The 243,793-nt window shown below is 41.4% G+C and overlaps 1 protein-coding gene across 1 annotated transcript; it reads left to right on the top strand.

Moving 5' to 3' along the window:
• Positions 1–345: 345 nt before the first annotated feature.
• MICU1 (mitochondrial calcium uptake 1) lies at positions 346–222,179 on the top strand. The gene is made up of 12 exons (XM_054033805.1): positions 346–510; positions 37,475–37,636; positions 71,350–71,530; positions 82,504–82,666; positions 96,318–96,361; positions 117,450–117,564; positions 143,388–143,470; positions 152,265–152,462; positions 187,401–187,538; positions 193,719–193,827; positions 214,287–214,376; positions 221,529–222,179. Exons 1-12 carry the CDS (start codon positions 374–376, stop codon positions 221,687–221,689), a joined length of 1,581 nt encoding a protein of 526 aa, XP_053889780.1. The 5' UTR covers positions 346–373; the 3' UTR covers positions 221,690–222,179.
• The last annotated feature ends 21,614 nt before the right edge of the window (positions 222,180–243,793 follow it).

Below are 243,793 nucleotides of genomic sequence, written 5' to 3'. Positions count from 1 at the left end.
GCTTCGGGATCCCTCTTTGGAGGGTGCTGTAGAACTGCAAAGTATTATCATCACTACACAGCCCCAGGCCAGTTAAACGCATCCACCTCCAGGAGAGGGCCAGGCAGGCAGGGAAGCCAAAGGAAACGTCCGGGAGCTCAGGTCACGCCAGCGCCTAAGATGCACATTGGTAAAGATGTTCACGTCCGGCAGGCTGGGCGTCCCAGAATGCACACGCTATGACATCACATGGAGACGTCATCACGCGTGGGTTTTGCCTGACAATGCCGTCACAGAGAGCCGGAGATCAAGGCGCAGGCAATGGCAGAACGCCACAGCCCTACATCACAGCGAGGGACCGTCCCGTCCCGGCTCGGTCCGCCACCATCCCAGCATGCCTCTGCCTCCGGAAGAGCGGCGGGGGCGGGGCCTTTCTGTACGCCGCTCCAGTTTTCTCTGTAGTAGGGCCGGTGGAGCTGGTTGCTGGGGCAGGGGACTGTGGCGCCGTCGCTGCGGAGCGCGGCACAGCAGGTAAGAGCGGCCGGTCCCCGCACCCAGCGCGCGCTGCAACCTCCTTAGGCAGGGGCCTTATTCCCAGAGCCGAATGCACGTAGGTGCCAGTGAGTCCCTGCTGCGCATTCTGCGTAAGGGCGAGGGCACGGGGGTCTCTGCGGGGAACCGTGACCCTCCGCGGTGTGGCGGGCCGGGTGGCTCGTTACCCTCTGCTGCTCCGCCCCCCCATCCCAGTCTGCGAGCTCGGTTTGCCGCAGCGTTTGCGGTGCAAGTTCGGTGTCAGCAATGGGTTGGGGGAGGCGGCTCTGCTCCCTCTACGCGCTGGGGTCAGCGGCTGGGGGCTGCCCTCAGAGGAGTGCTGGGGGTCCTGACTTATCAGAGGCCAGCCATGACCCTACGAGTGAATGATAGAGGGTTAAATGAGGGGTCTGTGCCTCATAGTGACGGCTCCACTGCCCACAGCCCAGTTTCAGAGGCGGGGTACAGCCGCTGGGGTGGGGGACAACAGCCCAGCCCAGCCGCTGGGACTTGGGAGGATAGAGGGGTTTCTCCTACTTAGGGATAAACTTGGCCATACCCCCTTCACCCCACATCCCAGCTGCGGGTTGGAAGAGAAAGGAGCACGGTCCCTTTTGCCTGTCCCAGTGTCGGGACTTTGGGTGATCTCTCCCTCAACTCCAGTGCCTGCTGCTTAGCCCTTCCAAGTAGCAAAAGTAACCCGAGACTGGTCAGTTTCATGCCCCTCTTAAAGAACCCTGTGAGCCGCAAGGGAAACTAACAAGACAGCTTCACTCTGCTTCTTGGGGAAACCTCTGATCATCATCAGCTGAGTCACTGAGTTGTTTAAGGCAGCACTGCCTACACTCACCTTCAGAAGGGGATGAGGACCATATAGGTGGAAGATAATTTTTTTACAACTATAAGTTCTAGAAGCTCTTTTAAAAAATAAAAGCTTAAATTCTATAGAAATGCATGATTCCCATAGTTGACAGATACCCTTTGCAAGCAGGAAGTGTTAAGTAGGTGAGTGGATTTTCCAAGCACTGCTTAATTAAATTGTATATTTTGAGTTATTTATGTAGAATATATCCCCTAAATTTTTCTAATATTTTCAATCTGGTCTTTTTGTTTTTAGAGGATATGTGACTTTAATTATCCTGTAAGAAATCTTTTCCTCATGTTGTGCCTCTTGAATAGGTAACTCAACAGCATTCAGAAAAGTGACCCATGTTGCAGACCTAGTATGAGTGAAGTCCAAGATTATTCCACTGAGGCAATCTTAAAAATAAACCATCTTGTTTTAGAACAAACATCCCTTTATTTTCCATCTTCAAATATAGTATATAGCTCTTTCAAGCAACACTGTCTATAGCAGTGGTCCTCAAACTTTTTTTTGTTGTACCCCCCTTACTCGTAATGGAATCTGTTCACCCCCAAACTCCCATGGGAGCTGTCAGGAGCCGGGGGTAGAGGCCTGAGCCGGAGTGACACTGGGAGCAGAGTGGGGCTGGGTGGTGCTCCCTTTCCTCCTCCCTCAAATGTTCCTCTGTGCCTCACGGTTTGGGGACCACTGACCAATAGAATAACAATCCTATTTGTCCCATGAGGCCACTAATTTTACAGTTTTAAATATTGAGTATATTTTGTTTGTATTCTGGAAAGAGTATTTGAGTGGGCTTCAGCCTTAATGTTAGTTACAACTCCATATGAGCCTTATACTATAAATCAGTGGCTCTCAACTTGGGTATGTGTACCCCTGGGGGTATGCAGAGGCCTTCCAGGGAGTGCATTAACTCACCTTGATATTTGCCTAGATTTACAACAAGCTACATAAAAAACACTAGCAAGGTCAGTGCAAACTAAAATTTCATACAGATAATGACTTGTTTATACTGCTCTATATACTGTACCCCGGAACACAAGTACAATATTTATATTCCAATCGATTTATTTTATAACTATATGGTAAAAATGAGAAAGTAAGCAATTTTTCATTAATAGTGTGCTGTGACACTTCTGTATTTTTATGTCTGATTTTGTAAGCAAGTAGTTTTTAAGTTAGGTGTAACTTGGGGGTATACAAGACAAATCAGACTCCTGAAAGGGGTATAGTAGTCTGGAAAGGTTGAGAGCCCTTGTGTAAATAGATCAATGGCATTATCCAGTTCAATAAGCTGAGTTTCAAAGGAGCAGAGAAGTAACTATTGATAAAGAAGGAAAAAAGTCTGTGAAAAAGGATGTTGACGTTTTGGAGACATTGTGGGATTTCATGAAGGGTTCATGCCATAGCTCTGGAGTAGAAGGAAAAAAACCCAACCCTACTTCCTGAAAGTCTTCACCATTGGACAGTGTTATGACTCGTGACTAGCCAAACCTAGCATTACAATAAGAATATAATCTGCAAAAATTACTGTACGGGAAGCAGGTTAATCAGTTCATATTAAGTCAAGATTGCAAGTGATCAGAAGTTATCATCATTTGATTACTCAGTTGTCTATGTAAGATGAACTGGTGATGGAAGTTCAGCATCATAACTAACATCCTTTATCAGAAAGGACGAATGACAGAGCCTGGAGATGGTCATTCTGTAACAAGGGCACATAGGTTGGAAAAAGAAATTAGCTTGTTTTTGTCAATGCTGCACTAATTTTAATGGATAGGCCTTTAGTCCCCAGTACTGCCAAGGTAGTAGTAATTCCCTTTTAAGAAAGTTGCTAAACCTTGTATTCAGTAACTTTTTTGTTTCATTCATTTTTCTTTCAAATTATTTAGGGATATATACATTTTGCCTTTTATATTAGGGTAGTTTGTCAACATTAATATAATGAGGACTCTGGGCACTGTTTTAATCAGAATTGTATTGTATTGTTCCAGGTGCTATATACACACAGTCCTGTTCCAAAGAGATTACAACCCCCAATGCCACCACTAAATACAGCTGTATTACATAATCATTTTGGGGGTGTCCCTCCGCACAGAATGGGAACTTCTGTAACACTTCTGTCCTATCTTAATCAAGATGAGATGATACTGTGCTGGCTTCATTTTGAGTACTTTTTGCTTTACCTAGGAATAAAAGTAGATTTCTACTTTCCTGCTGCTTGGAAACCTGGCTTGTTAAAGTGGATAATGCCATTGATTTATTTACGGTATGAGGTTGATATGGAGTTGTAACTAACATTAAGACTGACGCCAACTGAAATACTCTCTCCAGAATACAAACTAAATATACACATTTAAAACTAAAAAGTGACTTTGTAAAAATGACGTGGGTTTACATCTCTATTGTGTCTCAGTCAGAGTAGAGTGCTTTAAATCAATGATTAAATCATGATTTAAATATGTTGATTTAAAAAAAAAAACGTAACACACGTAAGTTGAATTTTTTTTGCAATTGCACCTTTAGTTTAAAATTTATAATGCTTCCCGTTTTTATGACCGACCACTTATTTAAGATATAAGGTATCTTATTTTAATTTTACAGAACTGCTATAGGTGCAAAACAAAATATTGAAAATTAAGTTTCTGATTCTGCAAACACTTTATTTGTGTGACTAGTCCCATTGATTTCAGTGGGATTACTCATGCTTGTGAATAAGTGTTTGCAGCAACAGGGGCAATAATTGTATTTTTATTTCAGACTTTTCGTAGTGGCATAAAATGTTTAATACTTGAAAATGAAATTGCCTTTGTGTTAATAATAACAAGTTAGTTAGACTCGCAACAAAATTGTTGTGAACTTTTTTTGTACACACAGGCCAAAATCTTCAAAAACAGGGACCTAAAATTAAACGCTTAAGATTGGGACTTTCTCAGCACTCTAGTGTCTTAAGAGCAGAAGTCCCATTGATTTCAAACTGCAAACCCTGATGGAGTATAGCCTGGTTGGAGTCTTTGAGCTTTCTTGACTTGTGGATATTCCATATATTAGAAGGCAGTGTTGGTTGCGATAAAGACCAGGCTACTTGCTTATCAATTTTGTGTTTGAGTTTGTATTTTCTCAGTAAAGATGTTAATCAGACTCTGAATGTGCCATTTTCAGCATAGGTGGGCATTTTAAGTGTGACGATTCATAGAAAAGAATCTATGTAAAATCTGAAATTCTGCTAACAACTAGGAAACTTAAGACACAAGCAAACATTTATTTTGGCAACTTAAAGGATTGTTTAAAATATTATTACATTTAAAAATTGATTTAAAATGTTTGATGATAATCTTTATCTATCCTCAAAGCTTCCACATTAGATGTACGCCATGTACAAGTAAAAAAGCTTTGAGAAACTGCCAACCCTATAAACTCAGCCTAAGATCTGAAAGTGGTTATTTCCTTCTTGCATGTTATCAGCTGTTAAAAAAAGTTTGGGCTATATTATGGTGTCACAGTTGTGTAACCCCATAGTTTGTTTTTATTGAGGTTGTTCATCATAAGTGTGCTCTGCAATTAATACTTGGTAAATACTTTGGTTGATGCACAAGAAGGAATAGAATGCAGCTCAGTCTCATAGCTGTGTTGGCTCTTGCTGGGATAGTGGCAGTAAAATAAAACTGGTCTGTAAAGTAGGCATATATGGTGTTGAATATTCACAGGAAGCAGATCTGATGAGTAAGAAGTTTCTTTTATATAGTCATGGTTCAAAGTAGAACCAAACTTGAAAGCCTTGGAAAAGAAAAATCTAATGGATGTCATTGACTATCTGATTTTCCTACACAATATGTCCTCTTTAGGAGTTTTTGCAGTATAAATGATATTTTAATATTGAAAAGTGGTTGAGTTTTTTTGTGCTGCTTTATTAGATCTTACTACACATTCACAAACCAGTTGTTCTACAGCAACCTATAGCTATGCTGTCAAGATGAGATGGTCACTGACACAAGCTTTCTTTTCCCCCTCAAAATGTTGAAACTGCCATTATACAGTGTAGTGTATAGGTTTTTTTAAAGATTATTGTGACTGTGGTTTGGTCTTGAGGTGTCACACACCCAGGGTGCATTTAGACTTGCCTTTTGAAAAGGAGGAAGTAAAATAAAGATGACATTGTTAACAATCAAATCCTTGCAGAGAGACTTGGAAGTATGCAGTCATTTAATTTGCAGTCATAAATAGTCATTAGAATTAAGGCTATGATTTTGTCATGGACGCTTTTACTAAAAGTCAGGGACTGGTCACAGGCAATTAACAAAAATTCACGGAAGCCATGACCTGTCCCTGACTTTTACTAAAAATGGCCATGACAAAAAGGGGCAGGGAGGAAGGTCGAGAACCCTGCCCTGCTGTGGCTGGGAGCTGCGGCCCGTGGCTGGGAGCTGGGAAGGACCCTTGCCTGTGGCGGTTGGGGAGCTGCCTGGGTATTTCCCCCCACCTGCAGGTGGCAGCATTGCCCCCACCACCCGCAGCGGCTGGGGAGCTGTTGGGGCATTATCCCCACCCCTGCTGCCCATGGTGGCTGGGGTGCTGTGGGAGACTCCCTCCACTTCCAGGCGGCAGGGGGACCCCGAACCTCCTGGCCACCGTGGGAGGTCGGGATAGCCTGCAGCTCCCTGCCGCTGCAGGCTGAAGTCACGGAGGTCTGCAGAAGTCACGGATTCCATGACTTCCGCAACCTCTGTGACCAAATCGTAGCCTTAATTAGAATCAATAAAAGCAAAATCTGACTCTAGCAAGTGAAAAATAATTTTGTTTTTCCTCTCACAGCTTATGACCGGACATGCTAATTCTGTGTTTTAATAAAGCAGTTTATTATTTCATAAAACTCATTCATTGGGTGGTAGGTTTGACTAATTTGATCATGGGTTTTCTGTTCTGTACATTGTTTGACATTGTACCATATGACATTTTGATTAAAAAATTAGAATGATATAAAATTAAGATGGCACACATTAAATGGATCAAAATCTAGCTAACTGGTAGGTCTCAAAATATAATTGTAAACAGGGAGTCGTCATCAACTGAGTATGTTTCCAGTGGCATCCCACAGGGATTGGTTCTTGGCCCTATGTTTTTTAATGTTGTGTGTTTGTTTGTTTGTTTTTTTAAATCAACGATCTGGAAGAAAACACAAAATCATCACTGATGACGTTTGCAGGTGACCCAAAAATGGGGGAAGTGGCGAATAATAGAGGACAGATCACTGATTCAGAGTGAACTGGTTCTTTTGATAAACTGGGGACAAGCAAATAATACGCGTTTTTAATATGGCTAAATGTAAATGTATACATCTAAGAACAAAGAATGTAGGTCATACTTACAGGATTGGGGACTCTATTTTGGGATGCAGTGATTCTGAAAAAGATTTGGGGTGGATATTCAACTCAATGTGAACTCCCACTGTGATGCTGTGATCAAAGAGCTAATGCAATCCTAGGATGCATAACCAAGGGAATCTTGAGGTAGGAGTAGAGAGGTTATTTTATAGTTTGTCATTGGTGCAACAGCTGCTTGAATACTATCTTGTTCTGGTGCCCACAATTCAAGAAGGGGATGTTGATAAATTGGAAAAAGTTCAAAGAGCCATGAGAATGATTTAAGGACTGGAAAACCTGCCTTATAGCAATAGATGCAAGGAGTTCAATCTCTTTAGCTTAAAGAGAAGGTTAAGGAGTAACTTGATCACAGTCTGTAAGTATCTACATGGGGAACAAATATTCAATAATGAGCTTTTCAATCTAGCAGAGAAAGTTGTAACATGATCCAATGGCTGTTAGTTGAAGCTAGACAAATTCTGACAGGAAATAAGGCCTAGATTTTTGACAATCAGGGTAACTAATGATTGGAATAATTTATCAAGAGTTGTGGTGCGTTCTCCATCACTGATAATTATTAAACAAGATTGGATGTTTTTCTAGAGGATCTGCTCTAGGAATTATTTGGGAGAAGTTCTGATGCCTATGTTATACAGGAGGTCAGACTAAATAATCACAGTTGTCCCTTCTGGCCTTAGACTTTCTGAATCACACACTTGGTATGAAAATGCTGTATAAATCTTGGAATGGAGAAATAAGTGCTTTCAGTCTTGGATCAGGGTCAGTGTAGCTTTTTAATAAAGGGATCCTGTGACGTTAACTCAAAACCACAGAAATACCATAGGCCTGTTTACACTAGAAAGGATTTGCCAGGGTAGCTATGCCAGCATAGATATACTGCCACTCCCTCCTAGGCTATGTCTACACTAGCACTTTGGTCAGTATAACTTATGTCGCTCAGGGGCATGAGAAAAATATACACCACTGAGTGTGACATAGGTTATGGCGACAGAAAAGCCGGTGTGGACAGCACTCTGTCAAAGGGAGAGTGTTTCCTGCTGCTCATTCGGGATGGTTTAATTATGTTGATAGGAGAGCTCTCTCCTATTGGCATAGGGCAGCTACACGAGAGATCTTTCACTGGCGCTGCTGCACTGATTCAGCTGTGCCGCTGTAAACTCTCTAGTGTAGACATGGCCTAACTAGTGGAGATGCAGGTTGTACCAGTAACAGCACTCTTTGGCTGGTATAACTTATACCAGTTCCTTAAGCAAAATAAGCTATACTGCCCTTTTTGCTTGTATAACTGTTTCAATGCTGGCAAAAAAACCCTCCTTCCCCCACATCGCATACTCCTAATAAATATAGCTATACCACCAAATCTTTGAAGTGCAGACCAGGTCTTAATGTTAGTGGGCAGTGGCAGAGATGCTTCAGACAACAAGAGTTTGTGTCAATGACTCTGCTATTCCTGTTTTTTTCGGTCCAGTTTTACCACATGAGTGTGGATACTACAGTGCAGGCTCCTTTGGGGAGGCAGACTGCCTAGTAGCGTGGTTACAAAATTAAAACACTATTTAGGCATTGACAAAACAGAATGCATAAAACTGTTCTGCCCAGAAAAAGACAGTCTTATCAGGTTTACTGATGAGTGGTGCAAAAACTAACAAGGTAGACTTTGTTGAGCTTTTTCCTCCGGAAACCTGGGTGTAAATTCTGCCTTAGGTTAGAGAGAATGTACATCTGGGTTCATACTCTTTTCTGGGTTGTCAGGCTCACAACACCTTCCCCGCTCCTGTTCCAACAATGATTTTGCTTAATTGGCAGTTTGTGAGAGATCCAGGACAAGAATATTAGGTGGATATTTCATGTGAGCATTAACCTGCCTTGACAGGATTAAGTGGAAAGAAGTTCCAGAACTGTCTTACCCAATCTAGTGTTGTTCGTCTCTCAGTTTTTAATTTTTTTCCCTATAGTCACTCAAAAGTTAAAAATAATTCTGTACTTTCTTGCAACTTGACTGCACTGTCTAGTGCATCAGCATAATCCAGAAAGTAGAACAGCCATATATAAAATAAACAGACTCTGGTAGACTGCCACTGTATGATATTTTCTGTGTCTTCTGTTGAAAACTTTTGCCTTAGAGTATATGCTAATGTAGCAGGGTGAAATCTGGACTAAAATGCAAAAACTCAGTTTCAAAGACACCTTTCATGCAGCAGTTTTTGGCTTTACAGAGGATTACAAAAAATTATATAACATCTGGCCAGTTAAGGCTGTCTTCTCACTAAAGATCTTTTCCATAATAACACATTAAAACAGCTTGGGCTGTGACAAACAGAATCCAACTTTCCTGGATTAAACCTTCATTGTGTACAACTGCCATGCTTTAAAGGGAAAAAAACTGAAATAAAACTCAGTGACTGAAAATTAATTCTTCTCTTTTCAAACTCAGTCTAAACCAGATTCTAAATTAATACCAAAAATTCAAGCCCTAATTCAAGAAATTAAGACATAATTTGATGTAAACATGCAATACAAGATTTTAGTGTTTATTATATTGTGTATTGTGTTAACAGTTCATACTTATAATGGATATATCTTTTGGAAAATTAATAAATATGTTAAAATAATCCACTACAAAAGGAAATTGGTTTTGCAAACGGAACAGCTGTGTGGGTGATATTTTTCACTTATGGTCTGGGTGAGCCTTTCTTCTAATCTTCAACATAGATGTGAGCTTCAGCTATCTTCGTTTATTTTTATAATTCTGTGTGTAGATGTTACTTGAACAGACTTGAGTTTTCTTCTCTAAATTATATGTGGCAGCCTTCGGAATGGTTACTTTCCAGTACTAAGAAACTAAGATGTTAAAAAATACACCTACGCAGCAAAAGAGAAACCATGTACAAGTTCCAAGTATCAGGGGGTAGCCGTGTTAGTCTGTATCCATAAAAACAATGAGGAGTCCGGTGGCACCTTAAAGACTAACAGATTTATTTGGGCATAAGCTTTTGTGGGTAAAACCCCCCACTTCTGAAGAAACCTTATGCTCCAGCAGCTCCCATTGGCCTGGAGCAGTGAACCGCGGCCAGTGGGAGCCGCGATCGGCTGGACCTGCGGACACGGCAGGTAAATAAACCGGCCTGGCCCGCCAGGGGCTTTCCCTACACAAGCGGTGTCCCAAGTTTGGGAAACACTGAGGTAGAGCATCTGTTAGTTTTCTTCCCCAACGCGATTTTTGACCCAAACAGATTGTTTTATCCATTCCATCACTTCTAATTTCTTGACAGTCTGCTTCATCGTTAATATACAGTGCTGCTCCATCACCTTTGCCTTTTATTTCTGTCTTTCCTGAACAGCATTTATCTTTCAACACTTGTATTCCAGACTACTATCCCCCTGTTTTTGTTATCCCTAAAATATCTGGTTTTCTCTTGTATTTTGTTACCAGGGCCCCCTGAATTTGTGTACAAATGTCTTAGCTGTTTCTGTTTTGATCTCAGCCAGATTCCTTGTCCAATTAGGTGCAGTCATTTTATTGCTTGTATCGCCTACCTGACTGTTACTGTCAGTAGTATTGGCACTATCTTTCCTCTTGACCATTCTCCTACCCTCTGTTGTTCCTTTCTCCATTGCTGGATCCTCCCACTTGATTTTCTTCTTGCTCCACAGTAGAATTAGGCGTGGTGATTATATGAGCATCTCCCAACTGTCTCCACCAAATTCCTAGTTTAAAGATGTTAATTAGTTGTGCCAACCTCCATCCCAGAAGACTGCTTCCCTCCCTATTCAGGTGGCATCCATCACATAAGAACAGTCCTCTGTGAATGCCTGCCAGTCGTGGAATACCACAAAACTGCTCCCTATAGCACCATTGCCTGAGCCAGCTGTTGATCAACATATTCTTGCCTCGTCTTCACTTTTCTCCTCGGGGAGAGGTAGAATCCCAGTGAAGATCACCTGTACCTCCATTTCTTTAAGCATCTTCCTCAGCCTGGCATAGTCTTCCTTGGTGATACATCCCATAAGAATCTAGCAATATCATTGTCCTTCATGTGGGAAGCAGTCTGTGGATTCTTTCCAGCTTCCATTAGGATCCCCTTCAGCTTCAGGTCTGCATACTGTATCTTTGCTCTTGGCAAACAGTACATTCTTCTGTTCTCCAGATAAGCTCTGGTGACAGGCCTGTCTGTTCTTAGTAGGGAGGTCCCAGTCATGTAGATCTGCTTCTTCCAGTGTTGGTGCAATTCTTTGGCCTTCCCTCTTCTTTCTGGCTGCAAGTCATATTGTCTTCTGTTCTCACTTGCAATCTTCAGCGAGTCATCCTCTGGCTATCTCCATTGTCTCTTCCCCTCTTCTTGTAGGACTAGTGCTCTTTTATTCTTCCTTCTCTCCCATCTTCTGTTACTGCCTGCCTCTCCCCCGTCTTTTTCCAAATCAGCAAACCTGTTCCTCAGCTCTTTCTTCTTCACTAGTTGGTCTGTTCCTCTGCCTTTGTTCTCATAGTCGCATGCTTCCACTGTTCACTTTCTTAATCCAGCAGTTTACCCTCACAGTTCTCTGGTCCAGCATGCATCTGCAAGTCTTGAGGCTTCCCTTCAGGCTCCTCCTTTCCTTTCCTCTATCCACTCAAATCCCCTTCAAAACTCAGCTATAGTTTCTAACTGCAACTCCAAACCTCAAATCTTCTCTTGCATCAGATCTATCAGATGGCACTTAATACAAATGAATCACTTTTTAGGTACCTCTCCAGAATAATGTACATGCCACAGCTTTTATACCCAGTCATCTTCATTGTCTCTTTCATTCCTCGGGTCTCTACCGTTGCTATCTCCTGCTGCTGTCATAGTCTTCCCTCCTAAGTTCCTGTCAAGAAGGAAACTCTCACTCCTCTTCTCTTCCCCCCGCCCCCATCCTCCCCTTCAGCTCTATTTTCTAATTTCCGTGCTGCTGCACAGTAACTACATTGTGGAATTCTTCATTCCCCTGCCCACCACTGCAGCTAGCTGCCCCTGCTTTTGCTACTCCAACTAAAAAAACCTCCAACATATGTAAGCACGTTTGTCTTCTGCTCATTCCTTTTTGTGTTGCGGGATGGTATTACCCTAATGGAGCTGCTGAGGATTCCCCTTGTGTTAGAAGAACATCTGTTCTCTAGGCCACTTGTTACTGCTTCTCCTCACCCCACTGTGTAATGAGTATGTTGGGGTTTTGCTGGAACACACTTCTGCTCTGGTCATCTGGGATTGGTGAAATGTCCCAGGGTTCTAACTTGTGCTGAGAGAGAACCAATCCAGACATGGGCTTCCTCAAGATGGGGGTGGGGGACTAGAGATTGTAAAGTTAATTATTCTTACCCCTTCTCAAATACACCAAGTAGAGTTTGGGCATACCTGATGATTTGTACTTTTATCTTGATTCTGTTTAATCAGCAGTGATAAGGAATAGGGACTTAATTTTTTTTCACATGGAAGTTTTGATTCTTGAGCCCTACAATAGAACAATTAAAAAATTCTGTCATTATTCAGAAAGTGACTTGGCTGCATGACCATATTACACAGGAGAGACTGACAATATGCATATGATTAGACTAACCTACCTTTTGTGCTTATATTGCCCTCATCGCCAGAGTATCTGAGATCACAATCTTTAGTCTGAATTTTCACAACTCCCTGGTGAGCAACTAAGTGACTTGCTCAAGGTCACACAAGGGAGTCTGGTAGAGCAGGAAATCGAACCCACATCTCCTGAGTCCCATGCTAGTGCCATTGGACCATCTTTCCTTAAATAATACTGCATAAAAAGGGTCTTGAACCATGAAATCTTAGATTAAAAGTCAGATGCTGTACCAATTCAGTTATCTGAGCTCATAACCAGGACTGGTAAAACCTAACCAAGGAGAGGTTCTTTTCTTCAGTCATCCCATGTGCTCTGATCCTAATTCAGCAGGTTTTAGCAGGTGGATCACTATGTGGCAATGGATCTTGATCAGTATTGCAAAGCCTATAATATGCTGTAACTGAGAAACCAACATCTACCAATATCTTATATTGCAAATATGGGGTCAGGAACGTGTTTGCCAGGAATTCCAAACCACAGCACTACTTGTATGTGTCAGACCCTGTTTATTGCCTCTCTCGTTCTCCTTTAGTCTTAATTTTCCTATTATATACTTTTTTATGTATTTGTCCAGTTTCTTTCTGTCCAAATAACTTTGCTATATTTTCATTTGATATCAGTCTCATGGTTCAAAACATCCCCTTAAATTGTTGAGTATTCTGGTGTCCTATCTTAGTACATATTAAAAAGTATTTTGCAGCAGCCTCCTGATGCAACCTCTCCCCCCCACCCCTTATTTATGGTTTAAAACTGCTTTCTTTCTGAATCATCAGTTTGTCTGCAAAAGTCTGTGTGCTATTCATTACTCTCCTCCCTTTCTCTCAACAAGAAATTTTAATTTCATGCTCTGAAGGAAAATGAATGATATGATTCACTTACCTCATTAATCATTTCTTGACTGACTGAGTCTCTGGAGTTCTCTAAACATCATATTAAACTCTTAGGAGAATTTCTTCCTGGAGGGTTCCCATTTTGCCTTTCTGATATCCAGGTTCATAGAATCCACTGGTTTAGAAAGACATGTCAGCAAACTTTTCCACAGTAGGGCACCTAACTAGTATTCCTCAAATTATGGTAGTTTAAAGGGACACTGTCAGGTTTAAAACTAATTTTTTTAAAGACTAAATTTTCTTTACCTCTTATAACAAATATCCTAGCAGATTAGGAAATTAGAAACGTCCAAGAAAAAAATCTGACTAATTATACCATTAATGCTGACTTGTTCCCTCTGAATTTCACTCGCTAAGTGAGTTTCACTTACTTGCATGTCATGCACTAGCACAATCCTGCAGTGGCTGGCTTGCATGTAAGGACAACTTTTTTTTTTTTTTTTTTTTAAATCCAACAAAATATTTTTGAATAGGAAAGAAAACATCATGGAAATATTTCAGTTGATCTTAGATTTTTGAAGATAATCCCCTAGACCTTAAATTTAAGTTTGTATCTGCTTCACAATATCCCTTTAATATGAACTTAGTTCCAAATCAGTCTTTTTTCTGGTTTTTTTTGGGTGGGGGACGGGGGGAGTGTGGTTACATTTCAGATTTATTAGTACTGCTTGTTTCAATTGACTTCTTTCTGCTGAAAGGAAAGAGAATAAAACCTACTTTCAAAGAAAATTTAAGGATGTTAGTATTTCAGACGGTGTTCATATATGGGCCTATAATTTCTTACATGAGAGAGACGCATCATTATCGCTATTTTAAGAATTTAATCTTAAATTTATATGTAGAAGTTGCGTTAAATGTATTTGGATGAATTTGCTGAGACATACTGTTGCGTTCATTACAATGTAATTGTAAAAAGAACAGGAGTACTTGTGGCACCTTAGAGACTAACAAATTTATTAGAGCATAAGCTTTCGTGGACTACAGCCCACTTCTTCAGATGCATATATCGGTATATGCATCTGAAGAAGTGGGCTGTAGTCCACGAAAGCTTATGCTATAATAAATTTGTTAGTCTCTAAGGTGCCACAAGTACTCCTGTTCTTTTTGCGGATACAGACTAACATGGCTGCTACTCTGGAAAATGTAATTGTAATAAAGTCAAATACTTTTCCCCCTGGATGCAGCTCAGGTATCAGAACATAGATTTTTTTTTTTTTCCTTAAAATTTTCCACTGTTGCTACCAGTGATGCTGCTTGTAGTTTATATTCGTGTTTCACCATCACCAGTGTTTTAACCCAGCTGCCCAGAATAAGTATTATTTCAATGGTGCACAAGTGTTCTGTGTTTATGGATAGGTGGTGTGTTACAGGTAGCATGCTAGAAGGTTGCAATGGTGCGGGTAACGCTAACATATTTTAGTGTAGACAAGATTTCACTTAGTAAGTTACTGTTCAGCATCACTCATTTAGAAACTGATACAGGGTCTGTCCCATATATCCCTTTATTCTCTTCTTGTCCTCAGATGTTAGGTATTTTTCATGCATCATTAGGACTGTGCTTTAATAGTGACATGCCTCATGAAAGAGATTGTATTTTGTCTCTTTTCACTGGAGAATCTTAGCAAGGTAGTTTGCAGATGTCTTCACTCATTGTCTCTTCTTAGATGCTGAAGACTGTTTAACCTCTTTGTGATGGTTGGTTTGAAATTCTCATCCTAAAGTCTATGGGATTGTAGCAAAACAAGATCTATTAAAAATATGTAGAGAAAATTGGATTAACTCGAACTGTAAACATAATATATATATATATAGTGATATGCTATGCAGAAAATCATCTAGATAGGTGTGCCTTCATGGTGGTTTTTAAAAAAAGCAGGGTAGGTTTGATTTAAATCACTAATCAGGAAGACTCGATTTAATCATGGATTTCTACGTAAAAGTGCATTCTTGTTGGTTGTTATAACCTTAATACATATTCTTCGGAACTCAGAGATCGATGTAGGTTTCATTTTTAGAAGGTACACACTATACATTTTTAAACAGTGATTTATTTTGAAAACTTTTCAGATTAGTTTCACAGCTATATCAGAAAATGAATGATTGTTTGGTTATTTCATTTATCAAAGGTAATTGAAGCAGATATTTTATGAAGTCATTGGGAGGTGAACTATCTCCAATTCAACAGGTTAATCATTAATATTTGGAGGATTTTCTTGCCATGCTGTATTAGGAGGAGAACATCACCAGACAGACATTTAAATTGTTTTATTTAACTAAAACGATGTTATGTATTCTGGATTTTTTTTTCAACAGCAAACATTTAATATTTTAGCAAAACAAGCATATGACCTTTTGAATTTAGTTAAACATTCCAGTTTTTTAAAATAGGTTTGTTTTTGTTAAAATAGTTTTTAACTAAAATAGTTAAATGAAATATTTAAAAAACAAAAACAAAAATGAAATAGCCTATGTCAGCCAGGTCAACATGAGAAACTTAAAATATTGGCTTCTGCAGCTAACTCAGTCGTCTTCACCTTCATTTTCCTGTTCATAATCTGGAAAAGAAAAACAAGCTTTCCTGCTTTTTCAGGACCCAAACAATTTCTCAATTTGGAATGAATTAGTCCAAAAGAAGAAAATATTCTAACAGCAGTAGCTTCTTCTGCCGGTGTAGCAGTGATAATCTCACTTTTAACAACAGTCTCTGAATCCAAGTGCTTAAGTGACTTCCACCAGTTCACTGGTGTGACTTTATTTAAAACATCAGCAGCAAACATATTTCTTGAATGGTTCTTATTCCCAAACTGGGTCTCTTTTACGGCCTGCTGCCATTATAGGTTTTCCCTTCTAGTGAGAGAATGGTATGGTAGATCTCAAATCAATGAAGGCTACACTCAGAAAGACCTCAAGACTTCTGGAATATGCTGCTCAGTTTCATTTTTGTTTCTACTGCCTGTCCCCCCCCCACCCCCGCATTTATCTCCAGACTACTTCTCCTTGTCCAGATCTGCTCTGCCCCCAACTAGGGTTACCATATTTCCACAATCAAAAAAGAGGACACTGGGGGGTGGGGGGGAGCCCCACCCGAGCCCCGCCCCTGCCTCCATCCACTCCCTCCCACTTCCCACCCCCAGACTGCCCCCCTCAGAATCCCCAACCCCCCCCGCTTCTTGTCCCCTGACTGTCCCCGTCCTGAGAACCCCCCTCCCTAACTGCCCCCCAGGACCCTACCTGTCCCCTGTCTGCCCCGACCCTTATGGGTGGCAGGTTTGTAGAAATTTTGGTGGTGCCCAGAGCCTGCCCCCCCCCACATGCCTAAGGCTCTGGGAGGGGGGTTGGGTGGGGGGAGGAGGTCTGGGGTGCAGGTCCTGGGCTGGGGATTTAGAGTGCAGGAGGGGTGCAGGGGGCAGGCATTGGGATAGAGTTTGGATGCTGGGTGCAGGCTCCGGGCTAGGGCAGGGGGTGAGGGGTGCAGGCTCTGGGATGGAGTTTGGGGTGGGAGGCGGTGTAAAGGGAGGAGGTGCAGGCTTTAGGAGGGAGTTTGAGGGCAGGAGGGGGTGTGTGGGAAGGGGGAGGGGGTTGGGGAGGGAGTTTGGGGATAGGAGGGGATGCAGGGGTGAGGGCTGTGGGTCTGAGGATGAGGGGTTCATGATGCAGGAGGGGGTTCAGGGCTGGGGCAGAGGATTAGGGTGCGGGGGGATGTGGGCTGGGGATGAGGGGTTTGGGGCGTTGGAGAGGCTCAGGGCTAGGGTGGAAGGGCAGGGTAAGGGCAGCCTGCCTTGCCATTAGTGGATGGGGGGCACTAGGACCCTGGGGCAGCAGACAGCAGTTGCTGCCGGGAGGGCGTAGGAATGTGCTACTTGGGCAGCAGAAAGAGGCAGGGGAGAGAGGTGTGCTGCTTTCTTTCTGGCAGGGGCGGGGGTGACCCGCGGCGGGGGGAAATGCGTGGAGTGGGGGTAGCAGGTGGAGACCGGGGCCCACTCCAGGCAGGGCCGGGGGAGAGACCCAGCTCCAAATATTGCGGGAGCAGAGCCCCTGGCCCTGGATATTGCTGGAGCTCGGGCACCACAAAATAATATAACTCACCACCCCCCCACCCCATATTCACCCCTCCACCCCCAGACAGGCCCATCCAACCCTCCCCCTGTTCCCTGACTGCCCCCTGGGACTCCCCTTACTATGCCCATGCTGGTCAGATGCTGGCTCCACGTGTAGGCAACACACGCTGCCGGTGGGGCTGTTTGTTTGGTTACACTGGGCTGCAGGCAGCACGGGGGGAGCAGGGGAGGGGCTCTGGCTGCTGGAGGCCAATGGGAGTGGCGCAATCAGGCTCAGCCACCCAATCAGCCGCGCCGCACTCTGCATGGAAGGGAGGGACGGGGGGGGGGGGCAGGAAATCCCTGACCTTTTAACCTTGTTACCAATTCCTCCCTGACGGCTATTTAAAGACGCAAAAGCCGGACATGTTCGGGGAAATACGGACGGATGGTAACCCTACCCCCAACAATCTTTTATTCACTGAACTTTTTGAAACTTTGCACTTTTAGAGAGAGGTAAGGGATTGAGTCTGTGTACACAAGGGTTGATGTCTGCTATTTCTCACCTCTATATATTTATTTAAAAACATTTTTGCTGTTAACAAGCATGTTATCTCTGGAGACACAAGTCCACAGTTTGAGAACTGCAAAACTAAGCATCTCTGATGGTATCTTTTAGACTGAGCATTATTATTTCTAAAATGTGTATTCCTTCTCTGTGTCCATTTTGGCAAGAAACCTGTCATTTCTCATTTGCCAGAGTGGGGAGCTCCATATCTCGTGCCCTGCATTCCCAGTCTCCAGTAACTCTCCCACTCTGAAACCCCTGAGTGGCCCACTCTATCCCCTAGCAACTTCCACCCTACAGCATTTCAGATGAGCTCCTCGCTGTCTGTCTTCTAGCCTGAGCAGTGGCAGTGCTTTCAGAGCCCAGACAGGGTGGAGTTGAAGTGGTGGCTGCAGTGCAAGACCAGAACAGGGGCTGAGGGCTGCCTGGGCAGTAGGGCCTGCAGGAGCCGGGCACTGACATGGAGCTGGGTGGGTGTGACATTCCCCTCTGTTATCTGGACCGGTGATCTGCCAGGTCACTCCAATCCCTGACTCTGGAGCCAGCTTTACCTTGCTCTGCTGTGAGAACCCCGACTCCTGGGCTGTTCACGCACAGACTCTAGCATGTAAGCTGCTCCTTGGATTGTGCAACCAAATGACACTAGCCAATATCTCCAGTCCCAGACACAACTCTAGGAACCTCCGTCTTGCAGTGTCCAGTTATGCCCGCTGGACGCTGCAAGCTTATATGAGTTCGTCAATTTAACAAAGAAATTGATATGTACAAGGCTTGTTATCTTAAGGGGAGTTTCTGACACGCTTCAAACCAAACGCACTGCTTCAGGTAGAATAAACAAACAAGTTTATTAACTACAAAGATCGATTTTAAGTCAAAGCACAAGAAATCAGATTTGGTCAAATTAAATAAAAGCAAAATGCATTCTAAGCTGATCTTAACCCTTTCAATGCCCTTACAAACTTACGAAGCGACAGAGAGTCCTGTGGCACCTTATAGACTAACAGACGTACTGGAGCATAAGCTTTCATGGGTGAATACCCACTTGCGTCTGACGAAGTGGGTATTCACCCACGAAAGCTTATGCTCCAATATGTCTGTTAGTCTATAAGGTGCCACAGGACTCTTTGTCGCTTTTTACAGATCCAGACTAACACGGCTACCCCTCTGATACCTTACAAACTTAGATGCTTCTCATCACAGACTGGCTGCTTGCCCTTCAGCCAGGCTCTCCCCTTTGATCAGTGCTTCAGTCGCTTGATGATGGTGGTGGTTGGTGGTGTCTGTAGATGCAGGTGGAAGAGAGGAAGAGCATGGCCAATGTCTCTCTCTTTTATCATATTCTTTCTTCCCTCTTGGCTTTGTACCCCCACCCCCTCCCCGGTCTTCAGGGTCAGGTGAGCATTACCTCATTGTAGTCCCTAACTGACCAAGGGAAGGGGGGTGACTCACTTGAGAGTCCAACAGATCCTTTGTTGCTGCCTAGGCCAGTGTCCTTTGTCTCTGTGAGGCTGGGCTGGGTTTATCCCATACATGCCCTGATGAGGTGTGAACTGCCTTTCTGCTCTTGGAGAATTTTTGCCTGGGCTTGTTTTAAGCCATGAGGACACATTTTCAGCCTCATAACTATATACATGAAATACCAATCTATAACATTACTATAACAGTGCTCAGTGGATCATGAGCCTTCCGAAGACACCTGACATGACAGACTTTGCATTGGATACCACACAATCATTTTATAAGGATGAACATGGGGGTGTAGGGTGTTCCTCCGAAGTATAGCGTGTCAGAGTGGGTTGCTGCACTTGAGGCCAAAGCACCAGCAGTGCTTGTGGTGCCACCAGGAGCGTGCCATGTGGTTGTACTACTGGTGTTGGGACCAGGGCAGGAGCTGCTTCTGTTCCTTGGAACTCAAGCTGGCAATTGACCCCTTCCCCCACTCTCTGGGCAGCTCTGTCAGCCCATATCTGTTGCTGCTGCCCATGGAGGGATCCAGGGTGAGTCTACAGAAATCTACTGCTCTAGGCAGCTGTTTAGTCTGCTTATAGCTAGAGTTGCTTCTGTGTGTAAGGTCTTTCAGTTGTAATTGCCAGGTTACTTTGATCTTCCTTCCACGACCTCACCTGCCGTGGTATTTATCCAAATGTACCCTCTAAGGTGGATGAATCTCATATGAAATGGCCATTGTACGTGTCCCAGATCCATTCAGGATTGTCTTAATTGCCTTACATGCAAGGTCTTGGCTTCTGTTATTCCTGTAACATTTTAACACTTTCCAAATTCTTGGGAAGCTGTAGACACACAATACTTTTTTCCTTAACATTTTATCTAGACTGGGGATTTCAGCCATTAGTGGCTGACCACCAGTTAATCTGTAGCAGGGTTGCCAATCTTAAAAGTTCAAAGGTTGCATATCAGCTCCCTCCCTGTAAGAGTGTCTTAAAAATGAGATTTTTAAAAATATGGGTGTTTATTTTTATTTCCCTTCTGTTTTTGGAGCCTTGAGGTGCACTCAAATCAGGCATACAACTGCACATTCAAGTTATTTAAATATCTGTCTGTGTGCTGTCAGGCTTTAGAATTAACACACTAATATGATGAATGGAGGCATTTCATACCTCAGTTGTTTGACTGTCCAAAACAGGCCTCTGTCGTATTCTTTTAAGGCTGCGGAGACTAATTTTTAAAAATGAAGGTTTGCATGTTACAAAATCTGAATCTCTCATGGGAGGCAGGCGTAGTCTTTGACTGACCCAGTTTAGAGAGTGCTAAGCATGGTACAGTATATTCTGCTGCCTTTGCAAAAGACAAAGCACTTGATGTTTGGCTTCAGAATACTCCTAGTCAAAGTAAGCTCTTCGGCCAATATTTCTCATGTTTAGTGCAAAACACAATGCACTAAGCAATTAGGCCTATCCGTTTTCTTGATTCTATAGGGAGCTTTTGGTTAATGTTTAGTATAGTTCTTGTATAAAAAAGTTTGATTAATAAAATAATATGTAGCTGGAATGTCAAAATGCTGAGAGTTCAGAGTGTACTTTTAATTTGGTAAGGGACCTATTTTTTTCCCTTGAATACACAGCCAATCACTGGCTTATAAAACAGAAGACACTTGCAGATTTTACAAATTTAACTTTTGTTTTCAGGGTTTGATGAGACTATCTGTAATGTAGAAAATATCATATGCATACACATACACACTGCTTCAAAGCATGGGTTCTAAACCTGAGAGTTGTGATGATGATTTTTGTGGTGATATGCTTCCCATGCTCCTAAAAGGGAAAAGGGCCCTGGCTAGATCATGGCGGAGTCTGTGATCCTGGGACCTCTTGATGCCAGCTAGCAGAGGATATATGGTGTGCATAGGGTTTCACAGGGCTCCCTTCGTTTAGATATCTGCATAATAGTTAACCAAAGAGTGGCAGGTGATGGCCATACCAAAAGCCAGTAACCTACTGGTTGTCATAATCATTATGAAATATATGTACAGCTAATATTTAAGGAGCTCTGTATCTATACTAAATATTGTGTTCTTAAGGTCTTAGGGTTAAGGCAGGTCACTAGGGGGTGACACTTCAGAAATGTTCCTTTCAGGCAGGAGGGAAGTCACCTTCTGGCAATTTGTTTATTGTCTGCCTCAGAAGGTATGCCTGTTTGCATATTGAGCCAAGTGTGAACTGAGAGACTGTGAAATCTGCACAAAAGGAAATCTATAGGAATAAACAAATGAGGGGTGGGGTCTCCTGTTTATGAATAAAGACAAACAATGGGTCCTTCAATGAGAAAACAAATTAACAATGTGTTTGTCTCATGAAAAGAGGGTTATGGCCAGCCTGCTGTAAAGCGCTGCAAGTATTTTGGATGAGCAATACTCTGCAAGATGTGAGAGTATCTTGTTACCTAAGTCTAGACTCTAGAATGCATATTATGATTTTATTTTATATTCATTTGTTTCCATCTAGCAACTGAGCTATGTGTCTTAAAGTATTTTTTATTTGATTTCTTTTGTTGCTGCGCTTTGCAGGTCCTGCTTTTTCTCACCACTATAACTAGCGCACAAGTTTTGTTTTAGCCTAAATATTTGAGAAGTGGGCAAGGAGCTCTCCTTGATGGCTAAGCACTACTTCCCTCTGTATTAAAATGGAAAAGGTCATCTGCAGAATTGCATTCTGTAAATAATCACGTTGAAGGACAAGTGCGACTAATAATGGTACATCCCAGATATTCCTGGATGTGATAGCCAACAGATTTCTTCACCAAATAGTTACCAAACCAACAAGAGATGGTACCATTTTAGATTTAGTATTGGTAAGCAGCAAGGACCTCATAAAACAACTGGTTGTAGAGGACACCTTGGTTCAAGTTATCATGAGCTAATTCAGTTTAAACTAAATGGAAGGATAAATAAGAATAGGTCTGCAACTAGGGTCCTTGATTTGAAAAGGACCAATGTTAGAAAATTAAGAGAATTAGTTAGGGAAATGGACTGGACTGAAGAACTTGAGGATCTGAATGTGAAGGAGGCTTGGAATTAGTTTTTGCAACTTTGACTTAAAGTATCATAAGTCTGCATCCCAAACAAGGAGAAAATATTTGTAAGGAAGGGTTGCAGACCAGCTGGATGAACAAGCATCTCAAACCGTTTATTAAGAGAAAGCAGAAAGCCTACAAGGAGTGGAAGATGGGATGGATCAGCAAGGAAAGCTACCTCTTGCAGGTCAGAAAGTGTAGGAAAAAAGCAACAGCTGCCAAAAGCCAAGCAGATTTGGGCCTTGCAAAGGAAATGGAAAACCAATAGTAAAAGGTTCGTTAGCCATATAAACACAAAGAAAACAAGGAAAGAGGAAGTGGGACTGCTAAGAACTGATGGGATGAAGATTAAAGATAACCTAGGCATGGCCCACACCTCAACAAAATGTTTGCCTTAATTTTTAATAAGGGTAACAAGGAGCTTATAACTATTAAAGGCCAGAAATAAGGTTGAATGAGGGGGAAGAGAGAGTAGAGGGTAAAATATCTCTGGTGAAGCGGTAAAGGAAATCCTTCAAGCTTCCACTCAATCCACTTGATATTCTTAGGCCTGGTCCACACTAGGCGTTTATGTTGAAGTTAGCGCCGTTACATCGAATTAACCCTGCACCCGTCCACACCGCGAAGCTATTTAGTTCGACATAGAGGTCTCTTAAATTCGACTTCTGTACTCCTCCCCGACGAGGGGAGTAGCGCTAAATTCGACATGGCCATGTCGAATTAGGTTAGGTGTGGATGGAAATCGACGCTAATAGCTCCGGGAGCTATCCCACAGTGCACCACTCTGTTGACGCTCTGGACAGCAGTCCGAGCTCGGATGCTCTGACCAGCCACACAGGAAAAGCCCCGGGAATATTTGAATTCCTTTTCCTGTCTGGGCAGTTTGAATCTCATTTCCTGTTTGGATATCGTGGCGAGCTCAGCAGCACTGGCAACGATGCAGAGCTCTCCAGCAGTGATGGCCATGCAATCTCAGAATAGAAAGAGGGCCCCAGCATGGACTGATCGGGAAGTCTTGGATCTGATCGCTGTGTGGGGCGATGAGTCCGTGCTTTCCGAGCTGCGATCCAAAAGACGGAATGCAAAGATCTACGAGAAGATCTCTAAAGACATGTCAGAGAGAGGATAGAGCCGGGATGCAACACAGTGCTGCGTGAAAATCAAGGAGCTGAGACAAGGCTACCAGAAGACCAAAGAGGCAAATGGACGCTCCGGATCCCATCCCCAGACATCCTGTTTCTACGAGGCACTGCATTCCATCCTAGGTGCGGCCGCCACCACTACCCCACCACTGACCGTGGACTCTGAGGATGGGATATTGTCCACGGCCGGTTCCTCGGACATGTTAGCGGACGGGGAAGATGAGGAAGGAGATGAGGAGGACGAGGCAGTCGACAGCGCTTACAACGCTGATTTCCCCGACAGCCAGGATCTCTTCATCACCCTTACAGAGATCCCCTATCAACCGTCCACAGCCGTTAACCCGGACACAGAATCTGGGGAAGGATCAGCCAGTAAGTGTTTTAAACATCTAAACATTTATTTTTAACAGAACAGGAATATTAAGAATAACAAAAATGGGTTTCTCATGATTAGTTTGCCCTAGGCGCTTAATGTTTCAGTCCTGGGCAGTGCAACTATTGGAAAAAAAATCTAACAATGTCCGGTTTAGCATGATTGTTCTGCCCAAGCCGCTCTACTGTTTAGTCCCTGCCAGTGCAGCTACAGTAAAATGCGGTCTATATGTCCGGGGATAGAGCAGAAATCCTCCTGGGACATCTCGAGGAAGCTCTCCTGGAGGTAATTGGAAAGCCTTTGCATCAGGTTCCTGGGGAGAGCGGCCTTATTGGGTCCTCCGTAGTAGGAAACGTTTCCGCGCCACGAGACAAGCAAGTACTCGGGAATCATTGCCCTGCAGAGCAGGGCAGCATACAGCCCTGGTCTTTGGAGGCTTTCCCGAAGCATTCTTTCTTTCTCACTGTCTGAGATCCTCATCAGGGTGATGTCGCTCATGGTGACCTGCTTTGAATTAGGTAGGGGAATGTTAGTGTTGGGACTGCTTGCCCGTTCCTTTACTGAACTGTAACCGCTGGTTTGCAGCCACGCGGTGGAGGCGTGAGAGGGGCAGCATACAGGGATCTTTCCTGGGGACAGCCGCGAGGGGGTGGGACGGGGCAGAGTTCCTGCTTGCCGGATTGCTGGCAGCAGGGACTGGCATTGCTTTCAGTGTGAAAGGAGGCCAGTGCTACTATTAAAGTTTTAAGCTGCCACAAGTCTACGGCTTACCATGTCTGCCTGCTACACAAATTCCGGTGTCCTGCCCCGCTTCTCAGATCTGCAGTGCAAGACCCCAGGCACTGAATGCGAAGGCCGAGAATTCGACCTTGCCCTGAATGCGCATGTGATAGGTGCTGTGCATGGTCTTGTTCACAGAGAAAGACTATGTTCATTGTTCACAACTACATTTATCTTTCTGAGGAATTCACTCCCTTTTTCCCATTCCCACAGCCACATCTGCGACTGTCTCACAACCTAGCCTGGCATCACACTCCCAGAGGCTAGCGCAGATTAGGCATAGGAAGAAGAGGACACGGGAGGACATGTTCTTGGAACTTATGGGCTGCTCCCGAACCCAGGCAGCACAGCAGACCCAGTGGCGGGAGAACTTGTCCCAAATGCACCAAGCACACATGGAACGGGAGGAGAGGTGGCGGCAGGAAGACCAGCAGGCGACTCAAACGCTGCTTGGACTAATGAGGGAGCAAACGGACACACTCCGGCGCCTTGTGGATGTTCTGCAGGAACGGAGGCAGGAGGACAGAGCCCCGCTGCAGTCTATCTCTAACCGCCCTCCCCCGCCACCAAGTCCCATACCCCCCTCACCCAAAGTGCAAAGAAGGAGGGGAGGCAGAGTTCGTGCAAACTCTCACTCCACCCCTGCGGACAGCTCTAGTAGTAGAAGGCTCTCATTCCCCAAAATTTGACAAGTTCTTTCCTTCCCGCCTCACACAAGCCCCCGTCCAAGTTTCACCTCCCAGTTTCTTGTGTAGTTGCTAATAAAAAATAAGTTTAATTACTGTTTCCATCATGTTCTTTTGGAGGAGGGGGGGAAGAGGGGGGGAAGGGGGTTGGTAATTTGACAGAACGGTAACCTTTAGCAGGGTACATAGGCGGGGGCAGGTCCAGCAGCAGGGCACATACACAGTGCAGTGACTAGTTACCCTGGTCAGTCTGGGAGGTGGTTTTCATGTTCTGTGGTGGGGGGTGGGTTGCTCTGTGACTTTGTGGCGGGGGAGGGCAGTTACAGATCTTATGCGGCGGTCCTTATCCTGGATCACAGAGCCACGCAGCAGGGGATCTGTAACAGTCCTCCCCCTGCCACAAAGTCACATAGCCCCCCATACACACAGTCCCGATCAGAAGGGGTGACAGGCTCCGTTGAAACAACCAGTCCACCACTGCGGAGCCTGTCAATCCTGGAGTTTAGAAGCGTCATTTGCGTCACTACACTACACCCGCTCCCCACCACAGTCTGCGTCCCAGGTTTAAAACATTCCAGTGAAAACAGTAATAAAGAAAACGGTGTTCATTAACAAAGTAGAAGTGATTTTATTTCTAAACGTGTGTTGGAAGGGGGTGAAGGGGGTATGTAACTGGAGAGGATAGTCAACGTTAACTGGGTAAAGAAACGGGGGCAGGTTCAGCTTCTCTGTACACAAACTTAAGTCACAGGTTACCCTGCTCACTCAGGAACCTAGCTTTCAAAGCCTCCCGGATGCACAGCGCGTCCCGCTGGGCTCTTCTAATCACCCGGCTGTCTGGCTGGGCGTAATCAGAAGCCAGGCTATTTGCCTCAACCTCCCACCCCGCCATAAAGGTCTCCCCCGTGCTCTCACAGAGATTGTGGAGCACACAGCAAGCTGCTATAACAATGGGGATATTGGTTTCGCTGAGATCACAGCGAGTCAGTAAGCTTCTCCATCTCCCCTTGAGACGGCCAAAAGCACACTCCACCACCATTCTGCACTTGCTCAGACGGTAGTTGAAGAGTTCTTTTTCAGTGTCCAGGGCGCCAGTATAGGGCTTCATGAGCCAGGGCATTAGCGGGTAGGCTGGGTCCCCGAGGATGACTATAGGCATCTCCACATCCCCAAGAGTTATTTTGTGGTCCGGGAAGTAAGTACCTTCCTGCAGCCGTCTAAACAGACCAGAGTTCCTGAAAACACGAGCGTCATGAACCTTGCCCGGCCATCCCACGTAGATGTTCGTAAAACGTCCCCTGTGGTCCACCAGAGCTTGCAGCACCATGGAAAAGTAGCCCTTTCTGTTAATGTACTGGCTGGCCTGGTGGTCCGGTGCCAGGACAGGGATGTGAGTTCCATCTATGGCCCCACCGCAGTTTGGGAATCCCATCGCTGCGAAGCCATCTATGATCGCCTCCACGTTTCCCAGGGTCACTACCTTTGGCAGCAGTACATCAACGATTGCCTTGGCTACTTGCATCACAACAACCCCCAGGGTAGATTTGCCCACCCCAAAGTGGTTCACGACTGACCGGTAGCTGTCTGGCGTTGCAAGCTTCCAGAGGGCTATGGCCACTTGCTTCTGGACAGTCAGGGCTGCTCGCATCCGGGTGTCATTGCGCTTCAGGGCAGGGGACAGCAACTCACAAAGTTCCAGGAAAGTTCCCTTCCACATGCGAAAGTTTCGCAGCCACTGGGATTCATCCCAGACCTGCAGCACTATGCGGTCCCACCAGTCCGTGCTTGTTTCCCAGGCCCAGAATCGCCGTTCCACAACATCCACATGACCCATTGCCACCGTGATGTCCTCGGCGCTGGGTCCCGTGCTTTCTGACAGGTCTGTGCTACTCTCAGACTTCAGGACCTCACCGCGGTGCCGTAGCCTCCTCGCCTGATTTATCTGCATCTGCCTCTGGGAAAGGTGGATGATAAGCTGCGAGGCGTTGAGAACGGCCACAACTGCAGCGATGGTCGCAGCGGGCTCCATGCTCGCAGTGCTGTGGCGTCTGCGCTGTCACTGACTAGAAAAGCGCGCTAACTGATTTCCCGCCGGCGCTTTCAGGGAGGGAGGGCGGGAGTGATGGACGGATGACGACAGTTACCCAAAAGCACCCTCGACACATTTTTTTACCCAGAAGGCATTGGCGGCTCCACCCAGAATTCCAATGGGCAGCGGGGACTGCGGGAACTGTGGGATAGCTGCCCCCAGGGCACCGCTTCCAATGTCGATGCTTTCCCCGTTAGTGTGGACTCACAAAGTCGAATTACTGTCCTTAGTGTGGACACACACGTTCGACTTTGCAATATCGATTCCAGAAATTCGATTAAAGTAAAATCGAACTACTCTCGTAGTGTAGACATACCCTTAGTGACTCCCATTTTTAGTGCTGAGGTTGGTAAAGAAAGACAAATCCACTCTTCAGTGATGGTTAAAAGTAGGGTGATCAGATGACCCGATTTTATAGGGACAGTCCTGATATTTGGGGCTTTTTTTAATATGGGTTCCTATTGCCTCCCACCCCCAGTCCCAATTTTTCACACTTGCTATCTGGTCACCCTAGTTAAAAGTATCTTTCCAGCCTGTGGCTTGGGTTCCTGATATAGATCAGATAGTCTACAACCCATCAGTTCACAATATACACTATCAGTCTATTTGAATTTTGCTCTCAGATAAATGAAATTCCCCTTTCTGAAATGAATATGATAAAATAATAAACCAAAACGCCCATCACAAAATCAATTACTTCTGCTAGAAAATTTCATCTTCATTCTGAAATCTAATTCAGGTGCCTATGTACATTAATAATAATAATAAGTAATGTGGGTAATCCTTTCTCTGAAAATATGACCTCACCAACCATGCTGAAAGTCCTGATTTGTGGGAAAGTGTGTAGCTGCACTTACTGAAAGTCACTCTTGGAAAAAACAGATCTATACACCTTAACAGCTAGAATTCATCTCTGGAACAGAGCATGTTATATTGGTTCGTTGACACAAACCACTACCAGTGAAAGAGCGATTAGTACATGAAAAGTATTAAGAGAAGGACAAATGATTTGTTTAAAAAAATCACGTGGTGTTAATCTGTGGTCTTTTGCAGTGATTCTTTCTTTAAACTGCAAATACTAAAATGCACAAGCCATACACACCTAATGAAAGCTGGACTATAAGGTGGATAGAAAGCTGCCTAGATCATCGGGCTCAACGGCTAGTGCTCCATGTCTAGTTGACAGCCGGTATCAAGTGGAGTGCCCCAAGGGTCAGTCCTGGGGCCAGTTTTGTTCAATATCCTCATTAATGATCTGGAGGATGGCGTGGATTGCACCCTCAGCAAGTTTGAAGATGACACTAAACTGGGAGGAGTGGTAGATACACTGGAGGGTAGGGATAGGATACTGAGGGACCTAGACAAATTAGAGGATTGGGCCAAAAGAAATCTGATGAGGTTCAACAAGGACAAGTGCAGAGTCTTGCACTTAGGATGGAAGAATCTCATGCACTGCTACAGACTAAAGAGTGGCTAGGCAGCAGTTCTGCAGGAGCCGCGTGGTGCGTGGACACTGCTGCTGACACGTAGGGGTGAAAATAAATGTATAAAAGTTAGTGCAGTAAAATGTATTTAGAAGTCAATTTGGATGTTTCATTTTTATTATTTGTATTACTTAATGGGAGCTGTCACTTTAAGAACAAGGTGCGGCTGTCTGAGTGTGAGAGACTGAGAGCAACATGTGAGAGACTTTGCCTGTGGAAGACTGCCTCTGTATGCTCTAAAAATGTCAAAACTCAGTTTAATAAATGTCTTTCCAGAAAGCAAGACTCATTCTTGAAGGTGTAATGTTAGCATTGTTGGGGGACTGGATGCCTCTATGTATTGCTGGTGAGCTACAGGGCCCTTTACCTGTAAATGATCAGTTTGAATCTTGCCCAATTTAACAGGGATTAAAAAGCGTTCCCATCTAACAGATGAGTGGTAGCCCTAAGATGAGATGAGTTGGTAGAGTCTCAGTTCAAGCTCTCATGTCACAAAGGCACCATCACACTTTGCACTTTAAATGGTGGGAACTATTTCTTCCTATGTGTTTGTACAGTGCTGAGCAGAATGGATCTTCGTGGATCCATTAGTGAGAGCTCCTTCAACAGGGGTTAAAATCAACTCTTGTGAATTTGTAGTCAATAAAGAGAGAGCACTGGCATTGTCATACATGCACTGGGGGTGGGCAAGGGGAATTTAAAAATCTTTAATAAAAAAAAAAAAACTCATGATTTGGTGGATCTGACTCCCTGTTTTTTTAATTTTGGGGGTTAGCAATTTTGGGAGAAGCCATTTATTTTCTCTGTTCTTTTTTGTGCCCCCTGGAGCACTGAATGATCAGGTCTTCACTTGACACATAGTGATTCTCCGTTGGAGCAGGCAAGAGGAAGAGAGTGAACCTTATGGTGCCCATGAGACTTTAATTATTTCTTCTCTGCTCCTGCCAGTGCTGCTGAGTGTGTACTTTGCATAGGACCACCACAGGCATCAACTGTTTTCTCTCCTGTGTATGGAGCCTGCAGAGCAACATTCTGCAGATGCATTTGTAGGTCCATAAGCCATTTCAAGGTCTCTTCTGTGACATTGTGAATATCATCCAATTCACTTTTGAATCCATAGTTGGGGCACTGCATTTTGATGTGTTCAGTGGTTTGGATGTTCACCGCAGAGGCACAAAGGGGAGTCTTTCATTTTCCACTTGTGCATCAATAGACACATCTTTGGTTTTTCATAAAATCATAGAAATGTAGGGCTGGAAGGGACCTTGAGAAGTCAAGTCCAGCCCCCTCAGCTGTGGTAGGACCAAGTAAACCTAGACCATTTCTGGCACATGTTTGTCCAGTTTGTTTTTAAAAGCTTCCAATGATGGAGACTCCAAGACCTCCCTTGAAAGCCTATTCCATGGCTTAATTATCCTTATAGTTAGAAAGTTTTTCCTAATATGTAATCTAAATCTACCTTGCTGCAGATTAAGCCCATTACTACTTGTCGTATCTTCAGTGGATATAGAGAACAATTAATCACTGTTCTCTTTATAGCAGCCCTTAACGTATTTGGAAGACTGTTATCAGGTCGCCCCTCAGTCTTCTTTTCTCAAGACTAAACATGCACAGTTTTTTCACCCTTACATCACAGGTCAGCTTTTCTAAATCTTTTATAATTTTTGTTGCTCTTCTCTAGACTCTTTCCAATTTGTCCACATCCTTCCTAAATTGTGGTGCCCAGAATTAGACACAGTACTCCAGCTGGGGCCTCCCCATTGCTGAGTAGAGTGGGGCAATTACCTCCCGTGTCTTACATAAAACATTCCTGTTAATACACCCCAGAATCATATTAGCCTTTTTTTGCAGCTGCATCACATTGGCAACTCATATGCAGTTTGTGGTCCACTATAACCCCCAAATCCTTTTCAGCAGTACTACTACTTAGCCAGTTATTTCCCATTTTGTAGTTGTACATTTGGACCACATTTCCCTAGTTTGCTTATGAAAATGGCATGCAGAACTCTGTTTAAAAAAAAAAACAAAAAACTAAAATCAAGGTATATTGTGTCTACTGCTTCCCCCTCCATCCATTAGGTCAATAATCCTATCAAAGAAGGAAATTAAGTTGGTATAGAATGATTTGTTGTGCTGACTATTCCTTATAACCCTGTTATCCTCCATGTGCTTGCAAATTGCTTGCTCAAGTTAGTTAAGTCCCAGGCAGAGTGCAAAGATCTACAAAAGGGTCTCTCAAAACTGGGTTACTGGGCAACAAAATGGCAGATGAAATTCAATGTTGATAAATGCAAAGTAATGCACATTGGAAAACACAATCCCAACTATACATATAAAATGGTAGGGTCTAAATTAGCTGTTACCACTCAAGAAAGAGATCTTGGATTCATTGTGGATAGTTCTTTGAAAACATCCACTCACTGTGCAGTGACCATCAAAAAAACTAACAATGTTGGGAATCATTAAGAAAGGGATTTATATAGAGGCAATATGATATTTTATTTCTTATTATGCATATTGCCTCTATATAAATCCATGGTATGCCCACATCTTGAATACCATTTGCCGATGTCGTTGCCCCATCTCAAAAAAGATATGAGGAGAGATTAATAAGACTGTGACTTTTCAGCTTGGAAAAGAGACGACTAAGGGGGAATATGATAGAGGTCTATAAAATCATGACCGGTGTGGAGAAGGTAAACAAAAGACAGTATTTTTCCATCACCTCATACCGCAGTGCAATCTCTATTGTGAAAGTGCAACTTACAAATGTAGATTTTTTTTTAATTATATAGGTGCACTCAAAAACAAAACTATGTAAAATTTTAGAGCCTACAAGTCAACTCAGTCCTACTTCTTGTTCAGCCAATTGCTAAGATAAACAGAGAAGATGATAAAGCTCTATGTTAGTCTTCTGCTAAGTCAGTTCATTTGTTTTTTCTGCTAGTGAGAATCCGTTCCTTTCTCAAAGCAGTACGAGTAGCTATACTTGCCCTTATCTATCAGAGATGTATCTTTTGACCTAGGAAAATCCTTTAATTAGACATGCTCTGCAATTGTAATTATCGGGCTCTTCTGAGCAGAGGTTTAGAGTAAAGCTGTTGGTTTATCTTCTCTAAATGGTAATAATGTGGCTGTTTTTGTTCATTTAGCATAGTAATAGTCTATGATGATTTGTATTATAGTATGACTGAAACAGTAGTTAGGGCTGGCGGTCCCTATTTTCAGTGACTCAGATGTTTAACAACAAGGAGTCCGGTGGCACCTTAAAGACTAATAGATTTATTTGGGCGTAAGCTTTCGTGGGTAAAAAACCTTGCTTCTTCAGATGCAACAAGATTTGCTCAAACTGCCCTTTCACCACCATTTCTATGCTACAAAGAAATTAGTATTGGCATATGCAGTATTGCCAGTTACAAACATTAAAAAGCATGAATGAGGCCATCCAAAATCATGATTGGTTATAAGCTATTAGTCATGATTGGTTATAAGTCATTTAAAAACACCTTTTGGGTTCTGTATCTGCCTTCTGGTCTGAGCCTTTAGATTATGTTAAATCAGATTTTCTGGCTTTCACTGCAACCATGAAGGTCAGAAACTTATTTTTAAATGAACACAGAATGAACCCTGAGATTCTCATGCAATCTTGATTCCAGCAGCTGGGGTTTAGAGAGAAAATACCATGAGGCTTGTGATAAAATTTGTGAGAGTTAGTTGGCAACCCCTTCAGATGGATAGCCTGGAAAGCTTCAGTCCCACTAGTGCATTTAAAAAAAAAAAGTATTTAAAACAGTGAGTTACTGTGGGAAGTGTTTTGCTTTAGCTCTGTCTAGCTGATGCTATTAGGCAATCTTTATACTATGCTCTTTTGTGTAAATATAACAGTATATCAGTAACTGATTACTGTATGCAAGGGGGATGGGTTAGCATTTCTCTGAGTACAATAGTTCTGCAAAATTTAGGCATTTCAGATTGGCAGGCATAATGCTGCATTAACATAAGGTTCCTTCTCACCCCAAACTTTCTTGATGCAAGTCTTAAGAACATTTTGTAATGTTAGCCACATTTTTCACTATCTTCTGTTTTGTTTTTTCACAATTCTGTCTTGTATAGCTGGAATGAGGGAGAGAGACCCAAATAAGAGAACAGAAAAATAGTAGATGGCTTTTCAACTTGTGTGTCACTAATTTTTTTAGAAAAAATAACACTTGTATAACTTCTGAGTTTGCGTATGTAATGGAAATAATTCCCAAGAAAGAAAGTGAGAATTTAATTAGTGTGGGATGGAAGTAATTTTGAATCTGAAATGAAGGCCATCCTTCGTAACGCAGGGCCATTTTATGCTGTCCATGTGAAAGATTTGCGGGATGATATGTGATGGCCATTGTTGCATTAGTATTTCCCTGAGAGTTTTCATTATGAACATTTAAAAGCTTTTTTTTTTTAAAAGGAATAAATAAAACAACATTAATCCCAAAGTAATTTACTTTCTGGCTTGTGTTTATAAATGAGCATAAAATTATAACTATTCAAATTCAACGGCTAATGGTAGTACTAAACGTTATAGCAATTCCCCTAAAAATCAGAGTTATGGGCATATTAGAATAGCCTTCTATGTCTTGAGCCACCTTTTACAGAACTCTGACCTAAGTTAGGAAATAACAGCTGAATGTCACTTGATTTCCCAATGAAGTTGCCTTCAAATCTGATGTTTGATGTCAACAGATTGAAAACCTTTGTCTACACTTCTGCCTGGTAATTGTCTTCTAGGTACCTTTTAATCTGATGTTACATAAATTGTTAGTGTTTACTGAAATAGTGTATGAAATATTATACTGAACAAAACAAGAAGCCTTTGGAAGTAATCTTATAATACAGAATGTCCTGCTTAAGAGGTGTACTGAAGAGGGCAGTGACTTGTATGTTGTCCATAGACCTCTGATAAAGAATAAACAGATTGGGTAAAGACAGAGCCTCTGAAGTCAGCAGCTGCCGAGTTTCCTGCAGCTGGAGAAAGCTCCCGGAGGTGGAGGTAGGTCTGATCTCCCCAGTGCTGGTGGGAGCACCCCAGCTGGGGGCTCCTAGCTGCTAGTCAGGGCCAGTGGTGGATTAAAGTATGGGCCTATGGGGCCCGTGCCCAGGACCACTGGACAATTTGAAAAATGGGTGTCCCAGCCCTGGCAGGAGCTGTGGGGTCTGAAGCCCTGAACTCAGGCACCCTGAGCCTGGGCAGAAGCTGGGGGGAGGGGGGACAGAAGCCCCGAGCCTGGGTGGCCCGGAGCCTGAGCACGAGCAGTGGGGGCAGCAGCCCTGAGCCCTGGCTGGAGCCACGGGGGGTGGAACAGAAGTTTGGAGCTTGGGCAGAAGCTGCAGGGAGCAAAAGCCTCAAGTCCTGGCTGGAGCCGCGGGGAGTGGCAGCCCCCAGCCCAGGTTCCCTGAGCCCTTGGCAGGAGCTGCAGGGGGTGGAAGCCTTGAGTCCTGGCTGGAGCCCAGGTAGGAGCCACAGGGAAGGGTTGGGGGGCAGCTCCGAGTTGGGCGGGAGCTGTGGGGGCTGGAGCTGCAGGAGGTAGCAGCTGTTGTTCCCTCTAATTTTTCCCACGAATGTGTGGAATGAATTTTGTAATGTGCACCAATATGGAGGTGCTGTGTGACACCATGTTGGTGTACATAACAAAATTCATGTGGCGGGGGGGGGGGGGGTCGGGGTTCAGAGTGTGGGAGGGGATCAAGGTTGGGGCAGAGGGTGTGTGTGTGTGTGTGTGTGTGGAGTGAGGGCTCCAGCTGGGGGTGCAGGCTGCCCCTGGACTACGGTGGGGAGAGAGGACTCCGCCCGCCCCCCCCCTCCCGCCCCATAACAGCCATGCAGGGGAAGGACAAGTCCTGTCCCTCCCCAGCCCACCTGATTTCGGAGAGATCAGATTTCCTGGGGAAAGGCTTATTTCACAATCCGTGACATGTTTTTCACGGCCATGAAATTGGTAGGACCCTAACTATATACTACTGTAATTTGAGGGGAAAAGTAAATAAATTTAAATTAACTCTGGCTTTTGGAACAGGGGTGTGTGTATGTGTGTTTTCTGAAGCATAAAGATTTGTTTGTGCAAACTAGTCCCAACATTACTAAATTGTGAGCTTCTAGTAATGATAAAGCTGCAGTGCAGGTCTATAGGAGTGTATTGCTGCTTACAATTAGCGTTTTACAGTGCATCTGTAGGCACTACTTTGTATTGACTGCTATGGGCTCCTCTCACTTGGTCTTGATCTTGAGCAGGTCAGTAAACATTTGTGAAAGGTGGTAGTAAGAGTATGTTAAAAGCTAAGGAGAAGGAATGAAGTTGCTTGAAGAAATTATGAGCTTCTTCAACAGGAGGTTTTCTCCTTGAAAATATGATAAAGGCCTTTTCATATTCTGAATTTTATAATGCATTAATCTATCTGGAGAGATTTCATAGGAGTGTGAATTAGATCAGTAAGGATTTTTCTTCACTAAAAGACACAACACTTTTATCCTGTAGCATTTCTCCTTTGTAATTCAAACTTGCTTTTTGTGAGCTTGCACAGTGCAAAAGTCATTTTTATTTTAAATGTTTCTATTTTTGTGATTCTGTCTCCTGTAGAGGGTGTCTTGTTCTCAGATGCAATCCTTGCAATTTATCGATTTTACTATTTTAATAACATTGAGATCAGCAGCTCAGTTTTCCATTTTTCTCTGCACAACTATTTCTGTGCAGGGCAGTGAAGTACACATAGTATTTTACAAGACATACTTCAGGTTGTGTAATGTTTTAGTTAGAGTAGGGTTACCATACATCCATTTTTTTCCCGGACATGTCCGGCTTTTTGGTACTCAAATCCCTGCCCAGGGGGAATTGCCAAAAAGCCGAACATGTCTGGGAAAATACTCCCCCTCCCCCCTTCTTCCCCCAGTCCCGTGCTTACCTTGGCTCTGGCAGGCTGTGAGCTGCAGGTGGATTCCCCCGGCGGCGGCGGCTGCTGCTGCTCCCCCCAGACAACTCAGCTTTGTGTAGCTGAAGAGCCGAGCTTCCCCAGCGCTACCGGCTTCACGGTTTGCCGGGCAGCCCCCAGATCTCCAGACCCTGTGCCCCCGGCCGGGCGCTTCTCCAATGCAGCCGTAGCCCGGGAGGGGAAGCGCCGGGCTGGGGGTGCAGAGTCTGGAGGTCTGGGGGCTGCCAGGCAAACCGTGAAGTCGGTAGCGCTCAGGCAGCTTCGCGTGGCTGGGAGGGAGGAGGGGAAATGCGGGGCGCTCAGGGGAGGGGGCGGAGTTGGGGCGGGGACTTTGTGGAAGGGGTGGGGCCGGGCGGAGTTGGGGCAGGGCCGGAGAAGGGGCGGGTGCCAGGGCCCCGTGAAGTGTCCTCCTTTTTTAAGGTTTAAATATGGTAACCCTAAGTTAGAGCAGAGTCTGAGCGTTGAGCTCCAGGCTAGATAACCCTCTCCTCTCCAGTCACGTAAAAAATGTAACAAAGAGCCTTCTGGCTTTTTCAATAAAGTAAAATGTATATTCATTTTTAGCTTGCCTTCTAAGATTGTGTCTTAGGCAGAGCGGATTGAATTAATTTGCAGTGCTTATTTCTATGCCCAGTTTCCATCTGTAATACTATGATACTTGAAGAGAAATCAACAAATGTTTTCACTTAATATATGAAATGTTTTGGAGAACTTAGAGGCGTAAAAACTGCTGTAAGAAGAACCGAATAGACAGCTGAGTCATGGTTGCAAAGCGTGTCAGCTGGGCTTGTGCAAATTAGTAATATCTGCAATTTAGAGAACCACTCACTGAGTAATGTAGCCGTAGCGCTCTGAAAGGGATAGTTTGTTTCAAAACAAATTATCATAAAAGATTTGCGGTAATATGCTGGTTTTGTATGCTTGATTTGTTTCTGTTTAAAAACTAAGGGTGCATCTAGTTGGAGCCTGCTTCTAGAGGCCTGTCTACTCTATTGTACGAAATTGACCGGTGGATGAAAAAGCTTCCCAAAAAGGGTCCCCATGAACTGGTAAAACTGTTAGGGTAGAAAGGACAAAAGTTTCTCAATCAGCATTTCCATAACACTGTTGGAAACTCTTTCCATTGGGGTTTGTATAATGGCTAGCACGAAGGAGCTTTTATCCTGATTGAGGATGCTGGGTGCTACCTCAACATACATATTAAAGAGTAATAGTATGGCAACTTTCAACACTGATTCAGGGGGACTGTTGCTGACATCCCTTGTCAGATGCAGGTCAGTTACCTAGTGTAGGTGAGTCCTTGGAGGGGGGAAGTGTCTCATGTTGCACTGCAGTGCCCCCTTTGGTTGGCTCAGATGTGTCATTGACAAGTTCCAAAGGGAGCTCTTTCATCTTTCCTTTGCTGGAGTGATAGTCTTGCAAATTGGTGGACTGAAATAAGGATGACGTGAAATTCTTTGGCTTGGAGAATACCTAGTTGGAAGGAGGAGGAAAGTAATGAAAAATTGAATTGCTTTTGTACTGCAGCACTTGCTGCTCTATTTGCAATAGTAATTTGTTTCCCTTACTTGATAGGATGTTTCGCCTTCGAGTTCTTGCTGCTGTGGCAGGCTTAGAGGCTGTTTCCCGATGTTATCATGGAATGGCACATCCCACCAGAAGCAGGCAAAGACTTATGATGGCAGCTTTCATAGGAACAACTGCAGCAACAGCGAGTGCTGGACTCCTATGGAAGAGGTAAGTGCTCTCAGGAGTCATTCTTGAACAGAACTTCAACCTTCTGCTGCTTTGGTCCTCCGGAGAAATTAATGTGGAGTGAATTTTACCTTGATCATAGGAGCAACAGTAGACTATGCAAGGGAGCATCACTGCCTTGAGTTCCATTATGTGGAGGGGAGCAGCTCTTGAGTGGACCCCATATCCATGCATGCATCTGGACCCATATCCTACATGCAATAGAATTAGGCTCTGAGGATGTTTGGTAAATGAGCAGGAGCTTGACTAGATTCTGTGGTTACATGGATCTACTGGACAGAACCCCTTCAAGGTTTCTAAGAGTTGTCCCCGTTAGTCTAGCTACAGAAGGGCTGTGGAGCTGTCATGCCTTGCCCACTGACTGGGAAGCAGATTATGTATTCTGGCACAAAGTCTAATTAATACAGTACAGACCCGTTTATGCGCGTATGTCAGGAGTCAAGCCGTCACGACCACGTGTTAACGGATCGCGGGTTAAGAGGGCCATGCTGAAATATCTTAAGATATCTATAGATACATGTATAATTATCTAGGATTACATATGTATTCACAGTGTCCCAAATACTGCAGGCCTATCTGTTAACTGCGCTTTGCAAGAATATAAATTCAAATATGTAATCTAATAAAAACATTATTATACTACACAGGAGTGAAAGTAACTCAGGACACTTACCGGTACAGGGCGGAGGTGGCTCTGGCCCCTGGAAGAGGCAGGGCCTCAGGTGGAAGGGGCGGGGCTAGGGGGTCAGCATCCCCCAGCCAGCCCTTCCAGGCCGCCTGGTCCGCGCCACCCGGAATTTCCATGGCGATTTAAAGGGCCCAGAGCCCTTTTAAATCGCTAGCCCCGGGGAAGCTGCTCCCTTTGCCCCCCCCGCCCGTCGCAGGGACCTTAAAGCGCTGCAGCGTCCTTTGCGTGGCAGCGCTTTAACATTGCTGCATCCTCCCCCGCTCCCCCTCCTGTTGGCGGCCCAGCATTGCCGCAGCAAAGTACCATCCTTAAAGCGCCCTTTAATGTTCCTGCCCTTTTTGCCTCCCCCGTCAGTGGCCCTGCTGCCCCTTTGTGCCCCCTTTCCCCCCCCACCCCCCGTCGGCAGTAAAGATGTACAACATGTTTCCACTCTACACTTCCTGTCGATTTTCTATGTCAGTGAGTTGGTGAGCAAATCTGTAGCACTACATAGCAAGTTCCTGTACCGCGTGTTAACAAGTCTCGCATGTTAAATAGGTAGCACTGGGAGGCATGGTGCTACCGCGCGTTAAGCGGATTCGCGTGTAAACGGGTCTGTACTGTATATGGTGCTTTCACCTCTTAGGAAGCCTAGTAGGATATAGTCTTGTTTCATAAAATATGAACTTTAGGCATAAATAAAAAGCCCACTTGCTGCTTAATGCTGAGAGATTTGTGTATCCTCTTGCACCATGTTAGATTTCATTTGAGGAGTATTAGCTGAAAATGTATAGTGCAAACTGCAGCTGTAGCATTAAATACTCCTTTCTATTCATGATTCAGATGAGGCACTAAGTTACTTTGTGACCAGTGTAAGACACCATGAAATTACATTTTCACAATAGTGAACAGTGTGTAGAAATACTCAGGGTGGCACTAAGTTAGCCTCAATTGACTCTGGTTATGTTCCATGCTCTAAACAAAGCAAGCAGTAAATGTCCGTCCGCTTCCAGTTGAATTAAATGTGAAAGCTGTGGGAAGCCACTGTTATCATTGTATGCTCAGGGTCACTACAGTGCAAATACCATGATTAGTCCAAAGGTGATAGCATCATTTAGAGCATAGCTTAGTTTCATTTCTAATATTTAGGTATTATTTTATGATGATCTTATTTCCAACACAGTAGGTACACTTGCCTCTTATTTGGAATTATGGCAAGCTGTGAGAGGCAGTGATGTAATGTCTCATAATTGTTGTGTACTATTTTCTGTTCTTGCCAAGGGAGCCTACTTAACATAAACAGAAAAAGTTGTTCCATTATTTTTGCCATTCCTATAATTGGTAAGACTTAAGCTCCTTGCTAAAAGGTGTTCTCAAGAACCCGGGGGAAAGCACCATGATCCAGCACAGTCTCTTCTGATGATACCTGTTACAATTAATCTGCGTTTATATAGTGCCTTTCAATTTGAAGGACCCCAGAGCGCTTTACAGACGTTATAAAATCATGCAGCCAGCAGTGAGGTGGAATGCTGCAGCCATTCTGTGCCAATAACAAAGAAGACTGTACTGTTATATATCTCCTTTTTGGGTGGGGAAGTGAATAATCTCTCCATTTAAAACTACAGTGAGAATATTTTAGGTGCACATAACATAATTACCTAAATTAGGTTTTGGCTAGGACACTGACGTTCACATCTCTGCTCTTTTGTGGAAAATGCCATAAAAATAACCAAGTTGTCAGATATTAAATTTTATATCTCATCGGAAGGATGGCACTTGCAGCAGCACACAGAGAGCTGACAAAATCGCAAACGTAAGTGGTGTGGTAGCATACGGGTAACAGTGCGGTCTGGGGCCCAGGATTCCCCGAGTTCTAATATTCCCAGATATGCTGCTAATTTCTTTGATTTTTCTTCCTCTATTTCTTAACTAGCACAGATAAGTTAATGTTTGTAAAGTCCTTTCACTGTAAAGTGTTAGGTAAGAGACAGATATTCTGTACAGGAGTTCATTGATGCCCTGTATAATTAGATATGTACTCATGGCATTCATATAGGGTAGGCTTGTAACTCAATGAGGGGAGAAAAATTGTACTAGTTAACCTTTGAGGATAGGACAGGAAGCAAGAGGCTTAACTTGCAGCAAGGGAGGTTTAGGTTGGACATTAGGAAAAACTTCCTAACTGTCAGGATGGTTAAGCACTGGAATAAATTTCCTAGGGAGGTTGTGGAATCTCCATCATTGGAGGTTAAGAACAGGTTAGAAAATCACCTGTCAGGGATGGTCTAGATAATACTTATTCCTGCCTTGAGTGTAAGGGGACTGGACTAGGAGACTTCTCGAGGTCCCTTCCAGTCCTACGATTCTGTGATTCTATGTAATTATGTACTTGGCTGTTTAACCCAAGAAATCCCATTACCATCACAATGACAAGTTGTTTTGGTGTAGAAAATAGTTTATACTGATGCTACAAAATATTAAATAGACTGTTTCAAATAAAAACATTTTAACCTTGTGTTTAGAAAGAAATAAATGAAACAAAAGGAAAGAAACCCTACAATGTAATAAAAACGTTTTTTCAGTTGTTGGTGACAAATCGCTATGGTGCTAATCTTATTGATCATTTTCACTTGAACCACTTCACAGTTAATGGTCTTGCTGGTGGCTTGGGAAGTTCAAGAAGTGAGTTCAGTTGAATATATTTGAATACAAATAGATTTAATGACACGCTGTGTTGTGCATACCACTGAATATCATACAATAAGTATAATTGAACTACTCATAAATTATTATATAAATAAGATGTTTAGCTGAAGGAACCAACAGCATTACAGATGGCGGAGGTGTAGCAGCAGTATGGTCGACAGCTTGAGAAAGATGTGGACACACAGAGTGTCCAGAGAACAACTCAAAGGATAAAAAGTATAGATAACATGACCTATGAGCAAACTTAAAAAAAAAAAAAAAAAAAAAAAAAAACACCAAGTAGGCATGTTTAATCTTGAGAAAAGGAGACCTGGGGGGTGGGGTGAGGGGAGTGGGGAAGAAACTGATCTTCAAATATGTGAAGGTCTTTTAAAAAGAGTGATAAATTGTTCCTCACATCCACTGATGGTGGGAGAAGAAGTAATTGGCTTAATGTACAGCAAGGGAGATTTAGATTAGTTATTAGGAAAAACTGTGACTATATGGATAGTTAAGAACTGGAATAGGTAGCCAAGAGATGTTGTGGAATCCTCATCATTGGAGATTTTCAAGAACAGGTTAGACAAGTGATGGGCAACCTGCGGCCCCCACACGACCCATCAGGGTAATCCACTGGCGGGCCGTGAGACAGTTTGTTTATATTGACCGTCTGCAGGCACGGCCGCCCACAGTTCCCAGTGCCGTGGTTTGCTGTTCTCAGCCAATGGAAGCTGCGGGAAGCGGCACGGGTTGCCATTGGCTGGAAACTGTGAATCGTGGCCCCTGGGAGCTGTGGGTGGCTGTGCCTGCTGATGGTCAATGTAAACAAACTGTCTCACGGCCCGCCAGTGGATTACCCTGATGGGCCGCATGCAGCCCACGGGCCACAGGTTGCCAACCACTGGGTTAGACAAACACCTGTCAGAGATGGTCCTGTCTCTGGACAGTGGGATCAATGAGATTATCTTTTGAGATTACCTTCCAGCCTGAAATTTCTATAATTCTATATATAATGCATGCAGTGAGACTATTTTACAGTGGAAATTTTTCCCATAGAAGAATTTCACTGAAAGCAACGTTTCATGGTAGCAATTGCAGTTTGTACATTACAGTGCATTGAAACAATTTAGGACTTGCATTCATTTATATCCAAAATTACTTTTTCACAAATGTTATACATATAAATACATAAGCAATTAATGAAGCAAATCAAGATTATGTAAGATTAAAGGGAACACCCTCCAAGCTGGGAACAGTAGTTGTTTTTAAAGTGCTTCATTGCATAAACTGTTCTGTTAAGACAGTTAGCCTTTTGTAGAGATGATCTAATACAATGCTTGTTTTCCTTCAATTAGTTAAGCAAATATACTTTCATTGTTGTATGAAACCTTGCTGTGCTGCAAAGCTGAAGTCTCCTGGGGGGTTCCGGATCTTTCTTTTATTATACCATCAAAGGCAGCGTGCTTCTTTGTTATGTGACACTAATAAAGAGAGTGTGGTTTCTAATATTCTGATTAACCTTGAATGATCTATGGTTGAGGCAGTGGCACTTCATCGTGAACTAAATGAGATTCCCCATTGTGATCCTTGTCAGCAAAATGTCAGCTGTAATGCCTTTCTTAAAAAAAGATGACTTTTTTTTTTTTTTTTTTAAATTACAGCACACGGTATAGAACATGTAAATTGTAATATCCTGGAAGGTTTTTTAGAGCTCAGTCTGCTTCCTCCATAATCATAAAGATTTATTTAGTCTCCTAGAAAAATAAAAAGCTATTTAAAGGTGTATCAGTGCTTGGTGGTACTGCCATGTCAGAGTATTCAGGTCTGGTAGTGACTGAAGGAAGATCTTATGCATATCAGCCCTTTGGAAAGTTGGGGATGTTGAAGATGGTGTTTTCAGTTATTGAGGAAGGACAACAGTGCAGAAAAGAAGGGTATCTGACCTGCAACGCTTTCTAGAATTTGAAAGTAGCTTTGCGACATCCCATCTTTGGAGATAGCCTTTGCTGACTATGGGAATTATTCCATGTTTACATGAGGCATGTGTTCTATAGGAAATAGAGTTGTGCTATAATTGGGATAAGGAAGTGAATGCAATCATTTCAGAATCCCCCACCTAACTGCCTTCTTATATTGAATTACTGAATATGTGGGAAATGCAAGCAAATCCTTTTGGAATGTCTTTTGCTCAGTAGGTAAGGGATTACTCATACCTTGAGGGCCTGGACAACCCCCCTCCCTCATCAAAAATATAAAGGACAAAATAAAAGCTATACAAAGATAATTAGAGATCAGGTATTTTAATGCATTGCCAAGTATGCCAAGGATTTAATTTTTTTCACCGAGGAACTGGTAAAATTAACACACACTAGATAGAGGTAATCAAAGAGAAATGGCTGTTGATTGTATCTCTGAATCCTGTGTGGGTTTTTCCTATAGTAATCCTACTGGCTCTTTAGGAAAATCATAGTTCTTAAATATATCATAAGGGCAGAGTAGCCTCACATTTGTTAAAAATAATTGCCTTAAACTACTAATTATTAATCTAATCTCTGTATCTAAGCTGTAGCCACAATATTTTTCAGATGTCACTTTCCTAGTCAATTGGATAACTTGTCAGATGATTCACACATGGCAATGGGGAGAAAGAAATACTTGAAAAGGCCATATCATAAAAATAGAATGAGAGAGTTGTGAAAAGCTAGACTAATATCTATGCTGCCTACTAATTTTTACAGTGAAGGTTTGGCAGATATTATATTTTTCTGTATATGACATAAATTGGTGATTACATCATTAATATTGACGTTTCATTAGGCATCTTAGTACAGAGGAAGTGATGGAATTCAGGGCTTGAAAAAAATCATTCACTCTACTATTGATGAATGGAAAACTATCTCGGTGGATAGGGTGGCACTCTATTATCTCCCCCCCCCCCCCTAGAATTTAAACTTGCCTTTAAAAACAAACATTTCTAGTCTTTATGATTGCAAACAACTTTAATATAGGCTGTTGGCTGTCTCTGCCAGCTGAGGAAGAACTAGTGCCTTATCCAAAAATCTGTGTAGACCCTTCTTTCAGGGCACAGTTGGAAGAATAAAAATAAGACTCCCTAAGGAAGTCCAAAACAAAGCTATTCCCCTGACCAAAGCAGGCTGCAGGGGCCCAAAGTCCTTTCCCCTTGCATCACTCTCTGCTGCTCCAGGCCCTTGCAGCCCCTTCCTTCCTCTTCAACAGAGCCCTTTCAACCTGTCGTGCTATCTGGAGTGGCTCACAAGTATGAATGCCAACTTCAGGGTAAACTGTCAAGAAGCTGGGCAGAGACCTCCAAATGGTTGTATGTTCTATAATTGGATTTCATCAAATCCAGTAACAAGTGTGAACTCTTAAAACACTGTAACAGTCTTTCCACAGAGTCATAGGCAGTCCAAAGTGAACTTAGTGATAAATGGTTGCTATACACCAAAAATCGCAACAGTATTCAGATTACTCCCAGTCCCAAAGGACCAGCCACTTACCCCAGTCAATTTGGACGTTAGTTCTCACACCAAAGATAATACTTGTAGCCAATCCTATAGTAAATTGTCTACCGATTTATTAAGAAAATAAATGAGTTATTACAAGGTTAAAGCAGGCAAGCATATATACACAGATGAGTTAATCAGTGTTCCAAAAGGTGACAGAGTTGTAGAAATCAGTCAACTCTGAATGTCTTTTAGGACTAACCTGGGTTGACCCTGGTGATATTTGCTTCCATTTTGTAGCTCTGGCCCTGTGAGAGTCCAGACAGCAAAAGAGATGAAAAAATTTCTTGTCAGCAATTTTTATTTCCTTCTTCCAAAATTCAGTTTGGTGAGATGATCCCTTTTGCACGTAGCCTCATCATGAATGTAAGGGGCAATTAACAAAGTCTTTGTATTGTGATGTCCCACAGTGGCCCATTTAGTTTGTGTAGGCCTTAGTGATGGGCAGGAGATGACCCCACCTGACTGGGTTCACTGTTTCAGAGCAAACATGTTTTACAGTTACAAAGCAAAAATTTAAATATTGTGTGATCAATTATAATTGAGATTAACGCATGCAGCAACTTGGAAGCATATTATTAAGTCTAAACGCTAACTACATTGTTATAAGTCTAATACTTATGTTAACTGTACTAACACACAGGCCTGTACATATGTGGCTTCACCATTGCTGACAGGGCCTGTAGCAGATACACACAGAAAGATACAGTGAAAGTGCTCAAGACTCAATAAGCCTCTGGGATAATGGGTGAACTGCATCTATAGAAAACCAATTTTAGCTTAACTCATCTGAAGGAAGCGGGGAAGGGAGGAGCAGTAGAAACTTACCAGGAGCAGAACAAAGACAGCCAGGTGACCAAGAGGGGTTCAAATAAAAAAAACCCACAGGAAGATAGTGGGGAAAGGAAGAGGAAACAAGGGCCAGGAGAGGAGAAGGTCACACAATCTGGATAAGGGACTCCATGAGGGGCAGAGACAAGCCAGCGTGCAACAGCCTGCAATAAAAGGGACACCCTGTCTGCCTCCCTGGACACACATGGTTTCTCAAGGATTCACAAAGGAAGTGTGAGAGGCATCGTGGTTTCAGGTGTGTGTTTAGTATGATCTGTACTCACTGTACTTTATATGATTAAGTATTGAAGAGCATAAAGGTGTTACTCTCTAGGCAGAGAGTGTTTGTTAACTGTTTCTCAACTAACGTGTGGCCTTGAGAGAGTTAAACTGTAGCCAGATGCTTAGCAGCTCCACACCTTTGGGGTGGAGTTCCGAGAGAGGGCGTGCTTACGTGCTGTGGAGTCCGAAGGGTCAGCACTGCACCTAGAGGGGCAATATTGCTGGACAGTGGATTCCAACTCTCAGAAGGGTGGTGCCAGATAGAAGGTCTGTGCTGTAGGAATATGCCGAGCAACTCCAGGAGTGGACAGTGGCTCAACTCTAGTCAGGCTCCCAGGACTTGGTTCCAGAGCAGCAGAGGCTTTGATTCTGCTCCCAGCAGTCCTACTGACTGGCCAGGAGGGGGTACTCACTAGGATCTCTGACAGTAGGTTTTTTAACCTTGCCCCAGATAGTCTCCTTTGCTAATTTCTCTCCTTGAAGTTCCTTAATTTGGATTTTTTCATTACTTTTTAAGTAACTAAATAGACCTGATATTGAATTAAATATAAATGTCTGCTTGGTTTTGGTGGTTCCCCCTTCTTGCTGTACTAGGCAGCCAGTGTTACAATAAGAAGTATCCCAAATTCCTGAGCACACAGCTTGCCAGGAACATATGGCTATCACTTTTTAAATGACTACCTTTCAGTCTAATTTTTCATGTAATATGGTTATTTTGGGATAATATAGCTCTAAAAATAGAAATAAGAAATGTGTGCATGGTACATTGATAAGAGGCTTTACATTAAATTTGGTATATTTTCTTTCTGATGGCTTAGGAAGTCCGACCATACTGATAATAAAGGATTAAACAAGAAATGTTGTACCATTAAATCTGTGCACACTTTTAGGATAAAAATTGCTCAGCAGGTAACATTTTTAGGACTTACTAGATACCTGAAAGAATAGAAAAGAGTGATACTACTTGGAGTTGAGAAGGGAAGAAGAATAATTGTTACATATTGTTTGGCTATGCACCTTGGTAAATGAGTTCTGGAATAAAATAATGAAATATTTATGTATGGTTTTAGTATGAGATATCCTCAGAGACACCTTTTCTCCCTCCCTCTCCCCCCCCGCCGACTTTTAGAAATCATGAAAATCTGATTAGATCACAAATGTATTTTGTGACAGTTGTTGCACTTAGAGGATGTTACAAAACTGGAAGCCCACAAGAAGGCGGAAGCTATAGACCTAAACTCTGGACTAGATTGGTGAATTGGGGCTGGCGGGGTGAATTATCTCTTCATAAATAAGCATAGATAGCTATGAGGAGTGTCGTCACAATCTTTTATGAGCAGTGTACATGATATACCTGAAGTATTTAGTTGTAAATCTCTCATATCCACTACACTGACAGCAATAGTATAACAAATTAGGGTGTCAAGCGATTTAAAAAATTAACTGCGCGATTAAACAATAATAGAATACCATTTATTTAAATATTTTTGGGATGTTTTCTACATTTTCAAATATATTGATTTAAATTACAACACAGAATACAAAGTATACAGTGCTCACTTTATATTTATTTTTGATTAAATATTTGCACTGTAAAAAACAAAAGAAATAGTATATTTCAAGTCACATAATACAAGTACTGTAGTGCAATCTCTTTATAATGAAAGCTGAACTTACAAATGTAGAATTATGTAAAAAACAAACAAACCCTGCATTCATAAATAAAACAATGTAAAACTTTAGAACCTACAAGTCCACAGTTCTACTTCAGCCAATCGCTCAGACAAACAAGTTTGGTTACAATTTGCAGGAGATATTGCTGCCCATGTTTTGTTTATAATGTCACCTGAAAGTGAGAACAGGCATTCACATGGCAGTGTTGTAGCTGGCATCACAAGATATTTACGTGCTAGATGCACTAAAGATTCATATGTCCCTTCATGCTTCAACCATCATTCCAGAAGACATGCATCCATGCTGATGACGGGTTCTGCTCGATAACAATCCAGAGCAGACTGACGCATGTTCGTTTTCAGCATGTGAGTTAGATGCCACTAGCAGAGGGGTTGATTTTTCTTTTTTGGTGCTTCGGGTACTGTAGTTTCCGCATGAGTGTGTTGCTCTTTTAAGACATCTGAAAGCATTCTCCACACCTCGTCCCTCTCAGATTTTGGAAGGCACTTCAGATTCTTAAACCTTGGGTCAAGTGCTGTAGCTATCCTTCGAAATCTCACATGGATACCTTCTTTGCATTTTGTCAAATCTGCGGTTAAAGTGTTCTTAAAAGGAACATGTACTGGGTCATCACCCGAGACTGCTATAACATGAAATATATGGCAGAATGTGGGTAAAACAGAACAGGAGACATACAGTTCTCCCCCAAGGAGTTCAGTCACAAATTTCATTAACGCATTATTTTTTTAACAAGCGTCATCAGCATGGAAGCATGTCCTCTGGAATGGTGGCCGAAGCATGAAGGGGCATACGAATGTTTAGCATATCTGGCACGTAGATACCTTGCAACGCCGGCTATGTGCCATGTGAACGCCTGTTCTCATTTTCGGGTGACGTAAATAAGAAGCAGTCAGCATTATTTCCTGTAAATGTAAACAAACTTGTTTGTCTGAGCAATTGGCTGAACAAGAAGTAGAACTGAGTGGACTTGTGGGCTCTAAAGTTTTACTTTTTTTTTTTTTTTTTTTTTTTTTTTTTTGAGTTCAGTAACAAAAAAAAAAATCTACGTTTAAGTTGCACTTTCACGATAAAGATATTGCACTACAGTTCTTGAATGAGGTGAACTGAAAAATACTATTTCTTTTGATTTTTACAGTGCAAATATTTGTAATAAAAATAATAAAGTGAGCACTGTACACTTTGTATTCCGTGTTGTAACGGAAATTAATATATTTGAAAATGTAGAAAAACATCCAAAAATATTTAATAAATGTCAATTAGTATTCTATTGTTTAACAGTGCGATTAATCGCAATTACTTTTTTTAATCACAGTTAATTTTTTTGAGTTAATCATGTGAATTAACTGTGATTAATCAATAGCCATATAATAAATATCTTTAAAGGTGGGTTTAAAAGCAGATCCTGTGCAGTCTGTCTGCTGCTGCTTATGACTCAATCACTCTATCTCGTTCTCACTTTCTACCCTGGCATTATTCTGTGCTGTCTTGGTTCTCATGTCTTCCTGTGTACAGGGTGTTCCATTGTTTGGTCTCTCTTTCACTGTCTTGGTAACTTTTAGGATTCTGTGTTTGATCCACTGTTCTTCTCCACCCATGCTTTCTCTCTGCTTTCCTTTAGGTAAGCTTATCTGTTCTCATAGCTTCAGCTATTATCTCTGTTCAGATGTCCTGCAAATCTACTTCTTCCCTTCTGCCTCTCCAACCTTCTCTCCTTGGGCAATCTCACATTGTCTTCCTGATATCTTCCTGAAAATTGTACACTGGAGAATATTATCTGTCCTCACAAACCCTTTTTCCCTGCTCTCACTCCTTTTCAACAGCTTCACCATCTTCCCAATCATACAGATTCATAATCTCAGGCCTTGTTTATGCTAGAAAAGTTTTGCTGGTATAGCTATCCTCTCAAATCCTCCCAGTGTTGGGGTATTTGAATAAATTTTTGCATGCACACATCTTGGTCTGAGCTAGGGAATTCACTGTTTAAACCTGGTTCTTAAATGTCACTTTACATTTTACTTTTGGCTATTATGTTTTTGAAACAATATGGGTGCCCTCTGGTGGCTAATCTAACACCTGTAGCTTCCTCTGATGTTAACTACGGTAGTGTGTAGTCAGTGATTAGATTTTTTCGTATTTATTTGGCATTGAGCTGAAATACTGGTGGCATTTTTTGTTCCCTCCTGCCCCCACCATTGACAAACATTTTCAGCATTGAGTTTGAAACTGTATCGCCCCAAAACACTTTGCATTTCTCAATAATATTTAAATAACCTCTTTTGGAAGGAAAATATAATGACATTTTATGCATAGTGGTCGTTGAGTAACCTTGCTCCTAATTTCCTGATTTAATAGTTAAGAAATAGACTCATAGAATTGGAAGGGACCTCGAGAGGTGATCTAGTCCAGCCCCCTGCACTACTGGCAGGACTGAGTATTATCTAGACCATTCCTGACAGTTGTTTGTCTAGCTTGCTCTGTGAAGTCTCCATCATTGGAGATTTTTAAATCTCGTTAGGCAATTTAGTCAAGTGCTTAACTACCCTCAAAGTTAGGAAGTTTTTCCTAAAATCCAACCTAAACTTCCCTTGCTGCAATTTAAGCCCATTGCTTCTTGTCCTATCCTCAGAGGTTAAGAAGAACAATTTTTCTCCCGCCTCCTTGTAACAATTTTTTATGTATTCGAAAATGGTTATCATGTCCCCTCTCTTTTTTATTTTCTAGACTAAACAAACCCAATTTTTCCATCTTCCCTCATAGATCATGTTTTCTAGACCTTTAATCATTTTTGTTGCTCTTCTCTGGACTTTCTCCAATTTGTCCACATCTTTCCTGAAATGTGGTGCACAGAACTGGATACAATACTCCAGCTGAGGCCTAATCAGCGCGGAGTAGAGCAGACGATTACTTCTTGTGTCTTGCTTACAACACTCCTGCTAATACATCCCAGAATGATGTTCACTTTTTTTGCAACAGTATTACGCTCCTGACACCTATTTAGCTTGTGATCCACTATGACCCCCAGATCTCTTTCTGCAATACTCCTTCCTTGGCAGTCATTTCCCATTTTGTATGTGTACAACTGATTGTTCCTTCCTAAGTGGAATACTTTGCATTTTTCTTTATTGAATTTCATCCTATTTACTTCTGACAATTTCTCCGGTTTGTCCAGATCATTTTGAATTTTAATCCTATCCTCCAAAGCACTTGCAACCCCTCCCAGCTTGGTATCTCTATGCCATTATCTAAATAATTGATGAAGATATTGAACAGAACTGGACCCAGAACTGATCCCTGTGGGACTCCACTTGATATTCCCTTCCAGCATGACTGTGAACCACTGATAACTACTTTCTGGGAATGGTTTTCCAACCAGTTTTGCACCCACCTTACAGTAGCTCCATCTAGGTTGCATTTCCCTAGTTTATGACAAGGTCATGTGAGACGGTATCTAAAGTCAAGCTAACTGTGCTAATTTTAACTTGAATATTTGAAGTGTTAACTTTCTTTCTGTTTTTTAAATTTTTGTACTAGTATCACAAGTTTATATGACTTAACTGGATTTGGGATTTTTTTTTTAATGTCATTTGATAGACAGTCTCTGCTAGGTTGGGTTCGACTTAAGATGTCCATGGTCATCTGGGTTCCTAGAGTGATTTATAGGTCTCATCTGTTACCACCTTGCTAACCTACTGTCAACCTCCTTCCGTTTCTGGTAATAGGCCTGATGTGGGAGGTACTTTAAGAGCCCTGCCAGATGTGTAAGTAGTCCTATTGGCTTCTTGCTATGTTGCAGGATTGAGTCCATAGTCTGCACAATAACAAGTAGCAAATGCTACAATGACTTTATGTACTATTATAATCATGCAACTTATGTATTTCTTGACAATGTGAGATTAGTGTCCTTACTGAATAATCTAGGAAAGATCTACGATAAATGATGAATAGCTTTTCAGAGTTAATGTCCCACCTCTGACAGATACTTGAAGTTTCTCTTTTTAAAAATAAGTTAATGCTTGTGTAGCTTGTCAAGACAATAAAATCTGAGGCTACACTACAAACTTTTGCCAGGATGGCTATGTCAGTCAGGGGTGTGATTTGTGATAGATATAGCTTTCCTAGCAAAAGCCCTTTGTGTGGGACAGTTACACTGACAATAGTTTTTCATTTGGGTGGCTGGAATAAGCTATATCTGCAAAAGCACAGTTTTGCGAATATAAGCTGTGTTAATGCTAGGAGTGATTTGCTGGTATAGTACACCAACATAGCTATACTGGTAAAGCCTTCCAAATATAGACCTGGTCTTACTGAATTTGAAGTGATACTTTTCACTAACTTGCACACACAGTCTTGCAGTGTTTATTATTTGCATTGTGGTAAATGCTCACACTTAGTTACTGGCCACCCGTGGGGAGAAAGGCAAAATCCTTTCCTTGAGGAGCTTATAATAGAAGAAGATGAAAGGGTGGGGTAAGGATAAAATATAATCATACTTCTTTGGTTTTTGTTCATATAAACTATCTGCAACTTGCCTAGTACACCTCTACCCCGACATAACGCTGTCCTCGGGAGCCAAAAAATCTTACCGCGTTATAGGTGAAACCGCGTTATATTGAACTTGCTTTGATCCGCCGGAGCGCGCAGCCCACTTCCCCGGAGCACTGCTTTACATTGTTATATCCAAATTCATGTTATATCGGGGTAGAGGTGTAGCTAGATATTGGTTAGATAACTTTGTGTAGATGATGTACCGGGAGATTTGGGCAAACCAGTAAAGAACTTTGGGTTGAAAGAACCCCGGGTAACAATGTCATTGTAGAAATGGGTCTTGAGCAGTGGGTAGTGGCCTGATAGTACTTTACTCCAATTTTACAGCTGCTGAAATCTCAGGTGAGGTTCAGTAACATAAAATTTAGCAGCTTTGGATTCACAGTTAGCTGAGTAGGCTATCATGCTTTAGAGTGCACATACTGTCAAGATATTGATTTAGAGAGACAAGGTGGGTGAAATAATTTTTTTTTTTTTAATTGGACCTGAAGAAGAGCTCTTTGTAAGCTCGAAAGCTTGTCTCGCTCACTCATAGGAGCTGGCCCAATAAAAGATATTACCTCACCTACCTTGTCTCTATAATACCATGGGACCAACACAGTTACGGTAATACTGCATACAAGATGTTCATTTATTATTTTGGAGGAGCAAATGCAGCTGAGTAGCCTGAAGCTAAAAACCTGAGTAAAATCAAAATATAGGAAGTGTAAAGTTTAATAAATGTACATTTTGAAACACCGAAGAGTAGAAAAGAATGGATGAAATACTAAGTGAGGAAAAAACAGATGGGTATTTCAAGGAATTTTATTTTCTCATTATTCCTTTCTCCACAAAGTCTGTTAAGCACATTCAATAACTTGATTTTGCTGGTTGATTTGAAGTTATGCATGTTATCATACAGAACGTAATGACTACACACTGGTCTTCAGTAAGGTCTGTGCAGGAATCCAATTTACATATGCTGATGGCTACTGGCACAAAATATAGCTTAACAACATTAATCTTCCTGTGCTGGTTTTAATATGGTCATTTATTTTTGTTGGCATGAGATGGAAAACCAGTCTTTTTGTGTGTAAGTATTTTTTGTATAGTATTATAATTAAATACTTGTAATATGGTAGTGCCCAAAGGACCCAATCTGGATTGGGGCCTCATGGTAGTGGATGCTGAACAGACTAGAAAAAACAATTTCTACCATGAATTGTCAAAAGATACAAACCAATAAAGAGTAGGGGCCGGAGTTACAATATGATGGGTTTAACTATAGAGGTAGGGAAAGCAAATGAATCTCGTGAAGAATTGGTACAGCTTTTTTAGATATTGTCACAGATCCTAGCTCCCTGCTGGCCACCCACTAGGACTACTGTGAGGGGAATCCATGCCTCTGTGCTTTGGATTCTCTGGAGTGTGTTTAGCTTCTGGAACCTCAGCAGATTGCAGCACTGGTTTCTCTGATGGCCTCTCTGGCATGTTTTCTGGGCACTCATTGTCTGCTACCACTTCTTAGAAATGGAGTTGCGCAGTCCACCTCCCTAGGCTACCAGGTCAATGACCAGTGGTGATCCCTGATATAACCCAGTAATTTAAATGTACCCCTTGCCCAGAATGTCTAGTATTTCTCAGGGGTTTGCAGTAGCTATGAAGCACTCAGCGCATACACTCATATATTTTGCACAGGGTCTAACACCTTTTTGCACTTTTATGCTTAATCATGTAAAGCACAGGAAAGTACAGATCATACAAACACAAAAAAACACTAAACTCATGTCCCTTACTTTCTAGCTCACCCTTCCCTTCTGAGTCCTTGGGGAACTATCAGGATCCAGGAAAGCAGGGTATCCTCTGCCTCAGCATGCTGGGTTGCTTCTCTATCATGAGAAAAAGAACCCCTGACTAGACTAGACAAGATGTATTTCCAAGTCTTCACAGTTAGATGCACTTTAAAAAAAAGTGAGGATAAGAAGCAGAGAGAAAAGGAATAGCAAAAGGAAAGACTTGGAGTTGCAGCTAGCAAGAGATGTTAAGAGTAACAAGAAGGGTTTCTTCAGGTATGTTAGCAACAAGAAGAAAGTCAAGGAAAGTGTGGACCCCTTACTGAATGCGGGAGGCAACCTAGTAACAGAGGATGTGGAAAAAGCTAATGCACTCAATGATTTTTTTTTTTGCCTCTGTCTTCACGAACAAGGTCAGCTCCCAGACTGCTGCACTGGGCAGCACAATATGGGGAGAAGGTGACCAGCCCTCTGTGGAGAAAGAAGTGGTTCGGGACTATTTAGAAAAACTGGACAAGCACAAGTCCATGGGGCCGGATGCGCTGCATTCGAGGGTGCTAAAGGAGTTGGCGGATGTGATTGCAGAGCCATTGGCCATTATCTTTGAAAACTCATGGCGATCGGGGGAGGTCCCAGATGACGGGAAAAAGGCTAATGTAGTGCCCATCTTTAAAAAAGGGAAGAAGGAGGATCCGGGGAACTACAAGCCAGTCAGCCTCACCTCAGTCCCTGGAAAAATCATGGAGCAGGTCCTCAAGGAATCAATTATGAAGCACTTAGAGGAGGGGAAAGTGATCAGGAACAGTCAGCATGGATTCACCAAGGGGAAGTCATGCCTGATGAACCTAATTGCCTTCTATGATGAGGTAACTGGCCCTGTGGATGAGGGGAAAGCAGTGGATGTGTTATTCCTTGACTTTAGCAAAGCTTTTGATACAGTCTGCCACAGTATTCTTGCCAGCAAGTTAAAGTAGTATGGGCTGGATGAATGGACTATAAGGTGGATAGAAAGCTGGCTAGATCGTCGGGCTCAACGGGTAGTGATCAACAGCTCCATGTCTAGTTGGCAGCCGGTTTCAAGTGGAGTTGCCCCAGGGGTCAGGCCTGGGGCCGGTTTTGTTCAATATCTTCATTAATGATCTGGAGGATGGCATGAACTGTAGTCTCAGCAAGTTTGCAGATGACACTAAACTGGGAGGAGTGGTAGATATGCTGGAGGGTAGGGATAGGATACAGAGGGACCTAGACAAATTAGAGGATTGGGCCAAAAGAAATGTGATGAGGCTCAACAAGGACAAGTGCAGAGTCCTGCACTTAGGACGGAAGAATCCCATGCACTGTTACAGACTAGGGACCGAATGGCTAGGAAGCAATTCTGCAGAAAAGGACCTAGGGGTTACAGTGGACAAGAAGCTGGATATGAGTCAACAGTGTGCCCTTGTTGCCAAGAAGGCTAACGGCATTTTGGGCTGTATAAGTAGGGGCATTGCCAGCAGATCGAGGGACATGATCATTCATTCCCCTCTATTCGACATTGGTGAGGCCTCATCTGGAGTACTGTGTCCAGTTTTGGGCCCCACACTACAAAAAGGATGTGGAAAAATTTGAAAGAGCCCAGCGGAGGGCAACAAAAATGATTAGGGGGCTGGAACACATGACTTATGAGGAGAGGCTGAGGGAACTGGGGGTACATCTATACTTACCTCCAGGTCCGGCGGTAAGCAATTGATCTTCTGGGATCGATTTATCACGTCTTGTCTAGACGTGATAAATCGATCCCGGATTGATCCCGGAAGTGCTCGCCGTCGACGCCGGTATTCCTGCTCCGCGAGAGGAGTACGCGGAGTCGATGGGGGAGCCTGCCTGTAGCTGAAGTTGCGTATCTTACGTTCGAAGTGGGAGGTTAGTGTGGACCAGCCCTGGGATTGTTTAGTCTGCAGAAGAGGAGAATGAGGGGGGATTTGATAGCTGCTTTCAACTACCTGAAAGGGGGTTTCCAAAGAGGATGGATCTAGACTGTTCTCAGTGGTACCTGATGACAGAACAAGGAGTAATGGTGTCAAGTTGCAGTTGGGGAGGTTTAGGTTTAGTTTAGGAAAAACTTTTTCACTAGGAGGGTGGTGAAGCACTGGAATGGGTTACCTAGGGAGGTGGTGGAATCTCCTTCCTTAGAGGTTTTTAAGGTCAGGCTTGACAAAGCCCTGGCTGGGATGATTTAGTCGGGGATTAGTCCTGCTTTGAGCAGGGGGTTGGACTAGATGACTTCCCGAGGTCCCTTCCAACCCTGATATTCTATGATTTTAAGACGGGGAAGAGTTAGTGAGCTGATGTGTTTTCAATGATGTCTCACAGCGATCGGTTCTTGGCCCTATGCTATAAAACATTTTTATCAATGACCTGGAAGAAAACAAAATCATCACTAATAAATTGGAGGATAACACAAATTGGGGGGAGTTGTAAATAATAAAGAGGACAGACCACTGATTCAGAGCTTTTTGTGTCACTTACCTGTCTGGTTTTAAGATTAAGTTGGATAAGTTTATGGAGGGAATGGTTTAATGATAAAACATAGTAGCCAATGAAAACCAAGCAATGGTACATGAACAGCATAATGGCCAACAAGGGTCAGGCTAGAGACTCTTGCCTATATGCTCGGGGTATTACTGATCGCCATATTTGGGGTCGGGAAGGAATTTTCCTCCAGGGTAGATTGGCTGGGCCTCTGGAGGTTTTTCGCCTTCCTCCGCAGCATGGGGCAGGGATCACTAGAAGGAGGGTCTCAGCCGATTGAAGTCACTAAAACACAGGATTGGGGACTTCAACGGTAGAGTCCAGGGAAGGGTCTTGCGGCCTGCAGCATGCAGGGGGTCAGACCAGATGATCATAATGGTCCCTTCTGACCTTAATGTCTATGAGTCTATGATAAACTGGGCACAAACAACACGAATTTTTATGTAAATTATACATCTAAGAGCAAAGAATGTATGCCATGCTTACAAGATGGGGCACTCTATCCTGGGAAGCAGTGATTCTGAAAAAGATTTGGGGGTCATGGTGAATAATCAGCTCAAGGTGAGCTCCCGATGTGATGCTGTGGCCAAAAGAGCTAATATGATGCTGGGATTCATAACCAGGGGAATCTCAAGTAGGAGCAGAGAGGTTATTTTACCTGTGTATTTGGCACTCATGTGAATGCTGCTGGAATACTGTGTCCAGTTCTGGTGCCCAAAATTTAGGAAGAATGTTGATAAATTGAGGAGAGTTTAGAGAGGAGCCCCGAGAATGATTAGAAGATTAGAAAACCTGCCTTATAGTGACAAACTCCAAGAGCTTGATCTATTTTGCTCAAGAAAGAAGATTAAGGGGTGACTTGATTACAGTCTATATACCTGGGGAACAAATTTTTAATAATATCTTCAGTCTAGCAGAGAGAGAGATAACATGATACAGCACCTGGAAGTTGAAGCTAAACAAATTCAGACTGGAAATAAGGTATACATTTTTGACAGTGAGAGTAATTAATCATTTAAACCATTTAGCAAGCATCATGGTGGATTATCTATCACTGACCATTTTAAAATCAAGACTGGATGTTTTTCTAAAAGATATATTCTAGGAATTATTTTGGGGGAGTTCTAATACCCGTGGTAAACAGGAGGTCAGACTTGATGATCACATGGTCCCTTCTGACCTTGAAATCTATGAATCATATTACATAATAATGGGCTTTGAAGAAAACATCTATAATCAGAGAACATTTCCTAACATATATGATAGCTATTCTGAATTGTTTCTCTGAGAATGTAATGAAGCTGTTCACAGGTTCAGTTTTTTGTATTGTCTGCATAGTCCTTCATTTGATTCATTTTTAAAAGCTGTCTGAATAAAGGCATTTCTTTATTTCAGAGAAAGTACTGTGAAAGAGTGAATCTTTGTTCGTTTTTAGAAAATGTCTTTAAATGGAGGAAATGTGATGTCCTGTTTTAATTTTTTTGTATTGGCTTTCAGCAGTTTTAATGTGTGCTGCTCCCTACAACAGAATCCTCTTCATTTGTACAGACTCTGCAGAACATGAAAACATGTCTTTTTATATCTCAGTTATGAGTATCAGATGATCATAGGAATGTACAGTACTGGATGGGCATCAATTTATTAACTTCATGAATTAATTTCAAAATGCAGAATAAATTCTAATGCAGAAAAACACTAACACTAGTTGAGAAGATATTTTGATTATAAGCATCTGTGCTCAACTCCCAATTATCTAGGAAAAATATTACCACTTGGATTCTTCCTCTCTGCCCATGAATGAGCATTTTTCTGAAAGTTTGATCAAATTCATTTCAGCTGTATGAAGGACAAAATAATTTATAACAAGATAAAATTTTCCAATCTACTTTTTGAGTTTAAGAAATCTGAAATTAATCTAGTCAAGTCCTAGTATTTGATATACTATAGTTATTTGTAAATTCAATTTCTTCCAAGTTAAATAGACACTGGAAATGTGTGGGGAAATAATTGCCCAAGTCTATGGAACTTTATCCCTTAATTTTATAGGTACTTTTGGGCAATCACAGGATTTTAAAACGAATCCGTTCAAAATGCACAGAGAAACAACACAGTGCTTACCAAGGTCCAATTCTTGCACTGCTTAGCAAAGGGCCTTACTCTTATGTAGTAGCTTCTTTCACAAAAAGTCCCACTGAAATCAGGGAAATATTTGCTGAATAAGGGTGGTAGATTCTGTCCCTAACTTGTTGGTTTTTATTTAGAAGTTGTAAATAAAATTAATTTAGTCCATCGTTTGTGTGTGTGTTTAAAAAAAAAAAAGTATAAAATCTTCCCTCCCTCCTTACATCATCCCTAAACCTCAGAGATCTTTCTCCTTCTACATCTTCTCCTCCCCTTCTGTGAAAATCTTCCCAATCCCTCAAATGATCTTCTTTCCTTTCTTCCTACACATGTGTCTTGAGAGAGGAAAAACAAATATTTGATAGATTTTTTTAATTACTCAAATTTTACATTTTAATAAGTGTTTAAGGATCTAAAAATAAGCATGTTAGCTGAACATTTTTATTAAAATGGTCAGCTATGAAATATTACCCCTTTAAGTCCAATGATAATTTAAAAGTCAGCATGCCATTGTGCTTAATCTGAGAAGTTTGTGGCTTTTATAGTCATTCTTTTAGTTTGTTGCAGCACTGATTTGGTTCTCGTTCATGAAAATATCTTTCCAACCAGAAGGGCTATTAAATGTATACTTAAATTCTCCAGAAAACATTGAAATCTTAGCAGAGCCATAATGAACACTGAAATATAGAATTACCATGGCACACATTGCCAGTACTTCAGCTATAGTCATTTCCAAATAGTGTAGTTGCCGTGCATGATATTCTGGTTCCTACTAGCCTTTTAAATAACCCCCCTGGCTATGGTGCTCTGCATGCATATAGCAGCTACACATACGTTGATATCCCATCTAATTTCAATGTTTAATACTTTTAAGTAAATGTACTTATGGTTCAGTCCTACACTACTTACTCAGATAGACTTCCAGCAAAATCAGTAGTTTTGCCTGAATACAGGGTCAGTATATTAGATGTTTTGTTATGGAGAGTTCTATTAAATATCAGTGTTAAATGCAAGTTAAAGATCCTGAAGAGAAGGAAGAACTTTCACTAAAAGTCTTGGTGTGGTGGATTCTAGGTCTTCTCTAGTCTCCCATTGCCTTGTTGTAAAGTGAGGTATAGGAAACACAAAGCTCTGTGGTCACAGAAGGGGAGTCCATTAACAAGGATGATCTTGTAGTTGTAATGTATTAAGGGCTATACTTTAGAGAAATCCCTTTCTATGGTTAAAGTCTCCAGGATCTCAGTCAACATAACTGCCTCCAACCATCCACCCTTTCCCTTACTCTGTCGCAGAAAAATATATTTTTTTTTTTAATAACTTTGAGTGCCTAAAAGGCAATCAGACATGCTCAAAACCGCAATCTTTCTCTCTTGGGTCATTCAGCTTGCCGAATGTCCTGTCTCCATTTGCCTCCACATGGCACAGGTAAGGAATGCATCTTGTAAATTGTGAAACTTCAGACACTAAAATTGACAGAAATTACATTTGATTAAAGTGTGAATCAGAAATTCAGTATCAATGTCCTGATTTCAAAATTGAACTACGTATTTTATTTTGCTCTTTTAAATGTGATTCATGGTTGGCCTGGCATAACAAACTGGGGAATATATGTATTTTTTATGAATATCGTGCATGCCTCTGTGTGTTTGCTGGTTTACTGGGTATGGATTTAGATCAAAAGGGGTTGTTAAAGGAACCAAACAGGAAGGTAAAACAATGGCCTCTGTAAGGAGCATTTCTGCAAACACTCAAGCACAATAGCTAGGCTTATAGCTGTGACGATGTGACTCCTTAGACCCGAACTGGGTGATACAGTTGTTTTGAGGTGTAGAAGAGAACCTTGGAGGCCTAGAAGAGGATGAGGTCAAGTGAGGGCCACTACCCCAGAAATGTCAGTGAGAGCTGACCGGGAAAACACACAAGACAATCTGTATCTTTCAAACAGAGAGAGGAGTTGGGGTGGACTGAGGGGAATTTACAAAAGCTGGGTAGGAAAGATTAAGATTTAAGATCCATGTGTTTAGGCCTCTTATTGTTTTTATCCTTTCCTCTACTGGCCTTGTAACTTTTGGTGAATGAATAAACAATACTTTGTTTTGAAGATGCTCTTTTTGAGTCACTTTAATTAATTTGCTGGTCAGAGGTCCCTGGAGTGAAAGGGCTTATGGGTGCCAAATGCAGTTTGGACTGTCACATTAACACGGTGGGAAATGGGGACTGATTCCCAGAGACCAAGTCCCAAAGTGGTTGGACCATGTGGTTCCACACCAAGTGACATGCAGGAAGCTAGGTCTGTCACCTAAGGAGTGCACTCGAGGGTTTAAAGGGGACCAAAGAGTTCATCCTGTAACTGACACCATGTTATATTGAATATGTACTGCACTTAGAGATAGTTGCATGAAGAGACACTTCAGAAATGTAAATTTATTTGATTAACTAGGATAGACCTACATGCCTTTCTTCAGAAGTGTTGGTAGTAGTAATCCTGCAAATAGTATTTGTCTCCCTCCCTCTCACTAGATCTCATCGGCTATGAGTGCATGAAATGTCAGTCAGCACAGCAATCAAGTTTTGTTTTGGTTCAGCAACCCTTACATCAGTCTTTGAAAGCATCTCTTCAAGCGTCAGTGATTCCATATGCATTGGAATAAATTCCATATTTCAAAATATGGGAATTAAGATTAAAAGGAGTCTGATTACTAGGACTCAAGATAATGGCTTACCATCTTAACATCTGCAGATATTCACACTAGGTAACACTTGTAAAATAAAACATACATGTTTTTATAACTTGCCCAGTAACTTCTTTCTACATCGCAAGACTATTTTAAAGATACGGCTTAGACTCAGAGTTGTCTCTTTCTTTAACCTTTGAATGTTGTTCATTATGCAGTGGTCTGAATTCTGTATTTGATATCCGTGTACAGACAGGAAAATGGTTGAGTGCCACAAATTCAGCACTTTGACTCAAGCAACATCAAGTAGTGTGAAAGATAATGAAGGAAATGGTATGTTTTCAACAGACGAGTCTTTAAAAAATGTGAATGTGTTCTCAAAAGCTGGTTAGTGGATTATGATCCATTTTTTCAGCACACTGGTAAATGGTTCACCTAATTAAGAGGGTTGCTGAACCTGCTGAAGCTGAAAAAAAGTACCTTAAAGGTACTTCCCGTTCTTGGAGGCTGTCCTGCCTATATTTGTATATAATATGCATTCTATACAGCCCAAATAATCTTGAGTTTGTGAAATTTAAAGTAGCTTTTAAATACATAAAGGGCAAAGTCTGAGAACGCGACATGGGATTTACCTTTAAGGACCCAATTTTAGTCACCCAACCCAGCATACTACTAATACTGTGTCTGTTCTATATTATGGTCCTTAGTGACATGCAAATATTGTTTCTGTGGCATCCCTTTACTGAGATAGTTGGATCAATCATGCTTCCCATGAGACCGAATGAGCAGTATGACAGCAAGGTTCAGCTCTACTGGCTTTAGGATTAGAGAAAGTGAGCACTGCTATCTTGGATGTAAAGCTTTTTACATTATTTAATGTGTTGCTCAGAGTATCTTAGAGCAAAAAGACTTTAAAAAGTGAATTTAGTTCCTATAATTGAAAAACTCCTGTTAACCCCTGACACGAGTCCCATGACTCCCCATTGTCACATCCCCCTCTTTATAAAAAATAAAAGGAGCAAGCTGCTTTGAGCATGCACATTCTTACCTCACCCAAATAGTTCTTTGATGAGATCCAAAGATGTCTTAAAGTAGTCCTAGGGGATGATATGGTATTTTAAGGGAGACCTAGAGAGGTGGTTTTTGGATGACATCAAGATCATGGTTAATATCTAGCTTCAGTTGATGCCTTTATGAAGTGGGAACTCTGAAACTGAGAGTAGATGATAAATATTGTTGTTCCTCGGACAATATTGTTGCCCCTAGGGCTTGTAAGTGAACGGCAGACACCACTTATTGGGTCAATGTGATGTACCCTTCCCTATCTACCCACTTGCATGTCATACATCATTTGAAAGCTTATGATGTCTACTTTAAGATGAGGTAAGAAGTGAAGCTGCCAAGTGGTGCTGTTACCATAGAAATTAGGATATAAAATGACATTGTCAACACGTTAAAATGACTGCTTGAAAATATTTGCATTCATTTCTGTTATTATTTCAAGACATAAAATTACTGTACAGACAAGATGTCTTGGTGGATGAAGGGAACAGGAAGCAAAGATTTCAGTAATAAGATTGTGCATAGCAGGAGCTGCCCCTATCAGGAAATGGAGCCTGAGACCTGGGAATTCCAGTTGTTGCTAGAGAAGTAGTAGGATAGGTATCTTTTTTTTTTTAAGCTCTGGAATCCTCCTTGCTACCTTCGGCCATCAGCTTTGAAAGACTCATTATTGTGGACAGAAAGATCAGCGGTTGGGTGAGAGGGTGTAAAGACACAAATTGATGCAGGGACTGGCTGTGTAAGGGAAAGACAAATGGATGGAATAGTGGAAAGAGGATTTACGGGTCAGGGATTTAGTGTTTAAACTTCATTTAAAAATTGGGAACCCCTCCCTGGGATGGAGCCAGCATCAGAAAGGTGGCTTGGATTGTGACTGTTAGATATGAAGTAGCCGAGAATAATTAATTAAACTATTGCTTGGTGAGCATGGTGGATTTGATTTAAACCAAATTGATTTAAAACATGATTTAAATCACTAGTCAGGAAGACTCGATTTACTCATGGATTTCTACATAAAAGTGCATTCTTGTTGGTTGTTTTAACCTTAATACATATTCTTCACAACTCAGAGATAGATGTAGGTTTCATTTTTAGAAGGTATACACTATACATTTTTAAACAGTGATTTATTTTGAAAACTTTTCAAATTAGTTTTACAGCTATATCAGAAAATGAATGATTGTTTGGTTATTTCATTTACCAAAGGTAATTGAAGCAGATATTTATGAAGTCATTGGGAGGTGAACTACCTCCAATTCAACAGGTTAATCATTAATATTTGGAGGATTTTCTTGCCATGTTGTATTAGGAGGAGAAGAACATCACCAGACAGATATTTAAATTGTTTTATTTAACTAAAACAACAACGTTATGTATTCTGGATTTTTTTTTCAACAGCAAACATATAATATTTTAGCAAAACAAGCATATGAATTTTTGAATTTAGTTAAACATTCAAATTTTTTAAAATCAGGTTTGTTTTGTTAAAATTGTTTTTAACTAAAATAATTAAATGAAATATTTAAAAACAACAAAAACTAAATTGACTATGTCAGCCAGGTCAACATGAGAAAATTAAAATACTGGCTTCTGCAGCTAACTCAATTGTCTTCACCTTCATTTTCCTATTTATTCATAATCTGGAAAAGAAAAGCAAGCTTTCCTGTTTTTTCAGGTCCCAAACGATTTCTCAATTTGGAATGAATTAGACCAAAGGAAGAAAATATTCTTTCTACACCGACAGAAGAAGCTACTGCTGTTAAAAGCGAGATTATCACTTCAACAGTCTCTGAATCCAAGTGCTTAAGTCACTTCCACCAGTTCACTGGTGTGACTTTCTTTAAAACATCATCAGCAAACATATATTTCTTGAATGGTTCATCCTTAGCTCTGAAGTTTATTATAGTTGGCATTTTGGAGGGATGATTGCTGGATGTCTGTGATAGCCAACTCCTCTTCTTCAGCAGTTAAGGTTTGACCGTGGTACCGAGTATTGAAAATATTTGCAAGAAAATGAGCTGGAGATAGTGCTTGTCCCATTCGTTTTTTTAATGCTTGTAATTTAACTCTGTCTTTGCATATTTCTCTTAAGATCTCACTCAGTTCCTTCCAAATTTCAAGAGCTTCAGCAATAAAATAGCTCTTTCCCTGCATTTTGTTCAAGGCTACAGAAATAGGCTTCAGGGTACTCAGCATGTGTTCAACATTTCTCTTAAATCCAATGTTGAGAACTTTGGCTGTGACAGTGCCATCTATTTTTTCACGATTTTGTTCACAAACTGTCATCAGATTAGGCCAGTTCTTGATGTAGTGCTCAAAACAATCCACTATTGCCTTCCATCGCACGTCTTGTGGGAGAGTTAGCTTGGTTCCTTCCACTTTTTTCAGAGCAGCTGATGCAAAGTGGTTGTTACGGTAGTACACCTCTACCTCGATATAACGCTGTCCTAGGGAGCCAAAAAAATCTTACCGCGTTATAGGTGAAACCGCTTTATATTGAACTTGCCTTGATCCACTGGAGTGCGCAGCCTCCCTCCCCCCCCACCTCCGGAGCACTGCTTTACTGCGTTATATCTGAATTTGTGTTATATCAAGGTAATGGTGTATTGTGCAATTTCAACAACATTAGCCTTTATTTCTGGAACACTGAAGTCTTTGGCCAGGAGGTGCATTAAATGAGCACTGCAACCGTATATTATTAGCTTGGGGACTGACTCTGTTCACTCCTAAATAATTTCTTCTCATCTTGGATATATTTGCAGCATTGTCTGTGACCAAGCTGCATACTAGACATTTAAATTTTTTCCCCAACAGTTTGTTATAGCTTTTCCTGCTACTTCTTGTAAGTATTCTGCTGTGTGTGCATTTCCTAAGAACATAAGAATGGCCATACTGGGTCAGACCAAAGGTCCATGCAGCACAGTATCCTGTCTGCCGACGGTGGCCAGTGCCAGGTGTCCTAGAGGGAGTGAACCTAACAGGTAATGATCAAGTGATCTCTGTCCTGCCATCCATCTCCACCCTCTAACAACCAGAGGCCAGGGACACCATTCCTTACCCATCCTGGTTAATAGCCATTAATGTTTCAATTATTAATGTATCCTGATGTATCAGTTGTTTCTGTAAGGAAGACATTCCCTTCTTCTGTTGTCACACAAGCACATACAACAGGATCATTGTGGACATTGCTCCACCCATCAAGACTCAGGTTAACAATTTCACCCTCTAGACCTTTCATACACTTTATCCAGCAATTTGTCTGAGACATTTGCTCTGTTGGGTGGATTGTATCCTGGTCTTAATGACTGAACCGTGTTAATGAAATGTGGGTTCTCAATCATACGGAAAGGAGAGTTTGTTGCATAAACAGAGCGGACAATTTTTTCATCAATTACCTCTTTTTGTAATCTGCTGGTACTTATCACAAACTTATCTATGGTTGTTTCTGGGTGATGGAGATTTTTTTTTCTTTTTGCTACAGGTGATATACTATGGCTATGTGACGTACATGATGTGACTGAAACACTATCATTGGCAGATAACTGAAACTATAGAAAATGATGGTGATCTTAAAGGTGGATAGTCTTCAGAATCCTGTATGTTGAGGATGGATTCTCCTAAACAAAATAAGCAATGCAGTTATTTAATTATTATTCCCATACTGCTCATTTAGTATTACTCATTGCATTCACTGACACTCAGTACTACTTTTAAAGGTGAAATTGTAAAAGGAAGATCTACCTATATCAGCTATTTATTTTTTATCACAACTACATCTAAAATGATAGTACCATAGAGTAACAACTATATTTTTTTGCTCAAACATGAGAATTCAAGAATAGTCCAGAAGGAAGACAGGCAGTCCTTAAGAAAGAAGTATGAAATAAAAAAGTTTACCAACCTGAAGATCCTGCATGTTCAGACATGTTCCTTTCATCATCTTCAACACAGCTTCCTCCTGAGAAGGAACACTTCTCATGGTGTTGTTTCATTCGGGCAACCAGGCCTTGCATTTCTTTGTTGCACTGTTTCCATTTTGCAAACATGCCTGTCTTACCCACAGGTAGAGGAACTTCATTAAAATATTCCCAAACTGGGTCTCTTTTTACGGCCTGCTGCCGTTATATGGTAGATCTCAAATGAATGAAGGCTATGCTCAGAAAGACCTGAAGCCTTCTGGAATATACTGCTCAGACTTTTTCACTTTTGTTTCTACTGCCTGTCCCTCCCTTCTCACATTAATCTCCAGTCTTCTTCTCCTTGTCCAGTTCTATTCTGCCTGTGATGGGTTGAGTCACAGAGATCCCCTTGGGACTGCCACCTGATGTGCTGTGACTACCTCTGAGCCCGTTTTCCCTGCCAGCTTGGGATTTCAGAATCCTGTCTTGTTGAGCCAGACACGCTAGCCTGCTGCAAACACAGACCCAGGTCTGAACCACATCCCCCAAAGCTGCAGGCTTGAACTGAAAACCACTTTGCAGGTATTCCTGTCTCCAGCACCCAGATATCCAGTTCCCAATAGGGGTCCAAACCCCAAATAAATCTGTTTTACTCTTTAAAAAGCTTATACAGGTTAAACTCATAAAGTGTCCGCCCTCTATAACACAGAGAGAGAGAGAGAGAGATGCACAGCTGTTTGCTTCCCAAGGTACTAATTACTTATTCTGGGTTCAATAATAAACAAAAGTGATTTTATTAAGTATAAAAAGTAGGATTTAAGTGGTTCCAAGTAATAACAGACAGAACAAAGTAACAGAGGGGGTAGCAAAGTAAGTTACCAAGCAAAATGAAACAAAAGACACAAGTCTAAGCCTAATACATTAAGAAACTGCATACAGGTAAATATCACCTTTGGAGATGTTCCAATAAGCTTCTTTCACAGACTGGACCTAGTCTGGGTTGAATTCTTTCCCCTGGTATAGTTCTTGTTAGCTCCAGCTTAGGTGGTAACTAGGAGATTTCTCATGACTGGACCCTCCTTTGTTCTGTTCCACCCCCTTATATAGCTTTGGCACAAGAGAGGAATCTTTTCTCTCTCTAGGTCTCCACCCCTTCTTCTAAATGGAAAAGCACCAGGTTTAAGATGGATTGCAGTACCAGGTGACATTGTCACATGTCCTGTGAGACCCCAAGCCTTCATTCTTCCTGGCTTGACTCACAGGAAGGCTTGTAAGTAAACAGAGCCATTTACAACCAATTGTCCTAGTTGATGGGAGCCGTCAAGATTCCAAACCACCATTAATGGCTCACACTTTGCATAATTACAATAGGACCTCAGAGTTATATTTCATATTTCTAGTTTCAGATACAAGAATGATACATTTATACAAATAGGATGACCACATTCAGTAGATTATAAGTTTTGTAATGATACCTTACAAGAGACCTTTTGCATGAAGCATATTCCAGTTCCATTATATTCACACTCATTAACATATTTTTATAAAATCATATGGAGTGCAACGTCACACCACCCCCAACAATCTTCTATTCATTGAACTTTTTGAAACTTTGCACTTTTAGAGAGAGGTAAGGGATTGACTCTGTGTACACAAATTTTCAGAGGGACAAGAGGGTTGAGGTCTGTTATTTCTCACATCTGTATATTATTTTATAATTTATTTAAAAATAGTTTTGCTGTTAACAAGCATGTTATCTCTGGAGAGACAAATCCACAGTTGGAGAACTGCAAAACTAAGCATCTCTGACGATATCTTGGTATCTGATGGTATCCTCTAGACTGAGCACCGAGTCCCATTGGGTAGATAGAAAGATTAACCTAAATAATTTATACAGAAGCTCCTGGAACCTTGTAAGATTGGGTCCCTAATCCATGAACTATTGGAACTCATTTACAAAACTTTTCTTAAACATTACATGATTATATTGTCTTGTACTATAGAATGAGGATTGATAATCCCTATGCCATGATGAGATGGTTTTAATTAAGATACATTATAGTTCAAAGCTATCTTTAGATAAAATGCTTTTTGAGGAAAAAAATCTATCAAAAAATCCGATTTTTTAATAAAAAAATAACCTGATTTTATTTATTTATTTATTAAATCATTGATTTTTATCCACCCTGTTGGTGAGTGGGGCTACAGATACCAAATTCCCTTCCCAGAGCTCACTTTGCCCATGTGGTGGGGAGACCTGCCTATTTTTAGCACACAACCAAATGGCTCAGTGGACCTGAAGTTAAAATATTTGCCATGTTTTAATCCCATATGAGCTGCTGCTATATCCCCACCTCTGCTTTAATTTTAATGTTGTTTCCTTCCCCCATCCCCCCCCACTCTGGTTTCTCCCACATCTTTCTGGAGCTCTAGACTGTAATGTCATGAGGCCTCGTGTGGCACCTACCATCCCTCTGACCAAAGAACAAGATATCTGTCATACTGTCAGGGCCGGCTCTGGCTTTTTTGCCACCCCAAGCAAAAAAAAAAAAAATGTGCGGGGTGGCCAGAGCCAGGGTGTAAGGCGACTCCCTGCGCTGCAGACGTGCCCCAGGCAGCGGAGTGCACGCCCCAGCTAGCGGGGGAAGGGAGCAGGGGCAGAGAGAGAAGGGGGGCTGCCAGGGCTTCCTTCAGCGGGGCACTCGCCAGCTAGCCCCTCCCGCCGCGCCACCTGTCGGGAGGGCTCCGTGCCGCTCCGGTCAGCGGGCAGGGAAGGACACGGGCTTCCGGGCTTGCTGCAGACCTGGCACCGGCTGGGGCAGATAGAGCGCGCAGCCCGTTCCTAGCAGGGCGCTCCCCTCCTCTGCGCCGCCGCCCCCTACAGGGCAGTCGGAGCAGCGAACCAAAAAGAAAAAAAACCTCCAGGGTGGCCGAAGTGGCAAAGCAAAAAAAAAAAAAAAAAAAAAAAAAAAGGATTGGAGGGAAGCCACCCCTTAGAATCTGCCGCCCCAAGCACAAGCTTGCTTGGCTGGTGCCTGGAGCCGGCCCTGCATACTGTACACACTTCCTTCCTCTGGGCTCAGCCTCATGTAAGAATCAACCTCTGTTCGTTTGGGGAGTAAAGTTTTGTCGGGGAAGGAGGGAGAACTCAGGCTCATAGTTCTCAGCTACTGGTAGCCATGGTGGACAGTGTAGTATATGCAGGACTTGGTTAGACAACACACATGGTGGTAAAAGCAACCTATATGACATGGTGAAAAATGTATGATACCTGTCTACGCTACATCTTCTGAGGCTGCTGCCACCAATAAAGAATTGTAGGTCCCAGTTTTGCCAGTATAGACACAGTCTAGTACAGAAGAAGCTGTGCTGTTTTTAACTATGGGTTTAAGTGCTACTATAGACAGTTTTTGAGTGTAAAGATGACCAGCTTAGATCAGGTCATCTTGAAACAACTTGGAAAATGGTTTAGTCCTGTCTACGTAAGTACTTAAACCATTGCCAGCTACACCTCTAGCTGACAATGGGTACAGAATATGCAAATGCAGAACACTAGCCACTGGGCCAACCACACCAACTTTTAAAATCAATTTTAGGAACTTTTTAATTTTATTGCTTTCACATTTTAGATATTTTGCTTAAATGCTTATCAGAACTTGAAGAAAACTTGCATTCATAATGATAATTCTGTTCTTAAGATAACTCTTGAAACATTTCTGTAGAATTGGTACTTTCTTCTCTTAAGCAATGTAGAAGACTTACTACTTCCAAATCTATTACATGTAATAGTGGTTAGTGACTTATGAGGAATCAGTCAGAATGGAGCTGTACTTTTTTGTGGTGTTTAATTTTGGAGTAATCTGTCCTCTTTATTTTACTTTTTCTTTATGTAATGCATGGAGACTGTCCACAAACGTGGCTGTGTTTACCGTGTGAAAAATCAGTAAAACTAGTATTTTTATTTTTAAAACATAAGGAACTTTTGATACACCGCTTCTACATTTTGTTGGTAAAAATGGGGGCCAAATATGAATATTTTTTTTGCTTGAAGTTTAGGAGATACAAAGGTCCTGTGTCTTTTAGGGTAGTCTTTCTAGATGAGATGTTATGCTTTTCATTTGTGGCATTGCAACTGAGCTTTTATATGCTAGATTGGATTAAAGCTCTGTTATTGCATTCTGTCATGAAGTTTGCTCTGTGTACGAACTGTAGCCTACAACTTTGATGCCTCAAGTAGCTTTCATTGCTCATGTTCACAGTGGGTTGGCAGTAAGACTGACTGTGGAGGTCGGCTGAATTTTCATCTGCAGAGGATTACTGGGAGGTGCTCTTGCACAGCAAGAAAAGAGCCCCAGTGTTCTGCTTGTGTGCAGTATTTCTAATTTATGGATAACCAATTTCAGTCTTCATTGTCATTATTCCCTCCCTCCTTCACCCTTCAAATTCACTAGATTCAGCCATGAACGAAATACGACAGTCTGTCTGCTTGAAATCAAAAATAAATCGATTGAGCTGAGACCAAAAGGCTGCTTATTCTGAGCACAGCAGTACTGCGTTCTGCTTCCTTCATCACTTTGTCTTACTTCTTTTCTTTTGGTAGAGGTTTTAAAGGCATTATGAGAGAAACACTTTTAAAGTCAGAATATTTTCTTTCTCATTTTCTGTAAAACAGCACTTGCTGCATCTTGTGGGGAGGGGTTGTTTTTTGTTGACTCGAAGATAAGCAGACATGTGAACTTGCATAATTCAGTCTGTGATTCATATATTTAGCTAGATTCTTGGGAACAAACAAATGAATAATTGATATTAGTTTGTTTTGCAAGGGTGGATGAATTCCACCAGGGGCGGGGGGAAAATATCAGTATGTGTTGCAGATTCTTAAATATCCTAACTTTCATTCACTTTTTATTCTTCAATCCTCAAAGCTCTGAATTGCAGCCAGTGTTCCAGTCAAGGAAGTCTGTGCAGGATTCCATTTTAGAGCTCAGTGATGTCATCCATTGACTGTCAATGTTAAATCACTTGATGTGCTTTCTCTTCCCACCTGCCAAATACCCAGTGTTAACTGTGTCTGGAGATGGAGAAGTGGAAATTTATCATGGCAGGGTGCTACCATTGGACTACTAGTACACTAATTGAAGTTATTTCTCTTATTATTTTTCTTTTATTTTATTATTGTAACAACAGTAGTATCCACAGACACCAATTAGGATCAGGACCCCATTGTACTAATTGTTTTACCAGACACACAGTCAGAGACTGTCCCTGCCTCAAGCATTTTACGATCTTAGATGTTTATAGTCAAATCTGCTGTTATTCCAATCTGCTTGTTTGGTTGAATACAATGTTAAAAATTGGTTAACTTGTTACAAATGGATCCTCTAAAGTTCCTGAATTAATCGTTGTTGTTTTCCTGCCTATCACAGAGCCCATGCAGAAGCACCGTCATCTGTAAAACACAATGCAAGGACAGAAACTAATGAAAAAGTGAAGGATCAAGAAGAAGAGGAGAATGGCGATGATAGAAAGACTGTCGAGTCAAGTGGTGGAGGGGCTCAGCCCGAAGAGAAGAAGAAGAAACAACGTTCTGGATTTAGAGATCGTAAGGTACAAAAGCTTGTCACGCAGAATGTTCTTCTATACTGCTGCAGTTGCACAGTAATGAAACAGGGAGAGAAAATACAGGACACAGAATTAAAACTTTAAATACTCTGAGTACTCATGGGCTGACTTTTGGTATTTACATTTACTGGCCTTCATTTTAAAGAGGACCAGTGACTTTGAGTCACCCCTTTTCTGAGTGCTCAACTTGAGATGCCTTAAGAGGGCTTGATTTTTGGGAAGTGTGGCCCTTTTGAGGTATCTCAAGTTGGTTAACTAAAAAGTGAGTTACTCAATCACTAGTTCCTTTTTAAAATTTAGGCTAGTGGCCTTCTACCTTGCTCTATATTAAAAAGCAGTGATTAAAATCTGAGAAGCCTGACATAATTAAAAATTGTGTCTTAAGTGTCTTGCCAGTTGTGGAGGGGTTGGGTAAGAAGGGGCGGCTCCTTTGTATTCCATGTGGTTACTCTCTCACTGTAGCTACTGAAACACAACTTTTCTCTTTTCTGCATTCATAGAAAGTGTGCACCTATGTTTATTTGCTGTTTGATTTTTCACCCTCTCCCTCCTATTTTTAAATAGGAAAAAAGCACTCTAATAGTGAAGTGGTACTTCTGACCTACCTTAATTACTGGGAAGTTATGAGTGTTTTGGACTCCTTAGAATGATCTGCAACATTAGTTGGTCAATAGCTGTTACTATCAATATTACAAGATTACAGTTTGGTCTGACGAAAAGTCCTATAACTCAGTCTTAGCAGATGGCTGTATTTTTTTTAACCTCTCTGGGTGCTTGTTTCATTGGGTTATGTTTTTTTTTAAGGGTCTATGCAGTACCAAACAGAAGAACAAAAGAGTGTATTTTCTTCACATTTCCTTTTCTATAATTTGTTTCTGATAATTATTTTAAGTCCATATGCTGGAGGCTGCATCTCATTAGTTGCTAAATTGTAAGTGATTAGTATGTAGTGGCTCAATAACTTTTCATATGTTGTAAAGGCTTTGTTTGGAGATGCAGCATTATTTTTTGGTCTCAGTAGTTATATGGAATTTAACTGAGTTATCCAGCCTATCTCAGAGTGTCTCCTGGGGTTACAGACTGTCCCTTCTGCTGGTATGTTAGTGAGGATTTTAAGTGAAGTTCCATTCTAAGATACTAGACTGAGATTTTCACAACTGTGTAAGGGATGTGGATGCCCAGTAGCCATTAATTTTAATGGGAATTAGGTGTTTAAATCCCTTAGGCAGTATTGAAAATCTCAGCCCTGATCTACACTAGTTTAGACAAATAGGTTTATTTTTCTCTACCAGCAAGGCGCAAAGTTATGATAGGTATGATGGTGGGGAGTTGGGTTGCTTGCTGGCTCCCTCTGCTGTTGCCTCCAGCTGCTGAAGACAGGATACATTTCTTGGCTAGTATGGATATTTATTTTAAGTAATTAGGAGCCATTCCTAAAATTACCAACCTCTCTCCCTTCTAAATTAGGAAAGGTGGGGCTATGGTCAGGTTTCACAAGTAAGATGTTTCATCAGTGAGAATCATAGAGTAAATTAGTTTATAAGATTATAATAGATTATAGTTGCAAGTCATCAGGTCCACTCTAGAACTGGATTTCTCTCTTCTGACTCAGTGATAATCACTGAACCTACTGTGGTTAATCAAATTAGTAGTTTGCCAGCCTCGTGTCTTTATGGGAACAACAATAAGTAGATTGCTTCAGCATGGCCCATTGGCTAACTGAATCAATGGTATCAGTTTGTTCTGATGAAGGTGTGATACTGGCAGACCAGGTGCCAACTCATGCCAACGTCCCCATTTCTCCACTGAACCCTGACAAATACATAGTTGGAACGCTTGTAAGTTGCTGCATGCATTAATCTCATTTTTAACATCTGTATCCCATATTATAAGGTAATATTAGAACATTTTATTTGTAAACCTCTGTAACTGTGTAAATTACCAGACAGAAGAGAGACATTAGCTAGTGTGAAATGCAGGTCTCCAACCAGAGGTGATAAGTCCTGCCTATCATGGGAAGCTCATCACCACCAGAGAGACAAGAATGGAACATTCAAGAAGGCAAAAGTCTTCATTGCTTTCTCCTTTCAGTGAAGATGAGTCATGCAAGTGAATTCATCCCATCAGCTGAGTCTGCAGCTCAGAGCAGAAGGAAGGAAGGGAATGAAAAACACTAACAAGAAGGAACTGTTTCTTTATGCTGCTTGGACATTGGGAGGAAAGGATTACTAGGCATAAGCAAATGATCTCCAGTGTTTAGCCTGAATTACTGCTAAAGGACATATAGGGCTTTTCTTATTATAGAAGTTTCTATTACTTTTGGAACTTTAGATTGGAACTCATTTGTGTGTATATATTTTGACCTGCTTTAACCTTGTAAATAACTCTTGATTCCTTTTCCTATATAATAAAATCTTTAGATACTTGTAGATAATCCTATAATAAACTGTCTTTGGTGTGAGATCTAAAGTGCATTTTACCTGTGATAAGTGACGGGTACTTTGGGACTTGGGAGTAACCTGAATATTGCTATAATCCTTGGTGTAAGGGGTGAACTGTCACAAAGATAGGTTTACCTGGGTGGCAGGACAGATTTGAGTAGCCAAGGGAACTGTCTGTGATTCCATGGTTGGGCTGTTACAGTGCTTGAGGAGTTTACACTGGATAATTGGTTGGTGAAATCTAAATGTAGATCTCACAGCCAGTTTGGGGTTTGTCCCCTGATTCTTAGCAGTCTTCCCAAAGGTTGGTACTCACAACCTTGAGCCACTACAGGACATCTTGACAGAAGGTTTACCAGCATCTTTACTAACAATAAATCCTTTTCTTCTACAGCACAGGGATAAGCATGTCTCCTCAGAGCCTGATGCTGAAGTCTAGTCCTGCATGAGGCAGTAAGCCTAACTGGTAGTCTTCCAGCAGTTCACCAAGCACTGGATCCCATGTTTCTGTTTAAGTGAACCCTTTATTTGTGGGCTTGGTCCCATCTCTGGTATGTAGTCAGCAGTTACAGTAGTGGATGACCTGTCTAACTGATGTATGTTGTATTATTTTTGTAATTACTGTAAAGTCAGCCACATGAAGTGGGTGAGTTTGGGCACAGACTCAGGTTCTATGTTCTGTTGTTGGAGCGACGTGACCCATTCACATTCAAAACTGTAGTCAAATGAAGTTATAGGAGGATGCTCTGCTCTGAAAATCGGTCAGTTGTAGTAGTTCAGGAGTTTCTGGCGCATAGAATCATAGAAGATTAGGGTTGGAAGAGACCTCAGGAGGTCATCTAGTCCAATCCCCTGCTCAAAGCAGGATCAACCCCAACTAAATCATCCCAGCCAGGGCTTTGTCAAGCCGGACCTTAAAAACCTCTAAGGATGGAGATTGTACCGCCTCCCTAGGTAACCCATTCCAGTGCTTCACCACCCTCCTAGTGAAATAGTGTTTCCTAATATCCAACCTAAACCTCCCCCACTGCAACTTGAGATCACTGCTTCTTGTTCTGTCATCTGCCACCACTGAGAACAGCCTAGCTCCATCCTCTCTGGAACCCCCCCTTCAGGTAATTGAAGGCTGCTATCAAATCTCCCCTCATTCTTCTCTTCTGCAGACTAAATAACCCCAGTTCCCTCAGCCTCTCTTCGTAAATCATGTGCCCCAGCCCCCTAATCATTTTTGTTGCCCTCTGCTGGACTCTTTCCAACTTGTCCACATCCCTTCTGTAGTGGGAGGACAAAACTGGACCCAATACTCCAGGTATGGCCTCACCAGTGCTGAATACAGGGGAATAATCAGTTCCCTTGATCTGCTGGCAGTGCCCCTACTAATACAGCCCAAAATGCCGTTGGCCTTTTTGGCAACAAGGGCACACTTCTGACTCATATCCAGCTTCTCGTCCACTGTAATCCCCAGGTCCTTTTCTGCAGAACTGCTGATTAGCCAGTCGGTCCCCAGCCTATAGCGGTGCATGGGATTCTTCCTTCCTAAGTGCAGGACTCTGCACTTGTCCTTGTTGAACCTCATCACATTTCTTTTGGCCCAATCCTCCAGTTTGTCTACATCATTCTGGACCCTATCCCTACCCTCCAGCATATCTACCTCTCTCCCCAGCTTAGTGTCATCTGCGAACTTGCTGAGGGTGCAATTTATCCCATCATCCAGATCATTAATAAAGACGTTGAACAAAACCAGCCCTAGGACCGACCCCTGGAGCACTCCACTTGATACCGGCTGCCAACTAGACATCGAGCCGTTGATCACTACCCATTGAGCCCGACAATCTAGCCAGCTTTTCTGCCCATCTTATAGACCATTCATCCAATCCATACTTCTTCAACTTGCTGGCAAGAATACTGTGGGAGACCGTATCAAAAGATTTGCTAAAGTCAAGATATATCACATCCACCGCTTTCCCCGTATCCCCAGAGACACTTATCTCATCATAGAAGGCAATCAGGTTGGTCAGGCATGACTTGCCCTTGGTGATTCCATGTTGACTGTTCTTGATCACCTTCCTCTCCTCCAAGTGCTTCAAAATGGATTTTTTGAGGACCTGCTTCATGATTTTGTCGGGGACTGAAGTGAGGCTGACCGGTCTGTAGTTCCCCAGGTTCTCTTTCTTCACTTTCTAAAAAATGGGCACTATATTTGCCTTTTTCCAATCATCTGGGACCTCCCCCGATCACCAAGAATTTTCAAAGATAACGGTCAATGGCTCTGCAATCACATCAGCCAACTCCCTCCCCCCCCTTGGATGCATTAGATTTGGACCCATGGACTTGTGCATGTCCAGCTTTTCTAAATAGTCCTTAACTTGTTCTTTCACTACTGAGGGCTGCTCACCTCCTCCCCATACTGTGTTGCCCAGTGCAGCAGTCTGGGAGCTGACCTTGTCAGTGAAGACCAAGGCAAAAAAAAGCATTGAGTACTTCAGCTTTTTCCACATCTGTCACTGTTGCCTCCCCCATTCATATTCTTTCCATGTCTTCCTATAATAAACCAAAAGGTCGTATGTGTGATGTCCTAGCATAGGGGGAAAAAACTTCAGTTGAAATCTTCGAGTTTTGAAACATGGTTGTTATCCCAGCACTGTTAATGAATGCAATAATTAGTGATGAAATAATAAATTACGCATGTCACAAGTTATTTTGGATGGTGAAGCAATGTAGGAGGAAGCTAGGATATTATCGCTCAGCATCAATTAGAGCCTGAGGCTGTTGTTATAAACTGATGATTCTAGGGCAAATATCCTCTTGTGTACATGTGTAACTTGAGTAATATTTAGATTTGTTTATAAACGAGAGAGAAGGAAACAGTGATGAAGTGCTATTGTAGCTGAAGGTTAATGACACAACATGAATGGTGTAACTTGTTCGCTGATTAATTTGAAAAAGTTTTATGTACTGCATTAGGACTACTTCACTAAGATCTATTTGGGAACTGTCATTAAGTCTTGGCAGGTATTCTGCATTATGAGGGCTAATTATGCTGAGACTTCATTTCAATATGCATTGCAGTAAGCAGCCTAAAGTCAATGAATGTTAATTTATCTGCACTATTACTATGCACGGTGTGTGTGAAACCAAACTGCTAGAGTTCCTGCTCTATCAGATGATGATGATCCGAGGGGCCTGATGACACTGTGGAAGTGCATTGAAATGTTAATTACGGTGAACCTTGGTTTATTTAGTGTTTTTTCTCATGACAACAGAAGAGATTCTTTTCCTTCAACCTGTCATATAGAGCCAACTTTAAGCTTCCAGAACAGTGGTTCTGTCTTGTTGGGCATGGGGGATCCCTTACTGCTGTTTTTTCAAACCATCTCCCTAATCTAGGAATATTTGTATTAATTGACAAATGCAAACTCTCCCCTTTGAGCCAGGTGATACTGCTCTCAGAGTCTAGGTTTTGGCTAGAGTTTAGCTTTTTAGACTGCACAATATCTTTTGACTAGCCTGCTTATTGAAAAGCTTTCAGAAACAGGAAGAACCTGTTGTCAGAAGGATACCATCTCAGGAAATGTTGTGAAAATCCTTGCAACCTGCTGTATTCCAAAAACAGAAAATAATAATAATTTTCTCGCCATAAGTAACTCTACTAGGATTGACTTTAGTCCTGGGTCTTAAGGATACTTCTGAATAGGTATTAATGTTTTCCCTGTTGAAATGACCGAGAAAAATCCACGCACATGCGATGCGTGTGTAAAATATAACTACTACTATTATTTGTGTATCCTATTGTCTCTGTCCTGTTCATCCTCTGTTAAGTGATGAAATAGCTTCAGCTGATCTGATGCAGTTGTGAACAGAGCTGTGTACAATAGAGAAGAATATAACTAATCTTGTTCATTGGTGTATTAGAAAATTTCAATGTTGAATGTGTTTTTCTAGAAGATAGGATTTGAGAACAGCCTGTTAGATATGGAACTAGTTGGATATATATTTTGTAATTCCACATTTGGCTCAAATTCCCTGTTTTGTTAACCTATCGTGAGTTGTCACTTTCAGATATTTGTTTGCCCCTTGATGTTTGTTACGGCTAATAATTAGAATTTGAAAGAAAGTTTGCACGTCTCCAATTTGTAATAATGACATCTAACATTATCCTTCACTAAGTTCTTTTATATGACATTTACTAAACTCACTGTTTTAAAAGACACATTTCCTCCTTGCTTTTAATATTTTTGTCCTTTTCTGGTCCTATGTATATTACTTCTTAATCCCGATGTAAACCACAAAAACAAAACAAGAATCCATCAAGATTTTGAATTGATCCATTATTGCATACGTGTTCTATCCCGATTCTGAATTCCATGGACTCTTATCTACAGCTAGAATCCATATGCAGGATGTAGATGGATTCAGAAATCCTTCTTGATTTTCAAGAAACTGCTAGGTCAGCTTTTGCTTTATTTTTCAAAATATTACCCACTTTGGGTCCAGTTAAAATGGTACACTGAAATACTTGCTCACTTCCTTATCACCTCTTCTTTTTTGTTGATGTCTTATCTTAAATTGCAGTCTAATCAGAATACAGCAATCAGGAAGCTGACACAGGCTGAACTTTCAAGTCCGCTTATTCTAGAGCTGTGTTTTCTGAATTGAATTCCTGTGAAATCTAGTATTGATCTAAGGAAGCTTTCTGATGGTCTGTTTCATTAAGTGCTAGGACATGAGATACTGTCTTCTCTGTGTACTACAGGTCATGCTTTGGGATCAGTGTTTATTCCAAGATGGAGGTAACAGTTTGCAAAAGCACATGAACATTTGGCTGGTGGTAATGTAGAAATAAAAGCTGCTGAGCAAAGACTTGCTGTTCTTGGACACAATGGAATACAAATCTATATTTTTGCATACTACTACCATTACCTTAATGCGTTTGTGATCATTTAGGCTTTCCACTGACTTAGATCAACTCTGATTGCATGCTTGAGAAAAACTTGTATGTTTGCAAGATTCACAAAGGAATCTTTTTGCGGATACAGACTAACACGGCTGCTACTTTGAAACAAATGATAAACTGGCTCTGGGCAGAGATTTGAGAATATTGCCCAGGGTGAATGATTTAAATCAAATTGATTTAAATCACTAGTCAGGAAGACTCGATTTAATCATGGTTTTCTACATAAAAGTGCATTCTTGTTGGTTGTTATAACCTTAATACATATTCTTCACAATTCAGAGATAGATGTAGGTTTCATTTTTAGAAGGTACACACTATACATTTTTAAACCGTGATTTATTTTGAAAACTTTTCAGATTAGTTTTACAGCTATATCAGAAAATGAATGATTGTTTGGTTATTTCATTTACCAAAGGTAATTGAAGCAGATATTTATGAAGTCATTGGGTGGTGAACTACCACCAATTCAACAGGTTAATCATTAATATTTGGAGGATTTTCTTGCCATGCTGTATTAGGAGGAGAACATCACCAGACAGACATTTAAATTGTTTTATTTAAGTAAAACAACAATGTTAAGTATTCTGGATTTTTTTTCTTCAACAGCAAACATATAATATTTTAACAAAACAAACATATGTCCCTCGCTTCTCACATTTATCTTCAGACTTCTTCTCCTTGTCCAGATCTATTCTGCCCCCAACAATCTTCTATTAATTGAACTTTTCAAAACTTTGCACTTTTAGAGAGAGGTAAGGAATTGACTCTGTGTACACAAATGTGCAGAGGGACAATAGAGTTGAGGTCTGTTATTTCTCCCCGCTATATATTCTTTATTTATTTAAAAACATTTTTGCTCTTAACAAGCATGTTGCCTCTGGAGACACAAGTCCACAGTTTGAGAACTGCAAAACTAAGCATCTCTGATGGTATCTTCTAGACTGAGCACTGAGTCCCATTGGGTAGATAGAAAGATTAAACTAAATAATCTATACAGAAGCCCCTGGAACCCCGTAAAATTGGGTCCCTAATCCATGAACTATTGGAACTCATTTACAAAACTTTTCTTAAACATTACATTAGGGTTACCATACGTCCGGATTTTCCCGGACATGTCCGGCTTTTGGGGGCTCAAATCCCCGTCTGGGGGGAAATCCCCAAAAGCCGGGCATGTCCGGGAAAATCGGGAGGGAGGGCTGGGCCGGGGTCGCGGTGCCGGGCGCGCGGTGCCGGGCCGGGGTCCAGGGGCGCAGTGCCGGGCCGGGAGCCGGGCCGGAGCCGCGGGGTCGGGCCGCCGAGGGGGTGCGCGGGGCCGGGGGGTCGAGCCGGGCCGCCGGGGGGGTGCGCTGGGCCGCTGGGCCGGGAGCCGGGGGGGTGCGCTGGGCCGGGAGGTCGGGCCGCCGGGGGGGTGCGCTGGGCCGCGGGGCCGGGAGCTGGGGGGTCGGACCGGGAGCCGGGCCGCCGGGGGGGTGCGCTGGGCCGCCGGGCCGGGGCCACGGGGGTGCGCTGGGCCGCGGGGCCGGGAGGGTGCGCTGGGCCGGGAGCCGGGCCGCCGGGGGGGGGTGCGTTGGGCCGCGGGGCCGGGAGCCGGGGGGTCGGGCCGGGAGCCGGGCCGCCGGGGGCCGGCCGGCAGTGCTGGGCGGGCCGGGGGTGGTCGGCCGGGGGCCAGGGCCGGCACCCCAGGGCCCGAGCCGACCCAGGCTGGCGCCGCCGGGGGGGCCAGCCTGGGCCGCACCTCCTCCCCCCACACCCTCCTTACCTGCCCAGGCTTCCCGCGAATTAAATGTTCGCGGGAAGCAGGGGAGGGGGCGGAGTGGGGGCGGGGGAGGGGGCGGGGCTGGGGGCGGGGCCAGGGCCCTGTGGAGTGTCCTCCTTTTGGAGGCACAAAATATGGTAACCCTACATTACATGAATATATTGTCTCATACTATAGAATTAGATTTTATAATCCCTATTCCACGATGAGATATCTTTGAGCTATAATGTGTCTTTAGATAGGTTTTTTCCTTCAAAAAGCATTTTATAAAAAAAAAACAGATTTAAACAAAAAAAATGATTTTTTTTTTTATTATTGATTTTTATCCACCCTGATGGGCCCCCTGCAGAATCTTATAAAAATGTAGTGCAAAAGGATTAGAAGAATAAGTGAGGCAAAATTATGCCTTTGCTCATGAGGGTCAGACAGTGGCTAACAGTAATCATACCCAACTCCAATCCAGAAATGAAGGATTACTCATCTCCTTCCCCGCCCCCCATTTTTCCTCTCTCTTCACATCTCTTTCCGTCTCTTACACCAAAACTAAAGTAGGGAATAAATCCCTAATAAATAAACTTAGCTTTTACTCAATATTGCCCAGATGTCAGGGACCATGGCTCTCAACCCTGGTCCTCAAGGCTGTTTGGTGCTAAGAAGTTCAACCTGCCACCTAGGGGCCTGCCAACTACTTTCAGAATAGGAGCTGAACTCAGAGAGAGGGCCCCAATTGTGGGAGTTGATTGGCAGAACACTGGGGACTCTGATTGGTCCACAGCCGCTGTTTAAACTGAGCACAAGAACAGGAAGTTGTCCATCCAACTGGGATCCACCTTGCTCTGGATTGTGTGCTTTGTGCTTCCTGTTCCCCTGGATTGAATTCCTGATGTTCTGACCCTCCCTGACTCTGTTTATTGATCTGTGGTTCTGCTCTCAAGTTTGTGTTCTGCCTCTGTTTTCCTGGTAACCTGTCCCTGACTGCCTCCTGACATGCAATTCTCAGTTTATTCTCTGCCCTGTCTTGGACTCTGCCCTCGCAGTATTTGACCTGTCCTGATTCCTGACTCCTGCTTTGACCACTAAGTCAGACTGCCAATGTCCTGGTCATGACACCAGCCCAAGTGTTCTAAAATCATGATTCAGGCCCCAAAAAATTGAGGTTGGCATAATAATAGCAAAATTTTTTAAAAATAATAATTTTTGTTCTCTTTATTTACATTCTGATTTTTGAATATTGAAGGTTCATGTTAAATTTTTCTCCACAACCATGAGGGCTAGAAACTTAGTTTTAAACAAATTAACGCTGAAATTCTTAAGTGATCACATGACTCCAGGGGCTGGGGCTTTAGAAAAACATGAGACTTAAGATAAAATACAAGATTTGTGATAAAATCCTGAGAGTTGGCAACACTAAGGCCTGGTCTACACTTAAAATTTAGATCTACCTAGTTATGTCACTCAGGCGTGGAAAAAATTCACATCCCTGTGTGACATAATAAAGCTGATCTAATTCTTGGTGTAGATGCATCTAGATTGATGGAAGAATTATTCTGTCAACATAGCTGTTGCCTCTGAGATATGGATAAATTACAGTGATTGAAAAACCCATTGCGTTGTTGTAGGAAGCATCTACACTACAGGCGGTGTAGCTGTGCTAGTGTAGTGTAATCATAGCCTAACTCCTATTGGCATTGTGCAGCCATTGCATTTAGAACCTGTCATAATATGGCAAAGTTTTACCAGGATTAAATATGGAGTGAAAGTTGGAAAACTCTTGTATGCAGTGATATGTGTTTAACTTAATTTCTAGGTGATGGAGTATGAGAACAGGATACGGGCCTACTCCACTCCAGACAAAATCTTCAGATACTTTGCCACCTTAAAAGTAATACATGAGCATGGAGAATCCGAGGTTTTTATGACACCACAAGATTTTGTGAGATCCATTACTCCTAATGAAAAACAACCAGAACGTAAGTAATGTATACAGTAATTATGTTTAGGGGTGATATATATAATGAAGAGTTCAGAATAAATTCTTTACTGTCTCTTTGTAGTCAGCTTTTACTTACCATTGTACAAATAGGTTGGCAAGGGATCCCTTTTATTTGTATATGTTTATGTTGCCTAACATAATGGGCCCTGTAGATGCTGCTGCAATACAAATAAATATTTTCCTCTAAATGCATGTACTCATGGATGCATAATATTATACAAAGTAGTAATAGAGTAAAAAAGTAATGATTTAGTTCAGCAGGTAATATGTTCAGCTTTTCATCAGAAGACTACAAAGTTTAAATTCCATATCAGCACTTGGGCTCGTATCCAGTACTCTCACTGCAGTGGAGTACTGCAGGATAATTAGACATGGCAGAATTTAATTTTTATTTTTTTTAGAATTTCAACAGATACCAAGTTTCAGCATTTTAGGCATTTTTCTTATTTTTAACTATTTAAATTTTCACAGTTGCAGTAAATTGGAGGGTTATGCCAGACAATAATTTAATGACAGTAAAGTTAGAGATTCAAAATTTAAATCTTTATAACTGTTAAAGCACAAATTATCAACATTGCATGTCAAAATATACAATATAAATATACTTAAAGCAACTCTAGTTTTCAAGCAGCGTTTTTCTTACTTGCATCTATATAAATTTCTGTTACCGACGGAGATAGTTTTCATCAGTTTGTTTGTGTGTATCGTGAAATCGACGTTTACTGACATTTACTGATAACATTTTAATCCATCCAAGCCTAAGGATAATGGTGATGTATTACAAGAAATGACAGCTTTTACAGGAAACAGCATTTACAAAGTCCATCTATTTTCCTTCTGCCCATTTCTTGTGGCTGTCCAGTTAAAAGTTAGATGTGGTATCACTCCTTAGATGGGTTAAGCGCTCCTGGTGTTCTGGCCTAACATTTCCTTTTTCAAAACATATCTTAATAATTTTATGCTAAATCTTGAAGTGTCATTCTGTTTACATTACAAAACACTAGTTAAATGCTGTACTTAGAGTGACTAAGAATACATTTTGACATACCTTGAAGCTAAAAATTGTTGTCTAAAATGGATTTCTGTTTTATTGTATCTAAGGAAATATCAGTGTCTCTTCGGTACATGCCCTTGTCAAACAGAGGAGATTATCTTCCTTTATGTTTAATAGTGAAAGACCATTTAAAATGAACGTGAAGATCTGTCCTGAACCTACAAATGGTGAAAACATAGGAAGTGGCAGCAATTTGAAGTAAAGCTGAATAGCCGTCCCATAGTCTGTCAGGCTAGTCTGTTCTGTGGTATTGCAGGAATGCAGGACTTCATTCCATTGTTAACTAAAAAAAAGTGTTGGCAGATGTCGTCTGAACATGATTAGAATGTATTTCTCCATCCCAAAATCGTTAACTTCATTGTCCAAACAATTTTTCTTCCAATAGTCATTGTGGTTGTGCATCCCTTTGAGGAATATTTACATGCTGAATTTCAAAGCTCAGTTTTTAAAATTATATATGTAGGGAAAAGGTACTTCTCTTCCCCACTCCCACCCCCATTAGCCTCATATGTAACTCACTGGGACAAATAGATTTTTCTCAAAAAATGTAAATAAAAAATAACCTTTTAGCTGAGACTGCACATGGAAAACTTTAGCCTCAAATGTTAATTTTTCAGGCAGTCACAAGGAAATGAAAATAGGGTTATAATTGAAACTGTTTTGACATCTTAAATAGAGAGACTACCACCAAATGAATCCTGTATATTTAAATTTGTAAAGTGATAGAATAAACTATATGCATGAAGTAAGAAAGAAATGAATACTGTCCTGTTATGATACGATCAGGTAACTTAATATTCAGTCCTTATTTAAAATGCCATGAACTGGTTGTGGATTTTCAAATGCGAGTACATGAGTTGTTGTTTTTTTGGTACATAGTAAAAGAAAATGGGGTGCATTACTAGCTAGTAGTCTGAATGTTAGTAACATGGTTTTAATTCCAACATCTTAAGGTATTAATTCTATTTACAAATCTATTTTAAAAAATGTAATACCTTGTTGAGACATAAGATGCTAAAGTGTCAGTGCCTTTAAAAATGGAAACTTTGTCAGGCATATAACTGTAACAATGCTAGCAATCTCTCGTGTATTCTGTGTGATATAGTCATATGGTTTGGTTGAAAGTGTATGTATACTACTTTCAGGATGGTGAGTGGTGGGTGGCAGTTTGTATTTTTAAGGAGCACTGACTTCAGCCAGGCCTACACTACACACTTAATTCAGTATAACTACATCATTCAGGGATGTGAAAAATCCACACCTCTGAGCGGCGTAGTTATACCGACCTTATTCCCTGTGTAGACAGCACTATGTCGGTGGGAGAGGTTCTCCTGGTGGCTTCAGAGCGCAGCGGCCAACTCTTGCTGGTGGCCACTCTGACAGTTTTTCCTAAAATACTTTAGGAAAAACAAATAAATGTGCACATATACATGTCCAAATCATTGTAATTTATTTATGTAGGGTTGTTTTTTGCAAACTTAATAATAACATACAGTTGTCTCTATTCTTTACTGCACCTAAACAGAATAGAAATAAAAAATACGGTGCTTTGCATGTGCTTGTCTTGTGTTGTTGTTTTCTTTTGTTTTTTTTTGGTATTTTTTTTTTTTTTTTAGATTTGCTATCTAGTAAGTCTGCTGCTGTGAAAAGTAATATTTCTATGTTTGTTAATACCATTTTTTACAGAATCAGACTTGCTAGCTAGCTGGGAGGCAGTGAAAAGTGATATTAACAAACATAGAAATATCACTTTTCACAGCTGATTTACTCAGCCCTGGCAAGATGGGGGACAAATTAAGCCCTGGATGGGGAGGTGGATAGGGAGGCAGCGGGGGCCAGGGGTGATGGATGGGGGGGCCAGAGGAGGCAGCGGAGGCCAGGGGCGATGTGGGGAATTGTGAGCCCAGGGCCAGGAGAAGGAGGCCGGAGCCTGCCGCCCACCACCCCAGGGCTGAAGCCGGAAGCCCGATCCCCATTGCCCCCCGGAAAGATGGGGAACTCACACCAGTTGCCTGCTCCTCCAGCATTTCTGGCTCCAGAGGGGGACAGGACTCACCCAACCCCTTCTGGCGGCTCCAGGAGAGGGACCCCTGCTTTCCCCCCTCCAATCACCACCCAGGAAGCTGTGGCCACATGAAAAGCCCCTGGTAACTACATGCTGCCATGGTGGCCGCATTTGAGAAACGCTGGCTTAAAGCATCTTCACCAGAAGAGCTACAGTGGTGCAGCTGCGCCAATGCAAGCTTCTAGTATAGACCTGCCTTTCTTTTTGTAGCTATTATCTTTCTGGCAAGCAGGGCCAGGGCACTACAATTTGGGGGGCGGCGACCGTGGTGGTATTTCGGCGGCGGGACCTTCCGCTGCCTCTGTGGGGGGTGGCATTTTGGGGCGGGACCTTCCGCCGCCTAGGGCAGCAGAAAAGCTGGCAGCGCTCCTGCTGGCAAGGAGCACTGCTTGGAGTATCCTTCAAAGTTTATCATTGGCACAGCTTAATTGTCTGCAAGGCTATCTATTCAGTGACATGAAGCGCTCTACCAGGGTTACGGATATCTCCTCTGTAAAGCTTAGGGCCCTTGTTATATGGTAGAGTAAAACACTGAATGAAAATTGTTTGGTTTACATTGAGCAGGGCAGAAAGCTGTCCTTAGGTCTTACCTTGCTGGCCTGAAAAATTTTAATATGACTGTCAAGGTTTGTTTTTTTTAAAGACAAAGGTTTTTTCTTCCTCATTAAGTGTTCAAAATCACGATAGGATATTAGTATGTAAATTATTTGAAAGAATGATTTGATATATGTAATGAAGATTGGAGATGTACTCGTGTAATATAATCAAACCAGGTATAAATTTGTTTTCAAATGTTACAAAGCCCGTAGCGCTCGGCTCTTAAACAGAGCCGAAGAGTCAGGGAAGGAGCAGAGCCGCCGCAGCCAGAGGCTCTGCTCCTCCCCTGACTCTTCGGCTCTGTTTAAGAGCTGAGCTGCCCGAGCGCTACCGGCTTCGGGCAGCCCCCATGCCTCCGGACCCTGCGCCGCCAGTAGCGCTCGGGCAGCTCGGCTCTTAAACAGAGCCGAAGAGTCAGGGGAGGAGCAGAGCAGCCACGGGAGGGGAAGTGCCCGGCCGGCATTTTCCCGGACATGTTTGGCTTTTTGGCAATTCCCCCCGGACGTGGGTTTGATTGCCGAAAAGCTGGACATGTCCGAGAAAAACCGGCCGTATGGTAACCCTATGCAAGCAGCACATAAATTATCAGTTCACAGTCTGGAATTTTTGCAAGGTTCGTGTTATTGACCACACCTTTGTATCACTGGAAAGTTTAATGAGGCAGCGTAGAAGGCTATGCATCTTTACACAGTACAACATGCTACCCATTAAAGAAGATCCTTGCATCTGTTTCTGGGAATATGGCACTTCAGCTATACTGCTTTGTAGTGAAAGATGAAATGGTCCCTTTTACTGTTAAACATGCCTATTAACTTCCATACTTGTAGCTATTTAGTGGCTGCCCAGATGTCAGGCACATATTTTATGAGCAGGTCAACCTATGGTTTACAGATATTCCTGTGATTGCCTTAAAGTTAGTTTCTTTCTGTCTTCATAAATCACCTGCTGAGTAACAAAAAGATGGGATACAAAAGGAAATTTAAGTATCAGGGGGTAGCCGTGTTAGTCTGTATCTACAAAAACAACAAGGAGTCTGGTGGCACCTTAAAGACTAACAGATTTATTTGGGCATAAGCTTTCGTGAGTAAAAACCTCACTTCTTCGGATGCATAGAGGAAATTTAAAATTTTATTTTTATTTACTCCTGAAATAGAATATAGTTGGCTATGCTGAAGAAAGTAAAACTGTACAGACACTGATGTGGAATTATGGAGAGTAATTTACTTTTGATAAAAATGAAGGGAACAATTATTATTTCCACTTCATGGCAGCCTTGCTGCTGAAGGATCTTGGTAATGTTGCAGGGTTTTTTTTAAGGACTACTAACTCATAGGAATATTTAAAGGTGACCTGCAAATGATTTGTGCTCATACCTTTATTTGCTGCTTGGAGGAGAACTTGAAGTTTTGTTGTTATAAAGTTATCTTTTCTACTATTTTTTACCCTTTAAGTTCACTCTTCTCTGGTTTTGTGAGAGAACCTGGGGGCGGGGGGTGTCTCAAGGATGTTTATTGTGGAAAAATTGAAGATGAATAATTATAACAAATTTTCCTGTATCCAAAATGTTACATAGCAATTGAAGCTGAATATTTGTCAATGAAAGAAGCAAAACATTCTTCTAAACATTCCTTCTTCCTCTCACTTCTCCAGCTTTCTCTTTTGGTTCCTCTGATGTTACCACTTCACTAGGTCTCAAGTGAACCTTCCAGCCTACACAAACTCTCAATTTCTACGGTAAAAATTTTAATTGGGGGTGTGGGGGAGGGGAAGAAACCTTCTGACATTCTTCATACATCATAAAGAAGCAAAATCAAACAAAAGTACCAGGTGCTGGTCCATCCTTCTTTTCTTTGCGGTCACCTTTAAGATAAAAAAGGCTTATAAAAATTTAGTCAATTAAATGTGTAGCAGTTAAATAGAACATAAAAAAGAATAAACTAAAACCCAAATTCCATTAGAGAGAAAATGTATGAAATCAAATTCTGGGTATTTACAATTGTAAAAGTTGTTGGTCAAATGGTATTTGCACCCTCTTGGATTATTTTATTCTGCCAAGAAACATCAAAAGGGAAATATTTCAAATAGATTTTAAGTAGGCTTCTGCAGCTTAGTAAATGCAGCAAATAAATTCATTCAACTTGTGGATAGTTCCAAGAGAAAAGACTAAAGTAAAACATTGACATCTAGAAAACTAAAATGAATCAGTGTGCTTTTCTTTGTAGGGCAGTAATAAACAGCCATGCTCTTTCAGTACATGCTAGTGCTTGTGGCTTTGGTAAAAAATGGAGGGGTAACAGCTGTAACAAATTTTTTTGACACATCTCACAGGCCCCAAGACACATACAGAACAGATATGAAGACGAGCTCTGTGTAAGCTCAAAAGCGTCTTTTTCACCAACAGAACTTGATGTAATAAAATATCTCACCTCACGCATCCGAAGAAGTGGGCTGTAGTCCATGAAAGCTTATGCTCTAATAAATTTGTTAGTCTCTAAGGTGCCACAAGTACTCCTGTTCTTCTTTTCACCTCACCCACTTTCTCTCTCTAATACCCTGGGACCAACACAGCTACAAAACCATTCCACAAGACAAGATTGTAAGTTTGCGCCCTTTTAGATGTTGTTTATGAAACAATCTGGGTTTTTATGCTTCATGATCTTCTGAGTGTCTGACACTTGACAATGATCAACATTTTTGCAGTAAGTACTATGTTTTTTCTGTTAAGTAATTAAATCTGGTCTGCTAGTAATGCAAAGCTATTATTTCTTACATCTATTTGGGGGCAGATGTGATCAACTCTGCATCTGAATATAATGTTCAGGAGTCATAGCACGTATACATTATACATTGGACATTTACAAAAGACATTTGTAAAACATAACAAAAGACCTTATACATTTGTAAAACGAGACGTACATTTGATATTTACATTTACAGTAGATCCGTCTAGATCAGGAGTTCTCAAACTGGGGATCACAAGGTTATTATGTTGGAGGTCATGAGCTGTCAGCCTCCACCCCCAAGCCTGCTTTGCCTCCAGCGTTTATAATAGTGTTAAATATATAAAAAAAAGTGTTTTTAATTTATAAGGGGGGGGGAGTCGCACTCAGAGGCTTGCTGTGTGAAAGGGGTTACCAATACAAAAGTTTGAGAAGCACTGGTCTAGATATGATATAGAAAGGCTACATCCATGTGAGAGGTGCTGGGGCACTAACTTGTCACCTAGGGTTAAGGGGTTAATCTCCTCTCAACTCAGCTTTCCATCCTCATCCGTCCTCTTGCACAGAGGTTTGGCTGCTTAAGGGACAGAGGAGAGGCTACCTGAGGGAATGCAGGTGTATGTACACAAGATCATTAGGTTGGGCTGAGCCCCAGGCTGGGGAAGTTCTGTTGTTACTTTAATTTGCATTTATTTCTGGTGATTAAAGTTCATCTTTTGAAAGAAAAGCTGTGCTGACTACCTCTGTTCTGTTCTGATTCAGTGACCACGTTGGTCTGTTTTAGTATTTCTTGTTGCTTGGTATTGATCTCCTACCATGATTGTTTTTGATATCTTTTAACTGGTTGTATGCAGTCAGCGTGAGAAGAAAAGCACTCTCTCTCCTCTCCAAATTGACCTCACTCAAGCAGGAATAGGCTACTTGTAGTTTCTCACTTCAAAAAACTGGTTACACCCTCTGAAAATTTGTAATTAGGGTTGTTGATTAATCACAGTTAACTCACGTGATTAACTCAAAAAAATGAATCGCGATTCATCGCAGTTTTAATCACACTAATAGAATACCAAATGACATTTATTAAATATTTTTGGATGTTTTTCAAATGTATTGATTTCTATTATAACACAGACTACAAAATGTACACTGCTCACTTAAAATTAGTTTTGATTACAAATATTTGTATTGTAAAAAAACAAAAGAAATAGTATTTTTCAGTTCACCTCATACAAGTACTACATCCCTCCCAAAGAGGCAGACTTCTTGTTTCAACATCCGTAAGCCAACTCCATCATAGTGGATGTGGTTAATGCACGAAGCAAGTAACATAATGCCAAATTGACCCCATATGATTGGGCTTGGCAGGATGGTGTATTTGTCAGCGACATTAGCATTTAGAGTCATGAATTGCCAAATACAATTTTATTAATTATGGGAAACTCAATGCATTCTGGAACATTTACTGGAGATACAAAAGGAGCAGTTTCAGGCCATTCTTATAGAGGGTCAGTTAATAGCCAGATTGGTGCTAGAGACAGCATTGGCTGTGGCTGATACAGCAGCCCTCCCAGTCTTCATGAGAGTGGTACTGAGGCAGGCTTCTTGGCTACCCCTTTCCGGATTGCCCAAAATGCTGCAGAAGACTTCCAGCTTGAAGGACCCAAACTCTTTGCAGAGAAGACAGATTCTTCTCTCTGCATCCTGAAGGATTCCCAGACCACATTACGCTCCCTAGGAATCTACACTGGAGGACAGAAGAGAAGATATACCTCTCAGCCACAGCACAGGTCACAATCTCCTCAATACCCATCATCTCAGTGCTATTACGAGCCATAGTGTAAGAGGACCAGGACTCAAAATGCGGAAGCAGTCTGCACCCCAATCCGCAATCTCTCAAACTGCCTCTTCTAAGCACTTTTGATGGGTTGGTCGAGGGCCTGAACAATTATACCTTGCAACATCAGCTGCCATCTGTGAACCTGTCATGCCCCTCCAGAAGTTGCGTGGCCCTTTCTCACAGCAGTTGGGAGAATATTACCTCTGACAGATGGGTCCTGGAGATTATTTCAAAGAGTGACACCATTCAACTCATGTCCCGCCCCCATTCCAACCCTCCTTCCCCATCCCCGTTCAGGGACCCTTCTCATGAGAACCTACTTCATCAGGAAATATAGCATTTGTTATGCCTGGGACCATAGAACTAGTCCTGGAGCAAGGGGTTTTTACTCCCATGATTTCCTGATCCTCAAGGTGAGGGGAGGTTGGAGGCCCATTCTAGATTTAAGGGCATTTAACAAATACGGGAAGGCACAGACATTCAAGATCGTCACACTAGCAGCCGTTATTCCAGCTCTAGAGCAAGAAGATTGATTTCCAGCCCTCAGCCTACAAGATGTGCACATGGATTGTCATAGGTTAGCTACATGATTTTATTATGATATGATTTTGGCAAAATAATAAAGTTAGTGTTCTGCATTTTCTGTAGTTGTAAAAAAAAAAAAAAAAAAAAACCACAACCTAGGGAATTTTTCATTGTTTATTTTCCAAACATTCAAACTGGGATGAAATCAGGTTAAAAATAAAAAAATTGAAAAACCGGGGGGAGGGGGAGAGAACAAAAACAAAACAACTTTTGTACATTTTACTATAATTGAAACTTTTTTTTAATGTACAAAGGTATATTTTTTTCCTCTCTCAGAGCTAGTAGTTTTTTCAGAAATCCTAGTTTTTGCATACGCTTCCATAATTTTCTTCAAAGTATCCTCACTCATGTTGAGCCTTGTGCTGTCTTGGAGGTAGTCCAACTTTGAAAACAAGTGCTCTGCATCAGTAGATCCAGGGCGTACACTCAAAGCTCGCCGTGCCACTTTGCTGAAATTGGGAAGTGTCTTGATGGCTGATGCAAAAAGCCAGCACATCCAGTTTCACATTGTCAGGATTAGATAAGTTCATGTCAGTAGTAAATTCTCCTTTCAGATTTGAAATTTCACCTTTAGTGACAAATGGTTGAAACACTTGGCATAACTGTCGTAGTCTGCTGCAAAATTAACTTTGAGGAAGCGGTCGAAAACCTGGATGACATTCCAAAAAGAATCTTCAGCACCAAACACGCGGGGGTTCAGATTACGGGTCACAGTTGTCTCCAATTTCTCACTGAGTGTTGTTTTGAATGCTTTTTTGGTTTTCGTGTTGCGGGGTTGGAAGGATTTCCAGAAACAGCTGGGTTTTCTTGCAGTATGTTTCTCTTACAGCTTTTGTGCTCAGGTCAGCTGAGATTTTGATTGTCAGGATCCGGTAAATGTCTGTTTTGGCAAACATGTTGGCAGTAGTTATTTTACCTTGATGCACAGAATCTGGCGGTCATTTTGGTTATTTGACAGTCTCTTCAGTTTTTGCTTTGCTTTTATTTTGCTAGAACAACAGCAAACAAACAAAATCACGATGACCTAGGAGACATATTAGCCCAGTCCACATGTTATTTACATGACAGGCAGCGAAATACAAGCTCATCCACTGATGTGGCACAACAAGGGTAGGTAATTGGTATCCAGCTCTGCACTCATCTCACACTGTGCAAAACAAAGCCTTCTACTTGTTTTCATGCTTGAAAATGGTCCCGAATCCAATGATGCAAGATTTCATGTCTTTCATTTCTTCTGTAGCAGTAGCTGTTGACAGGGCAATGTTAATCAGGTGAGCAGAACAGCTCATACATAGCAGCTCCAGTTTCTGATTGAGTTGAATCTCCCATGCAAACTTAGCCATGTAGGAAGCAGAATCTGTGTTAGTTGTGGCCACATTTTCCCAAGTTAGTTGGTACATCTCAAACAAGTCAGTTATTGCTGCGTTGACAAAACCAGTGTCAGCAGAGGGGATGAATGTCACATCAGCACAAAACAATGCAGGTTTATTTGCTTTGAAATAAAAAACAAAAACAAAAGGCCAAGAATTGGACAGTCCAAAGCATCGAGAGACTTGTCAAAAATCAGACTGGACCCCAGATTTCCATCAATTCGTTCTATCAGTTTGGATACTGAAGCATTGTCATTTTCTTTCAGATACTTACCAGTGAGCTTGTCTGCATTAGGAAGGGTTTTTGCTGCTGGACCGTATTGTCATACAAAGTCACCAATAGGCCCCCTCTGCAATTAACAGCGGTTGTCTGGCGAAACACAGAGCACGCACAAATTCATTGACACAATCGTGCTGTGTCCTCTCTTTCATTAAAGTCCTGGTGAAAGCTCCTGATACTGTTTATCCCAAAGCTCACTTTCTTCTTTAATCTTGCTTGTGTGAGGGAAAATTAACAGGACATAAAACAAGTTCCTTTATTCTGTCAGCGCGAGGACTGACCCCAGTGCTGCAGTACTTGCAGTGCAGTGCATCCTCTTCGTTCCAATCTTTTCTTTTCTTTAAAACTTCTGAGCACTGATTTGCTTGCTGGTATGTATTCAGGCATAGGTTTGCGTTTTCGCCCCATGTTTACCTTTTTACCTTATCTAAGTCCCTGGGGCTCTGTGTGCTGGTAGTTCAGGGAGAAGCACACTGTCCCTGGTGGGAAGGGGGAGCCAAGGGCAGATTCAGAGTCTGCTGGGCAACCAAGAGGGAGAGAGGAGAGACACTATGTAGAACAACAGGTGCCCCTGTTGGTTTGGGTAAGGATTGCAGGCAGGCCAGCTCAGGACGGAGCAGAGTGAAATGATTGACAAGGGAATGCCCAGAAGAAGAGCTAGCCTGACAACAGGGCGTGAGATGGCCTCCCCTGGGAGGACTGGAGAGGGGAGAAGCCGTTTTGGGAGTAGTCTGGAGCCAGCCACAGAAAGAGCAGGACTGGATGTGTGGGGATCCAGAAGAACCCAGGCCCATCCATCCAACCCCATAAAGAGATTGGCACTAAAGGAGGTATCCGGGTGGATAGGGGGCAGTACATCTCTTTCTGTGCAGGATTGATTGTTTAAATTCAGAGCTTCGCTAACCAGAAGCAAAGAAATAGGCAGGTAACTTCTCCTTGTGAGCCAATCCTAGCATGATATTAATGTTAGTATTTTCTGTTCTGTTTTATACACTGTGGAACTGCTTCAATCTCAGTGTTTCAGAACACAACAATCATGTAAAGCATTAGTGTTTAACAAAAATAAGTACTCAAAAAAATACTGAGTGGATTGATAAACAGGTGTAAATCGGTAAAAATCGAACTTCTTTAATAAAAAACCTGGTAATTTATTAGTGAAAATTGGTAAAAACTGAAAATGCATAACACTAAAAGTGGAACTAGTGGTCAACTTCTGCTACCATTGTTGCAACTTAGGCTTGGTCTACACTAAACCCCCAAATCGAACTAAGGTACGCAACTTCAGCTACGTGAATAACCATAGTTCGAACTTACCGCCGTCCAGACCCGGCAGGCAGGCTCCCCCCGTCGACTCCGCGTACTCCTCGCGGCGAGCAGGATTACCGGAGTCGACGGGGAGCACTTCTGAGTTCGATTTATCGCGTCCAGACTAGACGCGATAAATCGAACCCAGAAGTTCGATTGCCTGCCGCCGAACCAGCACGGTAAGTATAGACAAGCCCTTACAGGATGCAGTTAATTCCTTACGCGGTTTTAGTCATCAGTGTCTGAACAGGTCTCCAACACAGAACTCTGCTGGCTCAATTCTGAGCTTGGCAACAACTAAAAGAGCAATGGCAGCCTTATATTATCATATCCAGTTAAGTAAGACTTTTACTGAAGGAGGAGTTTATAGAAATTCATTAGCATTAATCATGCTGTATGTATGCCTCTAACCTTGAGTAGGAGCAATATTCTTTAAGGAAATATAACTTCTGAAAGTGCACATTGTATATAAATATGTACGTTTGTGTTTCTTGAAGTGCACACAGATATCAAGAGCGTGATTCCTCAGTTTAATAACCACAAATCCAGCAAGCCATCTGACAGTTCTCTAATTTTTCACTCAATCCTATGAAATTAATTACAGGAATTTTTACTGCATTGTCTCAGAAAGGTCGAAGAGATCATCATGAAGTGATGAACAGCTCCATTTTCTGCTCTGTGACTATTATGAACCTTTGAGTAGATGGGAAGCATTTTATCACTTTTACACATAAACAGGTGACAGTAATCTTCACCTTCCTGGACAAGTTATTTTTTCTTTCTTTTCCAATCCCTCCCTTCTCCCAATCTGGTTAACAGGAAGAACTGATAGCTATTTAAAACACTGGCTGAAAATGTGTGGTTTGTAGCAAATGTTTGTCAAACCAAGAGTTGAAAATCAGTCTCTGTACTCTTGTGTGAATTACTGCCAATTCTCAATAACCCAGTCATTCAAGAGTTCCACTTATCTAGATCTCTTTACAGAATGTATTTTTTATTGTTGTACAAATCATTTGCAAGTTTTTCCATGTTGACTATTAAACTTTCATTGTTATGCATAGACTTGATTATACTGTAGAAGTAGAATGAAAGATGCCTTCTTCCTCAGCCCTGTAAATATTATTTTCCTTCTAAGAATAAGATCCTTCTGTTTTGTGGTAATACAATGTGAGGAATATGTTAATATAAAAACCTTCTAATTCATGCACTTGCTTATTCCTGAATTTACAATAGCGGCTGTGTTTTTTCTTTTTATGTCCAAGACCATTTGTATGTCACTTTACCCCACAAGAGCTGGCAACATTGAATTTTGGTTGAGGTCTACCTTTGTTAATTCTGGGAGGGACACTTCTGATTTCAATTCAATGGCCTTCCCTGTTAATCTGTTCAAAAAAGATTGCTTAGCCTAAAAATAATTCTTTTTAATTACACTCTAAGTGCCAGTCTCATGGAAACAAGTTGATATCTGGGTAAGGATTGGTAATGGGGTAGAAATCATTTTATTCTAGGTCAATAGTACAAAAGGACTAGTAGAGCATAGTGGTAGATGTGGTGGTGTCACTGTCCCTTTTTGTATGTTTTCTGTGACTAAATAGGTTTTCTTTGTCAATACTGTGAATCAGACACCTTTCTTGAGCCCTAAGAAAAAACATGTAGATAACAGTTGATTTCCTTCCCGCTCCCTGTGCTTTCTAATCATGTTATCCTTCACATAATCTATTTTTTCTTTTAAATGCCTTATCAAAAAAGAAGCATGGAACTATATGATTTTTATATTCAAGCACTGCTCTAAAAGCAATTTTTTTTTTCCTCTTTCAGACCTAGGTCTGGATCAGTTTGTAGTGAAGCGGTATGATGGAAAGGTGAGTAGACTTGAAATTTATAGTATCTTTTTACCTATAACCTCTTTGAGTTTCTATTTAAAGTTGTGTGTAAGTACAAATGAAATACAATATTGTCTTTTGTTTGAGCTAGAACATAGCAGTATTTTTTTTATTATATGGCTGAATAGGAAGGAAGGAATAAAGATTTGCTTTAATGCTTATAGAACCAAAATAACTCCTCCTTGCTGGTGGGAGAGGGAATTGTAATGTGTAAAAAATCAAACTTAATAGCATTATCCATATGGTATGAGACCCTCCATGTGAGGGAGTACCATATTTCAGAGGGAAACCTGCTATATGCTGATCATATTATAACATTGTTTGGTCTGCCTGTATGAATGGAACCACACAGTAACCTAGCCCTTTTGACAGCTCTGAAGCCATATTCTTCCCTGCTGTAAATCCTCAGAAATCAATGAAATTATAGCAGGAAGGAATTTGGCCCAGAGCTGTAACACAAGTAGGTAACATGGTTAAAAGACTGCTTGAACCTTTAACACAGAGAGGGCCAAGCTGTGTTATCTAAAACAAACACCTAACATAGATTTGCTTAGGTGTATAGTTGTTAATCTAAAATAATTTGGTTTAATATTCCTTTATATCATTTTGAGCACTGATACTACCATAGTTGGTGGCTGCATAAAAATGGAATAGCACACAAGCTTCCTATTAACTCAACTTACTCTACAACAATCACTAATTTAGCAAAATTGTCACCTCATCTGTAACAAAATTCCTTGAATTTTTGAGTCAAAGAAGGTAACTTTTGACTCTTTCATTGCTGAGTGATATACCTGGCATGTAATGTTTAAATGTGACCAAACATATCCAGAAAGTCCTGCTATTTGAATCTATAATTAAACAAAACAAACAAACCCTGCACAATTGGGGAGGAAATGAATCTAAATTACTTTCATGTTTTGCATTCAATTGAATTGATTTTTATTTTTATTTTTCATGAGGAAGTGGATGGACAAAAAGCAAAGCAAGTAATCAAATAAATGGTCTTTGTTCCTTAGAGCATACATGTGTTTGTTTACCCAAGCAGCAGAGTATTACACCTCTACCCCGATATAACGTGACCCGATATAACAAGAATTCAGATATAACACGGTAAAGCAGTGCTCCCGGGGGGGGCTGCGCACTCTGGTGGATCAAAGCAAGTATATAACGCGCTTTCACCTATAATGCGGTAAGATTTTTTGGCTCCCGAGGACAGCGTTGTATTGAGGTAGAGGTGTATTCTACTTTAAAATAGACAGTAAGTAGTATGCTTTTTGTCAGTCTTTGTTTCAACCAACATTTCTTAGAAAGAAATGCTGAGTTCCACACAATTTTGGATAATAGTTCCTCTATTCCTGAGTACTATACATTCTATTCCCATCCTAGTGGGTAAAAGTCTCAAAGCAGAAGCAGTTTGTTAGCTGAACTCAGCTTTTTGTTCTGCTGAGCCTCGTTGTTGGGATTTCCAGTTTGCGGGAAATTTTGTGATTTTGAAATTTGGGTTTGTTAAGATTTGAACAAATACAAACTATTCAAAACTTTTCATGAACCAGAAATTTTGGAAAAAAGGTTCATTTTGGAAACACCAACCTATGGTATTTCTAAAACAAAATCTGCTCCCTGGAACGTTGACAGCTGTGAGTGAAATTGACATTAGTCATACTAATAGATGTGGTGAAACTGACAATCTGAATTTCACTCAGCAGCTGCCAGGGCTCTCAGGATCTATGAGTCCAGGGCAGCCACACTCTGTAGACGGCCATAGGACGCCAGATGGCTGGGGACCATCCAGACTCCTGGGTCAGCTTGTCCCAGGACTTCAGACTCCCTGTTTCATGGGAAAGAGCTTGGAAGCACTGGCATAGTGCAACTGTCTTGGAGCTGCAGACCCCCTGAAGACCAGGTTCCCCAATCTTGGGGCAGTCTGCATGGTGAGGCTGCTCTGGAGCCATAGACCTGGAAGACGGGTCTCTCAAGCTGCCCAGCAGAATGCCTGGGGGATGGGGACAGTAGTGTTTCCAGACTTCGATTTGCCAAAAGTTTGTTGAACCTGAGATGTTTCATAGAAACGCAAGAAATCGGCATTTTCCAACAAACTTAAGTCAGGAAATTTCAGACCAGTTCTATTTGAGACATGACTTCTGCTCTTACACAATATGCACACCCAATCTTGCCATACAGCATGGTGAAAGTGTGACAACTGGTGGTCTCAGTGCAGGCTGAAATGTTCTGAGTTATGCTGGCCCTTAGCATCTGTTCCCTGCACTGACCATCCTCCATTCTGACTTTCTGTTGCAGACTGAAATGGTGTATATAAACACGTTTGTATAGCTGCTATACCTAGATATATATGCAAAATACATTGGATGGTAGAATAAGTCTTAACATCAGTCATTAGAGTTTTAAAATGGAGAGTGTAGTGGACTACTATTAGTAGTAGTAGTACTGTGCAGAACAACAGACCACGTTAATTTTATGGTATTGTATTGCAGGGGCTGATATACATGCTGCTTCTGGATCATTTATTTTAAAGGAGGAAATAATGGCTCACATTGTTTGTCAGACTTCTCTTACTAAGGAGCACTAGTAACAGACTTTGGTTATGAGGCTAGTGGTAATGGCAGGGGGGGTCAAGTTTGGGGTGAGGTTAAAGCAAGGAGATATTGGAGCTCCCTCAGTCGTGCAGAGGAGCCTGGATAAGGAGTGACGTCACTCCTAGATCTTGTTTTCTAGGAGTAGTTTTTCTCATATTATCTGCATCTGTTTTCAGTTAACAAAGCACTGTCGCCTCAAACGCATTCAAATGTTGATTTAGGCATCATAAAACAAATTACACACATTCATGTTTTAGTTACATTGGTATCTGTTAAGGAATAAAATTAGTCCTCGCATCTTTTCTCGTCTGTTGTTTCCATTCACTCATCTCCCTCGTTGGCTTCCCAAGAAATATCAAAGCACTTTTTATAATTGGACACAATCTTCTCCTTAGATACTGTTCTAACTCTGTGAAGCCATGCCTTTGTGTGCTGGTATTATTTTGTGCATTGGTGGAGATGGGAAATTTGAGTAGAAGGCTGAGAGGTGTATTGTTCCCTTGAGCATCTTGCATGATGTCCATTAACGTTAATGGGAATTACAGTATATAGACACGTTGAGGAGAGAATAGACTTTTTCCATCTGAAATGTATTCTTTCCTTTGAGATGAAAGGAGAAAATGAGCAGTCAGGTTTAAGTCAGCAGTAGTACCAAAGTACTGATACTCTATAAACTACAGGTTGGCTAAACAAAAGTAGAAAATAGACCTATTGTTAGTTATAAACAAAGATTTATGCCTATGCTCTATGTAAATACTAATTTAGAGCAAACGCCAATAAAAAGAATAGACCCAGCTGTGTAGTCAGATGCATTTTAATTACATTCTGTAAAACAAAGGTTAAGGATTCAGTGTAAATGTTCTGCATGTATGTTCCAGATAAATATCATTGCACTGGGAAATCATCTGTATCTGCAGTTTTTTTCACAAATATTCTTGTAAAATTAGAAGTCAATCCTGTAAGGGTTGTCTACGCTGCAGCTGGCAGGTGTGATTCCCAGTGCAGACAGACTAGTGTTAGCTCATCTTGAAGTAGCATGCTAAAAATAGCAGTGTGGACACTGCAGCATGGGTGGCAGCCACCCAAGTTCAGACCCTGGGAGTTAGGCAGGCTTGAACTTGGATGGCTAGCCTGAGTCTTTGCAAGTGTTGCAGTGCAGTGAGTTAGCATGAATCTGTCTACTCGTGCTGGGAATCCCACCTCTTGACTGCAGTGCAGACATATCCTGATAGGCCACTTGGAATGACTGGAACTGGTTAAGTCCAAAAGTCTTTGATAGTGACCATATATTTTATTGCAGCTCTGTGACGTTTGTGTCTTCCTGTGTATAGAGCTGAATGTGATAGTGAGTGCAGTATACTTCTACCCAACTAGGGATAATTTTTCAGAGCACTGAAGGGTGGGGGAGAGAGACAAGCATAACTCTTCAGTAACCGGCGCAAAATGCATATAATTTGAATCTACACATTGCTCCCTGGAGACCAGCAGCCCTAGAGGCATTCGTTCAGCAAAACCCTTTGGTCCATCCTCCTTGCCAACCACAACTGCATAATTTTCTTTCACCTACAGCAGGGCTAAGTGTTCAGGGAGCTAGCCTCCCAAGTGTTTGTACAGGGAGCTGGCTTGGTGACATGTGTTTGTATGTTCCCTCCCTCATAAACTTTTTCTTTTGGCTAATCTGCTGCTGCTGCTAACTATTCACTGTTGCTCTCAGGCCTCACCTCATAATTTAGCTCAAATTACAATATGAATATAGCCTAATCTGTAATTTAATAAAAGCACTCAGAATTAACATATCTAACCCTAACTGCTCAGTCACCTGGCTCTTTCGTTGTATCACTTTTCCCTCTTTTGTATTGTGTCTGTGTAAAACAAATGCTTACTGGGGGAGGAAATTTTTCCTGCCTGTAAAAGTGTGTCTGTGGTTGTATGAAGGCACCAAGACATGCTTAGCAGACCATTCAAAGAAACATGATATTTCTTTGAAAAACAATTTCAATTTTTTCTAATATGTTCTGTTTGAGAGAGTTTTTGAATTAAGCTCGAATTAATCTTCATGCCAAACTGCCAGCTCTCAAAGAGAAAAGTGTATGATACTATTTAACTCTGTGATAGTGTGCCCATAGGGTAGAAGATATCCATCTACCCTATGACAAGGGCAAATCTTGCCCTGCCACCTGTGGGCAAGGAGGACCATTAACACAGCAGGATCAGTGGAATCCTAGTGTAATGGGACAGATTTGAGGAGTCAGCACAAGAGGGACAGCGTCAGTGGACATTCTTTCCAAAGATGTAGGGATTGTGATTTTTCAGATTAATTGTTTTCATCTTAAAATATTATTGAATTTTTGCAGAAGCATTTGAATTTCAATTACTTGTAGATTTTGTGCTGCAATCAAGTGTTTTCAGTGATAAGGCTAAATTGCGAAGTGTCTGGTGGCACCTTAAAGACTAATAGATTTATTTGAGCATAAGCTTTTGTGGGTAAAAAACCCACTTCTTCAGATGCATGGAGGCAAGGCTAAATTGCAACACTTCTGAGAAACTGTTAGTCTTTTCAGGGGAAAGAATTAAACAGAATATTGCTTTAGTGTGGGATACACTTGAGTAGCAGTTTTTACCTCCTGTGGGGAAAATTACCCTGTGTAGTTGAATATAAACAAAAGCTTGCAAGCTGTCAATGATGGTATACCCTTAAATTATCATTGACCCAAGGAGGCAATAAGTAATTACAAAAGCTTTTACAGACTCTAATTTTACTTTGGAATTAAGTAACTCCTATCCAGATTCATATTTCCATGTTCTCTATTCTCCAGATACAGTTCTATATTGATTAATACTATAGAAGTAAGACACCCTCTAATTAGTTACTCTCACGTGGTAGGAAAGTTGCTTTTGGTATTAAACATTATAATTACTTGTAGTTATTCTAAGCACCCTTTTCAAGTATTGTATTGGGATGCTTTACAGGGAAATAATAATAAAATAAATTTGATGGTGAAATACCTGAAGTCTAACATTAGCTTTAGAAATATTGAGCAAATTTCTTGACCAAATCTTGAAGCAATAATACTTACTGCTATGTAGGAGAAAATTCAACCTCCTAGCATGCAGCACTCAGTTATATGTGAAGAACCCCCCTAAGTCTCACATGGAGAGGTCTCTATGCATCCTCTCATTTTATATTGGCAAGCAGTCATGCTTTTGCTGTGGTGGGAGGCATCAATCTCAGATAATCTCACCACTTTTTTTAAAATCAAACTTTATTTTGAAAAGGGTTTTGGGGTATGACTACTATTGACTACGTATTTTCCTTCCTACTCCATATTTTGCCCTTCTCATTTCTGTCCTAACCTTGTAATATAATTGTTTGCATTTTTGAAGCATTTTTATTTTTGTATTGGATTTTATAATGTTGTATAGTGCTTGAATCGGGGCTTCCGAGGGTGGGAAGTAGGAGAATAAAATAAGGAATTATGCAGCATCTGAAAGACATCAGCCCCACAAAGAAACTGTCTCTTTCAGATCACATGTTCCAGGACCCAGATTAAATAGGATTAATATAATGAAGCGGTAGAATGAATAACTTTAAATACAACAGGTAATGTTTTCAAAAGCCTTTAATGATAGGAGTCTAAGTCCCATTTTCAAAAATAACTTATGCACTTAGTAAGCCTAAGTCTCATTTAAAGTCACTTTTGAAAATGAGATTCCTAAATCATCTAAGCTCTTCTGATTAGAGTGATCTATATAAATGAATGAGTAGGTAGGCAACATGGTATAGCGGATAGTGCATTGGTCTGGGTTCCTGACTCTGCCAGTGACTGGCTGGGTGTCTTTCTACCTTGTGAAAGCAGCAAATTTTGCTCAGCCATCTGTGGGCAAGGAGGACGATCAACACAGCAGGATCAGTGGAATCCTATTGTGATGGGTCAGATAAGGTTAGAAAATTTGACTTAAAACATCAGTGGCACTGGCAGATATTTCTATCCTGCACTGTGCTTTTCTATCCTTACTGTAATTAACCTCATACTATTGTGTGTTCACAAGTTTTCTTCACTTGCCCCCTTACTTGCTTTCTCCCCTTCCATTCTCCAAAACCAAACCCCTAAACCCTTTTATTCTAACATTATGAATACTATTCTGTTTGATGCGCACATTGGTATAGACATGTCGGAAGACTAGGCCCTTCTCCTGAAATGCTTATGGGCCAAGTATCAAAGACCAATGCTTTTAGATGCACAAATGACCACAATGTGCTTCTAGCTGGAGGAGCTGGTTATGTTTTGTTCAATAATCTTCAAGATCATTATCAATTCAGAGCCCTGAAATAAGCCAAACTTTGATGCCCTCTGAGCTGAATCAGTTAGTCATGTAGTTATAAGGTCTCCAGTTGATGTGGCCTTTGTGTATCTTGACCTGTGAATTCTCATGCTTGTACACGGTACTTGGAAGATGTATCCTTTCATTGAAATGTATGAATCTTTAGATTCAGGTATTATTTCAGTTTGTTTTTGTTTTAAAAAAATCTTTAAGGCTAAGAAAATGCTTGGTTGCTTATATTAAATTTTATATGCATGGCACACAAACAACCCTGTGGAATCCCTTATTATGAAGATTACTTTGCATCCATGTACAGGTCAAGTGTGTGCTCCCTCTTTCCTCTCCCACCCTATCCACCAACAGTCTGTGGCATAATTACTTTCTGCCAAAACTAGAAATATTTGCTATTACTTTTTTGTATTACTAACTTTGTTATTCATTTTCACTGGGTTTGTTTGGCAGATATTCCTGAATGTTACTGATTGCTATATGTGCTCCTTACTTCCTGTTCCTAGGTGTTGAGAGATTCTTTGTTCCTGATGTCATTAATTGGTTTTGCTGTGTTGCAATGTTGCATAATATGTAATATTTGTGGGTATTTTATTTTAGTTTTGGTTTTTGGTGTAACCAACATTCCCTGATCTTCTTCCCTCTTTCTAACCCTCTCCCCTCTCATCAGGATTTCTGGCAGGTACTGACTTGTCAGCATGTGCTTTAAACAGTTTGTGCTTCAAAACCCATAATATGCACCTTTTTTGTAAAAAGGGACAGTGTATACTTCTGCCTTCCCCCACTCCCTTAAAGTATTTTTTAATTTGTCTCCTTTTTACTTGGCACATAAATAATAGATATTTTTATCTCAAAATATTAAAATTTACATCATGTCAATGAGAATACGGTCCCACGGGTAACTTTTTAATAAGTGTCGTTATTCATGGAAACTGATCATTTGGAGGAACCAGAAGATATTGGTATTCCTCAGTGGTTTGAGCATTGGCCTGCTAAACCCAGGGTTGTCAGTTCAATCCTTGAGGGAGCCATTTAGGGATCACAGCAGGGGGAATCTGTCAGGGACAGTACTTGGACTTGGACTCCATATTATTATTATAAAATGTAGCTACAACATTCGCTAGACTAACTCATAAATAATACCACACTTTATAAAATTACTTATGGGAAAAGGAAATGACAGACAACAGAGAGCTGTTCTACTTAGCATGCGTGAAGAGAGACCCATACCCATAATAGGAATGATCAGGTAGAACAAGAGAGTAATGGCATGCTTGGTATTCAGGTGGCAGCCAGCTACAGATTTCAAGGAGAGCCCTTCTGAGGTGAATTGGGAAGAACACTCCATTGAAGAGTGTTCTGTTGCTGAGTTACTATTTGTGCCTTATTAAAATGCATTCCTTGTGCCCTATATCATTCTGATCTCAGTGGTGTGGTACAGAAAGAGTTAGAGCAGCCTACTAACAAAAAATGTGTCTGATTTAAATGCAATTATCTGTGTTTAGGGTCTAACACTTGCGTTTCCTAGTGTTTGAGTGAAGAGTTCTTATTCATAGGGTCCCCAGAAAACAAAGTAGTCTCTCAGTACACTAGCTTACACTAGTCTGAAAGTGGGCTACATAAATTGCTGTGTGTAGGGACAGTGTGGTGACTTGCTTGAATAAATTAAGCTTATGCTTTATGAAATAGACACAACTGATTATATATATGATTACTTATCAGAAGGAGGAGAGTCTAGGTGACTTTAATTTCTAGCTTTAAGTTATTTTGTTCTGTTACTCATGCCATCTAAACCAGCTGAGTTATCAAGCCCCTGAATCAAGTGTTAAGGAGGGAAATTTTGTCAACCACTTAGCAATGCTAATGAGCTTTGTACTGATATAACTGTATTTCAGTTATAACTTATTAAGGTGGAGACTTCTTACCCTAAAATAAGTTTAGCTTTTCATTTATAGGTGGAGCAGATACTGCCCCCTGTAGTTAAGATTGCTTGACATTTTCCATTATTTTCAGTGGCTTATAACTTTGCCGAACTAACCATTCCAGTGCGCTGCCTCAGGCTTCTCCCTCTTCTTCTATTTTTTTTTTTAAGTTTCTGCTAAAACCATTGAGCTGTTTCTGAGAACAAGACTGGGGGAAATATGTTGTTTAATGTTAAAAAAAAACTTCTTCCAGCCGTTTCACTAACAAGCTCTCGCACCTACATGCTTTGGAACAAGGGCCTGAAATCTGGCAGGTGTGTTGCCCTGAATAGGCCTTTTGTCATCTCTGTGAAAATTTGCTAAAAGTTGGCCAGGTAACAAGCTTTGAAAATTCTCAGTTTGCACATGCTCAGTAGAGATTTGTTAGCGTTTGGCTACTAAACTCTCCAAAGATGCCATCTGCACTGAGCATGCTCCATCCTGGACGTGCATAGGTTGAGCAGGACTCCAGGTTGCTGAGGGCTGCTGTGGTGCAGGCACAGGAACTGAGAATGGGGAGAAACTCACCTGTGTTCTCCTTGACTGGCCCAAAGCTGCATTGAGGAGGAGAAGGAAGAAGCAGCTCGGTTTGAATATAGAGGACAGTGGAGAAGAGGGAGAACTGGAGCAGGATGGTGGAGTGGGCGGCAGGAGGCAGAGGGGGAGAGGACTGAGCAGAGCAGGAGCTTGTGTGTGTGTGGAGGTGTTTGTGCAGATGTTGAGTTTTATTAAGTGCAGAAGGGAAGTGATCTGGATGTGGAGATATGTGGTTTTGCTAGAAAGCAGGGAGGAGGGTTGCGTACTGGGAGCCAGGTGACGATTTTGGGTTTTAATAGAAGCAAGGGTGCAATAGATAGGAAGAGGGGCACAGATCCCCACCCCTCAGACATAAACACTACTACAAATTCAGGATCCTGGTCTTTCAGGTGGGAATGGAAGGACAGGGCCGCCCAGAGGATTCAGGGGGCCTGGGGCAAAGTGGGGGAGCTTGTACTCACAGGGCAGCGCTCAGAGTCTGCGGCAGCAGCATTTTGGTGGTGGGGGGCCCTTCAGTGCTGCCGAAGACGCGGAACGACTGAAGGGCCCCCCGCCGCCGAAATGCCGCCGCTGCAGACTCAGAGCACTGCCGGGTGAGGAAAGGGATTCTTGGCCGGGGCTTGCGGGCGGCCCTGTGGAAGGGGGCTGAGTTCTGAGCATGTAATAATACACAAACCAGATCCAGGCTGCCTGCTCCCTGGAACCAAATTGGTGACTGGGGAATCACCAACACAACCAGAGTTCGGGGCAGAGGCTGCAACGAGTCTGCCTAGCCCTGCCTGTGGCTGTCTAGCGCTCAAGCCTCCCCAGAGTTGTATCCTGCATGGGATTGCTGAGACATATCTTGGTCCCTCCCACAGATGGGAAGCTCCATGGAGCAGGCATTGGGCACATGATTATGTGCTCTGGGCCCTACTTGTGGCTGCCCTGGCCCAGCACGTGGAGCCACTGAACGAGGCTAGGCTGCTGAGCTTCCTCTGCTGTTGTGAGGATGGCAAATTCTGCAATGCAGAGTTGCTGGAGCAATACAGTCAATCCTCTCATCTAGCGTGGGGACCTCTGGGATAAGTGGGATGAGCCCTGGACTGATGGGAGCTCAAAGAGATGATGGCTCCTAAAAGGTGAAGCTCCTGTATCTCTGTGCAATGGGTGGAGCTTCATCTGTGCCCCTGGAGATGAGGGTGCGAACTATGTACCACTGAGCCCCCTCCATACCAGGCACAGAGGGGTCCTGGCCACTGCCCCATAAATGCTGGCCACAAAATCTTTCCGAATGAGAATTTCAGGAACATCTGACAATCCCAGGGAGACTCTCTCATGCTCTGCCTCCCAATTACATGCTGGGCCCCAGGGAAACCTCTCCCTCAAATCACCACCCCTTAGATCACCGCCTTAGGAAAATTCTGGTTGAGCCCCTGGAGGAGAGGCATGGGAACAAGGGGTATGGCAGAGGTTGGATAAGAGGAGATGGGGACAGAGACAAGCTTGGGGGCACAGGCAGAAGGTTTTAGAGTGCACTCTCTCCTCCAGAGCCTGCAGTTGAATCCAGGAGTCTTGAATCGCTACATTCCTCTGCTGTCAGCAAATAGCTGTGAAATCCACTGGTAAAGGAAATTACATTTAAAAAACTGTTAAACGAATGTTAAGGTGGCAAAGTCAAGCATGCAAAAGCTAGCAAATGCCAGAATTAAGGTTTCATATGCAGTTCAGTCCCCTTGTGTATATGCATTATGGTAGTCTTTAATGATATGATCACACACTGGTTTTTTCCCGGTCACATTCTGTGAATTCATAGTTTTTCAGTATTTCTTTTTATCTGCATTCATTGTGTGGCTCGAGGCCTTATTTACTGTTCACTTCCTGCTCTCAATATAGAATTATTTTCCTCTTTGGCTTTCCTATAGTGGTCATCGCTGTAGCCAGTAAATGCATCACTACAAATTGCATTGCAAACGTTAATTAATTTATCTTCACAAAACCCCTATGAGGTAAAGAGGTGGTATTATCATCCCCATTTTACATCTGGGGAATCTAAGGCACGGACACATTAAGGTCAATATTGTCAAATGGGTCAGTATTAGATGCTAACTTGAGATATCTACATCCTGGTTTTTCAGAGCACTTTGCATTTTATAGCATGTATATTCAGAGCACAGCTCCAATCTCTGTCAATTGCAGCTGTGAGTGCTCAGCATGTCTGCAGATGTGGCCTCAGGTGTCTCTCACTGGGAATCTAGAATATAAGGAACATGCAAGTGACCACCACCTCCAAAAAGTGTGGTTGAAGTGACTTGTCCAGCATCACAAAGGAGCTCTGTGCCAAAGGCGTGGATAGAATCCAATTCTCCAGGGCAGCCTTCAACTTCCTTAACTATGAAACTATCCTTTCTCTTCCAGCAGTTCCCTCTCATTCAATATTCATCTCCCAACTAAAGATAAGCAGGGATCTTAAAGACAACAGCTTCAGTCACTACCCAACTATGATTAAGGCTACATTTATGTAACAGAGGTCATGGAAGTCACGGAATCCGTGACTTCCAGAGAGCCTCCATGACATTTGGGGCTGCAGGACTCAGGAGCTGGCAGCCAGCAGGGCCCTGGCAGGGTTCCAGCGACAGGTGACATCACTGACAGGTGACGGGGCCCCCTGCAAGGTTCCAGCGACAGACTCCTAAGGGGGCCCTCCTCAGGTTTCCAGTGACGGGCAACAGCTTCGGGGAGGGGAACACATCAGACGAGCGGTTGGGGGTGTCCTATTTTCTCTTTGGGAAATATGGTCACTCTGCAGTTCCCAGACGCCCTGGCTGGCAGGGGAAACCATGGAGCTACAGCAGCAAAAGTCAGATAGGTCACAGCCTCCGTGAATTTTTGTTTATTGTCCGTGGACCTGTCCGTGACTTTTACAAAAAATAACCAGGACAAAATCTTAGCCTTAACCAGGATTCATTCCCTGAGCAGTGCCCATTCCTGTGCATTGAATGAGGTTGGAAAAAACAGTATGTGATCTCGTAACTAAAGACTTAATCAAATGCAACTGCACAAGGGGGACAAGATGAGTGAGGTAATAGCTTTTGTTGGCCCAACTTGTCTTTCTCACCAACAGAAGTTGGTCTAAGAAAAGCTACTCCCTCACCCACCTAGTCTCTCTAATATCCTGGGACTGACATTTCTACAACTACACTGCAATGCACAAGTGGATCAAACTAAGGTTGCACAGTCAACCTTAGTACTTTCATTTCCTAATTTTTGAGTGTTTGATTTTGCAACCTTAACATACTTTTTGGATGTAATTTATCTATAGACCAGTTCTGAGATACTGTTTAGCACATTTTACATTAGGCAGCAGAGACACTCTTTACACCTTTCTTTACATCTTTCCAAATTAGCATGAGGCGGCCAAAAAGGCCAGTGGGTTTATTCTCTTTAATGCACCAAGCAGGGAGTTGGGGAATTGGAACTTTTGTTCTTGGCAGTAGAAAAGCTCTTCACCTCAAAGTTCTAGGCACACATTCTGATAAGGTCTGTATCATTTTTATAATTCAATAATTTTTATTAATAAGGGCTTATGAAGACAGGTCTATAATTGATAAACTAGAACTTCTCACCACTGATCAATGCTTTTTTGATCATTCCTGAGAGATCTTGAAAGCCTAACCGTATCTTCAGCACTGAGTTGTTGGCCCTTTTAGATGGGTGAAAAATAATAGCCCTTCACAGATGAAAGATTGTATTTGTTACGTTCTTTGTGTGATGTTTTTGCAGTACCCTGTGGTACATTGAAAATGTTGGCACTTGTAGCCTAAAAAATAGCTTAATGGTGAGAATTAAACTAACCTTTATTCTTAAGGAACTATTGCTAAACTGCAATGATGGTGCAATGTAGCTCTAAACCAAAGAGTAAATTACTTTGTTTGAAAAGGAAGTGTGTATTTGGTATAATGATATAAGCCTTGTTAAAATGGCACAAGTTTGCATCAATTTTGAGTCCTGGAGACCTCCACCAGTGGGAAATCAAAGTATAGACTGTCCCTTTTCAGAGGCATTTCCTTCTTGCTTTTCTAGCAGGGGTTTCTTCCTTGCATGTCCAGTTCCTGCTGCCTGTGAACGTCTTGGAAAGTTTGTGTTTTTTCTCTTGACTGCATAGAATGCTGGCCTTGCATTTCAGGTGCGGTTTGTTTAACAGTGATGGATATTTACCGTGTTGCTGAGAGGAGTATCTGTAAATTTCTTTCTCCAGTCTCAGGAGACCACCAATAGTAATGGTAGCTGCTTAACTTTTGATTCTCCTGAAAATGTCTAAATTAACATTTAGAGGAAGAAAGTCCAGGGAAAGGTTTTATGTCTTATCTTCAGATATATCCTAAAGATAAAAGATTTACATTAAAATTCTTTCCATTAGTATGTGCTACTCAAAGACGATAAGCCAAAGTGCTTTCCTGACTAAAATAAAGAATACATGAGTGTGTATTTTCCTAACTTTTCTAAGCTACTTTTTAATATTCTGATACTTCTGAATTTGACATTCAGAACCTGTTTTTGCTTATATAAAGATACAAGATGAGTGTTCTAGAACCTGCAGACAGTGCTACTATAGTAAACTTTTCCACTATATACAAAGGCTTAAAACTCAACTACAAAATTCACTATGCAATGAAATGCTTCATAAGACTTAAGCTTGAGCAATTTTTTTTATTTTCAGACTTAAAAAAACTAGACCATCCTTATGTAACATTGATTGTGAAATATATTGCTTTTTAAAAAGTCAATAAAAAGGAAAAAACAATTACTGGGATATTTTTTTTCATCTGTCCTTGATTCAGGGTACACTGCAGGATCTATCTGCTTAGTTTTGCCTTTGACTGAACAAGGCTGTGCTCTGGACTCTTCAATCTGAAGGACTCTTTTTAATGGCTGTTTTAACTGGATAGTCAGGCGCCAAGGTGATGGGTGCCACTTATAAATCTCTAAATGGCTTTGATACTTTAGAATTTGAACAGCATTTTATCTGATGATGTAGTATCAGTCTTTTGGTATTTTCAAAACAGAAATATGTCCTTTATATTAATATTTGAAAACATGGTACTGGGTATTTAACTCATAACTTTCATGGGAATTTCTTAACTGTTTTTCTTTATGTACATGTACAGCTTTGTACATGCCCTAAGAGAGGCACTGTTACAGAATATCTGCTCAAATTACCTTTTAGAAGAACTGTCTTAGTATAAGTTTACACAGATCTAGGGCTGCACTGTCTGTGAAGGAGTTTTACTTGTTGGAGTAAGCAATGTGCATTTACCCAGGCTCTGTCTAGACTATGAAATAGGAGACACATTTGCACATTCTGAATGCTGCTGAGCACTATTGAGTTGACCAGGATCCGCTAATATTTTTTAAAGGAGTCTATCTTGGTCTAAGCTAGATGCTATGTGGAAATGAAAAATGTGCTAATTAAAATGTGTTGACTAACATGATTCTAAAACATTGCCTATTTTCCTGGTCTAGCTGTGCTCACAGATCGCTATCTGTTTGTTTTATTTAAATGGACACTGCCAGTCAGTAGGGGCCTAGGAAGGTAAAATACCAAGCAGCACCCCAGAACTAATTGTGTACAGTATACAGGTATATTGCTATGTAACTTTGTGCATGTATGAACGTAAGCAATTTTTTTAAAATTGAGAAATCTTAAGTCCTTGGTACTGATTGGATGTGATTTCAGAGAACCTTAAACGGCGACTTTAAAAAACAGGCAATTTGTCTAAAAAGGAAATGAAAGAGAAAATCATCCTCGTGGGATTTCTGCAAGGGATTTTGCTTTGGATTAGAAAGAAGTTTGTTTGACAAATGTCCCTTTGATTCCCGTACATATCTGTGAAAGATTGCTTTCTTTTAGTACTGTAGTACTTTTTAAAATCTAAAACACAGAAAATAATAAATTAAAATGCAAAAATGCTGAAGGTCTAACTTTAACCGTACAAAATCCAGGAAATTCAGAGCAAAGGCTGGTATGCTGTAATTTATCCTGATGGACATCAAAATTGATACAGATTTAGATATCTCTACAATATGTAGGCCTCTGAGACAGATGAGCAATACTGTTTCGGTCTTGATCCTGAATACCCTGATTGTTGTAAAGCTTCAAATCAAAACATTTCTAAGTCTTTTTTTCCCTGTGTGAATATTCATAGCTGTCTATACGAAAGAAAGGGTTATAACATTTTAGTGTCTGTGTTGAATAGTCCATAGAACTAAAGGTGGTCAGTTGGGACTGAAAGGGAATTTGCTTTATGGCAAGCTGAAATTTACAGTATCTTAAGCAGTCATTTTTCATAGATGGATACACAGTTTCTGTAATTGTAAAGAATTAAAAAGGGAACAAAAACGTAATCTCAACAGCTATTGTAAATCAAATATGGTTAAGGTTGAACTATAGTCTGTCAATTTACAAACAAAAATCCCATTTCTGGGTGAAATTACTAATTTCATTACATGCACTATGCTTTGTTATTTTGGAACGGGGAAACTGTGAAGTGATTGCTTGAGATGCACAACATTTTGATGCTTTGATGCACATGGGCCCAAAGTGGGTATTGAAACATAAGCATTAATTGCATGGATAAACTTGCTGAATGTACGTCTCCATCCCCTAGGATGAAATACAAACTGTCATTTTAAATGACTTGCCAAACTGCTTTCTTCCAAAAGCAGCACATTAAATGTTGTTTGTTAAATTGTTTTTGAAATGCAAAATGAAATGGAGCTGCAGGGGTTTATTTAGATTAGCTTTTTAAATGCAATTGAGGTCAACATTGAAATTCACAGAATTTTCTGACTTTGTGGAGAAGACATAAGTAAATCTGACAAAAGATATAGCTTTTTTTTTTTTTTTTTAGATATTCATTTATCTAAATATTAGATGACATGTATACTTTGATCTTTTAACTATAAATTATACCTGGCAACAGCCAGAGCACTAGGTTCTCTTATTGCCCCTCCACTGGCATTCTAACAGGGTGGCAGTGCAGATAGATGCCTATGCTGGGCAGTCAGCCAGAAGATTCCAAGTACTGTGACTTCACCACCAAGTCCCTTTTATATAACACTCTGGACTTCTCTCCTGAATGAGCCCTGATGGATATGATTTTTTGCTCCTAACTTAAAAAAACAAAAAGCTCCAGAGGGCATAGAAAGTGAGGTGGGGGAAAGGTACCAAGTTGGGTTTTACATGAAATCTAAGTTCTGGTTTGGTTTAACTGACATGAATTTGCAACTGAAAACTGTCCCATCATTTGGCATTCATTGCTCAAGAGAGGGCCAGACCTGTCCAGGGCCTAGTGTGTGGCAAGTCAACATCAAGATGCACTGGCAGAATATGAGAGGAAGCTTGCGTAATACTTCTCAATGCTTTGCTTGATTGCAGCCTCTGTATGTGTCACTTGAAAGCTAAAAATCAAAAATTCTTTTAAGGAAAAAAAAGGAAAAAAATCAACGTCCCTGCTCCCCTCCACTTTCATTAGCTGAGATCAGAGTAAGAAAAATCAAACATTTTTCTTGACCTTATATTTGTCAGGCTTTTGACTGAGTTTATAAAGGTGGGGAAACAATTTCCATATTTTTCTGTTTGACTACCAAAATGACTGCTCAAAACTCCTGGCTAAATGATGGGATTGCTTTTCTGGTGTTTCTAGCAACACACACAACACTCTGGAAAGCAAGAAAATACATCAGTGTTAATAGTGGCCTTAAAATGACTTTTTTCTTCCATTATATTAAATTGTCATTCCTGGATCTTCTTGTTGCTAGAAAGCCTAAATTTTATGGGACAGACTGAGCTTCCTTTTTTAAGTGTAGATAAACCTTTCAGCTGCATGGTCAATGTTTAGCAAAGTTTGTAAGATCAATTGACGGTATGAATCTGTTTGATAGAAATTACTGAGTTAGACACATCTTCACTGAATATACACAGACTTGCTTGTAATGAAATAAATTATGTATTTGATTTGCACATGTATATGTATGCTTGTTTGTATGTTTTGTCTAATGTGATTCACTGCTTGATAAAAATTATTATAAATATTTTTACAGTGCATTGCTCACTTGTGAATTCCCAACTGTGAATGTTCTTTAGGCAATGTATGATCTTAACTGGTTGCTCAGTTTTATGAATGTATTTTACATAAGGTTGAAACATTTTTTAATTTGTTTGAAAATTCTTAACTCAAGCACATGAAATTTGAAGGTTGTACTGAAATTGTACAGATAACTAATCATGACAATTGTAAAGATGACTCATTGCCTAAAGAGTTTTAATTTTGCTTTTCTTTCTGTAATTTTTCTGTTTTAATTCCTCATGTTAACCTTTCAGCTGTAATATAACTCATGCTGTGTTGAAACGAAACAGCAGAAGAAATAGACTGCACAAAAGGTGTTGATGGCATTGACTAGAAGTCAAAGCTTTATAGACAAGAGGAAGTATATTTTAATAAAGAGAGAATTGGGTATTGATTTTGTGCCTTTAACGTCATTAGGTTTTACAGCATTTCAGAAAGAGTTTTAAACAATCCATGTGATGCTTTTTCATAGCTTGCGGTGTTCAGAATCCTTGAGGCAACTTTGAATCTAGTATTGTCTAGTTTTAGATACTGATACGTTTTTCTTCGATAGGTGAGCAAACAAATGCGAAAAAGGCCCAGGAAAATCCTCTGTTGGGTCACATTGTAAAATATATGGATAGTTCCATTTATTTGTCTCTTACACATTCCTCTATTAACTTACTGGTAATTTTCAGTTAAACTTTCAACCTTTTATCTTCAATGTGCATACTTGGCTAAACTCTAACAGTACAAGAAAGTCAGTCCTTGGAGATTGTTTCATTTCTGGCACATCTGATAGGCTGTATCTTGTTTCACAACAGAGAGTGCAGTTCTCCTACCCTCAGATAGTGTTAAACTCTGTCCTGCTGGTTTGGATGGGATCGCCATTTTAAAATCCAGTTTAACTAAGTGTGGTCTACCCTTTGTTCTAGCAGCAATTGACTGCATTTCATTAAGATGGGTATTTAAACCTTACCCTGTCTATGCCTGCAGAACAACAGAGCTCAACTACAGTTGGGGAGCTATGTTTGGCGTTAGTCTCTTGAAAAATCCACTTGCTCAAAGCTAGAAGGAAGTTTTTCCTATGCATGTGTAATCAACTTCTGCAGGTTATAAGCTTTCATTTAAAATAACTTGAAACTTTCAGCACCTCTTTGGAGAATATCTTCCAAATGTTTTGTGGAAGTAAACAAAATATACATGATGGACAAAAATACAAGCAGTTTTTTTAATATGCTCACTCCTTTCCAAAAAATAGTGACAATAGAACAGTCTGAACATCCCATTATACAAAATTACATCTCTTTTTGGCAAATAGACTTTGTTCTTGCTACACTAAAATTGGTGTTAAAGCTCCCAATAACTTGAATAGGATCAGAATTAGGCCACGTGGTGGTAGCATGCATTAGTCTCCCATGTTTATACCTAACCTCTGACAAATAGTAGTAGATTAAGTAGGTTTTTAAAAATAGATACGTTCTTCAAGTGAGAATATTTTTGTACCCTTTCTATCTATAACATTTGTATTTCCGAGAAGATTTAACTTAAAACTAGATTTTTTTCGGGTGCTTTTAGCCCATTCACATAACTTTTAATTTATAAGGAACTTTCCCAGCCTTTAATATTAAATAAAAGCCAACTTTAAATTCATAGATTTTAATTGTTATGAGTATTATTAATTTATCTCCAAATATACTGCATACAGTATATAGTGTTTGTTAATCCTTTCTCTGTAAATACTCCACATTTGTCAGGGTGTCGGTAGCTGGTTTGTAGTGAGCTCTGCTAAAGATAAATGCAAAGACAGAGCCAATAAATATCATGAGTGGGCTATACCATTGAGGGATACAGCAACCATGACAATAATCCAAGAAAATGATTGCAAAAAAATTCACTAGCTTTTAACTCGAGCTTCCTTTGCGTTCAGAGAGAACTAGAGGCTGATTATTTGTCTTCAGCATAATCAGCACTATGTGGGTGTTTCTGGGTAGAGTTTGACTTAAGTTTGTATATATAGCAAAAATATTTCTTTAATGAAAAGAAAACACAGCCTGATGTACTGTGATAATGTATTGCTAATACCTTTTCAAAGTGGATGCATTGATAAATGCTTCTGCTGATTTGTGGAGGTTTACCTCACTTCGCATTCTTAACAACTCCAAGTCTTCAAAATAAGAGCTACTGCTATATTTGATCAGTAGAGCTGAGTTTAATTGGAAATTGTATATTTGCTGATCAATATGATGACTTTTTTTCTCTTGTGGTTTCCAAGCCAGATATTTGCCAAATTTTCATCTAAATTATTAGGCAAACTAATCTCCAATCTGCTGTCAAGTAGAATGGTGAGTTCTTTCAAATATAACTGAACAAGAAATAGCTGTAGATGGTGGGTCTGAACCTTCAACTCAGTATCAATTCTTGCTGGAATTTATACCTAGGCTTCATAGCAGTGTATATTTTCAGCAAATAGCTAGTTGCTGCAAATCTTTCTTGATTTTGCAAGTCTAACAGATCAATTCATTTTGATGTTTTGTGAACTTATCTTGTTGGTTAACCAATTTTCTTTCCTTTATCTTGAATATGATGGGATCTTCGCTAGACAGAGGTAACAGATGGGGGCAGTTGTGTAGCTGGACCTTCGTGTGGCGGTGTTTTTGTTGTTTTTTGTTTCATAATACTGTTGCTAAATTAAGCTTGCATTGTTTCTGCTTCTGTGCTTGCATGATCAGATATGAATTAACCTCACTGTACTTAATGTTTTTATATTAATTTTCTTTCCCGCTGTATGTGCGTGTGCGTGCGTGTGTATTTTCTAAATGGTTCACCACTATGAAATTCAATATCCAGCCTCTAACACAGTTCTATGGGTCCTTTTCAGTCTTTAAAGCTTCAGTGGATCAGTCCCCCAGTGGCTTTCAGCTTAGAAGTGAGATCAGCTGATAAAATATATGTAGTGTGCTTTTCTAATCAAAAAGTTTCCCGTTATCTTAAAAGTTGCATGCATTCATGCAGGAATTTTGACTCTAGTGGTTGTCTTTACCAAACAAATGCTTGGGTTATACTAACGTTTTATCAGGTAACTAAATTTTTGGGAAACTATCAGATATTAAAACCAAACTGCTTTAAGCTATTGTTAAACTAGACAACTATAATAGAAATAAAACACTTTGGAATAAAACTCATTATGGCTGTCATTTTAATTCTGCTGTAAAGAGCCTAGATTATATAGTACCATTATTCGCTAGAGAATTTAGACAACACAAAACAAAAAGCACATCATATGTTGTTTCTATCTCTGTACTAGACTAAAGATGCTAAGTTTATTGGCCAGTTCCAGTTTGTGCTTTATTTGAAACAAAAAACACTAGTTCTGATAGATTTGAAGTCTGGAAAAGGTCCATTGAATTTGAATGGTAATAGGAGGGATATGTTCATTTAAAAAAAAAAGCTCGTTGGCAATGATATAAATGATACAGATCCTCTTTGTTAAGTGTTTAATTGAGTCTTTTATTTTCTTTCTTTGGGGTGTGTGGTTGGATCTGTAAAATAGAAGTTATCCCAAGAACGAGAGAAGTTTGCTGATGAAGACAGTATATTTTATACACTTGGAGAATGTGGACTCATCTCTTTTTCTGACTACATCTTCCTCACTACAGTTCTCTCCAGTAAGTATTGTCTATTTTTCTGTAATCTGTTATCACTTGATTCTTTATATTTTTTTAAATGTTTACCACTGATGCAATTTTTCTGTTATGACATGTACATTGGATAATTTTTCCTAAAAGGGATTCTGTTGACTACTTGAATCAAGAGTTGAATGAATAATTGGTAATGAATTCAACTTGTGGCATTAAAGTGCCACAAGTACTCCTCGTTCTTTTTGCTAACACAGACTAACACGGCTACTAACTTTTTCAGAGTTAGCCCAAGATTTTGCAGTATGTCCACTAGCAAATTGTGACTTCTTCATATTTATTCATTATTTTAAATTATTGAGCCTAACTTTATGAATATTGATTATTTTTGGCTTCCTGTTCAAAATTAAAAATTCTAGCGGAGTTCTTGATTTGTGATTGACCATATTAGTCTAGATTGGGGCGGGCAAACTTTTTGGCCCAAGGGCCGCATCAGGTTTCGTATATTGTATGGAGGGCCTGTTAGGGGAGGGGGTCGTGGCCCGGCCCCCATCTCCTATCCTCCCCCCTGGACTCCTGCCCCATCCAATCCCTCCTGTTCACTGACGGCTCCCCTGGGACCCCTGCCCCATCCACACACCCCCGTTCCCTGTCCCCTGACTGCCCCTGGATCCCGCTGCCCCATCCAACCCCTCCTCTCATTCCTGACAGCTCCCCCTCCCCCCCCCCGGACCCCTGCCCTATCCAACCACTCCTTCTCCCTGTGCCCTGGCTTCCCCCAGAACCCCTGCCCCTGACTGCCCCCTGCTGCCCCATCCAACCCCTCCTCCTTCCTAACTGCCCCCCCCGGGACCCCTGCCCCCATTCAACCCCCTGTTCTCCCCTGACCCCTATCCACACCCCTATCTCCTGACCACCACCCCGAACTCCCCTGCCCTCTATCCAACCCCCCCTGCTCTGTGCCCTCTTACCGCGCTGCCTGGAGCACCAGTGGCTAGCGGCGCTACAGCCACGCCATGCTGCCCGGCTGGAGCAGGGCCACACCGCTGCTGCCACCACGCAGCACAGAGACTGGGTCTGGCCGGGCTCTGCAGCTGCACCACCCCAGGAGCTCACAGCCCCACCTACCCAGAGCATTGTGTCGGCGGCGGGGCAAGCTGAGGCTGTGGGGGAGGGGGAACAGCAGGGGAGTGGCCAGGGGCTAGCCTCCCGGGCCAGGAGCACGGGGGCGGGCAGGACAGTCCCACGAGCCGGATGTGGCCCGCGGGCCGTAGTTTGCCCACCTCTGGTCTAGATAAACATAACTTGTATTTTCAGGTTTGCAACTCATTTTTTGTAAGTATTAGAATGTGCAAGCTTAAAATTCACTTTCCTGGTGCATTTGTTCTTGTAAACTCAGTCACCTGAATGCTAGTGGATAACGAACCCAGAAGGCGTGTAAAAACAGTTGAAATGAATTGTCCAAAGATTTAAACAAATAATTTTTTTGTATTATTCACTCTGCTACAAACTCAGTATATGACATCTTGTAATCTGCTCAAAGAATGTCCTCTGGGTTCTAAATAACAAGAGCTAAAATAAAAGCCTTTCTATTATTTCTATTGGCAAGAAATATACAAACAATAGCCGCTCTTAATACAGGACAGTATTTCTGTCCTCTTATAGCTGTGGAGCAAAAAATAATGGACTTTGTTTCCAGAGCTGTACTGATCTCTTTTGATAATGTTGGTGCATATAAGGGGGAAGTAAAGAGAAATTCTATGTTAATTTTCAGTTCTGTTAGAAAAACACAAGGAAGAAAATTATTATTTGCCTAATGAAATGAGACGGAATTTATTTTCAGACTTCCAAGAGAAGTAATTATAAACCCTACAAAACAAAACTGTCCCTCTTTAATCCTCATATTTGCCTAATATGTGATGAGCTGAGAAGAAAAAATAGTTGTTTAGTTCAAACTTTATTCTAAACACACTTTTAAAAACTGTTTTGTTCTAATCAGTCAATGAATGTTGTCATCAGGTGGGGAAAAAAAGACTATACAAATGTGTGTAATGCATAGAGCCTTTGGAACAGTACAGCATAACTTTTTCATGTTACATTCTGAAACATTGCTCTTACAAAGTGAAAATGATTATATTAAATTAGTAAATTAAATATGATCTTTCCAGAGTACAAGTTATACAGGTAATTCTTAAGTCAGTTTGGTAACAAAATAGATCTTGAAACTGTGTGTGACCATAGAGCCTATAAAGATGAACATCAGTAAATAACATTAGCTTGAGCCTGGTACTGTTCTGTGAAATTTTCATCTACTTGTCTTTTACTGAAGTTCAGTCCTGACTTTATCATTCTTGCCATTCCTGTCTTGGGTGAATAGAAGACTAGGATGAGGTCACCAAAATTATGTTGACTTCATACCTCAGCAAGGATTTCAACTCTTATCTTTACAGGTGAAAAGCTTATACAACTAACACATTACATCTTGGAATACAGTCTGCTGTCATTCAAAAAAATTCTGGGAGGGGCAAATTTGTGTCTAGCATATAGAATGTTATATGTGATTATACTGTATCCTGCAAAATCTGGGGGAGCAAAAAGTGGAAGACATAGTGGAACAATTCTATGACCTATGGATTAGTTGAGGCACAGCGGCGGGGCAAACCAAGGTTGGGGGGAGCTGTCCCCTTTGCTTCATAGCACATGATGCTCCCGCATACAGTACTTACCAACAGGTGGAAGTTCCTCGGATCATGTATGCTCTGTGTCCTTTCCAAACTCTGTGGTCTGTAGATGATCAGACATTTGGGAGTTCCCTGTGACTGTTTCAATGAAAGTAGCCTAGGAAAAAGGCAGTGGCATAGCAAACTCTTCTAGTTTTAAATTCCTTTCTCTTTGATGATAAATCCTGCAAATGAACATGCGCACCAGTCTTTGGGATGGTAGAAAGAGGTCTGATGACAACCAGTGGGTCTGATTATGAATGTTTTGAGGGAAGGGAAAGGATTTCCTCTCTCCCTTGCTATTGGTCTTTTAGGTGTATTCACAGGTGGTTTTATGGGTCACTTTGTAATGGGCAGCAGAGTTTGTAAAAAAGAAGAAAACGGAAGCTTTGCAAAAATGTCTTCTGGGAGGCTTATGGTAACACAAGATATGTCTTTGCCATGTGGCCTACGTTGAGTTAAGCTTTAAAAAAAAAAAAAAAAAGTATCCCGAGGAATCACCAACTACCACAAGCTCCCAAGATTTTAGCGCAAAAAAAAAAACCTCTCTCAAACAAACCAGGTACCCTGTGGCAAATTAGAAAACTTAATGTTATGTCACTTTCTGTATCCTTTGTCTAGGGCCCTCCCAAATTCTCAGCCATGAAAAACGTGTCACGGACTGTGAAATCTGGTCTTTTGTGTGCTTTTACCCTATACTATACAGAGACCAGCGTTTCTCAAACTGGGGGTCCTGACCCAAAAGGGAGTTGCTATATTATTGGGGGGTCACAGTATTGCCATCCTTACTTCAGTGCTGCCTTCAGAGCTGGGTGGCCAGAGAGTGGCAGCTATTGGCTGGGTGCCCAGCTCTGAAGGTGATGCCTCATCTTCAGCAGTGCAGAAGTAAGGGTGGCAATACTGTACCATGCCACCCTTATGTCTGTGCTGCTACCTTCAGAACTGGGTGGCTGGAGAGTGGCAGCTGCTAACTGAAGGTCCAGCTCTGCAGGCAGCAGCACAGAAGTAAGGGCGCAATGCCATGCCATGCCATCCTTACTTTGGTGCCGCTGCTGGCAACGGCTCTGCCTTCGGAGCTGAGCTTCCAGCCAGCAGCTGCTGCTCTCCAGCTGCCCTGTTCTGAAGGCAGCGCCGTTGCCAGCAGCAGCGCAGAAGTAAGGGTAGCAGTAACGCAACTCCCCCTACAATAACCTTGCAATCCCCCAACTCCTTGTTGGGTCTGGACCCTGACATTTACAACACCCTGAAGTTGCAGATTTAAATAGCTGAAATCATGAAATCTATGATTTTTAAAATCCTATGACAATAACATTGACCAAAATGGACCATGAATTTAGCATGGCCCTATTTATGTCTCTTGATAATTTACATTGTACTTCAGTAATTAACTAGTTCTTGACATGCTCTCTAATCAAGCAAACAAAATAGAACAAAAATATGGAATATAATTTTAAATTCTTAATTTAATAAAAATCTCATTTATAGTAAGTCACAACATAATTTAGAGTTCAAAAAAATTCCCAACATAAGACAAATTGAAGATACAATTAAATAAAGTAAAAAGACTACTAAATACTAAAAATTTGCCATTGCTGCTTTCTGCAATGGATTTTTACTAATATAACCAGCAGAATAAAACCATGAAATCCGGTCTAAATAGTCTGGGGGGAGCCCATCACCGCTATACTTAAAACTGTTATTGGGGTTAGAAATCAGGTTCTGATCACTTTGCTCAACTCATTGCTGACCATTAGTGAGAATCTTCAAAAACTAATTGAAGTGGAAGAAAATTAAGGTACTTCGTACTATTATCTGCCTCTTCAGCCTGGCAGCTTGACCCCTCTGGCATCCAAACATCACCCTGTCCCCATCCTAACTACTCAAACTCTACTTGCTATGATTTTTTACTTTGACCTAATGGGTATCATTCACAGTTCCTGAATTCCATTTATGAGGAGTATTTCTAATAGGCCACAGTAAATGAATTCAAGTATTCTTTCCGTATTGCTGCAGAGCACATCAGTTGGCTTCGGTTAAAATGCAATTAATTTGCATATTACCAACGGAGATAGCTGTTTGCATACTGCATAGAAGATGAAGTCTGTCACCATATTTTATTTACAAGTAATTTCTCGCTCTAGCACTGTCTTTTCTCATAGTTTGATCTGTGCTTCTGTGAAAATATATTTGTCAAAGGTAATAAAGTAACATTTAAATGCATCAGAAATTCAGTCTCATATTCAAAGGCAATAACAGCAAAATGGCTCTGAGGACACTGCACCATTTTTATTGCTTCAGCTGCTTCCCGAAGTAGAGGAATTTGAATTTTACTAGCAAAACTTGAATTTCAGTGCAGAGGTACAAGGACAAGCAGAATTAGATGTGCTTTAACTTCACTTCTTTAAAGTGTCAGGTAAAAGTTAAAAGTTCACTTCCACAGCTGAAAGAAATTTGCTTTTTGACAGCTTATATTTTGCAACAGTTGGAGGGGGGAAAGCAATATTGAGTTAGTTTACCACCAACTAACAGAAAACGAATTGTCATTTGAGAGCAAAATAAAATGTGGCAAGTTAACAGCACATGCTAATGTATGCAGGGCTTAAAGCCATTAAACAAGATTGGACACTTGAAAGAAAAAGATAGTGTTTCCGTAAGCAATTTGTTTATGAATTTACTGCTCGTGAAAGGAAGGATTAATAGCATTGGTTAGCGGCAGGTGCTATCTATGAGTAAGGACAAGATTATGTGTCAGAGGTCACGAAAGTCACGGATTCCATGACTTCCAGAGACCTCTGTGACATTTTCCACTTCAGCCCCTGAGTGGCGGGGCTGGAGCTAGCAGGCGGCAGGGGATCTGGAGTTGCAAGCTGCCGCAGGCAGCAGGGGGCCCCGCAGCTCTCAGCTGCCGCAGACAACAGGAGACCCCTGCGGCTCTCAGTTGCTGCAGGTGGTAGACGTCCCCCACAGCTCTCAGCCACAATGGGCGGTGGGGAGACCCAGAGCTCTGAGCTACCGTGGCAGCGGGGCCCCCCACAGCTTCCCACCACCAGACCCAGAGCTCCCAGCTGCCAGGGGCAGCGGGGGCACCCCGGAGGATGCTGTGGGCGATGAGTGACCCGGGGCGGGGGGGGGGCACAGTTTCCAGTCACCGCAGGCGGTGGGAGCCCCTGCAGCTCTCCACTGCCAGACCTGGAACTCCCAGCTGCCGTGGGGAGCATGGGGGGACCCGCAGCTCCCAATCACTACAGGTGGCAGGCCCCCCTGCAGCTCCCAGCCACTGCGGGTGGCGGGAGGACCCAGAGCTCCAAGCCAGGGCAGGGGGACTCCAGAGCTGTCAGCAGCAGCAGGTGCTGCCCCCTCTCCCCCCACGCAGCAGGGCTCAGGCTCTCATCCCTCCCTCAGCCCCATTTTGTCAGTTGTTTTTCTTAAAAGTCAGAGACAGGTCACTGGCTTTCATGAATTTTTGTTTATTGCCCATGACCTGTCCCTGACTTTTACTGAAAATAGCCACGACAAAATCTTAACCATGAACATTCTTTTTTTACAAGGCTCTTGGACAAAATAACCCACCCGTAGGTAAATAGTGTACACGATATTTCTTTTTGTTGCTGCAGTGTTTGAAAGTTTGACCTTCAATTTACTGATCATATAAGTATATATATATGTATATATAATATATATAAAGGTGTGTCACATATCTGAACTATATTACCTGCCTCTGTAAGCTCCATGGGGCTGAGACTGTCCCTTCTTCTTTTTGTATTGAACCGAATATGCTGGTATTCATATAATGAAGAATACACATTGTTGAGAGAGGTGGTGGGGCTTATGATCCATATGTCCCACTGAAATAAGCACTCGTGTTTGTAGCACAGTGGTCACTGCAATGTGTCCATCTTCTGTTTCAGAAGGAGCATTTATTGCTATTACAGACAGGAGGCACAGTGCTGATTCTAATATATGCCAGGGACAGGCAAGTTGCTTGCTGGTATCACAGCACATAAGGAAAGAGAATGAATGTGAGTCAGTGGCAGTAATAGTCCAGAACTGTGAAGTTGTTAGAATGTCATTCTTTATCGGGTTTCCCGGGGGATTCCAGGCTTTTAGAGTTGTAATTTACACAGCATTGTTTCCAGACTCTTATTTTCGGCAGTTGGACAGAGCATTTAAGGTAGAAGCTTTTGTTTCCCACAGTCCTTGAAGGTTATCCTGTAACTGATGTTATGTTGCTGAAAGATAAGGGTTGCACTTTAATCCTAGACATTGGCAGGTTGTCCATTTTCAGGTTTGAGGAGGTAAGTTTTACATTAATTGTCATTACAGCCAAAATATATAAGTAATTGCCATTAAAATCACACTGTTTCTCTAGTTCACTAACTTGCAAGCAAAATGGAAAGGTGAATCAGCAAAAGAATCTCCTTTTTCATTGAAACTTTTTTGAATTTTTCCTTGATGGATTAAATCGAAGTTAGAAATCATTTAAAAACCCATCATCCTCCTTCTCCACACTACCATTTGACACCAGTGTAGGGAAAAGCACGCGGCATATGTCTCATGCTTAACATATAAGGTCTCTCACAGTTTTGGTACATCTTGCTAATGAATAGGTCACATTGGGGCAGGGAACAAACAGAATCTTTCATACCCTGTGTCTAATCCATAAACTTGTATGTAATAGGCTTCCTATTAGACATTTGCCTCTTTGCACTTAGGAACCTTGTATTCACAAAATTGTTGTATACAAATGAGGCATATGTGCATACTAGCAAGGTAGAATAATATTAAATGACTTCAGAAATTTCATTTTAAATGAAATCTTCTCAGACATGCATTAAGGTCTAACCTGTGCAAATACTATCAATTTCAAGTTGTTTATCCCATTTCATAATGGTAGTAACACAATCTATACAAGAGATTATTACACTTCTGAAGCATGTAAAGGTCCTACCCAAACCATACAATAATTACCCAGTAATACCCTGCCTGTCATACTGTGTTGATTATCACATAGTGGTGGGATGCTAGGGAATGAGTGTGCTTATTTTTACTCCTACACTACTAATTTCCATACTCCATCTTTAAACCATAAAACTGCAAAGTATTTACTGTGACTAGGTGCATATGTGTACACACATTGCAATAGTGACCCTATCATATACAGCTGGGTCAGGACAACTTCACTCATGGCCAGTGTTTCCCCCTTAACATGCTAACAGGGTGCAATCAATTCTCTGCTAATTGATGTTTAGCCACCAGGACAGGTTGTAGGGCCCAGAGGATCCCTTCTCCCAGACTAACTATTCTGGAGATCTGCAGATGAGAAGAGGGGATGGGCATTGAGTCAAAGAGGATCCCTGTCACCGTTTGTCTTATACTCCAGAAAAGCTATTTGAGAAGGTATAGGAACCTCCCCCTCTCAACCTGGCAGCTAGGGACCACATTCCCGTCCTGCCTATCCAAGTTCCTTCCCCTCCACTCCGAAAACAGCAGCTGACTTTCTCTCTATATTTTGTCAGCTCACAGGACAACTTGGATTTGTATGTCCTTTTTGAGGCCTCTTGGAAGTTTGTACAGCTCTGGGGGCTGTAATGACTTTCATAGGATGTTCAGCCAGATCATGGGAGAAATGGTCTGGGATGAGGATCTGTGGAACATGGGAGATGGAATTCATTTGCACAAACTTTTCTTCCCATTGGGTGCTCTACAACTACAGTCTTTCCCCTCTAGGTCAGCTTGCTGGAGGGTCAGTATTCACAGCCTTCCACAGACATTTGTGTCTCAGAAGTCTTTGGGTACCTTGGGCTTCATAGAAGTCTAAGTGTACATTATATGTTTTTCAAAGTACAATTGTTTTTTTAAATACACCCAAACTCTGCATATTTGGGGCTGTGATTTTATTTCACACTTCTTGTGAAATGTACAAATGATGTCAATTTGACTCTTCCAATTAAGGTATCTCTATTGATATACTAGATTTCAAGTGTGCCCTATCATAAATATGTGCATGTGTGTTGAGACAGTTCATTTTCTCTATATTGGAAAGGATAATTTTTAAAAAATTCTAAAGAGACCTATAATAAGAAATTACTGTTTCAGTCTTAGCAACCCCAACACTGAATTTCAGCTAAACTGTTCATGTTTTCTCTATGAAGTGATTTGACTGTGTATACATTGGATAAGATCTTTCTTTATTTTTTACCTGTACTTTTTTCCTCTTTAGTTGGAGGGCAGGCAGCTTCTTTTATAAGGGATGTCAATGTCAGCGCTTAGTTGGTTTGTTAAACATACCATATGAATGGTGGAAAGTTCTGTCCTTTTTCTTAGATCAGTGGTTCTCAACCAGGGATCCGTGTACCCCCTGGGGTACTCAGAGGTTTTCCAGGGGGTACATCAACTCATCTAGATATTTGCCTAATTTTACAACAGGCTACCTAAAAAGCACTAACGAAGCCAATACAAACTAAAATTTTATAGACAATGATTTGTTTATACTGCTCTGTATTATATACACTGAAATGTAAATACAATATTTATATTCCAATTGATTTATTTTATAATTATACGGTAAAAATGAGAAAGTATGCAATTTTTCAGTAATAGCGTGCTATGATAGTTTTGTATTTTTATGTCTGATTTTCTACGTTTTTAAGTGAGGTCAAATTTGTGGATAAACAAGACAAATCAGACTCTTGAAGGGGGTACAGTGGTCTGGAAATATTGAGAGCCACTGTCTTAGATTTCAGAGTAGCAGCCGTGTTAGTCTGTATCCGCAAAAAGAACAGGAGTACTTGTGGCACCTTAGAGACTAACAAATTTATTAGAGCATAAGCTTTCGTGGATTACGGGTCCAAAGAAGTGGGCTGTAGTCCACGAAAGCTTATGCTCTAATAAATTTGTTAGTCTCTAAGGTGCCACAAGTACTCCTGTTCTTTTTGTCTTAGATTGTACTTTTTTATCTTATGATCTCCAGATATCTTTCTTTCTCAAGCAAGTCTTATCAGTCACTCTGCATTTTATAGTTGAAGAAATGTATTTTTAGACCCTTCTGCAGTCAGACATGATCCATAAATTTTTAAGTCACATACTGGTGCCCACTGGATTAAGAAGATCAGGTCCACTGGCACCAACAATAAAGGAACCTTTATGGGGGAAAACTAGCTGAATCCAATTTTATTTAATTTAAAAACAAAAAAGTAAAATACCTACATTGATCCTCTAACTTTGAATGGCAGCTTACATCAACCATTTGCCACAACTTCCTACCATTTGTATACAGCGGCATACCCAGGAACCGGGCATGATTGTATTTCAGCATGGTGCAGTTCATGCTATTTGTTATAATACTAATAATGCTGTTGCTTTATTATGTGTAGTATTTTTGTTCCCAGAAAGGCTTTTCTACCAATAAATTGATAACTGTTAAGCACTCTGAGGATATTTATTGGTTAGATCAGATGGTTAGCTGAACATTCCTTGCCCTTTAATTTTGCATAGAGGGCATGTGTGTACGAATGAGAATGGAGAGGGGGTGTTTATAGCAGCTGGAATGTTGCAATTTATTGTTTGAATGCAGGAAAAGAAAATTTCTTAATTATTTGAAGTGCTATGTATTAAAATTGTACATTTGCCTTAAATGGCAGGGTATTGGAAAGGAGTAGCTCTATTTTGTTTCCCGGTTCTCTCACTCTACACATGAGTAGGAGATATTTCTCTGATTTATAGAAGTACTCCTTTCCACACCTATAAAGAGGGCTGGTACTGTTCAGTTTTTTTAATTTTTATTTAAATAATGAAGTAGAATAATGCAATTGCCATTTCTGATTATTGAAAGCTACAATCAATTTTAAATTTTAGAATATGTTGGCTTTTTTCTAGTGTTATGTAAAAGTTGACAATTCTGCCATGGAACTAAAATATTAAAATGCCTATATGATTGAATTAGCTGATATGAATAATCTTTAATGTTGCTTTTATTTAGGGTCTATCACAGGGATCGGCAACCTTTGGCACGTGGCCTGCCAGGGTAAGCCCCCTGGCGGGCCGGGCTGGTTTGTTTATCTGCCACGTTTGCAGGTTCGGCCGATCGCAGCTCCCACTGGCCATGATTTGCCGCTCCAGGCCAATGGGGGCTGCAGGAAGTGGCGGCCAGCTCATCCCTCAGCCCGCGCAGCCAAAGGTTGCCAATCCCTGGTCTATCATTTTGTAATCAGTAATATGCTGGCCACGATAGAGAGGCAGTTCTGGGCAGTGGGAACTCAACAGCTTCTTTGCTTCTCACTAAAGACAGGGATCAGTGGATTTAATCAGTTCCTGGTGATAAAAAATCCCCGATGGCTGTTTGAACATGTTTCACTTGTTAGGCAGCTGATAATATTCCAGATAAATATCTAAGCAATGTAATTGTCACTTAAATCACATAATATAGTTTCTTTTTCCTGGTTGGATGACCTAACGCTTACAAACAGGAGTAAGGACTAACTCAGTGTGATTTGGATTGCCCTGTGATTGTGGGGACACTTCAGGGAAGAGGTAGCAGGATATAAGCAGGCCTCGAGAATGTTAGGAAATTTTTAATGCATTTCTTACTGTCTGTCCCACAAGGAAAAGCATTATATTTGGCTACATGTATGGATTCCCAATCTAAGAATGCCAGCATTTATTTCTAACCGAGAGAGAAGGACACAAAACACTGGAAGCAAGAACTGTGGACAATTTTTTGCAGCAGTCTTCTACGAAAAATTCTTGTAGAATTCTAAAATAGGATTTTATAAAATCTAATAGTGATATCCCTTTTGTAGGTTTTTAAAATTATCCTTTAGAAGGGTTATAGTTAAGGATACGATTCTGTCACGGCGGTCCTGGATTCTGTGACATTCTGGGACCTCTTGACTTCTTCCGGGGCAGGGCTGGAGCTGCTGGCAGCCCTAAGACTGCTGGAGCAACAGCCCCAGGGTTGGAGCAGTGGCCTGGGTTCGGTCATCCCCACTGGGGCTGGAGCAGTGGCGGGGCTGGAATCACAGCTGGCAGTCAGCCTTAAGGCTGTGGGAGCAGCTGGCTGGCAGTCGGCCCCTGGGCTGCCAGAGTAGCAGTGGGACTGGAACAGCTGCCAGAGATCAGCCACTGGCAGTGCTCTCATTGTTAATCCCTTCCACCACCCCACCCCCTGGGTATTTTTACTAAAGATCAGGGAGAGGTCACAGGCGTCCATGAATTTTTGTATATTGGCTGTGACCTGTCCCTAACTTTTAGTAAAAATACCCATGACAGAATCTTAACTTTCGTTATAATCCTCTATTAAATTCAAGAGGATAGTTGAAAATGCTGAGAAAAGATACAATTTTTATAGAATTCAATAAGATTCTTTTTCTGAAGTTTCTATTTTTTTTTCAAATTTTTTCCCCTTCACGTTCACACAAAGTAATTACACTTTTATGTATATGCGCACTGCCTTGTGATGCCACCTTTGTATATCCAAGCGGTCCTACATTGCATAGATAGTTGCTGCCCTCTTAGATAGGCCAGCAATCTGTGCAAGATGCTTTTCCAGAGGATGCCTGATAGAATCCATCCTTAGGTATACTTTCTCCTGCATCCTCCCCTGGTCATGCTTCTGGAACACAGCCAGGTTGCCATGTATTTCCCTGACCATAGACTGCCACAAGCTGCAGGCCCTGCTGCCAGTTCTCCTATTTGGGATTGTGTGATGTCTTCCTTTTCTTCCAATCTCAGAGATTTCAAGATGACTTGTGAATGGTCCTGGCAGGAACCTTCACCCAGATTTATTCCCAAGACTTAGTTTCCACAAACGTGCATGTGGACAAAACCTCATGTCACACTGTGTGGAGTGGTTCACAACCATGAGTTCCAGCTTCAGGGAAGACTGTAAAAAAGTAGGGCAGACTCCAAACTGTCTGTATATTCTATAATTAGATTTCACCAACCCAGTAACAAATGTGACCTCCTGAAGCACTAAACAAGTGTTACCATGGAGTCACAAACAGTCCGCTTGGGCACTCCAGTCTGTCTGGCCACCCAGGCAGTGATAAATGGTCACTTACACCAAAAAGCACAAAATATTCAGGTTGCTTCCAGTCCCAAGAGATCAGTCACTTACCCCAGATCAGTTTGTACCTTAGATCTCTCAGCAAAGACAACACTGATAGCCAATCCTATAGTAAACTAACTAAGGATTAATTAACTAGGAAAAAGAAATGAGAGAGTTATTTACAGGTTAAAGCAGGCAACATATATGCACAAATGAGTTAAGCTTTGTTTCTAAAAGGTGACAGAGATGTAATAATCAGTCCAGTGAATGTCTTTTAGGGTTAACCCAAGTTGACCCTGGGATCTCTGTTTTTGTTTCTTAGCTCAAGCCCTTGTGAGAATCCAAACAACAAAGATAAATTATTTCTTCTTGTGATCATCTTTATATGCTCTCCTCCCCCCTCCCCCCCGAGTTCAAATCGATGCAACAAGGGCTCCTGCACATAACTTCTTCATGGGTGGATTGGGCAATCAACAAAGTTTTTATCCTTGATAGTCCTTCATGATGGGTGAGGGAACCACATTTCCTGCCTAGATTCAGAAGTTCAGAGCAGGCATTTTTACAATAATAAAGCAAAACTTGCATATTACCTTATAGCATGGGATATAAAGTTTACAAATATGATTGATGCATGCACCAACTTACAAGCATTTTATAGAGTCTAAACACTAATTGCAGCTTTACAAGACTAATACCTATCTTAAATAATATTAACGTATAGTGAGTTGGTCTGGTTTCCAGCTCTGAATATATCAGTGCTTAGCTGACACCTACAGCCTTGGCAAGAGTTGGCACCTGGCTTACCAGCATATCACCTCACTGGCAGGAGTGTTCATTGAAAATGAATACATATTGTGAGTGTTAACACAGCTGTATCTTGAACATATGCAGCTAATCCTATTCAAACCAGTGAATTTCCTAGCTTTAAGCTGTAGAATCCTGGTTTGAATAAGATTAGCTGCATATGTTCAAGATACAGCTGTGTTAACACTCTACAAGTGTATGGGCTATATTTTTATTCATAGAGAAGAATCTTAACTGTTCTGTGCTTCTCTTCTTGAACTAATCCTTCCTGAAGACAACTTTCTACTAAATGTTCTAATGTTTTATAATATATTTCATGTACTTTTGAGAAGTCTGATTCCTCATTAGTGTTTTGATCCGAGTTTAGCTTTACAGTCATTTCTTATTAAATGTAATTGCTTATTAAATTACATTCTTCACTCCAGTACTATAGAGCACCTATTTGCCTCGCTTCCTCCCTCCCCTCCCCACCAGACAGTAAATGCATCAAGTATACATTTCGGCCTTATTATAAGTAGGCTTGGCAGAATTTGATTTTTATTTTGTTATAGTTTTGACAGATAATATCGATGATTATTTTTAGGCTTTTTTTTTTCTATTTTCATTTAAATGTTCACAATTGCAGGAAATTGGACAGGGTAGACAATAATTTAGTGACAGTAGACATTGAGATTCAAAAAGTTAAAGCTTTATAACCATGAAAACACAAATTGTCAACACCACATGTCAAAATATATGAAGTATATGCCCTTAAATCAAACTCTGCTCAGTTCTCCAGCAGCTTTTTTTTTTTTTTTTTTAACATTGCCTATTTGTAAATTTTGATGATGGAAATATTTTTAGTCAGTTTGTGTGAGTACAGTGAAATAAAAATCTAATCCTTCCAGACATAATTGTAAGGTTTTTTGTTACTCCATTAAGAGATATAACATGCTGTCCCTTGGCTCCCAATTATATAAAGGTCTATAATCTGTTTCTTCCCTGTTATCATTGAAACTGTTTAATCATCTACAAGCCATTGCTCAGCCTCCAAGGTCAGTCTTATGAGGGTGAACTTTTATGTGCCCCTGATTTGTTCCTGGAGATAATGTCCTCGCTGAAATACCCTCACACAAAAAAGATTGGAAGTTTGGCCAAGAAGCCAGCATACTGAGTCATAGAGAAAAATCAGCATGCTGATTCACCGGCTTTAAAAAAATATAAATCTTTATTAATCATTGTTGAGGGCAGGTGGGGAGAAAGGTAAGATGTTTTTTAACGTTTTTGAACCCAAAGATAGCAAAAAGAAAAAGCGTGCTATTGGTTTTAGATTTAAAACAGCACTCTCTTTTGGTTGTGATATTCTTTCTGTGTTGAAGGATCTTTTATATTTTGGAGACTGATTATAAACCTCAAATATTTTATAAACTTTACATATTGTGTCCCTTTAACTTGCATTTTTTCACTTTGGGGTAGAGGGATGGAGGTGGGGAGTAGCTATTCAAATATTAAGCTACAAATGAGTCATTTTTTTCTGGAAATAATTTCTAATATAACACTCTAGTTCCTTACTAGAGGCACTTGTAGAGTTATTAAACTTCAAAACTGACATTCAAGTCTTGAGCTGCTTGTACACCATGCTGAAATTCAAACAGAAAAATGGGATGCTTCAGGGCTTTCAAAGGAGTAGCAAGCAGTAAGTAAGCTTTTCCCCTCTTAACAGGTAAAGTTACATAAATGTGAAACATCCCAGAAAAGAAAACTACTTGAGGATCATATTCAGACAGGTCTGAAAGGGACATTATTCAGACTGCTCAGTCAACAATTTGGCATATCAGGCATTTGTTGGATTACAGGCATGTGTCTAGGCAGGTAACACTTTTCCTATGTAGTGTTTATTTGTTCCATACGTGTGAATAGCAAGCATATTGGAATTGACAAGAATTCCACATTCGAAAGCACTTGAGACAAGTTTGCAAGCTTCAGTAAATAATGCCTGCTTCACAACTATAGAAAAGACAGGTACAACACAGGAAAAGTGTTAAGTGAATGGCTTGCTTAAATATAGCTTCTACCAGTTGGCATTTAAATTAAAATAAAAGGGCCGAAGAACCTTTTTTAAAAGTAAAGGTCCCCTCTTTCCTGTGGTCTTCACTCATTTCTGATTTAGCTTTTAATGTAGTGCTGTCTGGTAATGGAGGGTACTCAGTTACTTTTTTAACTGTCTACTATTATATTCTTTTAATTACACCTCTTGCATAGTTGTTGATCATTTAAATTGAGTACATATTAGGTCTGTCGATTAATCGCAGTTAACTCGCGAATAACTCAAAAATTAATCGCAGTTTGAATCACATGGTTAAACAATAGAATACCAAATGAAATTTATTAAATATTTTGATGTTTTTCTACATTTTCATACATATTGTATTCTGTGTTGTAATTGTAATCAGTGTATATTATTTTTGATTACAAATATTTGCATTGTAAAAATTATAAACAAAAACCAATATTTTTCAATTCACCTCATACAAGTACTGTAGTGCAATTTCCTTGTGAAAGCACAACTTACAAATATAGATTTATTTTTTTTTAGTTACATAACTGCACTCAGAAACAAAACAATGTAAGACTTCAGAGCCTACAAATCCTCTCAGTCCTACTTCTTGTTCAGGCAATCACTAAGACAAACAAGTTTGTTTACATTTACAGGTGATAATGCTGCCCTCTTCTTATTTACAATGTCACCAAAAGGTGAGAACAGGCATTTGTATGGCACTTTTGTAGCTGGCCTTGCAAGGTATTTATGTGCCAGATATGCTAAACATTCATATGCCCCTTCATGCTTCGGCCACCATTCAAGAGAATATGCTTCCATGCTGATGACACTCATACATTAATTAAATTTGTGACTGAACTCCTTGGGGAGAATTGTATGTCCCCAGTTCTGTTTTACCCGCATTCTGCCATATATTTCATGTTATAGCAGTCTCAGATGATGATCCAGCACATGTTGTTCATTTTACAAACACTTTCACTGAAGATCTGACAAAACGCAAAGAAGATACCAATGTGAGATTTCTAAAGATAGCTACAGCACTTGGCCCAAGGTTTAAGAATCTGAAGTGCCTTCCAAAATCTGAGAGGGACGAGGTGTGGAGCATGCTTTCAGAAGTTTTAAAAGAGTAACACTCCAATGCGAAAACTACAGAACCTGAACCACCAAAAACGTAAATCAACCTTCTGCTGGTGGCATCTGACTCAGATAATGAAAACGAACATGCATTGGTACGTACTGCTTTGGATCATTATCGAGCAGAACCCATCATCAGCATGGGTGCATTTCCTCTGGAATGGTGGTTGAAGCATGAAAGGAGATATGAATCTTTAGCGCATCTGGCACGTAAATATCTTACGATGCTGGCTACAACAATGCCATGCGAATACCAATTCTCACTTTCAGGTGACATTGTAAACAAGAAGAGGGCAGCATTATGTCCTGTAAATGTAAACAAACTTGTTTGTCTTAGCGATTGGCTGAACAAGAAGTAGGACTGAGTGACTTGTAGCCTCTAAAGTTTTACATTGTTTTATTTTTGAATGCAGTTTTTTTGTACATAAGTCAACATTTGTAAGTTCAACTTTCATGAGAAAGAGATTGCACTACAGTACTTGTATTAGGTGAATTGAAAAATACTATTTCTTTTGTTTATTTTACAGTGCAAATACTTGAAATCAAAAATAAAGTGAACAATGTACACTTTGTATTCTGTGTTGTAATTGAAATCAATATATTTGAAAATGTAGAAAACATCCAAAAATATGTAAATAGTAGTCTATTATTGTTTAACAGTGCGATTAATTTTTTTAATTGCTTGACAGCCTGAGTAAATATAAAAAATTATAAATCCCTAATTATTTGCAGGCATTTGGAACAGATTACTTTGATCTGGATCAAATTTTTGGCCTGTTCATGTATATTCTATGGCTCGGCTCTTCATTTCTGGAGATCCCAGTTCAAATTTGTTAAGTTAAAATAACTCTCCCCTGCTCATATTTTTGAGTACAGAAAATTGGCTGACTCTGCTCAGTAAAGGAATAGGACCAGAACGGCAGTGGATATTTTAGGTCAAAGGTGCAGGTTTGTTAGTTGAATGACGGAGGCTTTACTTATCCAGAACCTGCGCAGGATATGCTTGACTGAAACTGATGCGCTTTAAACCCTTACTTTCGTGAACATTGAAACTTGCTACATTAATTGGGGGAGGAGGGATTTATGAAAAGGGAGAGATTCCTTCAATATGGAGCAACAGTTTCAGGGTGTGGGGAGAGGAGGAGAATAGGTCAAATAAGACAGCTCCAAAAATGATAAAATGTGAAAAACTGATAGAAACTAATACTTGCCTATTTTTTGGTGGTTGTTGTACAGTGCTTCTGATATTAGTAAACTGCAGTAAAGAACAACAATTCTATGGAAACTGTTCCACTGAATAATGTACCTTCTGTTCAAAATGACATGGTTGGATTGAACGTGCTTAATCAGTCCATCTAATTGTCTGAACATCCCTATATGACTTTATAATGATGGATTGAGAATCGGTTGTTTCTTTTATGAAGTCCTTGCAGCCGGTCTGTGATTAGGCTGGATGGTACAGTTCTCATGTTTAGAGGCATTACAGGTAGTTTTTCGGTTTTTTTCATCAAGCTTTTATGTAGGGATTTATTTCTGTTTGTACAAATCTTGCCAGAAAAATGTGGCTGCTCTTTACAATAATTTCCAAATTAGTGGAAAAGGGGAATGTAATAAATATGGATATGGATTTTAAATTTTTAATCTCAAGAAATTGTCTTCACAAAATTCATTAAAACTGGTTTGGCTGTTTACACCATTACGTGGAACAAAGATGGCTGAAGAACTGCAGACAACGAGAAATGATAAATGGCAATGCATCAGATTGGGAGACAGATGGGTTAGCACAGGTATCGGTGTTCAGTCTGGCCTACTTTAGCATCTTTCTTAAAGAGCTTGAAGAAGTGGGTAAACAGCATATTAATGATATTTGCAGATGCCAATGATGGCAGAGAAATAATGCTGAATACATAAAGAGCTTAGAAATAGAAAAGAAAATGAGATTGAATTTAGAAAAACACAGATTTAACGTATCTGAGGGGAAATAATGAAATGAAAAAATCCTGGTTAGCAGTAATGCCATATGTGACGATGGAGTGAAGGCGGACAGAAACAAAGAGCTTTTGTTTGAAATGCAACATTTCAGTGCGCCTCCCCCCCCCCCCAAAAAAAATAAAAAAAAAAGAAAAAAGCCAAAGCAATTTTTGATTTACACAGAGGCATCAAGTTACAGAAAAGGGAGGAGATAACTGTGTCTGAGGGCACTTAGGGTTGTGAGGCATCTCATCACCACCTGCTCTTCATATGAAGCAGGCTTGTCTGTGCCTGCTGTGGATCAGTCCCCAAATGCACCAGCCTGTGGTAACACAAGAACTATTTTCCAGGCCTCACTCCATCTGCACAGGTAGCAATAGGCACATGCCAACCTCTGAGTCCCTGGAGTGTTCCCTTCAGTGTCCAGCCACCTGTCCACTGAACACTCACAAAATTATCAGGCCCAGTGTTCCCAAAGGAAGAGAACAAACCAGTTTATCAGATCAGCAGTTTGTGCTGCTCAGAACCGGCACCTTGCTTAACACCGGAGCCCTAAGATATATTTGTAGTAAAAACAAGAATAAGTTTATTATTAAAGAGAATAGAGATTCAAGTAATTATGAGTAAGAATCTTGGAAACAAACTTACATGTAGTACAAAATCATAACGCTCTTTCTGAAGACTGAATAGGTTAACCTGCCTAAAGCAGTTAATCTCACCCAAAGTTCTCTTCAGCGATTTTCAAAGCTTGGTTGAGACCCCTCTTTTATAAAGCAAAGGTGCTCTTTTTTCCTTGCTCAATGACAAGTGCCAGGGTGTTGTCTTTGCCTCCCAAATATAGTGGTGCAAACCCCTCCCTCTTACGCCCAGGCTGCTTTTTCTTCCTGTTTTTCTTTTGGAAAATCTTAATCCTTCATTTGCAGTCAGTCCAGACTGCTGATAGGGGACCCATAAATATAAATTAATGGAGATATTCTGTCTCCTAGAACTAGAAGGGACCTTGAAAGGTCATCAAGTCCAGCCCCCTGCCTTCACTAGCAGGACCAAGTACTGATTTTACCCTAGATCCCTAAGTGGCCCCCTCAAGGATTGAACTCACAACCCTGGGTTTAGCAGGCCAATGCTCAAACCACTGAGCTATCCCTCCCCCCCATTGTGAAACATAGAGTGTTTAATTTATATGTGATCAGACAGATAGATGAACATTTATTTTCTGAGAGAACCTCCTTTTCACCTTTACTGGTGACTAGTCTCTAGGCACAAACATAGCATATTTGCATATCTGTACATACGTTTCACAGTGACATTGACAATCATTGTGACATCATCTTTTATTTGAGACCTCACGTGACATTTTTTGGTGAACCAGATTGTATGTAGCAGAATCAGGAGATTCTTGTAGACCCTCTGCACTCCTTTGACAGTTGATATTAAGAGGTTGTTGGGTTACAATAATTGCTCTTTAAATGGCTTTGATGACAACTTCAGGTAGAAGACTGCATTCAGTGTTTGGGCGTCTCAGTATCTGAGAGATTTCCAAGAAGAATGGCACATGATTATGAGGCTGAAGAGACTGACCCATAAGTAAAGATCTAACAATGTTTAAGTTGTCTAAGCTACAACCAAGATGGGCAGACCTAACTAGCTACAAATATCTGAAGGATGTACTTATCTAGGAGAAAGAGAACTGAGTAGTACAAGGTGGTATAATTCAAAGTAGAAGGGAAATGTTGGCTTTATATCAGGAAATAATTCTGATAGCAATATGTATTCGGTTGTGGAATCGATACATCCAAAAGAAGATGTTAAAATCATATGACTTGGAACCTTAAAAATTATGCTGGCCAGAGGACTAGAATATGTACTGTAGACAACAATCCTGCACTAGAATGGGTAAGAGCTAGATGACCTAATAGGTCTTTCTATTTTCTAGGTTATCTGATTCTGATTTCCATTTATTATGTGCATCTAGTGCTCCATAAAAATTATGGCAGTTAGGCATCCATATTAAAGGAGGAAATAGATTGCTTAGATTATTTAAAAGTTAAGTATATTAATTATTGGGTTAGTTAATTTAAAATTTTTCCTCTTAAAAAGCTACCTGATCCTGCAGATTTTCCTAAGATGTAACTGCCATGTGTTTTTAACTTTAATTTTGCAAGTGGTAGACTTCTATTCTGGTTTTATAAACTGTTTTCTTAAAATATATCTTTTATATATATATTTAGGGAAGGTGAGAAAAAGCTTTTCTAAAGGATAAGTTGAGTTCCTTGTTCTCTGTGTTTACCCAGTGTGTGTGAGAGAGAATAGGGTACTGTATTTTTTTATGAAAACAGTCCTAGAATTTTAACAAAGGGGGAAAACAAATGTTCTTAGCTAAAAATTTATCTTGTTGTATCCCAGAAGTGAGGCTGAGGGAAAAACTAAGGTGTGTAATTGTTTTTATTATCACTCTCTAACTGGGTTTCAGTTCTCCATATCCCCTTTTTTCAGCATAATCAGTCTGTTCAGCACAGGACTAGATCTGTGAACTGAAAAAAACAAAAAAATTGCTCAGAGGATTTCACACAATACTTATTATGTAAGAGAATCAAATTGAATGTAGTACTTAAACTTTGCAAAGTGGCTGGGATGGTAGTTAATATTCATGCTCTTCAAGAAAGCAAGGAAAGAATTGGAAGGATGCAAGGAGAGAATTTTTAAAATCAGAATCTCATTCTTGCAGAGGTTGTGAAATAGCTTATTGCCCGAATCATAAATTCACTCCAGATACATCAAGATAGAGTGGGTAATATCCACCCAAGAACCAGGGCTTGAGACTATAGTGCAGCCCAGCCTGAGGAGTCATTCACTGCAGAAACATGATTATAGGGCACACTTCTTGAGGCTCTGGAAGTATTATCTACCTGATGTTTTGACCCTTATAATTCAGAGCAAAAATAAATGGCACATTTAATAGAGTAATTGGAAATACAAAAACTTAAAACTGCAGAATTACGTATGCTGTGTACATCAAGTGGCCTGATGGCAGGGTATCCTTGAAGTCAAGTTTAGTGGTGCTGTACATCTGCTTAAATGTTATTCAGAAAGCTATCTTACACATTCTCTACATTTGGCCTACTGAATTTGTCAGCAGTAAAGCACAGACGCTTTTGTTATACTAGTGGGGAAAGATGTAATGAAACTCTTCTAGCCTTGAATGCAGGCTGTAGTACAATTAGCTGAGGGTAACATACACAATTCAGTGATGATAAAACACATTAACTTTTTTGCCTGGGTGATGTCCTGCATACCTTATGAAGATTCTCAGTAGTTTTTTTTTCACCTCCCACTCAGAACTTTGCATTATAGCAGGGTTCAGTGGTGTTCCCATCGTATTTGTTAACATCACATTCACTGAGGCTAGGTCTATACTACCCGCCTGAATCGGCGGGTAGAAATCAACCTCTCGGGGATCGATTTATCGCGTCCCATGGGGACGCGACAATCGATCCCCGAATCGACGCTCTTACTCCACCAGCGGAGGTGGTAGTAAGCGCCGCCGACAGAAAGCGGCAGAAGTCGATTTTGCCGCCGTCCTCACAACGGGGTAAGTCGGCTGCGATACGTCGAATTCAGCTACGCTATTCACGTAGCTGAATTTGCGTATCTTAAATTGACTCCCCCCTGTAGTGTAGATGTACCCTTAGAAATCCCTTCTGTCCAATTTCTGTATAACACTGAGCATCACACTCTCTCCCTTTACACTGAGTGCAAAACATCCGGACCCTGCCAACCAAATAAGATTGTGTCCGGAGTTATTTTTGAATGGCAGCTCAATGTTATTGTGGAGTGAGTGGGTCCGTCTCACCTATTTTTACTTTCCTTTTTTCTTTTGATTTGAAATGAATATATTAGCAAGAGGTCTATCAAGTGATTAAAAAAATTAATCGCAATTAATCGCACTGTTAAACAATAATAGAATATTGTATATTTAAATATTTTTGGATGTTTTCTACATTTCAAATATATTGATTTCAATTACAACATAGAATACAAAGTATACAGTGCTCACTTTTATATTTATTTTTGTTACAAATATTTACACTGTACAAAATAAAATAAATAGTATTTTTCAATTCGTCTAATACAAGTACTGTAGTGCGATCTCTTCTTCATGAAAGCTGAACTTATAAATGTTGAATTATGTACACAAAAACTGCATTCAAAAATAAAACAATGTAAAACTTTAAAGCCTACAAATCCACTCAGTCCTACTTCTTGTTCAGCCAGTCGCTAAGACAGACAAGTTTGTTTACATTTGCAGGAGATAATTCTTCCCACTTCTTGTTTACAATGTCACCTGAAAGTGAGAATAGGCATTCGCATGGCATTGTTGTAGCTAGCATTGCAAGATATTTACGTGCCAGATGCACTAGAGATTCATATCTCCTTTCATGCTTCAACCACCATTCCAGAGGAAATGCATCCATGCTGATGACCGGTTCTGCTCGAGTACGGACCAATGCATGCTCATTTTCATCATCTGAGTCAGATGTCACCACCAGAAGGTTGATTATCTTTTTTGGTGGTTTGGGTTCTTTAGTTTCCACATGAGGGTGTTGCTGTTTTAAGACTCTGACAGGATCCCCAGGGTTCAGCCTGGGACCGTGGAACCACTGTGCCCCCTTAACTCTCCAGCCTGGACTGTCTCTCATAATGCTTTGCTAGTGACAAGCAGCAAACCCCTCCAGGCACTGTGATTACTCAGCACAACAGCATGTGGAGCCCCACATCCTGCTAGATTGCATGAATGCTCCGAGAGCCACTCATGAATCACACGGAGCAAAGCACCAGCCAAATCCCCCCAGCTTCTAGCCTTATACCTCAGGAATAGAATGTCTTGAGCAGTGCAAAACGATCAGTGCAAATTTATTAATTGGTTCACCACTTCATCAATGGAAAGTGGATATATACACGAGCCTTTGCAAACCTGAGCAGATTTACCACACACTTCAGGGAAACTCACTGGTAAAGATAAACAGTAAAAGAAGTTTATTGACTACAAAGATATATTTTAAGTTATTATAAGTGATAAGCAAAAAGTCAGAGTTGGTTACCAAAAGAAATAAAATATAAGCACACAGTCTAAACTCTCAACCCTATTAGACTGGGTAACACTGAGATTCAGCAGTTTTTCTCACCCCACTGGATATTGCAGTCCATAGTATACAGGTTTCACTCTTGAAACCTGGGCCAGTCCCCTCTCTTGGAGTTTTAAGTCTTCTTAGTGTACTTGTTGCTTGCAGCATAGGTCAGGGCAGGTGAAAGGCGAAGCATGGGCCCCCATGTTCTGTTTTATACCCTTAGTCCATGTACTTGGAGAACACAAGTCCAGGCATGTCTGGGGCCATTGTTGAGTCCCCAGGCAACGTTGAGCAATTCCCTTAATGTGGCCTTATGCAGGTGAATCATTGAGTTATAGCTCCTTTGCTGGACAATGGCTGTTGATTGTTTAACACCCCGCCCGGGCGTTGGTTACTTTCCTTGCTGTTGCCTCTGGGGAGCTAATGTCTGGCTGGTTCCCCAATTTACAGCATATTTTAGTGACAGGCATATAACACAATCTCATAACTCCATATGCACTAAAGATGTACATATTTAGATAGAACAGTGACTTTCAGCCAATCAAAACCTTTTCCCTGATCCCTCACAGGGCATGCTTTATATGCAATATCACACTTATATACAGATGACGAATATGGGGGTTACAAGATGCTCCCCCAAGGTATAGTATGTCACAAGGACTTCTGAGAGCATGCGCCACACCTTGTCCCTCTCAGATTTTGGAAGGCACTTCAGATTCTTAAACCTTGGGTCGAGTGCTATGGCTATCTTTAGAAATCTTACATTGGTACCTTCTTTGTGTTTTGCCAGATCTGTAGTGAAAGTGTTCTTAAAATGAACAACGTGTCATCCGAGACTGCTATAACATGAAATATATGGCAGAATGTGGGTAAAACAGAGCAGGAGATGTACAATTCTTCCCCAAGGAGTTCAGTCATAAATTTAATTAACGCATTATTTTTTTAATTAAATCTAAATCTAAATCTGAAAAAACACCCCCCTGAGCGCAGCGAGTACAGCGCTGTAACGCGCCAGTGTAATCAGTGTCTGCAGCGCTGCGAGCTACTCCCCTCGGAGAGGTGGAGTACATACAGCGCTGCGGGAGCTCTCTTGCAGCGCTGGCAGCGCAACTACACTTGCGCTTCACAGCGCTTCTGCAGCAGCGCTGTGAACTCCTGAGTGTAGCCAAGCCCTGAGGATCATTAGTGGGATTTTATGGGATAGTTTGCACTAAGGCTGATGTTGCTATATTTGACATTTGAAGACCTCTATCCCCAAAACTGTCAGTACATTATACTTTTACAAATGTAGCATCTCCATTTTACAGATGGGCTATCTGAGGCAGAGATGGTTAAGTGACTTGCTTAAAGTCACACAGTGAGCCAAAGGCAGAGCCTGTAATAGAACTCAGGTTGCCAGACTTCCAGTTCCATGCCGTATGTACCAGACACATTTGCCACTCCACAAAGTGTTAAAGTTGATCTGCAAAAACAAAAATAATTGTACCCGTTTGCAGGGATGGCCTGAACACCTGCTCCAAATTTATTTCTAATGGTTTTTATATATTAGGAATATCAGACGTTAACGTCTCTATAATGTTGCTGGAGTACTGTGTAGAGAACTGGAGTGAGCTTTCTCAGCCTTCAGTTGAAAGGAAAAGGTTTAATTAACTGAAATTTTTAAAAGCATCTTTTCCCCTTGTGTATTTACATGTACATATCCATAGGGAATCCTACAGAGTTCTCAGCGAGAGGGGTGGAGGCCAAGATTAGGAGCCTCTCTAAGGATAGGGAAAATATTGAATGAATGAATGAACGACAAAGATCTTCCGGGAGTGAAGTAGAAAATTACATACATTTCTGATAGAGGTATATTACAAGACTTAAACAAAGCTGCTTGTGGATACAATAATACGTTTTTGATCAGCTAGCAGCAAATATTCCTTTCTAATCTAATTTCTGTTGCTTTCTTAATTCAAATGAATATTGTTTACTGGTCAATATTTTTCATTTTAATTATGTTTCTTCCTATGTAGCTCCCCAGAGGAATTTTGAAATTGCCTTCAAGATGTTTGATTTGAATGGTGATGGTGAAGTGGACATGGAGGAGTTTGAACAGGTAAAATTCTGGGAGGTTGACTTCTTAAAGATGTACAACTAAGACTTAATTGTAATGCTTACTATACAACATAATTATGATGGTTTGCTACTAGTAGGTATTGGCATATAGGTGATAGTTCATACATGCTCTTTCTATGCACCACAGCAGACCCTTTTCACTCCACCTTCCAGTAGGGAACCTTTAATTAAACCAGGAGAATTACGTGCACAATAATCCTCAAAGCCACCATCATTGTTCTATGACTTGAGTCTTGAGAAGGTCTCATGGACAACCCTAGCTCCACAAACAGAAGAAATGAATTGCTGTGCTAGTGTAACTAGTGTTAGGGATTCTGACCTTGCCTGCTCATATTTCTATTACGAAGCCATTGTTGTGTCATAATAGTGCATAATAGTGCATAACTGTCTGAAACATGACTTTATCCATTTTCTTAGAGCTACTTTAGCATCTTTGCTTGACTGCTTTGAATTTACTTTCCTATGTTAATTTTCCCCAACCAAAGTAACATTCCATCCCCAATTACATTTGATTTACACGGTTTGACTTTTCAGGTGATGAACCTGAGCCCAGCATTGGTATCGTCCATTGGAGGTAGGGTGAAACAAAACAGATCTGATTTCTGCTATGTGTATGTACACAAGTTCATTCTCTTTCAGATTAGCAATGTGGTGTTTTTTCTTGGACCACAGTTTGTGTGGAAAACAGGCTTAAGAGCTCTGAAACTCAAAAAACATCCTTAATTGCCAAATGATAGAAAACCTCCAGAGTTGTAAGACTGATGAAAAAGAAAAGTGAATGCATTCACAAAGAGAAGGAGGTAATTAGCTAGCTGAATGATGAGGCACAGTACAAAACAAGGGAATAGATTCAGAGGAAAAAGAAGGAAAAAATGTTATTCTACATTTGTCTCCATTATCCATTTATACCAACATCAGTTATTATTAATAATATATAGGATTGTACTTCAAATGTTTCATTTTCCTCCAGAACAACAAGACACAACCAAAATATTCAAAAGTATAATTAGGTACACAGAATGCAAATTAGTGGCGTGGCCAGTGTTATAAACACTGACTCCCTTATATAAATATCAACCATATCCTATTTCAGTAGTATGTTTATGTTCTCATCATAGCGTCTGAGTGCCTGCCTTCATCTCTTATGGAAAAACTAGGCTAAGATCTAATGTTCATCCAAGTCCTCTCCCCTCAAACTCCACACTTTTTAAACAAGAGGCAGAACATTTTAAGCTCTTACGGACGTTGCAGACATTCCGGCATTTTCTGCCGAATTCCTGGATGAATAATATATCTTCTCCATTGGAAGAGTTTCTTTGAACCTTTTCCTGCCTAGGTATATTAAGAAAAGCAAACAAAATTAGTAAGAGTAATATCTTACACTTACTAATAGTTTAATTTCCAAAGCAATGTTATATAAAGCCAAGTAACAATTGATAGTGATCTTTCAGTTTCATTTTCTAAGATTACCTTGTTTCTTCTTTTTAGTATTTGGTTCCAAAACACATTAATCTACTGTGCTGTAAAATACTGCATATAACAAATAGTCCTTCATTGTGACAATTGGGAATCATGTCATTTTTTCCTGTACAATATTTAAGCCAACCCTGAACTATGGAGGGGTATAATGAAAATTAGTTTAGCAAGCAACTCTAAAGGAGACACAGAAGCATTGTATGAACAGTCTATAATTTTTACCATACTTTTATAACTCTACACATTATAGCTCTACACGTCGCCCGTCAGTATTTTATAACAATGAAAAGCAGAAACTAACAGTTGTGTGTGGAAACACAGGATTTGGTGTCCGACTAAGTGACCCTACCTTTGAGTCTTTTTAATGGAGAACAATTGGAAAGTATGTATGCTCATGAAATGGTACTCCAACTGAGAATGTCCATGGATATCTGAGAACATAAAGGTATCTCTGAATAATCTAGCTACAAATTCTTACCATATATTGATTAATTTTAGAGGGACTGTTACACAATATGCTGATGGTATGTATGATTCGTTGAAAACTAGGGCCAGAACAGGCGAGATTTTATTTTAATTTACTTTGTTTTCTCAAAATAAAGGAAATCTTTGGGATCCATTCTGCCCCATATCACATATGGGTATAGTATCACTGCTGTTTGTTTACTTCAAAGGAAGAGCTGTGTAACATGCTTTACTTCCTCCATCTAGTTTGTTACAGTTATGCACACAATAGTGTGTGTATAATTCCCAGTTGATATGGATTGAGATAATTGCTTGTAAAATGAAACTACAGGACTATTGCATCAATCCATCTCTTCCAGAGTAGAAATATGAATTCAGAATTATTACCCAAGTCACGGCCCCATTCACCACTTGCGATAGGTGATGGGGGGATTAAGCCCCATCAAGCAAGGTTAAGAACTCCAATTGGTCATACTCTGCACCTGAGGGATGATTAACTACCTCCTGGCCAAAGAAGGCGGAGTTCGTTCTTATAAGTAGACTCAGGCTACTTCTTCACTAGCCGCCTGAATCGGCGGGTAGTGATGGATCTCTCGGGGATCGAATTATCGGGTCTCGTCGGGACGCGACAATCGATCCCCGAATCAATGCTTGTACTCCACCAGCACAGGTAGGAGTAAGCGCCATTGACGGGGGAGACGCGGAGGTCGATTTGCCGCCGTCCTCACGGTGGGGTAAGTCGGCTTGGATACGTCGAATTCAGCTGAATTTGCGCATCTTAAATCGACACACACACCCCCACACCTGTAATGAGGATGTAGCCTAAGGGAGCTCAGTTAGGGAGACAGGTGTCTCTGGTGTAGAGAACCATGGGATAGGTTTTAACAGACAGGAAACACAGGAGGAAGAACTCTACTGGAACTGGTTAGGTTCCTGCAGGGGAATCCCTAAGATGGGGCCAACAAGAGAAGGGCATTAGTTAAAGATTTGTTTGGACTTTGATTTGGACTTGTTTGTGCTACCCCAGAAGAGATTTAGACTTTCATGTGACTTGGCTGGAGGTGAGCTGGGAGAAGACAAAGGCTGGGAAAGGCCATTGCAGGGCAGGGAAGGGCCCAGGACGGGGGTCCAGAGACTAGTGCTTGTGCAAGGCCATGACCAGAGACAAGGGGATGCCAACATCATGAGAACATAATATTACGCTACTGTATCCCTAAATACTACTGGCCTGGTTTTAAACAGTGTTGAGCTCCCTCATCTTCCATCAGTCCATACGTATCAGAAACATTATATTTCCGATCATTCATATAGTTCCGGAATATACCACTTCCTAGTCATTTGACCATATTTAACAATTCCAAAAAGCTTCTTACGCTACATTTAGTAATCAAAGTCAGTTTAAGAATTTTTACATCCAGCTATCAATCATTGTTGAATGTTGATAAATTAATTTACAGTACCTTAAGAAAAAGAGAAAATAGATAATTGATTGCCAAAAAAGGCTGAAGCTAAGACAATATAGAACAGAAATCAAGACTGTTTTTTATTTTGGATTTTTTTATATAAAATAAGTTTTGAAGATCAAAATTTATAAAGTACTTTGAAAATGAAAGTGCTAAATTCTATTAAGTAATCCCAGTCCACATGATATGCAAAGGGAAGTTTCAGGTGCATTAAAAGGACATTTAAAAGCTGTTAAAGATATGAATATCTATTTATGCTAAGCTTCTTACATGCTTTTGTGCATGTACAAAGGTATAAAGTATATTTTGAAGAAGACTATAATCTCCCCAAAACTTAAATCCACAGCTTCCCAGCCAGCAGTTGAAAGGAGCTGTCTGTGGAAAGTGGGAATAGGTCAAGAATATCTGAATGGGTACAGCTATTTAAGAACAAGAATATTGACTCTAGTGAATGTCCAAAGAACATTCCTAGATTCAGCTCTTTTCAGATATCAGTATAAATGATTTGATATACTTTGCAAATAAAACCCCCAAAAACCAAACCAAACAAAAACCCTCACTGTGCTTCCTTTGGTAGGGATATGTGTATTTTTCAAGAATTTATGCAAATACCCAAGAGGGCATATGATATTCCAAGGTACAGTTCAGACCAATGAGGTATTGCCACCATTGCTCTGCACCTTTGGGTGCCTCACGATGCTTTGCTGCTGTAGCTGCAACCTGGGCTGCACACAGCCTACCTGCATGTAGGTTGCACCCTGAGTGTTTGTGTATAGCCATAGCCCTGGTTCAGCAACTCTGATTCCAGTAGTCTGTCAGCAAACACCAGCCACACTCTAGCTTACAGCACCTTGGTTACCACTTGCACGGTGATCCCAACACATTCCCAATCCTGGATTTTTTTCCAAAATGTGTGTTCTGCACTGTCCAGCCTCTCCTGGCCAGTCCAGATATATTAGGTCTATTTCCCCTCTCAAAGGATCAATATATTACAGTTTGCCACCCTAAATAGAGTTACCCACACAGTTCACAGCACTGGATTAGTTTTCATTAAAAAATAAAACAAGTTTATTTAGCTACAAGGAGATAGGATTCAAGGGAATACAAACATAAGCCATTAAAGGCAAAAATGGTTACAAGAGAAATTGAGATAAAATACTTCCTAGTACTAAAACTTAACAAACTAGACTTGATTCAAAGTGGGAATATTTATACTTCCATACACACAAACCATGCTATACTTTCGGACTCTGTGATTTATTTTAGATTGAGACAAACAAAAGGGCCATGATCCTTATTAGGGCCTGCAAGCACTGCTATCATATAAATCGGGGTGGTCAAACTGTGGCTTACAAGCCACATGCAGCTCTTTTACCATTAAATTGTGGCTTGTGGAGCCCCCCATGTCCTCCCGTTTTCCACCTACCAGTCTTTGGGGGACGGGGGAGCTCAGAACTTCTGCCTTGCAACGGGGTGTGCAATAGGGGCTTCTCCCAGTGGGGACAGGAGGTCTCGGGGCTTCTGCCCAGCAGGGATGAGGGGCCTCAGGGCTTCAGTCTTGCAGGGAATACCTACCAGGGCTCGGGGCTTCAGCAGAAGTAGGGCTGAAGCTCCAGCCCCTGGCTCCCAGCAGATGTGCCCCAGCTCTCGAACTTCTGAAGATTGTCATATGTGGCTCGGAGGGCCAGTAAGTTTGGTCACCCCTGATATAAATTATCGCCATGAATGCGTTATTTCCTGTGTAACAGTCTGCCATGAGCTGAACACTAGCCTCTGCAGGAAAAAGTCCTTAGAGATTCAGAGGCAGTGTTCCAAACCAATCATAAATTACATAGCTTTATACATAATTACTTACAGACCGTCACCTATATCTGTATGCAAAACTCTTGTTAATGTTGACATTTTTGACAAATGGAAAATGAGGTGACTATGTTCAATACTATTAAAGGCAAAATGCTTCAATTTATATTTTAGTGTATTAAAAATGTGAATCCTCATTCTGATTTCATTCTTTTTTGTTATATTTTTCTTTCCAAATTGTTTTAAATGACTTTTCTTGTATTGTAAGCACATCAAAATGTCTGTAATTTGGGGGAAGCATTTAGGCTGTGGGGAGCACAGCAAATCATTTCATTTTTAGGGTGCAGCTAAGCCTGTATCTCTGCTCCCCCCTCGCCCCCCCGTCAGTCCTCTCACAAGCATGTGACATTATCCTTCAGAATATTTCCTGCAGGGCAGTACTAGCTCACCACTTTCCTAGGTCTAGCATTCCACATCCACTTATAACAAGGGTCCTACGTGCTTTTGATATTTAAAACCTTTTGCAGCTGCCGCACTGCTTTCCTCCCCCTTCCAGCATGAGGAGGAGGGAGAGGGGACTGCCAGCAGTGCAGCCAGTGTTTAACCTCCAGAAGTCTTCCAAGGAGAGAGAGGTGAACAGCCCTTCACTTCCTCCTTTCAAAGTATCCCTTTCCTATTGAGGCTAAGGGTTGCTCCACTAGAGTCCCTTGGCTTGGGCTGGCAGAGGGTGCAGGCATACTCTGAATATCATAGCAGTTGCACTCCATTGACATTGCTTTCTAAAAAGGGATTTTCAGAGGCAGTAAATGGTCAAACCTGGTAAATTGTTTTAATTTGAGAATGGCTGGGGCCTCTCTTTCACTCTTACCCTTTTTCTTCTTGGCAACACAAAGAAGCCCTCTTCCTACTGAGGTTATTCCGTGACTCAGAGGGTGGGGCCAGCAGCAGAAGGCTGTCACAGGGCAGGCTAGTGAAAGGGCTAGGAAGTAGGTGTGTCAGGGGTTATACATCTTGTATGACACACGCATTTGGCAACCATATTTGTATCTCAGGTAAAGTGTCATGCATTTCACAGAGATTGAGACTCCTCCACTGAACAGCCTTTGCCCAGGTGAGGAAGGGGATTTGGGTTGGGCTAGAAGACCTTGTGTTTCTTGGTTTCCTTTTCAGTTGAGTGCTGTTAACATTTTCTGTACAGTTCACAACTCTTAGCACTTACCAAAGCCTCAGATTCCTATCCCAGGAGTCAGCAACTATCATTCCCCCTTCCCATTTTACAAATAACAAGGTCACAGCAGGCAGGACAGGGAATAGAATCCACATCTGTCATATGATAGAACCTAGTCTCACCACTGAACCACCCAGCCTTTTAGGCTGAACGTGCTAAATCTGTGGATGTAGCTGACCTCTCTCTAACCACAGCCCTAACCATTAGATGGCACTCTCCTTCCAGAACCAGGATCAAGACCTAGGGAGCCGTATATCCAACAGCCCACTGCTGCCTCTGAAACACCTGTTTAATCCACTGGGAAAGTGGGTGTTTCCCACCTCTAGGGACTATTCCACACAGAGAATAACAACCTACTTCTTATACTAGTTGCTTGTTTAGTTCAAGTGCAAGAGTTCTGTGTTCCGTATTTGAAGGTCCTGAGTTCAAACCCTGCTGCCTATCCATGTGGGGGGAAATAACATATGATCATGTAATTAAAGACCATCTCAATACTTCTGCACGAGGGAGCAGAATTAAGGTTGCATGGGTAGGAAATGCCAGAACTATGGTTAAATTTGAGTGCTTGACTGCAACTTTAATCTTCTTTTAATAACATATTTATGTATCTATGGGGAAACAATGTGTTCAGGGCATTGGACTTGCGACGAAGGAGACTAGGGTTCAATTCCCAGTTCTGCCACAGTGTTGCTTGGTGACCTTGGGCAAGTCTCATTTCTTCTTGTGCCTCCACTTCCCAATCTGTAAAATGGGCAGAATGATACTGACGTTTGTACAGCAATTTGAGGTCTATGGATGAAAAGTGCTATATAAGAGCTGGGTATTATTATTATGCTGATTATATTATATACACATAGTGAGTTTTGTCTAAATAGACGGGACCTCCCCTTAAATTGGTATGAGGACCCTGGAGTAATTGTAATTGTTATAAACTCATAGTGTTTTTAAGGCTGAAAGGGACCATTAAACCATTAAATCTGACTTGTATAACACAGGCCAAAGAATTGCACCCAGTTACCCTGAATTGAGTCCAGGAACTTGTGTTAGATTTTAGTCCATCTATGGTCGAAGGCATCAAGAGATGGAGAATCCACCACTTCATTGGTAGTTTGTTCCAATAGTTAATAACTCTTAAACTGTCTTATTTCTAATTTGAATTTATCTGGCATTAACTTCCAACCATTGGTTTTTGTTAGCCCTTTCTCCTCTGGATTAAAGAGCCCTTTAAGTACCCAGTATTTTCTCCTAGGCATGGTACTCATACACCATAATCAAGTCACCTTTTTGATCTTCTTTTTGATAAGCTAAACAGATTGAGTTCTTTAAGTCTCATGCTGTAAGACATTTTTTTCATCCCTCTAATCCCTTGTGGCTCTTTTCTGTACCCTTTCCAATTTTCAGCATCCTTTGAAAATGTGGACACCAGTACTGGGTCTCATCAAATGCTGTATACAAAGATAAAATTGCTTTCCTACTACCCTGTTTATCGTACAAGAATCCTGTAGCCCTTTTTGCCACAGTGCAGCATTGAGAACCCATAATGAATAGTTTTTTTGCTACCACCCCTAATCTTTTCTAGAGTTGCTGTTCTCCAGAATACTTTCCTATTCAGTAGGCATGGCATACATTCTTTGTTCCAAGATGTATGACCTCACATTTGGCTATATTAAAACATTTTGTTTGTATGGGTCCAGATACCCTAGCAATCCAGGTCGCTCTGGACTGCCCTGTTCTCATTATTTACCGCTCTGACAGTCTTTGCGTGCAGCACTCAATTGGCTTCATTGTAACTGGTCTACGGAGTTTCTCAGGAGTGTTCCTTCTGGTCATCTTTCGTGATGGCTGGGACGTACTTCTCCCAGCCAAGCAACCAGGTTCTTTGGTGGGTGCAGGCAAGCTTACAGCAGTTCCTTCCCCTCATCCCATGCAATACAGCTTGGGCTCTTGCCTGCTGCTTTTGAAAAGAGAAGCTATCTGTTGTCTACAAGTGGCTCTGCTTCCCTACTGCTTTTGCTGGTAGCACTGTTCCCTGCAGGACGGGGTCAGGTAGGGCACCAAACGGGTTAAAATAGGAAGATAACCATGTTTTTAACGTATTTAACTGATTATTATTTTTAACTGGGGATTGGAAAAAATAAAAATCTAGATCCAACCACCCTATGCACTGAAGTAACAAAGTAACTCCTCTTTGTACATCTAACCACTTTACAGACTTAACAGCCACAAAATGGTCAAGAGTAACACTTCAGCCAGTTGGCACAATTAACAGTGATACATTGGCCAACACAAGTATTTCTTTATGATGCTATTTTCCCGGCTAACTACTTTTTTTTCCTGCTTAGGTCCAGAGCATTATTCGCTCTCAAACCAGCATGGGCATGCGTCACCGAGATCGTTCTACTACAGGAAATACTCTAAAGACTGGCTTCAACTCTGCCCTGACAACATACTTTTTTGGATCTGATCTGAAAGGAAAGCTGACAATCTCAAACTTCTTAGAGTTCCAGCGCAAACTTCAGCATGACGTTCTGAAGCTTGAGGTGAGAATTTGTTGACTTTGGGGGGGTCTGACTGAAATCGGTCATGGAGTGCACTACTGTGGTGTACTGAGATCACCTGAAGGCTGCCCTCAGAAGGGTGAGCATGGATGTGGGCAAGGAGGGAGAGCTGGTGCTTAAATGTATTATAGCGGCTGCTGATACATAGGAATTATCATACAGAATCAGATTAGTGGTTCAATATCTTGTCGACAACACTAGATACTTCAGAAGAAGGCACAAGTGATCCTGCAGTAGGCAGTTATGGGACAACCTGCCCGAGTAGAGTTTGTCTGATCCTCAATAGTTTGAGGGTGATTTGTGCCCCAAAGCATGAGGGCTCATATCCTTTCCAGAACTCTTGGATTTAAAAAAAATTGCTATTATAAGTCTGGATAGTCTTGTTTATATAAGTGTTCGATCCTTTTCTGAATCCTGCTAAACTCTTGGTTTCAGTGACATATTGTGCCAATAACCTTCTCAGGGTAACTTGCATTCTGTGAATAGGTATCTTTGCATTAACTTTGAATTTTCCACCACTTAATTTAATTGAATATCCCATTCTTGTATTATTTGAAGCTCCCAGTCAACACACACTCATATTCATACATATGAATTGGTTTTAAAATGTAGCTATACTCAGAAAAGCAAGTATATAAAAATAGCATTATGGAATTCCATGTTCACTTTCTCTTAATTTCCAAATAAAATCTACTCACTTTAAAGGTAAAACCTTTATTTTGCTGACTAGCAGTCCTGCTCTAAGTGACCAAGTATAGTGTTTTGCAAGCTAAATAATCCCCTCACTTAAACCTGTGCAGCTCAATTACTTTCAGTAAGGTGGCACAGGTGTAACTAGCTAAACCAGTAATGAACTCAAACAATTCTCAGAGTAGCAGCCGTGTTAGTCTGTATCCGCAAAAAGAACAGGAGTACTTGTGGCACCTTAGAGACAAATAAATAAATAAATAAATTTGTTAGACTCTAAGGTGCCACAAGTACTCCTGTTCTTTCTTCAAACAATTCTCTTTGAGGTACAAGAAGGAACAAAATCCAGTTGCTCTTTCTTCGCTGCTAACTGGAGTAAAAAGGAATCAATTTCTCATTAAATTAATCATTACAAATAATTAATCCTTAAAGTCAGCAAATGTGACACTGAACACACACAGGGAGAAGATTGATTGAGTTAGGAATATGCCTTTTTTTTATACTGGCATTTTTCAGACTAGAACTAACTACATTTTTTTGTTCCTCAGTGGTCTATAAGTTGGAAATGAGAAAAATAAACATTAAGAGTTGTGGAAAAATGAAACTAGTTTCACAGTAATGAGGGTTATAAATAAATAAGGTTATTTCATGTTCAGTGGCTGCAACAGCACTATACTCCCTGAGTTTTCCAAACACCAACATTGCCCCCTCTACACCATGCAAAAATTGTCCCTGACCTATCTTCCTTGCCTGTTGCTTTAACCCACCTAGTCCCTCCACTAGCTCCCTCTTCCCCAGTGCTTTGGGTTCAAGCTTGTCACTGTTCTCAAAGCCTTACATAACTTAACCCCTCTCCACTACCTGCCTTTGGTTGTTTCATGTCACCCCTCCCCCTCCCCCTTGCCTCCTCTACTCCACCAATGATGTTAGTCTTGTCCATTCATTCATCAGCTTCTTGCACACATATCTCAGTGGCTTCATTCATGTTCTCTCTTATGTGAGGAACATTCTTCTGAGTTTATTCATCACTTTATTCACATTCATGTATTTCCTAAAGACCCATTTCTGCAATGAAGCGGATGGCGTTTCTAGCTGACTTGTAAATACAAGTTTGAAGAGTAATTATGAATAACTTGTCTTTATTTTAAAAAACGTAGTATTATACCTTAACCTTGTATTACCAAAGCCCTGCAAATCACCACCTTGATCACTGAAGTAACAATTGAACCCCTTCTCCTTGCATTGACTTTTTGTCTTTAGGTAGTAAGCGCCTTTGGGCAGGGCATATTTCTTCTTATTCTGTTTAGAAAGTGTCTAGCATATTATGGCATTATCAGAAACCAATCCCCTATGGGTCACTCTCTTATAATTCTGAGGAACTTTTCCAATATATGATCAACTGGTTTGTTTGTTTGTTTTTGTTTTTTTGGGGGGGGGGGGTTGAGATGAGTTTAAAAAATCACCATCAATAATACTCAAGGTTGTTTTGAGCACTATAACTGCAGAATAGAGTTTGAAGAAAAGCTGTTTACTTCTCTAAAGGGTTGGATTTATGTATGCTTCAACCACTAATTTTAAACTCTATAAAGCAGCTGTTCTCACAGTGGGACGCTCAGATTTTTCTTCCAGGAAAATGCAAAAAGGGACATTATCTTACTTTGGACTCAGCCAACAGAAAACAGTCTATTGTATTGAAATACTGTATGGTCAGTTTCTTTTGCTGATTGCTAAGGTGAAAGAACTCTTTCTAGCTAGGTCAACAGCCTTCCCTGTTGATGTGGTGGTGTTTTTTTTTAATTTTAAATCATCAAAATGTTCACACATGTTTCAGGAAAGTTTCAGCTGAAACCCCCCCTGAATAGGATTGTATCAGGTAACGCCTGAATATTTTTCTCATTCTCTACAGGAAAAATGCTAAGACAACACTTAAGAAACATTGGAATAGTGAAGTCCTCTACTTCCTCCTTTTGCTTACTTTTTTAAACTTAATTATATTTCCCATAATTTTGTTAAAATCTCAGCAATTTGCTCCATCACGGATGTGAAGAGTAAAAGTAACCACAACCGGGGAAAAAACAGAAGCTTTTAACAGCATAATAGAACTCTCCTGTGGTTTGGGTACTTCCATGAATTATTTTCCTCTCCACTTATACCTTACTGCTTAATTACAGCATTTTAAATCAGAAATTGGCATGCAATGTAGTTTATGGTTCCCTCTGTATAAATTAAAACATGTATGAGCTATGCCGTTGATTGGTTGCCCTCCGTATGTTGCTTTTTCTTACTGGATAGATGATGTATTATAATGGTGAGTTAATGCAGATATTTCCTCACTTGTTGTCGCTTTGCGAGAGACAAGTGCTGATGTCCCTCCTCTTGTAACAACCTTTTATGTACTTGAAAACTGTTCTCATATCCCCTCTCTGTCTTTTCTTCTCCAGACTAAACAAACCCAATTTTTTTCAATCTTCTCTCATAGGTCATGTTCTCTAGACCTTTAATCATTTTTGTTGCTCTCCACTGGACTTTCTCCCATTTGTCCACATCTTTCCTGAAATGTGACACCCAGGACTGGACACAATACTCCAGTTGAGGCCTAATCAGTGTGGAGTACAGCAGAAGAATTACTTCTCGTGTCTTACTTACAATACTCCTGCTAATACATCCCAGAATATTTGCTTTTTTTGCAACAGTGTTACACTGTTGACTCATATTTAGCTTGTGATCCGCTATGACCCCCAGATCCCTTTCCGCAGTACTCCCTCCTAGGCAGTCATTTCCCATTTTGTATGTGTGCAACTGATTGTTCCTTCCTAAGTGGAGTACTTTGCATTTGCCCTTATTGAATTTCATCCTGTGTCTTCAAAAAGAAGAACAGGAGTACTTGTGGCACCTTAGAGACTAACAAATTTATTAGAGCATAAGCTTTCGTGGACTACAGCCCACTTCTTCGGATTCTATATGCATCCGAAGAAGTGGGCTGTAGTCCACGAAAGCTTATGCTCTAATAAATTTGTTAGTCTCTAAGGTGCCACAAGTACTCCTGTTCTTCTTTTTGCGGATACAGACTAACACGGCTGTTACTCTGAAACTTGTCATCCTGTGTCTTGTGTTCCTAAAGTTTGTGCTTCAGATGCTCACCTAAAAGTCAGGAAGGAATGTTTTCCTCCTTCCCTCCCCCTCAATACATCCTGGGTGTGTGGTTTTTTTGTTTGTCTGTCTCTTTCCTCAGAAGTATCAGAGATGGCCATGACTAGACATGTGACACCGAAGAGAGAGGGCCAGTTTTCTGAGGTGTCAGTGAGCATTCTCTCTATCACATGCTTAGCTGGCTGGCTCTTGCTCACATGTTCAGGGTCTAATTAATCACATGAGATTAGGAAGGAATTTTCCCCCAGGTCAGATTGGCAGTGACCTTGGGGTTGATTTTTCCTTTCTTTTCAGAATGGATTGGAGGTCACTTGCTGGGATTTCTTGTATGCAGATCATATCGATAGCCTGTTGATGAACAAGAGCACTGATTAAGTGTCACTTGGCTGTCGATAAACCCTTAGCGATGAGTTATAAGACTCCACGTGTGGGCCCAATGATCTGGAACCCGCAGGATTGCACATTCTTAGGGTTACTGGAAGCGGCGGTACTGGGATTCTTCAAGTATGAACCTACAGAATTTGGTTTTCTAGGAGGATCATTAGCTTCCCTGAACTGTGCTGGGTACCGACAGCTGGCGCCACAAAAAACACTGATCCATTGCCACCCTTGCTGGGAGTTTCAGGATACATCTCATTTTTAAGAATTCCCTGCCATTGCAGAGGCCTCAGGCATTGCTGCACCTTGGTCCCTCCTATTGTCTATGGCACATAACAATTTAGTCTCCTGTAGGCTGTAATATTTTGGTCTAATTTTGCATCTTGGATTTAGTGTGCAGGTGCTGGGTGGTACTGGAGACCTGTGATATATAGGAGGTCAAACTGGAAAATCTGGTGGTCCCTTCAGACCTTTTAAATTCTGCAACTATTTGGTCCTGTTTTTTGTAAAACCCTGCAGACTACTAAAAATCTTCATGGTTACCATAGTGAAATAAGATTGCTGCACAATTAGTGACTGTATGTCAGCTTGTTTTTCTACTGTTATAATTTATGTGGATGAAAAGATGATTGATTTCAATTGGATTCTTGACTATTGACCAGCAGTGGTGGAAATAAGAGTGTAGCAATGTCAAATTGGTTAAGCTCCATAAGCTATTAAACACTGCAAGAATCTGTAAGTCAAGCAGTTAAAGAAAAGGTTTTTTGAAGGCCAGTTGTAACTTTTCAAATTGAATCTACCAAGCTGTCACGGGTGCACTCACTGCTAGTGGCGCCGCCTCCTGGCCATGCTCGGGATTAGTTCTGCCAGATTTTGCACCCACTCCTTCTCCGAAGGTGTCTTTCTGATCATCCTCTTATCCTGCAGACCTCTCTTGCTCCAGGAACCGCAGCCTCCTTTTCGTGACTTGGCCCTCTGGCCAGGTCACTATGTGGTTTCCCCTTCCAGTGGTACCAGAGTCTTTCCAGGTCAAATTGTCCTAGACAGTCCAGTGTCCTCTGCCTGGTCTGTGCCATGTCCCCAGTGGCTAGTAGGGAAACCTGGGCCCATCCTCTACTCCCGGTTCCAGCTCAGGGGCCATCTAATCAGCAGCCAAGGTCTGCACTCCAATTCCTTGCTGCTTTCCCCCTAAGCCTTCTCCTATCTTCCTGGCTTCCAGCCTCTCAACTCCTTCCTCTCAGGGAGTGACTGCAGCCTACCTTTCTGAAGCCCCCTTCTGCTCTCTGCTTCTGTTCTTCATACAGGACCCTCCTGTTCCTGCCCAGCTGAGCCTTATTTAATCAATGCCTGCTCCCCGACTCCTCCTTCAGGTGCATCCCAGGGAGTTAATTGGCCTCCTAGGCCACCCATCACACAGACAAAAAGTTTTGCAGTGTAACTTACTACTGGAGTAGCTTGCATCTTAGCTGTAGCTTCAAAGAAATTGTGTATAAACTGTTTTTGTAAATTAGTTGTGGTTTACATTCAGAAAGATAGCCAAGGAAGTATAGTGTAGTGCAGAATAGAAGTGCTAGGGTTAATGTCCATATCTGTAAGTCTGTTTATCCTTGTAACTTACACCATGTGTAGTAGTAGGGACCACTTTTCCATGTTGCCCCACCAATGTGCCTCAGTTTTGATCTAGAGGGACCACTTGAGGGTGAGAGTCAAAGCCCTTATTCCTCAATCCCCTTCATTCCTTGGTGCTGTGCTTCTGTTGATAAAGGTTTTAGCTGTGATATGATGATCTTCAGACTAGGAATTGAATGGAGCCTACCTCATATTTGCCTGTTATTTACTCTTCATTACACAAGAACTAGGGGTCACCAAATGAAATTAATAGGCAGCAGGTTTAAAACGAACAAAAGGAAGTATTTCTTCACACAGTGCACAGTCAACCTGTGAAGCTGTTTGCCACAGGATGTTGTGAAGGCTAATACTGTAACAGGGTTCAAAAAATAACTAGATAAGTTTATGGAGGACAGGTCAATCAATGGTTATTAGCCAGGATGAGCAGGGATGGTGTCCCTAGCCTCTGTTTGCCAGAAGCTGGGAATGGGTGACGGGATGGATCACTTGATGATTACAGGTTCTGTTCATTCCCTCTGGGGCTCCTGGCACTGGCCACTGTTGGAAGACAGGCTACTGGGCTAGATGGAACTTTGGTCTGACCCAGTATGGCCATTCTTATGCTCCTATATACAGGAGTGGTGCCAGGGTTTTTGCCGCCCTAGGCAGCAGCGCTCCTCCTCTGGGCATTCGGTGGCATGGTCCTTCCGCTCCGCGTCTTCGGGGCACTTCGGAGGCGGGTCCCGGAGCGAGTGAAGGACCCGCTGCCGAATTTCCACCGAAGACCCGGAGCAGAAGGATCCTCTGCCGCCGAATTTCTGCCAAGGACAGCAAAATGCTGCCCCCCAAATCTTGCCGCCCTAAGCGACCGCCTAGGGTCTCCTAGTGGAAGCGCCGGCCCTGCTTATATACATGGAGTGAGTCATTGAATTGTCAAATGGTAACAGCTATTGGTCATTACTGACCAGGACAGTATCTGAACCAGTGAGCAAGAAGAAAAGGGTTTCTTTATCCTATCAACAGTTGTATGAGCCACCCAGTCCCTCTGTATGTATACCACTTCTCCTGCTGCTTAGTTTTCTGTCCATATACTTATGTCTTCTTTTCCCTCCGTCTCCAGTCTAATCTGCTTCCTTTTTCACATCCCTCCCTTGCTCTTGCCCATCTCTGCTTTCCTCTCTTTCTTTGCCACAGCCATTCCCTCTCATTTATAAACACTCACTCTGGCATATGTTTACCCAGTTTCACCCATTCCTTCCTTCCTTCCTTTGTCTCCCCTTCCCTCCTTGAATATTCAGGGGCTCACCTGTGACTGGCAAATGGATGGAAACTCATGTATGCTGGCCCAGGTCACAGCAGTAGCTGCCTACATGTGGCGGTGGTGGTGATGGTGTTAATAAACTGCCTCTCCTCTCCCCTCTATGATAATCATCGCTGCGGAGTTATAAGGAAGTGGCTCAATTACTTTCAGACACCTTAAAGTGAAATCTGAATACTGAAGGTACAGGGGCAGGAAATGTGTAAATGTATCTTTTTTAAAACTAGATCCACTTAATTTCCATATTTTAATTGTTTTCTTCTCCCTGTGCTGATTATTAAATAATTAGTTGCAAGGCTTAATCTTGCAGCACATCTGCTTTTTGTGTTCTTATGTTGAAGTCCGATTTGTACAATACTGCTTTGTACAGTACCGGCACAATGAGGTCTTGGACCATGACGAAGGCTCCTAGGCACTACAGTAATACAAATAATAAGAATGTTAATTCTGATGCACAGATGGTGGTTATGTGGAAATGAAGTCATCAACATAGATTTAATTTCACCTCCTGATGAAGTGAAATATTTAAAAAATAGAGGAGAGGGAGAAAGGAGAACACAATCAAAAGGAAAATGAGATACTATCCAAGAATGTGAATGTGCAAGAAAGTGTGTTAGTAATAAATGGTGTTCTAACTGTAGCACTGGCATACACCCCTCATGGCCTTGAGCAAGCTTCATAAACGGCCTCAATTTCCCCATTTATAACATGAATATAATTAGGGCTGTCAAGCAATTAAAAAAAGTTATTGCGATTAATCACACAGTTAAATAACAGAATACCATTTATTTAAATATTTTTGGATATTTTCTACATTTTCAAATATATTGATTTCAATTACAACAATGTAGAAAAACATCCAAAAATATCTAATACATTTCAATTGGTATTCTGTTATAAGTGTGATTAAAACTGCTATTAATCGCGATTTTTTTTTTTTAATTAATCGACAGCCCTAAATCTAATACTTAATTCACCAGAGTGTTTATAAAAGTGGTTTGACATAAAGATGCTGTATAAGTGCTAATTATTGTTCAGAGCCACTTTATAACTAGCATAGTTAGGCCATGTCTACACTACGGACCTTACAACGGCACAGCTGTACCATTGCAGCGGCACCACTGTAAGATCTCCCGTGTAGTTGCTCGGGGAGAGCAATCCCGTCGGCATAATTAAACCACCCCCAACAAGCAGCAGTAGCTATATTGGCGGGAGAGCATCTCCCACTGACATATCGCCATCCACTGGCGCTTTTGTTGGTGAAACTTACGTCAGTTGGGAGGGTGGTTTTTTCACTGACAAAAGTTTTGCCGACAAAAGTGCTAGTGTAGACAAAGCCTTAGATTGGGCTGAGATTTGCACATAGAAGTTAAACCTTTTTGTTATGTCTGATTAATACAGTGTATTCTTCCCCGATTGATGGCACTTACTGTTTGAGTATAAAACAAATTTTCAGAGAATCTTAAAGTTACATCTCTTAGCCCGAGTTATAAGCAGTTTAAAATGGACACATACAAAAAATTTTGTGGTGCTTCTAGCTTTTTTAGATTCCTTCAGAAAATAAATTCTTGCAGTTCTTTTGTTTTTTGATTGAAAAACTTCCTCATTTCTACATTGTAGCCAATTCAGAGAATGTTAAAGTTTATTTATGGGTCAATTTTTTTTCATTTGTCCACATAATGAGTAATAACTCTTTCTGTCTCTGTTGCAATGATTGCCCTCAATATTTTTGTAGTTCCATATATTTGTTGTCAAATGTTCTAGAATTTAAGCTTTCATTTAAAAAAAAATCACTTCTAGCCCTGATGATTGCTTTCATTTAAAAAAAAATCACTTCTAGCCCTGATGATTGCTATTAATATTCTTTAAATCACTAATGTTGTGGTAGCTATGAAGTAAACCGTGAGAAAAGTTAACATTGTTGTCCTCCTGAATCTGCAGGTGGCCTGAAAAAGTGATTCTGAGGGTTGTGAACTGCCTCGTCTGTCAATAGGGTTTAAAACTCTGAAAGCCAGTGCGTAATGATTTAAATGTCAACATTATTCACTATTTCACCACTGTTCCTTTTAGTAGAAACATCAGCTAACGTTACAAATAGTTTTGATGACAAATTAATTTGATGGGCTCTTCGTCGTCAAATCTGTTTGACACTTGCACTTGATGACCTGCTGGTTGAGTGATTAAATCATTTGTCACCTGAAGTTTTGATGACTGAAACTTCAAATGATGAAAGTATTGGTATCCCTTGTAGATTATTTCAAAATGTAAGGCAAGGGTTATATTTTATTAGTGTGCAAATTTTGGATTGGTGAACACTATTAGTCTTAACAGTATGTATTTAAATTGTGATGTTTTTCCTGCAATATTTTAGGTCACATTAATTTATCAGAACATAGTTATTTTATTATGAATATCCTGTATATAAATGATTTTGCATAAATTACTTTCAGTGGAGAATAGGTCGTACAATGTATTTTTTCAGGATGGATTACCAGAGAATGCCTTACAGCTCAGCCAGTTAAGAGATTCACCAGTTTAGTGATTGAGCTATAACCAAGCACTCCCTTCTAGAGCTTTCCCAAGTGTGCAGGAGGAGAATTGCTCTTCTGCAGATTTCTGAAGTTTTAGATTGCCTCTGTTAAGAAGAAAGAATAGTAAAGCTAGTGTAGATGTGCTCTTCAAGTGTGAAGTGTAAAAGTATCTATAATGTATTTGTCTTTGTTTTACTTTCTATTAAAGTTGAACTGGTAGTTAATGAGGAAGTGAGTTAGGGGCCACCTGTGCTATGAGTAAATTATCAAAGTGCTCAGTGATAATGTAGTTGTCCCCTAACCTGGTTACAGAGCTTTCATTTGATAGTGAAGACAGCACCCAAATCATGCTAAATCATCATCCTATGATGGCAGCTGCTGGCATCTGTGATGATACAGAAAAATATTCTGATATATTTTCGGTCAATTCAGATATGCCAGTGGACCTTGTAGGGGAGGGAAAAACAAATATTAAAAATGTTGTTTTAAAGTGCACAGTATTCCAACCATGGTTTAGTTAGTGGGAGGGATATTAAGCATAGAAATCTTTAAATTAACTTTCATTTTTAACAGGGAGGAAACAAAATGCAACAGCAGATTAAAAAGTGGAATGGATGAGGTCCTGGTAAAGAATCAGGAAGAAACAGACTAAATTACTTGTAGCTATGTGAATGTATTCCAGTCTGCCAGATTTGATTAATTCTACTCTGGAGTGCTAAAGAAACATGCAGGGCTAGTGCCTGTGCTGATAATTATTGCTAAGACAGCAGAGGTCCCAAGGGGTGGAAAAGGGCAAACAGTGCCTATTCTAATGAGAGCCAGGGAATTAAAGCAGTAAGCTGAATTTTAATACTTGGTATGTTGATAGGACAATTAATAAAATAGTTGATTTTTTTTTTTTAAGGGAAGAAATGTGACCATTTGGTATGGCTGTTTAATTACTATTATATTGCCTATGAGCTTTTTCTCTTAGCTTGGATAACAAAAACCTAGTGTGCAGTTGTGAATTAGCTGGAGCTACAACATGGATGACACAATACTGAGGAAAACTGAATATATGCTTATGGGGAGGACAGGTCTGTGCGTGGAGAGGACTGTTCATGCGGATTGTCCTCTGCCACACGAAATGGGGAAGTCCTCTGGCCCTATCATGGATTGTCCAATCCCATCCTGGACCTGCTGACGTCACTCCCCATGTTCAGGATCTATGCTGGAGGAAGCAGAGATTGGGCAGGCTGGGGGCCGAAGTGGGTAGACTAGTGGTAGATCTTGAAGAATGCTCCCTTTCTGATCTCAGGTTTTCCCAGTAAAAGGTTGATTTATCTTTTATGTGGAGACCCCGGACCTTGGGTTCCACAAGGATCAGTAGGGGAGGAAGAGGAGTCTGAGAGATTTCCTTCCCAGAACCAGCTCCCACAGGTGGGGATGGCTCAGGATATCAATTATTAATGACTCAGTGTCAAGCTGGGAGGAGTTGCTGAGTGGGGTCCCACAGAGGTCCATAGTAGTTTCAATGGCATTGCAACATATTATGGTCTTAAAGGACTGAATGGAGAGCAAGCTAATCAGATTTGGCGATGTCATAAATGATAGTTAGTTAGAATTTAGTACAGTTTCTACCAGCTAAAAATGAGCTGTACTAAACACAACTAGATTTATTTCAGACAGCTATGAAATACTTCTTGTAATATGGAAATTGGGGAATGCTAGCCAGGCAGCAGTTGTAAAAAGGGTCTGGTTCAGTAGCTTTCGCATTAGAACAGCATTTACATATGAGAAATGACACAGTAGTAAGTATAGATGTAACTGTGTGGAATTCACTGACTTCGTTGGGAGTCAAGGGAGTTCAGCAGCGTGCAGAATTAGGCTCTATGATACAGTATCCTATCATGACAGGTTTCAGAGTAGCAGCCGTGTTAGTCTGTATCCGCAAAAAGAACAGGAGTACTTGTGGCACCTTAGAGACTAACAAATTTATTAGAGCTTAAGCTTTCATGGGCTACTGCATATATATGCATCCGAAGAAGTGGGCAGTAGCCCACGAAAGCTTATGCTCTAATAAATTTGTTAGTCTCTAAGGTGCCATAAGTACTCCAGTTCTTTTTATCCTATCATGGTTAGCAACTCCATTACTTTGTCAGTATGGTTTACTTTGTTGTACTCTTGGCCTTGGCTAAGAAAATCACATATTTGAGTTCAGCACCAGAAACTGAGCTGACTTCTTCAGTTCATAGCCCCTGGACCACCATGTAGAAGAGAGATTGAACAGAGGTCACTTCTGCAAAGCTGTTCTGATTGCATGGGGAAGTTTAAAAGCCCTTTGACATTTTTCATAAAAATAAGCAGTAACACTGCTGTCCTGACCATCAAACTCCCTTTCAGTAAAACCAGTTCTGATTTCCAAGAACATAAATTATTGCTGGTGACTTACAAGCTTTTGTGTTTTCCTAGGAATTGCTCTACCACCAATCTCTTAACTCGTTGTTTTGTAAAGGTGTTTGAATACCTTCAATATGAAAGCCACAATATGAAGCAAAATTATTTTCTCGACTCTTTCACACCATAACATTGACTTTGTAAAAGACTCTGTCTATGAAGTGCATAAAACTAGAATATTTCAGAGAGGGAGCAGAAAGATTTTTGTATTCTCTTTGCAGTTTTTGTTTAAAAAAAAAATTATATATATATATAGCACACAAGCTTTTATTGTTTCAGTCATGTGTACCCTAGTGGTGGTAAGAAATCAAGAGTGTAGCTGATTACTAGGCCTCCCATGAACCAGACTACATTAATTTTCTCTAGCTTTGAGTTGAGTGGCAGAACAGTTTGAAATTTTACTTAGGAATTACCATACTGGATCAAACCAGTGATCCATGTAGTCCAGTATCCTGTCCCTAACAGTAGCCAGTAACGGATGCTTCAGAAGAAGTTATAAGAAACCCTATAGGGAGGAATTATGGGATAATCTGCCTACAGAGGAAATTTCTTCAATACCCCATTGATTAAATCTTGGTTTATATCCTGAGGATTTAGAGCTCTAATGTAAATGTGGAATTCTCATTTTCTATATGAAGATTTGAAAGCTATACTTTCCATTACTCCCTCATGGCAGTGTGTTCCGCACTTATGTTGCAGAAGTTTCCTTTTCTTTTTTTAAATTTGTTGCCTTTCAGTTTAATGGTGGCCCCTTGCTCTTGATTTCATTGCATTTTTGTATAGATTGTGTATTTTTGTTAGTAGCTCAGCACTTCATTCTTAAATTCCTTCAGAACTCTTGGCTATAGCCGTCTGATCATGGTGGTGTGTTGCTCTTTAAAGTATCAGTTTGTTCCAGCACACTCTTTTGGGACGCCTCCATCTCAGACAATATTTCATCTTTATCAACTGAAAAGAGTAAGAGCAAAATCACACACTCACTCACTCATTCACTCACTCACTCACTCCCCATTGAAATTAATAGTAAAACTCACTGACTGCAGCAGAGTCAGAATTTCACCCTAAGTCTGGGGTAGGTATCTCCCTAGCATCTTTTGTGGTGAAGGCAGATGCAAAGAAATTTTTCCGCTTCCCTTATCCTCATTAATTGCTCTCTGGTTGTCCAGTGGGCATCAGTTCTCTGGCAAGCTTCCTGCTTCCAATATATTTAAATAATTTCTCTATTAATTTTCACTACCATAACTGCTAGTGGAATTATTGCAAAGGAGTCCCTTGTGCTCACAGTAGATACATTTGTTTGGGGAACAGAAATTATTTTGAATGAACAAGCTGAGGGGAGGTAAGTCAGGAACTCATCAAATAACTCAGAGATTCTTAGAGATATTGGTGGAAAGAGGGGTTCTGGGCAGACCCAATTCCTAGTTCCATTAGCAGCTTGCTCTAACCAGCATTGTGATGTTTTATAGAATAGCTTCAAGTTATATTAAATATGATATGTGTGGATGTTTATGTAACAGCTTTAACTGAATTCCCCACTCTTGAACGACTATATGATCTAACAACCAGTTTAGATTCAAGCTTGGCCTTGAGACATCCTTGAATGTAGAGAGCCCTGACTCTACTCAACTGTATATGGTAACTTTGTTCACAGAACTTGCATTCCTGAGCCAGGAATTCCTGACTGGGACTCCCTGTTCCAGATGTAGCTATAGTTAGTAGCCATCTTTATGGAAATGATGTTTCGAATCTCTAAGGCATGATTCCTTTGGCATCTTGCTGTTTGTGTGACAGAAGTCTATTTTTAACTTAATGTCAGAGGAGAAATTGCTTATTCTCAGCATTGGCTACATTATGATAATATATGTGAGAATGTTCCCTACATAAAAAAATATACTGTCCTAACCAATATGGGATAAAGAAACCTTCATTTATGTACAATAGTAACATATTTACCCTACTTTTGTTACTACAACTACTGATATTGGAAGACTTGCTTTTTTGACTTATGTAGGAAAATGTATATTTAGAACGGGGATTCTAGGAAGGCCTATTTTTCACACAGTTGTTTGATGGCTTAGAAAATGGACGCAAAAAAATTTCTGTGCAAAGCCTGCTGTAGCAGCTATGCACCTCATTTTTAATTTTGTGGTGAAGAGGGAAGAACGCTGCTGCTGTTTAGTAGGGATCTGGCAGGGCAGTGGAAAATAGACTCCAGTTTTAATATAAAACTGAGCCTAGTTATGACTGTCCTGTTGCAGCACTTACTATTTGTGGGGAAGCTTCAGCTATTGGTCCCCAGAGCTGAGCTCCCTGGAGCCAGGGGAAGGGCCCTCTCAGTAGCTCCTCGTCCTGTTAGGAATTTGCTTCCTCAGGCAATTGCTCAGGCCTTGTTTTCTCTAGGGAAAAAAGGTATGTCTTTGTGTGAGCCAATACCTGGTAACTAACAGGAGGGAAATGCCTAATAAAGACACGGTAGTTTGTAGTTCTAACATGTTAGCAGGCTGAGGTAAACCCCCAGCTTCCCCATAATCTTTACCTCAACCTGTCTACTTGTGTTAAAAGTACAAATTGACTTGTCTTCAATAGGAGTTTACCTCATAATAGTCACCTCATATTAAAACAGCCTTTTTCCTAGTGAAGGCACTCGCACAGAGTGGATCTCTCCACTGGTTGTCTTATACTTATCCAGATGCTGGTATCCCTCTGGAAATTTTTCCCTTGTTAGTACAGCCCAATTCTATTGAGAATAAAGGTGGAGTGTGCAGAGAATGTGCTCTCTATTTTGGGTAAATACTATGGTCTTGATTCTCCACTCCAAGTTGCCCTTGACACAGTGAAAAACGGGGGGGGGGGGGGAGAAGGGCAGAATGGACTTAGGGGAGCTAATTGCAGCTGCCTAATGCAGGGCTGCCTGGCTCTGGTGCAAATTAGGGCTGTATAGGGACAGACGTTCTTGCATCACTGGAGGACAGGGCTTAGTTCCACTCCAAAATGCCTCCTGCCGAGTCCCATTCCCAACGTGTAAGGGAGGCTAGGGTAGCTAGCAGCATGTACTAACAAAGCTCTCATGGACAGAGGAACTTCTCCACTGGTTGTTTCCAGCCAGTTTTGTGTATTAAGCACACAGTGGCCTGAGCAAACTGAAGAGTCTGGCTGTCTTTACATTTTGTTAAGGAGCACTCAGATGCTATGGTTGGTAATGGGGCCTCCTAAATATTTAATGAAAAATTGTTTTTAAATTTACATTCAGATGTGTAGTGATCTGTAATGTCCTGTTGTGACATCATTATGTCATTGGAAACACTGAAAAATACTTCATTTATGCACTCTGATACAGTATGAAAAGTGACAGCTTGGGAAGCCCATTGCCTAGTGACAATCCCATGGATGTCGTAAGGAATTTTGTTTCTTCACTCTGCATTGCATTTCTTTTCTTAGCTGCTATTGATCAGTGTAGCACTGAAGTCAACTGCCATTTTGATAGCCCTCCAACTCTGTCTCATAGTAACATTGCTTGAGTTCTTTCTTTTTCCCCTCCTTTTTGTATTGACAGCAACGAAAATAAATTAAATCAGCTGTCCGTCAAACCCACCCTGCTGTGTTGAGCTTAGAACCTTTGGGAAGTCCACTCTATGTCTCTCTTTAAACAGAGCATCTAAAGCTCTGTTTGGACAAACTGCTTTTTTACAGTCTGTTGTGATATGAGTTGGGCAAGTGTTTCTTCAAATCAGATTCTGATCTTCTTATTGTATATCACTGGGGATAGGAAATTATTCATGCTTCTGAATAGAAATCATCAATCTAAATAATACTTCTGATATGATGCTTCTGATCTCAAAGTGCTTTATTTAAAAAGGCAAAAAAATGTATATTGGCAGGATAGAACCCCTCTGGAGCCAAGAGTAACTAAGCATTTTTGATATTTTTCATTGGAACAGCTGAACATGTTTATGTAATTTGCCTGTGGTGGGAGAAAATTGGTGTTGTCTTGTAGGAGGTAATCTGTAATCAAAGTGCAGCAATTGATGGTGGAGAGAGGAATCTGGTAGTATTAACTCAGAATAAAGGGGTGCATGAACATGTATTCTCCTGAGTCACTGCTTCAGCCAGTATGGGATTCTTGGAACATGCTGGCTGAAGGCAATTGCTGCTTGGGTTCCCCTGCTGCAAAACATATTTTATATTTAGCTATTTTTATGGAATTGAAGTTGGCACGTAATCAGCAAACACCTTGGAAGAGGCATCTTTTGTGTGGGTGTGTGTTGTCTTAAGAAAAATCCAAGATGTCTGTTTGCATCATGCTATGTTACATTACAACGGTATGTGTGTTTGCGGCTTCCTTTATGCAGGTTTTTAGGTTCTTCATTCTTTTGGTGAAGATCGTTTTGGTTTAAATATTTACCCTCTGAATGGCCATATCTAGTTGGTGTTAATGGAGTAAGATCCGTGAGCCACTCAGATGTCTGTGTCTCTTTCTACAGTATCTCTTTCAGAGGAACCAAGGTTTATATTCTTGTTTGTTTGTTTTTGGTTTTTGTTTTTTTGTAACATCTCTCATTTCCTATGGGTAAGAAGAATTACCAGGTCACTTAATGGAACACAGAATAAATCTTAGACCCAAATCATTTAAATGGTTCTGGATTCTAAAGGTCTATATTTCAAAAATCCACCAACTTGGAAATGAGAAATATTAAAAACAGTAATCACTGTTTATGTACACTTAGCAGTGTTCTGTGCTGCTTCTTTTCTGTTTACTTAAGAAAAGCATAAGTTAACAAATCCTATATCCAGAAGTCTGCTGACATTTTTGACCATGTTTACAATGCTAGTACGTAAAGAAAGAAAGTAAACTAATGTAAATCTTTCTCTCTCTCTTTTTTTTTTAATACAAAACAAAAGTGCCATTCCATAATATAGGTCAAAAATTCAGTTAGTTGGAGAAGGACAAAATCCATGTGGAAATAAATTTTTCCAAGCTTAGAGACTAAGAAAATATTATTATATTTTAACAGAATATTGTTGTACCACTTCCTGACTGTTAGCTCACCAGCCTCCTTCCCCAGCAAATTCTGGCTCTTTTTGTGTGCTTTATTGCCAAGAAGTTCAATCTGTTTGGATTTCAGTGATGTAGAAGAACCAATGAAGATGCACTGTTCTTGATCTCTAAATAGTTCTTTGTACTTAAAATCTCAGGCCTTGTCTACACTACGAGAGTAGTTCGATTTTACTTAAATCGAATTTTTGGAATCGATATTGCAAAGTCGAACGTGTGTGTCCACACTAAGGACAGTAATTCGACTTTGTGAGTCCACACTAACGGGGAAAGCGTCGACATTGGAAGTGGTGCACTGTGGTCAGCTATCCCACAGTTCCCGGAGTCCCCGCTGCCCATTGGAATTCTGGGTGGAGCCGCAAATGCCTTCTGGGTAAAAAAAATGTGTCCAGGGTGCTTTTGGGTAACTGTCGTCATCCGTCCATCACTCCCGCCCTCCCTCCCTGAAAGCGCCGGCGGGAAATCAGTTCGCGCACTTTTCTAGTCAGTGACAGCGCGGACGCCACAGCACTGCGAGCATGGAGCCTGCTGCAACCATCACTGCAGTTGTGGCCGCTCTCAACGCCTCGCAACTTATCATACACCTTTCCCTGAGGCAGATGCAGAAAAGTCAGGCGAGGAGGCTACGTCAACGCGGTGATGGCCTGAAGTCTGAGAGTAGCACAGACCTCTCAGAAAGCAGGGGACCCAGCGCCGAGAACATCACGGTGGCAATGGGTCATGTTGATGCCGTGGAAAGGAGATTCTGGGCACGGGAAACAAGCACTGAGTGGTGGGACCGCATAGTGCTGCAGGTCTGGGATGAATCCCAGTGGCTGCGAAACTTTCGCATGCGGAAGGGAACTTTCCTGGAACTTTGTGAGTTGCTGTCCCCTGCCCTGAAGCGCAATGACACCCGGATGCGAGCAGCCCTGACTGTCCAGAAGCAAGTGGCCATAGCCCTGTGGAAGCTTGCAACGCCAGACAGCTACCGGTCAGTCGCGAACCAGTTTGGGGTGGGCAAATCTACCGTGGGGGTTGTTGTGATGCAAGTAGCCAAGGCAATCGTTGATGTACTGCTGCCAAAGGTAGTGACCCTGGGAAACGTGGAGGCCATCATAGATGGCTTCGCAGCGATGGGATTCCCAAACTGCGGTGGGGCCATAGATGGAACTCACATCCCTATCCTGGCACCGGAACACCAGGCCAGCCAGTACATTAACAGAAAGGGATACTTTTCCATGGTGCTGCAAGCACTGGTGGACCACAGGGGACGTTTTACCAACATCTACGTGGGATGGCCGGGCAAGGTTCATGACGCTCGTGTTTTCAGGAACTCTGGTCTGTTTAGACGGCTGCAGCAAGGTATTTACTTCCCGGACCACAAAATAACTCTTGGGGATGTGGAGATGCCTATAGTCATCCTCGGGGACCCAGCCTACCCGCTAATGCCCTGGCTCATGAAGCCCTATACTGGCGCCCTGGACACTGAAAAAGAACTCTTCAACTACCGGCTGAGCAAGTGCAGAATGGTGGTGGAGTGTGCTTTTGGACGTCTCAAGGGGAGATGGAGAAGCTTACTGACTCGCTGTGATCTCAGCGAAACCAATATCCCCATTGTTATTGCAGCTTGCTGTGTGCTCCACAATCTCTGTGAGAGCAAGGGGGAGACCTTTATGGCGGGGTGGGAGGTTGAGGAAAATAGCCTGGCTGCTGATTACTCACAGCCAGACAGCCGGGCGATTAGAAGAGACCAGTGGGAAGCGCTGTGCATCCGGAAGGCTTTGAAAGCAAAGTTCCTGAGTGAGCAGGGTAACCTGTGACTTTAAAGTTTGTGTATTGAGAAGCTAAACCTGCCCCCGTTTCTTTACCCAGTTAATGTTGACTATCCTATCCAGTTACATACCCCCTTCACCCCACTTCCAACACACGTTTCAAAATAAAAATAGTTCTACTTTGTTAAAGCACACCGTTTTCTTTAATACTGTATTCGCGGGAATTTTTTAAAACTGGGACGCAGACTGTGGTGCGGAGCGGGTGTACTGTAGTGGCGCGAATGCAGCTTCTAAACTCAAGGATTGACAGGCTCCGCTGCGGTGGGATGGTTGTTTCAACGGAGCCTGTCACCCCTCCTGATAGGGACTGTGTGTATGGGGGGGTCTATGTGACTTTGTGGCAGGGGGAGGACGGTTACAGATCCCCTGCTGTGTGGCTCTGTGATCCTGCCTAAGGACCGCCGCTTAAGATCTGTAACTGCCCTCCCCTGCCACAAAGTCACAGAGCAACCCACCCCCCACCACATAACATGAAAACAACCTCCCAGACTAACCAGGGTAACTAGTCACTGCATCACTGCACTATGTATGTGCCCTGCTGCTGTGCCTGCCCCCGACTATATACCCTGCCAAAGGTGACTGTCCTGTCGAATTACCAACCCCCTATCCCCCCCTCCTCCAAAAGAACATGATGGAAACAGTAGTTAACAGAAAGGTATTTTTTATTATCAACCAAACATGGAACTGGGAAAGTGAAACTTGGACGGGGGCTTGTGTCAGGCGGGAAGGAAAGAACTTGTCAAATTTTGGGGAATGAGAGCCTTCTGCTGCTCGAGCTCTCTGCAGGGGTGGAGTGAGAGTTAGCAGGGACTCTGCCGCCTCTCCTTCTGTGCACTTTGGGTGAGGGGAGTATGGGACTTGGTGGCGGGGGAGGGCGGTTAGAGATGGACTGCAGCGGGGCTCTGTCCTCCTGCCTCCGTTCCTGCAGAACATCCACAAGGCGCCGGAGCGTGTCCGTTTGCTCCCTCATTAGTCCAAGCAGGGTTTGAGTCGCCTGCTGGTCTTCCTGACGCCACCTCTCCTCCCGATCCATGTTGGCTTGGTGCATTCGGGTCAAGTTCTCCCGCCACTGGGTCTGCTGTGCTGCCTGGGCTCTGGAGCAGGCTATAAGCTCCGAGAACATGTCCTCCCGTGTCCTCTTCTTCTTATGCCTAATCCGCGCTAGCCTCTGGGAGTGTGATGACAGGCTAGGTTGTGAGACAGTCGCAGATGGGGCTGTGGGAATGGGAAAAAGGGAGTGAATTCCTCAGAAAGATAAATGTAGTCGTGAACAAAGAACATAGTCTTTCTCTGTGAACAAGACCATGCACAGCACCTATCACATGCGCACTCAGCACAAGGTCGAATTCTCGGCCTTCGCATTCAGTGCCTGGGGTCTTCTACAGCACATTTGAGAAGCCTCTCAGGAGAACGGAATTTCTGTTGCAGGCAGACATGGTAAGCCGTAGACTTGTGGCAGCTTAAAACTTTAATATTAGCAATGGCCTCATTTCACATTGAAATCAATGTCGGTCCCTGCTGCCAGCAATTCGGCAAGCAGGAAGTCTGCTCCTGTCCCACACCCTCGCGGCTGTCCCCGGGAACGATCCCTTTCGGCTGCCCCTCTCCCACCTCCACCGCGTGGCTGCAAACCAGCGGTTACAGTTCTGTAAAGGAACGGCAAAGCAGTCCCAACACTAACATTCCCCTACCTCATTCAAAGCAGGTCATCATGAGCGACATCACCCTCATGAGGATCTCTGACAGCGAGAAAGAGCGAATGCTCCGGGAAAGCCTCCAAAGACCAGGGCCGTATGCCGCCATGCTGTGCAGAGCAATGATTCCAGAGTACTTGCTTGTCTCGTGGCGTGGCAACGTGTCCTACTACGGAGGACCCAATAAGGCCGCTCTCCCCAAGAACCTAATGCAGCGGATTTCCAATTACCTCCAGGAGAGCTTCCTCGAGATGTCACAGGAGGATTTCTGCTCCATCCCCGGACATATAGACCGCATTTTACTGTAGCTGCTGTAGCAGTGACTAACCAGTAGAGCGGCTTGGGCAGGACAATCATGCAAAACCGGACATTGCTAGATTTTTTTTCAATAGTTGCACTGCCCATGACTGAACCGTTAAGCTAATCAAACTAATCATGAGAAACCCATTTTTTAAATTGTTAATATTCCTGTTCTGTTACAAATAAATGTTTAGATTTTTACAACACTTACTGGCTGATCCTTCCCCAGATTCTGTGTCCGGGGTAACGGCTGGGGAGGGTTGGTAGGGGATCTCTGTAAGGGTGATGAAGAGATCCTGGCTGTCGGGGAAATCAGCGTTGTGAGCGCTGTCGACTGCCTCGTCCTCCTCATCTCCTTCCTCATCTTCCCCGTCCGCTAACATGTCCGAGGATCCAGCCGTGGACACTATCCCATCCTCAGAGTCCACGGTCACTGGTGGGGTAGTGGTGGCGGCCGCACCGAGGATGGAATGCAGTGCCTCGTAGAAACGGGATGTCTGGGGATGGGATCCGGAGCGTCCGTTTGCCTCTTTGGTCTTCTGGTAGCCTTGTCTCAGCTCCTTGATTTTCACGCGGCACTGCGTTACATCCCGGCTGTATCCTCTCTCTGCCATGTCTTTAGAGATCTTCTCGTAGATCTTTGCATTCCGTCTTTTGGATCGCAGCTCGGAAAGCACGGACTCATCGCCCCACACAGCGATGAGATCCAAGACTTCCCGATCAGTCCATGCTGGGGCCCTCTTTCTATTCTGAGATTGCACGGCCATCACTGCTGGAGAGCTCTGCATCGTTGCCAGTGCTGCTGAGCTCGCCACGATGTCCAGACAGGAAATGAGATTCAAACTGGCCAGACAGGAAAAGGAATTCAAATTCAAATTTTCCCGTGGCTTTTCCTGTGTGGCAGTTCAGAGCATCCGAGCTCGTACTGCTGTCCAGAGCGTCAACAGAGTGGTGCACTGTGGGATAGCTCCCGGAGCTATTAGCGTCGATTTCCATCCACACCTAGCCTAATTCGACATGGCCATGTCGAATTTAGCGCTACTCCCCTCGTCGGGGAGGAGTACAGAAGTCGAATTAAAGAGACCTCTATGTCGAACTAAATACCTTCGCGGTGTGGACGGGTGCAGGGTTAATTCGATGTAACGGCGCTAACTTCGACATAAACGCCTAGTGTAGACCAGGCCTCAGAGGAGAATGGATCTCAAGAGTGAGTTTTATGGTAGCTGGTTTTTTACACTGTTGTTAAGGTATAGTTAAAAAGGAGGAGAGGTGGCTGAAATGAAGAACCTTCCCTTGAGAAACTCATAGTATTTGAGCCTTCCTGAAGGAGGACTATCCTGAGGGGAAAATAGACAGACAACTAGCAAATTTTACTTAAGATTAAAATGCTTTTATGCAATGCTTGCATGTATCACAATCAAAGCAACATATTTTGCCCCATTTACTTTGAATTTTAAATGGCAGTTAATTGTCTTAATTTAAAAAAAATTCAAGTCCATATTTACTTAGGTATAATTGTAGAGAAACACACTCCCACCCACACCTCTTGGTTGTATGTGAATTAAAGGATTAATCCATATTTCCCCAGTTTTTCTAATGCCTGAAATACAGTAGTCTGGGCCTGTGTATTCAGTATATAAACTATCTAGAAGACTTAAATCTAAGGTATAATTTGTACTCTTCACCTCCCCCACTGTTTAAGAGTGAGTAAGATCCCAAAGGAATGTACCCTGCTGTCTGTGACAGATGGTTATATAGCCATTAGAGCTTTCTTATTTCCTGGCAAGAGGAAGTGTTACAGCTGGTGGCAGCAGAAGAGAAGAAGAAACAGTATTCATAATCTCAGTGTTCATATTTAGGTATCTCCAGTGCTCTGAAAGAGAGATTTTTCATTTTATTGTTTTTTGAATTGATTTAGTTTGTATAATTTCAGAGGAGTGATTTGATTTTTCACATACAAACTGGGGCAAGCAAAAAAACAATTAAACCTGGAAGTAAAGAGAGAAGGACGCAAAGTTCTCTGGTCAATTCCTCCAATTGTCTTGCTACAAGAGTTTGAGCTGAGAAAAGGTATGTGAGAAAACAGAAAATTTCCACGTACCTACTGGTTTCCCTCACCCTATATTGCCTCTTCCTGCATACAATAGTTGACTTCAAAATGGAATGAAATTTCATGTTTTCTTCTTTAGGCTTCCTAATTTATTACCACATAACTGACAGTTTTTTCTACCAGTCAGATTCGTGGGAGGAACTATGCTTTTTAATTGTCAGATGGGGAAATTACCAGTAGGTCAGATTTTGAAGATCAATCTACCTTTCATATCAGACTTCATAAAAACATGTAGACTGTGAAAGGGGAAGAGACAGGCATGGTTTCAATGGGCCTGGAAGTGTCCTGCTTTGACAGCAGGACCAGCCAATGTCAGAGAATGCAAGCTAAACTGGAGAGGTTCCGTGGCTCCGAGGAGAATTTATGAGCTGCAAGGGAAGGATCCTGGATGCCCCAGAGGGCTCTGCCCAAGCACAAAACTCCAGAGTCGTGAGGACTTTGAGGCAGGGAAATGCATATGTGTCTTTATTATTTAGTATAGATCTCCGCATGTCTCATGCTACTAAGTAAAGAGTAACGGTGCCTTAGAATCTTCTGTAAAGTCTGGCTTGCTGGCTGGCTTTCACTGTCACATACCCCTGATGAGGTAAACTGTAAACCAGAAGGCTCAAAATGCATAAATACAATCTGCTTCTGAGATGGAGGGAATGGAGCAGAATTCCCCTGACCACATTTCTGGTCCTTTCCATTCCAGTACAACTGCTGAAAATCTAGATCTCCATTAACTCTTCCCCCTTCTATGTGTGGTATTTAAAAAAACAAGTCACCTTAGGGAGTCTGCATTAATATAATGGAAAATCTTCATCACATACTAATATAATGTATAGTTAAATTCTTCTTAATAATAGCATGGGCCTTGTTAATCAATATTGATGTTTGAACAATGAAGTGATGCTGCTCAGGGTTCAAAAATGTGACATTATGCCTAGCTTTGCTTAATCTTTTGGACAGAGGAGGTTTGTATTTCCTATCACACAATGAATTGACATTTACTAATTGTCACAATAATGTGTCTATCATATTTTAAGTGTTTGTCTTTATTTTTACAGTGCCTCACACACCTTGGTTTGGGGGAGAGGCACTTAGAATGATATGTACGATTTCTTGTAGTCTTATTAATGGATATGTACACTAGCCACTGCTTTCACCAAGTGGTTAATACTTCTGGAGGTAATGATTAGTACTGCACTTCTCTAACATATTTCATGCTACATGTTGCAGCTTCCATTATAAAATAATTATTTGCATTTTAAATGTTGAGTGTATGACAGGACAAATAAATGGGTCCAAGTCTTGATTTATAACTTGAAATATGTTACAGAGGGTCCTGTGGCACCTTTAAGACTACTTCTGTTAGTCTTAAAGGTGCCACAGGACTCTCTGTTGCTTTTTACAGATTCAGACTAACACAGCTACCCCTCTGATACTTGAAATACGTTGTTAGTCATGAAATGTCAGAAGGAACCGATTTCAGAACAAAGACGCACAGCATCTAAACATTTGACATTTTTCAAAAGGTGGAAAACTAACCAACATGGCAATCCAGAATAGCAGGCCATCAATCATGTTTTTTAGTTCCTTTGGCAACATTTTTCTAAAGATTGAGTTTTTTAAGGGTGTAGCGGTGTGGATACCCCGCTCCTGCCTGAGGGGTTTAAAACAGCCCTGGCAGAGGGCTGGGGCAAAGGGAAAAGCTACTGGGCTGATTAAGGAAGTAGCCACAGCTGGGCCACGCTCCAATCAGGCCCCAGCTGGCCCTATATAAGAGGCAGGGAGCCAGGCACTCAAAAGTCTCTCTTGAGGGAGAGAAGGGCCTGGTTGCAGGGAGCTAGACGCAGGGTACCTGTAGTGGAGCAGGGCTGGGGAAAGGCTGGGGAGCTCCAGCCTGGATAGCCCCAGGCTGCGGCCTAGTAATAGGCCAAGGGGTACTGGGGGTTGCAGAGGGCAGCCTAGGGCTAGGCCAAGGCAGCAGGTCCAAACCCTTCTTGCCAGTGATGAGTGGGCTATACTGCAGTCTGCCCCAGGGAGCGGGGGCTAGTTGGTGACTGGCAGTGGCCTAGTGCTGAGGCAAGGTGGGGATAGTGGGTGGGGGTTCTCCAGGGAGGGGAGACCTAGCGTGTGTGGGTATTGCCAGGGGGCAGCACCCAGAGCAAAGGGCACCGGGGTCCTGGGAGGGACACGGGAGCCGAGAAGGAGAGAACGAGTCAGATCACCGGCCTGCAGAGGGCGCTCCAGAGGCTGGTGAGCTAATTCCCTGGATGACCAGCAGGAGGCACCGCAGGGGTGAGTCTGGACCCTCTTACAAAGGGCTAGTCCTTTTGAGCTCAAGGTGCATTGGGTACATTTTTGTCCTTTGCGTTAAAAGGAATGGGATTTGTAGTTTAGGGCCCTAAGCAACAATCCCAGTGCACAGAGCTCTCCCTCCCCAGTTTCCTCGTGCCCATGTCAGTTCTTTCTTACTAGAGAAATAAACTACAACTGCACTTTCCCACAACTAACCAGATGCTATCCCCTTCTTACACTGCCTGCCCCCATGACACTTTAGGTCTTAAAGATTGAGTCCTGATTGGGGGGAGGGGGTATCATTAAACTTTTCTTTTTTTTCTTTTATCATCTATTAAATCCTTTAAAGGAAACTTTTTGGTTGTATTAGAATTTCTGATGTTCTCTACACTGTTTTTCCTGAAAGACTTTGTGAATGATTGGAGAACTAGCATGATTTATAACATCACAGATATGAAGGAAGAGAAACCTGCTTAATTGAGAAGGGGAAGTTATTTTTATTCTAATTGTTTAAAACTCTCTGGGCTCTTAAATTACCTATTTACCTCAAACACCAAAGCAATATTGGAAGAAAATCCATAATAGACTTAGCACGTTCCTTTAGCTAGGATTGAGAGCTCCCAACCAATCCCTTTTCATCTCCTCCAGAGACATCAAGCAAATGCAGGGAGAACAAGGCTTGAAACCCGATTTTGAGGATGGAGGGAAGATTTAATAACATACAAGCCACCCTTACTCCACAAAAGCAAAAAAGGCACAAACCCAATAACTTTTCCTTTGCAGTTCACTTTTAAGCCTTGGGTCTGTATGATGAAGCATCAGTACTAGCCAACCACAGGAATTAGAAGGGTTCACATACATGGTGAAGACCTTTCCTGTTTTACAGACCAATAGAATTCTGACGTGTTCTGTGTAATCTAGGATTTCTTGTTACCCCATGTCAATTACAAAGTACAAATTTCAAATTTAAGTGCACAATGCATGCAGCTTACCAGTTATGAAGGTAAAAAACCCAGCACTTTTGTATTTTGATGAACACAGCAGGCAATTGTTCTGGGATTTTTCATGCTAGAATTGACACATTTTTAACCACTAATGTTAATTTTTAACCAATCTTGGAATGCTGGGGAGATTCCAAAGGAACTGGGAAAACTGCTAATGTAGAACCAACATTGTAAAAGGAATGATCCAAGGAACTATAGACCGGTTAGCCTGATATCTATCAAATAATGGGACAGTTAATTCAGGATTCTTATCAACAAAGAATTAGAAGCTAAAAACATAATCAGTGTTTCATAGAATGTAGGTCTTGTCAAGCAAACCTATTTTCTTTTTCTGACAATATTATAGGTCTAGTTGATAAAGGCAACCGTGTTGGATACAGTTAACATTTCTCCAAGGAATTTGACGAAGTAGCACATGATATTTTGATTAAAAAACTTGCATTGTATGTAAGTAACAGGGCACACATTAGATGGATTAAAAGCAGGCACGCTGACAGATCTCAAAATGTAGTTGTTAAGGGGAAGGCATCAATAAGCAGGGCTGTTTCTAACAGGGCCTCGCAGGGACTGGTTCTTGGTCCAGTGCTATTTAATATTTTATCAGCAATCTAGATGGTAATATAAACTCTCTGCTTGTAAAGTTTGCTGATGATAAAAAGACTGGTGGGATAGTAAATAACGAGGAGAAAAGGTTGCTGTTAACTATCTGAATTGCCAGCTTAAATGGTCACAATCCAACAAACTGTATTTTAATACAGCCAGATGCAAGGTAATGTACCTAGGAACCAAGAACGCAATCTATACCTGTAGGATGGGAGGACTGTCTTGGAAAAGCAGTGACTTGGAGAAAGACTTAGGGGTCATTGTAGATAATTGTCTCACCATGAGTTCTCAGTGCAATGTTATGGCAAAAAGGGCTAATGCAATCCTTGGATATTTAAAAAGAGGAATGTCATGCAGAAGTAGGAAAGTGATCTTGCTGCCATACATAGCATTGGTAAGACTGTTAGTAGAGTACTGTGTCCATTTCTAGTGTCCACATTTCAAGAAGGATGTGGAAATACTAGAAAGATGTCAAAGGAAGGCACAATGATTCAGGAGCTGTAAAAGAAGCCGTCCAATATGAGCCTTAAGTCACTCAACTTAATCATCTTATCAAAAAGAGAGTTGAGAGGTGACTTGATTACTGTCTATCGATATTTACACTTGTAAAAGATATCTGGTAGTGGGAGATCCTTCAGTCTAGCTGAAAAGCATAACAAGATCCAGTTGCTGGAAGTTGAAAGTAGACAAATTCAACCTTTGAAATAAGATGCAGTTTTGTAGCAGTGAGGATAATACAAACATTGGGACAACTTACCTGAGCAGGCAGTGGACTTCCCATTGGTTGGAATCTTTAAGGCAAGATTAGAAATCTAGCTAAAAAGTGTGTCCCACATGACATTCTCATAAGCAAACTAGGGAAAGGTGGTCTAGAAATGAAATTACTGTAAGGTGGATGCACAACTGGTTGAAAGGCCGTACTCAAAGAATAGTTATGAATGGTTCGCTTATCAAAATGGGAGGCCATATCTAGTGAGGTCCCACAGGTGTCAGTCCTGAGTCTGGTACTATCCAATATTTTCATTAATGACTTGGAGTATGGAGTGGAGAGTCCACTTATAAAATTTGCAGATGACACTGTGACTTTCCCCAGGGTACAATCTGGCCTGTTGAACAGCTGTATCCCCTCAAGTCTCCAACATGTTTCACTGTGAGAGTAATCACAGGAGTAATTTTCAGAGTAACAGCCGTGTTAGTCTGTATCCGCAAAAAGAAGAACAGGAGTACTTGTGGCACCTTAGAGACTAACAAATTTATTAGAGCATAAGCTTTCGTGGACTACAGCCAATCTCACTCCTGGCCAGCTCATACACCGCCTCCAGCACGTAAATCACCCACGTTATACTGTATGAGTACTATAGCCAGCCAGCTACCCATTAATTATATTACAGAGCAACATCAGTAAATTCCCAGTCCCCGGCTTATCTCCAGAATTGAGCGTCTTGTACTGCCCAGCTCTTTCCTTCTGGACAAAACAAGCTCAAAGTCTGTCATTTCATTCATAGAAATGACATGCACAAATATTGTTATCCCAAATGAAGTTCCCAAACACTTCAGTACAAACACACTGGTTTAGATCAAACAAATTTATTAACTACAGAAAGATTTTGTGATTACAAGTAATAAAACATAAAAGTCAGAATTGGTTACAAAGAAATAAAAGATAAAACGTAGCTTGTTATGTTAGGTATTAATTTAAGTGAATTGAAAGCAAAATGTATCTCTCACCACATGCTCTTGCAGTCTTACTGGTTCGATGCCTTTCAACCAGGACCCATCCCCGAGTCCAGTGATCCTTGTCCCTGTCCTTCAGGCATTGTGGATGTGGGCAGAGAGAAAGGGAGAAGAGATAACATAAGGAGTTTGCTCCCCTTTCTGACAGCAGATCTCTGCTTTCAGAATCCTCTCCAGCTGAGGTTCAGGTGACAGAAAATCTGTTTTCAGAGGAACCTCCAGTTGTTCCATTGCCAAGATGTAAATTTCTCGGTCACAAGCTTCTTCCTGCCAAAGAATGGCCACTTCACCAGGTGACAGTCCATTTGATTATATTGACACCTGGCTGAGGTATTGGCTAGTGATTTGTCTCTGGGGACCTAGGTTGAAGCTGTTTCCCCAGACTAGAACTGTATCTTATGCAGTAGAATTTTATAACTTTCCATACAAGGTTGCCACACATTTTTCCAGGACAATAATGATCAGCAAATTATGAGTTTTCAAATGATACAAAACAACCTTGACATACTAGTGAATTGGTGTGAAATCAAGAAGATGAAATTCAGTAAAGAAAAGTGCAAAATACTTAGGAAGCAAAAATCAAATGCAAAACTACAAAATGGGAAATAACTGGTTAGGTGGTGGTACTGCTGAAAACGATCTGCTGATTATAGAGGATCAAAAACTGAATATGGGCCAATAATGTGATGGAGCTGCAAAAAAGGCTAATGTTGTTTTCAGGTGTATTAACAGGAGTGTTGAATGTAAGACATGGGTGGTAATTGTCCTGTTCTACTTGGCACTGGTAAGGCATCAGCTGCAGTACTGTGTCCAATTATGGGCGCCAAATGTTAGGAAAGATATGGATAAACTAGAGAGTGTCTAGAGAGCAACAAAAATAGTAAAAGATTTAGAAAACCTGACTTATGAAGAAAGGTTAAAAACTGGGCTTGAGAAAAGACTGAGGGGAAACCTGATAAGTCTTCTAATATGTTAAGATTTGTTACAAAGAGGATTGTGATCAATTGGTCTCCTTGTCCACTGAAGATAGGACAGGAAGTAATAGGATTAATCTGCAGCAAGGGAGATTTAGGTTAAATATTAGGAAAATCTTTCTAACTATAAGGGTAGTTAAGCTTTGGAATAGGCTTCCAAGGGAGATTGTGGAATCATAGGAGGTTTTTAGAAACAGGTTGGACAAACACCTGTCAGGGATGGTCTAGGTGTCCTTGATCCTGCCATTGTGCAGGGGGCTAGACTTGATGACTTCTCAAGGTCCCTGCAAGCCCTATGTTTATATGATTCTATATGCTTTAATGGAGCTTCTAGGACAAATTCTATGGCCTTGTACATGTGAGGGGTCAGGCTGGCTGGTTGTGGTGGTCCCTTCTGGCTTTGGAGTGTCTGAATCAGTGAATACACCTGTTTGTTCCCTTCTTTCACAGGCCATAGAGAAAAGAGGTAGCTCAGCATTGCCCTCAACCTGTTCATAACAGTTGCAGCTCTGCATTAAGATAATGACTACAATCAAAGCCTCATGCTTCATGGCATTCATTGGTCACCTGTAGTGGTCAGGAAGGATTTTTTGCCCCCCATGTATGATCAGTTGTGATTAGCAACAGATCTCAGGCATTTGTATATACTTATTTCCTTTTTTTCTCTTTATCCTTTTGTTTCCGTTTTCTCATTCTATATCTTTTAGATATTGTATACTGTATATCCCTTTCATAAGTAATTTAAATATAACTTATACCAGATGAGTGAGAGTTTTTGGAAAAATAACTACTTTCTTGACATCACTTCATTGTTCCGTGGATTACAACTAAGAGCGAGGGCTTACTTTTCTCATTCCGAGCTTTAAATGATTCTGTTAGTTTTGGAAACTCACAGTTAGTTAGTATTTAAAGACAGCATGAAGATGTATTGGTGAATATTTCTGTTAACTTACGCAGTAAGAGTTGCTGCAGGTACAGTAATTGATTGGTGGATGTGGAGGTATTAAATCAATTTGTCCAGAATAGGTAAGGGACATTAATTTTAAAAGTACAATATGGAAGAAAAACAAAAATAAGGAACATAAAGAGAATAAAAAAGCCTGAAATAATGTGAATTAATACTTTCACATGAATAACTTTAGATAAAGTTTTATGACTGATCATTGCTGATGATTAATAGAAATTAAAAATGGGAACGAAATTTGGGTCCATAATGAGGGATAATGATGAGCTGTGTTCCCGACACTCCCCTTTGAATATATTATTTTACTTCTTAAAGGTAAGAGGTATTTCTCTGACATGATCTTTATATTAAAAAAACAAAAAGGATGATAGTTTTTTTTTTTTTTTTAAATCCAAAACCATGCTGTAAATAAAATGTAAAAAACCCTTGATTCATTCTTCAATACACCACCATTGTAGTTGTAACCTCACAGTTTGGTACAGGCTGGGGCATCACAATGGGATGGGGGAATTGGTTTTGTACTAAATGCTCCTCTGCTCTTGTTTGAGTCATTCAACTCATAATGCTGCACTTATTTCATTTTTGACAAATTTGTGCAGGATTATGGGCACCAGCAATCAAATTATGCTGATACACCTTTGGGATCCACCAGTTACGAATTGATGAGATTCTTGTACTTTAAAGACTGTGTTAATTTTAAAAAAAGAAGAACAGGAGTACTTGTGGCACCTTAGAGACTAACAAATTTATTAGAGCATAAGCTTTCATGGACTACAGCCCACTTCTTCGGATGCATATAGAATGGAACATATATTGAGGAGCTATATATACACACATACAGAGAGCATAAACAGGTGGGAGTTGTCTTACCAACTCTGAGAGGCCAATTAATTAAGAGAATTAATGTTACTCTGAAACCTGTGTTAATTTTATTAGATGCCAGCAATGAAGGTTAGACTTTGATTCCATAAGTGCTTTTCCATCCTGTTTTATCTCATTTCATTGATAGTTGATTAAGTTGTAAAAGCTCCTGTGATTTTTCTGTCTCAGAAATCTTTGCTCTCTGCAATGCCAAAGAATCTGTAGGGCTGTGTCTAGGCTAAATTGACCACAACCACCTAACACATTTTAAAGTGACACTGTTTGTGTCTATATTTGCATCTCAGATAGTGTAACTTGACAAATATTTTTAAAGTAATCCCACTTCTTGCATGCACCCTTGCTGTCATTCACTCTCAGTAGGACTGTCTTAGAACCAATAAATCCATTGAAATTGAGTGAAAATTATAGCTTTGTCTTTAATCTATCCAGTGTATTTGAGTATTGAGTAGTGTCTCTGCTACTAAGGGACATCTCATTAAGAAGAGATGGAGATCCTAGCATGGGGGAAGAGGGGGGGCAGCGATCTGTGATCATGTCTGTGATCATGATATGGTAATTACCCTTGAGCATATGAAAATACTTGAGGATCATCTCCTAAAATGGGGATAGAGCAAGATGGCCTTGCTGGCTGATACACTTCTTCTTACTGGGGACCCATGATTAAGTGGTTCCTGGTGAAAGGCTGACTTTGGGTCTTTGGTAAACCTAACTAAAAAATGGCACCAAAAAGCTTGAGGTGAGACAGCTTGAGAGTGGAGGAATGCCGAGGAGAGGTTGTGGGGGGGGAGTTGTTTGTTTCCCTTCAGAGCTGAAGTACTATCACAACTAATATTCTAGTAGTGTCTCTCATTCCTGGTCAGTTGCAAAAAAGTACAACCCAGATGTAGCTGGTACTGACGAAACTTGTATGGGTACAGTTCTTAATCCTGTTAAGGGCATGAAGATAGAAAATGAATAAATTCCTCATCAAGTTGTTAAAGTGGGGTAGAGGAAATGAATAATGTACATTACACTTATTTTAAACTTATCTGAGAAAGGTCACTAATTATAAACTGAGCTTGAAAATTTTAAAGCCCTTTCAGGTGTGCTAATAAAAGATAATGTCTCACATTCCTGCAAAATTGAGGTCTTTAAAGAACATGAGTAAAAATACTGATTTGCATGTTTGGGGGTTAATTGAAAGGCAAACGGAGAATCTCCACTAGAAAACCTTGCGGCTGGTTTTAAAATTACATTGGATGTGAAATTTATGCCTTAAAGTATTGTAACATTTTTCCATATTCCTCAGAAACACCAAAGAAACAGGTTAAGTTCCTTACTTCTGATGTTAATGAAGACTGTATTTTTCCTCTGACTTTGATAAGATTTTTCCTACAGCAAATGAGAAGTAAAGAGTTCAGTGTTTTGGGTACAGAATAAGTGGGATTCTTTAGCAAACTACAGTTAAGAGGTTGCATGACTTCCCAGATTTTGCACACACCATTTAAGCTCAGAGAAAAAGACTGACTATCAAATTGGTATATTTTTTAAAATATATGTATTTTTTGGCATCTTGGGACTAGACATAGTTATTTAATTTCCTTCCAAAAATTTAATCTTCAAAGGTCAGAAATTTTGCTATGATAGTTAATTTTGACTAACCAGTACAGGGAACAAACTATGGAATTCATAATCCATGAGTCATTCACATCAGAAACGCAAAAGTTCTCATACCCAATAAGGAAACTGCATCCTAGTGCATGGCCTATGTGTTCCATCCAAACAGTTCAAATTTTGAATGTTGAGTACTCGCTACCAATGTCTGACTGTCAATCTGCAGACCAATAACTACTTTGCGAATTTCAAATAAAATTTGAATCTCTCCATACAGTTCGTGAACAGGGGGAAGAAAAGCAGTGAAATTGATCAAGTAAATTATTCACTATAAATTATTTACTCAGCTCTTTTCATTACCATGCAAATTGTAATGGCTTGTTTACAAGCTGCCTACTTGTTAGGTAGTTTAAGTAAAGAACACTCATACACATCCCTTGGTCCAAAATAGTTTGAGCTTGTTGACCTTGAAGTCATGTTGCAAGGCTATTTATTTATGTCGGCTTGTAGGGAGACAGGAGCTTGATGGGGGCGGTTGTTTATGGGGCTAGGTAGTTAAGGGATGGTATCTGTTGGCTTTCTTATATCTGCTCTGGCAAACTTGGTACAAGATGTTAAAGTGTTAATAGTGAGCTTTCACTTCTTTTTGTGAGCTTTCATTTCTTTTTTTTTTTTCTTTTTTTTTTTTAATGATCGTGCCTAGGGAGCAACTGAGATTGGGGCCCCCTTGTGTTAAGCACTATCCACAAATGAAGTAATAGTTCCTGGCCAAAGAGCTTAGAATCTAAATGGACAACACTAACAATGGGTGAGGGTGAAGAGGTATAACCTATAAGCAGAGTAAACAGACTGATTGATGATTTGCAAATGTCATGTTAGATCCTTGACTATTTGTGATTTGTTTTTGTATTTATTTATTTTTGCTGTAGTAAGTCTCTAGCCTTTTTACTAGCAGAGATTGATGTTAGCATCTAACCTGATCATTAAGAAGGCTATTCAATGGAAAAACAATTTTTTTCCCCCTCTGAAAGGCTTGTGAAGGGAGGTTGGGCTGGGAGTGTCCCCCAGCAATCTTTGTAAGTCTCTCAGAGGCTAGAGATTGGCGGCTGTCAAATGAAGAGTTTACCAGAACTTGGCAGTTGTCAGGGGAAATCAAAAGCAAGGGAACGAGTCTTCTCTCACTGACAATCCCTACATAGAGTTTGGGGATTTTCCCTTCCTGATTTAGTGACCACCAAGCCTCTTGTCAGCCATGTTTCTCCCAACTGTTGTTTTTTTTAAGTCATGCTTACTGTGTTTTATTCAAGGATCTGTGCAGGACTGAGCCCTGAGAAGGGGTTACTGACAGCGGCTTGTTCTCTGCGTGACACAGTTGCACTTCTGTGGCCTGGAGTGTGTGGCTTGTATTTTCCGATTGCAAGTTTTATACCATTTCTGAACTGCCTTTAAGTGAAAATCTAGCTTACTTTCATTTAGAAATGTCCATTCTAGGTTGTAATCAATACTTGTTGGAGACCAATCCCACAAATGCTGTCCCCCTGTATATGGAACAAGTTGGTCATGATAAAGGAAATTCCTAAATGGTTGCCCAAGTACTGGGATGTGTGTGTAAAATAAATAATTGCTGACATTGGTGAAGAGGGGATGTTGAGCACAGTTAGAGCTGCTTCTGGAAATACTGTCAACCACACTTAGCTTAGCATTACAGTAAATGTTGTGCACCTCCTGAATAAAATATCAGCTTCCTATTAAAGCAGAATTGCTTTAATATTAGTGTTTTGTTTTAATCTTCTTTCTCTTCCAGTTTGAACGGCATGACCCTGTGAATGGGCGGATCACCGAGCGTCAGTTTGGTGGTATGCTGCTGGCCTATAGTGGAGTGCAGTCAAAGAAGCTCACTCTCATGCTGAAGCAACTCAGGAAACATTTTCAAGAAGGAGAGGTTAGTGGCTTTCAGGCGGAAAAAAGAGAAATTTTAAGACTTTCTGATGCGTGCATCCATAGTGCTTTGCATTGTGAAATGAAGTCTAAAATGTGAATAAACTTGTAGAATGAATCATTTCAGTGCTGATACATATTTCCATTGACTTTTACTTGTCCAAAATATATCTCAGTAGTTAAATAATGCTTGCTAGCTGAATACATCACAGGCTGGAGTAAAAAAAAAAAAAACAGCCATTTCATATTTTGCTCTGAAATTATAGCTCTAAGCAGTGGGCTGGCACAGACTGGGCTTACCATAAAATGAATATGCTACGACTCCTGAAGAAAAGCACCTGACCCTCTAAAACCTAGTGAGGCCCTAAGAGCCACATTGACTTCAGATGATCAACAGATTACCAGCAGTAAGGAGTCAAAGAATGCATAGGTCTAGTGATCAAGATCTGGCTGTGTGTATAATGAAAGGCTGCTTTACACATTTTAAAATGAGTGCATTGCAATAGTGGGTGTAGAAATACTTAACATTAATTTAAAAAAAACACGCTTTCTGGAGAAAGCCCCCACATGTTTAACCTGAACAAACACTGAAGACTTATATCCAACAGTTGACTTGACCTTGGATTAATTGTGCAGTATGATTGGGTAGTTTATCATTTTATTATGATTTATGAGAAAAATATGGGAATTAGACTCAATTTGTAGGGGGAAAAGGTTGCAGTCCCTGCAGTAGTTAATTCAGGGAAGGAGACGTTGGAATAAAACACCTAAACTGAAAGGACATCTTTAATATGATAATGAAAGTATGGAGTGTTAAATTACAGTAGTGTTAGAATTTCATGTCTGCTTCTATAGAGATTGATAGAGCTCCTTTTTTATTAATTAGTTTGTGAACATAGCAATTAACCAAAACGGGAACTAATGAAAGAGTTCTGCTTCTGTGGTTAGTAGGCCTGACTGTTGTAGAATTACTTCTTCTTAGCGTCAGAACTGCCATTTATTTCTTAATTTTGTTAATCCATTTTGTGATGCAAAATATTAAGAAATACTGGACCAGATTCTGACCAACCTTAAGATCCCTTCACGCTGCTCCTTAAAGCTGCTCTAAAAGGATTCCACTGGTATGAAGGCATCCTCAGTTGGCATAAATCCAGCATGGCCAACCCTACATCAGTGCCTCCTGCACCCAACATAGGGGATGTGTTGGAAGAACTAGGGTATTTTGAGGAGCCAAAGCACAGTTTATTCAAGCAGTTCTTTCTGGTATAATGGCCCTTAGGTGGCATTCAAGGCCAATGAAAACTAAAGCAACCACTGGGTTCCTCTAACTTGCTTCAGGGGCCGGTTTGGCCCCTGTTCTGGTGCAGCTGACAATTTACGCCATTATGTTTTATATTGTTAGTGCTAACTTCTACGTCTGTCATGTTCTGGATATTATGAAAGAAGCAACCTGATTATTACTGTATGTATATCAGGGTTAATTTGTCAGTTTGCCTTCCTTTAAATTGTATATTAATCAAAGGTTAAAAAATAAACACGGAAATCTCCTTAATGAGTCAATAAATCATAATTCAAGTTGTCACAGAGCACGCCACCAGACTGGCACCTCCTCCTGGTCATTCTGGGGATTAGCTCAAGGCTGACACTCCCATCCACAGTCTGTACACCATCATTCCTTCTCCGCAGTCCAATTGTAACCTCTCTCACAGCGTCTGAAACTGCAACGTCCTCTTCGTGGCTCAGCCCTCTGGCCATGTCACTATCTGTATTTCCCTTCCTTTCGAGGGAGTTCAGCTCCTAGTCCAGCCACCTCTCCAGTGACAACTGCAGTCAATTGTCCTACCACTTCCCCAGTGGGGAGGAGGGTGTTTTCCAGGCCTGTCCACTACTATCACTGCATTTCCCTGGGCCACTTCCCCATGGACACAACACTCTCATCAGTCTCAGCAGGCCATCCAGAGCTCCTTCTCTTCTGACCAGGCTTCTGACTACACCACTCTGTCCAAGGTGCTACAGGGTTGCAACCTACTCCAGACAGTCCTCAATCCTCAAGCTCTAGGAAGCTACTGACCCTGCTCTGCCCAGAGGCTCTTTTTTATGGACCTGCCAGGTCCTGATTGGCTGCTCCTCACAGATCCTCTCCTATTGGCTGCTTTTCATATGGCCTCCCCAGTTGTATTAACCCCTTACTAGCCAGTGTGGGGCAGACACCCCATCACGCAAGTATTTTAGAACTATGCTGGTAGAGGCCACTGAGGCCTGAAATATGTTCATGTCAGCCACATTCTCCGATGGTTTTGCAAAGCTCATACTTCCCTGATATCCCAAGTGGGGTCCTGCTCATGCCGGGTACAAACTTCCTTTGAGACTTCTCCGTGGACTGTATTTGAGTTTTCACAGAATTTGAGTTCCACAAGCGTAACATGCAAAGCTTGGCATATTCAAGCACCATTGCTAAAATGCAGGCTTCAGTAAATCTGCAAGCTAAATCCGGACCCTGGTTTTAGAATTGTATAAGTATAAACCCGCCCTTTTTTCTCCACATTAATGAAAACTAAGAAAATTCCCAGACACACATCTTCATTGAGATGTAGCCACATTTGAGAATAAATTTCTCTTTAAAGCACAAATAGAATGTATAGTTAAAAGTAAACAGTAGAAGCTTGGGAAATTCTCCATGTAGAGAGCCCTGTTTACAGTAGTAGTGGCAGAGCTGCACTGACGGTAGTGCAGTGGAGGAAGACTTCCTCAAATATAGTGTAGATGTAGCCTTAAAGAGCAAACTATTGGCATCCATTTAGGGAGAATTTAAGTTGTGTGTGAGGACCTCTAGCCTTGAGGTAGAATGTGAGTAGGGATATGAGGACAGAGTTCCATTTGGAGTTGGATGTTCTGGTAACACTTTTTTTTTTAAAGGTCTGTATGTTTGTAATTTTATTTGAAAGTTTTTGGTTCAAGAATAATAACTTATAGATACATAAAGTTTGGGTGTATGACTAGCAGAAAATACCACCTCCTAATGTCATATTTTCCAATTTGCTGTAACGTTTTCTGTAACTAGTTTTGATTATGTAGCTAACAATAGCCAAGGATGCTAAGAGATGAACTGGAGGGACCTGATTTTTTGTCAGCATTTGATTGTTTCTTCACTGGATAAAGAAAAAAAACTCTTAACCTGATAGAGAGGGACATGTTTATGTCCAGATTCTAGGGGTAACACTCCTGCCAGGCTGTTTTTATGGTTGTTAACCAGATTCATAACCACCCTTTTTATCTCCAAGGACTTTGGGAGGTGGGGAGAAGAGGAGGAATTCAGAATTTTACACTTGCAAGAACAAAAGCGATAGATGATTTCCAAGTCTAGAGACAGATGAAAAGCCAAAAAAATGTAATTGCAGCAATAGCAAATAAAGGCAAATAATAAAAAGAGTTTTTTGGGGAAGAGGTAAAGGATGTGGGGGTGCCAGTTTCTCTTTCCCCTCTGGCACAGATGAAATTCTTGGCAGCTTTGTTGACTCCAGGCAGCTGGCTAATTAAGTTAGTGACTAATTAAGTTAGAAGGATCATCTATTACAAACAGTTGTAGCTCACGTACATTTCTTGTCAATCCAGTCCAGTACCTTACATCAGAACATCCTCATACAAGACTGGTTGCTTTTTTAAATCTTCCCTCTGTCTCAAGTGGGAAGAGGTTTTGGAACACAGTGTCCTTTGGTGATTTGTATGTAATACCTTCAGTACCCAAAGACATTTATCTGTTTTTATTGGATTACTCTATTGTAGCTGTCTTAACATTATGTGGTTTAAATCCTTACACTTTTTTAATAAAGTGCGATGGAGCGAATCACTTACATTCCGTTTGAGCTTGCTAGCTAGGTTCATACAGGAATGCACCTGCAACATTGTCTTTTGTAAATGAGTTCAGTGTTAGCATAAAAGTTTTCTTGGACTTGAAATAACTTAAACTTAACCCTGCTCTTCATTTGTAATTTACAACCTCTGCAGAAGTGTCTGGTTCCCAATTCTTTTATATTTGAGTCAGAAGCTAGCAGTTGTGCTGAAAACGTGTTGTGTTTATGCTAATCACTGTTGTTCTCTTGGATCCCAGACCTTAAAAATGAGCTATCTTCTTTACAGTGATTTTTGTCACTAAACTCCCTTTCAGTCAGAGTATCTTACAATGCATTTCTTGTTTTAAATTAGTCCAATAATCTGCCCTTGTTGCTGTTAAAGGCTTTAATAGCTCAAGTTACTGAAGACATTTGACAGTGTTAAGATAGATTTTACAGCTTAATTTGGATTCACCAGCTGAATGTATTCATTTTGACATTTTCATCTTCATCATAACAGTGAAAATCTATTATTTATTTTTATAGGTACCCCATTTTTAGCATTCTGGCCTCTTGCTGGCTAGAATAGAGAGGAAACTTGAATTTAGGCTGGCATGGTGATTCATCATGTTAAGAGCCAAATTCAGAGGTGATGGGTAAGGTAATGAAATATAGATCCCCTTACTGTCAGACCTTTGCTCATTTAGGTTCACTTAGGTTGCTTCTACACTGTTAAGTTTTTGAGACTCTCATGCTGCTGTTCTATCATTGATGCAGTTCCACTGGTGCTAGCAATAAATAATATGAGGGCTAATATAGATAGGGCTTGGTTATTTTTATCACCTCACTGTGTCCTCCAACTCTGAACAAATCTAGACACGGTGGTAAAAAGACAAGTAACTACTCTATACTAGTATTTACCTGGGTGCCAGCCCCACTGGAGCTGCCTCAATGCTAGAGCAATTGTGGGAGAATTTCCAAAATTCTCAATGTGAATCATCCCTTAGACCTGACACAACCACTCTGTCAACATGTAGAGAATATCATCTGATTTAGTTTACATACCAAAGAGCCAGAAGAAAGTTAAAGCATGATGAGACTAGTTTCGCTTTCCTGCTCTCATGTAATTTTCGCTAACATACACCTCCTCTGATTATATGTAAGGGAGTCTAAACGTATGTCTACACTGCAAAGAAAAGCCCCCGGTGCTGAGTCTCAGAGCCCAGGTCAATAGGGCCTCGGGCTGTGGAACTAAAAATAGCAGTGTGGGTGTACCTGCTCAGGCTGGAGCCTGGGATCCAAGACCTTCCCCACTTGCCAGGTTTCAGAACCCAGGTTCCAGCCCAAGACTGAATGGCTGCACTGCTATTTTTAGCCCTGCAGCCTGAATCCGCAAGCCCAAACCAATTGAACTGGGCTCTGGGACTCGGCACCGTGGGTTTTTCTTTGCAGTGTCGACATACCCTAAGTGACTTGAAGTGTTAGGGGAGTTTTACTTACACCACTGAGACCTCTGAATTTGTCCTTAAGGCTCTATTTTTAGAGTGTCAACCATCTGATCTCCTTGCTGCAAGTTTGAAGACCATAAGGGGTATAAACTGATATGCTTGCAGCAAGTTCCTGGATCTTGAGAGTGCACTGGCTGTGTGATCACATTGTTGGGCAAGTGGTTGATAGCAGGAAAAATGGTGGTGGTTTTTGTTTTAACTTCTCTATCACCACTGACTCTTCCACATACCGAGCCTGATTCTTATATACCCTAAGGCCCTTTTATACTATCTAGGTGGTGTAAATGAGAATCAGGCCCATAATGTTGATCAGGAACTAATAATGGCTAGGCACAGGGAGACCTACAATAGCTGTATTAAGCCTATCCCCCTCAGCTGGCATCAGCTTCATGGTAAAGAGACAATGGGACTGTAATGGGGATTACTGCAGAAAGAGAAATTTCAATTAAGGGAGGAAATAAGAATGTCGGTAGCTAATTGACTTTTCAGTTACTGCAAGTGTAGACTTTAAATTGTATATAATCCCAAATAATAACATCATAACATAAGAATGGCCATACTGGGTCAGACCAAAGGTCCATCTAGCCCAGTATCCTGTCGGCCGACAGTGGCCAATGCCAGATGCCCCAGAGGGAGTGAACCTAACAGGTAATGATCAAGTGATCTCTCTCCTGTCATCCATCTCATGATTTAATATAATGCACTATGGAGAGTCATACATGAATTCCCATTTGGACATACCTATCATCTTTGCTCTCATTGGGACTTTTTTCCTATCAACATTATTTCATTATTTGTCTCCTTACTTTAACCATTTAAAAAAAAAATGTGTTCCTTCTATTGCAGGGGCTGACGTTTGAGGAGGTGGAAAGCTTTTTTACTTTTCTGAAGAATATAAATGATGTGGACACAGCTTTGAGCTTTTACCACATGGCTGGAGCTTCTCTTGATAAAGGTATTAAACACTTGTGAGCTTGCTGGATTTTTTTTCCCCGGTGGTGGAATACCATTAAAACAGGATGTTCAAACTTGAAGCTGTTCAGCAGGGCTTTTTTGACGGATAAAAGGTGCACTAAAATCATGTGTTTCCTCTCTTGTCATGAGAAGGTTTTAACTTGCAGCTGTTTGTGGAAAAAGAGGGATTTTGGATTTGTCCTCTGTTAGGTGTAAGGAAAAATGTGCTGAAATTTACTTCCTGTTTGAATTTTTCAGGCTGTTTTAACAGATCCACAGTCTCTAAACATCACTAATTGACTAAGATAACATTCAGATCTAAAGTGTGTGTTCCCTTCTACTTTATGTATTTCCTACATAGTATTCTACGTAATTTATCTCGTGATTCAGTGCATTCAGCAAATGGTTGCTTTCAACTTTTTAGGCTTCGTTATACAAATCTTATCAATTTGTTAAATGCTACTTTTAGTGATCAGAAATCAAAGTTTGGGGTGAGTAGCTTTTTATCCTCCAGACCTGCAACAGGGATGGACTTGGAGCCTTTGGGGGGTCACTTTGATAGGACTTTTAGCCATGATGCTGGGACATGGGATGCTCTATCTTTTTGTATATTTTACAGCAGATAGGAAAATTGTTGCTGAAAGTAGGGATGTGCAGTCTCATTCCAATGGGAACAGAAGAACCAAGATCACTGTAGTATCAGTGATTCTCAACCTTTTGGCATTAAAGTCATTTCCTGCTCTTATGAAGTCCTCAGTACAGATTTAGTCAAGAGATCATCTTGCTCTTATTGGTCTGGGGCAGAATGAAACATGAGAAGCAGCCCCCCTTAGCAGCCACAAGTGGAGAGAGGAAAAGAAGAAATAACGCTCCCCTGGCAATTTTTGGAAACCTTAATATCTGAACCACAAAGATCATAAGCCGTGCTCGGCAAGGACTCTGCATTGGGCTGTGAGCTGCCATGCACTCTTACAATACTTATTATTTCTTCTCCGACATCCAAGACAAGGAGGGAGCTATTGGTGAGCATTGGAAAGGAGCCCCGCAGGGTTCATCATATTGAAGGGAAGAAACTTGACCATTCAATTTCAGTTTGGGATAGATCTCTGAATTTTCATAAATATATGTGAAAATCTAGTTTCTTCTCCCTTGACCCAATGCTGACTTTTGCCTTCTACTTCTGAATCCCTCAAAGCTGAGTCAGAGAATTAAAATAACTTCAGTGCAGATTCTCTTCAAATGCCTTTTTTTTTTTTTTTTAAGTCCAGATAGAACATACTTTTACTTGTGACCAAGTATAAGGCCCAGTCCTCCTTGTGTAAACTATCTATAAGAGAGGGCACACAGTGGTATAATTCCTAATCAAATAATGTCTACCTTGTATCCCACCATCATCACATGGAAAACGCCTTCCAGAATGAGCCAGCAATAGCAGATGAATAATGCAGTACTTAGCTGAGAACCATTATAACAATGTAATCTGTTAAACATGCATAACCATCCCCTTCTTTTTTCACCTTCCTACGATGCTTAACTAATCCACCAAATGATCTGAAAATTTGCACTGTAAAACTGAAGTTCATTGTTTCTGTATTGCCCGTAAAAAGATGACTTTTTTTAATCTGTTACAGTTGCATACTTGTTTTGAGTCTGAAGATTTTTTCAGATTAGTAATTTTTGTAAAACTCATTGGTAAGACTGGGAACATATCACGTCACAAACTAATTTAAAGTTTTCAAATCCTAATGAAAACTCCCATTCTGTATATAAAAGCTATAGATTATTTAATCAGCTAAAAGGTGAAACTTTTTACCAGTAAGTTATAACTTTGAGCCATTACTGTTCTGGGAGCATTAAGGTGTGAATGGGGGCTTATACTGAAAGATTTTAAGACTATTACATGCTCTAATTCAACTTGCATCTCTGCTCTTAGATGCTCTTGTTAACTGAGTTCAGCCTTAGTTTGTAGTCGAAATCATGTATTTTAGGTGTTTTAAGTCAAATGGGACCCAACAGGTGGAAACATCTTCTTGGAATTAAAAAAATAAAGAGAATGAGCATAGTGAAAGATCTTTTAACTGGAACATTGTGTGTAAAATAGCAGTGTGCAGTTACTGAAATACAGACTAACTTCAAGTAAAACTTTTAGTTACCCACCAACCTACTCTGATCTGATAATGGTCCAGAGAAATCCTATATTTGGACAGTGCCCCATCTAGGACTCTGCTTAGGGTAAACAACAAACGTTTGTGTCTTGGAACTAATATTTGTGGAGTGTCTAGATTAGCACAAATTTTAGCCAACTCAAGTTAACTGACAGTTCACATGACTTGCAATAGTGTCACAAACTGTAGTATAGGTATAGCTCGATAGAGATTAGAAAGGAGGTCAGTTAGAGAGTTGATTCTGCAACATACCTCCTGGAAGTCCCCTGGTTGGAAAGTAGCATGCCCCATACTCGCCTGGTCTACACTTAAAAGTTTTGCTGGCATAGCTATGTTGGCTAGGAGTGAGAAAGAATCACACCCTTAACAGACATGGCTATGCTGGCAAAAGCTCCAGTGTGGACAGTTATATTGACAAAAAATTCCTTTTGCCAGTATAGCTAATATCATTCTGAGAACTGGTATAAGCTATACAGGCCAAAGAACTCTGTTTCTGCTGCACCGTGATACAGCAAACTGGAAATTCTGCCACAGGTTCAGGTAAATTAAAATCTGGAGGACTGTGGTAGATTAAATATGAATATGACTAAAGCAATCATTGCAATCATTGCAGTGTTGTTTATGTTGGTATTAACCTACAAATGTTTATGTACCCTAAATATTTAGAGTAGCAGAGGTTTTACTATTAATAGTTAATGTAGACCTTTGGGGAAAGCTGGACGTTTTGGCAGCTGGATAAAGTATTGTTGAAGTTTGATCCAGAAAGGTATGTAGAGAGGTTGGAGCGGCGGAAGTGGAGAGGGTGCTGGCACTCAGAAGTTGGATGAGGCTTTGGCAATGGAAAGGGAATTCATCTTTCCTTCTTTGCACTGAGGATTGCAGGTGGCCTGAAATTTGAAAGAGTTAGTATTGGATAGTGCGTTAATGAGTTATTTATGCTCAAATGATCTGCATATTACATGGTTCCTAGCATATAAATGTGTTCTCCTAGCCAGAGCACCAAATCCACACAGAGTAAATGATACACTTGTTCCACCTTTTCTAGTAGCTGAATTCTCATAAAGATGCTTATATCTCTATTAATATACCACAGAAAAGTCATTCATCTGACTGCCAAAAGAATGGGATTATTTTGACTATTAAAATTAAAATGTTAAAAGTGACCATAATCCTTTTATGCTATATAAATGGTTCCTATTCTGCTGCAGCAGACTGACCCATTTTTATGATTCTAAAAGTCTTATAAACTGAAAGGGGAAAAATTAGTAGCATAAAATAGACACAGCAGGTTCCTGCTTCACTGATGTTTTTCACCCTTAATTTAAGCTAGACCCTGGTTTTAAAAAGAATGGTAGGATACGTATTTTAATGAACCATGGAATAATGCATGAATTTATTCAGTCGAGCTTGTATTTTCTAGAAATAACTGTTATGCTGCCAGAAATTCAATGGCAACAAATTCTTAAATCACAAATAAGCAAAAATCATATACAGAAATTGTACCTAACAAATGAGCTCAGGAGTGGAGCAGGGTCTAGGTTGGAAGCCTCACAGGAGAAGTCTACGTTTTAAAATCCACAGCAGAGCATATCAAACTCCAGGTCAGAGACGTGGGCTCATGCCCTGGCACTAAAAATAACAGTGTAAATATTGTGGCTCAGGTTGGAGTTCAGGCTCTAAAGGCCACTCCCCTTCCCAGTGACAGTTCAAGTCCTACCTTGAGCGGAAGTCTGGAAAAGGCTGAGAGGCATATTGCTAAAACCTATTTAGTGGTTAGGGGGAGGGTTTGGAGGAATGTAAACAAACTTTTTTTTGTTTTTAAAAGGGACGTGAATTCTTGCTGATACGAAGGGGCATTTTAGGGGGAGGAATGGGGAGAACAGAGGTGAGCGATTTCAGAATGAATCAAGGCGAGGGGAAATTATGGGGAGAGAGGGATAAATGGGGATGGGTGGTAGGGACAGTGAGAAGGGAGGGACATTGGAAAGGGGACATGTAGGTAAGTGGCAGGAGGACAGGGAAGAACAAGGGCAGAGGGGTTGCCTGTCAGTCCCACATTCTCCCCTTCTTAGTGTGTGCCAGGATATGGGAGGTCAGAGACCTATTATGACAATTGGTCTGTAACTTTTGCTTGCTTAAGAATTTACCATGGAAAGTAGGTCAAGTTATTTTCAATAAAGAATGTTATAAACAGGTGCAAGAGAACCAGACAGTGAGACTAAATTAGTGGAAACATAACATAACACCATATAATTCAAGTACTATGCTGAAATGGTGCTTAATAAAAACAGAAGACGTGAACTGGAAATTAATGAACCAAAATTGGTTTGTGTGTCAGATATTAGACCACCTCTACCCCGATATAACGCGACCCGATATAACATGAATTCGGATATTACGCGATAAAGCAGCGCTCTGCGGGGGGCAGGGCTGCGCGCTCCGGAGGATCAAAGCAAGTTCGATATAACGCGGTAAGATTTTTTAGCTCCTGAGGACAGCGTTATATCGGGGTAGAGGTGTAATCAGATAGTGAGTGGATGAGCTATTTCACCCATCATTCCCTTTTTGGATCCTTAAAAAAATGAACTGATGGAGAGAAAGAAGAACAGAGAGGAGACGGAGGCTGAAGTAAAATTCACCATTGTGGCTGCCACCTCCACTATCTTCTGGGACCCCAGACCTTCTTCGTTCTAATCCTAAAAGATGCCTGACCAGACCAGGCCAGAGACAGGGACCCTGATAACATGGCCACCTCTACTGGCTCCATCTGAATCCCAAACAGCACCTGGGATGAAATGGGATTGGATTTTACAGCAGCAACAGCTCTAGCTCATCTCAATTTCTTTTCTTTTCCCTAAAAGGACAGTTTGTGTTTTAACATCAATAGCAGCAGCTCCAGCTCATCTAGCTAATTTCTTCTCTTTTCCCCAAAACAACAGTTACCATCTTTGATACCATCCCAGAGATAGTTAAACAAGGGGAATTTCCTCCTAAACACTCTCTCTCCAGCAGTCCAGCTAAAGGGAAAGGGAACAAGGGATGTTAAAATGAAAGCCTTACTTAATACTTCACATTTCAAATGCTTTAATTGTTGTTCCTTCTTTTCTGTATCTTTACTACAAGCTTTTTTTTAATCATGTGTTTGCCATGGTACTAAGTAGGCTTTGGTCTCGGTTAACCAAACCCCAAAGCTTATTTAACGTTGTTTAATGTTGGACTGTGACTGGGTTATGTTAGCATCTTTGCCCCATTATTCCATCCACAACCCCACTCCTTACTCTCTCCCTACTTGGTGTGTGTTTGCTGGGATTTGGGACCCACTGCCCCTCTAGAGGAGTCTGTCCCTGCCCTCATGTGAGCTAGGATATGGGGGGGCATTAAGTATCTGGGGGTGTCAGAGCCCTGCTCCCTGCCTCCCTGAGTGTGCCAAGATTTCCCGCCCCCATTAGCCAGGTTCTAGAGCAGCAGTTCTCAAGCCTTAAGTGGCCAGAAAAATCTTGTCCTTACATCCCTGATAACCCGATTTTTAAAATTTTGCAAGAGCAAAAATATTTCACTTGAGACAGTACCTTATTGTACAGTAAATTCGCAAACAGCCCCTCAGATCACATTGCATGCATGTCCCACACTTACTCTGTGATCCTCTTAGAAATTTGGAATGCTATAGCTCAGTCCATGACCAAAAGAATATTAGATTTTTCCTCAATCAGCTGTTTAAAATATTATCATTCATACAACAAAAAACAAAAACCATTCTGTATCCACTGCCTCTTCAGTGCTGTCATATTCCTGAAGGCTTTCGCTATCACTGAGTGAGTAGTCAGTTGTCTTGTCCCAGCTTAATTTATCCTGATGGCAACACTCTCAGGTTCTGTCAGGATTGTTGCCATTGGCTAGCTGGTCTACAGAGTAATGCCTGTATTAATGGATCATAACTAATTTGTATGGCTTGAGTATTTATTCAAAACATGAAATATTCACAAAGATGGACTTCCAGTGATCACAGAAATACTGATAGATTGCGTATCTAAAGCATACCTCACTAGTGAATTCATCTGCTGAACTCCATCAGCACTCCCAGAGTAATGTAGTAGTGTTGATATTTAATTTATTGTCCAGGAAGCTTCAGAGATAACGCACCCTTTAGAAGAATGAGCTAGTTCATCGCTCTCGGAGCTATAATTTTGTGTGTGTGCAGAGACTGCACTGCATCCTGTCAAATTCAGAAGGTTTTCTTTATAACCACAAAGGACAGGAAAAGCCTTTAAATTAGGCAAAAACTGATGGCGCCATCATAATATTGAAAAATACAAAAGACCAAAATGATATTCCCTCCTTAAATATACTGACCCCACAATCACTCTTTGCAGGCAAGAAGACTGAGAAAAGAGGCAGGCCTTCCTTGTATGCTCTGAAGGTCAGCAAACTTGGGCTTGTGTAGTATCCAAATTTTGCATATTTGCCTCCTTAAACCTACCTTAGAGTCAAACTGTCCCTATCAAAAAAACAGATGTTAAACACAGGGCCAGCTCCAGCTTTTTTGCCGCCACAAGCGGCAAAGAAAGGGAAAATAAATAAATAAATAACGCCGCGATTGGCGGCACTTCAGCAGCAACTCTACCGCGCCACTTCATTCGACGGCAATTCGGCAGACCAAAAAAGACTTTTGGCCGCCCCAAGCACCTGCTTTCTGTGCTGGTGCCTGGAGCCGGCCCTGGTTAAACAGCAGCTAGTCCTCTATCAGTGAAACCCTTAAAGCTTCACTAGCCAAGCCACTCTTGGCTATATCTGAAAGCCTCTAAATCCAAAGTATCTGCACTCTCCATGTAGTCTTGTCAGAAAATAGAGCTTAAATCTAGTCTATTTGACCTCCCCAACCCTATTTATGCAGTTCCTTATTAGAGCACAGCTCTTATACCGACTTCATTCAGTCCACATGTGCAGCCTCTTATTAGCATTGACTTTCACCAAGCAGTATCTGGGACCAGGCATGCTGGCAGGTGCTACTGTGGACCCCAAATATAGAGTATCTGAATTCCCTCTGCATAAGTGTGCAAATAGAGGTATGAAAAACTATTGCAGTATATCAGAAATATTGCTAATAGGAATAGCTAACTTTGGTCAGGCATATTTAGAGAACTCTTTAAATTTAAAAGGCTTAGACAGAGTTTAAATACTTGGAAATACATATTCCTGAAGAACTTGACTTAAATTATATACTGCTATTACAGCAAATGTAGATCTCATTTGATCTCAGAAATTAAAGATCTTGCACAAAGGTTAAATTATAGCAATTAAAATATATATCCTTCCCAAAGTAACTTTTTAAAATGTGTACGCTGACAGTTTTATAGAAGACTTGCATAAAACTGAAATGCAAATTATCTGGGAAATAAGTTCACCCAAACTATTTTTAAAAAGCTTTCCATACATTAATGAACTATATCTCACAACAACTTTATATGACAGGTAAGCATTGCAGATGGCTAAAGCCTGAGATGCAAAGATAAGTGACTGTTCCAAGGTCACATCATTTAAAGATTAGAGCCAGGCATAGAACTCTCATCTCCTGACTCCCTGTACTGTGTTTTAATCATTACAGAATAATGCTGTTAAAGTGTTTATCAGAATTGTGATTCAAAGCCACGGTAATACTTGTTCATTGGATCTGAATTCCCATACCTTAACCACTTGATTTTTCTGAATATTGTATAAATACTCAGGAAACAGCAATTGCGTAGAGGCATAGACAAATTATTGCAAAATACATAATCAATATCTTGGCATTTGTAGTTGCTGCTGTTTCCAAATTGATTGCATAAGACTTTAGGACAGCTCAACCAAAGTAATTATTATCGCGTAGTCCAAGTTATGTGTTCTGAATGGTTACGAGGCAGTGTCATTGGTTTACAGTGTTGAAAGAAGACATGATTTCCCTGTCTGCTGATCTAAGGAGGTTTTGCTATAGTCACCCTGTTGGCCATAGAAATGCTGACTACAATAATCCAACTTACTCGCACCCAGAGGCTGCAGGCAGGATCGGAGCCCTACAATATCTAGGCATTGTACAAACATATGAAGATACAGTCCATTGTCTGAAAAGCTTACAGATGCCTCTGTTTTTTGTGTATATATTATTTCTGAGGGCTTTCTGCGCCAAAAAATAAAAAATTCTGGGCACAATATTTTAAAATTCTGCAAGATTTATTTGTGAATAAATAAATGCAGAGGCTCCAGCATGGCAGTGGGGAGCACAGGCCATTGGGTGCATGAAGGTGGGATATCACCCTGCAACCCCCTTTCCTACCCACCCCCCCCCCAGGACACGGACTCAGCAGTGAGGCTGCACCCAACCCTGACGCAGCACAAGTCCTGGGCCTGCCCCAGAAACACTGTGGGGCTCTGCGCCAGGCGCACCAGGTGTGAGCAGGTAGGCTCAACCAGGCAGGATCCAAGTGTGGAGGGGCTCAGTGTGGGGGCATCCAGGTGTGGGGTGAGAGGATTCTGTGTGGAACAATCTGGGTGCAGGCAGCTCAATGGGGACTCTAGGTGTGGGGGGATCTGGATGCACAGAGGTTTGTTGGGGGGGGTGCAGGGGCAAGGGGACTCTGCAGGGGCTTCCAAGTGAAGGTAGTTGGGGCTCAGTGGAGGGGTCTTGGTGTGGGGGTCTCCGTGGCGGGGGCATCAGGGTGGGGGTTTGAGTGGAGGGAGCTCAGTGGGTGGTGGTCTGGGTGCAGGGATGGGGGTCTGGAGGCAGAGGGTCTGCGTGCAGGGGGGCTCAGATGCAGGGGTTGAGGTTTAGTGGGATAGGGTTTGGGTATGGAGGGCTAGTCTGTAATTGTCATTTTGTGTATAATATTCAAAGTTTGTACTTGCAACCAAATAAAAACAGCAATAGACTTTAGCTAAGTGTTGCCTTCAAAATTTCCTCTTTGACCTTGAGGATTGCTTGGCAGATAAAAGGGATTAATCTGATCTCTCTTCACAGCAGTCCAAAATCATAATATTGAACAGCTACAGCTGTACGATGACCACAATTTTTCATTTTTTTGACCACTTCTCCAGTAGTAAGACAGGTGATTTGAATCTCTGTCACCATTGGCATTGCTGCCTGGAAAAGGACTTTGCATAAAAAGCAATTACATAGAAATACTCTAGGGGCCACTTTTTCTCATCATCACTTCAAAATTTCATTCTGTTGCTGCTTTCCCCCCCCCCCCCCCCCTTTTCTAAATAGCCTATGCAGAAGAGTGCCTGAAATGGCCCTGTCTTTCTAAGGTGACTGGCTCTATTAAGATACACTTCAAAATTAAGACTAAGCCTGTGCAGAAAGCAGGATTTACCATCTTTGCATGCTGCTGCCTGTAATTTTTTGCACGCTCCACTTGCAATAATTAAGCATTTCTAAAGGACAGTTCCACCCTTCCCATTACCTGCTGACCTGGCTTATGTAAGCATATATGTAGGAAAGTGTATTGCAAAATGAGCCAGGGGATTTAAATTTACATATTTTCTCTAGTGGTTATTTTATCTGTCCTCATATATACAGCACCTTTGATGGACTTCACAAAATTTTAGTGCTTGTCTACGCTGTGCCAAAGTGGGGACTATAGGGGTGCACTCTGCAATATACACCCCTGTAGTCCATGTTGTGGCGTAGTATAGACAGAGGTGTTCTGCACATAGCAAATAAGTGGCATCCTTGAAGCACAGCTTTCGATATGGGCTGTAGTTGCTTGGTCTAGGATTAATTAAGCAGCTTGCCAGTGACCTGAATTACTTGGCCCAGACTCTATAGAAGCCATCCAGAGAGGAAGGAAGCAAATGTGTGCCAGGTTATTAACTATGAATAGAGGATCATCAACAACATTATACAGGGGCATGCTCGGACATCTGTTTTGTGTCCGCTTGGTCCAGGATTCATTAGGCCGCAGAACAATAATCGATAAAGTTATTTCAGGCTCTGCAGAGGCATTTTGAAGGACTGTCAGGATATATGGGGCATTCAGATTTTATCTGGCCCTGTTGATCTTTTGACCTAACATGCGTTGAACTTGTCCATGTTGAACTAGATAGGAAAGTGAAACCTGCTTATCCCCACAACACTGAACACTTGTAATATTTGCAGGGATTTGGGATTAATTGTCTGTGATTATCCCTCAAAGTGTAGGGGGAGAGGTGGAAATGAACTCAGCTGCTGTAATTTAATTATGATTCATGGATGTTAGATGCAAGTGTGAATGGATTAAATCATAAAGGCGGTTATAGAGCATTTCTTGTAGGACTACAGACTGCCTTCATCAGATGCACCCATTAGCTTGAATTGCAGTTGATTATCAATGTGAATGCCTTGTATCTTCCAAACTAACTTATGCCAAGGGGGCTATTTTGAAGAAGGGAGTGTTTGAGGGTTCAAAAACAAGGTTATGTGTGTGTGTGATTATTTTAATAGCTTAAGACATCAGAGAATTCTAAATGGACTTCACTGTTCAGGCGCTCTTCAAACCCTTTTCCTTTGTGAGATGCAGTATAATTCATAATGACTAGATGTGGGTGTAGGTTACATACAGTGAGTTTCCCCTGCTGTTCAGTTGGCAAGGGCTTGACTCAAAGGTGTGTAGCACAATTGATCCAGTTTCTCTACAAAATCTGCTTAGGAATGATTCCTCATTTTTTTCCTAAGTAAATTCTGACCCCCGCAATTAAAGAGCACTTATGCAGACAGCAGCCACATCACATGGTACACAGGCTACTTCTGATATACAAAGCACAGTCACAGAAGAGAATTAGTGCTAAGATATTAGGGGGCTTTAGGAGGCTTGAAAGGTATAATTATAGTTTAAAAAAAAGCGTGACTATCTCTAGAGTGTTCATGCACATAATCTAATTTCTTAGTTTTCTTCTAAAATATAACAAACGGGGGGGGGGTATTTGCCTTGGGAGATAGGCAAAGTGGTTGCAAGACACAAATTGTGGGTGCACCACAAACAGAAGATGCCTGCTGTGCCATTGTTTCATCACCATTGAAATAAAGTGTTCTGTAAGGTTCATCTTAGCAGCCTTATCTAGAAACCAGAAATATTATAGAGCTGTGGACTCCACTGTGGTGGGCCTGTGATAAGCATGCGTGTTTTCAGGGGCAGCTTTTTGATCTTTAGCACTGGTAGTCGGATCAGGAACTTCCAGCATGTTAATTGACAGATTGGCTGTTCTCAGTGCCAAGGAAAGGAGCTATTCTCCATAGCGTTAATCCCAGGGAAAGTGTTCGTCAACTTTGCATCACTGAACTAGAATCAGAGACACCAGATAACGGTCAGCACTGCAGGGCTTTCACTGTGATGAAACCTGCAGTGATGCAGTATTTCTGCCTGCCTGGCATAGCAGGCATCCAAAAGTGTAAGTGGAAGCTAATAAGAGATACAGATGCAGAAACAGAGGGACGGGAATTTGGGAATAAAAGAGAACCTGGGTAAAAAGAACCTAGCAGGTATTATACAGAATCATTCCTTTAGCATACCATAACACTCATTTAAAAAAAAAAAAAAAAAAAAAAACCCTTTGACTTTTACTAGAAACTGCTTTTATACACTGAGTATTTGAGTGGTGTCTTAGTGCTTTTTTCTTTTTCCTTTCTCTAATTAATATTTCTGATAGTTATATTTCTTATTTATAAAAGACACCTATTTATTGGAAATAAAGAAGAGGAAATTAGGCATGGGATGGGAGGCAGAGGAATTCATTTGTGTTTGAAACGTGATGGTTTTGTCTTTCTGCCATTTTGCTTTTCTCTCAAGTGGAGCCTACAAGATTCTCAGTCAGATTCATCTCTTTAGAATTGAACATTTTCACTGCTTGCCCTTAAATTCTTTGGCTTCTCTTTTAAAAATTAGCCCTTTTTAAACTCTTGACTTACAGCTAACAAACCATGCAAATGTGGATGGTTTTTCATTGAGTATTGCTACATTAAAAAAGGCATTTAAAAATCATTTTGCTAGCATCTTCTTCTCCTTCTTCCCCTCCCCCATCCCCCTCCATACACATTCTGTGCCATGCAATTTAATATGAAGTTTCTTGGCTCCATTGAAGAAAGCTGTATAGAGGAAATCCACACTGTGGGAGGCGTACTAATAAATTCAGTCATTACTGTAAATGCAGTTTGCTGCTCTAATCTATTCTTCAGGGATAGCTTCTGTTTCGGTGTGATTTCATGGTGGTTGTAACTTGTCACTGAGTTACAACAAAATGGAGATGCTCATTGACTGTTTACTTTTTTCCTAATAAGGGCTCATGTGCTTGTGGAATTCACTCAGTTGGTGTCAAGTATTAGAATTTTATGTCCGTGTAAAAAAAGAAACCGTTTGCCTTAGACTGAGTGTCTTGGAAAACTGAGTGGATTTGTTTTTAATGGAAGCTGCCTTGTATCAATCATTGGTAATGCCTCATGCTAAGGAACTGAATTTGTGATTTCTCTTCCCTTTCTCAACGTCCAGGAGACATGTCTGCACCTTGCCCATTTACAGAATTACAGGGAAAGGTTTTCAGATGCATATGTGCCAACGTAGGCTCACAAATAGTCAGGTGCGGATACTCGGGTGCGCACAAGTTGGGGTGTTTACACATCGGGGTTGAGTGCATGAAGTGTGCTTGTGTAATGCCGACAGACTCTGGTCGTCAGCGGGCATGATAGAACCTGGGACTTCTGAGGCCTGGTGTATGAGCCTCTACTGCGTGAGCTAAAAGCCACATGGCTCTGAGCCAAGGCTGTAGCAGACTCATCAATCTCTAGGTGGTCTAGGTACCACTGCAGGGGGACAGAGCACCACACCCAGCAGGCATGGGTTACATGTGCTCATCTAAAAACATGGCCCATGATTGGTACTCTCCTAAAGCTTGTATTTTGTTACTTCACCAATAGGCACGCTCCTCCCTTCTCAGGTTCCTCTGCTACTATATCAAATTGATTGTAATAGAATGTCAGACTGTATCTGATGCAGTTGGCATCAATGAAGCACTTAAACTAGAAATTACTTGCTGATTTCACCTCTTGTACCATTCACCAAACTCACATATTGTTTTATATGAAGCAGATGACTAATATTAACACTCAGCTCTTACATCCCTTTTCTGGATCTCAAAGCACTTAGTTAGCTGATTTATTTTACTCTGCATTTAGGAACATTGTCTTATCTTTTTTGGTAGTAACATGTAGACACCCAGACTAGATGTCATAAACAATGACTTTTGATGCATTTGGAATGGGGGGTGTTTCGTGTTTTGAAGAGGGAGGGAATGTTTTTTGAGGGGAAATGTTACTATTTGTTTGCAAAACCTGGACCACATGTTTGCAATGTGCAGTGGTTTCCCTTCTAGTGCAAAGCCTTCCATGTTCTCAATTCTATTGAAGATTGCAAAATCCCACAGTGTAGGATCGAAAATTCTTCTAGATGACAACAGATTTCACAGCATAGCTGTTGAATTATTGGAAAGTGTAGTGTCCCAAGTGCTCTGTCTATTGTAAAGAGGTGCTAATTTTTTTTATTTAAATTGATCGTATGAAAATGAGAGCCTTGTAGCCTGGATAAAGGCACTATCTGAATACAAATATTAAGAATAAATTGTGGCATAGTATGTTTGCAGGAACTCAACTTCCCTAAAGCCTTTTAACAATAACAAATGAATTTATAAAGCACCCTTTTGCCACAGGTACTTGAAGTTCTGTACAACATAATAAGGACAAATTAAAATCATTATATACTATCATTATATTGAAACCCATCCGTTTAAAATACAGAGAGATGAAAACTATGTCCGTGTTCTTCATTCTTAACTTGCATCAGTCCAACCCCACTTCTGCACTTCTTTTCTATCATTTCTTTTTAAAGTTAGAATTGGAAAACAAATGCATAATAAATATCAGCATATGTCAGTACAGATGACCACCAGTTAACCCTCCTCACCTTGTCCTCTATAATCCAATTATCAACCCCAAAAGAAAAAATAGAGGGAGGTAGCTGAATGCTCCTAATGTGAATGTATAATGGTTATATATTATGCTAAGCCGTTGATTTTTTTTGTACAGCAGGAACTACTATAGCAACCATGCTGAATTGTGTGTGAGTGTTGTGACATGCATCACTGGCCACTAGGGACTCTGATGAAACTACCAAATGCCTTTTCACTTGTGGCCGGAACTCACCCTCTAGACTGAGATGCCACTAACCTTGCCATGAACTCTCATTACTGCGTATTGCAAATTTAATATCACAAACCTCTCTATTAAGCCTGGTCAATGATGATGCAAAATGTATTATTTTCACAGACACTGGAACTTGCCTTTGAGTTTGTATCGGCTCTGCACTGCTTAGCAGAAAAACAATATTCAGCCTGCAGGAACCCAGTGTTGCAAAGATGACAATTCATATGTTTTTCAACATAGGGGGAAAAACCTTCTTACTGACCATGCAATGAATAGAGAGTCTGTGAGCAGGAGAGGTGGGAAATTACATGTGGAGGGTTTGCTCTCATTCTGATGCTTTCCTCTCATGTCCAGGAGCAAAAAGTTAAAAGACCCACAGTTCCAGTTACATGGACTTTGCAAACAAAGAAGAAACAGTAGTTTTGGCTGGTGGGTGGTTTTCTTTTGTTTTGTTTCCAGAATTAGTGCTTAATGCTTTTACTTCAATAAAAATAATAGCAACATTTCAAGGTTCATCAGCATCCCTACAACAACAAAGCACTGTGCATGTATAGTGTAGGAACACAGGTCTTTTGAGGAGACTGATTTCAAGGAAGGAGTTGAACAGAGTGGGGAAGAAATTTAATTTAAAACTTTCTGAGAAAAATGCTTTGGATGGTAGCTTTTTGTAAAAATGCTATTCTTCTTCAAGTGCTTGCTCATGTCGATTCCATTCTAGGTGTGTGTGCGCCCATGTGCACAGTTGTCGGAGACTTTTGCCTTAGCAGTATCCATAGAGTCGTCTGCGGCGCCCCCTTGAGTGCTGCATTCATGCGTTGGTATATTAGGTGCCGCCAACCCTATGCCCTCTCGCTTCCTTCTTACCGCCCATGACGGTTGGTTGGAGCGCCTTGTCTTGCAAATTGCAAGAGCATTAGCGGTTCTTTACATCCTTTGTTTATCTTCTTTGTATATAGTTTGTAGATACTAAGTTAAGTGTTAACGTTAGTTTGGTAGTTAGCATCCCAGCTGGGACTTTGCCTCAGAGCAGGGCAGGCCCCATTCTCCCAGCTTCAAACCATGCTTGTCATGCAGCAGGCCGATGCTTATCGGTGACCCCCCTGACAGCTGTTTGAAGTGTTTGGGGGAGTCCCATAGAAAGGACAAGTGTCGAATCTGTAAAAACTTTCGACCTAGAACCCAAAGGAGAAGGATATCTGCTTGAGGGCCCTACTCATGAAGGCTGTGCTTCGTCCTGCATCAGACCCCTCCCACTCGAACCCCACACTGAGCACTTCGATTTCAGTGCAGAGCGCAATGCCAGCACTGGGCTCCGTCCCGCACTGTTCCCCCTCGCCGGTGCCTAAGAAGCGGCAAAAGAAGAGGAGCCCTCCTGGCACCAGAAGGGAAAGGGGCTTTTGGAAAGAACCGAAGTCAGGCCATGTGCCTGCCCTTGGGCTTCACGGGGCTATGGCAGAGGTCGATTCCCCAGCCCGGCCAGGAATCTGACTCTGGGGAGCGGCAGGGGACTCTGGTCTCTCTCAGGGTCCTCATGCCCAAAGCGGCCCTGGAGGCTAAAGAACAAGTAGGCTGACTGGCACTGCAGATGCTGCAATAGGCAGCAGGTTCAGCTAAGACCCTGACATCTAAGGGCAAGCCGATCATGGGAATGCCTCACAGAGCAATGGAGCACCCTTGGTCACCGGACCACAGGCACATCTCCACAGCCTTGGACCCCGGCACTGTATCCTAGGTCACCGACCAGAAGGCCCAGGTCCTCAATGCGTTTTCCCCCTATAAGACATGGGAAACCAGAGTCAAGGCACTGGTCCCCGTACCACCAGTACCGGCAAGCTTCTCATCAAAGATCACCATGGCCCAGGTCACCTTCACCCAGACGGTCTCCCAGATGTCAGTCCCTGCCCAGGCAGGGCCGCTCCTTGTCACAGCATTGATCCCGTTCCTCCCGGTACTGTTCCTCGCACTCACCTCGCCAGTCGCCAACCAGAGTCAGTTGATAGACTCAGGCCTCAATGGCTCCGCCCTGGTCGCCGTAAGGGCAATGGTATACAGACATACAGAGTATGGTATAATGGCATACAGAGTATACTTATAAAGTTTGCGGATGATACCAAGCTGAGAGGGGTTGCAAGTGCTTTGGAGGATAGGATTAAAATTCAAAATGATCTGGACAAACTGGAGAAATGATCTGAAGTAAATAGGATGAAATTCAATAAAGACAAATGCAGAGTACTCCATTTAGGAAGGAACAATCAGTTGCACATATACAAAATAGGAAATAACTGCCTAGGTAGGAGTACTGCAGAAAGGGTTCTGGTGGTCATAGTGGATCACAAGCTAAATATGAGTCAATAGGGTAATGCTGTTGCAAAAAAAAGTGAACATCATTCTGGGATGTATTGGCAGGAGTGTTGTAAGCAAGACCTGAGACGTAATTCTTCCGCTCTACTCCGTGCTGATTAGGCCTCATCTGGAATATTGTGTCCAGTTCTGGGTGCCACATTTCAGGAAGGATATGGACAAATTGGAGAGAGTCCAGAGAAGAGCAACAAAAATGATTAAAGGTCTAGAAAACATGACCTATGCGGGAAGATTGAAAAAATTGGGTTTGTTTAATCTGGAAAAGAGAAGACTGAGAGGGGACATAACAGTTTTCAAGTATGTAAAAGGTTGTTACAAGGAGGAGGAAGAAAAAATATTTTTCTTAACCTCTGAGGATAGGACAAGAAGCAATGGGCTTAAATTGCAGCAAGGAGGTTTAGGTTGGACATTAGGAAAAACTTCCTAACTGTCAGGGTGGTTAAGCACTGGAATAAATTGTCTACGGAGGTTGTGTAATTTCCATCGTTGGAGATTTTTAAGAGCAGGTTAGACAAACACCTGTCAGGAATGGTCTAGATAATTAGTCCTGCCATGAGTGCAGGGGACTGGACGAGGTGATCTCTCAAGCTCCCTTCCAATTCTGTGGTCCAAGTCGGACCAGGAGTTCAGCCCATTGCCAAGGAGGGGTAATTCGCCGCCGACTCGTGAGACTGGCATGGCACCTGCAGTGACAACGTGGCAGCAGGGACAGTTGTCTACTCAATGGTCGTACTGGAACCCATGAGGCGTGCCAGTAATGCCGGTCCCATGTTCCCACCAGTCCTCCCTCGCTGCCTCAGACAAACCGGCACCGCCAGCGCCGGAGTCAGAATGTGATACCGAATCCAACGCGGGGACAGTACACCAAACCTCAGCACCTAAGGAGCTGTCCCTGGAGAGGTAGGGGGAATCTGCTCCTCCACAGGCGGTGCAGTCATCGTCGTCTTCCCCGGATGAAGCGGTGGCAGGTCCCTCCAAAACAGGCAGTCCCCCGACGACTTCAGGGAGCACCAGGCCCTCCTTAAAAGGGTGCCTGCTAATTTGAACCTACAAATTGAGGAGGTCGCGGAGGAATCTGATGACCTCTTTAATGTTATATCCTCCTCCTCCACCCCGGTCCGGGTCACGCTACCTGTCCTCCCAGGGTCCTTAAAATTGCCAAGTCCTTGTGGCAAACCCCCTCTTCCATTCTGCTGAGTTCTAAGAAGGCAGAAAAGAAGTATTACAACCCTACAAAATGGTTTGAATACCTCTACACACACCCTCCAGCGGCTTCACTGGTCGTGTCCGCTGTGAATGAAAGGGACAGGCAAGACCACGTTAGTGGCACACCAAAGAACAAAGATGCCAAGAGACTCTATTTATTTGCCAGAAAGATTTATTCAATAGCCAGCCTACAATTCACGGTGTCTAACCACCAGGCCCTGGTAGGCAGGTACAATTTTAACCTGTGGGACTCCCTTAACAAATTCAAAGAGGCCCTTTCACAGGATTGAGCCCAGGAGTTTGCCGCTTTGGTGGACGACGGCACAGCGGTGGCAAGGGGGGCCCTCCAAATGGCCTGGGACACTACTGACTCAGCAGCCAGGATGGTCGCCTCTATAGTGGTCATGAGACACAGCTCCTAGTTGCAGTCCTCCAGGTTGTACCAGGAGATGCAGGCCTCTATTCAGGACCTCCCATTTGAGGGGGCGGGGCTCTTCTCTGAGCTCATGGACTAAAGGTGCCACGACCTTAAAGACTCCTGGGCCACCCTCTGCTTCTTGGGCCTTCACACACCTCAGCAGGCCAGGAAGTTGTTCCATCCTCCGTTTCCTCTGCCCCCGCAGTCTAGGTCCTGGGGAACTCCCCGATCTGGTTTCTACCTGAGGAAGGACAGAGACAAAGGGTCTAAGCAGCGACACCCGTCATCTTCCTGCTCATCTGCTCAGCCTGACCCTCCCAGGAGGCCAGAAGCAGTCATTCTGAGGGTGCACTCAAGGATGATGACCCAGTCACTTCACTGGATCGACCCTCCCTCTCTCTCCTCGACCGCCTCCACCCCTTCCGGTCAGCCTGGTCTCTGCTAACCTCGGACCATTGGGTGCTAGAAATAATATCCTCAGGTTACATCCGCAGTTCATAGCGCCAGATTGGCCGCGCCAGCATTGGTTCAGCATGCTCCTGAACCTCTCGGTGGCTGCTCCATTGCTGCTACCGCTCAGGCTGGACCTACTATCCCAGAACCATGGCAGTCTCCTGCATCCGAACCTGGCGGCACGGCACCTGACAGCTTGGCTACTGCATAGTTAAATGCGCAGGAGCATCAGTGCTCGGCTGATGTCCATCAGGTCCTGTTGGGCAGTAGAAAGCCCTCCACCAGAGCAACCTACCTGGCCAAATAGAAGCGGTTCACCTGCTGGACCTCAGACAAAGGCATTAAGCCTGAGCAAGCCTCACTGCAGTTAATCCTGGACTACCTTCTGCATCTCAAGCTCCAAGGCCTGTCCCTTTCAACTGTCAAGGTTGACTTGGTGGCTATCTCGGCCTTCCATCTGTCGCTTGAGGGAAGGTTGATTTTTGCCCAGGAATAACTTCCAGGTTCCTCAAGGGCCTTGAGCACCTCTACCCACACGTTCCTCCGTGGGACCTCAATCTGGTGCTGTCTCAGCTCACAGGACCCCCCTTCAAGCCTCTGGCTTCCTGCTCTCTCCTCCTCCTTTCCTGGAAGGTTGTCCTCCTGGCTGCAGTAACATCTGCCTGCCGGGTCTCTGAGATTAGGGCACTCACCTTGAAACCACCCTACAGGGTCTTTTACAAAGACCAGCTGAGGCCACACCTGGCTTTCCTGCCCAACATGGTCTCTGTTTCATATGGGCCAGGACATTTACTTTACCTGTCTTTTTTCCAAAGCTGCTTAAGTCAGAGAAGGAGTGTAGGCTGCATTCCCTAGACGTCAGGACATTAGCCTTCTACATTGAAAGGCCCACGCCATTCCGCAAGTCAACGCAATTGTCTATCACTGTGGCTAACAGGATGAAAGGTCGCCCGGTGTCTGCTCAAAGAATTTCTTCTTGAATCACCACCTGTATTTGCTGCTATCAGGGAAAAGTGCCATCCCTGGCGATTGTAACCGCCCACTTGACCAGGGCACAGGCCTTTTTGGCAGCTTTTCTGGCTCAGTTGCCTATCTAGGACATCTGTAAGGTGGCCACTTGGCCAGCCATCTATACGTTCACGTCCCACTACGCACTTACCCAGGAGGCCTGGGACGATGCTGGCTTCGGTATGGCAGTACTACAAGCTGCTAAACTGTGAACTCCGAGCACATCTCCGAGAATACTGCTTGTGAGTCACCTAGAATGGAATGGACATGAGCAAGCACTCGAAGAACTAAAAACGGTTACCTACCTTTTGTAACTGTTGGTCTTCAGGATATGTTGCTCATGTCCATTCCATTACCCACCCCCCCCACCCATCTGTCGGAGTTGCCTGCAAGAAGGAACTGAGAGGGCGTAGGGTCGGCAGCACCTAATATACCGACGCATGAGCGCGGCATTCAGGGGGGGCACCACAGCCTACCCTATGGATACCGCTAAGGTAAAAGTCTCCAACAGCTGTGCATGTGGGTGTGCGCACACCTAGAATGGAATGAACATGAGCAACACATCTCGAAGAAAAACAGTTACAAAAGATGAAAGATAACACTGATTTAAGTTTACTGCATTCTATTAATAATGTATCCTTATTTTATTTCAGTTACCATGCAGCAGGTAGCCAGGACAGTGGCAAAAGTGGAGCTCTCAGACCATGTGTGTGATGTGGTGTTTGCTCTTTTTGATTGTGACGGTGAGTGGTTTTAATTTACTGTATCGGTCTGACCTTTTCATATTCCCAGCCTGTGCCCAGTGTGTTGTGTAGTTTATCTGTTTTTCCAAAAAAAAAAAAAAACCTGAAAGAATCAAGCTATAAAAGCTAAATATGTTATATTTGTGCATTTCGATAATATTTTCTTTTCAAGGGATGAGTTGGTTGTATCTGACAAACCTTTATCAGCACCAGAGCGCTCTTCTATTGTTCCCCATTTTGCAATTTATTATGTATAGAGATACTAAAAGTAAGATCAATAACCAGAGGCAGTCAAAATGAATGAGATTTGGAGGCTTTCTTCCTCTCCATCCCCAGGCTAACTGGCTTTTTATCAATTGTTTTCATTTCTGCTCTCCAGCTTATCAATAGCATGAAAATACTGCTAGATTTTGGCCTTCCATAGCATTATTATCCATTTCATGGTGGTATTCACTGTTCCTTTCACACTGTATTATAGTTTTCTGTTTGTGTTGTGGTCTGTATTGTGACAGACCCAGACCAGTGAGGTACAGGAGTCTGGTCCTATTGGGATCCAGGAAGTGCTAAAGGATCCCCCCAGCTAAGAGGGGGATCCACAAGACCTGGAGACCAAAAAATTACAGGGGACAACTAATAAAAGAACAGGGACAGGAATGTGGTTACACGAGTCTGGTAGAGGGCAAATATACTGGTCACTGGATGAGTAGTTTTCTGTTCCCTGAGTGACCAGAGCAGGGGCTGCACTAGAGTAATCAGGAACCTGCTAGAACCAGTTAAGGCAGGCAGGCTAATTAGGACACCTGGAGCCAATTAAGAAGAAGCTGCTAGAATCAATTAAGGCAGGCTAATCAGGGCACCTGGGTTTTAAAAAGGAGCTCACTTCAGTTTGTGATGCGCGTGTGAGGAGCTGGGAGCAAGAGGTGCAAGGAGCTGAGAGTGAAGGTGGGCTGCTGGGCAACTGAGGAGCACAAGCGTTATCAGACACCAGCAGGAAGGTCCTGTGGTGAGAATAAGGAAGATGTTTGGAGGAGGCCATGGGGAAGTAGCCCAGGGAGTTGTAGCTGTCATGCAGCTGTTACAGGAGGCACTATATATAGCTGCAGTCCACTGGACCCTGGGCTGGAACCCGGAGTAGAGGGCGGGCCTCAGTTCCCCCCAAACCTCCCAACTGACCTGGACTGTGGGTTCTCCCAGAGGGGAAGGTCTCTGGGCTGTTCCCCAACCCACATGGTGAATCTCTGAGGCAAGAAAACCAACCAGTAAGCGCAGGACCCATCAAGATAGAGGAGGAACTTTGTCACAGTATTAAAAGCTTATACTTTTCCAGAGGGTTTTGTTAATGGCATTTCAGTGCTCTCTGAAAGTTTTCATATATCTAACTTAAAAGTTTGAGGGTTTTGTAGGTCAGATTTCTGGTTGAATAGCTCACTGCAGAGAGAAATCAGATTATCTTCTGCTCCCAGAAACATTATATGTTTAACAAAATTAGCAATTATGGCCTATTGTTGGTAATAAGAATATTTAGCACTAACACTGTACTTTACATTTACAGCTCTGTACAAACACTAGCTAATTAATGATAGCAATGTGCATTGCCATGCAAGAAATCTGGAATTTATTCCCAGTAGTTTGCTTTTGAGTGACAAGAGCAGGCCAGAAAAAGCAATCTCAGGTTGATTAAGGAGGAAAATTACTGAGCTCAGAAGGATGATGACTGCAGTGCAGATCTCAAAAATGGGAGCTTAAAAATGGAAGTTGAAGAGATCCGAACTCCTCCAGCAGGGATGCTGAATTAACAATTAATGGTTAACTCAGTGGCCAGCTCAACGAATAGATGCACTGTGCCCCCTACACAGCAGAACCAAAGTTCAGTTAAAGAAACTAAGAACCATAGTCTCTAATGCTAAACTAGGTTTTGCAGATCTCGTATATAAGGATTTTATTCCTGTTGTGGTGATTTTTCAATATCCCACTAACTAGTTTAATTTTTCCCTTGAGGACAAAAACTCAGGGCTGGATGTTGTCCTCTGTGAACAGTAGCAGAAACATTCAAAACTGCAGTATACATGCCATGCCTTCAGACATTCAAGTGAAACATTACACTCTGGTAATAATTGGACCATGCAAACCAAGAGTATCCTCTGTGCAATGGCATTTTGTGGAGTAAGCAATGAGTGTTAGTCACACTTGCATTGTGAAAGTGAATATACTTAACTGCAGAGTCACAGTGATCGTGTCTGCATAATGTGTGGCGAGCCAGAACTTAATGCAGTTTGTAATGAGACTAATGAGACTGGCTACTTCAAGCACTGTAACTCTGAATATGGAAGTTCAGTAGCTGCCCTTCAGTGAGTATATTGGGTACTTTGTTTAACCAGCCTATCCTCCTGTGACATTACACTTTTCTATGACATCATGGCTGGAAATCATGCCAGAAGCTGGGAAAGGTGACAAGGGATGGATCACTTGATGATGACCTGTTCTGTTCATTCCCCCTGCGGCACCTGGCGTTGGCCCCTGTCAGAAGACAGGATACTGGGCTAGATGGACCATTTTGATATTCTTATGAAATGCCATTGCTCAACTGGAGAAGCTGATTAGCCAACTCATAACATTGCTCCATAACATCACATCACTTCACTTCTAGACAGCACTGTCACAAAACATATCGTCCTCATGTAATTAGCACTTAAATGGCATTTTACATCTTCAGAGTACTTTGTAAACACCAATTGTCATAGTATTTCTCTGAGGTACATAATAAATAAGAGTTCTTATCCTTATTTTACATCCAGGGAAACTGAGTTAAGTATTTGCCTAAATCCACAGGGCAAATCATTGGCAGAGCCAAGAACATAACCCAGAAGAATTTACTCTATCTCTAGTTATCCAGTGTATTCAATGGTAAATCAGGTAGATACTAAATATTGGTAGACTAATGGCTCATCATTTTTTGCTTATGTTTTCTTTTAATATACAGTAGGTCCATTGTGCCCTCAAAGGGGTAAATGTACTCACTATCTAAAGATATCCTGCAGGGCTGTCAAATCACCCATTTTGATATGCTGTCCATCCTCTGATACTGTGTGTGTGCAAATAGATAGTTTTGTGTTCACTGTTGATTAAATGATAAATGCATCTTTGCAATTGTGTCTATTTATATCCCCTCTTGCTTCCAGCTTCATATTATTTCCTTGTACCTTTGGTGAAAGAAGGTTGAATCACGTTTTTCCTAAGTAGTTCAATAGCGATTCCTGATTGGAATCTGCAAGCCAGATATTTTGATCTGTAGAGTGAATTGAAATGTATCCAAATGGTCTCCATTTGCATACTCTCAGAGGAGATTCTGTTGAATGTTTTTGATACCAAATCTTTAGAGGAAAAGACTGTTCTGTTAGAGAAATCTCTTCAAAGATAGGAACATAGCATAAAAGCAGACACAGATCTCTTTAGTTTCATTTAGCTTGTGTATACAGACTTCTAAATATGGCTTAAGGAATGAAACTGCTGACTTTTTTTTTTTTAACATGGTAGCAAGTCCTGATGGTGGGTGAGTGATGGGGGAGGGAGTGCTGAGAAAAGGATACATTTGTGGTCTTAAATGAGACTCCACAGTTTCAGATTGGAAGTAGTTATGTGGTTGCTTTTCTGTCAGATAACATAGAAGATAAAGATGGCAATACTGGATTAAGAAGTGGACTGCAGATAGAGAAAAGGATTGTTCTAAGTCAGCACAAAGAGCAGAAAATAAAGTTAGCAATTAGACCCTGTTTTTAGGAATAATTATGGGGGTTTTCTAGTTCCTTCTATGTATGTACACAAAGTGCAGAAAGAACATAAGAGGGCTTTGTTCAGAGAGTTATACTTCCAAAAAGCCTTCAGTTTTCAAGCCTCTTAAAACCAGTTTGAACGAATAATGTCCTGCACAATGGAAATTTTTGCGCCCCTCTGCCCAGTGCACCAATAAAGACACAGGAAATCGGTTGAAATATCTGTGGCCAGATTATTTAAAACAAAAACAGTGTTTGCTAGAGCTTTTAAAATCAGGATGGTCTGAAAGCTTTGCTTCCTTGGAGTATTTCTTGATTTACATGCAGAGTGGGCAGGGGACAAACTCTGTAGCAACGATACAATTAGGAAGAGACAGGTTGTCTCTTAAGCAAGAGTCTAAATGACAGACACGAAGCAGGAAGAAGCAGTGGGCGTAGAACTGTCAGGAATCCTTTCTTCTTTCCTTGTCAAGTGGGCTTGGGGAAACAAACATGTGCCTACAAAATTGATAGTAAACTAGACAGGGATTTCAGAGACCTGGATGTCTTCCAATGAATTGGAATGTAAAGGCAATGAATCATGTTGTGTCTCTGAATCTGATTGGGAATACTCCCTTCAAAGTCTGTCAGTATTTTCATTAAAAATCCTAGGGATTATAAATTACCCATAAAAATTAGCTGTGGAATAAAATTTGCCAAAATGAGTCCAAGTCTAGAAAGTTTTTTTTAAAAAAAAAATAACTTATCTATTTCAAAACCTGTGACACTTCCTAAATTATTTCAGTGCAAAAAAGTACCCTCAAGAAGTTTCCATGTTCACAATACGCCCAGCTCCACTTCTAACTTTATAAACATTCAGCTTTGTTGTGATTATTCTTTTTTGAGTATCTTCCATATTTCCCTTGATAAGTCTCCCCTCTTGGTAGATTTCTCCCTGTTCATTTTTTCATCTAAGATCCCAAGTTCCAGTTCTGTGTATGGTGCAATATCTAGGTTCAGTAGTGCAGGATGAGTTTGGAGTTGCAGATTGGACCCGAGGTTTCATTGTGTTAGTCAGTTTAAGTCAAACTCTTAACATAGCAGTTTAGAGAGAGCCCTTTGTAACTCTTCGCAGTCATCTTTGGACTTAACTATCTTGAGTAATTTTGTATTGTCTGCAAACTTTGCCACCTCATTGTTTACCCCTTTTTCCAGATCATTTACGAATATGTTAAACAGCACAGGTCCCAGTACAGATCCCACTATTTACCTCCCTCTCACTGTGAAGGTGACTATTTCCTGTCTTTTAACCATGAGAGGACCTTCTCTCTTATCCCATGACTTCTTACTTTGCTTAAAAGCCTTTGTTGAGGGACATTGCCAAAGGCTTTCTGAAAGTCCAAATGCACTATATCTTTGTCCACATGTTTGTTGACACCCTCAAAGGATTCTAATAGATTCATAAGGCATGATTTCTCTTTACAAAAAACATGTTGACTTCTCCCCCAACATATCATGTTCATCTATGTGTTTGATCATTCTGTTCTTTACTATAGTTTCAACTAGTTTGCCTGGTACTGAAGTTAGGCTTACCGGCCTGTAATTGCCAGGATCACTTCTGGAAACTTGTTTAAAAATCAGCATCACATTAGCTATCTGCCAGTCATTTGGTACAGAGGCTGATTTAAGCAATAAGTTATATAGCACAGTTAGTAGTTCTTCAATTTCATATTTGAGTTCCTTCAGAACTTTTGGGTCACCATCTGGTCCTGATGACTCATTCCTGTTTAATTTATCAATTAGTTCCAAAACCTCCTCTATTGACACCTCAGTCTGGGACAGTTCCTCAAATTTGTCACCTACAAAGAATGGCTCACGGGTGGGAATCTCCCTCACATCCTCTGCAGTGAAGACTGATGCGAATGATTCATTTAGCTTCTCCACAACAGCCTAGTCTTCCTTGAGTGCTCCTGTAGTACCTCTATAGTCCAGTGGTCCCACTGTTTGGCAGGCATCCTGGTTCTGATATACTTAGAACAAATTTGCTGTTAGTTTTTGTCTTTTGCTAGTTGCTCTTCAAATTCTTTTTCGGACTGCCTAATTATACTTGGCAGAGTTTATGCTCCTTTCTATATTCCTCAGTCGGATTTGACTTCCAATTTTTAAAGAATGTCTTTTTGTCTCTAATCTCCTCTTGTGCTCTGTTATTTAGCCATGGTGGCATTTTGTTTAGTCCTCTTACTGATTTTTTTCTTATTTGGGGTACACATTTAATTTGAGCCTCTTATTATGGTGATTTTAAAATGTTTCCATGCAGCTTGCAGGCATTTCTCTCTTGTGACTGTTCCTTTTAATTTCTGTTTAACTAGCTTCCTCATTTTTTGTGTAGTTCCCCTTGTGAAGTTAAATGCTGCTGTGGTGGGTTTCTTTGGTATTTTTCTCCCTACAAGAATGGTAAATCTAATTACATCCTGGTCGCTATTACTGAGTGGTTCACCTCTTGGACCAGATCCTGTGTGCCAGTTAGGACTATATCAAGAATTGCCTCTCCCCTTGTGGGTTCCAGGACTAGCTGCTCCAAGAAACAGTCAGATGTTGTCATATGCTGCTTGACATAGGTGAAAAAAAAATCTGCCAAATTGTAAATGATCACTGGTGGGGCTGCATTGCGGTGTCAAAGATTTTTGCCACCTCTGAATCTCACTTATGTCAACACTAAATACCTGACTAAAATATGAAATTTTCCTTATTGCTATGACAATAGTTGGGTCTTTGGAAAATAAGTCGTTGAACCTGTCATGCATTTTCATTTAAGACCATTGTGTCACAGAGTTCCTGACTGCAATGAATCACAAAGTAAACATTTTGATAAAAGCATTCATTGTTTCAATTAGTAATTGGGCCTTGTCCAGAAAGGATGCAGAATTGTAACTGGTGATATAATAATACTGTCAAAATTAAACCTGCAATCATTTTGCTCAGCAGATTGTCCTGAAATGATCCCATGGGGAGAAGCATTTTTCACATTTTGTAAAAAGTGAATTGCATATGAAATTGGAGTTAATTTACAATTTGCTAGTTCCAAGCTTCCTGCTGGGAGGTGCCATCGTGCTGAAAAGCAGCGTTATTTTGACACCAGCCATACAGTGGCTGTCAGCAGGAAACTCTGAAGTGTTTGTTTTAATCAGAAACTTTAACTTCAAATATAACGTAAAATTTGTACATTGCTACCAGCACTTTTCATGGCCTGACCTGTCAGGAGACTAAAGCAAAACATGAACCAGTCTCTTTTTCTTCTCTAAAGGAAACCAAGCTTTTGGTATTGCCCTCCAAAGATTTCTGGGCCTTTTATTTTTGTACTTTCAAGTTAATGAACATTTTTTTTTTTCCCCTCTTCCCTTAGGGAATGGAGAGTTGAGTAACAAGGAGTTTGTTGCCATTATGAAGCAGCGACTTATGAGAGGTTTGGAGAAACCCAAAGACATGGGATTTACACGACTCATGAGGGCATTGTGGAAATGCGCGCAGGAGACAGCTTGGGACTTTGCTATGCCCAAACAATAACTGCAGCAAATGGAAGAACCTGGTTTACAACATGTTATTGGGGCCATAAATCTATCTGTACTGCTCCTGCAAAACATGCCATTGTCAGATGCTCTGCAGATGAACACTCTTCACACAAAAATCTACTGAATGATAACAGACCCATTGCTACATTGAACTAGAAAAAAACCACCCAAAAGACACAGACTATTAACAACTGGAGTTTTTCCAAACACCAGAACAGAAATTGGAGCCTATTGTATCTTCTGCTTTAATTTTTCCACTGTTGATGCCTCTTTAATATTAATCTCTCAGGAAAATTACAAGAATAATTAGTTCTGTGTATTGCAGCCACCAGTTTCATCTCCATGGTACGCTCCAGTGTCCAACAAACCCAGGATTTTATGTAGAATTGAATATGGATAGCTTCAGAGAACAACATTGGTCGGAATAGTCCCATATGTGTCAAGCAGTGGGACAGAAATGCCTAGCAAATATACTAGTAACAAATCCTAGTCTTTTGCTCCTGAATTATTTTTAGTTTAGATTTTAAGCATTATTTACAAAAAGTGTGTTTAGAATGAGCTTTCGAAAGAGAGCTGGGTTTATAGAAAACAATATCAACCTTTGTTTATTACAGAAGCTGTGCATAAGATTAAGGGCAGAGGGGTCCAGCAAGGGTGAGAAGAATGCCAGAGAACTTTCTTCTATAGGACTGTTTTGTTTTTCCCAGTTGGATTTCTTATCTTGCAAGCTTGATGTGAAATAGGGATATACCTGGTCAAGCAGGGGGCTGCCTTGGAGATAAGGAATTTAAAATGGCTTAATTTTTTTCCCACCTTTCTCCTGCCTTGCATAAGCAACCTAACATATATGGTCTTTGTAATTCTCTTTTTAATAAGGGACTCCTCCCCCTGTGAGACTGTCCTTCTATATGGGGTATTGGCTTTAAAGCTGCTATTTACTGAATGCTTGAACATTGTAAAATATTACTTTAATTACATTGGTTCACAACAAAAGCAAATGCTCATCTTTCAACTATGTTTATGGGAAGCCTCGTGACTTTAAGTCACATTTGACTTTGTTGGCAGCAAGTCAACAAAAATCTCAACCTCTCTCTGCTGAAAATGAACTCCTACTAAATGTAAAAGGAGAAAACACAAAGGATCAGTTTTAGAGAAGGCTGGAGGGTGGAATTCTGTGCATCGTCCGTTCTCACTCACTGGTAAATGTGCTTGTTGTTGTGAAAGGATCTGTCGACCGAGGTTTTACATGGCTTGTGTTTGGCAAAAAATCTGATAACACAGTGTACCCTAAAGTACATTGATTATAAAACTACCTTTCACCTCCACACTTCAACTCTAAGTCTGACATTGTTAAATATTTAGCCTTCCCTAGCTAATCTAATAACTTGTCTATGTGTGGCATGAAGTATGCATTCAGATCGGAAATAGCATTATTTAACCCAATGGAAATCAAGACAGAAATGGATTGTCCCGTCAGGTTTGGGCACCAGTACAACAGGGCTGTACCAATTACATTGAGACACCTTTGTGATACCTACTTTGAGCATCTCTCAAACTTCCCATGCAATTGCTTCCTGCATTTTTTCTGGCACCCAGGAAGTCTTCCTTACTGGTTTTACTTCTGGGTTGGTACAAGTATGATGGGAAATAGTTTTTCCTGAGGCTGATGAAAACTTATTAGTTCTTGGGCTTGTTGTTCAGTTAAGCTCTCAGAAGAAACCATTTCAGCCAATGCCAAAGGCCCTAGAACCTCAGGACCTAGATTTAGCATCTTGTCTGGATTGACAAGGAAACTTTCCCACTCCCTCCAGGTTTCAGCAGATTCACATGAAAGATGTTTCCTTTTCTTTTGTTGGATTAGTCTTGGGTGCAAATAATTTAGCAATTTAGCATGTACAAGTCCAAGTGTTGTCAAATAAAAAGATATAGCTCCTCTCTACATTCACATCAAGTATGTGAAACAATAGACTGTCTGTAAACTATCAAAACCCAACCACATTGCATAACTGAGTATTACAGTGCTCCTAATTCACTTAACAAATCCTAACTCTACAGCATTAATGTAATCTATTTTCATGAGAGAGAGCTCCACAGAGCTCAGGTGATCTGAAGAAGAGCTCTGTGGAGCTTGAAAGCTTGTCTCTTTCACCAACAGAAGTTGGTACAATAAAAGATTTTATCTCACCCATCTTCTCTCATATCCTGGGACTAACATGGCAACAACGCGCAGACATCTATTTTCGTGTCCATTGTCTCAGCCCTACACTGCCTTCTACTGTGAAAATGGTAGTCGTTTTCAAATTCTTTTAAATTTACTTTTACTAATTTTTTTTTTTTTGCAGTTATTGAAAGTCACCACCTTCTCATGGATATTCAGTTGTCCTTGTGAAAGGTGTTGGTGTCAAAAGGAATCCACATCATAACTGGCTTCGTAGTTGCTAGTTTCCACCAAGAAACAAAGGACTGAATGGGCATGAAGACAACCACTTGCTTACTCCTGGTTTTTCCAGCAGAGAGGGGAGGGGAACTAATGCTGTTGCTGCCTCTGGTCTATCCACTCTGTGTATAAACTTATCAACCAGCGATCTTTGACAACTGTTCAACCTTCTCTGAGAACTTCACCACTCCCTTAGTTTTGTTTAAAAAGAAAAAACAAAGTGCATGTTAAAGTCCACTACAGAACTGAATTCACCAAGAAGCCTCTGCTGTGAATATGAAGAACAATGCATGGCAAGTATGAACTGCAAAGCGCCGATTCTACTGAGAGCTAGCTAGCCTAATCAGTTGCAGTAGCTATACTTTCCTCCATTTTGGATTTTTTACTCCAACAAACACATTCCTGGGTGCGTAGAGCAATCAGAAGCAGATGAATTTAAAGCAAAAGAAAGAACCGCATGCAAGATCCTTCAGGAAAGCTAAACAATCATCCAATACTAGTTTGGCTCCTCTTGGAGACAAAAGAGCAGAGCCATCTGCAGTTGATCAAGCTGCACAGTGGTATCAAAGGCAGCTGAAAGATCTAAACACAAATATGAGCACTCTGTTTTTATCCATTGTCAGAAGGTCACTGACTGAGACCAGTGCAGTCTCTGCCATCCCCAGCTCAAAGCTGGACTGATGAAGTTGAGAAAACCTAAGGACTTCAGGTACTGAGTTGCTTTGATGCCACCTTCTTTATAATCTTCTCAAAAGGTAGATTGGTGACTGAGTGATAGTAAGCAGGAATCCCACTGTCAAGATAGACTCGTCATCAAGAAACAAACAGTTGTTTGTTTGAGATGCTGTGACCCTACCGTCCTGAAGAGAGGAAATGACACTTTCTGCTAATAATATGGCTCAGACACAGGACCTAGGTTTTAATAGCCAAGAGGGATAGGAGATAATAGGATGGACCTTATTGAGGCTGGAAACAAAGGACAGAGCCCCAAAATCGGGCCACCTTTCTATGTCATACCATGGTCTTGTCAACTCTTCAACACTCCAGGGCTAGTTTGTGTAGGATAAGATCCTCTGCAGAAGAAGGCATAATGAGACAGCTGAGGTAAGGTGATTAGAACTAAAATCCACAGAGGTGGGCATTCTCTACAAATTGCAGCAGAATCTCCGGTTATGCTTTCTACTCAGTGAGCATGGGGATGGGAGGAAAGAATGTGCTGACACTAGCCACCGCTGCTCACTTATTGTGGAACTGTTTCTATGTGTCTTCCAAATGGTTAACATGTATTGGATCCATTCCTTCCTCAAGGCTAGAGCACGTATATTTCTCCTAGAATTCCATACGGCAGTTTGTTTCATATGAGCCCCTTTTGAACTGAATTGGACGTAAACCCACTAAATGAATGACACATGGAGCAGGAGAGACTTTTAGGACTCTTTTGTTGGTAGATGTGTTCTTTCGCAAATCTTGCCTGGATGAAGAAAGTAAGCTGGGTATCTAAAAGAAGCAGTGACTTGCTAGAGCAGTGAAGAATAATTGTCTGAAGTTCTGGAGCTCAGCTGCCTCTAACCTTTGATTTACGTATTCCCAATTAAATGGTTAAAATAAGGCATAAAACCAAACTGACTTTTTTAAGGTTCAAGCCTCCAAGGCAGTTACAGATCATTTAATTTAGTGGCGGACTGTGAGCAACATGAGTGATACAATCGAAGATTTTATTTAATATAAAACAATTAAGCAAACCGGCATTACAATACAACCATGCAGTGCAGGATATTCACATTCTAAGACAAAATGTGGGAGAAAAGTGGAGTAATAACAAAAGTAGGGATCAGTGGCAACCCCAGGGTGAAGGATTGGGAGAAAACTCATCTACCTTGGATGCTTGGTGTTGACCCAGAAGGGAGACCTGGGGGTTTCAGTACTTGAGACCTCACTAGCAAAGGGTTTAAAAAAGCCGTTGACACAAGTGGCTTCTACAGTGTCAGGTGCAGATTGCATAAGCTAAAAGTATAAAAAGAAAAGAAAACCAATCTCCACTGCAGCTAAAGGCTTTCTTCAGTCAGGACGTTAAAGGTAAACCTAGTCCTATAGCTAGAAGAACGATTCTGCCATCTGCTGTGCAAAGGGAGTTAAAGCAGCCCACACTGATTTCAAACTCGAAGGTGCAGTGAATCTGGGAGATCTTGTTTTAGTCCTTGCAATTCAACTTTCCTTTGAATGTGAGTCATGGAGCCTTTGCCTTTCGCCCCATATTACCTTGTCTATGTGTCATAAATCAGTGCCAGAGTTACAGATAAGAGTGAAAAGTTGTAAATTATTTAACACCTCTCGGCCAGAACGTTTGTGTCACAAAAACTGTTATACATTTAAAATGTGTCCTAGAACTTAAGAAATGGGGTTTCAAACACTTTTGAAAAGGGCTGAATTCCGTAACCCTTTGGTCAAGAGAGGTGCAATCCAGAGGCAAATATATAACCAGCAGAGGGCAGTGCTACTCACTGGAAGCCCGAAGCAAAAATATTTTGAGCGCCTCACCCCCCCCAACTCCCTACCACCTCCTAAAAATACTAATTTAATTATTTTCACAATCAAAAAAAATCCCAACACTGCACATCCTAATACACTTGTTAAACAGTTCATGTTAAATAAGATGAATGATATTTTGGGGTAATACTAAATCAAGGCCCCCTTGAACTGTCTGGGCCTTAAACAGTTGCTTAGTATACTTAGAAGTTCCAAGCATAGAAGCAGGAATTATGAACAACATGAACAAACAAAGAGGTTATTTTACTACACAAACGTTATGGGAATTACATGGGGGGGAAAGTTTTCTCCGATGACTATGTTCATTGGAGTGACTACACACAAAGAAAACCCCAAAACATAAGTAAATCTTGGATGTAACAATTCAAATACTATATAAATCATAGTGTGCAGTGCGATAGAGAACATTTTCTACTCTACAAAACATCAGTGTAAAAGAACAGGAAAACTTTGTTATATTACAAACAAGTTAAATGAAGCAAATGCAATCAGTTTGCTCACGTCTAAAAATATATATGCAGAGATATGAGTAATATTAAATGTTTTTAATATTGTGCATTCAAAACAAAATTGCCTCATAGAGCATTTACGTAATAGAAATGTAATGAAGGCTGATTAATACTTGTTACTCACTATAATTCAGCCAGAAAGAGCTTGTTCTTTTAACAAAAACTAACTAGACGTGGAGTTGGGGTAAATATGTAGTTTTTTGTCTTTTCAATCAGATTGCACCCCATGCCAAATCCTGGATGTGGCTTAATGTTTGATGCTTTGTCCAATAGTGTGGGGCTGACGTCTTTATTATATAAGGATATAAAGATTTCAAAGTAACACGACAGTCATTTCTTTCAGATATGCTTGTAGTTGCCATTGAAGTTGCATGCAACCAATGAATACATATAGTCCTAATTAAACCACTTTAATTATTTAGTTGATCACATATAATATGACCAAACAAAAGAAACATGTACAGTTCTGTGGTGCATTGTGGGATAGTGTACACAACTTGACAATATATTTTTGGTAATATTAATGAAGTAAATTAAATAGAATAAAGGGTGGCCAGTGTTGATTTGCCTTTGTGCCCACTCATTTCTATAAGGAAGGTAATCTATCAATTGATACAGAAGTGTGATTATGCAGATACTTAGGAAGAGATCCTTGCTCTTTAGTTTAAACACAGAGAATAAAATAAGACAAGTTGTCTAGTGACAAAATGCTTTTGTTACTATTTTCTTCATCAGATAAGGGCAGTGACCCGCTTTATCATTCGTTCAAGGCCTCTCTAACAGGCAAAATTGAAGATCCTCACTTCCAGTCCCATACTATGGCCAAAAGCGATCCCTTGTACGTATAAATAGGGGAGTAGTGAGCAGGATTTTACCTCTGTGTATGGCATTGGCGAGACCAATCCTGGAATACTATGTGCAGTTTTGGTGTCTGCATTTTTAAAATGTTGAAAAATTGGAGAGGATGTAGAAAAGAGCCAGAAAAATTATTCAAGGTTCTGGAGAAAATGCCTTGTAAGGAGAGACTTAGACTAGAGCACAATCTGTTTAGCCTATCAAAAAGATGACTGAGAGGTGAATAATGGCTAGGAGTTAAAGCCAGACCAATTCCAATTAGAAATAAGACATACATTCTTAAAGTGAGAGCGATTAACCATTGGAACAAACTGCCAGACCAGCTGCCTTCTGAGAAGATATTTAGTCAAACACAAGTTATTGGACTTAATGCAGAGGTAATGGTGAAATTTCAGGGCCTGTGATATACAAGAAGTCAGACTAGATGATCTAAATGCCCTTCTAACCTTATGCTCTCTGAATAAACCTATTCTGTCCTTATCTGTCAATGCCTGGCAATATCTAAGCTGACAATGCCAAGTCCTACGCAGTATATCAAATGTGGTAAAGTTCTGGGATGTAGTCTACCAAGGGTTTTAAAAATTAAATCAATAGCCTTAAACTCTACCTGCCAGAGACCAGCAAACCAGCATGTAGATGGAATCTTCAGCAAACCAGCATGTAGCTGGAATCTTCTCCATCCACACCTGACAACATTCCTGCTACTGCGTGCTTAGTGCATTGCAATAATCCAAAACTGCACAAAAGCTGCACAAATTTTTCGGGACCAAGAGACTGCAGTCTGCTAATATTAAGATGTATTTTTAACAAGCTGTCCTGACAATGGCTAAGTCACCTCCTGTTCAAAGATCATACTGAGTCTTGTCCTAGCCGTGTGAGGCAAGTTCTTGTCAAACACTAGGAAGCCTAGGATGATGATCTCTGTTCTCTTGCAGGCCAAAGAGGGAGAACTGGGTATTGCCTATATCACAATAGCTTGGATGGTACTGTTTTAAAAAAAAAAAAATGGGCGGGGAGTATCCAAATACTGAAGAACATTTAAGACAGTTCACCCTACACACCTTGGAGCACATCACATGTAGTCTGAGCCCAGGGCCAAATGAACTATCCCAACATTCTCATCTCAAGGATGATCTCTCTCTAACCAGGATTCCCATGACCACTACACTACACTCCTCTAAAACAAAGGAAGTGCCCACAACAAGGGAAAGGCTCATGATAGAATTAGGCAGAGGTTTCTTGGCAGTTGGCCCACAAGTTGAGATGGACACAGATTTAGCACCTTCAGGACAAAGTACAGGATGTATCTTATTTCTCCGGCTCAGCTTTGCTACAACACATTTAATTTTCAAATAACATCATGGAACTTTTTTGACACCTCTGTTCCCAGACTTCCTCATCCCCCACTCCCCCTTACAGCTTGCATCATCCCTTTTCCTAGCAGGATGTTATCGCTGCCAACAACTGGCCTCTTGCCTGGAGGTGTGGATGGTTGGTGGATGAGGTAGAACCTGGTTAAAACAATGAGTTATAAGCCATGTGGAATGCACACGGGACAGCATTTTAAGGGATTGGAGACCTGTTGTTAATTCATGCACCAATTTCTTCTGGGCCTGAGCCAAAGCTCACTGAAATAAAAGGGAATCTTTCCATTGATTGCAATGGGGTTTGGATCAGGCCCCAGATTAGCAGGAACTCTGAAATACTGTGGGCACCACACTGAGCCCCAAAAGGGGAGAGAATGACTGGGGGAATAAACCATATTGATAATGATTTGAGGTCTAGAAAACCTGTCTTATAGAGAGAGACTTAAGAAGTTCAATCTTTTTAGTTGATCTGGGAGAAGGTTAAGAGGTGACTTGATCACAGGGTTGACGGACTTATGTGGGGAAGATATTTCTGACAGTAGACAGTGCTTTAATTTATCAGAAAAAGGCATCACAAAATCCAGTGGTTGAAAGTGAAAGCTAGACAAATTCAGACTAGAAACAAGATGCAGTTTTTTAACGAGGGTAACTAACCATTGGAGCAATTTACCTACGGACATAGTCAGTTCGCCAACTTTTAAATCAAGACTGTCTGCCTTTCTACAAGGTAAGCTGCAGTTCAAATGGAAGCTTTGGACATGATGCAAAAATTACGGGGGAAGTTTCTATGACCTGTGTGATGCAGGAGGTCAGAATGGATGAGCCTAATGGTCCTGCCAAGCCTTAAAATCTGATATACACCTTTATTCCACCATAACTGTGTCCACAATAAGAGGTTGTACCATCTTAACGATAGGGTCTGGAGTGACCTAGACAAATTGGAGGATTGGGCCAAAAGAAATCTGATGAGGTTCAACAAGGACAAGTGCAGAGTCCTGCACTTAGGACGGAAGAATCCCATGCACTGGTACAGGGTGGAGACCAACTGGCTAAGCAGCAGTGCTGTGGAAAAGGACCTGGGGATTACAGTGGACGAGAAGCTGGATATGAGTCAACAGTGTGCCCTTATTGCCAAGAAGGCTAATGGCATATTGGGCTCTATTAGTAGGAGCCTTGCCAGCAGATCAGGGGAAGTGATTATTCCCCTCTATTTGGCACTGGTGAGGCCACATCTGGAGTACTGCATCGTTTTGGGCCCTCCCACCACCACTACAGAAAGGATGTGGACAAATTGGAGAGAGTCCAGCAGAGGGCAACGAAAATGATTAGGGGGTTGGGGCACATGACTTACAAGGAGAGGCTGAGGGAACTGGGCCTATTTAGTCTGCAGAAAAGAAATGTGAGGGGGGATTTGATAGCAGCCTTCAACTACCTGAAGGGGGGTTCCAAAGAGGATGGCGCTCAGCTGTTCTGGGTGGTGGCAGATGACAGAACAAGGAGCAGTGGTCTCAAGTTGCAGTGGGGGAGGTCTAGATTGGAAAGTAGGAAAAACTATTTCACTAGGAGGGTGGTGAAGCACTGGAATGGGTTATCTAGGGAGGTGATGGAATCTCCATCCTTTAGAGGTTTTTAAGGCCTGGCTTGACAAAGTTGGGGTTGGTCCTGCTTTGAGCAGGGGTTTGGACTAGATGACCTTCTGAGGTCTCTTCCAACCCTAATCTTCTATGATTCTATGATCTGTTTCTATATCTATGTAATTAAATTGGTTCAAACATAAAAAGTGTAGAGAAGCCCTCATTCACTCAGCAGAACCAGAAGAGGAAATATTAGTCTAGAAATACACTAATCACTCTCTAGGTGTCAGGCGTACCTGGCTCTATACTGCTCAACGTATAAGGGTGAGACAAAGATCCAGAGTAAAAATGGCAACTTGAAATTCTGAAGGCCACCTTTCTTTAGCATAAATAACATTTTCTAAAATTAGTATTTAGCCTTCATTATTTCTTCTGTTTAGCACAAATCCAAGGAGACTTGTGCTGGATGAAGGTAATCTTTGGTCTAAAGCTATCATGATTATTATTAATTATTTGTATTACCATGGTGCCTAGGAGCCCTCATCTTGAACCAGGAGCCCATTGTGCCAGGCACTGTACAAACACAAAACAAAGACAGTCCCTGTCCCAAATAGCTTACAATCTAAATATAAGATGAGACAACAGATGGAGGAGAATAAGGAAACAGTGAGGCAGTATTGGTTAGTATGATAGGCAGTGGTCTCTGCACACTGGAAGCCTAACAGTTGTCCAGGTTTATGTAGCCATCAGGGCAAAGCAGAGTTTTGAGGTCAGATTTGAAGGTGTGTGAGAGAGCTTTGTGGGTATTTGTGTGGGGCAGCAAGGGAGAGAGCATGAAGGTGTTTATATTTTTTACACTTAGCACTCTTTGGCTGTTGATCTCACGGCATTTTACAAAGGTAAGCACTATTATCCCTATTTTATATACAGGGAAACTGAGGCACAGAGGGCAAACTGACTTGCCATAGGTTAGACAACAAGTTAGTGACAGATCTGGGAATAGGATCCATGTTTACTTATTTCCAGTCAAGTATTTACTCATTGGACCATGCTGTCTGTCTTCCCCCATCCGCCTCTTTGGTTTAAGAGTATTTACATGCTCATTTGAGAAAGTCTAAAACTGAAGCATCTTTTCTTTAAGTTTAATAGATCTCCCTTTATTTTTTTTAAGTGGCCTGTGTTATTTGTAAATATGGTGTGGCCTAATGCAATCATATTGTCACATGCCTCCAGGACACTTTTTAGCCAGGTATAAAGCTGTTTGGTAACATCAATATCAATTTAAATCTGAAATTGAACTAACAGTTTAGAAACAGCCTGAGAGCCTTTGAGCAGTTGAAGCACCTTGTTTAGTTCACCCTTGAAACAATGCAGGCATCTTAAAACAGAGCCTGAGGTTTCCTCTGTACAGCTATTGACCATGTATGATAAGGTGCAGTTGAGCTGTGTGTTCAGCAGACTGTAAATAACATCAACACTGAACCACAGAACTTAGCAGTGGGAAAGACTTTTTAGATCACCTAATCCTGCTTCCTGCACATCCAGGATTGTTCCCTACTTTGTCCAGTGTACTCCAGTGTCCCAAACAAAGGGGCATCCATCACTTCACTAAACTGATGATGGGACAACCAGATAGAGCTTAGTCAGGAACAACTTCCTGTTATGCAGCCCAAATTTTCTTTAGCTCATTTTCATTCCATTATTCTTAGGTATAACTGTTTCACACCTGGAGCAATGTCTCAGAAGGAGCCAGGAAACACAGTCTGCCTTGTACGCATGTTGAAAGGGTTATTTTGAAGTGATCAAACAGTAGAAAATTTGCATTAATGACAGAGTTCTCATATAGACTGGATTTTGTGAGACAGTCTGATCAGACTGATCAAAAGACCAAGTAAGAATCTTCCCCATCCAAATGTCTTTAGGCTAAGGGACGGTGCATGAGCTGGGAGCCACAAGAGAATGAGTTCTGGTCTCACACCTACTGACTGTATTTTTGTGCACACCTTAGTGAGCAAGATGACATCCCATTCTGGAAAGCAATTAAGTATCATCCCCCTGTTTTACAAATAAACTAAGAGGCAACTCAAGGTCACTTTAAAGCGAGCTGGGAATAAAACCCAAGTCTCTCATATGACAGATCCAAATCTTATCCTTTTAGCTGCACTGCATTTCAGAATGAATGTGCCAAATCTATGGGCTCAACTGTCCTGTCTTCTACTACTATTGTAAACACCTGCTAACACTGCCCCCAGAGCCAGGAGCAGACCCCAGACTATCTCCAATAGCTTATTGGTGTTCAGCAAATGGTTGTGTAAAACACTGACAAAGCATGTGGCGTGTCCACAAAGAAAAAATAAGTGTTACTCTTTCTCTGAAGATCCAGGATTCAAACCTGCCTGTCAACCCATTGCTGGGAGGAGGCTTACAGTGGCAAATTTGTTTTTCCAATTTTCCTCTTTTAAAGATGATTGATTTAATTCACACACTGAGAAAGCATCTTTAAAAACAGCTTTTATAATTTAAAATGATCAGTTATAGCATGATGCAACAAAACACTGGTGTTCTGCATTTTGGTCATTTGTCATGCAATTCAATTGCTTGTGTCCAGTATTGGCAGGATTGAGAGGAATGCTGAGTGATGCTAGTTTAGGTCAGGGAGTTTACTTGTCTTTCATCCCCACTCTCCAATAAAGCTCAGTTTACATATTTTTTGTAGGCTATCCCCAAAGAAGGATCAGAAACAAGTCATTTATGCTGCTCTGTATGAAGCATGGGGATAGGAATATGCTTGGGTAGTCCACTTTTAATTCCTCTGTTTTTCTTTCAGAAGCAAAAAAGTGTCTGACTGCCAAGGCAGTTATAAAAATAGTTAAATAAAATAGTGGATTTATCCTGAGAGGCTGTGCTTTTTATGCTGTCTAATCATAGAGTATCTCTGCAATTCTATAGTCCTTAATTGTATATTCTTTGTTGCAAAATTAAGGCAACTGGTTAAACCCCTTTAGTATAAAATGCTGAGGACAGTCCTTTCCAGTAGAAATAGTAAAATTCAATCTCCATTTTTAAATCTGAAAGTGTCTCAGTGTTCATTTAGAGGCTAGACAGCGCCAGGGTTGATTTGCATAAAGATGGCCCCACTCCCCCAAGGAAAAACCCATCAGAGCTGGGCTATCTGCTTAGTCAGATGAAGCCACAGTCACCCACAAATCACACCAAGGGTGGTACTGGGAGAGGGGAAGGTGGTGGTAGTTTTCTAAATTTCACCCACAAAATAAGCTCTGGCCGTGTCAATTGGCAAAATGAAATATGGCTCACAGATTTTCAACAGATCATTGATCACACATGCCATTGGGCTCAGCTCCCCCTTGTGGGCCTTGAATGTGCCCATAGTTACTGCTAGGCTGGTCAAGTTAGCTCCTTGAATGGGGGTGGGGAGAAATTAGTGGTATCCCACTATTGTCACCCAATTGTGACACCAAAATTAGATGCAATTTATCGTACATTGTACTGATTTGTGAGACTCCCTCTCCTGTCTTACCTGAGCAATGAAATAGTTAATTATATTGATGTTTAAATTATCGTCACTTGGCATCTGAGCTAGCACCCCCACTGAGACATATGGAGCTGCTCCTGCTACTCAGAGCTATTGTTCTAGCCTCTCTGAAGACTAAATTCTGCATCAGTTACACTCAGGTTTTCATCACCACTATAACAACTAGAGGCATAGGGGGTTATTTGAAAATGAAAGCTAAGATTCTGGAAAATGAGACAGCAGCTTGAGAGCAGTGTCTGTTGGCATGTCCCCCCAGTCTGAGCCATGTCCCACTATTATTATTCTCTGTGTCCCTATTAGTCTCTGTAGGTTTGGGGAGTTACAATTGAATGAAATCAAAACAATGTTATAACTTATATTTTAATTGTATCTTCTCTTCTCTAGTTTCTCTCCCCAGCCAAAGCCTTTCCTTTGAGATCTAATCTGAATGCTTTGACATTTAAACAACCCTCTCTCTCCATCCCCGGTCTCACTCTCCATGGTCTTGTTCCAGAGAGGCAGTGTTTCTGCTGGTAATGAATGTGTATCATGATTTCAGAATTCTGTTCCCTCACTCAGCCATTCCCTCTACAGCCTTGAGCAAGTCACTTCACCTCTTTTTTCCCCTTCTGTAAACTAAGGATTGTACCTGCCTCTCAGAGCTGTTATGAGATTCCATTAACCATTTATGCAGCACTTTTGAGATCCTCAAAAGGAGCTATACGAGTGCACCACTTGATTAGTATCATTTTAAGTCTCCATAAACACTACAAATAATAAATGGAACTAAAACTGAAAATTACCCCCTCAGGCCCAGCAATGGGATATTCAGTTTGAAAGCTGCCCCTTAGCCAGCTGCTACTGAGATATGGATGATAGTTTTAACAAAAGATACAGATAGGGTGCTGTGATTTTCAAGGAGCAATGTCTTTGTTGTGTCATATCAGATGCTTATTATCAGTAAATAAACTAGCAGAAGGTATTTCTTGATAGGGAAAGGGAAAGCAATTTACTACCAACAATATCAGCACTTACCATGATGATGAGTGCTTTAGATAGATGATGTATGGCAATGCATGCATCATTACAACTGACGGGGACTGTTTTATCTATTCAGAATATAAATAAGGAGCCTTTGCCAGTGAGAATGATGCATGGGTGTTTGAGATTGATAAAGATTTATTTGTAAAAAAAAAAAAAAAAAAAAAAATGGCAAAGTCATTTGAATGTAGGTTGGCTACTCTCTAGCATGGCCTATCTCGCTTGCTCTGAGCTCATTCAAACTCAAATGGCATTATTGGAGCTAGAAGAAAAATGTCCAGCACACCACCACTTTTTTTTTTTTAAAGAGTGCAGTTCACATGTCCTAGTGGTCTCCTGAAATCCTACAAGCCTCATGCTGGCCCCACTGAGATCAGATGAATTGTAAAGACTGATTGAAACATCTTTAAAAACAATCCTTTCAGAAAGGGAGGAAAAGAGCACTCCTTTTAAAGTGGTGGTGGTGGGTTGTTTTATTTTTGCATTAGTAATAGCAGCCTGAGCTTTGGATCTTATAAATAAATACATGGAGATATCCTCTCTCCTAGAACTGGAAGGGACCTTGAAAGGTCATTGAGTCCAGCCCCCTGCCTTCACTAGCAGGGCCAAGTACTGATTTTGCCCTAGATGGCCCCCTCAAGGATTGAACTCACAACCATAGGTTTAGCAGGCCAATGGTCAAACCACTGAGCTATCCCATAGGTAGATAGGTCTTAACATGTAAACCAGGAATAGTTATTGAGCAGGTGTGTTTCTAGTGGGGTCCCACAAGGATCAGTTCTTGGTCCTATGCTATTTAACATTTTTATCTGAAAAAAAAAAAACCATAAAATAATCACTAATGTTTGCAGATGACACACAATTTGGGGGAGTATAAAATAATGAAGAGGACAGGTTGCTGATACTGAGTGATTTGAATCACTTGGTAAACTGGGCGCAACCAATGTGTTTTAATACAACTAAATGTAAATGTATACATCCAGGAACAAATAACATAGGCCATACTTACAAGATGGGGCACTTTATCCTGGGAAGCAGTGACTCTGAAAAGGATTTGGGGCTCGTGGTGGATAATCAGCTCAACATGAGCTTCCAGTGTGACCCTGTGGCCAAAGGCACTAACGTGATCCTTGGATGCAAAAACGGGGAATATTGAGTAAAAGGAGAGTAAAATAACCTCTGCATTTGGCACTGGTGCGACTGCTGCTGGAACTTCTGGTGCCCACAATTCAAGAAGTTGATAAATTGGAGAGGGTTCAGAGAGGCGCCACAAGAATGATGAAAGGATTAGAAAACATGCCTTATAGCGAAAGATTCAAAGAGCTCTACCTGTTAGCTTAACAAAGAGAAGGTTAAGCGGTGGAATGATTAGAGTCTTTAAGTATCTCCATGGGGAACAAATATTTAATATCGGCTCTTCAATCTAGCAGAGAAAGCTAAAACATGATCCAATGGCTTTAAGTTGAAGCTAGACAAATTCAGACTGTAATTGTGTGAGGGTAATTAGCCACTGGAACAGTTTACCAAGGGTCATGGTGGATTCTCCATTTTTAAATCAAGATTGGATGTTTTTCTAAAAGATACGCTCAAGGGTTTTTTGGGGGGGAAGTTCTATGGCCCATGTTATGCAGGAGGTCACACTAGATGATCACAATGGTCCCATCTGGCGTTGGAATCTATTAATCTAAGTGTTGCTCTGCTGGCCAGCACAACAAGGTGATCAGCCACATTCTGCACTAGCTGAAGTCTGAGTGAGTCTAGGCACAGCACATTACAGGAATCCTGAAAGGATAGAGCACAGGTATGGATAGTCATGGTGAGTTTGGCATAACAAAGGAAAGAGCACAATATCTGGGCCAGTGGAAGGAGGTAAAAGGTATTCCAGGCCACTGCTGTTTTCTGGGAATCCAGGAGCAGAGATGGATCCAGTAAGACTCAAAGAATACAAACCACTGTGACAAAAAGATGGAGTCTTTGATCTGCTATACACTGAAAAGTGGCTTTAAAACCGCTGGAGATGGCCAGTGGGGAATTCACTCTGTGAAGGGGGACTCTCCACCAGCAGGTATCTGGTGGAGGCAGCTCTGCTGCCCCTTGTGCCAACTGCCTCACCCTTGGCATAAGAAGGAGGAAGCATATTGGGGCATTCTGGGAGCAGGGTGTGAGTAGAAACGGATGGGCATGGCAGAGTGGAGGTCCCTAACTTGGGCTGAAGTTGAGTGGCTCTGAATCAGGGAGTTCTACCCTTTCTCAGATGGCTGAGCTCTGCTGAGATGGTGTGGAAAATCAAGCCCATAGTATCAGTTTGCACAGGTTTTTGCTTCAGTGCAGGATTTACTTGTCTTTGGAGGAGCTCTTGGGAAAGAAGAAGACTGAGTTTTCTTTTCAAAGCAGAGATGTGGTTGGAGAGACTTCTTTTTTTACTGGCGTTAGTGCAGATTCGTCCATGGTGTAACTCTACTGACCACACTGGATTTACTCCAGAACTAACAGAGTCAAGTGTGTCAATTCACTTAATTTATGTAATATATATACACACACACACCCCTACAAGTCCCCTTTGCTAATTTCAATCAAGGGTGAGAAGAGGGAGCAATCATCCACCCCAAGACTTCCTCAAGATCCTTCTCTTGACCCAGGAAGGTTTTTCTCTCTGTCTTTTTTGGACTGAGATTAATCAGCTAATTTAACTGAGGATTGTAACACAGCCAGCAACTGGGAAAGCAAGGCAATCGTACAGAATCCAGCCTTAATGAGAAAGTGATGTACGGCAAAGTTCCATCCACCTCCTTCAATCCATCATTTGCAGCTCAAAACATCCCACACCCTTTCCTTATGATTGCATATATCTGCACACACTGAACAGGAAACTGTGTGTGAAGGGAGGATAAACAATTGCCCATTCCAGCCCTTTGAGTTAATATGGACAGCATAATGGTCAAGCAATTCCTTCCATTCCTGCCAGCTCCTGCAGAAAGGATTTCACTGAGTTTAATTGTGTATGAACATATGTATTACACAGAAAAAAATACATTAAAAGAACATCATTAAAGTTGCAAAGTCAAGCACACAAAAGTTAGGAAATGCCAAAATTCAGCCTGCCTGTGCAACCTTAATTTTGGTCCATTGTACATATGCATTATGATAGTCTTTAATTACCAGATCACATATTATTTTTTCATAGGACATCTGCTTCATTGAGTGCACAGGGTGGATGGACAGTGCTCAGTTAATGAACAACTACTCAGTATTTTGTTTTACCTTCAGTGTTCAATGTGTGGCCCTATGCCTAATTTATTGCCTACTATTCAAAACCCACTCCGAATACAGAATTATTAATTTCCTCATGTGATTTTCTATCAGACTCATCAGTATATTCCCAGTTCTTCACAAACATTAGTTCTCTTCACAACATCCTTATGAGGCAAGGCAGTGGCATTATCCCCATTTTACTGATAGGGAACTTGAAGCAGAGAGCAATTAAGGTAAAAATTTCCACTAATTTGGGGAACCCAAATTGAGATACATGATGTGAGGGAGGATAGCTCCCTTTTGTGGACACCCAGCCAGCCAGTTAGCTATAGAATTCCTCTTGGTAGCTGTTCTCTATTTGCTTTACCTGTAAAGGGTTAAAAAGTTTGACTGCATGCATAGGTAAAGGGAAGTGAATGGACACCTGACCAAGAGAGCCAATGGGAGGGCTAGAACTTTTTAAAATTGGAAAAAAAAATTCCCTTTGTCTGTCTGTTCCCCAGAGAGAGGGGAGATATAGCAGCAATGCTATAAGAAGCTTTAAGCCAGGTATGGAAAATCATCAGATCATACCTAGAACTACTTATTTGAATCCCAGATATGTAAGTAAATCAGGGAATGTCTAGGAAGATGCAATTAGGGTTATTTCTTTTATTTCTTATTGGCTTGTGGACTCCTCTGTGCTAACCCCCAAATGCTTTTGTTTTGCTTGTAACCTTTAAGCTGGACCTCAAGAAAACCATTCTTGATGCTTAATTATTATATTTGCTTTTTTTAATCCTAGAAAGGGCTTGAGAGTACCCCACAGGAAGGAATTCCCAAGTGCTCCTTCCTGGATTCTCAAAAGGGGGATGGGGGATTTGCACTTGGGTGGTGGCAGCATCTACCCATCCAAGGTCAGAGAGAAGCTGTGACCTTGGGAGTTTAATACCAGCCTGGAGTGGCCAGTATTAACTTTTAGAATCCTTGGGGCCCCCACCTTCTACCAGGGCCGGCTCCAGGCACCAGCTTGGCAAGCAGGTGCTTGGGGCAGCAACTCCGGAGAGGGGCGGCAGGTACAACTATTCGGCGGCAATTCGGCGGACGGTCCCTTACTCCCGCTCAGAGCGAAGGACCTTCTGCCGAATTGCCGCTGCAGATCGCGATCGTGGCTTTTTTTTTTTTTGGGGGGGGGGGGGGGGGGCTGCTTGGGACGGCCGAAACCCTGGAGCCGGCCCTGCCTTCTGCACTCAAAGTACCAGAGTGGAGAATCAGGCTTGACACATGGGACTGGGTTTTTCAGCAAATGTAGTGTTCTATAGCACTTTATATAGTCAAGTAGAGCTGCCACTGACTTCAGTTGCAGCTGGGAGTGCTTGGCACTTCTGAAATCAGACCCCAGGGCCTCAAGTCAGACAGCCAGAAAATGGGGAACACAGTATTAGTGACCACTTGTGAAATGTCTCGTTTAAGTGACTTGACTTGCATCTCACAGGAACTCTGTAACAGAGGCAGGGTTGGAATAAAATTCTTAAGGGCAGCATACAACTGCCTTTTCCATGAGATCATCCATTCTTTTTCTGCAACCTCATGGCTTATTCACCACCCACCCTCCAACTTCTACAAGGAGTCTCTTGTGACGATTGGGCTTACAAAGCATATCCCTATTGTGAGCTCAAATGTAAAAAATATGCCCACATTCAGAAGATGTTACAATAAAATGTACATGTACATGAAAAATAGGTCAAGTTGTTTACAGCAATGAATGTGGCAACAAATACAAAAGAATCAGACAAAAGCTGGATCAGTCTAAATGAAAAAGGCCACGCTGATATAATCCACAGACAGTTGAAATTATGTTGGTAAAAACAGAAGATTTGGAGCCAGACGTTAATAGACCAAAATTACTGTGATAGCTATTAGACCTAATTGGTGGATAAAATAATGCAGGAGCTGAACTAAGATCATAGACAATCTGTACCTGCTGATAGTGGGGGGGGGCCCACAACCCCAGTATAGTTTGAGTCACGCCCCCTCCCCCAATAATCTCCCTCTCCCTTTGGAAAGCGGCGCTGCCCTCCCGGAAAGCAGCGGCCCCTCCCTGCAGCTTCCATCTGTTCCTCCTGTCTCTTCCTCTCCCTGCCTGGCAACCTTGCAACTCGCTGGCTCAGTTGCCCGGCAGAGAGGGGGCCCGGCCACACCATGTGACCGAGCAATCTGGGGAGGCGGGCATGTGACCCTGCATGCCCACCTCTGACACCCACTTTTCCCTTCTTAGGTTTCTTAAAAAGAGACCTGTTCGGATAGTTCAGTTCAGCTCTCCCTCTCATCTCCTGTTCCACCTTGCATCCCAGCTCAACCCCTGAATAGCCAGCACCACAACTCATCTCAATTCAGCTAAAGGACTTTCTTCCTGAGAGGAAGGCCAGCTTTAACCTTGCTCTAGGAACTTTGTTTTCACCCGTGAGCACTGAAAGTTATCACAGTATCATGGCATCCAATCCTCAGCCTGTCAGTGGGGATAGGTAATTGTCAGCACTGCAGAGGCACCTTCATTGTCCCTTCACTTGTGTTATTTTCTGCCCCCTCCCTTTTCTTTCCTTCTATCCATTCACTCCCTTGACTATTCCCTGAATCCTGAAGTCAACTATTCTGTATTCAGCCACGCCTGCCTTGTCTAAGAAGAACGATATCCCTGACCAGATCGTAAACCGGGATCAAAGCAGCAGGTGTCATCGCTGACTTGCCAGCCAAAAACATCCACTCATAACTAACCAGTGGTTCCAAAATCCTCAACCAAATCCATGTTTCACCCATCTTTTCTCTCCTGGCTCTCTTCCACCTTGTGTGTGTCTAAGGCAAGGATAAGCAACAGCTCTCTACATATCAGGACTGGGAGTAAAATTAATCCTTTCCCTTTCATCAAAGAAAAGTTCTGAAAATTAGACTGCTGTTTTGCTTCCAAAAGGAGAAAGGCCTTAAAAGTTTTGACTGGTTGTTTTGCATATCCACTCAACCAATTTCATTATAAATGCCTGATGTAATTTCTTGTTCTTTCGTATGTTTAATCAATAAACTTTTAATTTAACTAAATGCTGTTGAGTGTTTCCAAGTAACCAAGTAAAACAAAGACCTCTGCTTAAAATAACTCCAAACCACTGTTTAATGTTGGACAGTAAAAGAATCTATAAACATTTTTAACCCTTTGGGCCTTTGAGATCAATTCCATACAACAGGTCCAACAAATGACAGCCTTTTCAGTTAGGGTTACCATATTTCAACAATCAAAAAAGAGGACGGGAGGAGCCCCGCCCCCGTCCTGTCCTAGCCCCGCCCCCGTCCTGTCCTAGCCCCGCCCCTGCCCCTTCCACTCCCTCCCACTTCCTGCCCCCTCAGAACCCCCAACCCTCCCCCCCACTCCTTGTCCCCTGACTGCCCCCCAGGACTCCACCCCCTCCCTAAGCCTCCCTGCCTCTTGACCCCTGACTGCCTCCTCCTGAGACCTTCCCCACATCCTAACTGGCCCCCTAGGAACCTACCCCCTACCTGTCCCCTGACTGCCCCAACCCTTATCCACACCCCCACCCCCTGACAGCCCCCTCCCAGAACTCCTGACCCATCTAAACCCCTCTGCTCCCTGTCCCCTGACTGCCCCCTCCTGGGACCCCTGCTCCTAACTGCCCTCCAGAACCCCACCCCCTACCTAAGCCTCCCTGTTCCTTATCCCCTAACTGCCCCCTCCTGAGACCCCCCCACCTGTACTCTGATTGCCCAAAACCTTACACCCCCAACCCCCAGACAGCCCCCCCCGAACTCCCTGACCCATCCAACCCTCCCCCCTGCTCCCTGTCTCTTGATTATTCCCCCCCCCCCCAGAACCTCCCTGCCGCTTCTCTGGTCCCCGGCCCCCTTACTGTGCTGCTCGACAGCGGGGGAGGGCAGCAGGGTCCGAGCTCCAGACCAACGGCCGGCGATCTGTGAGTGCAGGGAGGGAGGGAGAGGAGGGGAGTGGTGTCAAGTTTCAGGAGAGAGGAGGGGGGGACGTGCAGAAGGGCTCTGGCTCTGGCTTTTGGAGCACTGGCTGCTCTGTAAGCCGCGCACACGCTCTGCATGGGGGGGGGGGAGGAGGGGAAGTCCGGACATTGACAAATTCCCCCCGGACGCTATTTTTAACCCGAAAAAGCCGGACATGTCCGGGGGAATCCGGACGAATGGTAACCCTATTTCAGTACGCAGCCCTGATTCATCAACAGAGCAGGCCCAGCCTGTACCCTGAATAAGGCAGGGGTCCTGTGGAAATAAAAGTATGTGATCATAATACATATGCATAAGGGGGCTGAATTCAGGTTGCACAAGCAACCTTAATTCTGGCATTTCCTAACTTTTGAACGTTTAACTTGCAACCTTAATAATCTTATTTTTATATAGATTTTCTATATAATTTCCTACATTTTTAAAAAACCAAACTGAAAAAACAGAAATTCCATCATATTAACACTCACATGGGTCATCAGCAGGGGGGGTAGAACCTTAAGATCACTGTACAGACCTCTGCCACTTGAGCTAACAGAGTAACGGACAGCAATAATAGTTGTCACCTTCTACGTGGACCAGCACTAGAGGAGGATGAAACTGTGCCGGACATAGGACTGCTATTTAAGTATAATGAGATGCCATAATTTTATCAACACTGTATGTGATTTGGTCAGTGAGGGGACATTATTGTATATTGGGTTGTTAGAATTTCCTGTATGACTATTGATCTAATTTGCAGTGGGGGTAGACAATCTCCTTGCCCAGCCAGTCCCTCTTCTCCCATTCCTCATCCCTGTTCTCTTTGCCTAGCCTATCCTGTTCCCCACTCCTGGATCCTAATCCAATTTCTCTCTTCTCCTTGCCCCACTGGCTCCCAGTCTGTCTCCCTCCCTAGGCTCCTCATCCAGTCAGTCTCTCCCCACCAGCTCCTTGTCCCAGTCTCCCCACTCCCTGGGTCCTTCTCCCAGTCT

This window comes from Malaclemys terrapin, chromosome 7 (genome assembly GCF_027887155.1).
Source record: "Malaclemys terrapin pileata isolate rMalTer1 chromosome 7, rMalTer1.hap1, whole genome shotgun sequence".
NCBI lineage: Eukaryota > Metazoa > Chordata > Testudines > Emydidae > Malaclemys > Malaclemys terrapin.
This window is presented reverse-complemented; position numbering and strand designations above follow the sequence as displayed.

Excerpts from the sequence above, each read along its gene's own strand:
- MICU1 (XM_054033805.1), top strand. The coding sequence starts at position 374 with ATGCCTCTGCCTCCGGAAGAGCGGCGGGGGCGGGGCCTTTCTGTACGC. Across the intron at positions 187,539-193,718 it reads AACATTTTCAAGAAGGAGAG|GGGCTGACGTTTGAGGAGGT; the intron begins GTTAGTGGCTTT and ends CTTCTATTGCAG. Across the intron at positions 214,377-221,528 it reads TGCTCTTTTTGATTGTGACG|GGAATGGAGAGTTGAGTAAC; the intron begins GTGAGTGGTTTT and ends CTCTTCCCTTAG.